Source organism: Rhopalosiphum padi, chromosome 4 (genome assembly GCF_020882245.1).
Source record: "Rhopalosiphum padi isolate XX-2018 chromosome 4, ASM2088224v1, whole genome shotgun sequence".
NCBI classification, from domain to species: domain Eukaryota; kingdom Metazoa; phylum Arthropoda; class Insecta; order Hemiptera; family Aphididae; genus Rhopalosiphum; species Rhopalosiphum padi.
In genome coordinates, this window is record NC_083600.1 from 54,545,599 (window position 1) to 54,808,522 (window position 262,924).

The window sequence follows — 262,924 nt, forward strand, 5'->3', positions numbered from 1 at the left end:
GGGCTTATTATTTCGCAGTTCTGAATATCATGAGAGATCTTGTTAACTCGATAAATAATAAAGCCATTTAAGAAGTTTACTGTACTAAACAGAAAATGTGTATTAAAAAGAAAAATTAAAATTATACCTAACCGTGGATATGGGGGTGTGGGGCTTAGCCCCTGTGGGTCTGTGTTGTCTTGGTACTTTTAACCCCTCACCCCAATATAAGCCTTAGTTGCACCCCTGTCTTGGACTATAATATTATAAAGTTAAATATTAAATTAAATTTATAAGTTTAAATATTTATATTTTAATGTGAACAAATTGTGCCTTTAATAAAAGTGATACCAATTTAACAATTAATAATTTGAGTTATAAAATGCAATTTAACCTTTCAATCAATTATTTTAATTATAGGACTTTTATGATTTAAAAGATTAATAAGTATCAACTTAATAAGCTAACAATGTTTCTTAGTAAGCCAAAAAAATATAAAAAGATATAACTACTAAGATTTTATGATAGTTAGTAATTATCACATATTTTGTTTTTTCAATGAACTATTTTGGATGAATTGAGTTACAATAAGTTCAGTTATTATTGAAAACACTAAATTTTTCTTAAACCGTTGATAACAAAAAATCTTTCAATTCTGAAATGTTTATATCTTAATTAAAATAAATACAGCAAAAAAAAAAAATACAAATATTTTCTATAAAAGTTTTACCAACATTTTATTTTTAAACTCATTATCACTCAAAAAAAAATCAAACACTTACATAACTAAGTAACTAATTTAAAAACTATCTGCTTAGAATAATTAGGAAATACAAAGATTGTTAAATAACTTATTTTTATTTTTAATATTTTGGTATCTATAGAATATAATTAATGGAGTTTGCAATTTGTTTAAAAAATATTAATTTAATTTAAAAAATTAAAATACAATAATTTTAGTAAACTATTATTAAATAATTACTAGGCAAAAACATAAATTAAATGACATATAAATGCATTTATAATCATGTATGTGGGTTTATTTTTAAAATAAATATAATATTGTATTGATATATTATAAATATATTTATATAATTAGTAATAAATTAAATTATAGGGACCATTAATTAATGTTGACAATTGTCAATATAGGACTTTAATAACAACACACTTCTACACAATTGTAAAATAACCAATTATACAATATTTAATTTGTATTTAGTTTTTCCATTACTCCTGTTTTCAATGAACATATAAAAAAATAAAACAAATATTAATATTGTGAAATTTTTAATTTCATAATCATGCAAAATACGAACTACAAAATTACACACAGTTATACTAATATAGGCAATGTTAATCAGTTGTCTGGAATAACCTACCATTGCCTGTAGCATATCGTATCTCATTTATAGTAATTCTTCGTGTTTCATTCCAAAGCCAAAGTGCAATAAATATTGACCATGTTTTTAATGGGCCAAATATAGTAGCTATCCAACCATATGCTCCAAAAAACCATAGACAACACACAACTTGCCAACTTATAAGAAAGAAAAAAATCATATCCACATAAATATATGGTGAAGTAATAAACGTGTATTGGGTATTTGGCAATGATTGCATTCTATAATAATAATTTAATTATATTTATTAATTTGTCAGTAAACAATTTTACAACTTATAGGTACCTTTTATCAAGTCGGTGACTAAGTATAAAATTAAGAGGCAATTGAAAAGTTAAAATCTAAAATAATAATAATTAATAAATAAATTATATATTTAAACAATAGATTGATACACTGATATAGTTTTAATTAACTTACGTGTCTAAAACCATATGCATATATAAAAGAATCCTTTATAAGTTTTCCCTTGATATAAATTCCCCAAGGAAAAACCCAACCTATTAAGTCAGTTACAAGTTCTCCAACAGCCCAAGGACCTAATCCAAAAACAAAATAGTTTAGTAAAGATTTACAAAATTTATAAGTTTATTATTTTAAGTAATTACCTATACACAAATAAATGTAAAATAAAAGCAACGTGTAAAATATACGATTCACGCTTGACAATAAAATCATTTTTCTTGAGTATCTCTTGATCGGCGATAATTTTACATTATAATTGATTCTATCTATTAAAAAATATATTTTTTAACACATATTTTATTATTTAAAATTTGCATTATAGATTTGAATTCAATTTAAATGTAAATATTATACTTAATATAACACTGATTCTGAACTCAGTTGTAAAATAACGCTTCAATAAATAACTAAAAAATTAAAATATTTAAAAGAAATATCAGCAAGTGGGTATAATCATTAAAGTCTGTGCAGAATTATTATTTTAAGGCTATTTTATTACTTTCTGAAATTTAAGTTATAACACGCTAGTTAACACTATAACACATTATAACACTAGTTATAATACTGAAATGAAAAAAATACCCAGTATTTGATATCTGAATCTTCAGTTTTGCTTTTTTCTCTGATTTAATGAATCAGTGTGACTATAAAATATGATGCTAGTACTCAACAGTACTTGCAATAGGTTACAAGAAATTGGCAATACCTACCATATTAATCCTACACTTGACATTACTGAATTGTACTCACTTTTTTATTTCCTAGAAGTATCTTTCTAATTTGACTTTTCTTTATTGTAGTGATACTTGCTTATTATACCAGATACTTTGTATGAATTGAGAATAAATTTTTTTTTATTAAAATAAAAATAAAAATTGATTGTAATCAAAATTTCTTATTGCCAAAATTATAGAAGACAATATTTTGAAGATCAACAGTTGTGTTAAATAGTACCTTGAAAAAATAAAGCTCAATATACTTTATAAAGGTTAATTATTTTAATAAAAATGTTTAAGTTATGTAAACTGTATAAAATTCATATAAATGTAAAATAAAAATTTTTTTCTTTCATTTTCATAGTAAATATTTTTATCTAAAAATAAATTGAAAGAATATTTATTGTCAATACAAAAATTTGTAAATTGTAAGTAAATGAGAGTAAATATATGTACATAGAATGGTATATTCTGGTATTAATCAGTATGAGTTGAGTTACTTATATTAAATTAAAAATATTAAAGATGCTTAGCTAGGCATTAGTTAGAGACAAAAACCACTTACATTTTGTGCATTTGCTAACAAATCGATAAACTATAAGCGGCAACAGATTAGCCAAAGATGCAATCACAAACATCATAAGTAACTGCAAAAATACCTTATATTTAATAATAATAAAACTATCAACAATTATATTTTGGTCATATTAGAATTTATCTAATTAACATTTAAATTATTAACAAAAATAAATTTAGAACAATTTGCATACAAAGCTGAAAGAAAGTTGTCCTATTATATGGTTATCTTAATCAAAAATATTATGTGTATTTTTAATAAAACCATTCAGATGTATCAGATAAACGTTGTTAAATGATTGTAATACATATTATGGCCTTAAAATTAAATTTTATAATCATAACATATCATATGCATCCCAATGCCATACTTATTATTAAATATTGATTTTTACTTTACCAATGATGTCTAATTATTAAATAAACTATAAACATATATGTATGATAATGAATTAAATATTTATAAATAGCTTATTTTTAAACATTGTATAAGTAAATATTAAAAATATCTAAAGACTAATATTAGTAGATTTAGATGTTTATGAATATGGGACAAATTAATTGTTTATAAATATTGTATTTTGAGATTTGTTTGGTATAGTTTAGTTAGTTTAGTTAAATACTTTAAGATAAATGTTTTTTTTTTTTTGTTTTTAATTATTCTTGTAAAGTTTGTTTGATCAAATTTTTGTATTTTACTTAGAACAGAAAATGATTAAATTTTTTTTAATTCATGAAAAATAATATTTATAATATTCTAATATGACCAATCACAACTATTACAATACAAACAAAACATTAATACTTACCACGTCAGGAAAATAAACGTTAAGTGGCCATTGTGAAAAAATTTTTAGAGCTGGTTTAGAATTATCTAAAGAAAAAGGATGGTTAATTTCATGTTTACGCCCTTGAATATCTTCCACTCTAACCTGTATACAATTTATGGGAATTCCAAATAGTATATAATATATTTAATATTTTAACACACTATTATTTATTAAAAATATAATTTAAAACTCAAGTGCCATTATTAAAATTTTAGAGACCAATTAATTTATACTAGTTTCAAGAAATTTATTTGGTTCATAATTTAAATATTGAAGTATCTAAATATCATAAAGAAATTACTTTTTAATTATTTAAGTACTAAGTTAAATTGATTATTTCTTATTATATGGTTAACTGTAAACATGTGTAACCTACAAAAAATGTACAACAAATATATGTATTGTATGTATTGTACTATTTGTACTAAATGTAATATTTTATTTTTAAATTTAATAAAAGTTGTCATTATAATGACAACAAAACAAATTTCACTTAAAATATTCAACTTGTTTAATTTTAATTACTTACATTTAATGTATGCAATCCACTTGAATATGTATTATAATTCCATTCGATTATATAAAGAGGACTACTTTCAACATTACTACAATTTCTCCATTTATATTCCTTATCAATTCGTATTAGTACGTGTTTAATAGGATCAACCGAAAAGGCTAATATTCTAGAATAAATAAATAAAAGTTAGTTATTCAATTTAGTACAAAAAATAAGCTTTATTAAGATTTAAAATATATTCAATCAAACGTAAGAAAAGGTTAAATTGTCATTATTTATGTAATAAGATAAGGAAATAGAAAATAGCCAAGTGACATGAAGCTGGCCACCACTACACAACAAAATATATATTTGACCATTTAATGTCTAAGTTGCATGCATAGAGTACAATTTACAAATATAGTAAAAATTTCCTTCAATACAATTTTCTGTTTAATGAATTATTTTTGAGAACCATGACCTTCATTGTTAATTTATCTCTATATAAAGAATCTGATGTTTCTATATAACAAATAAACTATTTAATAACAAACTTGTTTTGTAAATAAAATTGAAACATTTTTATGAAAAAAGTACAATTTATAAAAATAATAAGCAAAAGAAACTCACTAATTATTTCTCAATAATAAATTAAATAGATAAATATGATAAATATGTAATAAGATAATAAGATTTATAATATGATATTTATTTGATGTTTATTTTTTAACAATTTAAAATTTTTTTTTAATGCAATATAGAATATGAAATACTTATGCAATTCTATTTAACAAATTCTTCTATATTACAAATTTTTTTTTGTTCCCCATGCGACTTTGTTATATGAAATTTTCACTGTATTAACATAATATTTTTTTGATGTGGATTAATGTGCTGTAACTTAAATATTGGTCATATCAGAATTTGATTACAGATATAGTTGTATTTAATATTTAAAATACTACAGAGTACCTATCATATAAATATAATATAAAACACGCACTTTATCATTATTGTTACAGAATGCTTAGAATTTAAATTACTTTCAGCATATTTAAAATATAAGAAAAAACTGCTAATATAAAATGTTACTATTTTTTTTTAACACAAGTAAGATATATAGATATATACAAGGTTAGACTAAGCCACCGGGATATTTCCTAGTAGGCCGCTGCCATGAAAATAAGACTATGGAAGATGCAGTAGGCTATTTGGGGCTCGTAATAATCAGTATAAGGGCCATATTAAAATGTAAAAGTGGGAATATTGATATTAATGAGCGAAAACTTATTCAGTTCTAACATCTTTGTAGCATAGGCTGTGAGCAGAAACCTGTTAAAAAATTATTTCCCGGAACGTTTTTATGAACTAGTCCAAACCTATATATATAAATATATTATTTTAACTTTTCTTAGTTAATAATACATAGGTCATAGATAATATAAATTTCCAATTAAGTAAAAATAGCCAATCACTAAATCTACTGCAAGATTTTTTTTCAATAAATTATCATTCAAAGAAAATAATGATTTTGTGCTCTTCTTTAAGGGAATTCCATTCCGTGATTTTCTATATTTGTCTAACACACGCGTGATATAGTATTTTTGACATATTTTTTGCCAAACATACCAATTGATCTAATGAAGTGATAAGAATTCTGAAAACAGATTTGAATTTGTCATCAAGTATATTTGGAATTGACTTTCTCACAGCTTTGATTTTCCTCCAAATTCCTAAAAAAATTATGTTAAAAAAGAGTAATTAAAAATTTCCGTGTTTCAATTTTTGGAGAAGTTAAAATCAAAAAGTCAAAAATCTGGGAAAGTCAATTTCAAGTAGACTCGACGACAAATTCAAATCTTTTTTTAGAATTCTTATCGCTTCATTTGATCAATTGGTATAATGGTATGTTTGGCAAAAAACATGTCAAAAATACTATATCACGCGTGTGTTAGACAAATATAGAAAATCACGAGATCAATTGGTATGATTAGCAAAGGATCCGTCTAAAATCCTATGCCGCGCGTGCGTTAGAAAAAAATAGAAAATCACGGTATCAAATCCCCTTAAAATAAATAATTTTAAATATCTAATAACCTTATATATTTAATATTTGCCTTTCGATCTTCTTCAGTTTCCATATTTCGTATAGTAAGCCATGGTATTTTCGGATTAGTGACTAATATAATTGGCCATTGACCATGACGTATGTCAATAAATGAAAATGAACCTTGATCAAATGCTAATAATCTAAACCTACAAATAAACATAACTGCACAATTATTAATAGACAGTTTTACGTTTAATCTAGATTCTACTAACGTTCTTCCATCTTTCCAATCACCTAATTCTAACTCTGCAAATCCTTCATTTTGCATTGTATACATTTGTGGCACTAAACCACCCAATGTATGTAAATGACCACATAAGTATACAATAGACATTGGATTTTCACCTATAATTGACCTAACCTAAAAGCAAGAAATTAGTATGAAATAACTAAATTAACAACATAATTCATTTACGAATTTTACATTTTTAATTCCTGGTGTAAATATGCACGAAGTTGGATAATGACCAAACCATACAATAGGATCTTTGGTATTATTTGCTAAAGATTGCAATTCAAGTATTTCATATTCATCCAAGTTTCCAATAAAATTAAATGGTCTCTTTGGTCCAGGATCCAAGCAAGCATCAACTGCAATCATATTAAGACTCATTCCGTCATTATTTGTAACTTTGTATTTGTATGATCGAGGATGAGACTGGCCTTGTACAGAATATTTTCGGTAAAAATTTTTTGGAGAATCTAAATTGTTTACATCAAAACTATCTAAAAATATAAATTGAATTACATATTGTATTATATTATATAATTATTAAAATAAACTTATTATTTTTGTAACTTTACCATGATTTCCACGAATGTCTAACCATTTAGTTTTTTCAGAAACTTTCCCAGATGTCAATACATTGTGATATGCTAACCATTCTCCTTCATATTGTGTTGATCCAATACCATCTTTTTTTTTTGCATCAGTTAGATCTCCTATAGTAATATTTTGTTAGGCTTTATATTTAATATTATTTAAATTAGCATATAAATAATAATATATTTATTTTTGGCAACAATATATGAAACAAAATTAGAAAAAAAGACTAATGATTTTAAATTTAGGACTTAGAGATAGTTGTAAAGTAATTAATGCAAATCCAAATATCCCATAAAATGGCTATATAAAAGTAGATATTCAGAATTTAAAAAAAGTTATAATCCATTACTTTTATAATTGTAAATCAAACCATAATCAATTGTTTAAAAAACAACTAAACTCATCTGAATTGATTAGGTTATAAATATTATTTGTTTGGTATTTTATATAATATACAAATATATTTTCAAAGTATTATAATTTTAATGACAAAGAAAATAATACTATTTACTAATTATATTTTTATTTTTACTATTAATAATATAAATATTATTTTATATTTTATATTACATAAAATATTTATTTACCTGAAAAAAAAGTATCAGTTTTTAGAATTATTAATATAAATATTATAGCTTTAACCTAATTTTAACATAGTTAATTCTACGAAATGGTGTTCTTAAAACAGTAAGTAAAAATTATAGTGTGTACTCTTGAAAAGTCCCAATGTTGGTTCATGATGATGATATACTTTAAATTAGGAATAGGTTATTAAATTCTTGAAACTTATTATAATTACCTCAACAGGCACAATTTAAACTTTTTACCTGAGTAGGGCTGGACAAATTTTTTCCAAACAGAATTATAAGGAACAAACTAAACAAATTTTTTGAAATCTTAATAGATATATTATCATATTTTATTGATACAATATGAAAATTTCTCAAGCCATTCCAGATGAAAGGTGTAATCATTGTCTCCTTCATACCAACAACAGCAAAATAAATGACATAATTAAATTAAATTTAACCTAAATTCAAATATCCATCCATACTTTTAAAAATAAAAATATATATACAATATCGATGTAGGTATTTCATTCAAATGCATAAATCAACATAATAATAATAATACTAAATTAATTAAAAATTGGTCAGTTATTACCGAGGTTGTTAGACATTCAAAATACTATCAATTTTTTTATTTGAAATATGGGTAAAAAAACTTAGAATTGTAGAGAAATTTGTTAAATAAGTAAATTTAGTTCTAATTTGGTTTTAATTCTCAAAAATATTTTGTAAGAAAAAATTGTGTTAAATGAAAGTTTTTGATATAAAAGTTTCATTGTATTATTATTAATATGATTATCAATGTTAGGTATCATATATAATATATAATATTATATATATAGTAGGTACTATTAGTTCTCAATTTTAATTTGAACCATTAATATTATTTTATTTATTAATTTTATTTGAACCATTATTTATAAATTATTAAGAAAACATACCACTCGCTAATACAGCTACAGGCTTAATGGTATCCAAAGTTAATTCACAAAATTCTTTGAGCTCGGTTACGCGTTCCCAATCGTGGAAAATACTAAGATGTAAATCTGAAATCTATAGAAATAAATGTCGAAGCATTAATATAAAAAATTAAATATTATATAAATATTACGGAGATTAATAAAAAAATCTAAAGCTTCCTGAATTTAAAAATAATTATATACAAAGAAGTTACAAAAAAAAAAAAACAATATCTAGTTAAAATAAAAATTACTTTTGTCGTTACCTGTAGGAACCAAATCAGTCTATTTGTAAGATTCATATTTGACTAGAACAGTTTTCATTCGATCGAAGTACTGAAAAACTGCAAGTTAAATAGTGTAGTAAATTGTGTTCATTGTGACAATACGGCACAGATACTTATAGCATTTTACATGATGGTTTAACTTTTAACGTTTCAAGAATTCGCTTTTCGATTACTCGATATTCATTATTTAACTATTGGAGTTTGGAGATTGGAACGATTGCCGAATGCCATTTGACTTTAATTTTTCTTTTATCACTTCAAATATTGATAGTGGATACCATGATACCATAGTTCATGGTTGATACTTGATAGCATAGTAGTTCTATTCGGTTCTATGCAAGGTGGATCAATCCATCATGCATAGAGTTGTACGGATCAACCAGTCAGTGTCCGGTTATTCTGTGATACGATTACCTACCTTATCAGAACAGAAAAATGTATGGGAACTAACTTCATATACATTAAAATTCATATTGCACACTTCACAAATTCATTCAATTAAATAGTTGTAGCACAAAATAGATTATCATTTATCACTTACACTATGGGCTATGACTGTAGTACTTCATTTATTAGAAGTAGTTGATAGTGTTAATAGTTATTGTTCAATGTTTTATATTACTTCGTTATTTGTTTTTCTAGGCTTAAGGCTATAGCCTATAATCTTTAACACTACTATTATTATAATTTATATTTTATATTTTTTATTTGAAGTTTAGTGTTTACAATCTAATATACTATATTTATTATTACATTTTTTAGATAGTAATTAGTAACAACTAATTTAATATAGTAGTATTAATCAATAATCGCTATTTGTTTCGTGTTCTCGTATCATCGCAGTACTTCTGTTATGTAAACTCATATTATCATGGTGAAACCTTACAACTCATATGTAATATTTTTTCCACAATTATTGAATTTGACGATCGGATTGGATTACCAACTTGGGTTTAAGTTCTGAACAATATAGGAATTTTATTCATTGTGGATTATCCCATTTTATTGTTTACTCAATAACAAATAACTCGATTTTACTTACCATGGACAAGGAAGAAGCAATTAGAATGTATGATATGACTGATTATTATATTGGTCTTGGACTTGCTTTGTTTTCGAGTGGTTTTATTGGTTAGTATCATATACTACTTATTATTTTATTTGATATATTTTCAAATTTAAATTTTATTTCTAAGAAAATGTATATTATCAAAATCATACATCACTAAAGTTATTAAAAAATATATACTTATTATTTGATATTGTATGTTAAATTTAACAATTAGTTTGATTATAAATTTTATTAATTATGAGTAGATCACAGATTTCTATGTAATTACATATTTTTTTCCTTTACACATTTTTGGATTTTTATCAGTGATCTGTACAAATCATACTAGTTTGAAATTATTGGCTAAATTTTTTTTGCATATTTAGTGGTCATTGCATATTTTTGCATATTTTTAAGACATTAGAAATGTATTGCACATTATAGCAAAATTTAAAAAAAAGATAAAATAATATTTTGTCGAGTAAAAAAATCAAAAATACATTTTGTAGGCACTAAATAGTAATTGAAATAAATATGAGATTAATTTAAGATCAACTTGATGATATTTATCAAGACCTATCAATACTCAGTTGCTTTAAATATGGCTCAACCACTTCGGTCAACATCAAATGATTGTTCTAAATATCTAATAATATATAGACAGATAAACGTTACAATTTCATTAAACATAAATTAGAAAAGCATATGGTTATTCATTTTAATAATAAATAAAATATAAAAAAAATATATTAATTTACAATACTTTTTTTTAAAATATTAAAGTATACAAATTTGTGATGTAAATAATTGAAATTGTATAGTATATTATACAATTTTGAGTTTTGACTGTATATTATATGGCATATTTTTATACATTTTAGTGCATAAAAATCTGGGCTCTAATTATCTGCGTTATTTTGATTACTTTAAAAAAATGATTTGATTCTACAAATTAAAGTATTATAAACCTTAAAAGTGAAAATATACAACAATAAATATTTTACTTTATATAGTATATATATTAAAATGAATAATCTAGTCCATTTAAATTTGTTATCAGATAAGTTTCAAAGGTTAACATTGTTTCTAATTAACTCTATATCCCTATGTTTATTTATTATACATTCCATTTGTTATCATTTTTGATAACCTTTACAGATCTATACATAAATACAATTATAGTAGTAGATACCTAAAAAAAAAAAATAACTACTTATTAGTTATTAAATATTACTAATGTAGTAATGTGGTATTAAAATGTGTAACTTTTATGTGTACATACAACATTTATGTTTCAAAAAATAATGATGTGTAATACAAGTTACAATAGGAACTTAACAAAATTTAGATTAAATTATTAAAATTTAATTAAATTTAAAAAGCTTAAATCTCATTTCCTAAAGCTACCTACTGCTACAAGAAAATTAGAGAACTTTTATATTTATGATTTAAAAAAAAAATGTATACTACCTATTTAAAATATAAAGAAGATTTAAATAAATTTTACTTTTACTTTTAAAGTAAATTAATTACTACTGATTATACTAGTGATTATTATATTTTATTAAAAGGTATCAAATTTAATATACAATTATAAAAGCAATTTAACAAATTATAATATAAGATATTATATCCAATAAAAGAACAATTTTTATATATCAACCATTATAAACTTAAATATATATTTGGAATTGCATAAATACATATAGGTATACATTTTACATTTATAGATTTATTTTGTATACAAAAAAACACTAATAATAGAGATAAGTGTGACAGAACTAGATAATAAAAAGTTATTATGTATTATTGAAGTAAAACTTCTTTACAGAAGGTACAAAAAAAAAACGTCGGTTGGGCACGGTCGGGTCGTCATGGACCGCCGTATTTATTTATTTATTTTCCCATTGTATCATTAGTTACAAATAAATAATAAAAAATTACTTATTATAATAAATTATAAAATTAAAAAAAATACAGTTTTATTAAAAATAAAATTGTAATGTGTGTTATTTTTATTTTATTCCAATACACACTTAAAATCAGTTGCATGGCTGAAAGAAGTTCACTTCATGCGCGCATACTTGTTACATGCACAGTTTTATTATTTTTATCTAAAATTTATTTAATATTTTAGAATCATATTATACTATAATATTATTATGTATTATAAATTATAAAATTTTATTAATTGTTTTAATTGTCTAGGAGCGAGTTTTATTATAAAGAAAAAAGCCCTTGTTCAAATATCATTAGGAAGTGGACGCAGAGCAGCTAATGGTGGCTATGGATACTTAAGTAATTGGTTATGGTGGTTTGGATTATCAATGAGTAAGACATTTTTTTTCATAAAATCAACATTTTATATTATTAATTTAATGTTTTATTTATTAGTGGCATTTGGAGAAGTATTTAACTTTGCTGCTTATGCTTTTGCCCCAGCTTCAGTGGTTACACCACTAGGTGCACTTAGTGTCATTGTTGCAGCAATATTATCTTCAAAGTATTTAAATGAACAGCTGAATTTATTGGCAAAGGTGAATATAAACATAGTCAAATACGTTTTAAATCAAATAAGAGTGTACATTTTTGTGGAACGATGTTTGTATTTTTTTAAAACTAACTTTTTTTAGACCAATTTATACAATTATTTTAAATATTTATATCAGAAATAATTATATAATTTTTTTTCTCCTAAAATTAAATAAGGTGGAGTTAATAACAAAAATAAATAGTAAATAAATGTAGTTTCTTTTTACCCCATTCAAAAAAAAACTTCATTATTTTTTATTTGAAATTATTATAAATATTTTTAGTTTTCAATTATATGTTTACAAACTTAGAAGGCAAGACTTACTCCTATATTTGAATTTTTTTAAATTATGTTTTATACTATTGTAAATTATGTATATTAATAGGCTGTGATAATAAATGTAGTGCTTATTACTTAAAATTAATGACTAGAGATAACTAAATAACTTATGTCATAAAAAAAAAATGAGATCCAACCATAAACGAACACACCCATGTATACACTATACATAGTATTCATTCATATAATTTATCAGTGGTAAATAAAAATATTTATTGTATAATAAATTTCTATAAAATATTGTTCACTAATAAGCAAGGAAGTTTTTTTTAACAAATAAACATAATTAAATTATTTGGGAGTTTACGAATTGTCAATAATGTAGTTTATTAGTAGATACTTAATTGTTTAATATATTTATTGTCAATTTAAATTGATATTGCATCTATATAATTAGATAATAATATAAATTGTTTTTTTTTCTAAAATTATTTTTTATTATTAAGCACATGTTCAATAAATGCTAAGTTGATTCTGAGTGGAATGATGAATTTATTGATTTTATAATGATGTATGTTATTTTATAGTATTTGTCATCACTTTTAGGAATAAAAATGCTTTGATTTTTAATTTTGGAACTGATTTCTGGTAGCAAATTGGATGCAATTGATACTTTGATGGGTTAAAAATATATCTATACTTTTTAAAATAATTAAAATGAAAAAAAATTTGATGGAAACTGGAAGTTTTTAATTTTTATGTAAAAACTAGTTTTTGATAAAATTGATTTATTTATAATTCAAAAACAAATAACTGTAGTTACTTGAATTTATATATATATATTATGAATGTGCACTCAATAACGTTTAAAAAATATATAAATTATTTTTGAGATATTATCTATTTATACTAGGAACATTTTAACACTAATTTATGGTTATATGGTATTAACTTGAAAGTTAATAACAATAATTTAATATTGTACAAATATAAATTATTTTATTAATTAAATACTAATAATAATAAATCCATTATTCTTTGCAAAAATTAAATCAACCTATAATATTAATATTATATTATATTATTTATATTACCTTTATAATATAAATATTAAAATAAAAATTTTAATAGCGATATCAAAAAAAAAAATGTTATGTTATATACTAACAGACTGTCTCCGCTTAAAATTGTTTTTTTTGTACAATAATAGATATTGAACTCAAATTTAATACATATATTATAGTAACTCGCTACACATATTATATTGTACAGCAGAGCTGTAACCACTTGCCTGTACACATTTTTCTTATTATGCATTAAATTATATATAGTATATTATAATTTATTAATTTTTAAACCTTACTGAGATAAGTGAAATAATTTAAAAATAAATTATTAATTAAATGGCTAATATATTATCTATTTTGTAGGTGATAAGCTGATAAATGTTAAGTTTTGTTATTAAACAACGTTTTATGCGAAGAAATGTAATCTCCTAACTCATATATTTCAGTATAAAACTTATAATTTTATAAATTTATTTTTAAATAAAGATAGAAGTTGAATTGTTCATGTAAACATTTTATGATTGATTTATTTTTAGGTATTGATTTATTGTTATTTTCTGATATTATACGGAATAATTAGAATATTATTATAATTTTAGATCGGTTGCTTTATGTGTATTATTGGTTCTACAGTGATGGTAATTCATTCTCCAAAAGAAGAAGAAGTTGACACCCTTGAAGATTTATTACAGAAACTTACAGAACCTGGTAGGTTTTCTTATATTTATTGCATTGCAATTTTTATAACTAACTTATTATGTCTTCTTTGCCTTTTAGGTTTCATCATATATACAAGCATAATGTTGATTATAATTTCCTCAATATTCTTCTATTTTGGTCCACGCTATGGTTCATCAAATGTTGTAGTTTATGTTATAATGTGTTCAACTAGTGGTTCATTAACTGTTATGTGGTGTAAAGGACTTGGACTTGCTATAAGAGAAACAATATCAGGTATATATTAATTGTTTGGTTTAAATAAAATATTTTGTTCTTTGTAGTTAAATATTTATATTTTATTGAACAATATTTGTAATTATAGGTCAAAGTGAATTCACAAATTGGTTAACTTATATGTTTATTGTCTTGCTGATTACATTTGTATGTATACAAATGAACTATTTGAACAAAGCCTTAGACACTTTCAACACAAGTGTTGTTACACCAGTTTATTATGTCATGTTCACAACTCTAGTAATAACAGCCTCTGCTATACTATTCAAGGAATGGGAACATCTACAGTTAAATGTACTTGGTTTTGTTAATATAAACAGCAAATTACATTTTAAGTGTTTTATTCATTTTTATTTTTTTTATGATTTTAAGGACATTATTGGAATTATTTGTGGATTCCTTATAACTGTGACTGCAATATTTATGTTGAATACATTCCGTGATTTGGATATGTCACGTAGTCATTTTGCATGGCGAACTCGTCAACCAGTTACAAGGAAATCTACAATTGAAGAAAGTGCTCAAACTTCTGCCCTTATTAAAAATAATACACAATATGGTACAAGAAATGTTTGACATTCAGATAACAACACAATAAAATTTAAGATCAAAAGAAAAATAATTTGGATATTAAAATCCTTTGAACCTGGATAAAATAAATTATATATTATTTTTATAGTTGATACAGACATTTAGTCTTTTTTTGTTTGTTTTAGTTTAATTTTTCCAAATTAAATAGCATGTAATATATTTATGTAAGAAGTTGTTTTTGTATAATTTGGAGGAAAAGCTTGGGAACGATTGTACCCCTAGTTTTGAAATTAACTTCCTCATAATTTAAGCCATTTGTGGACTAACTGAAAAATAAGGGATTTCAACATTTCCAGTTTTTTTATTGAAATTATATCACTGAATTATACATTATTTTGTTAAAGTTGTTTTTAATTATATTGTGTATAACTAACAAATTAGTATAATATTAATTTGATCAGTTATTTTCTTCCAATTGTTTTTTTTATTTTTTTTTATTTAGACTTAAAGAAATGCATTTATGCATTTACTTAATTAATAATTGTATTTTTATTTATAAGCTTATACAATAACTATTTTTTTTTTAAGTATTTAGTGAAAACAAAAATACCATCAGCCATCATACTATTAAATATTTTTAAATCAATATTATTATTTATCATGATAATGATATATATATATATATTTATATATAACTATCAAGGTATATACATTTATTTCTTATATATGCACCTCATATAAAATTAACTTATTTGTATGTGTATTAGCGATTGCATATAAATGTAATAAATATAAGACTGCTTAAATATTAAAAAAAAAGTATATTTAATGTTTATATAACAATATTTCTTAATACATACATTTTACCAATCCGTTATAATGTTAAAATATAAAAATAAATATTTAATTTTGTAATTTAACAGTTTATTTTTAATTTGTATTTTAATATATCTTTTTACATATTTTGTTTGGCTTTTTCAATAATTTCTCTTGAAATAATCAACCGTTGGATTTGTGCAGTACCTTCATAAATTTGATAGATTTTAGCATCTCTCATTAACTTTTCTACAGGGTATTCTGTGTTGAAACCATTTCCACCAAATATCTAAGAGCATTGATTAATATTACAATAATTAATTAATATAATATTACATTAACTATTGTACAATACACACCTGTACGGCATCAGTTGCACATTTATTTGCTACATCTGCAGCATAAGCTTTAGAAATTGATGCATAATAAGAATTGCGTCGTCCTTGATCAACTTCAAATGCAGCTTTCATATATGTAAGTCGAGCAGCTTCAATACCAATGGCCATATCAGCTAACATAAAAGCAACAGCCTAAACAATAAAAAAAAATGAATTAAATTTTTATCATTGATACATGTATATATTTTTTTTACATACTATAGTCAAAAAACAATAATTTTATTATGTTAATGAATTTTGAAACATTTTGTTAAATAGAAAATATAGTTAGTTATTTACTTGATGTTTAGCAATGGGTACTCCAAATGCTTTTCTTTCAAGCGAATACTTGGCAGCTTCATCCAATGCCCTTTGAGCTAAGCCAACGGCTCCAGCAGCTACAGGTGGTCTAGTTTTATCAAATGTTGACATAGCAATCTTAAAGCCTTGGCCTTCACCAGTTAATACATTTTCTTTGGGTACTCGAACATCTTCAAAAGTAATTCCTCTAGTATCTGAAGCTTTTTGTCCCATATTTAATTCCTTAAATACATTAATGAATATAATAAATTGTATCTAAGTAAAATAACTTTTTCTATACTTTTCGCCCAGGTGTAAGCCCAGGTGTATCAGCATCAACAATAAAACCAGTGAATGCTTTACTAGCTGGTGCTTTAGGGTCCATATCAGTGCGAGCTAATACAAAATACCAGTTGGCTACACCACCATTAGTTATCCACATTTTTTGTCCATTAATGATATATTCGTCACCCTTTTTCACAGCTTTTGTTTTTAAAGCATTGACATCTGAACCAGCACCAGGTTCTGTTACACCATAAGCCTATATATAATAAAAATTAATAATATATATTTATATATATTTATAAATTAACATTAATAACAGTAAGAAATAAACATACAGCTACTAAAGGCTCTTCAATTAACCTTCCAAGGTATTTTTTTTGTTGTTCTTTATTTCCACCAATGATAACTGGCATTTGCTAAAAAACATAGGATGTTAATAATAAATACAAAAGAAAATATATTTTTTGTTTATACAAATAATCTTTTTTTCTTACACCCAAACCACTCGCTTCTAGAGCAGTTTTAATTCCAGTACATCCATAACCCAGTTCTTCAGCAACCAAACACCCATCCATTACAGACATGTTCATACCACCTTAAATCAAACATGGTTCATGCATAATAATAATTAATAAATATCAATCAAAAGCTAAATTTTGGTTATTCAATAACAGTTAATTGAAATTTTTAATTGAAAATTGATACAATTTGCTACCAGAAACAACCCATAAAGTAGTCGATAAAATAGACTCCAAATAAAAAATCACTTGGAAAATTGAATTTTTTAAATTTTAAACGTAAATAGATCAAAACATAAAATATTTATATTTTATGTTCCGAACGGAGTGATGAATGTATTTATTTGACAACGTGTTTTTTTTTTGTGTCTGTCAACACGATTTGAAGTAGCAAAATTGCTTTGATTTTTGACTTCAGCCCCTCTTTGAAAAGGAAATTGAATCTAGTTGGTACTTTGGGGGGGAGGGGGAGGGGTCAAATGCAAAATTTCCATAGTCAAAAGCGTCAGGAAAAACTAAGAAAAAATAACGGAAAAACTGGAATTTTTACGCATAACCACTTTTTGACAAAATCGATTTTTTGATTTTGCTGTAACTCAAAAACGAATCATTGTAAATACTTGAAATTTTCACAAAATGTTTATATTAGCGTTATCTATTTACGATTAAATTTTCAAAATATTTAGAATTTTTTTAAACTATTTATAGACCATTGAAATTTTCGATTTTTCTAAATTTTTTTCTTGAAATGCCGATGAAAAAAAAAATTGGCTTTTAAATCTTTAAAATTTAATATAAGCTTTATTATAAGTTGCTCTTATTGTAGTAAAAAAAAAAAAAAATCAAAAATCGTTATTCGCCATTTTTGTTTATAAGCATTAAAAGTTCAAATGTTTACAAAATATGTCAAAATCGCGAAAATTTGCAAGGAATGTTGAAATTGAAAATTCATAAAATTTTTGTAATTTATATCTAAGGTTAAAAAAACCAACACAAGGTTCTCCATAATTTTTTCTTCAAATAACTATAAAAAAAACTCCAGCGTCAATAAAGAAAAAATTTATGAGCGTATGAAATTTATTTTTTTACGAACTCTAGTAAAATAACGATATAATACAATTTAAATATAGGTAATAATATAATATATCCTACTAATTATCCTCGACTGACAAATCATATCCGTTAAGAATCGTTTTTCGTTTACAAATACAATGATACCTGTCAATTGTCATTGCATTAAAATTTAACACGTCCATTATAGTGATCTACTCTCCATCTCTATTATACAGCAGAGCAATATCCACTCACTTACCCACTTTTTTTTTTTAATTTGTTCAGTAGGTATTAAGGTATCAATAATTTTAAATTTGGTATAACATGTTACATATATAATACTATGTTTATTTTGAATCGCGGACGTTTCGTCCCCATCAATTATTAAAATAGAACATTTGGCCCCCATGAGTTATTAATAACGTTTGGTTACTCGGTATTAATCACTAAATTTCAATGATTTTTTTATTATAATACGTACGGTTACAGACAGATTGAAAATAATAATAGGATATAAATAATATCAATAATAATAATAATTTAAAAAAATATATAAAATATCATTATCATTATCATTTTTAACATTATTATTTATTACATTTAAATTTATTACAATGTTATTTTATTTTATCCTCATTATTTAGTCAGGGGAGGGGGCTCAATATAATTAACTTCCTATTTAATTAGAAATAATCTTGTATATACCATATAAGCTATAAAACTTAAAATATATCTTTATCAATGGTTAATATTTATCATAATCAAAGGTCTTCTTATCGATAGATGATATTTCTAAGCCTTACCTGCCACCTGGATAATAAAAACTATACGCAGTAATACTGTATAGTTTATCTGTGTAATTGAGCGTTCGTCAGTGAACTATGGTGTTTATATGGAGAGTATAACCACGAGAAGAAACGGAAATAAATTAGTGTACAACGATTATTTATACTATAAACAAAAAAATTTGAAAATTGGTATTCGGTGGATGTGTATTCACAAAGGGTTCAGGGTTGTGTAATATATCACTTACTACTGACGATGGAATTATTTTAGCTTTAAAATTTGGAGATCACAATTATAAAGGTAATACTGACCTAATAAATGCAGAAAAAACTAAATGTGTTATGAAAAACACAGCAAAATCAAAAGAGGATTCAATTAAAAGGACTACGGCGTGTCCGTAACAATATTTATCCTAAAATTGTAAAAATAGATGATATTATTATTGGAAGGACCGAAAGAACTCAACTAATTTTTGACGGTGGCGAAACGTGCTTTTGCCTTTATTTTTAACGTATAAATTATATTACTACTATACAATAAATGCTAAAATGCATTAGTAATAGTAATTCTTTCAATCGACTTTACCGGGTGTCTTCTTTATCAGTAGTCCAGGACTTAATAAAAATTTGTTTTCAGCATTCATTACCTATAGAATAGGTACCTACGTATTAGATTTTAAATACTATAGAATGGAAATTAAAATAATCTATAGCGGAAGAACAAAAATAAACGTACAGTAATGACTTATGACTCATTAGCTCATTGTTATTGGCCACAGTCCACATAGGCACGGACCAAGATAGATAATATAAATCGGCAATCGCCCATGGTCTTATAATTTATTTATTAAAATTGTAGAAATAAAATAATTAAGATGATTTAAAATGTAATATAAATATGGATAAACGATAAACACATACTACATTACTAATTAGACATAGTATAATATTATAAATAATACAGAATAAGAATAATATTTATATAAATCTTTGACAATAGCGTATATTACCTGCAATGTTCTGTGAAAATAATAGTATAAAACTTAAAATTAGGATTTTACTTTATATATTATTGAGAGTTATAGATGTATAGGTATAGTTATTATATAGTTACTGCTTATTATGGACATTTGAGAATAGTTTATTCGGCGAATAAATTACAAAAATACTATGTCAATTTGGAAAGGTGTCACATTACGAACTTCAAAGGTTTTAAATATCATGTAAACAGTTGTAAATGAAAAATATCAATTTTAAAAATGACCCTTTAAAAAAAATTATTAATAAGAAATATATCAGAAGTTACTGTTTTAATTATTTTTTATTAGACATCTTTACAAAGAAATTTTAATACAAAATGTTCGCAAAAAAATTGTTTATTTTATTTCTCTTACATAATAATGTATTATTATATTCGTGCATATTTAGCACAGTATAATATGCTACATATTGTAATAAATACTTAAGTTTGGTACTTGATACATACTTATAGTAGGTATTACCTATGTACCAAAGAAAAAGTTTCAGTTTTAGATATTATAGTAATATTTTTAATAAGTAATAATAATAAAATTTTTAAAAAATTGAAGAGAACATAGATAAAAAAAACATTTTGTACATTATAATAATATTAGGAGGTCATCAGAATAGAAAAAAATCGACTAAAAACATACTTTTCTTAATAATTTTACTATTAGTGGGTTCAGTGACTTGCTCACGGGGGTGGGGGAATCAGGGTGTTATATCACCTCTTTTGGATTTTTTGTAATAATATATTATCTACAATCTACATGAAAAAAAATGTAGGGTCTGTGACAAGTCAAAAACTCAAAAATGAATATCCTTTCCTTTCAAAAAAGCCGAGCACACCACTGTGTGGGTTATTATGATCTTAGGTAGCGCTAAAAAAGTTTTTGTTTTTTCATAATACAAATTAAATGTTTTATACTATTTTTTTTTAATGTTTTACACAATTTATAAATTGTATTTAAATTAATAACTGCTATAGTTACATCCAGCACTAACGTGTAATTTATAAGTACATTTTAATGTAACATCATTCTTTTTTTACATACACAATGGTTGTATACATAGAGATCTACGAACAAAATATATACTTGATAGAAAAAATTATGGTACAATTTTATGTTTTTTTTATTAAAATATTTATGTACTTGTATAAAATGTTTTAAAACCAAAAGTTTAACACACATTCCAACCCTAACCGTGGACCTATATGTATACATATATTATTATTATCTTTATAGATTGTAATATACTATGATTAAAAGAATAAAAGATAAACCACAAACATATTATGTATGTTAACAAAAATATATAAAAAAAATGTGTAGGTACTTTAATTACTGTACGTTGAATTTTATTATTATTATTGTATTAAACGTTTAAGAAAAATTTAAATTAAAATAAGTAGAAATAAGAAATTTCAGTATTTAAAAACTAGGTTAATAAAACAATTGTGTAACAATATAATAGCTAGTATAATTTTATGCATAGTCAATAAGATAACTAAGCTAAACATAAATTAAACAATATAATATAATTAATATATAAGGATAATGAGATGACCAAACGGGAGGTTAGTGATGGTGATTGTGTGACTCGGTCACCGCTAGACACCGTGTGTTAAATAAAGTATTTTACAATATTTTGGTTATTCATTTATAGTATACGTTTGAATGATCGGCAAATACGACAAAGTGGCACCCAACCCATGACCCCAAGATAAATTAATTGTTTTAGTATAAAACTGTAAATTTTATTACTAGTAAAATATTTACATAAATATCAAAAAATGTTAGTGAAATAGGGCTCTGGGAGGATCTATCCCCCTTACCCACTTCTTCTAAGTGATAAACCAATTGAAATGGTAAACAATTTTTATAGCAAAAAAATGAACCGGGATTTATTTGCCTGGTAAAAATACATTCTTTAACACAAAGTATTTGAGATTAATAATTAATATACCTTAATTTTTTTATGTTTTAATTTCTTAAGTTTAGATAATAAATTAATTAATGGTACTAATTTGAATATAAATCAGATTGGTACTAACTAGTATTTTTAACTTGGTTTATTTAATAGTGATGTATTAGTGTAATAAACAATAGTATAAGGAAAAATTGCATCTAGATAATTATTTGAATACATGTGAAATTGAATAAGAAATTATTCAAATAAAAATGTATTCTAATAAAAAAAAATTATTCCATTAGTTTTCAAACATAATTCTAATACTAATATATTATAGTATAATTAATATTAATTACAATTTATTAAATTCTTTGTTATGTAGTAAGCCTACCATGATACTATGATGTATATATCTCATTATGTATGCATATTGAATAAGTTATTATTGTATTAAATAGTCAATAGTCCATTATCGCTATTCTCAGTACTACCACAGAATAATTACAGTCCCATCTACAATAACTTAGTTATTCTATATTCAAGTTTATATTAAATATTATTCTATTAAATGTTAAATCTAATTTTTAATTTTTAATAATTAAATAAAACATTTTTTTAGATATCATTAAAACTTTAAGAACATATTGTTTTCAACTATGGTTGAAGATATTATATAATAAATAGGTTCATTAATCTTAAAATATTTTTTATATACTGGGTCAGGTTTGCAATAGTGTTTTATAGCATTTTAAAGATAATGGCAAAATGTAGTAGCATTTTTAATTTATTGAAGTATCACTAAAATCATATAATTGTAACTCTTTAAACATGTACCAATTTTCATAAACTATTTAAACCTGAACTTAATTTGTAAACCTGTGGTTAGGTTAGGTTAACAAGTGTCTATCTACATGACAGATTATTTAAAAAAAAACAATCAAAAACAAAAGTATTAAATATTTTGTGCAATATTGAAAGGAAATAATAAAGTCCTAAATCATTACAATATTTTGATATTATTTTAAAGTTGTCCTATACACAATTTATACTTTATATGAAATCATTGTATTACATCATTATAAAAATGTTGATTACATAAACATCACACTATAGCTATCCTATTTATAATATTATCAATGCTATTGTATTTGTTATAATATAGCATTATACTGTGATTACATTATAATATGTATCATGTATCAACTATTTGATAAGATGCTGACTATTATCTGTCTTTACTTTTAACAGTAAATACTAAGTAATAAGAAAGTTGCTTTAAGAATATTTAATTTTAATAATTACCACAATGTTCAGGAATATGGCCATTGAGAAGTCCAATTGAGTGTGCTTTTTTTATTATATCCCAAGGGTACTGACCAGTCCTATCATATTCAGCAGCAACAGGTATAATTTCTTCTCGAGCAAATTTTCTTGCCAAGTCACGAAATTCCTTTTGTGTATCAGATAATTCTAAAAAAAGCATTAATACAGTTAATTGAAACATTGATATTTTAAAACATTAAAACTAACCTAAACTGAAAGGTGTCTCTTGAGATTGTTCACTATACTTCCTACTTCCAATAACACATCTAGAGTTACGGCATACATTACGAAATACCTAAAATAATTTTTAAAATAATTATGTATTTATAAATCATTGATTATTCAATTTTCTAAAGTAATGAATATATTTACTTGGTTAACTGTAATCATTTTTATGGAGTTGCTAGAGAAAACAAAAATATGAATACACTGAAATGTAGTCTACTGACCTACAAAAACAATACTAATTGACTTTAAGAGATGACTTGTGCCAGATTACCTTGAAGTTTAATTCTGTGACTGTACTACTGTAGCCTTGTAGGATGATATGGAAATACAACATAAAATATTTATAAACAAATGGTTATCTGTTGTAAGACCTAATCAGTTATCACACTAACAGCCATCACGAAAAATAAATGCCAATTAATTTTGTTTTATAATTTATTCGATAGATTAAAATATTAAATTAAGTTATATTTAAATGCCTGTATAGACTATGATGGATAATAATAATTAAAAATAGGTATTATCATTGATTATATAATATAGTATACTGTATAGACGTATAGTGTATTGTGTATACAATAATATAAACAATGTAGGTACCTATTTTACACAGAGGTAATAAAACAAAACTTAACTATCGATTAATTATTCATCTGAAGAATGATTACATACATTCTGTTTACAGTAAATCATTATTTGTATTATAATTTATAATACAAATAATTTTATTTGCTTTTATAATTTATTTTAAATTGATTTCTACTTGTCAATAGTCAATACGTCTACGTCATGTCATTAAATAGATATATTCTTTTTAATTACTGTATTACGATTATTACGTAACATGTATTTATAATTAATGAGTAATGAAATTCTTGTTTATTGTATATTCAATCTAAGATATTTACATACAATTTACTTTAATTTTTTTTCTGATTGATTACGAATGTTACGATCTTTCAACATTAAATAGTACCTAGTCCATAGATAATAATATACAACTAGATAGTAGATAAATTCTTACCATTACAAACAAGCATCAAGATTGCCCTTTGATCCATAGACGTAGTATATAATATATTATGTCTATGCTTTGATCATAGACCTTAATTACCTTATACTCATTTTCAGTAGCGGTTTGAGTCTTCAAAACTCAAGAAGCAAGTTTCAAAACAACTAGCCCACCCACCAACTAAATTTACTAGGATCAATGTAATATTTTTTGGTTCTTCCTAAGTGACATTTTTCATTAACTTTTACAATTTATGATATAAATACACTTATTTTTTACTTGAGTGATCAGTCTTCTATTATGAAACCTGTTCAACTTAAAATATTTTTTTCCCCATTTTCGGGGCAGAAGCAGTCACTCCTAGTATTCTTATAACAAGCCGCTATAATAATTTTTTTTCTTACGCAATGATTTTGAACCAATAGACTCAATAAAGAAATGGATTAAAAACTAAATTAAATTAAAATTATTTAACATTTATTCTTGTAGGTAAAATTTCACAATTTATTAAAACACAGTGAACATTATATGATAGTACAATACAAGATGTATATAAATAATTACTTATAAAATACATATAGTATTTTTAAAATAAAATATATATGTTATAGCTTATACTATCTGTGCACTCTTGAAAGAGTGGTGCGCCTGCACTGATGAGAGGAGATGATGTGGTCAAGCCTGCCAGTGTCGCAGGTGGCTCGATCAAAGGCCTCAGCGTCCTTAGAGAAATTGGCTTTCTCCCCAACAACAGAGACCTTTATTGGGCCATCCCTTGTCTCTAGCGGCACACGAAATAGATCACACGTTTTGCGCTACATTGTCACAACTACGTGTGAGTTCCTATGTGACCAAACAATGAAACAATGTAAATCGTTTCCTTCATCAGTGATTAATGGTGATTATTGGATTTTATTAGCAGTTATCTGCGTGCAACAACTTAACTGTAATTTATTTTATAGAATAATTATGATATATGAGCATATCATTACAGCTTGCTGTATAGTGAAGTCACGCATCACGCCCTTGTGCACAAGTTAGTCGCCAAGGTCTCATATCATTCCAAAAAGAGTATAAAAATATATAAGAGATCTACAATTTACCTGCAAGTGAACAGATGCACTGTCAGTTAAAAATTATTTTTGGTGTAATGTTTGAAAAAAATCATCACTGAGTTTTTCTTTCAGCCTTTTTATTTGTTTTTCAGATTTTCATTTTGTATTTACTTTTCTCTATATCTGTTCTTCACCATGTCCAAATGTCTCTTTGCCTTTTTCAGAGTTCTAAAATGACTTGGTGATAAAAACTCCAATTGAGTTGGCATTAAACACCTTAAGTTTCATTGGACTTTGACAAGGACTAGACATATCATGATTGTCTAAAGGTTCAATATCTAAAATTAAATAATTTAATTTATAAATTTATAAAAAACTGAGATGTTATGTATGTTGTTAGTATGCAAATAACGTTTTATAATGAATATATTGATACATACCTGTATTTGTAGATGCTAGGAATAGCATTATTTTAGAGATATTCACTTGGTAGGTAATGTTCCGGCAAAAATTGATCATCGCATATCTTGTAAGATGGCAAGTACAATTTCATATTACACACTTTTAACCACAATTTTTTATGATCTTCATTTTTAGGAAAACTAAAATATTATAACAACAAACATTTAATGACAATTGAATATTATACTTAAAATAATGTACGTTCGTACTTACGAATGAAATGATTTCTCTGATCCCTTAGTATATAATTTTTTACAAACAACACATATTCTTGTCATTGTTACAATAAGGAAACCACAATTAAAAGTTATAACAGTACAGTAGACAATTTAACCGACAAGTATTTAAAGTTTAATCACAGAAAAAAATTATAGTAGCCTCGTAAACGTATGTAAATATTTATGTTGATATTTTTTGACTGTGCGATGTTCTTATCAAAAACCTCTAGACTGCTAGCGCTTTCAGTAGAACTAGTCAACTGTGTACGTCACTCGCCACCACGGCTATAGATACTAAAGCTAAACTCACATATTACATACCTACTACATATCTACACAGTACATAATATGAGTAATTGTAATATACTAATATGACTTATAGTAGGACACTAACATTATACAAAGTTATTGATTTTGTGATAAGTAATAATAGTTAATAGGTGGGTAATTATTAATATTTTGTATTTGATAAATCAACTATTATTATTATACACCTATCACTCAGAGAAAAATTTCATTTAATTAATGAAAAACGAATGTTAAATCAATGAAAAACGGGTATGATTTTGATCCAATGAAGTCAACTCATTATATTCAGGTTATTGATTTCATTAAATTAATGAAACTGATAATTCTTGAAAAATAATAAATTTTCCATTAAATTAATTATGACTATAAACAATTTAAAGAAATTATTTCTTTCATAGTAAGAAATCATATAATAGAAACAAATATTAATTGTAATAAGATTAATACTTCTACCTTTAAATTATAACCTTAATATCTTTAAACTAAAGATTTAATGTACTAGATAAAAGTACATTTTCCTTCAATATAATGATTTTAAAAAAAAAAATGCAAAAAATTCGAGCACCATGTTAATCAAGGCGTCGCCCAAATCCGCCAGAAGGATTCGTTCTTATTATTATTGTACCTGCCTATGCTTGGGAACCTAACGCTAACACCTATCGACTTCAGTTTGAATTGATAACTGATGCCAAATCTTGAGCATTTAAGCCGTTATTTCTGAGCTGCTTTTTTTATTTTACGTTAAACATTGTTTAGCTATGCGATTCGTATAATTCATGTGTAATTAAACTCGGATATTCTTATTAATTGTCTTTTTAATTTATTTACTATTTATCAACAACATCTATTTATATTTTCATGTTTTTTATGTATTATATATTACCCTTAGTATAGAAAAATACAGAATATACAATATACAATATTTTAATATACCAAATTTATTTAAATAATTAAATATTAATGTTTATACCTGTTCTATATCTATATAAGAGTCTACGTAAGTACTATTTTTAAAAATAGAACATAAGATTTAAATGACTGCTTTCCATTTGTTTCAGTCCTAAAAGAATATAGAATAAATAAATTTACTAAACAGATTTAATATCAAATGTTTTAATTTTAGACACGTCCTATACAAATAAAAGCTATAATAGTTTACACAGTAGTAATGTACGCGTTTGCTGCAATCTTACACATATGTCATAAAGCGACACCAAAATTTTTCTATTAATTCAACTAATTAGCTGATATTTTTTTATCTTATAAACTATCAAAATATATTTTCGTCAATATAACGGAAAATACTATTAATTTAAAACCATTTTACAGTTGTTAAATTAAGAAAAAATGAAATATTGATAATATTCCATTAACATTAAGATGTTTTCCTTAAAACTAATACTATTTTAGAAAACTTGAATTATGATATCCGATAACATTGATTATAGGAAAAGTAACATTGATGTAAAGATTGATTGGAATGTATTTAATGTAATAAGTTATTGATTTTAAACCATTTTGTTAACAAATAAGGTACTATTTTTCATTAATTTAACATCATAATTATTAATTACCTATGCGTAAAAATGAAGATATCTTTCATTGATTCTAAGTCAGTTGAACATAAAATAAAATATTTTTTTTCTTTATTTTAAAGAAAACTGAATAATATAATCAATGGATTTGCTAAAATTTAATTGTATATTTTTATTCTTAAATTAAAGAAGATATCTTTGAATTGATTATGTTATCTTTGAAATGATGAAATTTGTCATACATTTTAAGAAAACAATAAAATAGTAAGCAATGGAATAAAATCATAGAAATTAAAACTATATTTTCTCTGAGTTATTTTCTCTTATATATATATAAAATGTAATAATAATATAATATATATATTAATATTTACACAAAATAGTTTCAATGTATTCAAATAAAAGTATATTAAAATAAATTCATAGGCGGAAATTTATTGAAAAAGTTGAGGAATGGGGAGGCTATGATTTTTTTCATAAACCAAAGCCGTTAAAAAGGTAAATTAAAAGGGTAAATTTATTAATTGTATGCAATATGTATGTATAATAGATTTTATTTTCATTTTCAATTAGTGAGATAGACCTCTGAAACCGGACACCAGGTTTTGTTGTCTGTGGTCATATTGTTAGATTCACATTAGCCAGGAGAAGTGCAGTTAAGATTTTCAGAACTTTATATTTTATAATTAATTCACTACAGAGCTTCAAAAAAAATTAAAACACATTTTATTGTGAGTTTTTTTTTTATGTTTTTCATCTTTATAGCTTTGTAGTGAGTTAACGATTGAAGGATAAAGTTCTGAAAATCTTCATAGCACTTCTCCTAGAATATGTGAATCTAACAAGACCCTAAATAACAAAATCCGTTCTCCAGTTTCGGTAATCTACTACTCTAAATGAAAATTTAGCAAAAAATAATTATTTTTTTAACTATGAAAAATTATTATATATTGTATTTCCAATTATATTTATAATTATAATTATATAAGAAGAAAATGTCAAATCTATGAGTGTTTTTTTAAACAATTTTACAATTCATTTTTGTAACAGCGATTGGCCACGTTTCAGTTAATTGCTCAGCCTTTATAGGATATCTAAAAAAAAAAAAAAAAAAAATGTGTATAATGGATAATTACTAAAAGTTAAAATTTTGCAAACACTAAAAGAAAAATTAACGTTTTCGTAATGTGTACAACGTTTCGAACAGATTCGTATGTCATTCAACGGCATCGCAGCCACCGAATAATCGGATCAGAATCGAATCGCACGCATTGTCAGATCATTACTGTGGCACACGAGACGGGCAGCTCAAACGAGAGCGATACACCCGTAACGTGGAACTCTGACGAGTCACTGGAACTGTGCCATCTGCTCACTAGATCCGACGTACGCGCGAATCGTCATTTCTGCGGAACGTAACCTGCCGTAACTCTGCGCGTGTTGACAATGTCGATAACGCACAGGGAAACGGGGTTTTTACGAATATACGTTCTGATTGGGAAACTTACTCGAACACTCACGAATAATGTATTCCTACAGATGACTGTTTATCGCGTAAAAAGGGAATATATAAAAAAATAAAATACACAAATATTTAATACAGACGTGATGATCAGTGTTCCCGCAACCGCAACTCTGGCAGTCTTGCGCCTGAACTGTGCCAGACTTATATAAGCCACGGAACAAAGCCAGCGTCAAATTTTGTTTGTGCATACCAGAGCTTGAGCCAAGGAAATGTTAAGAGCTGCTAATAGGTATGAATAAAATCACTATTTAATAATTTGAGTAAAAGCGATATAATGTGCAGGCAACATAAAATATGCTTAAAATCAAAAAATCTCTGACAAAAAATATAGACATCATATGCCTTCCTTAATCGCGCAAGTCTGCCCGGGTGGGTCTTGCTACGACGGAGGACATACAGTGAATGTGAATGCTGGTCGTTTCACAGGGCCTTTTATACCTGGTTCATTAGCGATAACACAGGACCGGTCCGGTGTTATGTGGCAGATAACAAGAAACCATCGAAACCCTAATAGTGCAATCGCTGCACAATTTAAATAAAAGTTATTATAAGAATAAGATAATTATAATAATAATAAAAATAATAATAATAACAATGATATTAAAAAAAGGAAAAGAAGAATCTAGAACCTTCCTCGTGCATCCCGCCACACCGAAAGGAAAAATCCCCCGCTCGGATAAAAAATAAAATGTTTAACTATTGAACAATTATTTATTATATACATTACAAATTAATAAAAAATCGATATTGTTGAAAACTGATTATGTGTAAAAATTTAGTTGGTTAGGTTTTTTGACGGTTTTGAGAACTACTGGGAATTTTTACTTTTGATCCCTCAAAGTATCAACTAGATTTATTTTCCTTTTCAAAGAGGGTTAGGTTAGGTTAGAGGTCAAAGAGGGACTGAAGTAAAAAATCAAAACATAATTTCTACTCCAAAATGCGATGACAGGTACAATTTTAAAAAACAATAAAAATAACATACATCATTGTAAAATCAATACATTATTTGCTCCGTTCGGAATCTAATATAAAAATATAATTGAAATTTCGTCATATACTATTGCCAATACAAATTCCACTGCTATAAACATTGAAAATGTTAAACAATATACAAATTACTATTGCAAATAAATACACTATTGATATTAAAATACAAAATAAATAATACAAATCAAAAAAACTTAACTAATATTTTTATTCTAGTAAGATAGTTCACGGAAATTAAAAAATGTAATATATCATTATTAGAAAAACTTTCACGTAACTATTTTAATCTGTAATCATTACGAATACCTTCTGCTCTATAATTTAAAATTGTTATTAATGTACTTTTGTTTTATAATAATGCCCTTATTTGTTGTCTATTTTACATAAACATTTTTAATTGCTACATTAAATACTAACTTATTTTATCATTAAATTACTGTCGCGGCTATTTGTGTATTTGACTATAAAATTATGCTTATAAACTATTTTAATTAATTATTTAGTGTTACATTATTATGAATATAAATGTTGAAATTATTGATAGGTCCTGGTTTTGTAATAGAAATTAGTTTTCTTTAGAGATTTTGCTCGGTTTGAAGTAATATTTTTAGTTCGACAAATAGTAAACGTTCGTTGTTAATCTTTCTGGCCAAGCTGTAGCATACTACCATATTTATTATTTGATTGTGGTTATTTATTCTTTCTTCTTCATCATTTTTCTTAAGGTAATTATAGGTGCACGATTTTAGTTTTCTTGAATTTGATTTGTGTTTTTGTTTCTTATATAGTTATTTCTGTATGTAATCTTTTCAAATTGATAGTCGGTGTTTTATTTGTTTCTTCATATAAATGCTGTTGTTTTTGTTTATAGACTATAGTGATTGGTTGAATTCTTGTGGTCTACTATAAAAATGCTAAATTCGAATCTTGACACGGTACGCAATGGTCGCCGGTACAAAGTACAGGTACCGCAGCAACCGGTACCGCTCTGCGCCTTACCAACTACCATCACAGGCAACGACGACGCGACACGGTCGAATCTCCCCACCACACCATTGAGTTACAGGGTGGAATGGGATGCGTATTTCCAGACCATAGTACAGTTCACCGTAGTAGGTGGGTCTAAACCGAAATTACAAATCCTACGCCAGTTGAGTGCTCCGCGCTAAATCGTAGTGGGGTTTGTAATGGATATAATTTGTAAATTTGTAATACAATAATTAAAGTATCCATCAAATAAATTAAATGTTAATAATAACATGTACCATTTTATATAAAATATTAAATGTATTAATATAGGTATAAGTATTATAAGTATAAAATATAAGTATTTAATATATTATTTTAAAATATAAATAATAATTATCTAATTATAAATTATTTTAATTATAAATTATAATTATAATAACATATTAAAATACTAAGGTAAAAATATATAAATAAAATAATTAATTAATTAATCAAAACCGAAAATAATAGTTATAAAATGTAGTTTATAACATATAAATGTATATATTATTATAATTAATATATCTTAAGAGTTAAGGTTTACTTAGTTTATTTAAAAAAATAATTTACAATTCTTTTATATTATTAAACGTATTTTTATATAATCACATTGTATCTAACTTTGTATAACTATTATTTTTGGTTATAACTATTAATTTATTGATTATTTTATTAAATCGGTGTAATAATTGTTGTAATAAATTGTGGGTTTTTAAATATATAGTAGTGATTCTTAGGTAAATTATTTTAATAGATAGTACGTTTAGTTCTTTTTATAGATTTGCTATAAAGTACATTCGATATTAATTGAGGAGTATTCTAATTATTTTATTTTGGTATAATTCTTATTGAATATATAGTATATTATCGAATGCACTACCCCCGTCTATTATACCATATGAGATTATTGATTCTACCAATATTAAGTAAACCTGGCGCAATTTAGGTAGTTCTAGAATTTTGTTTAGTTTTCTTCTTCTTTATAGGTCCTATAATAGTTAATACATAAAAGTTTATTAGTACTTACAAAATAGTTGACTATGGTCGTTTTGGAGTTCGGGTTAGGTTATAGCCATACAATAAATGTGGGACAAAGCTGGAGAGGACTTAATATCTAGTATTCTAGTCAGAATATATAATATATGGTGTATAATATGTTTCTATAATATGTACCTATATTGTACATATTATGTATAAATAATAATGTAATGATCGTTACAGTAACATGTGATCTACTAAAGAATAAGGAACAGCGTATGCGTTTTCTAAATTTAGGAATAGATTATTTTTAGTTAACCGTTTTTTTTTATTAATTTTATATCGGATTGTATGATATTGAGGATCTCATTCCACGAGTCACCCGAACGTAGCATAAAAGTAGGTATCAACTGCGTAGCAAATACGTTTGAATTTTGAAGGAAAAAATTGAAAATTGTTTAATTGTATATGGAGCAGTATTTAAGATATAACCGTTCCTTGTGTACACTGTATTTCACTAAGCACTGTGAACTAATAAACTCATTTATTTTAACACATCGTTTTCTATTATTTAAGTATGATAAAAATCTCTGTATAGCTGAATTACGTAATCCTAATTAATTAAATTTTTGTAATAGTATATTATGATCAATAGTGTCAAATGCTTTTGCTAGGTCTAAATAGATTGTACCGCATTTTTTATTATTATCTAGAGATTTATAAATAAATTGTGTTACCGTGTCAACGCGTAGATTATGGCTTGGTCTATACCTTTACCTTTTTGGAAGCCGTATTGGGATTGATGTATAATATTGTTATCTTCAAGAAATTTTAGAAGTCTGTCCTTGGTAATTTTTTCAAGTAGTTTTGCGATGTTTGAAATAATTGAAATTGGTCGATAATTACTAATTATATTTGTTTTTGAAGTTGGTATAGTATTTTATTAGTTTGTCATAAACTCATAAGTGTTATTTTTTTTACTTTTAGGTAGAGAATATCTTTATACCTTATTGTTTTTATTAGTTCTGTAGGAGCCCATGCTTTTTGCAATTTTATGCAATTTTCTTTAATTTCTAGGAAAGTTTTTATACTAGAAGATGACGATTTTATTAAGTTTTTAATGTATCAATAAAACATTGTGTAGCTTTATTGATATCTGTGTGTTCTAATGTCATAAAGATAAAGGCATCTGCGATCTGCTTCCTAAATTTAAAGTAATACTAGTTTTTCATACTTTTTTTGTTGAGTTTGTTCTCTATTGAGTTAGCATCACAGAACCAGTTTAATGTTGACAAATACTATAGATTATAATTTATAGTAACTATTTGATGTCAATTAACTTTAACAATTTAACCGAAAATTCTCGTTTATAAGGTTTATCTTTAAACATAATGAGTGATAAGACCGAATACCAAGAATCGGTAAACAGTGCTACATTATGTTACCATGACGGTAAAATGTTATTATTTGTATATTTTATAGCTGATACAGCTCCAGGGTTGACGTTCACTCGACAGTCTGAACATAGAATAGAAATTACTAATTACTAATTAGACTCAGTGTTGGGTCCTAACCTGACAACCTAACCTAGGGTACTGATATGGTGGGAGTTTGTAATTTGCACCAAATTAAAGATATGTAATTTTCACCACCCTCAGGTAGTCAAAAATAGAATTTGTAATTTGCACCAAAATGATTATTTATTTGTTCGATTATAGAATATTCAATTTTGAAATATTCGATTATTAATCGATATCCTTGTTGACGTCAAGATTAGATGGACACGAATGATTTTTTTTATATTCATAATTATTATACGATTTTGTATAAACTTACAACATTCCGTGTATAAGCTCAGCTATTTTATAAATAAAAACTAAGCTAAAGTTATATATATATATATATATTAAGATTATAGACATCTTTATCGAAATCTATATTGTATACTTACGTTTGTTTTTTTTAATTTTACGTATAATATTTTTAATTAGCTAACTTTTTTTATATTCATAATTATATGATTTATATAAACTTACAACAATATGTGTATAAGCTATAATTTTTTTCACGAAGGTTGCCTAAAGTTGCAAATTAGTTGCTAAATTGTGAAAAAGGTTCGAGGTCGATACGACGATGTGGTGGGGCCAAATTCACGTGGCCCCACCAACTTAGGAATTAGTTTCCGGCGTAATCACGAGGTTGCAATTTTTTTCACGAAGGTTGCCTAAAGTTACAAATTAGTTGCAAAATGTTGGTAAAATGTTGGTGTATTTATCATAACATGGTGGGGCCAAATTCACAAAAGTGAAGTATTCAATATATTTACACGATTGAAATGACTTTTATATTTTACAATTTTCATCTTCTATATTTTTTCCCACTTTTTTCTTTCTCGTCTATTTTTTTCAGAATTCCTTATATTTCTATATATTTTTTAATGATAATTACCATATATTGGTAATTTAGAAATATTAAACAGATACGTCAATAGTATAAACATTTCATTTACTAAATATACATAAATTTAAAATAAGGTTATCGGTCTGAAATATATATTACTCAATATCTTATGTATATCATTCCACAATAAATTGTATCATCGTAGAGCAATCGTATATGTGCTATGATTATAAAATAGTCTATAACATTACAATTAATTTATATGAATGACAATTTTGTGCAGGGAAAGATATGTACGATTTTGTTCCAAGAAGTTTACAGTTCATGATTTAGGAGGAGATATTCATCTCAGCAATGTCAGAGTTCAATCAATGAATAGAAAATGTAGAATAGCCGGTGTACTGGAGGAATGTATGTGGGACTTTAAGCAATTTAAAGAATATCTGAAATCAATTAAGAACGGCGACAAGTGGGATACATTAATATATCCTACAATGTGTGAAACATTATCGGATGTCGTCATAGAGTCTTTTAATCCGGAAAGCAGGAGAGCGTTTGTTTATCAATTGTTTGGTGCAGATTTCAGTTTAATAGAACATTTTGAACCATGGTTAGTAGAAATTAATAATGCTCCTGGCTTGAATCCAACTACGAGTATCATTGCAAGAATTGCAACAATGTTATTAACAGATATTATCAAAGGTTTGTTAATTATTAAAAATTATATTATATTTTAGTAACCGAATTATTTTGGTTTAAGTATAGTACATATCATACACAACATTAGAATTCGTGGTATACATGTTTTATAAATTTATAATTACTATTAATATACAATACATATCACGTATAATATATATCATATCAATTTGTACAATTTATTTACATACTATACGTTTTTACTCGGCCAATATGAATGTGTAAATTTTAAATAATATAGTTCAAAAGCTAAATGTTCATTAAAAAAAATAAAACACTTGTTTATTTAACTCTTTTATAATGCTCATTTTAAGATTTCTGTTTTAATTGTATTTTTAGTTACGGTGGATTTCCCACTTAATTCAAATGCAGATACTGGACTTTTCGAGAACATTTACACTGACAAACTTGTGAAACATTGTAACACGGAGAAAAACATTACAAAAGAATACTATTACTACCAGTCGCCCAAAAAAACAAAATAATTAAACAAACAAAGCCACAAAGACACTGAACAGAATAAAAAGAAAATTGCGAGATAAATACTATAATATGTAGGTAAGAGATAATCGATTTATTTAAATTTTAGAATGTTTTAAAAGGTCATTTTCGGAATATAGAATTTTGTAAATACTCAAAAAAATTTCTCCTGTGAAGCGGTCAATTATGGTCATGTATTTTAACTCATCACGGTAAGTTAATATTTTAAAACCCCAGTGAAATAATAAAAAGTAATTGAATAAACGTTCTTAAAGTCTTACCTTAGACGTATAGCACTATGTATATATATTTAACATAATATATTTCATTTTTCTAACTCATAAGCTACTTGTCCCAAATTCGATGTTTATGTATTAAAATACTCAAAACATTATTCTGCTTTGGAAAATATGAAATTAAAACTACGAAGTCATTCAAAAAAGTATGAAAATTTAAAAAATACAAGGATAAAAAAATATTTAAAAATATAATTTTTTTTAATAAAACGTTGATTTTTTTTAACAACTTGAAACAATGTAAAAAAATATTTTCAAAAACATGAGTACTTTTGAAATAATGAGGGGTTCATGATAAAAAAATCGCCCTGTATATGCTTATAGTTTTTCTTTTTGGTTTTACAAAATCAAATGCATAAAACTAGGATAGTAAATAAAATTCAACACAATAACCTTATATTTATGTACCTCACGGCTTGCTAGTCGCTTTATGTATTAATATATTATATTATATATATATGCATAGTGCTATACGTCTAGGTGAGACTTTAAGAACGTTTATTCAATTACTTTTTATTATTTCGCTGGGGTTTTAAAATATTTACTTACCGTGATGAGTTAAAATACATGACCATAATTGACCGCTTTACAGGAGAAATGTTTTTGAGTATTTACGAAATTCTATATTTCAAAAATCACCTTTGAATAACATTCTAAATTTGAATAAATCGATAATCTCTTACACAAAATAATACTACACATATGTATATAATATATATAGTATAATATAATTACTAGGACTAAGATTAAAATATAATGAAAAATTGTAAGACATTAATTATATTCATCAAAATATACAAAACAAATATTTTTTAATTACAAAATATTTTTATTTTACTTATACATAACAATAACTAATTTTTACACAAAAATCATAAATTAATTATCAATTTATTATTATTTGTTATAATCATTATTTATTATTATATTGAATAATACATACTGTAATGTCGTAATGATATGTTCTTTCAAATTTTAAAATACGAACTGGTGATTGAAACGCAGAATGGATTTATATTGACTAAAATTCTGTGTTTGAAACCGAATAAAGTATTAAATATAAATGTAAGTACGTACCTTCACAGCAGCTTATATCGTACTAGTGAAAAAAAAATGTTTAAGTAATCTTATTATCTTACCGATAAGAATCGGTCGTCCAACCAAGATAAGATTAGATAATATATTTACGAAAATTCGATAAAGAACCCAATAATTATAGACATTCAAAATTAATACCATTTAAAATTCATGAGATTTAAAAAAATTTAAATATGCAATTATGTGCAAAAAAATAATTATTCTATTTAAACGAGAATAAGCCAAATCTTGGACACGTCGTCTGACAGTATTTATCAATTTTGACTTAAGAAAAAAGAATATAAATGCATATAAATCCTATCTCTAATGATTACTATACATTATTTGTTTGACGTTATCCATAAAAATAACTTTTAAAATAATAAAATTGTAATAAAAGTTATTTAACTACTTATTTAAATGGCACATTTTCATAAAATTGTATTAAAATGTTTAAACACTCTAATACTAAAACACTGAGTTATTAATAAAATATACATATTCAAGTTTCACGAGCTTTATAATTTAAATAACTTTTTATTTTATGTATTTTAAGTATTTATTTTATAACAATTTAAATGGGTACAATTTATTTTTATTTTAGTACAACAATGATACACACAATTTTAAATTAATTAATAGTAATAAAAGAATTAGAACAATATAATATTATATAATAATAGTAGAAACAGTTTATGATGAAGATTTAATGTGTTTATAGTTAAAGATTTTGCATTTGCCTAAAAGTGTATTTAGAACTGCTAATAGAGGAGGTACCTTATCGGGCTAATAATAGAATTCAAGTATGAAACGAATCGGTATAAAATAATGGAAATAGATGGAAACAAATTCTTAGTGTTGACTTTGGTTGTTTACATTTTTTCTCGGATTGTTTGAAACGGATGTTTCAGAGTATACACTATACAATATACATCCACTATTTAAGGAGTTTAATAGTGAAAATGTAAATTACATTTTCTAGGAAAATTAAAATATTTAATCTTAAATATGTTTAAATACTAATTCAAAGTATTATACAAGTAATCTCATGTCAGTACCAACAATGGTTGTTGCATAATAATGTGATTATATAGAAAAATGGTTTTGCTCGGGGTAAATTCACGAGTACATTATATTTTACAATAGATTTACCAAATGTTCACACTACATAGATAATAATTTGAACTGTGTCGTAACGTTTTTATTTTTCTATATAAATACCCAACCATTTTTAATAATGCAAAACATGAAAAGCAAAAAAAAAAATGACTAATCTGCACGAATGAATAATTTAGATTTACTTTGTTATCGAAAAAATTTAAAAAAAATCTGTGGCATTTATAAATTTCTTCTATACATGTATGGCAGATGTAAATGCATTGACTACTATAACAAATATACCGACTCCGAAAATTTGTCCAGCGGAAAACCATTTTCATGGATAAGTTATACGGGCGATGCGTGTGGTGGCGTGTTTTTAACTATGAAATCAACTGTGCTTTCGAGTTACGACTTTATTAGGATATGGAAATTTGTAAGTTGGTACTATCGACTATCAAGATACTATCGAAAAAATAATCGATTTTAATTTTGGTGCAAATTACAATTCCTATTTCTTACTACCTGAGAATGGTACAAATTACAAACGTATTTTTAAAAAAAATGGTTTAACACATGTTGTACATATTTTGGGTCAATTTTGGTGCAAATTGACTACAGCCGATATGATAGGAAGGTCCAATTATTGATTAGTATGTCCATTATGCTTATTAGTTATTTTCGATTATAGTCGTTATGGGTATCGTTAAATCGAGATAAATTTTTTTTTTGACTACTGGTTTTTTCTTTTTGCAGTAAATTGAGCAAATATTTAAAAATTCACAAGCCGCAAACTTATTAGTTAAATTAAGTACAGCAAACGTTTAAATTATTTTTTCAATATCTTTATAGAATTTCGTTATCGAAAATAGGTATTGTCATTTGAAAAACAAAAGTTGATAGTGTTTTATCTAATAAGGGGATAGTTAAAATTATCAAAATTAAAACACAGTGTAAAAAATTAAAATCTACAAAGTGATATGCTCACATATCATAATTGTATATTATTTAATTATTCTATTAAATAAATAACGGTAAAGTTGTCGCACGCAGATAACCGTTAATAAAATCCAATAATCGCCATTAATCACTGATGAAGGAAACGATTTACATTGTTTGGTCACGCAGGAACTTACACGTAGTTCAGTAGTTGTGACAATGTAGCGCAAAACGTGTGATCTATTTCGTTTGCCGCCAGAGACAAGGGATGGCCCAATGAGCTTCTCCGTCGTCGGGGAGAAAGCAAATTTCTCTAAGGACGCGGTGGCCTTTGATGGAGCCGCCTGCCACACTGGCAGGCTTGACCACGCACTCTCCTCTCATCAGTACAGGCGTACCACTCTTTTTGGTAACATCTCTCTCAAGAGTGCATGAGCACCATATATACCCACCACACCTGAAACTGCGAGCGACCACTGGACCATTTTCATTTCAACGAAAGACATCAGTGTTGTTTTTATTTGGATCCGTGTGTTTAACACCTTCTAATTTTCCTACAACAACTAAAGCTTAACGAATACAACTGCGAATAAGGTAAGGTCAAAGGTGCATGAGCATCATTTTATTTGCGTTAATTTGTATAATCTGCTTATCTACGTTTTATTACTACGGTGTGTTTGATCACATTCTCGAATCACGATCTCGAGAGCCCTCCGACGATCAGGAGGAAAGGTAATAGCGTAAATTTAAATAATTTTAATATTTATATCTGGTAGGTAACTATATTCTCCAGCACTTGCGAGAGTAGGAAAAGGGTTCCATAGATGCGGCATTTATTTAAGGCTTGTGTCTCTTGTACTTGTCACTTTAGATTAATTATATGCACACGTTAGGTTTCACATAACTACCATTTTTACAATATCTATTTATAATTTTATTTTTTATTTCTTTTATTTTTGCGTTATTTCAATAGGTATTGCCATTTGAAAAACGAATGTTGATAGTGTTTTATCTAATAAGGGGACAGTTAAAATTATCAAAATTAAAACACAATGTTAAAAATTAAAATTTATAAAGTTTAAAAAAAATTATTTGAAAATTCCTAATACCGATATATTGACTGGTCCATGATAAAAAAAATACTCTGTATATATCTATGTGGAATTTGCGGAGTCGTGTATATTTATCAATGGGCAATGACTATTAAAATCAATACAATTCCGCAAATTTGTGGAATCATTCTCCACCGATTTTTATAGTCAAATTTTTCAAAAATAATTAGTGATGCACAACGATATCCAATATTTATATGGAACCAATGTTACTGATATCTTTATGAATAAACTATAAAATATTTTATCGATATTGATATCGAAAATCGTTGAAATTTCTATTTTATATTTTTATAAGTTTTGATAGTCAATGAATGTCAAAGAATCATTAAACACTAACGATAAGTAATACGATGAGGCCCCTACAATCAGCGTACAACTACATAGCTGTAGCAGTTGAATTTTTACAATTAGTCTCGTTTTTTCCATCGTCGTTCTCTGATATACTCTGTATACTGCTCTTTCTTTTGTTATGCTACAAATGGCATGTGTGGTCGTTGTAATCAGAAAATATAAAATATAATAAAATTATGAACAGCACGTGTGTCGTAAATCTCAGTCGGGTCCCTCGAACCGAACGACCTTGCCTTCGTTTTAGCTATTATATAATATTATACAAATAAACGAACAAACACCAAAAACCGGTTTCGATCTTTCCATCCCTCGACTGGCCTCGAGTTATATTGTATTATACGCGGCCATGAAATATGTTTACGGATCGACCCGATGTTTATCGGTATGTGCTTTGTAAATGTATACGTAGTACATATTGTATATAAACGTATAATTTATTACATTCTTAAAAACGAAAAATACTTAAAACGTGACAGGAGGGTCTGAGAATCCGGCAATTGTTTTCATGCGCTCAATAGGGGTTGTTTCTGTATTATATGTAGTATTTATTGTATGCATTCAAAACGTTTAAATTATATGAAAAACCTTAAAAATATAAAAATAATGAAAAATGCTAAATAGAAGTTTCACCTTTTAAGTATTTGTTACCTACATGAAACGAAGAACCTTTTGTAAGTACTAGAAATACATTGTCCTAGCTAGAGCACTAAAAAAATTCACTTTGTATTAAAATCGGAGTCCTATTTATGTGAGTTCTTGCTAAGGAAAAATAATCGTGGTACCGCTCCTTCCACAACCACTCAGCCACCCACAATATAATATATAGTAAAGACCTCACGTTTAGTCACTTGCTCACTTTAAACCTGGGTAAATTGAATTGATAAAATTGGAGTGTAAAGTATAGAATAGATATATTATCTGATAAAGAATATCCTAATCTGTGTATAATATGTATATTATGTGTTCTTTAAATTAATATTTCATATTTTAACTAATATGTGAATATTTTTAAAATATGAGGCTGTTCATCATATTGAATACAAATATAAATTTATTTTTTGAATCTCATGCGCACTGCTCTGAATCATTACATATACAATTTTCAAGTAGGGCCATGGCCCTATCTTGTCCATCCCTGGCGCCGCCATTGGTTTATGAACTTTTTATCCCCGGACTTTCCGTCCGAGATCCATTAAAATCAGTTAATTATACTTACACATACGCTCAGTATATAATTATATTCATTTCTATATAGGCGGGAACCAAAAAGATATTTAAACAAATAAAATAAGTATATAAGGCTATAGAAGTCACCCCAAATGAAACGGGATGGTGATATTGCAGGTGAATTGTAGATAGCGTTCCATAGAAACATTAGAAACTGGTTAAACGATAAATGACGACCTCATACCTGTTACACCGTGCAGGTGCAATATTGAAAATGAAGGGTAAAGATGTATTCACAGACTCCTATATTATGTGTACGCATTGTGTACATGTGAGTGGTTGCAACTGGATGGTTTTTACATTGACATCGATCTGATAAAAATATCGTTTTAATACTTTTGTTTTCCTTTTTTTAAACTACTAATTTTGATTGTTTATTATGATAATAATGAAGAGTTATATTATTATGTTAAATATTTATTAATTTGTCTAATATCATGACAAAAATCTCTTTCGGAAGAACTCACAAACGTAATTGTGAGATTTGAAGGAGAACACTTATACCTTTTTTAACCATAACACATAGGTACAGTATTAAAATAAGTTATTTTAATTTAACAACTAGGGTTCGTGGAATCAAGAAGTTAATTTAAATTTAATTATAATCAATTATTTTATTATTTAATTATTTGTAAATAAATTTATAACTTAATTTGGATTTTATTGAACGTAACTAGTTATTTATTAAGCTAATATTCATAAATATCAATTAATTATAATCTAGAATAAACATTAAGAAACACATTATAAAATATAGTATATATAGGTAATAGATATATTTAATATGATAAATACGAAGATATGCTTCCAAGTAAACAATTAAGAAGCCTAACGTGGGTACAATATTTTTTAAAAAAAATGTGTTTATTAGATAATAATAAAATAAAATAAGGGTAAACATAATGAAACAAAAATTGTTTCCGGACTGCCCTATCCGCCTCTATTAGAGTCTCATCAATCACTGAACCAACTAAATCGCCCCCAGCGCCACCACACTTGTTTACTACTATATATATATAACTCAATTTACTGGAACTTACAATAGCTCCTATATGGCAAAATATTCGTTTTAATCAATCGAGGCACTGTTGTCTATGCAGTTCTCGGAACGCGCTCAACAACACTTCCGCTTTCTCCGCTACACCAGCGTAACCATTGCGAATACCACCCCAAATTATGTACACTTACTTATCGTATAAATACGGTGGCCGTCAAACGTGCGTCGACCCTTTTAATACATTATTTCGTATTTAAATTTATCGTGTAACGTTTGCACATAATAAAGTTAGGTAAACTAATGGTAGGATTATTTGATTCGAAATTAGGTATAAGATGTAAGTACAAAATACGTGAAACAACGCTAGAATTGGTTTATTCAAATTGAAATAAAAAATTAAAGATCCTTTATTATTAATTAATGAATCTGATCGAGGTACAACAATACAATTTTCCCCGTAATCATAAAAAAAAAATTAAGGTTAAATATTTAAAATAACAGTAGATTATAAAATTGTTAAATGTTGTTATGTTGGGTTGAAAATTAACTTACTCAAAATTAAACACAACAAAAAATATTGATTTTGTATTGCTTTTAATTACCTAGTTGTTACAATTAAATGGGGGTTTGAATACTTCGAATAGAGTTTTGACTAGCGTGTAACACTGTAACGAAATATGGAAAACGTGGATTTACAGAAGGTACGAGCAATTGACTGAATAATAATTTCCCGTTTATCTGCTAAGCCCTGATACATCAAGTTACCTGGCATAGCGAGTGACATACCATGGTATACTTTTTTTAGACCGTATCTATTGTTGTTGCAGGACAAAAACTATAACAATGAGCGATCGAATTTATACTTTTAACTAATACAAAATATATCATATTGTTGGGATCAAATCAACAAGTTACCGCAGCGACCATGCGCCAACCGTAACTGCTCATATACTCGACCGGTAGCAGTCACTCCACCATTGTGGTCCATGGGCCACGGTCTCAGATGTTTATGAAAGACAATAGTCCGAACACGACCCGATTTTACTTATGCGTGTACCTATTAGAAGAGGGTTGGTGGGACTGCGGTCGGCGATAATTTGGGGAATTTAGATCTCTTGTTAGCAAAAACACCAGTCTAACCTCGTAGATATTTACTTGTTGACAGTTTTAAAGTGCGTTATTAGAGAAACTCCTGTATTCCGTGCGTGTTGTACCTTCAATTACAATTTATATAATAATATACATTTACCAAAAAATATATCTATTTTTATTTTTCTGCAATAATTATAGTACAATATACCTTATTCATAGACGTTTCATACGATATTTGTATAATTCTTCGGCACTCAACTAGAAAAGTAATTGTTTTTACGCATATATTTAATTAATAAACTGCTCGAATACCTTTCTTGTGAACCGTTGGCTACAATAGGTTGCTGCTGCATCATCTGCCACACCAGGTAATTCGTTCCGTCGACTACATACAGCACAGATTTCACGATTTATTAGCTTACTTTATAAGATCTTGCGTATGTCGGCTGCACCTGTACATTAACCAACATTTTTTTACCAATGTGTAAATATTTATCAACAACGATATTCCTATAATTCTATGACACGTTTAAACATTTTGAACAATACGCTTGGGCGTGTATATCTCCGAACCCTAGTGGAGCTATCTCCTTTTCCAGAAAGAATTTGGAGCATTGGCGCAACTAGGTCTAAACTATCAGGGGGGCATGTCCACAAATAAATACCTAATTCAATTTACTTACTTTCATGCTTCCTAAAAAACTAGGAAGATAATCTGGATTATTTTCATATCAATAGTAACAACTGTAGTAACTGCACAAATACGGATAATTTTTTTGGTATATTAAAAATACTAAATAAGTTTTTTTGTCTATTTTTAATCACCAAAATAATATTTATTAAATAAAAATATTTTTATTAATAATTATAATATGTATATTGCAAAATAAACTTTAATATTTTATATTTATACAATTTACTTTTTAATAATTCTGTTATTAATTCTCTACGTCATATTGCATAGAATGTATCTGAGTACCTCACATTCTCACTATTTTATGCTTAAATTATAATTTAATCTTAAATAATAAAAAAAATTGGGGATGGGGATAAAATATATTTTGAGGGACCAAGCCCCCAAGTCCCCCCTAGTTGTGCTAATGATTTGAAGTTGATAGATTCAGTTCCAATACATCAAACCATATGCGGTTATAATTGATCTAGGTAACTTATCCACTATAAAACTATACGCATTATATTATGAGATTGACGTTACATATGGGTGAAAGTCGTATATCCCTAAAACGAATGACTTGGTAAGGGACATCATAGCCTAATATGTTGTTTTCGTCTTACTTAGGTATATTGTTACTTTGTCTTAAGTGAAATTCATTTTGTGTAGTTAACTTTAAAAGAAAAGTGATAAAGTGACCAGCTATTATTAAACTATTATAGGGAGTAATAATCTATTTGTCTTTTGTCAATATTTTTCGGTTATTTAAATAAATAACTAATAAGTTATGAGTAGGTAAGTGAAGTATTGTCATTTAAAAATGCTCATAAATTATTTAAAATTTAAAATATACCTAACGTAATTAAAAGAACAAACAACAATTATTACTTATATATTTGCTAATAAATCAATACCTACTTGTTTTACCTATTATTAGAGTTAATAACACAAAATTGGTTACCGAATTATGTTAGTACGCCGGATAGATACATAAATATTTAAAGTAGGTTATAAAATCCAAGTATAATTAATTTTATTAAACGGGTCTATTTTTTCGAAATCCGTCATCGGATGACATTGCCAATATTATGTAAAATCACTAAAATCTAAGTAACCATGCATCATGTTGAGCCATATAATTATATAAAGGATAATACATTATTATAAACCATATAAAAATTAAATTAAAATTTGAATGTTTTCATCCTTTCAAACGTATTTCACAAAAAAAAAAAAAAATAGAAGTTTGCGTCTTTAAAATAAACTATTATTTATACCTATTGTAAATTTGTAAAGTATATAGGTACACTCGATAGTGATTAGTGGTGCAGATAAAAATTAAAACAATAACAATAACACCAAAAACCTTTATTATTGTTTTTATAAATATTATACTTGTATAGTCTAGGTCAGTAAAAAAATACTCATGACTTACTTATGTCGTTTATTAAACAACTTTACTATCTATAGACATTAATTATATAGGTACATATATATACCTAATAAATCTGTAAGTATGAACTTGTCATGTAAATAATTTGTATTTTAATTTTACAGGAGACGAAAAAAGCACCATTTCGCTCGTAAGTACTCATAGTTAATAGTATAATTTATGTATATGTATAATAAATTACGAAATTGAAATGTAAGGCAACATTAAATAATTCTGCCAGATAATGAGATAACTATTAATTTAACCCAGATATTTTTAACATATAAAGCACTTAATATTAGGTAAACTTATTTAAAAAAATTTGACTTGCATTTTTTTTTATGGAATAAATATACGGTATATACATAGTTTATATAATACTATGAATAGCTTAAAAAAATTCAAAATATTTAGAAAATTAAACTGTGTAGAAAAATGTGTAGACAATTTTTATATGAACTTTTGGTGAAAATGTAGAGTAACTGCGGTTATTTGTTTTTTAACGATCTAAAAAGTACCAAGTAGTTCAATTTGTTACCAGAAACTATCCTCAAAATTTACAATTAAATTAATTAATTTTTACTGCTCCAATAGGGTATAACTCCAATAGGGCTGTGAATTTTTAGGAAAGTTTTTTTTTTTTATTAATGTGAAACTTTTATTTTGCATTTTTTGACTTTTTAATTTTTAGTTCATTTTTTTTGCCTTATTTAGTTCATTTTTCGATATTTTTAATTAAATTCCGTCAATTAACATCCTTTTTTAATAAATAAATAAATTTTTATGCATTTAATATACTAGTATTAATATAAACATAAAAATTAAATTAAAAAACATTTTAAGTGCATATTTTTGACATTTTAAATGCATTTTTAAAGGTGTTTTAGTGCATTCAATTTACAATCCTATAGTGATGGCAGACAAAGATAATAATAATAATAAAAAAAACCTACATTATTGTGAAATAATTTCACAGTTCATTACTCCACTTATAATTTAAAAATGTACTTATAAGTAATCTTGGATTCCTTTTTCAACCTTAAGTATTAAAATTAAATAATAATTTATTTATTTTATCGATTTGACGCATTTCGTAAATGCTTAAACGAAATCGTAACTAGTATATTATCGATATTATTTAATCAGGGTATAGGCAACTTACCAGGAACTCTATGAACAATTTTCAAACTTTTTTATTCAGAAACAAAAATTTTAACGTACACGAATCGAAAAAAAAATAAAAAAAACTCAAATGCCTATTACAAATAGCCCAAATAAAGTAAAAATAAAATGTTGAAAATTATATCAAGTCTAGTAGATGCATGCTTATAATATTTAGCATAGATTTTAAGTACCTATAGTTCTTCATTTTTGAATTACAACAAAGAATGTTTTCCCAATAATTTTATAAAGTACTTAAACTATCCCAAAGATTCAGCTATACCCCGACCACTGAGAGATGCTTCCTTTGCGCATCCAAATGATTTAGTTCCACGGTTTCGTACCCAAATATCTTCTACGACTCTACTACGTAATCGCGTGTAACTGCGCTTGAACGGACGAATTTTGGTCTCCACCCAGAAGCGCCTCTCGCTAGCCGGAGTTTAAAAATCGCCCTTCACACTTCTCCAAGCGGGTATGATAGAACAAAAAATTTAAAAAAATAACCAAAAATAAATGATTTACCCAGAGGCGTTTTCGGGATTTTTTATTGGGACGGGAGATATGAAAATGTATAAAATGGCGAGCAGTGGGGGGCCAAGCCCCCACACCCCTTTTCTTTTTATAAAAACAACATGGATATATTAAATTAAAATAAATAAATATTAAATTTACAAAATAATATCGAGTCTTCTTGATTTTTGAGCGATCATATCAAAAAAGTAGTTTACTTGAATTGCTTCGTTTCATTTTGATGAAAAATAGAAGTACAAGTCAGTCGTCACTCGTCAATACACTATTCAAATCGCTAAAAATAATTAATAAACACAAATATGTTATCACTGTGTTATCGATGGTGTCGTGAGTCTTATTTATTGTTATTAAAATATTAAATATCACTTATCAGTTAATCATGAAAATCCCTCTTACTTAAAAAAAAGGCCATGGGGGATCCATTACCAATATCACCCCGGCTCCCACACGCCCCGAGAACGTCCATGGAGATGGAATTACCTACTGCAGATTTTTTAGATTCGTAGTGGAACGATAAATATTAAGTGTATTGGTCTTAGGTACAATGATGTACCTATATTTTTTTCTGCCATCATCTTTTGGAGTAGTAAAAATATATCAATCTTATATTTCGTGTGTATTATTTTTGAGTAGAATTATATTTAGTTTGTACATCGAGGGGTAAAAGTATCAATCTTGTACCAATCGTAATAATCGTATTAATTAACTTTTTTTATCCGATTACATTTCTGAAAACATATTTATTTTAATTTTTAATTCGTCATGAAATTTACCTAAAAACTATGTTTTTTTTTCATTTTCATAAATTATTTGTTTACTTTAATATTATATTCATATTTAAAATAAAAAAAAATCTAATTTTATCAGATCAATTAAAAAACGTAATTTTTATCATGACGAATTCAAATTTCAAATATATTTTCAGAAGTTATAATATCTTATAATTTATAAGGTTACAAATTAAGATAGTTAGTACAATTGGCATACGATAGGTCTAGTTCGATAAAAACACAAAAGGGATTGAATCCCCTTAAAATGTAATATAATGTATCAGTTATTTTCATTCGTCATTATATGTAATTCAGGCGTTACCAAATTGTACACAATAGATATCGTCTTTCGTCAATTAACGGGAACAATGAAACATGTTCGGGGCTTTCCATTGGAAAAGCTTACGATTTTCATGCAGTACATTATGTTAATGTACATCACGGTTTCAATGCACTTCATGATGTTGTACATCGTCGAACAACCGCGATTTAGGAACATGCGGTACATCGGGCAACTGATGATTTCAGTAGGATTTTTCATGTTACTGTTGGCATGGTCAATTCTGCACTTGATAATCCTATTAATGTGATGCAAATACGAATCCAAGTGACCACGGTTTGATCAGGGTCATCAGCACAGACAGTTGGTCGTTTTACAAAACCATTATAAGGTGAGAAGCATAGATCATATATTTCTATACCATCGAATCAAGTATACAAGTATGACATAATATCAAATAATATGTATGTATCGCTGTAAATTGTATTCCATTTTTAATTTTCTTTATAAATTGCGACTCGGTGTATTTTATTCTTACTTAAATTTCGTTTGAAAAATTAATATTTTCCTTTCATTTTTCCGACTAGGATTGGAAACATACTCGTATTAATATTGATATGGTTAAAAATATTGCGTTTCCTGTTTATGATTAAAAAATGTATTATTAAAATATAGTTATTAAGTAAGTACCTTCTATGTATGTATGATAATATTGAGTATTTCACGTTTTGTATATTATTATATTTTTTATATGCATTAACGCAATTATTTTGGTTGTTTTAACCAAATATAAAAACAGCTACAAAATTATAGACTATAGTATTTATACTCAATCATAATAACTATTTTATTTTTTATAAACCAATGGCAACCTTATATAAGCAAAACAATATTTATTTTCGTTCAAAATTTAAAAAATAATCGAAATAATTTCGAGGTTCAACTGCACATCCTTGGGTATACCTTTACCAATTATTTAGAACTATGCGATTATGAAAAACTTGGCGCTGTTGATCGCTTACACATATACATTACATATACACATAAATATTGCCTTTTATTAAAGATAATTGTATATCGTATATGATAATATCCAGTGACGTATACCGAAGTGGAAGGGTGGGAGTTATAACCCCCCCGAAATTTAAAAAAAAATACTAAGTTTAAAAAAAAAAATTAATCCCTCATGAAAAACTATTTGAATATATCACTGACAATACTTACCTAATACTCACTTATAATATATACAATGTGTACAATAGAAAACTACTTACTTTTCTCAACGACAACAAGGCTTGAACAAAGCATAAACAAAGTTTATTATGACCTTCTCACGTAAAAGTTGTGCTTTAAATACTTAATAATATTGTTTATCAAATACGAATATGATGATCTTATATTTGTACATTATATTATTGGGAGGTCGGTAGGTGGCAGGTCCATTTTAATCAGTGCTCGAATTTGAAAAAATTAAGTAGAGCTCAACCCAACAATTTAAAAACTGCGTTCCAAATGCACAATTACTTAACACAGACCTGTGGGGGGGGCTTTGTTCCCCACACCTCCCTTGACAACCTTTCTTATATTTTGAATACCACTTTTCAGCTACACAGATATTCTAATTTTACCTTCATACTAGTCCACAGAACAGATGTGTATAATAAATTATAGGCAAAGAACAGTGTGATATTATAATTTATAATTAATTAATAAGCAAACTAAAAAAGTATGTAGGGCCATAGAAGTGATAATAATAATAATAAATTAAAAATTTGTTATATTATAAATTTAAATCCACATTTTAATAAAAATTATTTTGGACATAAGTTCGTGCCGTCCCTTCGTTCCTGTGAAAAAATTAAGTTGGGGTATGCAAAAAAAAATAAATAGTAGGGGAGCTTCGTCCCTTTGTGCACCCTCCCCTCCAATTCGGGCACTGATTTTAATATGATACACTGTGTCTTGCAATCAAACAGTAAACACACATAATATTATAGTTCCAAACACAAAATGTTTTAACAAAGTTCTAAGTTATAATCAATGCAAAATGAATTTGAAAAAATATTGATTTATAAAAATCTTGTAAGTAATTAAAAGTAAAATACCTAATTTCATTACAGAGTATGAGTTTTATTTAAATTACATAGGGCACTTAAATATATTTTATTCTGAAACTTTTTTTTTTTTAGAATTTAATGTTGAGAATAAGAATTTTAAGAAAATATTTATATAGGTACATGTTTTTTTCTTTTAAGAGACTTCCGTAAATGTTTTTAAATTTAATTTGTCCATTGTTTAATGTATAAATTATTATTATAATTCACAAATGTACATGTAATACAATATTGTGAAAAAAAATACAAAATTAAAATCATTATAATACCCATTATAAAATATTCAATATAATAAGTACCTATTGAAAACCAATGACTTGGTTATAAATAAAATAAAAATAAAAAAATTTTCCATGCCTTATATTATACTGTTTTACTTTTTTAGTGTAAGTGTAGGTACTACAATAAAAATAATAAGTACCTACCTGTCCTACCTATTAGATTTCAATTTGATTTTCCACGTAAAATATTTTGAATTTATTTTATATTTTTGTATACATATATTACTATAAACCTAGTACTTTACCAAAAATAAATTGTTTTCAAACAAAGTATTATTATTTAAAACTAATTAATTATACATCTTTAAATATTTTTATGTACACTTGTTTTTATTTTTATTTTTATTAATTTTTGTTTTAGATTCTGATCGGAGTTTTCTCGCCATCAGCACAAAATGTAGAAAGTATATATTTGCTTCAGAATAATTATATTAATTAGTTTTTATTTTAAACATATTAATAATAAGTACAGTGAAACTTCCATGTAATAATTTTAATTACATTTTCTGTTTAACAACAAAAAAAAAAAAACTAAATTAATGTAATGAATTTCTTTAAATACAAATTTATTTAGTATCTAAGGCATCCTTATATGGAAGTTTCATTGTAACTATGAATCATTATAGATTTACTTTTTAAGGATACAATACATATTATACATATTATAAAACATCTCATTGAATATTAGAATGTTATGCTCAAGCAAGATAGAAAATGTTTATATCAGTAGTAATGTAGTATATTATTTTATAATTTATTTTATTGTACTTATATGTTTCAACCTAAAAATATTTAATTTACTTTTTAATTTTTATGGAACACTGGTTCAAACTAGTATAGTAGTATTTAGAAGTTTAGTAAAATGTAGTAACTGCTTACATGCATAAAAATAATAAAGTATGTTCATTCATTTTTTTTAACATAAGTATAACTGGAAGGTTGCTCAACCAAAATGTAAAATGTATAAATCAGTAAGTAATATAGTATCATATTATTCTTATAAATTTCATCTTGAAAAATATTTAATTTGTAGCGGACACTGGTCCAAACTAGTATAATAGCATTTAGAAGTGTAGTAATATATAGTAAATACCTACTTTAAAAATAATAAAATATGTTAATTTATTTTTTTTAACAAAAAAATAAAATTTAATGGTAGGTTAATTTTACAAACATAAAGTTTGATTTATTTGAAACTAAATTATGTAACATGTATAAGTAAGAAGTATAATTTTAACATTTTTTTATTATTTGTTTCTTTTACACAGTGAATAATATAATATAATATGATGTAAATATAATATAATATATATGGTAATTGGTAGATAATACAAGAAAATATATATATATTAAAGGTATAACCTTATAACATATAGTTTGTAAGATTTATATTACAATAACTAATCTATGCTATGCTTATGTATACAACCAGGATGTCTAGAAAGTTAAGAGACGTTTTATTCTGTATTTCTGTTCATAGAATTTTTCAAACTTCCTACAATATATGGTATTTGTCCAAATTTATATGTGTAATTTGAAAAAGTGATGCACAATTTTTGGCAAGAAAGCCTTTACATGTACTTGGAAGAGTAGGAGGTATAAAGAGGACATTTTGACACATAAATGACACTTGAGCAAATATGTAAAATTTTTATGTTTGACATAATATTATATTAGGTGAAAAGACGTATATGTACATATTATGTCAGATGATTCTCTGTATTTTTTTTGTTAAACTTATTTTATTTATGGAGGCAGAAAATATTTTTTTGGTATACATATTTAAATATAAAGATATTCATGCAAATTTAATACATTATTCGATACAAAATTATACAGTTGAACAAAATTGTAACAAATATAAGCTACCATATTAAGATTAGTATATAATATGTATAAATAGACCAAAACCATAAGCCAGTATTTTAGAAAAAATATACAAAATATATTTAAATTAGGTAATTATTAATTTAAATCATACTAATATACGTATGTGTCTGGTTGTGTTTTAGAATCAATAAAATAATGAAAGGGTTTTTAAGTGTTACGTATAGGTTTACTATTTAACATGAATAGCACCGAGGATGTGGAAATAGATTTGAGCACGTATATATACAACGGCACATTACTAAGAGTCGGTTAAAAGCCAAGTTAAAAAAATATACTTTTGAAACGAATAACAACTCAAACAATAACACAATCCTCTTACTGGGGGGTTTTTTTTTTACAATATTACAAGTTAAACTATTAAATCTTAAATAACAATAAGTTAATATATTATATTTTATTTTTAGTGAAAAAAAATTTGGCAAACCTTTAAGAAAAAGGTAATTTTTTTTTTATTAAATAGGTTATAGGCAATTCATCAGTATTTACTATGATAATATTAAAACAGTAAACAAAGACTAGATATAGGAACCCTACAAAAATGTTTGTTGGTTTTATGAATTTTGTTATTTTTTGGAATAGATAACAATAATTATACATTATTAAATCAAAATACCACCGTGGTCGCAAAGTGATGGTTGTAAATGAATAAATAAAGAGATGTGCGACTTTATATTTTTGTATATTATTTTTTCTATATATAATAATATGAGACATAGTTAAATAATTTGATAAATAAAAATAAAAATTTTTAAGAATATAAATGTAAGCTTCTATATAGCTTTATAGATTAAATGTAAATTTTGGGGTTTAGTTTTAAAATTATCACACATCTCTAGATTTAAATGATACAAGCACAAATTACAATTAAATATTATTAATATTATGAAAACAAAAAATTTTAATAGGATAATAAAATATTCTTGCCCAACGAATATAATAATAATAATACATTGTATTGATAAGGAAGATCAAAATTGAAAATTTTTTAAGAATATATCACAGTAAAAACAATAAATTTGTTTTATCATAAATCATCAACACGTGTTTCATAATGCCACATGTATCTGTGATGTTTAATAATTTATTATTGATTGAAATAGTATGCAATATGCCAATACGCAGATTTTAAAAATTAATAAGTCAGGGAAAAAAATGTGTATTATACTTTGTCAAACGTTATAAGCATTAAAAATTAGAGCACACGTATTGATGTTTGATTGAAGCTTTTTGGTAGATAAAATCCATTTGGGATTTAAAATTAACGAAAGTTAAAGACAAAAAAAAAGAGAAGTCTAAACATTATGTGACTTTAGTTAAAAGGCAGGCAAATTCAGTGTAATGCTTATTGTAAAGCCCTACTGGACGGCATGATTACACTGCAATAGTCGAACGATAGATGGATCACTTTTGGCACCTTCAATAAACTCCTCCAATGATAAACGGCCATCATTGTTCTTGTCCATCTGCCTAAATATTTTATCTGTCCTCTTCTCTGGCGTCGATTCATCTTCAGGCATTTTCATTACAGTGCCTACCATCTTATAAATGGCCTGTACATATTATAATATACAATATAATAAATAAACATAATTCATATATTATAATAATTATTATTTATATTAACTATTTGAAATTTCAAAAATTTACCGTAACAATTTCCAACATCTCTTGTCGTGAAATGAACCCATTTCCATCTAGGTCGTACATGCTGAAGGCCCACTTAAGTTTCTGTTCCAACTTTCCACGCGACGTGACTGACAGAGCACAAAGGAATTCCCTGAAATCTATTGTTCCATCACTGTTGGCATCAAATGTTCGAAATACATGTTCTGCAAACTATTTTAAGCAATTAAATGAGTTTCCTTTTTTTTTCTTATATTTAATTTACTTTAGATGCGTCACCATAGGGAAAAAAATTTCCATAAATTTTCTTAAATTCTTCAACACTCAAATGACCACCTGGGCAATCCTTTAAAAAACCTTTATACCATTCTTGAATCTCGGCATCTACAAATGATTAAATTCAGTGGCCACTATGATAAGCATTTATAAAAAAAAATAAATTTTTACCAGAAAATTCAGTATTTTGTCTTAGGTCTTCCAAGACCTCAGGCTTTAACTTGCTGTTTTGTTTTCCCATTTTTTTATCTTATTAAAAGATGTATAGTCGAGTATCATTAAGCTTTCATTCTCATAATCTGTTAAGTTACAATTCAGTTTATTACACAAATAGCCAATAACTTATAAAAAAGTTCAGATTTGTTGACAATGTTGTCGACATCGTAAAGATTAGGTATATGTTTATTATGTTGGATGGTTTTCTCAAAGGTAAATAAAGAAAAACACATTGTTTTGAGACATCAGAATGAAATAAATTTTAGTTTTTGATTCATCTGTTAACCATACACAGCGCTCAGAGCAGAAAAGAAACGTAACATTTCCTAACCTTAAGAACTAATTGTCTAAGCTATTTAAATTTAAACTTAGCCTATGTATAACAAATAAAAATAAAAATTGTTGCCACATTGAATATTTTTTACAATATGTGCAAGCAAATGTACGTATTGTATAAAATAAAATAAGATAATTAAAATAAGTTGGTCTGTTTGATGTAATAGCTAGACATTATTGTTACCTATTATAAATGTATAACTATGACTTTAAATTCTTTATGTATGTACGTACATAAATATGAATATATGTATTATGTTATATTATAATATACATTCATATACTCATATACATTACACTTATACACATACATAAGTAAAGAAAATATAGTTCATTGGATTTTAAAATTACTATTAAGGACAACACTTGACACAGATTTTTTACACTATATGTATATTATAACATCTATAATTAGAATAATAATAATAATATTAATAATAATAGATTATACAAATTGGTGTATAGAAAAATTCTCGATTAATAATTAACCCTAAGTTTTTTAAAATTTGTATAAACTTTTCTAGATTATTAATAATGTACGCTCGTACACAGTGAACAAGAATAAAATACATTGTTGTGACATATATGTATAGAATAAAATATAAGAAATGGCTACAAAAATATTACATGTACTCAAATTGTCTAAATAATTTTTTCGTTGAATATGTTTCGTTGACTGAAGAGTAATAATATTTATAAGATATGTTGAGATGGAAAAAATAAAAATAGTAATGCTTGAATTACTCAGGTTTTGTACACACAAAAAGTTTAACCAAGTCAAGCGTTAACATAAATATTAAGTGAGTATCCTTTTTCGTGAAAAAAAAAGCGTTTCACACTTACAATCGCGTATTTTAAAAGTAATTAAATTGAATATAACATGAAAATGTATGGTTTAATATTTGGCCGTACACTATAATAACATACACATCACATATTACAAATGCATGATTTAAATGAAGTAACAGGTATAGAAATGATAACAATAATAATAATAATATGTTTAATTAAATAATAATTATAAATATAAAAAGTAAACGTACATCATAATTTGGTAACAGACACTTTGGTTGCGATTTATTGCTAATGGAATCCAACAATATATGTGCACCATCGACGAAAAAATAGATAAGAAATTAAGTTATAAATTAATGTGATTAGATAATATAAATATATTGGTCCAAGAGAATGTATCTTAAAATTACAAGCGGCTTAATGAACTAGCCAAAGGTAATCAATAATAATAAAATACGATTTCGTCGCATGATTATTATATTTGTGCAGGATTTTTGATTTTTGAACATAAAGTTCCCGACAGTTTTAATACACGAATGGTCCACTCGATGACACGATTTTTGAACCCAACATTATTTGGAAACCCCATTATAAGCCAAGTTTTTTCCTTTTTGTTATATATATTTTTTTATGTGTGTTTTCTTACAGTCAATTACCTTAATAGTATTATTATTGAAGTAAAACTATAAAAATGACCCCGAAAATGGTTTTGTTTATTTTTTACGGAGTTTTCATATCCGGTGAACGTAATCGAGTTTTGTAATATTTTTTTTTTTCATTTTTGAGCTTAACTTTGCACTGATTGAAACCCGTTTAAAATAAAAATGCAGGTTAACAGAGTTTAATTGAGTCTCCGTCGTCATTATAGTAATCATAAAAAAGAAACAAACAATTATAAATGGGAATGTGCAGAAAATTATTTACACAAATAAGTCACCAGGTGAAGTGGAAGCTAACTTGAGTTTCGGGAAATCATTAATCGGAAAAAGGCCTTGGAGGTTTGCCGATGTGTTTATACTACCATGCAATGCAAATCGACCCAAGAAGAAAGAAGGCGGACACCCCACAAGATTTAAGACGTGTACCACCTGGCAACCTGCGCATTAACATCATATGTATCGTAGATAAATTACCCTATTAGAGAAAATATAACCATAAGAAAACAATTCGTTTTTTTTTAATTTTTTGTTTTTTTTTTATTCAATTTTTTTTTTTAGAAAAAACGGGTTGACTTGTTTTGTTTTTTTTTTTGGCACCAACAAAGGCGTACCCTACGGGGCAAGAGAAAAAGATATACAAAAAAAATGCGGCGAAATATATTATATTGGGCTTTCACGCCAGCCGAGGCAGTGGTTATGGTGCAAGCATTTTAGATAGTTCTTCGTCCTGTAGACAGCCTTTAAGGAATTCATCCTGGGTCAGCTGTCCGTCGTTATTCTCATCCATTTTGGCGAATATATTTTTAGCACGATCTTCTGCTGAGTCAGCCGGACGATTAGATGAGCATGCACCTAACATATCGTAGATGGCCTACAAATATACAAATTAAAAATTAGTCTCAATAATAACTATTTACTTTCAGGTTTAATCGCCGTAAACAGGAATAATATTTTATATTTAATTTTTTGGGCTGAATGATTTGTTATAACTAATTTTTATAAATAGTTATTTTAGTAAATTTTAACCAAAATATTTTTAAAAAGTCAGTATGTCCGTATAGTGTTTTAAAGTATAAGTTATGTATATAAATATTTTAGCGATTAAGTAAATATTAAGTAGACTGATGCATTTGTTTTGTAACGTATTGATAGACGTTTGTACCTGGACGATTTTTGTCATCTCTTGAATATCGATGACTCCGTTGCCGTCAACGTCATACATTCTGAAAGCCCATTTTAGTTTTTCCTCCGGTGTACCGGACGATGTGACATCTATGGCTAATAGAAACTCCTGTAACCGATAAATAAATGCAGGATTTTTAATGGTGACTTTTTGGTGTGTGAGTGGCGAGGGTTAGGTGGGTTTGTGGGTGCGAGCGACTTCATGAATAATAAAAAGTTTATATTTCATTGAACGATTGGAAGGGGCCCGGGTTAAGTTCATTTGATGACCTTTAACGGGCAGGCGACACACATAGGAAAATTCAATAAAATTATTCAGGAAATTGTGCTTTTTTCAAATGCATTCTGATGTATAATGAATATAGAATAATATCAAATATTATATAATTTATATAATTTTATTGAGTAACTTACTTTGAAGTCTATGTAACCATTTTTATCCATATCAAATGTTCGAAATACGTGATCGCAGAATTCTTCTGCATTACCGCTTGGAAAGAACATTTTGTACATGTCCACAAATTTGGCTGGTGTTAAACGGCCGTTTGGACAATCTTGCTGAAAATTTAATTATAAAATATGAAAATAATTTCACATAATAGTTTATACTTATTTCGAATAATATTTGGGATACAATCATTATTATAATACCATATAAACAGCGTAATTTTAGAATGTTATACTATATTTACGTAATATTCGAATATTTACATAAACCAATTTGATTTACTTGTAAAATTCAATCAGATAAATACAGTAATATTAAATTATAATCACTCTTTTGGGGCTTATCTTAACCTAACCTAACACATTATACACGTCGAAAAGGTCAATGTTACATTTTGCTTGATTCGAAAAGGGTTGAATATTATGTGAAGTGTTGTGGAACCACAGTCCATATTTCATAAAATATTGTCAACAACTAATGGTTCATAACATGGATGTGTCTTGATTACAATAAAATACAATTATTTCAAAACAATTTAAATGATTTTTGAAACGCATGAAAGTTGTATTATAATTTCATAATTATGCAATCTTATTAAGTATTCGAATATTTGTGTTTAAATATTTTTTTTTTGTATTTCAAATATTTTGAAAATACTTTATTATTCGTTTACTATTGTTTTCTAATAATCAATATTTTTATATTCAAATTTTTTTTTAAAAATAATATTTTAAAATGTTTCTAATAATATATACAATTAGCAGGTAACAAAAAGTCTAACCACGGTTAAAATCTGAAATTCTTGAATCTATGAATAAGTATATGTATAATAAGTACTAACTACTCGTATTTAACATAAATATCAAATGTATTGAACTAAACAAATTCGTTAGGTATTTTGAATACTTTTGAAAAGCATTCTTAATAATGTTTATATCACAGATATTCTTATTTCCAGGAAAGCGTTATTAATTATCTTAATAGGATGGTTATTTAAGTCAACAGTAATTTTTTTAAAGTATTAACACAATTAACTTTATTCAAAAATATCTTTTGTTGTGGAATTTTTAAGATAAATCCAATTCTAACATTTTATATTGACCGTGCTTCAATCATATATTTAATGACGAAACTATTAATAACTTTTAATTTAATAAATAAATATATACATAATATATACATATATACTAAAAGATACTAGAAGATGGACAAGTGTTAAACGAAACTACCACAAAATATATAACAGTACAGTATACACACATACTTTCAACTTTGAATCAAATACTGAACGAGTAATAAGAGGTGATAAAAACCTGAAAACTATTTTGTTTCACGACGAAAATTCAATTTGTATAGTATTGAACGTTTTTTGGATACATATGGACTATAAAATAATATAATGTGTACATTACATTATTAGGTATACATATATGATAGAAATGGCCGAAATGTGCATGGAGAGCAGTTAAGGTAAATAAATTGAAGTGTGTCGGATCCTGTGGGACTAGACTGACTACGTAATCTGATGAATTTGCCAAAACCATAACGGCGGCAATATTGTCTTTAGAACTGCGGAGAAAGAGAATAAAAAAAGAGAGCGAAAGGAGAGAGCGAGAGACAGAGAAAGAGATACACGGGTATAAAGTGCAGACTTCTTACCCCACAGGGAGTACTCAATTAATCATCCTCCGGGTTAATGCCATTAATCTTACAAAACAAAATCCAGAAAAGGTTAATACCTCCACCCGCTTCGCAACTCTTCCCGACAGACCAAACTCCATCGTCGTGTGTTTTTGGCGGTGACGTTGCAACCAACGACACGGTAAATTATTCGCATGATAAGTTTTCTCACATACACATTGTAATATAACGGTAACGCATAACATGTCTTGTTTTATATACATATCATTCATCGTTCGCTATATAGACGAGAATAGAACACGCATAAAATAAGAGTAAAAATAATTATCAGCGCATTAATATATCACATCTGTTATAATTCAATATCACTAATAAAATTATTTTACAATTTGGTGGTAATTAAGCGCATGAACCACATTTTTTTAAAAATTGTATACGTTATAAAAAACGATTTAATGTTTTTACATTAGTAGGTATTTTAAAACCTAACCTAACGTTAGTTACGATAATTAATAAATTCTATAAAATGGAAAATGCATATTTTGAAAATTATGTTTAAGTTAATATTATTATTTTTGTTTTTGAACAGATTACTTTTAAATTTTTTTATATAATACAATAGAAACACAATTAAACAATTATATGAGGTAATAGGTATACCACTATAACTATTTCATATCGTTTTCCTTTGAACAATTTCAATTCGTTTATAATTATATAACATTGAATAAGTGAAAATAAACTGTTCTTAAGAAACTTAAGATTAAAAACTTAAGAGGTAATAAATAATTTGTTCGAAGTTTTTAATTTATTGGATGAAAATGCTTATGAATATTATGATACTTATTTGATAAAAACAATTCATTGGTTTTCGCACAAGGGTTTACTTTTTCAAGGTTTATTCATTATGTAGAAGTTTTTATTTTAATCATTTATTAAAGTACATACCTTAACGCTTAAAGGGGCACGTAAATACAATAACAGTTTTTTAAAAAGTAAATTTTAATTCCTAAGTATAAAAATTTATTTGATTTGTGAATTTTTAAGAATTATTTTAACGTTTTTTTTTGCTTGTCAATTATGAAAGACTTTAATACCACGGTGACTTATTATGGGTTTGGTTGTTGGATCATTTGTAGAGCAGATTAAAGGTTATTTCACATGGAGCGTAAACAATTTGTCAGATATAAAAATGACGGTTCTTTTGAGATTAAAATGACATCTGGTGTTTGTCCCCCGAGGATAGTTTTTAAAACCTTTATATTTTTTACTCGGAGTCGTTAATAACATAAGTCAGGATTTTTCAAGCATTTCATTTTTTACTGAAGAATATCTAACGTTTTTTCCTAAAAAAATGTGCATTTTTTTCATTTTAAGAGATATTGTGTACCTATTTACAGTATATTGAATAAACAATTTTATAAAATTATATTATATACTACGATAAATTAAAAAATATATTTCAATAAATTTAAACACATTTAAATAGAACATAGAATATTAGTTTAACTTTACATAAATATTATGTATACGCTATACAAAATATTTTTAAGAAATTAGAAAAATATATTGGTGTATTTTCCTATTAATATTATAAATTTTTCAAAAATTATTAGTTAAAAAGAATTTCCATTCTTAAATTTCAATTAATTATATACAATCAAAAGCAATGCCCGTACCAACCATACATTTCGGGGGGGGGGGGGGGGGTGAAAGCCCCCCTAAATACGCCACTGGTCGGGAGACAATTCGTATGAAAATTATTGACCTTTTTGATTTCAGAGGCAATTAATGTGCGTCTAGTTAAAGCACGACAAGATAACATAGGTACATTTTTTTTACCCAATTTCAGTATACCCTACTAAATTTTTTGATTTGACCGTAAAAAAAAATATTAAATAAAATAAGAATTTAGTTTTGAGAAAACATTTTAAATGCACTAAAAATATCGTTATATTTTTAGGTTGATTGTTATTTTAGAATAATATATATTAGGTATACAAAGTTTATTATAATATATTTTTTTTTTTAAAGATACGATAATTATTTAAAAATATTAATAGTTACTGAATTCATAATCATAAAGATCATATAGATATATCTGTAATGTATTATTATTAAATTACCACACTTCAAAGCATATTTAATTAATTTAAAATATTATATTAATATAATTTTATTAGTCTGTATAAGAATATGTAAATAGATAAAGATAGAACTAACTGCTTACTTACACGTAAATAATAATTACGAAAATTATTTTTTTTCTTACTCGATACATTATCTTAGTATTGATGAATTTCATAAATAATTAGGTTTGTATAAATTAAAATACATAAATTATATTAAATTAGAATAGTTTTAGTAAAATGTATAGGTAATCAACAGAAATTGAATAAGTATTTAATTACGCAATTGTAATTACCACGAATTGTAAACTGAGGACAATTTATTGTAATATGTTGTTCACGTTTTAAGCCGCTTAGACCAGCGATATATTTCGGAATGGTTTATATACAAGGTTTATAATGCATGGCGTATGTTTAAATCCGATTTATTGGTCCTCTAAGTCGGTCGTTTGCATGAAAGCGACCACTGACCAGTGGTTGTTGAAGTTTTAAAGTTAAATGAGTTGGAAGGGTAGTATAATCATTATAATAATCCAAAAGCATAAATGTTCTATGGACATTACCCATACTAAAGAAATGTGTATAATATTTCATGCATATATAAATATTTTATACATGGTTAATGTTTATTGCAAAAATATGTAACTCTATAGTCAGATATCTACTAAATAAACAGTGTCGTACGTTGAATATATTAAATATATTAATATTCAACTTATTTGTAACATGTTACTAATACTTTGTAACCAATACAATATTCATATAAAATATATGAAAAATGACTCTACTCGGTGTAGTGAAAATCATCAGGCTTAAAGATAATTTATTTGTTGAATATTATTTGAATGTGTGTTCTTCAAACTAAATTAGTACTATTATTATCATTTATTACTATACATCAATGCTTTAAATAAAAATTAATGAATGTAATTTTTTTTTATACTTAAAACTTTATAAAACTATGTGTGTATGTAAGCAAATTATTTATATGTAAATTAATATAAATACATTATTACATTTCTATAAAAATAAACAATTATTAAAATAACATTATTTATTCGATTTTAATGTACCTAACCCTACCTAAACCTACATATACAGTTATTATAGAAAAAATATATTGACTTTTCGTTGATTTCGAATTTAAAATAAAATACAACATAATAAAAAAGGTAACAAATTTTTTCTTTAATATACATATTTTAAAATGTAAACCATAAAAAAACATGCCTGATGGATATACAATATCAAAGTTCAAACTTATATTCTAAACAAATATAAATTTTATGTATGGTATAAGTTTTAAGTTGTTTTGAAGTTTGAAATTATAAAATTTCTTAATAAAAACCAAAATTTCAAATAAAATACAATATTAAATTTATGGGTAAGTTGATTTTTTAATGAAGATGAAAAAATCTTCAGATGCAGTAAGTAACTTATAAAACTTTATCTCATTAAAATGAATTCTTGATAACATTTTAATTCGAATTTCAACTACTTCTTATAATAGAACAAATAAAATATTGAAGTAATTTATTATTTGCGAGTAGAAAATTAACTATGTAATATTTTAAATTAAAAATATAATTTATATCATACTTTTAAGATAAATCATTTATAAAATAAGTAAATAATTAATTATATTATTAATACTAACATGTACATATGTAATATAATATATTAGTATTTGTTTGAAATAAGAATAAGTATATTTTAATATTTATGATAAAATTGTAGACGTTATTCATTTAAGTTTTCGAGTTTACCTTTTAAAAATTGAGATTACAGTTTTTGTAAGTGGGTATGATAAAATTAAACAAAAATGAGAGTTAAACTGATAAACATTTAATTACGGATAAGCTATTACAGTTTTATAATCCAGGATTAAAGTTAATAGGATTATAGAAACACGATGAAAACTAACACTTTAACCCTATTTAGTCAACATTTTATCAACTTCAAACTTTGTTATACTATTATTGTTACATTACTTTACATACTAATATACTATTGTATTATACGTATTGTATGATATCTTGTATTTATTCATTTATAACTCATCTTTTAAGCAATTGTCGGTCCTAAAACCGTTTTCTTTCATTAAATTTAATAAGTACATCTCTAACTATTTTGGATTAGGGTTTTTATTTGTCTTTTAGAAATTCTATATATCTATTAAATACGAAATATTTAAAAATGTTTAGTATAAGGTCTAAAAAAAAAAAAAGTTATTGACAGGAGTAAATCCGGCAAAACCATGATATTTAATAAAGTGAATGAGTTAATAACACATTTCGAATTTTAAAATTTATAAATTAAATTTAACATTCAACAAATATAATTAAAATTTATAGTAATTTAAAAATACAACATTCAATTTAATCAATTTATTTATTTTGTAACGTTTTAAATTTGCATGAAATTGTAAACAAGAACAACAATAGAAAAAATAAGTTCTTGAGGGATTTGTTGAGTCCTTTGTGGAAAAGGGGTTTTCCCTTTTTCACAAAGGACTCAACAACGGTTTACGTGAAATTACTATTATCGATCAGAAAGTCTCCGGAATAACAGAGTTGAACGAATAGTTTAGAGTACTGAATGAAATATCGTTGTATTGATTTTTGAAAAATAAATACAAAATTATGAATAAATTTGTATTGTTCAGATTTTATCTAGTCAATATAAATTATTATCAGATGCTAAATAGCCCAAACCTCGAGGGCCATAAGAGATAGTGATCAGTGGATAATTAAAAAAAATCAATAAAGAATAACACGTACTAGAATGGTTCATCTAAAAACTTCACATAATATTAAAGGTAACAAAAATTATTATTTGTATTTGTGTATTCACTTCTGATAGGTAACTATAAATTTCCATATAAACTGTACATTACAGGTATTGAATATGTGCTTAGCATAATACACGATGGTATTCGATAGTATTTATAATTCAGCAGTATATAACGATAATAATATATAATGAAATGAAAGGTGCGTTTAGAAATTATGTAACTGTGTATATAATAATAACGTTGATGATATTATCAACCTACCAATACTTACTTTGAAACCTTTATACCATTCTTTAATGGTCGCTTCGTCGTATCTCGTGTGTGATTTTAAGAAATCCATGTCTTCTTTAGACAACTTGTCTTTGCTACCGAAACAGCCCATGTCTACAAAAAAATACGATAACAGTTAAACATTTATCGGTAGTACAACAAGTAGTATTTTACATGATCCTACATGATGTTTCCGGTAAAAATTAATTGGGGTAAAATATATTTCTTTCAACACTGTTATTGTGTTTCTATCAAATGAGCTTCACGTATACCATTTGCCCACTGTACCCCTTAATTGAAAGCTTCCTGCTCTATGTACATGGCAATAAAACCACTTGACTAACCTAACTTAACCTCAATAATTTCAGCGATGGATGTGAATTTACTTTCAAGCAAGTTTGGAAAAATGTTTTCTAATTATAGAGTGTTATTCAATATTCATAATTAAGCCAAACAATACTACACGTCGATACGTCGTACCTATAACCATAAGTTTTGAATACGTACAATTTATACATATATAATATTTATACATAAGTATACGTATACGCTATGTCGGTATATGTACATATTAAATATATATTAATTAACATGCTGTAATAGTTTTTGAGGATTTAGAGGGAAAGAGGAAATACTATGGTTTAATATAATATAATATATTATTTTTATACACATCACTCATTGTGTCTATCGCGTACACATAAGCTCACGCCCATGCAGATTTACAGGTCGTGCCTTGTATAAATCTGCTGTTGTTATCTTATGATTAAATGTTCTTATTGGATGTTCACGAATTTTAAAAATAAATTTGATAAGATGCGGGACTTAAATCAGTAACTATTGCTCAAAAGTGAATTACACGTTTCTATTGATATTAGGAATGTTGTTCTAAAAGTCTGTTTTGATAATAATTATTTGTAGAATATAAATATATATTATAATGCATTGATGTTTAATATTTTTATACCATATTTATGTGAAAATTCAAAGTTAATTTATATACTCTACCGTATTATTAGTCACTACTTGATATTATTGGTAATTATGTTAATAGTTTAAATACAATAATTATCAGCAATTATCAATGGCAATGTTAGTATTTATTTTATTTTTACTAACAAATTTTGATTCATCAAAATCATTTTTATTTCTATATTAATCTACATAATATATGCATATAAGTTAAAATAATATTATACGATTTATTTTTAAATTATTTTATTATATCATACCTAATTATTTACCAGGACGATGCCGTAAATAAAAATTGTATTTTATTTTATATAAAAGATAATTAAAAATAAAAATGAGATAAAAAATAATTTCACTTGAAAAAATATATGTATACCAATTCAAATGAATGACATTAAGTTTTTTGGTCATTAACTAAAGTGAATATTTGTGTAACCTTAAATAGGGAATGATAAATATTTTAATTTATAATATACCATCACATGAATATCTCTATAGTATTGTATAATATAAAAATGTACATTTCGTTAGTTGGTGAAAAATTTACATATTCATATTTTTACGCAATCAAGTAAAGATCTAAATTAAGTTTTTAATACACTTTGATATTCATTTGATTACTTAAGTTATGTATTTTTTAAAACTTGTAGTTATTTTTATGACAATAAAACCTTTTTAAGTTGATAAGAAACACAGTCCATTAAAATAATTAAAGGCCTTAATATAACATTAATCAATTACATTATCATTATTTTAAATTACTTATTTATTTTGACGTTACTTTTCTAAAATAGAAATAGTTTTTAATGCTCAAAATATCGCTGAAAAAGTGTAAAATATATTCGTTGGAACTTGTTCAAAAGTTAAATGAACATCATATAATAAGTATGAGTATAAAATGCAATGTCAGGAGTAAAAAAAAAATCCCACAACTTAGCTTTAAATTAAACTGTGCACAACAATAAATATGTATAACGTACATACGATTTTTGATACATATTATGAATAATATTTTGCCTATATATTATGCAGTAGTGATCAATTACTTCTCTTGTTTTTCCAAAAATACTAGAAAACTGCAATGATTTTCCATAAAACTGAAGAATAAATAAATAATATATTATATACACTTCACAAGAATGTTAATCTCGTACACAGTATACGTACATCGAACAAAAAGTATTTCCTGAATACAAATATTAATAGGAAAACGGACGAAAATTTGGTTGGGGAAAGAAGCAGAAATAGATAGGTAAGAATTTTTCTCGAATAAATATACATATTCTTCGTGGCCGGGGCTACACACAAAAGCAAAAGAACGTTCCTAATAATGTGAAAACGTAAGATTGTACTTTGAGGTGTCAGTGGATAGGTGGGTGGGAGAAGAGGAGAAGTTGAAGTCGAGGAGATGATATCGTATCTTTATATATATTATGTATATCATATACTATATACGATATAGTATGTACACAATACAAATATACACGCCTTAGATCTTATAGCGTATAAATTATATAGAAATGGAAGGTAGAATTCGACGTGTGTTAAAATAATGAGGCCTGCAGCAAATGGAACATATATTACCATCCACTACACCCCCTGCCATTAGAAATAACCTCTTCAACCATTTCACATACTGATTGTTTTGGTTGTTGGAGGTGAACCCTTATAATGTGTAGGAGTATGATATGGTAGTTGAAGAGACGACCGGAGCACTACTCTGACCGGCATTGATGAACAGTACACACATAAAAACGTCGAACGTTCAAACTACAAAGGATTGTTTTGGACGTATAAAATTGGAGGTTTTTATAGTCTAAATTATTTATACGAGTATACAGACGTACTCGAAAAAGTCCACTCACTATCATGGAATCATACTTTATTCGGAAAAACCACGAACAAATATGTTATTATACCTATACGAGTAAAAAAACTTCAAAATGTAAACATACGCAGGCCGGAAATGTTATAAATAAATATCGCGAGTGGGTGTATTATAATTTATATATATTGTTATGTATGAGTGCTGTATGACATCCCTGCGCGAATGAATAAATGATAAAATCATCAAACCGATCGTTAAATTAAGTGAATGTGCATCGACTAGAGTATTTATCGTTTCAACTCCGACCCACCGTCTTTGCTTCATACCTGCAACCCCAACGGCGCCACTAAGCATACCGATAAGATAAAAAATATTTGACGAAATAATAGTTACACACGTTTGACCTAGAAGGCACATTTTATTATTTACCTTCAAAATCTCCTACAATGAGGATCGTGATCACTGTCGAAACCAATAAAAACGTTATTATTTATAATACGCTCATACTAATAAACATACATTCTGGACAACTATATGTCTTACACTAGACTCTAGTATTAGAGGATAACATAATAGAAAAACGGACAAATTTGTCAACCTATCCAGGGGCGTGGCTAGAATTTTTATTCGCTATAAGCTCGTGCAAACAAAGATACATATATCAGAAATATCATAAATGTTACTAATGTATTTTCTCGTTGGTATACAAAACGTATTGACGTTTTATTTTATTTTTTTGTTAAATTAATTTCGGTGACCCGAAGGTGGGATTTTGATATAGCCACCGAGTGACCGAGTTATCCCATATGTACATACATGAATAATTGAGGGACATGGATCTCAACAATTTGGGAATACTGGAGTATATAATGAAAAACCAAAAGTGGTCGACCGGACGATGACGGTATTCGTAAGCTAGAGTAAACGGTATAAAACCGCGCCACCCCTTCTCATAATATTGACCGACACCCCCTAACAACTACCTCATGGTTCGGGAGTGGATGGAGGCGCAGAAAACACGTATTCTATCGTCATTTTCAGCGCGACAATCGCTACAACAAAACAGTACCTATACTAAAGTATACATAGGGTGATTCACTATGCAAGCTCACCTTTTTTTTATTTAACCTGAAATATTTAAAATTTGATTTTTAGAATACTGAAATATATTTAAAGACCATATTTTAAAATTCTCAAGACTTTATTTACTACTTAAGGAGTGCCTATTTTTAATGAGAACCACTTTTTTTTTGTAAATTATTTAGTGGATAACTTTTCTGAAAATGTTGACGATCTAAATCAAAATTTAAATCATATAGTAGTTGCTTAGTTATTTAACTTTACGTGAGTTCTAAGGATAAAAAGTCCATGGTAATATGCTTGGAAGATATAGCGGTTATGGTGATCTGAAAATATTAGTGATTAATATTAATATATCAACATTAATAATTTGGAAAAATTAATCAACTATAACAAATACTAGACGATTCAATATTACATCTATTTTATATATTCATAAAATCATTTTTAAGGACTATTATCTTTAGTATAAACATTTTAATAATTGAGAAATTATTCGTTCAAATTTTTAACTAGATAAACTAGTATTAAAAAAAAAAATATATTTACTAAATTATTTACAGAAGTTATCATTTGAAAAATAGAAGTTAGTATATTTATGGAACATTCCTAAAGTAGAACAAAAAAAAATAACCTTAAGAATTTGAATAACTAATATTGAAGAAAAAAAGGATGAGCTTGTTCGGTAAATCATCACCCTGTATATATAATATATGCCACGTCTATACAAATGGGAGGCGGCGGGAAGGTTGTAGAATATATATATATATATATATATATATATATATATATATATATATATATATATATATATATATACACACACACACACTTATAATATATGACGGACAACTGAAAAAGAAAACTCACGATCGAAAGAGCACCACCCCGAGCACGCACTATATATATATTATAATACCTACAGCGTACGAGCGTTCGATTTATTATATATTATATTTTATCGGCGCGCGCAGCTAATATAGTATGCCGATGTGCCCACTCACCGGCCCCGCCACTACCACCCCGGCCATCACGCGATAGTTTAACGCACACTGCACGCCCGACGATGTATTATATACATATATATTTATAATATACAAATAACAATGACAGTTTCCGATTCGTGTCGTATAATATGTGATCGGCAGGGGCGGCATGGCTCCCGTATGTCGTTTCACGATAATAATATAACATTCACCAAACCTGTATCAGCGCACGCGACCCGAAATAATAATAATAATATATAATTTTAGTAAAATATATTAAATATGTATATGATAAGTGTGCACGAGATAATGACTTATTGTTCTATGTATCAATATAATACATTATGTATGTATGGTATGGTATGTAATGGTATGTACGAAGGTAGTTAATATAGGAGAGAAGACAACAATATATATTCAAGACACCAGGCATCTACATATGGTGTAGATCAATACGAAAAGAAAAAGTACCACAATTCGAGTATCTGAGTACAATGGTCGGTACACAAATGAAATAACATTCGATTCGAAATTCGAGAGAGAATACGAATGGGATACGAAGCTCTACGTCCTAGTCAAACTATTAAATTCAAGAACACTCTCAACATAAGCACAAGTATAATATATATATAATAAATACAGCAATCATATATGACTATTTATAAAAACCACGATGTTACCCACGAAGGAAAACTGAAAAATGTAGATAAATAATTTTAAAATACTGGAGTTCTTTAATGATCATTAGTTTATTGAAATAGGTATTAACATAAAATACTTAAAAACTGAAAAATACAAATATGTAATCATTTATTGGTTAATATATATTTAAAGATGTTTTTTATTTTGATTAGTTAGAATGCGAAGATCAAGTTAACTTCAAAAACAAAACTACACTATAAATAGAATTAAAAAAAGTTAATTAATTAAAACATCAAAGAATAAGTAAAGAAATATAAACATACATATTATACAAATGTTATGTAATAGATAAAGTCTTATTTATAATTAAATTGAAAAACTTGTTTTCCACTAAATATTTTTAATCTTGATGCTGCGAGATAAAGAAAATATTAAAAAATGAATAAAATGTAATCAGTTGAAAATATTTTTCCAGACTAAATTGTTCCTACGCTACTTATGTATATACTATGTGTCTATATATAATAGTGTACATACTACATATTATTAATTTATAAATTGTATGAACACTCTGAAACATATTATATATGTCAGCACTCTTCAACGAATATTTACACACCGTGTGTCGATATTTTATCAACTGACTACCTATAAGGACTATAAGTACAATACAAACATTTATTATTTTCATTTTTATGGTTTATATACAGTATACCTACATACCATTTAAATAGATAATAATTTAGGAATAAGTTCAAGATACATTTTATGTATTAAAAAATGTAATATATTTTTAGCTTTTTAATGATAAATATTACCACACATACGTTTTAACGATAAATTTTTACCTATATATGTTTTATATTAGCTAACTAACCGTCACGCATAGTGTCGTTAAGACTATTATATATATAAGCAATAATAATAATCAAATTACCTTTAAAGACTAAATAAAATATATTAATTAGAAATAACTTTGACAGTTTGATGTCCTTTAAAAGATTTACGCATATAATAAATACTGGAAATCATTCATAAACAGAGTTTTAAAATTATAAATATTATTAATTTGAACAACATCTTACTGATCGCGCACTACTATATATATACATTACTCGTGTACTATAAAGTGATTCTTATTTCACAAATCATTCATTATTTTAAAAAAAATTTCATTTTTATCGTTATACATAATTTTTAAGTTTTTATTTTTTTAAATTATAACATATTTTTTATTAATTTTATATTCTGAAGTAGAATATTTTTCGGAGTATTTTGATTGATAAAAATCTAAATTTAGACGATTGATTTAATTATAACTATTTAAAATCTAGCGGAGTAGAAGATCATCATTTTGCGGGATAACCCTATTCCACGTTACACCGCTAACATAACTTTAAATAGTTATAATAACTCATAAACTACACATTCTAATTAAGATTTTTATGTATTAAAATACTCTAAAAAATACCTGTATTCTGCTCTAGAATATGAATTTAAAAATAAATGTTGCCATTAAAAAAAGTAAGAAACTTAAAAAATTATAACGATAAAAATGTTGTTTTTTATTTCAACCAGAAATAATGTAATGAGTGTTGTTTTATAAAAGAATTACTCAGTATAAATAATATATGTATATTAGAATATTATGACGTAAACTTGCCATTAGTGATCTATATTGAATACATGAATATAATTAGAAAATTATTCATGAACATATAGAAATGTATATACTGTGTACCTACGCGTGTTGCTCTAAGGCAATTAGCATACGATTAGCATTTGGTACAAATTTACAATGTCGTCCAAAATACGATATTAAACTGAATAAATACTAAACATTGAAAATATTTGTTACGTTTTAATTACTCAATTATGAATTAATATAATTATCTGTTTGATTATAAGCGGTAAATACTTAATGTATGAGAGAAGAATATTATAATAATACGATTTGAGAAACAAAAGTGCCAAATAATATATTATAAAATAATCAAAATCAATAAAATAATACACATATACAAAACGTTACACACACCAAATGCATATATACAATACAAGTATAACCATATTCAGTTTTTAATAAAACTGACCCGTATTAATATCAATATTTGTTTAAAATTATTAAATATAATTTTATAATAGTTGTATGCATATAATATGTAAATTAATATTTTATCCATACAAAAGAATTTTATGAAAATCTATTAAAAACCTAATTTCAAAAATCAAACATATTATAACATAATTCATAATTTAATATTTTCAAATATATAAATAGTAAACATAAATTAATAAATGTATATATTTTATACAAGTTTAAAAATTTGTAAATTACATTAAATTTAAAACTTAATCGTGTACATTGATAATTTTGTATCAAATTTTAGACGATCGGGCAATTTAATTTCAACACAATCAAAATATGAATAATTAATAATTATAATCTACTCGTGTATATAATAAAAACTTACAACACAATATTAAATATTAATATAAACATTTTTTAATCTTGAATTAAAGAATTCAGGGATGCACTTCTGATATTTAAAGGTTATATAGGTTATGTTTGCAAAATAAAAGTATAACGATGATTTGAATTATTAATTGAATGGCGCCCAACGAAAGTATTAACGTATTATTACTACCTATATATATATGACAAGAACCGATAAGGTATGTGTTGTCATTGAAATCCATTTGAATTACATATTGATATTTTTCTAATGCAAACGGATGACGTTTTTAGAATATGATATTCATTGTGTAGTGCGCATGAGAAGAAAAATTAATTTAAAAAAAATAACATGTGCGGTTTACACATCGTATTATTAAACTGAACCACGACACCAAAAAAACGTAAGCACCAGCATATAAATATATAGTATACGTAATATCATTTCGTAATGCAATATAGTTAAACAATAAAAAAAAAGAATATATTTATATACAGTATATTTGTTTACTATGTATAGTGTATACAGTATGTCAGTATATATAAATATACAAATAATATTATGTCGAATACCTACAAACACATGACAACATCACCGGTACAATGCTAAATTTGTCAAAATTCGATAAAACAATAATTCGATTACACACCACATACTATTAACGAATGCATGCATATACGATAAATATATATGTAAATAGGGTAATACCATACTTTTTATGTGCTTAAAATATTTTCAAATTCTTGAGATCTTTTTTTACCGTTTTAAGAATATCCTGTGATACAAATTTCTATTTTTCAATAAGAATCCTCTTTTTCTACTGTTAAGTATTAAGCGGATTATTTTTCTAAAAATATTTATGTAAGTACTTAATAACAATTTGAACGAGTAGTTACTCAGTTATTAAAATAATAAAATTTATAGAATAAACAATGGTCCTTAAAAATGGCTTTACAAAAATAAAAATTAGATGTATAGGTAATATTAAATTTTGTATTTAATATGTTTGGACCATTTTTAAAAATTATAAATGTTGAGTGATTAATAGTAATTATTTAAATTTTTGAATCACCTTAACCCCATTAATATAGACCTATTATTCTTATTAGTAAATAAAATAAAATTTTCTCAAAAACTACACGAAGTTTGAATTTCGATTAGATATTTCGAGATTTTTAGAAATATTATCCGCTAAATATATTACAATAGAAAAGGGAAGTAGTTCTCTTTAAAAAAAAAAAAAAAAACAGAACATCTCTACAAGACACTTTTTAAGAAGTAAATAAAGTCTCAAGAATTTTAAAATGTGGTCATTTCAGAATTCAATTCAACACAATCAGACTTTGTATAACTGTACAATTGAAGAAAAACGATGGTAAGTATGTTTGGTGAATCACCCTGTACAAATACATATATGTATACATATATATTATTACCAGAAAACACTTTCACCCATATGTATATAATATACGACGCACTAGATACGTAGTATACGTCACGTGTTGTCGTTTACATTAAGAATGCGTACCTACGTTAAGAATAGAAAAAAGTCAAGTCAGTTTTGACAATTCACGGCTTCTTGAACCTGTCACACAAGTCATGCGGTTTTTATTTTAATATTTATTTATCGTTTAGGTACTTGCACATTACGTTCAAGATATCGATCGGTATCTTATGTTTTTGATTCTAAAGCCCACAAAAACACTATTAGTTTCCTATTGAAATGACCTAAAGATTTTATTAATGGTTAAGATGTCTGAATTCGTTACTAGTTGGTCATATGTTGGATGGAGTTTTGATATTTTTATATTGAGAATTGTGATTCGCAATCATTAAATAATAAAGTTTAATTATACTCATCAAATATATTATTCTTGTAAACAATTTACTAAAATCGTATAAATTATCCTACTGATGGAAATGTTACGTTAAACATTATTATTAAATAAGCTTTCTTAGCCCCTGTACTACGTCCTAACCTATGTAGATACACACACACACTAATATTATAATTGACTAATTATACAAAAATACTATAATATAGATATTAGATACAAAGTGTCTGTATATAACCCCTTAAACAATAAATCATTAAAACGACGAACACTATTATATTATAGAATACTACGATATTGTATTATAGATGTCAAGGGTGTGTACTGTGTATGCATCAATAACGTGTTTCGACGATATATTTATCTCTTCTACACTTAGCTCATCCATCCTCGGAAAGCCTTAATCGTCGAAAACGGTTACGTCTACCGTAAAATCATCATCAGTTTTATTTATAACGTTTTCTCTATTGTTAGCAACTATAATATACAATATAAACACCATAGAAGCCACCCCCACACACACACATTGCAATAAAATCACATCAGCTGAGTACGTCACTGGCGGAGGCTCCATTAGTTACTATGCACATTGCATACACACACACACACACAAACTAAGTGACTCTGAACGGAGCAACACGCGATTGTAATTATTATTTTACCATCGACGGCGACGAGGAGTTTCGTGCGCCCGATCGAACTTGACACATTTAATCATAATTCGATAATACAAGACCGACGACAAGTTCACCACCACCGACTAGTGTGTGCCCGTTAGTATAAAATTATGTACTTGCCGTTGTAAATTTTAACGTGCCTGCAATATAACTATACTATTCCATCTCAATTATATATCGTTCTCTATCATAAATTGTCGATCTGTTTACAACAAATTTTTTAGAGATAATTTCAAAACGTTACCCAAACAGTGGAAAAATATTGAAGACTTTTGTGAATTATATTATTTTGATGAATTCTGATAGAACAAAATCATTATTTTTACTATATATACATATAGCCTGAGATTTAAATATTGAAGACCAGACAATATATATTGCAATAATAATCACGCGCTGTTGTATAGTTATATAGATCTATAAAATCAACATTATTTTTTTTTTTTTTTTTTTTATTTTAATATAAGTATATTTACAATCTGTAATAAAATTAAAAGAATAAGTAAATTTGATATTTTTTTTTTTTTTTTTTTTAAATTTTATAAATTTATAAGCAAGCAGTAATTTCGCGCGCTCGGAGGGGGTCTTAGATATACGCGACGCGATATCAAATACGATTGTGACATTGCGTGATGCATATAATATATAATATTATAATGGATCTTTACGTTGAGGTAGATTGTGTTTTAATCGATAATATTTTATACACACGCTATAACGAATCGCTTTGATTAAAAAATAATAACTGTTATAATCATAATGAACGCAGTGGAGTATCTCCCGTAAGAGAAATGACAGGAACAAAAAAAAAATAAAAATAATAAAACGGTCGACGGCTGCACGGTGAGCGCTTTAATTAAAATAAAACAATCTCCGGGTAACGTGTCCCATACAAATATCCATTATTATTACCGAATGCCACCGCTGATATATACCGTTTTAATTTTCATCTCTGATTGGTATTTATAATAAAAGCCATTTCATTTTCAGAATATATATTAAACAGTAAAAGGGTCAAATGCGATTAATTATGTAGTTTTTATCGTGTTTTTGCTGAATTTTCGACAATTTGGGGATTTGTATTAAAATAAATCCACTACTCTTTTTGAATTTCCGAATGTATAATACCGGTAGGTACTTTACTTTCTTGAAAAATATATGTAATTTACGCTATGTATACCCCCCCCCCCCGTTATTATGTTCGCAATTATAAAAAATAACATTTAGAAATAAAAAGGCGGGCTCTCGCTTCTTAATTTCCTCCGACACGCACAGTAGTTATAACTTGTAAGTATGAGTAGTTACATCGACAATTCCAATTTCTTAAAATATCATTGTTATATTTGACATCAGGCATATAGGGATCCGACCATCTAAGTATAAACGTTAAACAGACGTAGATGCGAAGGGAAACAAATATAATAATTTAATCTTTTATTCGTGTGATCCTGTAAACAGAATATAATATATTATTGTAATAAACTATTTTTGACATAACGACCACTCATATCATGTTTATATATTGTTTTAAATTTCGTTAAAATATCATGGAGCGGTTATATTTCTCTGGAGTATTGTTTTTTATGTAAATTTAAATATTTATGTTGTTGTACACAATGAAATAAAACTATAATGGTTAAAAAGCGATGGTATTATTCGCATTTAAGGGAAATAGCTAAACGTTATATGTACTTACCTATATGACGTATAATATATAATTTATTATATATTACAATATAAAACAAAATTAGAAATGCTATTAAATGGGTGGTTACTTCTATCATGTTTTAATATACGACGCATTATTTTTATTTTATGCAAATACGAGATATTATGTATGAGTACTTTATTATTACAACAAATTTAAAGAAAAATATATAGATTTTAATTTAAAAATTATATTAAATATGAAAAATTATTTTTCATTCTAAGCAATATCGTTTATTATATTTTTATGTGGTATAAAAAAAATATGCTGCTATATGAATAGTGTGTTCAATCAATCTCAATTGTAATTTTTTTTGTATTATTTCAAAATATACCTTCTATCATGGGTTTTGTTTTCAGAAAATGTTTAATCAGCAGTAGTAATACGCGATTTCTCTGAAAAGTAATGCATCTTGTATATAAGATGTATTTGTTTTCTTTTGGGTTCCTTTTTCAATGTAATTGAAAAAAAATAATTCTTCAAATCAATCTTCCGGAGACAACTCAAATGTGATGCTGTCAGAATGACTTATTATTTTTAATACGACCCAGCGTTGTTTCTTTTATTTATTTATTATTTATTTGAACTTTGATCTTCTTGACGCCAGGCCGTAGTGTAGGTTATAAAACAGTAGGTAGTATAACGTCGGAATGGAAAATGTGACGGTTTGGGTTTGATTAAAAAACTTTATGTGCGCAGTGAATTTCAAAACTTTTGACATGCAAGCCACGGTAAATACAAGGTAAGAGATGGCGAAGAAGAAGTAAAAGGAGAAGAGGCGTTGTTCAAGTAGTAGTAATGTCTTTCAATTCTAAGTGTGTGGCGAGAGACACTGCAGCAGTATATCACAGTGAAAAGGAGACCTAACCAGATACTGGGAAAACATAAATGCCAAGGCGAAATAGGTGAAATTGACAAGAGAGTTTGTTTTTGTAAAGCTTTAAAGAGGAATACCGTTTGATTGTGTTTGCGTTTAAAATCTCTCAACAAACACCAAGATGTATATATTATATACATATAAATACTAACTATAGAGGTAAACTATCCAGGATTTCGAATAATTTAACTTCATAATCACAACTATCTATTCGAATATAAGTAAACATAATTATTATTAGAAAATTGTTAACATAATATAAGAAGTAATTTATTTTTTTATTTTATAAAACAACTTTAAAAATATTTATTAATATTTAATCGCGTACAAACGCGGAATAGATGTTTCAAGATGATTTCAATCGTCAAATATTGCAATACAACATAATATTTAATTTAAACAATTCGAGAGAATCTTAAGTAATATATTATACTAATAAAAGTAAATGGTAAAATTTTTAATATTTACAAGGATAGCGTTGTAGTTAGAAATGTTATAACTTAAAATAGGTAAAAATATATACGAAAAACAACTTTACATCAATACCAGTCCTGCAGTATATACAATATTTTCAATGGTTATAATAACTCGTAAGTTTCATTTTTACGAAGTATTTATGTTTTTCATTGTAAGCTATTATACATAGAATTAACTATTGTAACTAAGTATAGGTACTTACATAAATATTAACTGTGAAGATTGAATTAACGATGTCCTATATATACTGTGTGAATAGAAAGTTTAGACACTTGCGCATTTCAATGTATGTTATTGTTCTGTTTAATCGGTGAATGTCATTTCATATGTGATCTATATACATTATTTGCTATACTAATAGGCTTTTTAAATTTCTACGCACACTTTATAAATTTGTATACCATATAGATGATATGCATGTTTATGTAAGCACGAGTCTTATACAATTACGGTTTCGTCATCCAAATAGCAATTTGACCGTCAGCGTATTATATACATTTCCAAAACGTGAAGCTTACAGTGTCGCTTGTTTAAATATCCTTTATCGAACAACTCAGTCACGTCGGCATCTCGGTCGGTTAAGTGTATAATATACTAATATATTAATATATATTTGCGTGACAACCGCTTTTAGGTCTGACGTTTACGATTGAAATGACCAATTCGTATAATTATATCTAATCGAATATAGACAAAATTATAAGTACATTATATACGCGATACGAGTTTATATATACCTCAAGTATATCTTAAGTACCTACCTTGTATTTATTCGATTTACTCGGTAACAAAATGTATGTTATATCTTTTGAGTGAGAGAGACATTAGAATATACATACGAAACATACGAACATTTAGTATCTATCTGGAAATCTGCTTTTGTCTGTATACTAAAAAGATCACGTTACACAAGTAAATACTGACAAATATGCAAAGCGTGCGAACATTATTAATAACTCTCTAGATTTAATACCTATGTAATAGATACTCAACAGTAAACATACTGTAACGATTGCCGTCTATCGACATCGTACATTACTCCTTAAGTAGGGCACGCGCTACTAATATGCTGAGTGTGAGGAATGGCGAGCGGGGCTAACTGCTGACCAAAGGTTTTAGGGCACATGTCGGTGTATACTCGTATAATTATGACCAATGCGTGTTTGACGGGAGTGTGTGACACGGAGAGAAACCTGACAGTGGAGAAGACTTCGCGACGATCCGTACGGCCCACCATCGAATATCCGCACTCACGGCACGTCAACACCTACCCGGATCGGTAACCATATTCATATATATATATATATTATATAATATCGAATATTTATCTTACAATTATCTGTCATATCAATAATATACGTTATTTTTATACTTACAGCGAATTCCGCCTAATATGGGTACCGATTAATATGGGCATCCACTTAATATGGGCACTTGATTCGGTTTATGTGGGTAATTTTTATTTTATCATAGCGTTAGAATATATACACATATTATATATTTAAAAACTACTAATTTAATTGGGTTTCGTCGTATCTATGAGATCGTGTTTATCGAAAGTAATAAAAAGCATTACCATCCCTTTTTGCATACTGTACCAAAAATGGCACAAATTAGTTTTTCGTAGTTTCTATTACATGTTGAAAATAAAGTTACAACAATACTGCATAAACGGCCAGATTCGGCACAAAAAGGCGAACAATTTTGATGTAACTTACATCACGTATGGTACATCTACCTAGTTGTAAAATTGTGAACTTCAGATGAAAAATAAACGATTGAAAATATTATTGTTGTGCAAAGTGAAAAACTACCCACTTTATGTTATTACAACAATAACAATTTGATACTATAATGATACTACCGTTCTTAGGTAAAAATAATACTACCTTGTTTGGAATATTTTAAAAATAAGTATACATTTTTAAGTATAATAATTATTGAAATATATCATAAACTAATTTTGTGCCCAAACTAATCCTTAATCAACTTTTAAGGCTAGTTTCATTTGAATACTTTTTAAATATTTTTCCCATTATCCTGGTGTTTTCTTACAATAAGTATATTTTTTTAGGAAAAAAAAATAAAAATTCATACAGAAAGGGATTTTGTTGACTTTTTTTGATATTATAATTTTTTTATTTTAACTAACCTCGATTTTTATTAACCACTTAATGTGGGCAAACAGGGTTTGTCCCAACGCGCCCACATTAAGCAGAATCCACTGTATATGCTTTACTTAAATAAGGTAACCCTGATCTCTAATATTAATATTACATACCGAGATCGAGTCCCCGAGACCTCGTTAATATAAACATAACTTTACCACAGAAACGAGCGTACACGTTACGAGTCAGTGAAGGTGGGACGATATAATACTAGCTATATACGTATTTACGGACGTTGCGTAAGAACGGTTCGATGGAAAATTGTCGCATAAATATTATAGTTTGGCGGTTATACGGTTGCGGAGTAAATGGATAACGATTAACCAATGACGGATACGACCAGACTATAAAATCATTAACATATTGATCATCACTAGGCCGACGACATGTTTCATTAGTTTTTCGAGGATTATATCTACGAGATGAGTGCTTAAGAAAATATGTAGGATGCATAAAGTAATTTGGTATCTATAATATTCACAAATTCCTATAAGTGTAGACAGATCCATATTATATTTCTATAACTGGTGATATATAAACGCATTTTGATATAATTTTAGATTGTAATAAGTATATCGAGACTTCTGACATTTAACTGCAGTAATGCGAAAGTGTGTCCGGTGAAACTACACTATTTATTTATACGTTTGGGTTGTGGCGCAGCCAATTTTACCATTGTCGGTATTCTGACAAGCATCAAAGGATGTTTAAGTATGAATGTGTATATTTGTATATTTAATGTATCTGTCATACAGACATAAAATACGCCCCTCCCTCCTCAATAACCTCACAATGTAATGTTTACTGCTTACAAGTACATATTATACGAACATACTTATCAAGACCTAATCAGCTATATTAGTTAATTTTGTATATAATATATATACAAATAATGTAATATAATAATTAATTACATATCATTGAGAAGCATAACTCAAGGAGTAATTAAAATTTTCCAGAATACGAGTGGTATAGGTAGTAATTACTAATTAGGTACGCAAGCAATAATATGTTATTCATTGATTTTTGATGGTTTGAAAATCGAACAAATTATTGTACTTAGGAGATCGATTAAAGTAAGAGAAAGGTAATGCTATATTATTCAGCCTAAACACGTTACCAAAATTGATTAAATAAAATGCAATTTTTTTTAATGTCTAAACTAGTTTCTGACCGAAATAATGATCGTGGGTGGAATATCGTATCATATATTATAGTACGTACATAACTTCCCCCATTAAAAAAAATCATAGTTATAGGCTATAGCACTCTTGTAGACAGTGTACAGCGGTGTGACAGAAGCTAAACAGATGTATTCATTCATTTTTCCGTTAATTAAAAACACGAAGGATTTATATTATTGTTTAATTTTAAAGGCTTTTGTCATTGTTTACACACGCGAGCGTGTATATAATAACATTATGACGAAAGGCTGACGCGCCTTAGCTATTATAATAATATATTACATCACGCCTGACAAATAAAAATAATAGTAATAGTTACTGTTCCCTATACACTGCAAATATATTACATTGTGACCGTCAAATAAAAGGATTATGCTTTATGGGAAACAATAGTTTGATCCATGCGTTTATTCAAGTGATAATGATATGTGATCTTGTTTGTTGTCAAAAAGTGTATACAAGGATTTACTAATTAATAATTACAGAATACAATGTATATAATAATGTATAATATAATTTTATTGTAATAGATCGGCTTAGGTTTAGTCAGTCGGCTGCAAATATAGATCATAATAAATTATTACGAAGTAGTCGGATAGAATACTTAATGCAACAATGATATCGTAGCAATTATTTTGGTCACGAATATCTGTCCCAGTTATCATATACGTATTATATTTATATAATATTATATGTAGAGGGAGTGACTGATAGAGTGAAAACGAGAGAGGAGTGCGATGATGATTATGCTTAAGAGTACATATTATACGTACTTAGATTGATAAGAATGTACGTGGGTAGACATGGATTTAGAAAAAATACGTTTATAATTTTAATATATAATAGATTATTGATAAGATTTAAGAACAATATTAATAATTTTGTTTGTATTTTAAATTTATAAATACCGCCAGGAACCACACTTGCGCGCAAAATTAAGTATAATATGTGGTCATATGCGGTATGGTTACAGCTGCAGCGGCTATATATTTTATGAAATGACGCGTAACGGGGAGATCACTACAACGAGTGAAACGTGGCGGAATAAAATCTTGCCCGTAATATTTATAGGCACTGTGCCTACCAACTACCTACTATCGTGACATACTATATAATACGTTTTGCGTGCGATGATTTATTATAATATATATTATTATAGTAATATGTTATGAATTATTACGGTTTTTGATTCCGTCTCACAATGAACGTTACCGAAATTCGACGTGGCTCACTTGTCCACCGATCGATCGATAAAAAAATACACGCACACACACTTATGTCAAATCCAATCGCTCACCATTTATATGCAATAAGTGTATATAAACATATATATATATATACTATATGCCAATGGGGATATAATAATAACGTATGATCGTGTGTGTACACATCAGCTTTATTACATTATACTCTCGCGTGTTGACTTACGGCAAAATACATAACGTATAAAGCACGAGTATAATACATATGATGTATGTGTGTATACTGTATAAGCACATTATACTTATAGTAGCAACCAACTGTGGGCTTAAATATTTTTTTTAATTACATGTCGGTCTTTATTGGCACTTAGCTCGGGAAATCAATCGGGTTTCGTTTCTCACTTTGAGTGTGTGTGTGTACGCACACGTATGTGTGGGAGGAGGAGAAGAAATTTAATTGACATCTCTTTGAGTCCAGCCGATAATTGCCGCAGCAGCAATAACTTTCCTCGTATTTTCTCGACTTCTACGACTATGAAATTATAACTGATAATATAAAATAATATTATACTTTTCAACGATGGCCCGTAAAAAAAATTAAACGATCGCGCCAGATGACATTTAGGTACGCGCACGCAATCAGTGTAACATATATATCATTGTATTCATTTTGTGAACATATTTATTCAAAAGGAGGTCAAAAATATCAAACAGCCAATGCAGAAAAAAATACACATAAAATCGTAAATAATCATGCCGTGGTAAGCACGACGATATTTTCGCGATAAAAAGATGCGAGCTACACTCTTAGTATTTACAAGATCGTAAACAATTCATTGCCACACACATCTATCATACAAATCTACATGATTATTATACATAAAAAGTACGCCATACCCGCATGTGCTGTTTCCGTCTTGCAAATGTACAATATGGCAATAATTTGTTTAAAATTAAAATATCGTAAAAAAAAACCCGAGTGAAAATAGAGATAATATTTTTATCTTTAAGTGTGATAATAGATCACTTCAATCTCTTATTAAAAGTTACTATACAAATTTTGAACTGCTGAATACAAATTTGATAATGATATGTCGTCTTGAAGGATTTCGTTTTATACCCGTGGTTAGACGATAACTGGGTTATTTAACGATCGAACAGGATCTAACCAACCATTATACAACAATCTGTGAGTGGAAAATTTTTTAAAAATACAAAATAATTATTACAGTGGATGAAATTGTAGTGATGCTGATGCTCGCGATTTGTGACGCCTCTCGCGCGTCAACGTGTTGCTCTATTTAAAAAAAAAAAATTAAAAATACGCTGTCATTGCTGCAGTACGTGTATATAATACTATACACCTGCGAGCGGCTGTTGACAACATGAAATTAAAATGTTTCGTGGCAAATGTACATAGGCGCACACACTACCACTAAATATGTATAGCGAGATGGCAGTCGATCATGCGATGTTTAAAAATATAACCAGCGAAAGTGATTTTCCTATATACACGACCCGACCCGACGCCTTTGCATCATGGCGGGCAGTAAACAAAACCAGCCAAACAAAATAAAATATATATTTATTTTTCTTTCGTTGATATGAATCCTTGTAACATAAATATTAAATATGCATACTAAGCAAAATGATATCAAAGCGCGATCGTCTAGAAAAATATTATAACGCATCGTAAAATATGATAAATAATCGGCGACAGCGTAGAGAAAAAAATGATACGTCTTTTAGTTTTTTATAAATCTACACAGATATTTAATCGGTTACAATAATAACACCCACGCAAAATTAAAAAAAAAACCCACAATCAAACTTGCTAAAAATGCTACACTATATATACGAGTATATAAGTTAAAATCCAAGGAATAGATTTTATCGCATTTTTTTTTACCCTTGCAATCACGTTTAAAAACCGTTAACACAGAATATTTTTCATTATAATATTATTATATTATAGTATGATTTCGAAGAACAATGCCCGGATCATTCGGTTTACGCATATCAACGAGATGTGTAATTATTTAAATTTGAAATAATTTTACATAAACAACGACCGGAAAAAAAGACGTATATTATTATAAATTATAATAATATTATTAATCGAGTCACATTATTGTATATACGAATAATTATTATTGTCAAATGGAATGAGACATTTTATACAATAAATATGTATGGCTGTATGAAGCCTATGAAGATTTTATTAATCCATAAATAAACTAGAGGTGCTATTATTTTTAATACACCTACACGGGGATACATCATTTAGTGTTTATTACTAAGTACTCTATCAAGATATACATATCTTATAGATCTTATATATATATTATATATATAGTCTATAATAGTTCGCAGTCCCTTATACTTTATAGAATATTAAATATTAATGACAAAAGTACACAAGAATGTGAAAACCAAATCAATTTATTAAATTACATAAATACTTTAAATTGTTTAAGGTAAAACGTTTATTATTCGAAATTTGGATATTTTTTACCATAACAATTTAATTTAAAATATTGTAAAATTATATAAAAAAAAATGTTTAGATTCCAATGTTTTTTTTTTTTTTTGTGACAACTTAACTTTCTTTTGTGATTGACAATCTATAATTTTAATTTTATTATCGCATCATGCGAAATTCTAAATCATTAAGATTGTTTTTTTTCGAAAATGTAATGTTAAAATAGGTACAATTCATAATTGTAAAAATACAAAAAAAATTGAAAAAGTCATTGAATGAAATATAGTTTTGATTAGGAGTAAAAAAATGTTGGTGATACGCCTTAGAACTCAAAAATAAATTAATATTATCTCATCATATAACGGATCACGTCAGCACCAGTGGTGTCAATGTTTATATACTTCATATCGTGGGTATAATATATACCATATAGGTATATTAATAACACGGGGGGGATTTATTATATCGGTATCCGGCATAATATGTCGTTGTGAAGTTCAAATATTTGTTTTTCAGTCGGTTTTTATTAATTTTGTAATCTTTGTTATTAACTAAACAAGAATATATTAATTATTCAGAAAAATATAATATATAATATTATATATACGATATAATCCGTCATCGTGTTCTATTATTTCCTATATAGGAATCGATTCACACGAATACCTATACAATATAGGTATGTTTAATGGCGTTCAATTAAAATATAAGAGAGCAAGTTGATTTTACTACTGCATTTTGCAGCAAAAACCAAATTGAATTTCACAAGCACTTTTTTTTACGACGAACGTATATTACTCAGTTTTTTCACTACCTTTAACTTTTTATTCGATCAATATTTAAGAGCTATTAAAGCCACTTTATACGTTACTATAATATATTGTTTGTAAGCAAATATAATATAAATATTATTATATGTATCTACTTTAAATATTATCAAGTCACTCGTTGTTTCGTCAATGCAACAGATTCAAACTATTATTGACGAGTTTATATATTTTATTTTTTATCAGTAATTTTAATCCGCCTTAATAAATTTTCGCAAACTTTTTCAAATATATACACAATGTAATTGTTGCACATATTTTATTCTACTTTATAACATTTTAGAACTTTTTACAATTATTTTCGTGAGACAAAATTCTGATCACTATATGTTGGTTATATATTATATTATTATTTATTATGATAATAGAATAACGGTCGATTTTCTATGCATTATTTATTTAATATCTTAGTAACTAATTTATGGAAATGATTGTAATAATTTTAAACAATAAAATATCGTGAGACGTCAATAATAATAAATAGAAAGAACAATCAAAATTCAGTTTAAAAGAACTTGGAATAGGGTTTATTAGCGTAAATTTAATAATATATATGAGTTATAAAATATTTTGTAAGATGTAAACGAATTTTACTTTATACTCACTATAGTCAGCGAAACTATAACTTAAAGCCAATAATTAATTTAATGGATTTTTTTCTATTTATTTTTTTTTGTAGGTATAAGTAATATTTAATAGTACACATAGATTTAGTTATAAGAAGCATAGGTTGAGTATTACATTTTGTGGTTAAATATAATTTAACACATCAAATATTAAAAACGGTTATCGTTTTAATCAAAATACTAAGTTTATATAGTTTTGCTTTATTATATGACCATAACTAGCTATACATAAAATAAATAATGAAGAAAAATAAATTAAAATTTAAAAGTTCTACGACATCATCGAGTTTTTTTAAATTAAAAATAAGCATGAATATGAATAATAAACTCGAGAAATAATTTGTTTGAAAAATAATTAAGCATAATAATATTGGAGTCATAATGGTCTAAATTATAACATACCTAATATACGTTAAGTTTAATTAAACGATAAATAATTACTAACAAATTGTTTTCTGAAAGTAACAACATCGTAAAGTCTTTGTGCTAAGGTTGCTAATATTGTAAGCTTTTACACTACCTATTATTAGAATTTGAAAATATAGTAATTTAACGCACTCGCAAATCTAATTATAACAGAATCTCTATTTAAAAAATGATCAATATGTCTGTATAATTTCATTACAAATATTATTTTTTTAATCTAGTTTAATAGAAGAAAAGTTAAAAAAGAAATTAAAGTTCTACAACAAAATGATTTAGAGTTAAGACTACCTAGTGAAGTCTTAGTTGTTTATCAAAGTAAACACGTAATCCAACAGTTGATACCAATAAAATCCAATAATAATAATCCTAAAAAAAATACAAGGATAAAATGTAACAACTATCAGATGTATAAACAAAATTAATTAAAAAACACAATTCGATATTTTATTGAGACTATTTTTATATTTTTATGACTAGTTAATTGGAAGTAAATCAAATTTTTTACTGTTCTGAAAAAATTTATCCATGTATACCTATAATTCTAAATATTAAGCTAATAAAATAATAAAAATAAAACGATTTAAATACTATTTTAAACGTTATAAGAAAATGTATACGCGTGCTCTGTATAAGCACAACATGATCCATATCAATTATAAAAAATATTAAATAGATACACATTTAATTTTTAACAAAATCAGATAACAAACATTGGCATACATACCGAGACAATATAAAAAATAAAATGAAAAACATTAAAATCATTTGAACAGAACTTTCATACATTGATTATCGCGATTAATAAGACACAGGTTTGTAAAAAAGAAAATTCCCAGAGTTTAAAAATTAGTGCATTTATTTATTTGGTAATTAGAATTTTCTCTGATTAAGCATAGTGTAATGCAACTATTATACACATTACACATAAAGACATAAAGTTATAATTATAAAAATGATTGTAAAGTTGTCTTGCCTAAACAATTTTAATTCAAATACCTTTGTATGATATGTGTTACAGCAGTAGTAATGAAAGGAAACATATAAACTAGTTTTCTACAACAAATAGGGTTTTTAATTAACGTTAAAACACGGGGGTATAATTAGGTTTTAGAGTGAAATTTTCGTTTAGTGGTTAATTTGAGTGAAAAAAAACTATATTGCGAATTTATATGAAAATACTACACGGACACACGGACACACGATTGGTACGTGACGTATCAATTATATGTTTATATAACTTTATGGGGGCTCTAATAATAATAGGAATACAAATACCGCGAGGGTAAGAGGTATAAAGTATAAACAGAAGTGTAAAATCATAATGAGAAATTCAGTTCGGTGGACGTGGTTAGGAGTAGTAAAAGAGTAAAGCACATATACACTCATACCCAAATACATATATCGTACAGTACATTATTATGTGTGTGTGCGAATCAATCCGGCGTTGCCCCTAGACACGAACATTTATACACGCTCATAACGTCGGCCGCGGTCCGAAACGCCATACATATAGAAGTAAATACAGGGTTATTCAAAATAAATCATCTGATGCTTGTCATCTAGCTTCCTAGGCTACACAATCTAACACCATGTGACTATTTATCTTGGTAATATGCTATTTTATTAGTGCATATTGTATACTACCATCATATTCATCAATCACAGAACAGCAAAAACAATAAGCGGAATACAATATGCGTGGATTTAATTTAAGTTGCGATTTTCCGATTACAAATTGCTTGTGTTACCAAGGGAAGCCATATAGAATATTTATTGGTAACATGGAAAATAATATTCTTTTATTTAATGCATCATAGATATATACCATATATTAATCCAAGCCTAAAAGCTAATAATAACATATGCATTTGAAATCGGATGGATCATTTTGAATAACACTGTATTATAAGTATGCTTATGATAACGAGTTCGCCGCCCGCCGCCGCAGACTCCGAGGACCCAGATCGTGGCGGCGGTTTGCGGGTGGCGGGGGCGGGGGCGGGTTTTTCTCCGGAAATCGGAGCGGCAATCGATAATCGCGCGCGCGGAGCGAACGTCACCATTTACGTGTACACGTACAATTTATATATACGCGTGTATATTATACGACGCACCGCGGGTTTTCGCCGCCCACGCCACCTCCGTCGCGCCGATTATTCGCGCGCGCCCGCGTCACTCGCGCTCTCACCTGCGACGGTCGGTCTGTACGACGGTGACAACGGTTCAGCGTCTGCTTTCGCTTACTATCTGCTATTATCTAGACGACGGGCCTGCAGTCTTCCTGTCCGGCTGCTGTCCGTCCCCGTTTACACCTGTAGGGGTACCGCAGCTGTGTATAATGATGACGCGACGTTTGTGTAATAATATGATCTTATAATAGTTGCGCTGTAATTATTGCGTGGACAGCGGTCGTTGCCGTTGTCGTGGTCGGGAACTGAACGAGTGGCGGCGACAGCGACGACGGTAACGACAACGTGCACATCACCGCAGCCGGTCGATATTACCGCGTGCGGGTGGCACGCGAAAAATACGACAAAAACGCGCTCGGCGGAGTCACGTCTTACGCGTAATAAATTTGCAGGATTTCTTCCTTAATTAAGTCCGACTGAATTATGTACTTTCCCCAGAAAAAAAATAATAATAACAACAACACGTATAAAACCGTAAAAGTTTGTAATAACGTCGCTTTTGATATGACCGCAATAAAACTAATCAAAAACAATTTGATGTACTGAATAATATACTATTATATCGTGCCGTGGAGGTGACACTCGTCGGTGGAACGGTGGCAAACGTGAAAACACAGCGTCAAACGACACACTACGGTACGCGCACCGACTACTATAAGCACAACATTGGGTGAACGAGCGGCGACGGTGGTGGCGGTAGTCGTGCCCCAGCGCCGCGCCGCGGGTGTTGCTGGCGTTCCGCGCGGCGGCGGCAACTCACCCGGGCCCCCTTCAGCCAGCCGCCGCCGATCTACGGTTGGCAGCATCGCTGAGGTACGTGTATGCCACCGCCATCGTAGCTGCTTTAATATATATCGGCGGCGGCGGCGGCACAGCTAATTCGATTATGTTCTGGTGGAGAGACGAACTCACACTCACACACACACACACACACACACACACACACACACACACACACACACAAGCACGCGCAGGCGCAATGGATCTATGCGTACTCTTGTATATACAATCTCTCTCTCACACACATACACTATGTAAAGGTTCAACGAGGGTGTGATCGTTTTACATCCCCTTCCGCACGCCGAAAAAATTTCCCATACACACACACACACGATTATAGGTATACATTTATAGTTATATGTGGTATACGTGTATACTGTATAAACCAGACAATATGCTATACCACCTCGCACACCAATATAATACCATCGCGGGCAATACACACACCACTGCAACTTGAGCTAGAGTAAAATATTCTCTCGGTGTTCGTTATAGCCTCTAAAAGGGTTAAGTTTAATTCGATAAGCTCCCTACACACACAAACATATATATATTATATATATATATATATACGGTTGAGCGAGCGGAAAACGGTGTTTGGAGATGTGTGTGACATGTTGTTGCATTAACACTACCACCGCAGCTACCGCTACCGCCGCCGCCAGGCTTGTCACGCCGCTATCGTCGTGTGAAAAGCATATACGATATATAATAAATAGATCGTTTTTCGAACGCTTGAAGTATTAAATGTCAACAACAAAAAAATAGTAACGATATTTATATATTATATAACGTCCCGTATTTTCCATCGAAAGAGTATGATATGAAATTTTAATAGTTTCCGTATAAACGCGGTAATGTTGCAACAGGCCGTCGTTGGGTTTTGAAAAACGCGCACAGGACACGACAGCGGCGCGACGGGACGACGGAAAAGCAACGGAATTGTGTAACGACCCAGAGAAACTTTAAAACTAAACACGAACCGGAGGTCGTCGTCGTCCGAGAAGGATGATTTCCGTTGAATCTCGGTCTAAAGTGTTCAAACCTTATTTTATCATACGGTTTATTTGCCTACTATTAACAACGATTGCATGTTTGTATTATATCGGTTAGAGTTTCCGGCAGCGTTTCCACACATATATACATTGGTATCAATACAAGACTAGAGGCGTTGCGATAATACGGAGTGATATGTAAATCCCTTTAACAGAGTATTTCAATTCTAACAGCCAAATTGCGTTGAATCAGGATAAGCATTGTTTCTATATAATATATAGGTACATTTCCCTACATATATCTACAGTACACACTCATTGTATCATTAAAAAACTGTATTTGCTTAAAGTTGTTTTAAATTATAACCATGTTTATATATTATATATATATCGTTACAGTATAATTTCCGTTATTAGATTCTATAAATTTATTTATGAAATTCTTATAAGTACTAAATCGTGAACCTAATTATTTACAAAGAATACAAGTTTAATAACGAAATCTCATGTATCTACGTAAAAACTAATTATATTTTTATTCAAAATAATTGATTTTATTTCACAAAAATTGTATCAATGGTTTAAAATAAATAGAGGGCCATGGTTATTATTAACGGTTTAAATAGCCAATTAAAATTTAGATAAACGTATTACCGAAAAAACACAGTTGAATCTATATTATACATTGTAAATTATAATACTTAATAGTAAATTGTTCTTTACTAAAAAATTAAAATTGGTGTCTGAATGAAGACCTAATAACTTGTCATTAATTTTGAATTATGTATAAACATATGTACTGCATTATAAATTCCAGAGTTTAAAAATCAAAATAATGACTTGTGCAGTTTCACATGTACTTATACGCATGCAATTTGTATGCAATAATCTTTTATATAAAACAATACTTTGATTAGGATGTTCAAAGACAAACAATTAATATATTACTAGTACTTATTTTTACAATATATTTTGAATCCTTCAATTTTATTCTGATATGCAGCCAAACTGCAAGAGCAAGATTAATAATTAGATACTCGAGAAGCAGCGCCAATGAAAATTTACCTATATTATCGTAAAACTTACGCGCGATTACCTATATGTACTATAATTGTTAAGAACTATATCCACATTTAAACAAAGTAAGCTTTATTCGCATCATAGATATTCAAATATTGAGTATTAATCTTATATATTCTACATTTCAGTATTAAAATGTCTTGACAATTTGGGATCTTAAGTATCTAAGTGCGCTTAGGGCCTAAGAATAGTTTGATCTTGCCTTGAATGTATATTGTTATCTATATATTTATCAAATACGATGAAATCCTATTTTAAAGATTAAATGATAGCCACAAGGGACTGTATTGGGAACCAAAAAGAAAACGAGTAGAAAATCCTAATTGCCAGATCAGTCTTAACTGCACGGTAAGCCCTATTTCCAACCATAAATACACACATTTTCACAAAGACACACATACACACACATATATATTTAATACATCTAACATGCAGTATATTAATAAAATGTCAGCAATTTATTTAATTGTATGATTATATGTTTTTCTTTTGAATCCTATTGCTCCCTTTTTCTATATATTAATACATATAATAACAATTGATAAGATTCTTAAAAAAATATATTTTATACACTATAAAACTAAAAATCAAAAGTTTATATTTAATACGAAGGGTTCAAAGGATAAACAAATTAAATAACCTTTGTTATTCTGATATTCATAACTTTATTAATGATGTATTGATATATAGCCAATCAACATTTTTGAATAATTATAAATATAAGTACTGATTTAATTATTAATAATATATTTAAAGTATTTTGGAGCAAAAAAAGTTTTGAAAATTGATAAGTAAATTTAAAACAATTATAATATCGTTTTTAAAATAAAAAAAATGACAGAAACATTCATAACTGCGAATAAAAATGTCATCACAATTATTAAGGTCATTTTGTTTCTAATATGTACCTAATGCGTATTAAAAAATATAAGTAAAAGTAACAAATAAAAAAAAAACTACTAAATAATAAAGTATGAATCTTTGAAAATCTTAAAAGTATAACTTATGATTTCGTTTTATTTAGGTCGTTGTAAATTTCGAAATAGCTTTGTTATGTGGTTGAGAATAAGAGTTTTGAAATTATTATTATTAGTATAAATAATAAACACATCGTGGTCAATCATTAAAATTAAAAGTATAGATATTAGAAAACACACCCAGATCCAAAAATTTGATTGTGGTCCTCTAAATTAAGTGTATTCAGTATGATACACCCCCATTATTCCTTTTATAATAAATTTATTCAAATTATGATTTTGTAATTTTTAAGAATACTAAAGATACTTAATTATTTAAATTTTTTGTACTGCAGATAAGGAATTTATTCCTGCCGTGGCGATATAAACTTATTTTTATAAATGAGGAATAACCTTTTTTACTGTAAATATTTGGGTAGATTTTGATGCATATGTATAATTACAATTGAACAAGTAGTTTCCCATTTATTATTCAATATATTTACTAAAGATAATTATGGTTACTATACATGGTTTCACAAAAATATAAAATTGATGCTTTATTAAATGTAGTATTTTATAAAAATTTCTGAACAATACTTAGAAATCCAAATCCAATAATAATACAAGAATATAACACAATATTTTTTATTTAAAATTATCATAGCCCTAAATCTTTCAAATTTAGTAAGATGGACCTTCCTTAATAAACACAAATTTAAATATCTCAAAAAACTACTAGTTAAAGCTTCAATATAGAAACCAATATAAACATTTTCAAAAAAAATCAACCATCAATTTACTGTAAAAAGAGTTGGTTCGCTTTAAAAATAATAAGTGATCCTTAAGTAACATCAAAATTTAAAAAATCAGAATTAGTTTTAATTCTTTATTTAAGCGAAAAATGATGGTAAGCATGATTGGTTCATCATCCAGTATAAGTTATAAAATTATAATTAAGAATAAATGTTTGCTAACATTTCTTTAAAGAAGTTTTGATTTTAGTACACCACGGAATGAGGATAATATACAATATACATAATGTATAATATGTATATATATAATTTATAATTTAATCAAAATTATAATTAAAATAGTTTTTTCCTATATATTGATTGTATTCAGTGTCTAATAAAATATACAAGTTTCGAGATTGTGACTTTTTTTAATAATATACTTGTATACATATATACAGTCGGCTTTTAATAATTTTAAACAGAGACATAAAAAAAATATTCACTTATCACTTTATCAGAAATTTAAGTTATCGAATTTTCTTAAAATAATTTATATTTTGCGTGTAATGGAAGTTTGAAAACAAAGATAAATATTTATTTGAACATTAAGGTATGTCATATATACATATTTATTTACTTATAATATTATAATAAAATGAAAATGTTTATTTTATTACGTTTGAAAAATACATTAAATATTAAGTTTCTTATTAGTAAATGCACCCAAATAAGTCCTCTATTAAAAAAAAATGTGAAATATTGGTTATGTTCTTTACTGAACTTAAAATAATAAAACTATATAATAGGTATTTTTTAACTTTTGCCTATTGTTAACTATAATAATTATTATTATTATTCATTATTATATTAAATTAATTAAATAATTTACTTTTTTATATCTACTTTCGTTATTATTATTATTATTAGGACAAAGTAAAATACTTAACAACCAGAAGGATATATAGTATATCAATGAGCAATGATTTTTCTCTAAAGTGCATAACATATTACTGCTTATACAAAGATTTTGTGTGTAGTTTGAAACGCAGCCGACCGCCAAAAAGTCACCAGTTTTAAGTGCACATAAGGGTTGGTAAATTAAAAAATAAACGATACAATATATAAATACATTAGGCTGTATTCGCATAATAATGTTGAGCTGGGGCGGCGAAAATTTATGTTGTGTAAACTACCGCTGGCAATCCGCGGTTGAAGGCTATTTTAACTTTGACCGAAAAAACAGCCCGGGTTATGAGCTTTCAGCTATATGTACAATTGTTGGACTGAAGCCATGTATCACCCGGGCCAGAACAATACGCACGTCAGTAAAGTAGTGTGTGTATATACAAACTAGCTGTATATATACGACACGTGGTATATGATGTACGTATATACGCACTTAGTGTCTGAAATGTCCATTACAACGTGGTCATTGATGTACACGAGCACCCTTGAGACCAGATATCCGCCCCTCTAAAAAAAAAATCCATTCGATTTTGGCAATACGCTCAAGAAGTTTCTAAACATCCACTACTTTCATTTGCATTATTTTACAATAAATAATAACAAAACAATTTATGAAAATAAATTTTGTCTCAATAAAAATTATTTATAAAATATCGAGATAAATTATACACGCAGCAATAAAACGTATATTGTTTGCGTTCTTATGTTTATTTTTTTAATAACAAATTTAATAAGCGAAACAAAATAAGTAAAATTGTAAAGAATAAATAGAACGAACTTATCCCATTTGTATCGATAAGAGTAAAATAACTACATAAAGACTATATTAATATGTAAATTAAAATAAAAAGCTGTATGGAAAGTATGGAAAATATGTAACTACATAATAACTTAAATAATAACTTACCTATCTGTGAACTTTCGACAAATAGCATCGTGATATTAAAATTGACTTCGGATAGCAACTGCAGCTGTGCTCACTACGTCATGCTGATGGAATCCAATTTTTGCTATGAAAAAAATTAATATTTTGATAAAATTCAAATATGCATATTTATTAAGTACCTACAAGTTTCGGGATGAATATAAATTAACCAAATTTTAGAAATTTTATTTAATGTTATATTTATATGTTTTAATGCATTAAAAAAGCTCAAATTTTTCTTTATAGAACTCTCACTTTTTTGAATTTTTAAAAAACTCACTTTCTACGACGAAAAATAATTAAAATATAAACAAGCCCATAATTAATACTACTAATTTTTTTTTTTAAATGAGCCAATCCCGTCCCTCAGAATCTTCTGTAAAATGAAATTAAAGGGTTCGTTTAAATTTTAAAAAATCTATATAATTAATTTCTAGAAATTAATTAAATAGGTACTAATAATAATATTGTGCAGTCAATTTTTAAATTTTTTTTATTAATATATTAGATATTAGATATATTTATATGTCGAGTTAACAAGCTATATTTCTATTTCTTAAAAAGTATTAATTCATGATCACAAAATTATATTGTCACATTGTTAGCAAATATAATTACAAGGTATTTCTAAATTATTTATCTCAGTGAAATTTAAAAATATAATTTACCTAGATGTCATAGAATTTGGTGACATAATATCTAATTCCAAATAATATGTTGAAATTGTATAATGCATGTATCTTAAATCTTAACTGTGATGAACCAAGAATATGTCGGTTATTTGATAAAATGAAAATATTATTTAAAAATAAATATAATGTACTGTTTATGATGTTTTAATAATGTTCAATGTTTCCATACGTTAAAATGTAAATTAATTAATTCCATATTTGCGTGAATATAATATATACATATTATAAACTATTATTCTATAAAATAAATATAGAAATAATTAAACAGTGTAATCATTTAAAATTTAGAAACATAATTTTTTTAATTTATCTGAAACATAAAATGTTTAGCTAATCTTAATTCATTTGAAAATATAAAATAATTTATTCAATACCTAAAAATAAAACTTATCATATTATACTTAATATATGTAATAATATTACTTAATAACATAGATAGGCAATGTACATTTATGTTTTTCGATTTACATATCAAATTTTAATTACATTTTATAACACTTGTTACAACAAACAACATTCAGATAAAAATTAATTCAACCTATTGTATTATGTAATAATAGTAAAAAAATTACATTACCTAATAGCAATATCAAAAAACATTAAATATCCTTTAGTAATATAGAGTGATAGACCATTTCCGCTCAGAATCGTTTTTTGTGTACAATGATATATTATTGAACTCAAATTTAACATATCTATCAAATTTATCAACTTGACATCTACCATACAGCAGTACGCATAAACATACCCACTTGCCCACTTTTTTATAGTTATATTTATTTAAATGTCGATAAAAAATTTTCAATAAGTCGAAAAGTTTGAAAACTAAATATAAGATCTCACATAAGTTTTTCTTATAGATATATAAATATATTTAATATACATAGATCAATTAATTTTATAAACATTTTAAATTATAAATAACGATTTTAATTACTTTCTTATAATTCAAAAATATTATTCATAGACTTGAACCTTTCCACATATTATGAATTTTACTATACGCAATGACATTTTCAAAACATGTAAATTAAATTTAAGATAATATCTATAATATATAGTATGTACTATGAATTTATTCACATGGTTTTATAGTAAGGTAGTAATGGTAGTATTGATTCAAAAGTTAATAAAAATAGTATAATATAATATAAATATATTATATTGTTATAATAATTAAATATTAATATTATTTATAGATGTAATGTTTTTGTCAAAAACAAAATTAACCTATATTCCGCAATATTAATAGTAAAATATGCTACTTGTTTTTTGTATAATATAATATATTATTTGATTCAAATTTAACACACCCATTCCAGTGACTCACTGGAAACTTATCTAGAGCAGAGCAATAATCATTTGCCCACCATTCTTTTTTTTTTAATTCACTTTAATTACAATTCTTTAAGGTAATAGTTAACCTTATAATCCTGGATGATTCACACTAATAATTTAAACTTTGTTAAAAAAAAATAATACTGTAAAGCAATAATACAATTTATCTTAATCTAATCTTTAACATTACTATACAATATTACAATATTTTAAAATCGTATACAGTATTTTATAAGTATCACGTATTTTTAAATGTAAATTTATTGAATTAATAATATTATCCTTTTATTAAGATTTCCTTTACTTGGGTTTTTGTATTCGTTGAAAATTAATCAAAATAATTTAAGTATACATTTTGTGAAAAGACCATCAGAATATTTACATTTATAATGAAATTACAAAAAAAATGAAATTCAGGACTAACCATAATTGGGCCATTGATAATAGTTTTGGTCAGCAAATGCATTCTATTCAAGGACTTAATGGCTAGCGCTTATAAATCGTGCATATTCAAGTCACATTAATACGATATTATACGTTGTTTGCAATTCTTAAATTAATAATGATAATTATGTCTATGTTAATAAATATATTAATCAAATATTATAATACCTATAAGGTAAACTTTACAATATCACTTTTAATATTTGACTATTATTTTAATGAATACAAAATGTATACAAAGTATATGCGTGCAATGGCCATAAACTCATAATCGAAATATCTAATATTAATATTTTTAAAAAAATATCCTAATACTTAGGAACTCAGAAAGCTTTGTTTTTATTAATATCTTAGTAATGATCGAGATTTTTTTCATTTGCAAATTAAATTTTTCATTTGTGAGAATATTTTCGATTTTTGTGACCATACTTTACTCGTATGTATTTTTGCTTACCCTAAGTAAAAAAAAAAAAAAAATATCAGAGGAACTAATCGCCAACGTATCATAGCCGATTGTTATTTATACATTCTAATTTTGTCTAAACAAACAATTGCAATTACTTCGGTTAAACATTTGTATAAACTTGAACTAATAATTCATGTAATATTTCATTAATAATTTGGAAGCCGTCAATATGTTATGAAGAGACAATATAAATTAATTATATAATTCCTTAAAATACATAATATAGACTATAGTTTGCAATAATTATATTATTGACTGTTAGTTGTAATTCCATGCGATGGGCCAGTGGCAATGCCTGTAAGCAGCTTTATGACGAGTGAAGACTATAGATTCTAAGTGATATTTTATAGGTAATAACTTCATATTACGTATTTTTAGCTGTAAACCATGTCATTGTGCAAATCGCAAATTATTATCAGTGTGAGATATGAGTATACAATTATAACAAACTTTCAGAAGACTATCATCGTATGCACATTACATTAATCTATTCTGTAGACCATGATCACCAAAAAGTGTACGCTAATAGACAATTCTATATTTCTAAAATTACGTTACAACAATCCATTCCTATTTTCATTATAAAAAACTGTTCAAATTTCCAATAAATAATATTTATCACGGAATATTATTATTACTTAATTTTAGTTCGATATTATTTGAATTTTTAAATCATATCACAATTCAAAGGTCCGAAATAAAAGATGTGCTGATATAATATTATAATTTTAAGGAAAATTTGAATATATTTTTTCAGAACGAAAATTGAGATAAGCGTTACGACGTATATACTTACTATTGAAAATAAAATGAGTATATTTTGACAAAATATGTTCGTCACCAGTAGCGTAATTAGGAATTTTCCATAGTGGAGAGGGGAGATTACAATTTTTGTAGTAGAAAACTGTAAGTTTTATATCAATTCCAAAAAAAAAAATACCTCAAGTCATTAAGAACACAATTATTTATTATATTATAGTTAGATTACTACGAAATTATAAATATTGAAAAATATTAGTAAAATAAGGCTCTGGAGAGAATCTATCCTCCTCATCCATCCTTTAATTACGCTCTTGGTCTTGACTTGCGAAGCCCTTTAACTGCAGTCTGCAGCACGGCATTGTATAAGAATAAGAGTGAAGAGCAAAATACTTGTGGAACGCACCACAGCGCGGGTTTTGTTTTTGACTAACTTAATATAAAACCATAATATACTATGCATATATATTATAATACTGTAATATTCGGACTCCGTAGCCGTAGCCAGTATAATATGGTGTGGGTCAAATATAAATTTGCATTAATTTATAATTACGCATACGCACGCATCAAACAGCGGGCCGAATGTACAACGTTTATATATATATATAACGTTGGGTAAAATAAACATAATATACTTTCAGTGTCGCTTTAGCTATATACACGACGATTTTACATTTATACGATACATAACCCTTGTCGCCGTAATTCGTTGTTGCGTGTTATAATATACAATATGTGTGTTAAATAATAAGTCTAGCGCGCAACGGCACAAAATATAATTAATATGTAGGACTGTATAAGCATTATGTACAATGTACATGGTAGGCGATTGTTGCATCTAAGAACTGATTTTTTTTGTTTTTTGTGTTTGACTAAAAATATAATTGGTTTTATAATAAATTTAAAAATATTAATGTAAGTACCAATATAATTTTTGTATTTGAATAAAAAGTATCCTATATATACAACATAATACCCTAGCATGATGAAGTGAACGAAATAAAATATGAGATATCCACACCACAAAGTGAGGTCGTTATATACCTACGTGTTATATTTATAGATTATAAAAAAATCATGAAACTCAATTTCGAGATGAAAATTAAAGGAATTTATGAGAAATAAAGGCCTAAAAAACAATAACCCAGAATTATTGAAAAGTAGGTTTATAAATAAAATCAGTGAAGTGTGAATAAAATATACGTGGGAAAATGTATGACACAAAGGTATCATTTACTGGTATACTTAACTATAACAGTTTTAACACATCATAAAGCAACAAAAAAAGCATAATTAAAAAGGTTTATTAAATTTGTATACACAAATATTGTTTTTAAACAGTTTTTAAAATCAATTTTGTTTGTATTATATCAGGATAGATTTAGAGGAAAACCTGAGAACTCACTATTGCCATTGCCATTCTTATATTATAAGAATAATATTATTATACATTTTGATAAACTTTATAATCTTATATATTATAAACCTGCATAGTTTATATCTTCTCATCTGTTACGCGTTACGGCTATAAAACTTTAAATTCGAACCTGTAAAGACTTTTTATTTACCTCCTAATCGAGCGTCTCATTAATTTACTAGATAGTACGGTTTGAGCCACCGGAGTTAAGGTTAATTTATTACAGTGGTCATAATTTATAATTATTTTATACTAATTAATAAATATGAATACATATTTTTAATTGTCTGATTACAAGTATCTATATTTGGTTATTTTAAAATTGATTTTAGATCAAAGGGAAACAACAATATTCCAAGAAAGGCACTGCAAAATCAATACATTTCCAATCAGATCATCATTCCTCCTCTTCCATCACCGCCACTGACACCATTTAATTTAACTCTTGAAAATGGTCCAGGGGTAAGGTCATCATAACCTAACCTAACCCCTACCCTAGGTCGAATATGAAAACGTCTAGTTTCACTCATATGTCAACTATAATGCACCACATAAATATAGGAAAACATTGCAATTTTATAAAAACTATAACACAGGTGTCATCTAATTCGTAAACCACGATGTACTTTAAAAATAGAACAATCGTTGTCTTGTCATCGTCACCTGCTTTCGCAAAATACTAAAATAAAATATAATTTGTGAAAAGCGCGGAATATCACGCGGCATGGTCAGTAAATACTAAATACCTATTACATATAACTTCTATATATAATAATATTATACGAGTACTATCGCAGCCAGCGCGATGGTTAGATGGTGGCATCGTCGCTTAAGTTACAATAATGATATTTCACGTCTCATCCGTAAAATGTGGCAATAAACACAAGCAATCGGTACACGTAATTTATTACGTTACTTGCATGTGCTGTTAAATAACGCAAAGGTCGTACGTGTATAACATTACGTAATCAATTACAATTAATTTAAGGGGTCACAACTTGGTAAAATTTACAGAAAATTTTGCCTTGTAAATTTACTTTACTCGCATATTTAGACTAAAAATGTAAAAAAATTAATAATATTAATAGTCAATACTTACAACCGTATAGTGTAATACGCGTATGCGTATGGTGTATATTATATCTTATCGTCGTAAAATATTAATAATTAATAAAAATGGAAATTACAAAAAAATAACAAGAAGAATGGCTAATATCGGGAAAGTTGCCAATTTCTGATAATATACTAAACCTCCTCCGCGTGCTTATCATATGATTATAACTGCACGCAAGTGGTACGACACGCGTTATTGTAGGTGTGACGGTAATACCGGTATATCGATTTAAGGTCGATATACCGATATATTGCCTTTTTTTTAAAAACGGTATACCGAAAATATCGAATTTACCGATAATACCGAAACTATACCGAAATATAAAAATTATATATAGAGTTCCTAGCGAACGTGTGTTCAGTTGTGCGGGCAATATAATTACTGATCATAGATCATCTCTATCAACAGAACATGATGAAGAACTCATATTTTTATCTATGAATTCTAAATTTGTTTCAAAATAATTAAATAAAATATTTATTACTTTTTTTTTTTAATTTAATAATAAGTAAATTAAATCATAATATCATAATGTTGTAATATATAATATTCTGTTTAATAATAAATTAAATAATAACTATAATTTATTTTATTAATATTATTAATAAAGGTACAGTACATAACCAGTATAACAAAAAAAAAAACTGAAAATACTGGAATATTGAAATTATCGAAATTACCAAAATATCGAAAATACCGAAAATATCGAATATACCGAAATTACCGTACCAAAATACAGGTTTAACGATATTTTCGGTACATCGATTCATACCGGTATAAAATATCATACCGAAATATCAATGTAAAAAAAAATACCGTCACCCCTACGTTATTGTATTGACATTTGTACGATATGTAATCGCGTCACGTGCGCGTAAAAATGAAACGTTCCGCGAATTTTGGAGGCGGCTCGTTACGAATCGTTACCCAACGCCGCATGTGTATATAGGTAGGTATAGGTATTTCGCAGCCGTATATCGTAACAGCACGTGGCAATGGATGGGGATGGGCTGGGGGCTAAGAGGCGTTGTACACGGGTCGTAGTAGAAGTAAAACAAACAAGCTGCTGGGTTTTCATTCCGTGGAAATTCACCAGAATACAATGTTCGTATATATAAGAACAACAGTTGAAAGCCTGAGGGCAGACGTGCAGCCACGTATTGTAAATAATATGTAACATGTATATAAAATACCAACAGCAGAGTATATTTACTAAATATGCGTATACACTACAAGTGCGACAATGTTGTACGATACTTAACTTCACGCCATGTGTTGGAGTTAAGTTGTACGTAAAGCAAAATATTCAATGTATATTATATTTTTAATAGTATTAGATATGATATAATAGTTTTTTAGTATATTAATATATTAACTATTAACTTGCAATTATAATATTTCTCATATATATCTAATGTTTATGTCAAAAACAATTACAATTATAAATAAGAAATTTTATTTGCAACTTGAATTCGGCTGTATATATATATTATATATTATTAATTTTCAGGGCTGGATGTAGACTTAATAAGCGCAGATATTATATGCATAGACGGAAATAGGAGATATTTGGGGGGGGGGGCTCCCTCTCAACTAAAAAATCATTCAGAGCATTAGGGGGGCTAAATTAAACAAATAAATATTTTAAGCCCCCTCCCTCCCCCCAAAAAATGTATTTTAACTCCGCCTATGATTATATGCCAGTACCAAAAGCCAAATATTATTTTCGGAGATAATATAGAGGGATTAACTGAAATAAAGTTAAGAAGTATATAGGTAATTGAAATAATAAATCTTTAACTTAATATTATTTTTATTTATAACAAACTTAAAAATAGTTACTACCTCATAATAATATTCAATACACGAAATATTTCTCCGTGTTGATTTATTATTTTGTGTGAATAAAATTGTTTTTTTTTTGGTATTGGCTGGAGGCTCCATATAATATATATAACGATTATTATACATGGAATATAGAATATGACAAATGCTCACTTGAACAATTTTCTAGGGGTGCCCTAAGCTAAAGCTTACCTAACCTAACTTAACCTAAGTCATTTTATATTTTCTTATAACCAAATTCAATTATATATTATATTTGAATATTTCAAGTGCATAATAAACAAAAAAATAACAATTAATGTTATCTTTAATACCATACGTTATAAAAATATATTATCTCTGTATTAAATGCACCTATTTAATATAATATAATATATAAAGGTACATTATGTTTTTATCTATGTGTCGTGAAAGTTAGCCACTAGAAAAATTAATATTATGTATACCTATAAGAGTTGTAACATAAGTTAAACATTGTTGTTCCTGACATAAAATGGTTATGTAGGTATACTATCTATCAATAATAATAATATTATATTCTATATTATATTATAATATTTAAGAAATAGGACGTTAATTATTCACAAGAGATTAGTTACCAGACTAAAAAATTAAAATAAATATAATTAGTTTTCCATGTATTTGGAAAAACTAGTAGAAAATAATAAATTAAATAGATAATGAATCGAACGGGTTAAGAGTATAGTAGTAATTACGAAAAATAATTTCTGGAATTCGGTCTAGACCTGTTTAAGTTTTAAGTGATGAATTATTTAGGGGTCGAACATTTTCGAAACGGGAAATGATCAGGATGAGAAATCTATAATATTCTTGTTAAGAGGAGAGTTATGCGAATTGTATGGAACAAAGTTTTTGCTAAGAATATAGACTGAGCCGAAGTACCTCATAAAAGTATCTGCAATGGTAAAGAGCTATTGGTGGTATTTTTATGAAGATATATAATACTAGGGAGATCATTACTTTGTTTCTTATAATTAATAAACTTCCAAAAATATTTAGGATTATTAATTAATAAGGCTTGAATATGATTTAGATTTTAGATACTGAGAGTAACATATTTTATATCACCTCTTACAGCGACTTCTTAATAATGAAAATTCGACATACAACTTGTTGTCGCTATTAATCTTAAATGCTTTATGTAATTTTTTTCCTCAATAATTAACAAATATCAATAAATTAATAAAATAAAAATTATTTATTGATATAGCAAGAGAACATAGATTAGCAAGCCTTAATTAATATATAAAATTCAATATTTAGATTACTCCAATCAAACTTCTACATAAATAGTAAACTAAGTTAAAATTACAATATTTAAGTAACTATATATTACGTCAGAAGAATTACTAAATATTTTTCAAAGTGTCATTATAATAGTTCATTTCGAGTATAAAATACGAATACGAGATATTTTCGGTCTAGTTGATTTAAAAATAATTTGCCATCAAACAAATTTGTTTTTGGGAACGTATACACTCATTGAAATAATGAATTAAATTACTCAAATTTGTTGATAAATTAATAAATAATAAGATATAAACACGAAATCAAATGTTATAAAATGAATTAATATAGATTTAATCTTATACTTATTAAAATCTTGTGTAAGTATCTAATTGTAACCAAAAACAGAACGGCATAAACCGTAAAATAAAAAAAAATCACGTTGGAATTAATGCAGTGTGTGAAGAAGCGTTATAGTAAATTAAACAGAAGTCATATTAAATTTTACATATTATTGGATTTTTGATTATTTAGTCTAAATGCAAATATATTCGTTTTGTTTCCATGCCATTAAAAGAGGCTGTTATTTTTAAATTATTACCATTAACTAGTGCCAAAAAGATATACTAGACAATTTATATTCTTAAAAAAAATATATATATATATATATATACTATAATACATATAATTGTAAATCATAACACTATATTTCTAATTTCATAACAGATTTCATATTTAATTTAGGAAATACACATTTTTCAAATTTATATAGCAGTTATAATTAAAATATCGGCAGCTTGCACGATAATTTAGAAAGTAAATTATTATTATTGATAATAAAATTTAAAATAAAGTATGTTTTTCATTAATCTTACATAATGAAATATTTCCATGCCGACATGGTACTGTAACATGAACACGTTTCTTATAACGATTTAAAAAAATATCCATACTACATGGGATAAATTATACACAGAAAATGTATTGGTACACAAAATTGTTTTCAGTACAGTATTATAAAGTACATCAAAATGTTATATTTATGAAATAGGGAGATAATAATATACATAAATAATTTAAACGTACAATTTATCGATTGATTTAGATGTTTGATTAAATACTTTATAAAAAATTAATTTAACTACTATATAATATATAGATATGTGTGTACGTATATATTATAAACATTAGAATGTATATTACAGTATTTGTTTTGTTTTATTTTTATTTTTTTATTAATAAAGATTTATCAACGTCTGGAACATTTTATGAAACACATAAATCGTAAGACAAAAAACAACAAAAATAAGATGAAGCCTAATACACGGTGACAGAATTTGTGAGCTATAAATTGTACTTAAAGTAAAGAGGAAACCGTCCGATGAGAGTGATGAATATTAGTGTATTTGCATTCTAAGAAAAAAAAAGGTGTAAATATTTCTAAACCACCATTAATCCGGAAAAGGATCATTTATTATTGCAAATAAACGTGAATGATGCTAACTCCCCGTTACTAAATAGTACAAAAAAATTCTTGTTGAGAATCCAAAGGTGTAATATCAAGACAATAATATAATATACCGTTTAAAATTTGAACATATAAAAATGCAACTTAATACATAAAAAAAATCTATAAGCAAGTTGTGTTATATACGCCCGGACAATACATTTATTCGCCACGGCACAATAATAAAGAAATATATGGCCCGAGGGAACAATTTTAAATCTACCAAATTATGAAAACATCATCATAGTGGTATTATGGAAAAAAAAATGATAAACTAGTGTACGTTTATATACTTTTAGGTTATATACCGACGGCTATTATCGTTTAAGGTTTGGTTCTGTAATACATAATACGCATGTATACACAAATATATATAGGTATCTATATATTTTATATTTAAGCGGAAATACAAGCGTACTGCACTGTATAATAAAAGGGGTAGTTTAAAAATGTTTTACCCTCACTTTAATAGTTTAATCTATAATTCAAAAAGTCATACGAGAACATCACACGGCAATGATGATGATATTTTGAGAACTATCAATGCCTATATACTTTATAAGTACAAAATAAAAACTAAAAACGAGTATACCATATAATATTATATTGATGTTTCAGATGTTAGCAATTTGCACCTTGGACATAGTGATAAAATATAAACATATATATTTTATAATTTTTCTTCAAGCAGTTCACCCCTCTCCTATTTTATTTAATAATTTATTTATTTAGTTTCTGATTTTTGGAATTTTTAAATATATACAAAGACTACATTTTAAAATTCTTCAGATTTTCTATACTATTTAGAATTTTAGATAGTAAATACGACTTACATGCTTCTGTTTTTCAAACGAGTATCCCACTTTTCAGTAAACAATTTAGAGTAATATATTAGGTACTTTTTTTTTTAATATCAATATGATACCTTATTTCAAATTCGAACGAGTAGTTCCTCAATTATTAAAATATTTATAATAAGGAATAAGAATAGTAGTGCAATAAATTATAATTTTTAAAAAATATAAATATTGATAGATTAATATAAATTACTAAAATTTTCCAATTACTATAGCTATTAATATATTATATCTAACAAATCCATTATCCTAATTCCTTAGTACATAAAGTTAAATCACTCAAAAACTACTTTGAATATTTATTTTGGTACGTCGCCGTTTTCAGAAAAATGATCTACTAAATAATTCATGGTTGAAAAAAAAATGGCTTTCATGGTCACAAGAGCGTTCTTAAGTAGTAAAACAAATTTCAAGAATTTGAAAATAATTCATTAAAGTATATTTAAAAATCCCAAAATCAGATTTTGAATAACAACATTATTGAAGAAACACTACAGTAAATTGACCGCGATGAGACGAACCCGATTTTGACTTAATACGTATATTTAGATATGAAATTAAATAATATACTAAAATAGATATAAAAGCATCAAATATATTTGTAAACGAAATAAATGTTGAGGACGGTTGTAAAAAGTAATACCTGGGGGAAATCATTTTTGGTAAAGCGAAATCGAAAAAGAAGAGAGTTAAAATAAATCGACGACTAAACCGCATTACTAAAACATATAATATTATTAATAATTTCGTTGTTTCGTTAATCTTATGATTACTTACTCAAGATATTGTTTACTCACACTGTTCCCATTTTAATCATGCTGTGCTTTAAGCTAAACACAATCGTACGTATATATGTAAAGGTGTGGATACACTTCATACTTCGTATATTACTGAAATCTATCAAAGCGTAATTGTTAAAGTAACTACACTCGTAAACGATCCGAAAAAACCACAACCGAAAACGTCAATAAGTAAATATTTGCACATTTACTTGACTAAGACTATGAATACCCAACAAACTTCAACCAAAATAAATATAAATTTAATACAATAATGTCCTATTATATATATACATGCCCCGATGCCCCTGCATCTTGATAAAATACTATATAATCAATGCAAAACAAAAATCTATTTCACATTAACCATGAAACAAGTTATAGATAACGACGTGATTTATAAAAACGATCATCCATTAACTATTATCATACCTGCCACTTGTGTATTTAGAACACGATTTTCTAGTTAACTTATTTAAATAATTTGTTAAATTAATATATAATTACATTAGGTATATATTATACATGAGAAAACCACTCAAGTTATAATTTTAACTACTTTATTTTAACAAGAATTATGCTAGGTACGATAAATCAAATGTTAGAAAGAATACCTATACAATACACTATATTTTTATTTTTTATCGATTTGCAAAATGAATACTATGTCGTCATTACGGGTTGCCCATATAGACACATCTAGTAAAATACGTATAAACACTTTGTTGGTATACCTATATAATAATAAGTATATAAGTATATTACATTTTTATCATTTCTATATGATATTTCTTAATGTATTAATTACGGATAGATTATACAAAAAAAAACCGCATCTAGATAGTAAAACCTACGCGGACCGCGGACGGATATAATGAACTCATGAAGTTTGTAAATCGATAATATATTATTGTATACTGCAGTCTCCAATACACCGAACAAGAATGTAGTTATCGCTAATAATCCATTGATTCCTTCGAACGTCGACGCGTGGTCTTCTTTCTAACCCCCACCACGCTCAAGAATATACAGCTCAATGCTTTCGAGGATCTGAATCGTATAAATCACCTCAGTCGTAACATAATAAGCGTATTTTCCGTTCAACGATTCCGGTATAAATATTATACATTACGATTTTTGTCAAAGATCCTGGGCGATAACTAACAAATAAATTATTTGCCACTCTCCGCTGATGGTGACGACTCCTCGTGGTCCATACCATTTGTTTGTTTCCCAACGGACAGCGAAATTAAGACTCCGTGTGCATATATATATACGCATATACACGGAGTCCTTTTACGATCCAAAACTGCACGTACAACAAATATCAACTCGCCAGTTTCCTACTTGGCGACGCATATATACTATTATCATGCCAGGTGGGTTGCAGCAGATAGTGTTGTATACATAAAGTCATTTCTTTTGCGACAGTGACAAACATTAGTGAGAGAAAGGGGTGTAAAGGCGGTTTTTTCTCCCTATCAACATTCTATACAAAAACGTTATTGCTACTGGTAATATAATTTATTTTGACGTACAATGATTCGGTACAATATAATAGTAGTCAAGTTCAGTGTCCTATCCAGCTGAATATATTCTAATATAGTATGTAAAAACTTTGTGCAATATTTAATAACTATTAAATAATAATGTTCCGTGTCGAAAAAGAGGAACAAAGCAATGCTTCAAAACCAACTTTCAACCAACTAAGTCCTATATAAAAATATCTGCGATCGACTAACCTAGTATTTCCTAACCTTTTTACCTTTACGGACCACTTCGATAATGTTACAGGTCGCGAACCACCTCAATTTTAAGAAAATGTTGCTCATTAACAAGAAAATACAAAACCAATTGAAAAAAATGTGTATTTTTATTACTTTACGTTATATTTTATTATTATTATTATATATTATACATATCTTTCAATAAGTCGTAATTATATCACTAACTTTTTTAAAAAATAAACACACAAAAAAAAATTCTCTCATATTATTATAATATAATAACACACATTTTCGCTAAACTACTTATCTATTTTATATTTATTATTATTATTATTATTATTATTATAAACACGAAATAGCACGAGTTTCTATTATATAATAACACTTAAGTGTATAATCGTTGTTTCTATTGGTGTGTAGTTAATCATATAATCGCTATATGTATATAGTTGTGACTTTATTTTATACATAGTGATTATTATTATTTAAGGAATAACGAAGAATAAAGTAAACGTATAACTAAACAATTTTACCATGTTAATAAACAAGTTTAATATTTATTGATATTCAGTCTTTGAGTAAAACTTAAATCGTTGTGCATGTTTATACGTAGAAATACAAAATGCAGTTTAATTACATTTACCAGATCAGGCACGAGTAGCTCGCCCATAAAATAACTTCGCTCCATGACACCAACACAGGGTTATAATCTTTAAGTAACTATATTTACGTTAACTAAAATACATATCTACTTAGTAAAAACCTCAAGGACCGCGCAGGGCCTTAAAAAAATAAAAAGGGTTAGATCAGGCTTTTTTGGTAAAACTTTTCGGGCCTGGCCGGACTTAAACGAAGGTTGGATCGGGATTTTTAAGGATTTAAGGATTTTTATATATATAGCCTGGGCGTTTTTGATTGTTTTTTTTTTGTATGACAAATAATCATTATTTAAAATAAAAATGATTATTTTACAGTTTGAAGTTGGAATAATCACGAATAACGAATATTATGTAATTCATGGGACGCGGATACTGAGTAATAAGCATAATAAAGTTATTTATAAATAAATAATAAATATGTCAATAACAAATCAAAACAACACTACCTACCAAAATATACATATAGCTTAATAGCTAATAACTAGGGTTAGGATATATACACTTATACACTAAAAACACAGCTAAATATGCATTAAAAATAAAGAAATGTGGACAAAACAAATGCAATAAATACATAGAGACAAATCTAATACTTCATAGAATATAAAAAAACTGAGTCGGTACTATTTTTATGCGCTCGTTATATTATTAACTATTAACTATTGTCTATTATATTTTGAATTTTCTTATTTTACTATACCTATATAAATTAAATTAAATATAAAAAAAGTGGGCAAGTGGGTATCGCTCTGCTGTAGGTATAGTAGAGATGGAGAGTAGGTCAGTGGTCACTATAATGGATATGTTAAATTTGAATGCAATGACGGGTATCATTGTATACGAAAAACGATTCTGAACGGAGATGATTTGTCAGTCAATGATAATTAGTTGGATATATTATATTATTACCTATATTTAAATTGTAATATATCGTTATTTTACGCGATTTCGTAAAAAATTAAATTTCATACGCTCATAAAATGTTTTCTATATTGACAATGGAATTTTTTTTTTACAGTTACTTGAAGGAAAACTTATGGATAACCTAGTATTGAATTTTTAAACCTTAAGTAAAAATCACAAAAATTTTAAGAATTTTCAACTTCAAAATTCTTTGCAAATTTTCGTGATTTTGATATATTTTGTAAACATTTGAACTTTAAATGCTTATAAACAAAAATTGTGAGCAACAATTTTTGATTTTTTTTACTACGATAATTACAACTTATAATAAACCTTGTATTAAATTTTAAAGATTTTTTGGATAGCCAAATTTTTTTTATCGGCATTTTAAGAAAAAAAACTTAGAAAAGTCGAAAATTTCAATTGTCTATAAGTAGCTTAAAAAAGGTCAAAATATTTTGAAAATTCAATCGCAAATAGATAACCATAATATAAACATTTGGTGAAAATTTCAAGTATTTACAGTGATTCGTTTTTGAGTTACAGCAAAATAAAAAAATCGATTTTGTCAAAAAGTGGTTATGCATAAAAATTCCCGTTTTTCCGTAATTTTTTCAGGGTTTTTCCCGACGCTTTTGAAAACGATTGGAAATTTTTTACTTTTGACCCCTCAAAGTACAAACTAGATGAATTTTTCTTTTCAAAGAAGGGCTGAAGTCAAAAATCGAAGCATTATTACTACTCCAAAAAGTGATGACAGACACAAAAATAAAAAAAAATAAAACACACACATCATTGTAAAATCAATACATTCATCATTCCGTTCAGAATCTAAAAAATATATTTTAAAAAGAGTTGCATTGAGTAATTATTGTTTGTTTTTAATGATCTGTTGTAAATCTTCATCTATTTAATGCTAATGCGTATATATTTAAGTAGGTACCTTTACTCCGTTAAACCATATTAAATTCTCAATAATAAATAAGTAATAATATATAAAATAAAGATAATCAAACTTATTTTAGATTCGGTTAATAAAATATAAAACACATTATCTATCAGCGGAATTATTATTTCATATCACACTCACAAACACTCATAAACATTTTATATATAGTAAATATGATGTTCTAGGGCTAAAAATAAATCTCACAGCAAACCGAATTTTTTAAGAGCTTAGAATTATTTCCTGGCCGGGCCTGGGCTTTCCCTCCCAAAATATTTTAGGCTGGACCGGACTTTTTTTATCAAAAAATATTTTTAGACTAAAACGGGCTTTTTAAGAGCTTAGGGTGATTTTTGGACCGGGCTGGACCATGAATTTATGGCCCTTGCAGGTCTATACTACTTAACTGGTTCTTATAAGTTTAACGCACAACCCAGAAAATTAAGTCCACACAGAAACAAATATAAATACACATATGCCACCAATATCGTATCTAAATACATATGTTTGTGCTAAATAGCTAGACAAACAGACATCACACATTCATACATTTCGGTATAGTTCAAAAACGTACATCATTCGGCGCTGCTGTATGAGATGTAATGATGTATGAATATAATAATGTATGAATATAATATGATCAATTTGTCGAATTTTAAATGAGGCCGCCACCTTTATCGTATACAGTACTTTTGTATTTATACATCATAATGTCAAATAATATTATTTCTGGCAGAGGAGTACTCGATAATTGCCTTTCTCTAACTCCTTTTTTGTTGTTATTGTTTTGGGTAAAATTATAATTTAATGTAGTTATAAGAATATTGTTAAGTATTATGAGTGGATACATTTTATCACCCAACATGTATAGAACAAGATATAATTCAAAATGAACCTAATCAAAGCCAAATAGCTATAATTTATTACAAATAGTAGCACACTCATATACGTACTATCGAGACCTTCATCTGCCGAACAACGACGGGACTCAAATGTCCCTGAGCGTGCAGTTGTCTTAAATGGTAAATATGTTGCCATCTCAGCACATCTTGGTACATCAGTTCGACCAACTTTAATTACTTACTAATCTAAAATATATTTCTATATACGTTTAATAAAATAATATTAATAACGGTCTACATATACAATGTTAAAAGATTTCAGATTTGGTTTCGCCCACTGCCATAAAACAACCAAAATCGGATAATACGTATTATACTACACCGCGGATACATAATATGTATTATATAGTTGTACCGTATTAACATTATTATATTATATACACAGCGAACATCGAGCACACAATTGTATGAGTGCTGCATGTGTCAAATGGAAAAACCTTTGGGAACCATAAATGTTGACGATCGATAAAAGTGACAAAAAACTGGCACACACGAGTCTGGGGCTTTTATTGTAAGACCTTTTCTAGTGCACGCAAAAGATTCCCAGGATCGTTTTCCCCGATCTCTGCAGTATAAATATAAGTCTATAGCGTTATATGCATATGGTGCACATCATACTCGCAAGCAAACGTATGTATTATATGTTTCCCGTATTATTACGCTTATTAATATTTTCATTTTATCACTCCGCTCGATTGTTGCGATCGACGTCCGTTTCCATTTTCATCGTCGCTCCACATACGCAATGCGTATTACGCATACAAATATATAATATATTAAGGGGTACCTATAATTATTATATATATTATATATCATATATATATAGTATATAGTATATACGACTATATGAGTATTAAAATATTTTTATGTATTTATACCGACCACCAGTATTGCAATCACGGGGAAAGTTTGATTTCGATTTTGTAACATTTTTTATAACATATAATAAAAAAAAATACAACGTGTAGGTAATCGTGAGTTTTGGACCAAGAGAAATCATATTACACCGATAGGTGTACATATTTTATACTCAAAAGCAAACTTTTTTCTTATTTTTATCTTATTCTTTTTTTCTAATATATATATATATATATATATGAATATCAAAAGAGGTCAAGTCATCTAAAATTCAAAAACTGTTTAAACTTTTAACAGCAAAAAGAAATTTATAAGAGCAATTATGAAAAGAAAAATGGAAAAGCTAAGTGTATTATACTAAAAAAATTAAATATGAACCAAATAAATCGTCATTAAAACAAATAGGCAGTCGATTTAAAAGTTTTTCGGTTGTATGGGTATGTACAAGATGTGCGGTACGGTGGGAGAGAGGATTTAAAAAGAAACTTAAGGCGAATTTCAAATAAAATGTATAATTTTTTTAACTCCATACATTACTTGCTCATGCCATATGTCAGTATATAATGTGAATATAGTGGCTAGTAGAGCTATTTGTTTCGTGATTATTTTATAGACTATTTAATCAAATTATTTTTCGACAGCTGTACAACGCGATAAAATTAAAACACAAATAACAACATCGTAACAATAATAATATAATAAAATAAAAAATAAATAACAATGACTACAGTTTATACAATATACATTATACGTGTATATACATATACAGACAGTTGGTTGAAAGGTCATGGCACTTCGATCATGTCACTTAATTGCTTTTATTTTTATTTTTTGTAGCGGTAACGCGACATAAATACACTGCAAACACACGTCAGTATATCTAGTATTATTATGTGATAGACAAACGCCGTTTGCGTTTTTGAATCTAAAACCAAATCGTCAATGTAATATTAATAATATTCACGATAAATAATACCGATTTGGATTTCGTAGTTAGGTATATTTAATATTATTTATGACGATAGCATAATACGCGTGTATAATATAGTGAATATTTTCTATAATATAATATATAAATATGTATTGCAGCATATTACACGCATCTTGATACGCTGTTAAAAATCGATATAGTGCGTTAGTATATAAGGCAATAAAAGTGGAAAAAATATTGCCACTTAAACGAGACTATAACCGCGTCGGTTTGGGAATGAAAAATAGTTGAACTTTCCCATTGGTTCAACTTCGTGAGGGGATTAGAGAGCGCAGTCTCCCTAACACATATACAACTACACAATGTATAATATATACTGTATAATACAGCACACTAGTTGTACTAATATGTAGCCTGTTAGAACGTTTATATGTGAACGCGATACAAACGCCATAAGTTGTTAATATCATCTTTTCGTCTGTACGCCGAATGGAAACTGACAAAAATTATCGAATTTTCTAAAACAAAATCAGACAGCTTGAAGGTTTTTCGAGTGAGATTTCACTTTTGGTCTTTAATTCTAACGAAATTTTGTTGAAAATTCGTAAAATTTTTGTGATTTATACCTAAGATTAAAAAACCCAATACAAGGTTATCCATAAGTTTTCATTCAAGTAACTATAAAAAAAAATTCCAACGTCAATATAGAAAAAATTGTATGAGTGTATGAAATTTAATTTTTTACGAAATCGCGTAAAATAACGACAAATTACAATTTAAATATAGGTAATAATATAATATATCCTACTAATATTTTAGACTGACAAATCAACTTCGTTCAGAATCGTTTTCGTTTACAATGATACCTGTCATTGCATTCAAATTTAACATATCCATTATAGTGACCTACTCTCCATTTCTGCTATACAGCAGAGCGATACCCACTTGCCTACCTTTTTGTTTATTTTTACTGATACTTTATTATACCTACAATAACTTATATTAACACGAAATAATTTTGTTCATTTGAAGAATAAAAAAATTAAGCTTCACAATAATATAAATATGAAAAGAATATCATTATAACCATAACATTACGATCTAATGCAACCTACATTATTATTGATTTTATCTTCTATAATATAGGGTTTTATTTTTATTTATAACCAGTACAGCAATTACATGTTTAGGGGCCCGTGTGCAAAATTTAACACACTACCACCAAGTCATTATAATTTATAAATAATTTTCTTAACTATACATATATCATATACTGATACTGATTATTTTTTATTAAAAAGAGTGACCAAAATATTTTAGTGATTTTTTTTTTTTTTTTTTGGGGGGGGGGGGGAATAGTCACACATTCTTTTAATAATTATCATAAACTTTAGGAATCAATTCACTTAGTGAAACTTTTAACTAAAAATATTCACGAGATTCTACGCATGTGGTTTTTTTGATCATATATTGAAATATATCAATTAAAACTCGATAAATTATAATAATTATTATTATTTTATTGATCTTAAATAAATAAAAATTGTCAAATGCTTTTATTGATACTTAATATAAACAAATTAAACTTTCATATAAATGTTATTACATGTAAGGTTATATCACAGTATACCACGCACACAGTCTTTTAGACAGTTTTTTAATATATAATGAACTTTCAAACTTTAAACCCTTATATAGTACAGACATCAAATTGTATACAATTGGGAGTTGTATCTAATTTAGTTTATCACCTAATTAAAAGGTTCCTAGGTTGGGTTAGATTAATATTTCGTATTTTCAAATCAATGAACAAAATTCTAAAAGCCCGGTCTTTTTGACCGTGAAGCGTGTACTCTAGGGTCAAAATAAAAATGCGAAGGTAAAAAGATGCAGTAATTGGGCGAAATCCCCGTGAACAATTTAAAAAAATATATATCGATATATTTATAAAATAAGTTTCTATTTTATTTGAAAAAATTGTTCATGATAAATAGTGATTTTCTTATACGATTAAGTATCTATACGTCATCTATAATTTAATATAAATATAAATGGAAATGAGTCATTTTATATATCATAATACAGATAAGAGTATAATATATTGGTGAAAAACAGCACCCGTAAAAAATCATCTCTTTGTTTAGGATAAATACGTTAATTTTTTTTTATATTTGACAATAATAAATTGCAAAATCAAAAGCACGCGTGTCATTTAGATCCCTAAAATTTCAATATAGCAGGCGACAAACAATATATTATTTAATCTAATAAACTTTCGATGGATATAACACCAGAGGTCTGAGGTGTATAACGTACGTTATCTGAATTTGTGCGGCAGTGATTATCGATTTATATATACAAAGGTTATTTATTTGATACGATAAATGGTTTTTTTTTTTAAATAAGTACTTTTTTTTTTTTTGGCTGCAATACCAACAAGAGGTTTCGAAGGGATCGTTACTCGCATAGGTCATTTCCCGAGGGAATGTAACCCAAGTTGTGTTTTTATATATACATATATATGGGTATGTGTATGTGTGTGTAATAGGTACACAAATGCTGTACTTAATTAAGGCTAAATGTCGGGTAGACTAGGAACCCAAGAGCCAAGATTGAAGTTTGTTTTATCTATTTAGGAGCAACGACATTGCTCACCTCCTTATATTTCCTCTCCGGGGAAATGCCAAACGCCATGGCTCGAAGAACAGCTGAAGATTTAAGAAGCCTTTTTATTTTTACTATTCTAATCTCTTCTTACCGCATATAAACACAAACATACAAAAACATACATCAAGTATATAATATGAAAACTGTATACCTAGGTAAAGAACCTGAACATTAATTATTATTGCGTTCAATTTTTGTTATAGAATTTAAATTAAAAAGCATTTTTATATCGCTGTATGTTTATCGACAATCCTAACTTGAGAAATTAAAAGTTTCAACGAAGGAAAAACTTGTCATATATTTAGCTTAACATTCTTGTAAATAAAAAAAACTATTAATTTAATATATACGAATTATTTTTACTCTCCCGACTAGGAAATTATTTGCAAAGCTTGTCAATATAAATAGTGAACAATTTATTTTTATTGTAAAAATATTATAATCTTAAAAAACAAAAATTACTAAAATAATTTAGTTTTAAGAATGTCTCTGTTTATAAATATCATTTATACGCACATACATATTATACAATACCTACAATAAAACCTCTTAATACCAGACACCCAGACACTCTGTCACTAAAATTGTGCACACTATTCAGATGGTTCAATTTGTAAAATATTTGTAGTTTGTTCAAAAAAAAATAACGTTCACTATTTGGAAGTGTCTGGGGTGTTTTACTGTGAAATATTAAAATTAACCCACGGAATAATGACATAACTTGAAGGATGATACAACTATTATATTATGTTATTATTTGCAGTCGACTTTTCCTCTCGTTTTGTTCGTGAAAACGTAGATATACATTATATTTATACATAATAAATATAAATTTAGTTGTAACCTTAACGAAACACTCGTGTTAACGAGACAAAAGTAGTGCTCGAAGACAGTTGACACCCGCTAATAATGAAAATTCAAACGTACCTATGACACACCCATACGGCTATACATACACGCATACAAAGATACTTACACGTGCCTACATAAGACTAAACCAGGGCCACGCATAATATATAATGATGATGCTAGTATTTCTTGTTTGTCTCGTTGCGATACTATTGCAAAGACACCATTATTATAATAATACACAAACATATGAGTACCGTGTATCTTTGTAATGCTGCACACGTCAATCTAGGAATGAACAACATTATTTAAATTGGGTAAAATAGTTAATAGTAGATAGGAGGTTTATGTAACCTCTAAATTTTTTTGAAAATATTTAGGTTTTATTGATGTTTATTGTTTAGACAGTGAGTAAATTAATTATAATTATTTACAGTGTGCTTGTGAGAATTGTCGAAATAATTTAAAGCTGTCTCAAATAACGATGTTAATAATTTGGTATAATTCAAAAATATTATGTACTATAGGTTAGACCCATGTGAACTTAAAACTTATATGTATACATATTATATTATAAATTTTACTATACGCGATACAATTTTCAAAATGCCAATGTAGATTTATATATTATCTATTAATAGTATAAATATGAACTTATTCACGTTTTTATATAGTATTTACAGAAGGTATATCAATAACTCAAAAGTTAACAATATTATTCAGAATAAATAGTAAAAGTACTAATAATATAATAAATAATGCAATGTTTTCGGAAAGAATGAATAAAAATAATTTACTTACTATACGTAATACTAAAAGTAAAATAAAAATGACTATAATAGCTACTATATCAAAAAACATATTATGAAATATACTTAGTGGCTAGTGCGATATAGGTTTTTAGATCGTATCAGTTTAGAATTGTTTTTCGTATTCAATAATATATTATTGAATTCAAATTTAACACACCCATTACAAAAACTAACTCGACCCCTAAGTAGAGCAATACCCACATGTCTACCTTCTTTTTTTATTTTAAAATATAGAAATCATAGCCTTGTATTGTAAGGTTTAGTAGACCTACTCAGGACCATATTTACCATTAGGTAGGAATGTAGGATAGGCAACTGCCTATGGTCTCCGTTATTAGGAGACCTTGAATTTTTATGAACCTTATTTTTATTTTTTAATATACAATTTTCATTGTATAATATATAATATTTTTAAAAAAATATTAAAAATGTATAACATTGTAATTTTGTTTGTGAAAATTTATAAGTAAATTGTAATTATTAATTTGTTTTATACAACTTATGCGTGGAGAGGGCTATATACGCTACTGTTAAAAAACGGCCATGTTTTTTATTTTTCCTAAGGATTCAAAATGCCTTAATCAGACCCTGGATCCACTACTTCTGTAAACTAAAGATAGTAAATTAATCTTAACTCCAAATTTATATACATTTTATAAAATAATTGTTATGGCATTTAAATAGATGTATTTTGTAATTATTATTACTTAAAAATGGAGTCAATACTTTTTGAAATAATGAGTGTTGTTTGATAAAAGAATCACTCTGTATATTTAAAAAAAAACCACTTCAATCACATTTAATAGTGGCCATTTAAATCCAATATTAGACTATGAATGTAAGTTACAAGACATTTAACCTACAATTCAAAAAATAGATTTATAATTACACGTCCATAAAATCAAAAATTTGGGTAAGTTTTATAACATTGGGTGATAGCCAAAAAAGGTTTGATCATCAACAAGTAGGATAGTTTTGTTTTTAAACCCGACTTAGATATAATTATTCCTATATTCATAAAGTATAGTCATTGGTAATATATGTTAATTTTTTTTTTTAATAATCATAATTCTACGTCACAGGGTTTGAAATTAAATACAAATTTAAGTTATTCATTAACATAATTAAATGCAATGATATTTAAAACACGACTCTCAGTAAATTACTAAATGTGTGTCTGTGTGTATAAAAAGATCGAAACATAAAACATAACATTTTAATCTAAATAAATTATTAAACCAGGAATATATGTTTAAATGATGTTAATTTACCAACTTTTTTTTAATTAATTCATTAAATTTCAGCAATAATGTATATACTTTGGATATCAAATGCATATTTTATAACATAATTTAATTAAGTAATAAACGAAAGAATGTTAATTACAAGAATACATTTTATTATTAATTAATCATTTTATTATTAATGATGCAGAATTTATGTTTTTAAGCTTTAAAAATTGATAACTTATTTCAAATTTGATGGCGTATAAAGGATTTCTTTAACAACACCATACATATCATATATGTTTACCTAAACTAATTATCATTTTTTTAATCTCTTGAGTCTTGACCCAAATAATGTTATGTTAGTATTCGTAACCTATAATATGGTTTTAAATGGTTTAATTCTTATTATACAAAGTATATTTTAAAAATACATGCTTTATGTATATTTGAAATTATATTTAAACAACGTTTAATTTTAATATCTTCTTTTATATATGATCATATATTTGTAGATACAATCACCCAAATCACTCCATCCATTTGGAGATGACAGTATTTATAAAGCTGTAGTGTATCGACATCTCGTATACTATATATTATAATAGTTTTATTATATCAATCAAAATTAGTAGGTATCGTTTGGTTCACGCGAGGTTAAAAGCGTTTTCCATTTCGAGAGGTTTTCGGTTAAAAGCTTCTCTATTGTTGCTCGGAATGTGGGAAAGAATCATTTTATTGTGTACTGCAGACTGAAAAATACGACGCATGTACGGCAGCAGTAGTAGCAGCTACAGCACGAAGATAAAATACTTTATACACTACATACAATTTACACACGTATATACATTTATGTATACACACACGCGCACGGTTGTACTTCTTTTATTACATACATCCAACAAATACTAGTTTTTCTTCCGTCGTTCTTGACTACTACAGTTTATAATCCTCTTTCGACGGTCAATAAATCCTTTACGCTTCAAACCGACGACCCCATCACCCCATGCACATAAACATACACACAATGCATATTATATCTATAGTTACATCCAATGTGCTCTTTTTTATCTTTCCTTCGTTTCATAAAATACACTGCAAGATTCCAAACAAAAATAATAAAATAGAAATCTATTTAAGTGTAATATATATATATATATTGTAAATATATAATAACAATGCGCGTGTAATGTGTATGCTTTAGCGTTATTATATGGATGGATGAAAATATAAAATTAATGCAAATCGATTAATTAATATGCACCATTAATATCTAAAACTTAAAATAATGATAGAATAGCTGGGTGAGTCATGATGCAGTAGTTTGAACAGTAATGGTCACATGGTCAGGATTGCTGGGAAAATACTGTCGAATTACGTAATGCGTGTTGTACATAATGTGTATTTGTGTGTAAGTGTGTATATTTTATGTGTGCGCTTAATAATATAAAAATAGTAACGAGATTTTTTGCTAATAAATATAATTGTAATGATTGTATAATAATTAAATGTTTAATAGATTATTGTGAATAAAAATAATTTACTAATAAAAACGATATGACCTAATTCTGGTCAAACATATGATAAATTAATTGCTATTTAGAAACAATCCTTATAATTAAACCAATAAATATTATTCGACAAATTCATAGTATAATAAATAACATAGTTAATAAAACTGATAAAAATACAATCTATCGCTCATCTCGCCCAACATGGTAAAAAATTCAATAATTATTAAAGAGTAAAAATAAAAAAATATCTTACAATTTTTGAAGAACAGGCTGGCTGTTGCTAGCGTAAATAATAATATAAAAAACACGTTAAGGGTAAAACAAATAAGTCCTTATAACTGACTCACAAGTCACGAAAGTATATAAAATACAAATATAGAAAATTTCAGCTATACATACACGCAAATAATTCAAACTTTCAACGATTAGCACGTAATACCTAAATTAAATTAATACTAAAAATATAGAATTCGCTTTCACATGTTATAACATAAAAATAAAAATATTTAAGAAGGATTGACAATAATTAATTAATATTAAAGACAATCGTTGCGATTTGCACACAGGTAAGCGCTATGTATGTATAAATAATAATTTGGCGATTGGCACACAATACAGTTTAATTAAAATGTGAGCTTATAATAATAACGAGACTATTTAATCTTAGTTTCTATAGCAGTAAAAAAAAAAAACAAGCAAACACTTTTTACTGTTTGAGCAATAAAAAGAATATTTTTTACACATCGAACTCACGACGACGTACAAAAGAACTCATCGCACAAGTGTGACACATTTGTTTTCCCATATTATAATCATATTATAAGCAATATTAAATTCTCATTGATTATAAATATAATTATACAAAATTATAATGAGCACGGGTATGTATGTGTGTGACCAGCTATTCTTATCGTGAGCGAGAAAGATATTACTTATTTATTGTTATCTTATTTAGTTGCGGTAAAAGCAAATATCAAAAATATAATCAAAAAAAAACATTGACGAGAGTGCAGAAGATCATCCACGGAAATATTACAACGAAAAATAAAAATTATATTTCATATAATAATATATATTCTAATGTACCATATTGTATTATATTAAAATGACTTTTAAATTATTGTGTGTATTACGCAGTAGAATAAGTTAATTGGTAATATTCTTATGTATATATGCGCGTTTAAGCCAATTTCGAGTTCTACGACTTGTTTTTGCCTACCTAACATTATATTTATAATAAGATAATATAGGTATCTAACTATATTTGTTACTATGGCGCTTAAATAATTAATTATTTCAAAAACAGAAATATACATTGCGATTTAAATAAAACTGAAAGGTAATCACTCATTCAAAATCTACGCTTAAAACTGTTCAACACAAGTATTATTTTTAAGGTCCAACACTCGAACGTTGGTGAAAAAATACAACAAAAAATGCAGTTAACTAAAAAAAAGTAAAAATAATCAATACAAAAATTTTAATTCCTCTTTATTTTTTTTATTTTTTATAATATATAATACCAACCAGTATTAAAAACCTTTCCTCTTATCTATCACTTTAATCTATAAAAAGGCAAAATGTATATATAAGTACGTAGGCATATTATATAAGGAGTGATTTAGTTACTACGAGCCCAACGATATTGTAGAGGAGAGGCAAAAGAGTTCTATCACATGACCATTAACAACTAAACACAATCGCGACAATAGCTCATAATTGTAGAAGCTAATATATCATTAACTTAATATTTATCAAACACAAGGTGCAGAAATTCACAACAGTTTATTGACGTGTGGGGGCTACCACTACCTCAACAATTACTTTGTTAATCATTCTACATTTTCTAATTACTTGTCTTAATAGCAACTAAATATCTGATTAAGCGTAAATATATTATAAACTCCAAATTAATAATTCAAAACAAAATAATAATTATAATAATAAAAATTCAAGATTTTTTTGTTCTTTTCTTCACACATAAACTAATGCAAAACACTTCCACGATATTTTATTGATACGTGGATCTTATTTAATATTATACAACAATAAACGACAACAAAATGTAATAAAAAGTATCACAAACAATAATATTTATTGATAGCTAAGGTAATATTATAATATAGATACTACCATCATAGTAAATAGATTTGATGGATTATACCACACTATTATTCGAACGTTTGAATGTTTTAAAAATACGAACGTAAATTTAAAAAAAAACTGGCATCAATAAAATAAAATTTCTCAGTAATATAAGTTACACTCATAACAAAGCAATGACAATAATCCCAATAATATTAGGCGCCAGTCATTTTCTGTGTATATTTTTATAATTGACTGATAAGTTTAGTTAACGTCGTTTATTGGTATTTTCTAAGCCGAGTATCAATAAATCACTCATTAAACTTTATATTACTTTTTGGTTAAGTAACTTTTTTAGAATGATAACACTAATAGCAGGGTGGCTTAGGACATGTGTGAATTAAAATAATAACTTTCTATAATTAACGGACAAGGATATTTGGAATCGCTCGTATAAATAACAGTTATTTACATGTTGAATATTAGCATACGTTCCTAACTATATAATATATAACAATTTTAAAATGCTCAATGCTCATAAATAATAACTCGCTCGTATAACAATAAATATCAAAAACAAGATATATTATACAGATTAAAAATACTAAAGCAGAACTCTCCGACCAATAAACCGCTATATTCACTTTGAATTCGACAATAAAAAATAAAATTTCTTTGAGTATTTATGAATATCTTATCTGATAAGATAATCGTTTTAAACTATAAATACATATAGATTTTAAAACTAATTCTGTCAAGTTATTTTCGACTTACTGAAGAATTTAGAAATATAACTAAATATGTAGTAAGTATAACATTATGTTATAAACCTAGTTGATATCACACGTGTATATTTATATGAATCATATTGTGCGTGTACATACAATTAATAACATATATCAAAGTAGAAATAGAAAAATTACATGACACAAATTAAATTGATACTTGGCTGCGACTGCAACGATTGATTAATTATTCGTTAAATGAATTTATCCATTAGCGTTTAAATTTTAAAATATTCACATAAGTATTTAAATACCTTAAAAATATTTAAATCCTGAAATCATTGTTCATTCGTTACGACGGCATAACTATATTAAAAGTCGAATCAGGTCTTTAAAAACATTAAATATGTAAGTAATAGGTATTAGTAATAGGTATAAGTAATAGGTATGTATATAAGGTAAGTGTGACGGAGAAAAGCGAGCACGGTGTTCGCAATACGTTTAAAAATAAAAATAAATTTCCTATGTAATCGAAACTAAAACTGGCGTACAAGTTAAAAACACACACACGTATTATACATATATATATAGTATATATCCATGGAAACATGAGTTTGAATATTTAATTAGAACACCGATTTAAAACCATTTCCATATTATTAAAGGAACGGCGATAAAAGTATTCTCGTAAAAAAGAATTTGCGCGTTTATATGTAAAGATAAAAATAATAAAAAAATTACTTGACAACATCCATTATTGGAGTAAAAATACAACTCTTCAAAAATACCACGTACAATGTATAGATACATACAAAAAGTATAGTCTATATGATAATGTATACGATAATTAATTAGAGCGAGCACGTTTTATCATAAAAATCAGCCAATATTTAAAATAATAATTTCTTACACTTTTCATTGATGCCTTACAAAATATCACCAAATTTAGATAATTGAATTCGAAACAGGTGTACTGTATACCCATAATGCAAACCTAGAAACAATACGAATTTATAGATTATATTTAGAGAACATTGACTACAGTATACACTAAAAATACGTGCGTAATAACGATAAATTAACTCCAGAGCTATATGTATAATCTTTTTTCTCACTTTCTCTAACAAAATATATTACAATCGTGTAAAAATTAAAATAGAATCATATAATAACAAAAATTTAAATATTTATTAAATTCAATTATGTATCTTAACTATCAATCTTCAACATAAGCATTCTTAATGAAGATAAATAAATCTTTGAAATATTAATAATTTATAATTATGTAAAATTAATAAATATAACAAAGGATAAATGGAGACCTAAAAAATTGTTTACTGAACCTCTGAACCTAATATATTAAGTGTTCTAAAAAGCCAAAGATTTAGAGTTTAGACAAGCAGAACATGTGTGGTGACCGAAGTATAGAATAGTACCTAAACAAAGTCACAATGTGGAAACCAGATCGAACAAACTCAAGAGTATGGACAAAACCGCGGGGTGCAACTGAATCAGAGAAGATAGTTGAAAGTAACTAGAAACAATGATAGAGAAAGGGTAGCGATAGATAAAGAGGTATAGGAGAAACGCTATAGGTCTGAAACAGCCTCAAGCCTCGATTAAGCAAAATAAAAATGTGAGAAACTTGTTTTTGATTTTAAATTTAATATACATAATATATAATATGTATATAAGAATATTAATATTATTTTTTTAATTTAACATTCTAATTTTTTTTATTTTAATCTTATCACAGCTGATTTTGAAACCAAAAATTAAACTAGCTTACTAAAATTCATTATTTTTATGTATAATAAAAATTATAATATAATAATAATAATATTATTTATAATTTTAAATAATTGTATTAGCTTATTTAAAAAGCAAATTTATAAAAAACAATAATTTTGAAAATAGTTATTTAATGGTGAAGCTAGTTTTGAAGTCGATGGATTCGTACACCGTTTGTATATTGTTATTACTTATTATAATTTATTGATAAAATTAACATAAACAAGTACATACACATAAACTGAACTATCTCCAAAAACATAATAATAATACGAAAGCTCGACTGAATATTATAGAGTCACCAATACCATCATTTTCCCAAATGATATATTACACGTATTCACAGGGTGTGCCACAGCATTTTCTACTTGTTCAACACGGGAAAACGCTTCGAATTATATACTGTGTATATACATTTATATATAAGTATACAATTCAAATTCGGACCAAAACCCTCCCGGCTAAAGTTTTCAAACGTTCCAATTGGTAGCCAAGCACGTATAATAATAATAATAATAATAATAATAATTCTTTAACACGAAACAAGAACGCCGGACCGGAAGTTATTTATATATTATATATAATACACACAACTACACTGAATTCAATACGGTCGCCGTCGACGGAATAATGCTCTAGAACATATGTATATATATTACACTTGTGGTTTAACTCAAATAGCCGTTCGGATTTGACCTCGTTTTTTTAAATGTTTTTAAGAACGCAGCTTTGCGCAGTTATATTTTTCAACGTTTTCGAGAATAATAACGATTCAAATTCAAAAAACGTCAGTACATACTAGCTATACATAGTTATATATATGTTATCTATTATAGATAATGATGTTTTTAAAATTTTTAAATATTATTTTTGTTTACAGATAAATATTAAAAAATTAAATGGAGTATTAAATTCCAAAGTTAAGTCTACACCAAAGGGCAAAGAAGAAGAATGATATTGTTTTTCAAGTTATTTTTTCTTATCAATAAACCGTCTGCATAAAAATTTTGTGATATTCATTATCATTATACACAACGATTCATACAAACACTATGTTTTATGTAACGAAAAAGTTATATTTTTCAATTGAGTCATTTATATAACAATATAATATAATGCTGTGCGATAGTTTCGCGTATTTGTAAATTAAATAAAAATTATACCCTGAACAAAAAAAAACATAGCATTGTTGCTATTGTGCGTGATACAATAATATATATATATATATATCTTATATAACTAACAAAGTTAAAAAAACAACAACAATTAACGTCCCTTGTAAGTTTTAATAATAAAAAAAAGCTAAATTTAGACATATACCTATTCAATGTTATTGTGTTATTATCATTCATAACAGTTAAATATATAGGTATACAGGGTGTAACAGATAGACTTGACCAGAAAAAAAAATTATGCTACTTAAACGATGAGACAAATTGTTAATATTATATGTTGAGTAAATAATTTAAGAAATATATTCATGTCAGCAAATTCTCAAAAATCATATTTTTAAAAAAGTTGTTACGTTCCAAATTAATTTGATCAAAAAATATTGATATTTTAAAAAAATTCTAAAAAATAAACTACTTGACTTGGATAAATATTTTACCATCAAAATTGTTCTTATAATCAGATTCACAAATTGAGTATTTTAAATTTATCCAAAAAAATTTAAATCTAATTTTTATTTTTTTATTTTCAGTACTAAAAAATAAACATAAAAAAATTGAATTATACTTGTAATGCTAGGGTCTCTTAATTATTAAATAAAAAAAAATTGAAAATATTAATTAGAATAAAAGTTATTCCAAAAGTCAGTTCTAATCTGTTATACCCTGTATATACAACGCCTTATAATAATAATTAATATTGGGAAGCCTACCTAGAATAGATGCATTAATGACAGTATACTCGTATATACTCGTATATTTACGTATACACCGTCGTAACATCTTACGCGATTTTCTACTAAGCGGAAATAAAATTCGGATTTAAAAAACGGTCTGAGGGCTGCATCGCCTAACGAGAACTCAACGCTATAGTTTTTCTTCAATACTAGAGCCGTGCACTGTATACTTATACATATTATATATATAGAATATTTCCAGTTATACAGAACACATATACTGCACGTATTTACATCTGTAGAGGGAAAGTATAAAAGTTTTTCTTTCATTCCATTCTTGTGCGGCATATATATCATATTATATAGATATATATACCTACTACAGCAGCTCTTTTTTTTTCTCACCGAGTTGTATATGCACTCACCAAACCGTCATACACCCCACGCTATAGTTATGCGACACACACTCACAAATACAATCACACGGTTGCTGATAAGTTTTGGACCAGGAAAAAAAACTCGTATATACACACACACATAAGCGTCGTCGACTACAGTAAGTAAAGTCAGCAGCCGCCGACAAGTGAGTACATATAAATATGTATAATAGTTAGAGACTACCCTCACACTGTAAAAAGGGTTAGGAGATACGAGCGTGAACAGTAAGAGACAAAATGAGTTTTAAAAAATTCAAATCCTACTCGGCCGCCACGTCAGTGGTGGTAAGTCGAATGACCGGCAGTGGAGGTGGGTCGAGGGTTGAAAAGCGACGGATCGAATTCCCGCTCAACGACGGTATACACGCGGAAACGGTAGGTCTCTCTCACTAGTCTCACTGTGTGTGTGTCTCTCTCTCTCTCTCTCTCTCTCTCCAACCGCGCATACAAAAGGTGTGTCCGAAAAGACCGGTAGCGGCGTCGGCGGCGTCACGTTCACCCGCCATCACTATCGCCACCACCTCCACCACTACCACAGTTACGGCTGCCTAGGTAGTCTTTATATTATTATGATGATTTTTTTTTTTCTTTTTACTCTCTGGGTTCTCTCTTTCCGTCTGCGCGCCACAAACGATACCCGGCGGTGCAGTCGCCCTAGATCTGCTGCTAACGACGAGGCACTGCAAACACAGCCCGGCAACGCCACCGAACGGCAGCCCGACCCAGCTACACGGTACACGGTGTTGAGCGGCGGGCGTGTCCGCGGTGGTGGACCCTAGACCCGGCGCGTACAGAAGCGTAGCGCCGGCGCATAAAGACCACGGCGGCGTTAGCGATCGATACGTTCAAGCTATACACGCCTCCGTGACCCCACTGCCGCTGTCTCGCGCCAAAACCCGACTGTAATGTTTTTTTTTGCCTTTTCAACCACCCCCGGCACACTCGCAAGCCGTGCTTTGTCATTTCGTGTATAAGAACGCATATGCCACAAAACGATATCCTCTATGTGCGATCGGCAGTGAACGTTACATATACTATGATTATGTCCCGGGTTATACGTGGGGCATTATTGCACGCGGTTTAACAGGTGTGTCGTGACATCAGCTAGGATAATATTATCCAGTGCGGTATACCGCAAAAGGGCGTCACAACGTGAACGAGATTAATTCAATGTTACAGACATTGTATATTATAATATTATAATCAAATAATATTTTATAGTCAATACTTTCCGCCTGTTAGTTTTCCGTACTGAGAACAACAGATGTACAGGCGTGATAGTAAGTTGCACGATTAAAATCATGACTTCCTAACGATGAACAAGTGTTTGAATAGCCATTTTAAAGACAAAATAATATATTATTACATTATTATAATACAAGTATTCGCCTTGTTCTGAAACCGTATATCTCAATAATAATATTATTATTGTATAACGACCGCATTTTCACGTCTACAAAACATAATTATTTACGATAACAAAAACGGTGGAACTTGTCAAACCGTTTTGCGTTGTGTCGAAAATTGCCCAATCCCACCCCAGTTTACTACCATCTCGATTCCTAAAACGTTTCTCTGCTGACGATATTACATTCCAAATGTTTCGATCAATGTGGCACTTTCCAGCATTCAAAAGCATTTGTAACCCAACCGAGCGCTAGTCCTCGAAGCATAACATTTGTATCAAAGTATTGACTATTTATTTATTTATTTATAAATATCAGGGGTGGGCAACTGGCGGCCCGCGAACCTTTTTTATCTGGGCCGCGTTACATTTACAAATTACATCATAAAATTTCAAAGTCAATCGTCTATACTCTATAGTCTATACTACGTCTATGCTAAATTAAAATGCATATTTTGAATGACCTTTTATTTTGCTCTCTATACTCTGGCCCGCTAAATTTTAATTTTCTAAAAATTGGCCCTCTAATAACTTTCAGTTGCCCATCCCTGATATATATATAATACTGAGTGATTCTTTTATCAAACAATAGTCATTAATTCAAAATAGTTTTTGAAAATATTTTTTTTTATCTAATTTCCAGTTAAAGTAAAAAACATTTTTTTTAAATATATAAATATTTTTTGACGATATACCTAATTTTTAATTTTTTTTAATTTTTTGAATAACAATACATTTTTAATTTCATATTCAGAATATTTTTCGGAGTATTTCATTAAATAAAAATTTAAATTCGGATGAGTATAGTTTATAAGTTATAGTATTTAAAAATTAGATAAGCGGAGTGAAATGCTATAGGCCCTATACTATAAATATATCTCGCAAAATGTTGGTCTACTTCTACGCTCATATTAGTTTTATCGGGCATTTAATCATAATTATATTTTAAATAGGATATTTGTTTAAAAATATTTAAAATTATGACATAACAAAAATCACAGTGTATAAAGAAATAATATATTTTACTAAATTTACTATTATACTATATTTTATTAAATATTTGTTTTATAATACTATATTAATAAATTGAAAGTTAAAAATATGTATCCAGTTAAACTATACCTACGTATTAGTTGATATTACATATTATATTTTAATTTGCTTTTGAAACTATACTTAAAATTTTGTTCTTAACGCATAAACCTAATAGCATATATATACTCAAATAAATAAATTAATATTATATTAAAATATATGTATTAATAAAAAACTTTAATAATTTATGATATAATTTCATTTACATCTTCACATTGAGAATATAAATTAAAACTATATTTTATTTTTAATAACAGAACCAGTCCAGATTTTGTGATATTGAATGCTGCAATGATATTAAATTGCCTATACAAAGTGCCGTTTTGAAATAATATTAATATAGAATTGTTACAATAATAAATTATAGTTTGACGAGCAATATACATAAGAATTAATTTACTTATAAAATTCCAAAACCTTTACAAAACCTTTGAACTACCTTTGAATTAATATTACATATTAGAATAAACTTATATAATCGGACAAATCAATTTTTAATATACTTAGGGAAAAATGTATTAACTCCATGAAAAACAAGCTTAGAAATATTTAACAAAACACGTATGATTTATCAAGTATTTACTTGTACCTAAACTTGTCATACATAAAACAGCATATTAATAAATATTCAATCAATAATAATAAATAAGACCAACTTAAATAAATTATAATGAAAACATGATAGGTATAATATGAATGAAATAAATATAATAATATCGATCATATATTTTTATACATATCACTAGGGTAGAAGACGTGTAGCATTTGCATAATTGTTTTGCACAGTCACAAAAATAGCAGAGTATGAAATAAATACGTAACATGCTTTTACAAAGTTAGTTTTGAAATTTTATTTTGAGTTTTTTTGTTTTTAGAGCATATTTCATTAATTTTATACTTTTGGAGAGTTATTTTAGCTTAATTAATAATTTTATCAATTTCTTCTCTACTGACATTTTTATTTTAATTTATTTTTAATTTTTGTCGTATAACATGGTTTTTAACTGTCCGTGGGCACATGTTTTTCCTAAAAGTACTTGAAGATCGCCGAGGAGACAATATAATTAATTTGTATTTATTTTATTAATAAATTGTCTAGTTTACGATGTAATTTCGTATTGCCGTTAATTTGATACTTATTTATAAATTTTTAATTCGCAAAACAAATAAAACTAATTCAAAATAATAAATTATGTTAAATTAAATACAAAAAATAAATAAAAATATTCTTGTTTTTATTTTTATTTTTAAAATGCACGTTTTGATTATATTTTTTATTTCGCGTATAAATGCACATGGGTATTCAAATACATATTTTGTGATTAATGGCTACAAGTCCTCTGCCCTTCATATCACTATATCAGTATTGACTATACACTTTTTGTAATATTAGACGCGGTCAACAATTTTTCATGCGTAGATAAGTACACATAATATTTTACACTAGATTTGATATTCATTTACCATCATTGTCGGCTATCATATAATACGTATATTGTCTTTATTATAATACATATGTTGTATCATTATATATCCTTTGATAGTGCACTTGGTATTTCGTTATTAATAGGGCTGCATCCGAGTTTCGTCCCGAGAACCTTTTTTTATACTAATTCCGTCCCGGTTAAAAAAAGGTACATACCAATTCCGTCCCGGTTAAAAAAAAGTAGAATTAAAATGATAATAAATAATATTATGTATAGTATTGTTGTTATAAAATGTATACAAAAATATAGGTATTCATAATATTAGTACATCTTCATAATTTAATTATAATTAATTAATATAAATAATACAATTCAATTAAAAATTCAATAAAATATATTAAATAGTTAAAGTTAAAGTCAAACAGGCATAATGTAATATAAAAATAAATATACTATTTATAAATAATCAAAAATAAAAATACAATAAATTTTTAAAAATTTGAAATTGGATTGAATTTAAAGGATATTTCTTTTACAAATTCCAATCGTGATATTTGACCTGAACTATATGTATACACTTTTTGTTTAATAAAATCTTCTTTAGCTAATATAGGGTTCCTTCGTTTTATAGTGCTTCTTAATTTGATGTAGAAATCTTGTTGAATATATTTTAAAGCTTCTATAAATTGATAAATATTTGGGTGGGCATGATAAAACATTCCATGGAATTTAGAATGAAATGATTCATAGTTATTTGTGGTACGGAAAGTACTATGTGAAAATTCAGCCCATATACGAGGTGGAAAAGTAGATTCAGGGGAAATATAATTAGTATGTTCATTAAAAAAACCTGGGACGGAACTAGTATACCTTTAAATTCAATTTTTATATATGGGACGAAACTCGGATGCAGCCATTAATAGTTCATTGATATAATACACTGTTTGATAAAAACTATTTCGTTTAATACTAGAAATTAATTCAAATCAGTATATTATTAAAAGGTCTCATAACATTTAGTTATTAGTTCTCTAAAATATTTAAATTTTAAATCACTTTTTTAAAGGAGTATTGCGGAACTTATAGAATGTATTCGGCTATAATTTAAAGATACGAATTTTGATAATCATTATTATTAATAATATTTTGATAGAATAAAAAAAATATTTTTCAAAATATCGTTAAATATTTAACTGATAAATACGAGTAGATATATATTAGATTTATATTAGGTAAGATGTATGATTATTAGAAAGATTAATCCAATTTTACCAAAACTATTCATAGGTACAAAGTACATATATTATTCAGTAATTGAAACTAATTGTTATAATATTATAGTTCATACAATATTACTAGCTGTTATTAATTTATAATTTAATACCGAAGTACCGTATAAAGGTGTGAATAAGTTAATGATATAAAATATAAATAACTTTAAATATAAATATTTTAAAAATGTCATTCTGTATAATAATACCCAATACCAGACAAGTTCTATTATTTCTGTTAGAGCTAAATTACTATGACATTTCCCATTGAGATCTGTGTAAATAAAAAATGGATTTCCTATAGTTACAAAAAAAAAAGAAAAAAATTCACCAACAAACGAAATGACACGAAAGAACGCTAAATAGTAACTGAATGTTTAAATGATGTATTTTAAAAATACAATACAGTCGTAAAATCCATATCACATCGATAATTATATAGGTTTAGCACTATAGTGTAAAATATAGATTATAGGTATTTTATCAGTAGATCACACGTTCTACCTACAACGCTTTATCGTAGATAGCCGTTTATCGGTAGATCACACATTGGACCGGTTCCAAAATTTATGCCATGTAGATAAAATTCTAATACTTTAAATTGGGAATATTTGCGATACTGCGGGAAATTCTTGTTTAAATTTGGGAACAAACCAATAGTAAATTGATTTAGTGATCAAAATGAACATGTTTTAGAAGCTTGTATGTTCAAATATTATTATGCGTGAAAAACACTTAACAATTAAAAAATTGACGTTTTGTGATCGACAATTTTTAGAACTGTTTAGATTTGCAGAACAAAAAATTTTATAAATGAATCATGCAATGTTTGGAAAGATTACGTTTGAGTGTTTAGCTGTAGATTTACTGCTATATTTTGTATTAAGAACCTGAATAGCGAGCTAAGGGAATGGGACATTACAGTGCGGCCGTTACAGCGCGAATAATATCGGCTCAAAGTTTTTTTGGCGCAGTTTTATATTTTAAAATTTGCCACCTTTCTATGACAGGATTGCGAATATCTTTATTACACCTCCGAAAACATTTCTTACGATTAAAATTAAATTTATCAAATATGTACATAAAACCATCTTGTACAAACATTTTATAACCACGATTTGTTTGTAGGTAAATTGAACATTTTCTTCGGACGAACACAACACTTCAAATACCAGTTACAAAATAACAACTATTGTGTTTCGTGACAATCTTTCAGATTACACATCGACCAAATGTTTTATCCCTTATTGATTTATATTAATTACTTTACCTAGAGCAGCGTTTCCCAACCTTTTTGCAATGGCGACCCATAAATTTAATCTTTATTAGGTACGCGACCCCCCCCCCTAAAAAAAAAGTATGCCGTAAATAAATATATCCCGCGAGTCGCGACCCATGGTTTGGGAAACGCTGACCTAGAGCATAGGTTCTTGGCTATATGTAAGGGCGATTGTAATTCCGCGCGAAATAAACAAGTAGAAATAAAGTCTATGATAAATTCCACCCAGGAAAATATACAGGTAGAAAAATGTAGGTACATGTAAATTCGGACATAGCCCATTTGGCTCCCATTTTACAATAAGGTAAATTCCCAAAAGGTTCGCATCGAAAAAGGTTTTACGACTAGGTAAATTCCCAAACGGCTCCAGTTTTTTACAACACAAATTCTTTCCTACTTCACACAGACTTAGGAATGTCTCAAAAGAGGTTTGGATAAAAATGTGTACGTGTACACTAAATAAATGGGAGTTACCCATTTGCGCCAAAAAAAATTAATTCATTTTGGGTATAGCCCATTTACGCCAAAATAAAAAAGGTATGTTTTTTTCGACCGCCCATTTGCGCCAAATTTACTTGTTTAAACATTTTACATTAAATAATTGGTTAATTCGTATATTTAAAAGACGTCGTTTCTGTAACGTATAATAAAAGTTATTTTTATAAGTCTGTCAATAGTAGTATTAAAAATATACCTAACCCCCAAAAAAATTCACAAGTTAAAAAAAGATTAAAAACTACTTTAAAAGCAATAGAAAATTGTAAAATATTATTGATTATTATTTTAAAATTGACTATGATTTAAATAAAATTCTAACAGTTGTTTATTATTTGAGAAAAAAATATATTATTTTATTATAATTATACCAGGTGAATTTGGCGCAAATGGGCGGTCGAAAAAAACATACCTTTTTTATTTTGGCGCAAATGGGCTATACCCAAAACGAATTAATTTTTTTTTGCGCAAATAGGCGATGCCCAAATAAATTATTATTGAATATAAAAAATCATTTATTACTATAAATTAATTTTTCTTTAATTTTAGCGTAAAAACGCTAGAAAAATGTAAAAAAATGTATGAATTATATGTACATAAAATTATAAAAAAACAGACATTGGGTAAATGTTATTCGCACAATTTTTTATATAATCCATACGTGTTATTTTATTAGATGAAAACTCGTCAATGATGTTTCTAATGAGCTCCTGTTTATTTTTTTTTTAGTATAAGTACGTATAATATATAATTAATTTCGGTATAGAAATTATGTTCAATGTTTCAGTGTTTTTGGTATAATCAATATTTTCGATATTTTGTATTCCGTTTAATAAATTTAAAATTTAAAAATACGGTACACCGATATATCGACCTCAAATTTATATACTGGTATTACCGTCAGCAGTATAGGAGTTCACCTGATTGTAAAACTTTTTTTTGATGGGAGCCGTTTGAGAATTTACTTGATCGTGAATGGATTTGTAAATTCCGCCCGAAAAAATTGATATTTTTAAACCCAATTTTACTAATTATATATGGTAACTATTGAATTAATATATGAAATATATATTTATTTAAATACTTATAATGATTATACCATGTTATATGATTCATATTAGTATTAAAAAAAAAAATATAACACAAACACAAATTTGTATATTAACAGTAAATAATAAATATATTCTTTTAAAACCTATTGTATTTAATTTGTTACATTATGTTACATATTATGACTGCGCCTCCTGCTAACAAGATCTACGCCTATGTGTAAGCTTGCTTATATCTATATAATATAAATAAATAATATTTAAAATTACTTTGTAGAAAATACACGGTTTTGGTTGAAAAATACAAAAAAATAACTAAACTTTTAAACTTCATTAAGTAATAATTCTTATTACTTATTTCTTATTTCTTTTTTACTTATGGGTAGGATGTGTTTGTTAATTATACATTTTTTCGGGCGGAATTTAAGTGCGCCCGTACGTAAACTGCGGCAAAATTACATCTTTTCTAAAAGTCAATGTATAAACTACGGCAAAAAAAATTAACATTATACAATCTGTAACTAAACTAATAAGATACTTATATAAACTGCGGTAATTTATTTTAAACAAATAATATATAATAAATAGGTACCTAATCTAACCCAATATGAAAATACATATTAGGTATACATACATACATCATAATATATAATTTATGTAAGTATCTATATTATGTTAATTTATCGTTTTATTAATAATGTTATGTTGAATAGAAATTGATAAGGAAAATCCAAATTAATTTTAAGTTTTAAGCAATATACTAAATATCGGTTCTTTTACAATAATAAAGGATTGTTACAAGTGATAATATTACTTAGTACGTATTTACTAGTGTTAGACGTCAGTAGAAGAAATAATTTAAGAAATGCTGTATCATTTAATATTTAATTTAATATGAAACTTACAGCTATGTTTAGTCAAAATGTCAAATAATAGTATTAAGCAATTTTAAATTTAAATTTAAATATGAATCAAAAATAAGTGATTATAAGACATGGGAATACTCAAATAAAACATGCACTATATAATACATACAAGTAGGTAGGTATATAAAATCAATTGCTGCATTTTGTTTAATGTATCTTATCCGTTTTGTCGTATATAATGTTAATATTTTTTTTTGCCGCAGTTTGCCATCTCCTAGGTTCTTAACCTTTTCTGGATCATGGACCCCTTTGAAGTATACAATTGTAGAAAATTAAAAAAATTATTTTTGGATTATTTTAAAAAATATTACCTACAGTAATCGATATTTTTTTATAGTAGTATTGGATAAGAAAATAGAATAACTGATAACTAAATACAATATCTATTTAAGGATATCTAAGCTCTAATAAATATCAAGCAGTTTGACGATCCACTCAATGCGCTGCCGTGTGGACCTGTCATAAAAAGCCGGCAAGATTGAACATTTAAAATTCCGCACCAAAATAACCTCGTAGTGAAGTATGATCACGTAAATAGCCACGCCGATTTGTCCTAGACCCGTGAACTAACCAATCGCATGCATGAACAAAGTAATTAAAGAATATTAGAACAAAATCATACAGGCAAGTGACGGTGAATAATTACAGATATAGTTAGCAATAATGAAAAAGTTCACTGTACAACTTTTAATAAGAATTTTTGTAAAATAATGATATAAACCACAGTTTCTATTTCTTTATTTAAATTATTAATTTATCTTTACAAATACATAAATGTTTTATAATTTATTTTAAATTATTTATAAAAAAAAATTAAGGATTCCATAATTAATAACGAATATTATACTGTAATTCTTCTAACGTCCAGCGTATCATTTAACTTTACTAATTAATTAATAAAAAATATTATTTATTTTTAACAATTAGAATAGTATAATAAACATATATTATAACTAATTAATTATAGCAGGGGTGGGCAACTGGCGGTCAACAACCTTTTTTATCTGGCCCGCACTACATTTTCAAATTACGTCATACAATTTTAAAGTCAATCGTCTATACTCTATAATCTATATTTATAGTCTTATACTCTATCTTATCGATATAATAATCGTTATCTGATATTGACCATCATTAAATGTCTAAATATCATATATACTATATATTATATAGTTTATACATACATATGTTTACACATAACTTTTAACCGTAGCTGTTTGTACTGACCTATTCAATTTATACAGTTTCTTCGTAACATTCGTGTCGTTTCGTTGTTGAATTTATTATTTTCGTGTTGTTTTTTGTAGTGCTTATAATGTTCGCAAAAAAGCGTAAAATTGATGACGAAAACAGAACTTTTATCACCTCGTGGGAGAATGATTATTTATTTATTTATAACAAACAAAAAACCTCAATGTATAGTTTGTTTAAGTGTTATTGCGGTTTTAAAATAATACAATTAAAAAAGACATTATATGACAAATCATTTATCAAAATATGAAAAATATATTGGTAATGCAAGAAAGTGTTGTAATTGATCTCAAAAGAAAACTTCAATCACAACAAAATGTGATTACAAAAGCAATAACTTTACAACAATCAAGTTTATTGGCTTCATATGTTATTTCTAACGAAATAGCAAAGTCTAAAAAGTCTTTGAGTGATGGCGAATTTGTTAAAAACTGTGCAATAAAAATGGCTAAAACAATAAATGAACACAAGTCAGTGAATTTGAAAAAATATTACTTTCAATACGCACAGTGAGACGTTGTATAGCTGACACTGATAAGTGATAGTGAAATTCGTAAACATTTCAAACTATAATGGTGAAGTGTGCGTATTTTTTGATTGCACTGAACGAAAACACAGATGTTTCAGATGTAAATCAACTTTTGATATTTGTTAGTTATATCTCCACAATTTGAAGTGTATGAAGAGCTATTAGAATTATGTTCCTTGCATGGAACCACCAAGGCACCAAAGGAAGTGATATATTTAATGCAGTGAAAAACGCAATTGAACTATTAGGTGGATTTAAAAAAATGTCATCGGTTGTGACAATGTGACCGATGGTGCCAAAGCCATGATTGGTAAAATTATGCTAATATAAATATATAATAACTTCAATTAGATCTATGCGATTTGCAAACAGATTCATTATTATTATCTACAAAAGAGATTGACGTAAGCTTTTGGGAAAAATTACTTGTTGTAAAATATCCACTTTTAAGAGAGTTCGCTTTAAAAATGTTATCCATGTTTGGAACTACTTAGATTTGTGAATGCACATTTTCAAATATGAAGCAAATTAAATCAAAACAAAAAAATCGTCTTACAGATGAAACATCTACTTTGAGTTCAACATCTACTAAAAGTCATCTACTTGGTGTTTCCTCTTCCGAAATAGAAGTTAATTTTGCCGCGTTATCATTAGCAACCATATGTTTTCAAAACTCACATTAAACAATTAGTATAATAGTATTATTTATATTTAATTTAATTAATTTTAATAAAATTTTTTGTATTTAGTAATAGTATTATTTATATATATTTAACTATTTTCAATAACCTTTTCGCTGTTAATATTCACATTATAAACAAAATAAATGCTAAATTAAAATGCATATTTTGAATGACCTTTTTTTTTTTGCTCTATATACTCTGGCCTCCTAATTTTTAATTTTCTAAAAATTGGACTCTAATAACTTTCAGTTACCCATCCCTGAATTATAGTATAAATTAATATTTAAAAAAAATAAAATATTAAAATTAAACAAATTTTTGTAAACCATAAAATATAATTGTTACCGACTTAGTAGTATAATAGTAAAATGTTCCTATAAGTCCCTATATAAATAGTACGCGCATGACAAAAATATTTAATTTATTCAGCATCATTTTGACAAGATAAATGTAATTTATTAGTACGTTAAGAGATACATTAAAATATATACAAAAAAATTATTTTTAATTATATTAGGTATGATCAATTTGCACATGAATAAAAACCAAAAAAAAAAAAACAGATTTTAAACTATGAACAGTGAGAGAGCTTTTTTAGTTTAATAACAAAGATCGATTTTATTTCAAGAAAATACCTCTTTAGTAACTAAAAACTAAATTTTAAAACTTGAAACTACATACGGATATGAGCAACTTTTATGACTTAACATAATAACTAGTTACTGTATACGTAGTGTTAAAAAATTCGGTACCACCCGATCACCAGAAATAATAACCCAAGCTATAAATTGAAATCAATTGTTTATTAAATTGGGGAATTAAGCATGGTCGAAAATTTTTTCACTTAAATCCTCAGTAGGTACACATAAAAAAAAAATTTTGCATAATATTTAAAGATTTAAACATATAAATACAAATTACTTTCAATATGGCATATTGTTATTAGTGAGGGGTGTGGAGGCAAAGCTTCCACGGCTTATTTTGCATAGAAAGATTTAAGCCCCCCTCCTAAAATTCAATCAAATCTCCTATATAGGTTTCAAGATATTCAATATCTATATAGTGTATATAATACACTTCCCATTGATTACATGTACAATGACTTATAATAAAAATATAATTACCAAATCTTGTTGGTACATATTTACAGGTTCCCGACGTTTTATCCTACGTGAAATTTCGATTCATGATAGATGATAATGCAAAGTTATAAACTATTTTCACGTGACTTTCACGAATTTTCGACTTGGTTGGCAAAATATAAATTTTCAAAGTTGAAGATTAATACGTCACATGACTAGGTTAGTATATCTTAGGCCATACTACCAAATTGTGTAAATAACGTAACCATTAAACTACCTACAACCCTCCTTTCATCAACTATATTTCAACAAGGCATAAGATTTCGCATTTATGTTTGATTATAATTGACGTTATTAGAAGTTAAAAATCTAGTTAAGTTTTTATGACAAACTTGAATCAAGATATTTTTGATTATTATAATAACTAGGGCTCGGAAGTTGATGCATTTTGCATTTTTTGGTGTATTTTACTTTTTAAGTCATTTTCCCACATTTTTAGTCATTTTCTCTGATTTCACATTAGTTTACTTCTTATTGTTTCTTGACGACCATTCTTGCCGATAACTTACTTAAAACTTTGAAATTAGTTATTTGAGATTAGTAACTATCCGAGTTTATCTCACCGATTACAGTCGTCGTTGTCGTGTTGTAATGAATATTATGGTACCTAAATTGTATTATTTTTTCGTAATAATTTCTAAATGCCGAAAATTAAAACGTCGGTAAATGATCGTCTACGTCTACTATATTTGTAATTTTTTTATTTTATTTTTACTTTTTAAGGACATTTTTTGTCATTTTTATGTTATATTTGCATTTTTTTTTTAGGTTATTTTTTAATGTTTTTAAGGTCATAAACTTCCGAGCCTTAATTATAACGTAGGTGATCTTTAGCTGCAGTGACGTAGCCAGAGTAATGTTTTGGATATTGAAACATCCTCACCCCCCCCCCCATCGGTATTTACGCAAGAAATATATGTATTTACTATATGATTTAAATTTCTACAAATGTTTTCATATGGTTCTAATAATTAATCGAAATTAATTTGATATTATTAATATGATGAAATTAGTGGAATATACAATTAAAACCCCCTAAAAAAGTCCTAGCTAGACGCCCTATTTTTTTAGTTTCGCAATCAATAAAAATTAAATACAATAGTGAAAATGCAAAATATTAGTTACTTGTTTAGGTTATTATTACATGTAAACTATTACGCTATCTGGCGATCAACTGTGCGAAAAAGCTTACTTTTTTACTTTATTTAACGGAGATAAAGCATTATATAATATACATATATAACTTAATAGTGCCAATAGAACCATTTAAAAGAATTATACTCGTTTTATCTTATCTAGAAAAAAATAAAAACACTTACCAATTTTATCTTTTTTCTCATCGTCGGGCTAATGACGCACGTCTGAGAGGTCTCTCTATAAAATATATATATATGGATATGTTTATTAATGTTGATAATTAAATATAAATATTAATTAAGAATATTATTGTTAACATATAAGACAATATTAATATATTAAATCAAATATAATAGCATTAAGCGCATTATTTATTGTAATAAGGTGCATTGAAAAGTTTAACAGTGGCACAACTAATATTTTTCTCAGATGTATCCAAAAACAATATACATAAATAATAAATAAATGTTATATTATAAATATATAACTTGTTTTAAGAACTAATTCCAATGGAGGTAGTATTCACAAATTACTCTCTTCGTTGATAAAATATTATTTTATCTAAATTTTACAAAAAATGATAAAAATTGAAATTTTAAAAAAATCTCATCATTTAAATTACATATATTTTTCCTTAGCAAAAAAACTATAATTTGCAAGTTTAATATTCATATAATTAATATTTTTATGTAATTATTTTTTTAAAAAATACCAATGAATTGTAAAATATAATGAGAATATATTTTTTTTCATTTTTTCCAATTTAAAGTACTTATACTAGGTGTCTAGGTATTTAATATGCATGGGTAATTTGTATATTAGCATATAATGAATTTGCTATTAAAAAAAAACCACTAGTGGGTACATAGCACCTGTCCTGTAGATATGTAAACCGAGCTAGTCACGCTGTAACACCAACTGTATCAACAAACAATTTGTGGGTACTCAGTATTTACACTGCACATTTCTCGAGACTTTACGACTATAGCAAAATATTTAAGTATTCAAAGAAGAAATATTGAAATGTTATTGAAAATGTATAAGATTGTGCACATTATTATTATTATTTTTTTTTTTAAGTAAACTGGTATTCTGCCATACACATTCAAATATTGGAATTGCATATATTATCATGAAAACATGCTGTTGATAGGTGATGCTTAAAATAAAATTATTGTCTTTATGTGCTGTTGGCAAGAACATTACAGTATACCTTTTAGAATATCAAGAGTATAATTAGCAATATATATAGTATATCGATTGGTGCCAATATTAAACATCACTGAAGACAACTACTTTTCAAACTGTTAAAGACCAATAATGAGGCAAACATAAATAAAAAATTATTAAATTGACTGTTTTATTACATCAATAGAAACAAATAATATGTATATGTCCCTTTAAAATAAGCACAAAATAACATTAATAAATTAATGTTATCAAAACATGTATACTTACATTTTGTTTATGTTTGTTGATAGCCATTAGTTTAGATGGAAATGGTAGAGAAATCATAGAAACATCTATTGTGATATCACACATTATTTACAAATAGGTACATAACAATAAAAGTTCTACATCTAATTAGTTTACATAATTAACTTAATATTTAAGCAACATAATTAAGGTAAAAACACATAAAATGCTTAGAAATAAATTATAGAATGGAATACAATAAATAACTAATTATACTACATACTTAAACAAGATAATTAATTTAATACTAATTAATTGTAAGTGTTTAAAACAAATGCTATGAGAAAATAAGGTGTTAAATAACGTCTCAACTGCTCTGATGTTTTTTAAAGTAAACTGGAAAGGAAACCAATCCAAACAGATTATTTCATAAACAAATACCTATTCTTAGTACTAAACTTGATTTTCTTTATCAGACTTCATAATATCCATTAACTGGAAAGACGGTGAAAATATAGAAATGGATTAAGTACCGATAAAGAAAACCTTGATCAGTCTGTGGGTTAACCAACAGAGGTCCACCGCACACCACAAGCACAGCCTCCTGGTGACAATTACCAGAGTACAGCAACTTGGACGGGGAAAACTGTCAGCCTAACGGATGCCAGGGGAATTACCATGGAATAACTCGGCACTTAGTAGACTTGAGAGACAAACTGGACGGTAATGCGACGATCAGGAAAAAACCAATAGACCGACAATAGGCGGAAATGGATATCAATCGAAACTGGACAGCAACCAACGACGACAACGACAACGATGAAAACCGACAAATACGCAAGTACCTGCACTTCTCGGTTTTCAATTTCGATTCCTACTAGGTAACTACTATAACTACTACGGCGCGTTGGAGAAACAACTCTCGTCGCAAATATCGCGTACCGTTATCACAATACGCGCACTGATCGGGCGGCGGCGGCTGATTAAAAACGATGAACCAAAACAAATGCGTACAGTGTCGTCCCCTCCAGTCAACATTTGCGGCGGCGGTGACGGAGGTGACTGCGGTATCAGCCGTGCAAAAGACCACGGTAGTGGAGGAGTGGGACGGCCCATAGTGACGAACGACGTATCGCGTTTGAACGCTGGGTGAGGTGCGCGAGGCGGCAGCGACAGTTGCGGTATTCACTAGGTTTAAAAATAAATCGGCTGTAGCTAACGATATTTTCGTCGTTTACAGAACTCTAGAACACATATCTCACTCACAGACTCGCAGTTGGGGACGAAACGATTTCGGTTAATTTTATCGCTAGTTTTCCCTTATGGTTTCCGACGGCTGCTGCCGTTTTTCTCAAAAGAATTTCATAGTATTTTTGAACAACCAACAAACGACGACGACAACAACAAACAGCAGCAGCTGACTGGCGGCGGCGCCCGCGACCCGCACTTACGTTCCTGAATATTATGTGTTCGCGTGACGTGTTTTTTACGTCTGGCCATCCACGATTATAGACGTTTATCTCTACGACGCATACGATTATTATTGTTATATATAAACACGTCGTGTGTCGTGTGACGTATTACAGTTGATTATATAAATACATATAGACATATAGTAATAATAGTTTATAAATATATATATACACACAGTTGAGTACGCTAGGATTGAGATTATACATAGAATTATAATAACATTGGCACGCGGATAGACAGCTGCTATCGAAGAGTTTTGTGATAACAGTCAATACCACCGCCGGTTTGTGTACGTTTAGTCATAGGATTTTTTACGTTTCCCTTCCGAGTGGAAAATCTCTCCCCAGACTTTTTCCACCCTTTCACGCGTGGCAACTTTCAGTTGTGCGATCTGCGTGCGCCATTTGTAACTCACGATTGTGTGTGATGTCCGACAACAGTGACGGTAACAGATTGTCTGGACGCGGCGACGTCTATCGTTCCAGCGAAACAAGTGCGGTGGTCGATACGCCGTCGGGACAACAACAAACGACAGCAAGTAAGTGCAACCACCGTTATAAATTCCTATGCTGATGTGGGTGCGTTTCTACAAAACAGAAAGTGCAATAAAAAAAAATTGTTCCACTCAATAAATGTTGGTTTGTTCTATTGGTGTTGCTGCAATTTTTAAACATGTTAGAGTATGCTAAACTTTTTATGGGTTCCATTACTAAAATTTGCTTGGAAATATGTTTAACATGGCTCACGTACTACATTTGTACTCTGAGTAATCATGTTAGTTGTAGTTATATTATTATCTTATTTGCAGTGCTACTACATTATTCTACAGTTAAAGAGAGACCCTCTCCATGATCTCATAGTTAATGCACCATATAGAATTAAGGTTGTCCACATTATAACTAAAGCTGTACTCGATAATAAATTAAAATACTTTAATAAAACTATTAAATATTCTATTTTTATATTATAATTGTAGTTTATGATCTAGGACTGTTATCTAAACTATGCAGACAGATAATATTTTTTTTTGTCAACTATACTATACTTAAAATACTTTTACATTAAATATATTATATATCTTCAATTTAATTATCCAAATTCAATTCAACTTGAATTATTATTTACTTATACATAGATATTTGTTTTAAATAACTTTTAGTTACTATTATACCTTAGAAATGTGAGTAATTTTGTTCAATTGGAAGGTACATTACATTGCTACTATCAATTAACTCAAAAAATATGATCATTTACTAATTATATATTTTGAAAAATTAATTATTTTTATTAAATGTAAATACAGAGTAAATGCTTGTTTAGTGCATTGTTCTCTCTTTTAATCTTTAGTTCGTTTAGCAAAGTTTCTATTTTGTTTTGTTATTAGTTTGAATTAATTGCAAGTTTTTATTATTATTTACTCATTTTAAATGAAACAGCGACAGAACAAAATCATCAAATTAAAAATATAGTTATAGAAACCATAAGCAGTGCCAATGGCAATAAATCATTTTAGTTATTAGGACTTCATTAATGAAGACATTTAATTTAATAAATATTATCTTTACTACTTTTATTTTTGTTTTTTATACCTTTCTAAATATTTTTGTTAGGTTTCATTTATAAAATATCTAATAATATGTTTTATAGTTAAACATAAAATTTTTAAAATAAATAACAAATTAAAAAAAATGTATTTCTAGTGTATTTATTTACTAAATGTTTTATTATTATAAAATCAATCACAATCTAACATTATCTATATTTTTACAGATTACAAAACATTAACTGACAAAAGTTCTAATGACATCTTATCTGAATACTTATTGTTGGAGTTGGGGCAGAGTAAAAAGGAAATATTCAACTATGTGCATTTAAGCCAATCAATGAGAATAACTAACATCAATAGTAAGTTATTGATTTAAACGTTTATCAATTATTACCTTAAAATGGATTCAGTTATTGGTTGTGAACATTTAGTCCAAAGAAAGAATGAGGAGTTATTGAATAATTATCGTATTGTTCATTTAAATTTTATATCTTGTCAGTCTGATGATTCAATACGAGCTAAAAAAAAACTGGCCTCATGTCATGAGTGTAAATTTGAAGGTGCGCGATTATTGTCATGTTTATATTGTGTGTGTTTTGCATGTCCCACACACTTTCTTGAACATTTCAAGAATACTCAGCATAGTTTTGGTATAAACTTAACCTTTAGTCATATTTTCTGTGCTCACTGTGATGACTATACCTATGATGGTGAAATTATGACTTTAGCTGACACGTTGAATAAGGAATTGTATTGTTATAAAAATAAATCCTTACAGACAAAAGACATTGTCTTGCTGAGAAAAAGTAAAGAAATTGAATATATTGATAGTGCTACTCCGGTTCCAGGATTCATCAACTTGGGTAATACATGTTTTTTGAACAGTGTACTGCAAGTACTAATGCATACACCAATGTTACGAAATTATGTTCTTTCTGACCAGCACATATGTCCATTTCTAAAGGAGCCCAGTCGATGTATAACATGTGAAATTGGCAGAATATACCAGCAATCTTACATGCTGCAAGTCAATGTAATTAGCTTGCAAAAGTTGTTGAAAATCTTTTGGGATAACACTTGGTACATGGCATCAGCTTTACAACATGATGCACATGAATGTTTCATAGCCATATTGGATATCATACACAAACAGGCAATAATACAAAATGAAAATGACAAAGATATAAAACATCTGGAAAACTGCCAGTGTATCATCCATAAAATTTTTAAAGGAGTTTTACAAAGTGACATTGTTTGCCAGAGCTGTAACAATGTGTCATCTAAAATTGACATAATCAATGATATTCCTATTTACTTTTCAATGGATGAAAAAGGAAAATATCCAACAAACATAACATTAACTGCATGCTTAGAACAATTTGGCCAGATAGAATTGTTAAACGATTTGGATTGCACAAATTGCCAAACAAAAAAGTTATCGACCAAACAGCTTATTTTAAAACATTTACCAGTGGTTTTATGTTTTATTTTAAAAAGATTTGGACAGCCGTCAGACAATGTTTCAAATAAAATTACTACATTTGTTGAATTTCCAGAAACATTAGACATGAACAAATTTATCAAGAAAAAAACTGTGACGGGTAGTGCCTTCATTGATGAGTGTTTTGCTTCACGTGAATCCATCTATAAACTATATGCTGTGATTTGTCATGAAGGTCTACTAAATGGAGGACATTATTTGTCTTACATACAACATATGGGCCATTGGTATCAATGTAATGATAATGTTGTTAGATTAGTACAATTTGAAGACATATTGAGAAGTCCAGCATACCTATTATTCTACCATAAAGAGTTTATGAATTTCTATTAATATTAATGTTATGTGAATATTGCTAAATAAATAAAAATGTAAATAATTTATATTTAAGTATAATTCTTACTCAATGATATAATATATAGATTTATAATAGCTTATACTAGCATACGTATTTTTTAAATTTTAAATTGTATAGTTTTTTTGTTTTAAATTTAATTGACAATATTTTTTTCTATTCCTAGCAAATTAAAACTGAAAATTTGGTCTCACTTTTTTGTGTACTTTTAATTATAATATTATTGTTTTCTTTCAAAACATACCATGTGATATTTTTTTTATTTTGTGATATTTATAATTTATATTTTACTTTTTTTTACTTTTGCCATTTATGTATACTATACTGTAAAGAACAAACTTAATAGAATTAAACTTTAAGGGTGAACGTCTAGGTAATAATTTTTTTTTTCGCCTGTATAATCTTAAGTTTCCCTTTTAGATAAACAGTATACCTACCAATTTAAAATGTGGTATTAGAATTACCTTACTATTTAAAATCATAAACCTCGTATTACCCTCATATAGTATTAATTGTATTTAATTTTTTTCTTTTTTATATAATATTTGTCAATTGAGTTCAATGTAATTTCAAATTACAAACAAAGTATAAATATCTAATATTATTTATTTTTATTTGTATATATTAAGATAAATCTTAACCTACATATAGATAAGTTGAACTTCCAATTCCTAATTATTTCAGCTATGTAAACATTACAAACTGTACTAAGCACAGCAAGTTGTCTGAATAAAATGTATATTATGTCTTTGAATAAGATATATCCCAAAACACAACAGTGTTTAATTGATTTAATACATCTTATTATTTTAATAACATTTTTTGGTTATAGTTGTAAGTCTTATTCTTTTTATCTTCCCCTTTGCTCCCAACTATATAGGGTTGGCCATCCTTATAGTAAATACCACGTTTCTTCAGAAGTTAACAAATATTCTAAAATTATAAATATAAATACAGTATCTAGATACAAAAACAATTAATAAACACATTTAATTTATTTTTTTAAATATTTAACTGTTTTATATTGAATAAAATATTAATATCTAATATGATATCTCAGAGTAACTAACCACTAAAATTTATCGGATAATACCTATGTATACAGTTCTAAAAGAAGCATATTATTGATTAGAATAATATTTTAATAATCAGTAGTTAACATTCAAAAATTAATAATACAAAGTAAAATTCAAAAGAATAATATTTTAAGGTATTATATATGAGTACTTGGAGTTATACATATTTTCAAACATGTCGCTTTAATAACATGCTTAATAACAACTTCCTATTGAAATGTATAGTGTTTATTTTTCACATTATAATGTATAAATGATTAACTTTATAGATTACCAGTGGTTTTTTAGTGTTTATTAATTGACTAAGAACATTATACTTTATAATGAAATAAATTATTCTGATGATAAAACGATACCCAAATTATTCATTTTTTTTTTTTGTGCATAGATAAAAAAAAATATATAAATAAAGCAATGCAAATTTGTTTCCTAATTTATGCCATTAACTACATGATTCATTTGGTATTTCGTGGTTGTCAGCTTACTATGTATTACAAACATCATTACCAGCAGACATCACAAAAATCAATCTAGGTACTAAATTAATCACCTTGTAATATCTACATTTTATATCTTTAATCATTTTTATTGGCTACACCATGTGCAAATATCATAAATCTTAACTTACAACTTGATATTTATGTTTCTAGATAATAAAAAATTGCTCAACACGATTTTGCACTCCAAGGTAATAAACACACAGTTGGAAGTAGAAGTTGTATTATCGTGTTTGGGAGTCAATAGTTGTCAAACTCCGTCCAAGCCTCTGCAAGCTATTAATACAAAAGACCACAAGAACAGGAATGATCACAAAGATAGAGATGACCACAAGAACGCAAATGACCTAAAGCACGAGGATGACTACAAAGACAGAGTTGACCCCAAGGACAAAGAAATGATGTCATCATCTATTGGTCCATTGATTTTACAATTTACACAATTAGAAGAATCAAATTTCAAAAATCAGTTTTTTGTCACCAGAAGTTCATTTCAAGTAATTTATCAATTTCATATCAAATAAAACACATCTCTTTTCATTATGTCAAAATCATACAAAGTATGTTGTACCTATATATTTCACAGATAGTTTGCCGTCATTTAATGCAAGAATACGGAAGTATGGCATACAAGAGGACTGAAATAGATGTTGAAAAACAATTGCTGGTTACTCTAACTTATTTGGGAACTGTTCTGAGTTACAAGTATAATTGCTTTAATACAATTTCTTGCATTTGGCACGTTGGACATTCTGTAGATATATAAGTAAATTTATTTTATTTAGGGAAATTGGATCAAAATTTAACATTGCTATTAGCACAGCTCATAAATGTGTTAATGACGTTACAAATACATTGTTTAAACGTATGGGTGAACTTATCTATTGGCCGATTAATCAACAAGCTGATTCAGAAATAAAAGCATTCAACGAAATGCCTGGAAATCATTTTCCTGATATACTTGGTGTCATTGGAATGGTTGACTTGAAAAAAACTTGCACAGCTAATCCATCCAAACACACCAAAGATGGATCTTCAATCGCAATTCAGGTTAGACAACAAAATTTTACCATTATTTATTTATGTATTAATAAAAAAAAAAGGCAGATGGCGCAATAGTATAAAATTATGATCCTATAATTAATAATATGTAACTCATTTATATTGAATGCTATCTATTTTCAGTGCGTTTGCAACAACAGATATCAGTTTTATAATGTTTTCACCAGTTATTTGCTCAAATCATCTGTTACCACATCAACATTCCTAGAGAGTCCATTAGCTGAAATGATTCTTAATGATCCAGACACACTGTTTCCAAACAGCTGGAGTCATATTGTCGGACAATGCTGTTTTCCCCTTCTACCCAATTTAATGACTCCATTTTCTGGTGATACTTGTAATACAATATCACAAAATACCTACAATAATGCTATTGAGGTACCATTAAACATTATAAAGTTGGCGTTTGGAAAACTCTTGGGGCGTTTCACAAGACTGTTGTACGTACAAAATCAAATACCAGCACTAACCTGACATAAATTAACTTTTTTTTTTTAATAGGTGCTTAGATTTATGGGGACAAGACAAATTTGCCATACTAATATTTGCAGCCTGTTGCTTGCACAACCTATGTTTAGGTAACAATGATGACATACACTGTCCGCCTTACGAGTGCTGTACTTTTAAATGTGATTATTATGATGAGTATAGTGTTCAAAAACGGCGAGAAATATGCTCCAAAATTAAATCTTAAGTTCTATAAACCACAGGTTAATTGTTTAATACAATATTGTACAAATGTATATAATTTAAGTAAATAAAATTAACAACAAAGTAAGCATTGAATTATGATAGAATTGTAATTACTAATTAAAGATTAATATTTATACACAGAAAAAATATTATGATAATATTCTTGATTTATATGTACATTTATGAACTAAGAGTCGCGGGGTGGTAATCTTGAAACTAATTGTTCCAACAGTTTTAACTTGTGTGTTTCTAATTCATTTGACTTTTTAAGAGCTTCTAACATCTGCAATTGAAGTCCTTCAAATACTTTTTCTCTGCTGTTAAGATTATCCTCCATTTCCTTCAACCTTTAAAGATAAAAACAGATATTCATGAATAAATTAAACTAGTAATACACTTGCATTTATTACCTTTGGTCAAATTCCTTATTTCTCAACCTAAACATTGTCTGTAGTTCAGAGATGGAATTTGTTTTATTGGAACAACTTGGTTTGGATGTTCTGATGTAATTATGTTCATCTAATTCATTAACTTCATTTGTTTGATTATTTTCGTCACCATTATCAAATTCATCTTTCAAACCTTTTTTATTAATTTCTAAAAGTTTGATTATTTATTTCTGATTCAAGAATTTTCATAAACAATAATAATAAAAATTAATAATTTACCTCTAAGTACAGAATCAATTTTATTGTAGTACACCCAAATTACTTTCTTATTCCTGTTTGTTCGCATTCTATTTTTGTTATAACGATTTTTCAGTGTACGCCATTTGTTGTCACAAGCTCTGGGAGTATAATTGAAACCATTTTGAGACATTTCTTCTGATATTTGTTTCCATATCAAGAGCTTTTCTCCAGTTGCTGCATTCATAAACTTTTCTTTGTGGTTATCAAAGCAATCTATCAAACACATAGTCGAGTCCATACTCCAGGAAACTATAAACATAAAGTTGGAATAAAAATGCACCAAACTAGTAATTGGAAATTACAATATCTTACTACTTTCAGCAGGCACTCCAAGTAACCTGTCTAAATCATGGTAGTATTGCCATTTTACACTGTTCACTCCCAGTTTTTTATATTTTTCTCTTCTTTTTACATAATTTGCTTTTAAGAGACGCCATTTACGATCACATACTAGACCAGAATAGTTGTGGCCATTTTGGCGTAACTGATTACTAATTTCATTCCAAAGTAAACGTTTTTTGCCTTGTGCAGCCAACAAGAATCGTGGACGGTAAAGACCCCATAACTCAATCAAACATTTAGTTGCTTGTTCAGTCCATATATCTGATGTGCTAGCTATTACATTTATTTAGTATTAAATGACATAAAAAAAGAAAAATATTGAATAATTGTTTTGATGAATTACCATTAAGGGATTCATTAGGTTCCTCCTCGTTAATTTCATTAGTTTCAACAACATTTAAGTTTTCATAATCTTCATTTTCTTTTTTAATATCAACGAGTTCATCATCGATTAAAGATACTGTAATCATATCATTAAGTTCGGAAGCTATAAAAGAATAATGTAAATAATTTTAATAGGTATTATTTAGATATTATAGGTTTTCTTACATTCTTCTGGAGTGTTTTTAAATATATTGTCCATATCTTTAAAATAACACCATTTAACATATTCTATTCCATATTTAATAGCCCTTTGCTTATTCTTTTTATAGGTCATCTTTAAATTACGCCATTTGTCGTTACAATTATTAGCTGAATATTGATATCCTAACTGTGAAAACTGATGTGCAATATCTTCCCACAACATATGTTTTCCTCCTTGATTGACAGCTGAAAATTTCTTCCTGTCTTTACCATACAATCGAATCAATTCCCTAGTTGAATCAACTGTCCATTGACATTTATCAACATAACTTCCTATCAATATAGTTAAGTATAATAAAACCACTCAAAGTAATTAAATGTATTTTGTTTACTAGTTGAATCAGCATTTTCATATTCCCCAATGTTATCTACATTTTCTCTTGTTGAGTCGTCATCATCTTCATTTTCACCATTGTTATCAACATCGTCATCATCATTTTCGATATCTATAAAAACATTTAGTATAAAATTTAAAAACTAACAACTCATATATCATTTTACCTGAAATATCATAAGGAATTCCTTTAATAGCCTTATCCATTTCAGAATAATGGTTCCAAGTAACTTGGTGTTTATTTCCATCTTTTTTACAATTACGGGTTTTATTGTACATGTAAACTTTTTTAAGACTGCGCCATTTAATGTCACACGCCTGTGCATCAAAATAAAAACCATGATCTACCAAACGCTCTGATACATGTTGCCATAGTGTTTCCTTCTTTTTATCTGGACAATTTGCAAACTGATCTCTCAATTTACTCCAACAGTAAATTAAGTAACGGATTGAATTATCGTCCCAAATGTCTATAACACAACATAACATAACATTTATATAAATTAAAATTGTTATTTTCTTTTATGTATAATCAAAAATTATAAAGTTACATAACTTACTGTTAGGTTGCTCAATATTAATATCACTTTCATAAATTTCTTGCACTTCTTCATTGTTTTCGTAGTTATCAAAATTATTTCCTTCTTGTTCATTTACCAAAACTGAAATAAATATTTATAAATATTTTTTTTTTTTTCTTAATTATATTTTTTTCTTACCATTGCTGTTGGTGTATATAAAATTTAAAAATAAATTACCAGGTTCGTAATCATTGTCTAACATTGTATCTGCGTTGATATTTAATTGTTGATAATCTGTATCATTGACCATAATATCACAAGAATTCTGAATTAAACATAATTTATTTGGCATGGGAAATAACCATTATCTATAAACAAAAAAGTCATTGATTTAATTTAATTTAAAAAAAAACAACAGGAATTATCACTTTTGGATGACTTCTTTTAGTAAATAAGACAAATTATATCTCAAAGTACATATTGTAAATTTCTTTTAAAAATGAATAAATAAATAAATAAATTAAGTTATACAGTAAAAATTCTATTTTTAGAATCTCTCTAAATAGTAAAACTTCCATGTTATGGTCACCGAAGGGACTGGAAATAATGACCGCTATTTATAGGTGGCGATCCTACAGAGGTGACTGTTAGTAGAAGTTCAATACTTCCAGATAACCGCTACATAATGTGTAAAAAAAACCAAATACATACACAATAATAGGCACATATTAAAATTAAAAATATTGACAGTTTTTTAAAGTTCGATAAGATATAGTTATCTAAACTGCCATAAATAATTTGAACAAAAACCACGCACTTATTATTTTCTTATAATTTGACTGTTATTTAGAGTGCTCTCTATAAAGAGGTATTAATATATTTGTCCCATAACACTTGACAGGACCAAAAAATAAAATAACCATTAACTAAAGTTTTACTGTATTAAATATTTTTTTTTTTTGACCATGAGACTAAGTTTTGTTGAATTAACATATTAAATTACTAACATAATGTCTATGCCTCTATAGCAGGGGTGGCCAACTTTAATAGATTTGCGATCGACATCCGAGATTTTCTAGGTTGTCGCCATCGACCAAAAAAAAAAAAAAGTTGTCAATAAAAAAAAAATATGTATATTATATATTATGTACATGCGTGTTACACTTTTTTTATTCGATATCTGTGTATAATCTCATTTTTCATAGTTATTTATTGCATTTTCTAAGTATAATTTTTATATTCGTTGATATAAAGATATGCAAATTTACAGAAAAATTAAAAAATTCAAGAAAATACGAAAGGGTCGCAATTGACCACCCCTGCTCTATAGCACCAAATACATACTTTTATAGGGTCCCATGTATTTAATTATGGTGGTAAGTGCCGGATGGTTGGGTGGGAGAATTGACATTCTACTTTATAAATCTTAGAAATATACTAACTGTTGACTTTGTAGTGGTTGAATTCACAATATAACCATGGGGCTTAGTCATTAATTAGCATCGCCTTCATTAAAAAAAAAAAATTTTAATGTGATGGCACTAGTTCTAACTTCGAAAGTGGTAGTGGTAAGTGGTAACTAATTTCTATACTTTACGCCATTAAATTAAATAGATATTGACGCTCCTAAGAACAATGGTATAACAAAATAAAACCATTTCCCATTACTAATTACTATACAGAATTCCATAAATAAACATATGGTTTGTAATAAGATTTATGTGTTTGACATGATAATAGTTCATATTACCCTTAATAATATAATATATTAAAACTTAAATGTTATTATTATAGCTTTAAAAATAGGTTAAGCATACAATTTTTTTCAAGTATAAAATATTTAAGTTTGAGATTGATTTTAATAAGGATGTAATTAAAAAGGAACAGCAAAATAATACAAAATGTATTCATGATTAAAATATATAAAACTATTATGATAAACCAATGAAAAGAAATTGAATTCTCTTAAGAGTTAAAAGGATGTCATACCCGCATGAGCTGTCTCTTTCTTACAAACGTAAGACATAGCAAATTTATGTTCAGCAGATTCAATTTTATGCTGTTAGCTTTAATATTAGAGTCAATTTACCTATTATCAAACTTAAAGGTAATATTATCTAGGGCATCGCATAGGCTTTTATTGATATCTTTATTTTTAAACGAGTTACGAGCATTTTGAAATTTTAATATTTTACATAACTATAACTCACTTAAAAATTAAGATATCAATAAATGCCTTAGATAATATTATTACCTTTAAGTTTTATGATAGGTAAATTGAGTCTAATATTAAAGCTAACGCATAAAATTGAATCTGCTGAACGTAAAATTGCTATGTCTTATGTTCGTAAGACAAAGACAATACATGCTGGTATGACGTCCTCTTAATAGTTAATTTCATAATTTTTTTTATGGGTATTTGATGTAGTAACTTGCAAGATGTAATATTTTGTTAAATTATAATTTACAAAGTAATACCATACTAATTAAAATCTATTAATATAATATAGGTACTACTGGTATTATATAGTATTAATTATTGTTAAAAGTAATTACTAATTAACTATAATCAATAATATTATAAAAAAAATAATGTCTATGTCTTGGTGTATGTTTAGACACCTAGTTAGTGCAATAATTATTTAAGAAAACATATACCTAGCAATTTTAATAACTATTTTTTATTACAATATTTAATAAAGATAATAAACGGGAAAAAAAATTATACAACCGAGGTCTTAAGAAAAGAGTAATAAAGCAATTATAACACTCATATTTTCTTAAACTGAGAAATCGCACACAGCAACCACAATTGAAAATGTTCGGGGTACTGAATCCTGCGTGGGAGCATAGAATATAAAAAATAGATAGTCGATAGTATAAGCTATGATTAGCCGAAAGCAGAACATAAAAAAAATCGTTATTATTGCTATTATTAGGATGGCGGACTGTCACGAGACGATGCGATACTCACGGGACCGTGCTGTTTACCTCAGGTCGAATATGTCAGCGGACATCGGGACGTTTTCGACGTAGACCAGGCTGGCCGTTTAATAAAACGAGCGGTGTCCAGCGTAGCGTCAATCACCTTCAGAGTTCAAACCAGCTAGAATCGAATAATTATATTGGAACTGTGATGATACGGCGATACGCGTCGTTTTCTGTTTTCTCGAACGGTTTATCATTTACCTATGCTATGTTATAATGTTATAAACTTAACACAGCAATACAAGTACCGTCGTCAACAGTGCGAACTGCAAACAGTGCAAACATAACGTACCGTTGGGGCGTGACGGATGCGTCCGGTACACTCGGTAAAGCTCGCGCTTTTTCCATGGAATATTCCGTTTCTTCAGTCTGATAGGAGGAAATAGGAATCATATGAGAATAATATGTATGTATGCATATTAAGTCAAATGATGAGTAAAGTATACATATATATATTATATATATTTAATCAATGGTAAAGTTGTAGAATATAATCTTCAGAATATTATTCTATCATTCTATGATACACTGTATCAGATACAGTGACGGTAGTACAAGATCTCCCGCCAAACATTCATGCGATTCTGAATTTGTTGACTAATCACTAATTAGATTAATGACGATCATGTTTCCTGTAAAATTCTGTGATATTTTTGTATTGATAAATGATAAGTAGTATCAAGTTATAAAATCCAAAAAAACAGTTAATGTATAATTATTGTAATTTAAAATAAAAATAGTTTAATACCATTAATCCTCTTTTATCTAAAAATTTAAAGTTTAAACTATTAAAATATATTAATTACCATTTGAAATAACAATCGATTATTGCAACATGGACCATGAGAGTACTGAACTATTCATGATGTTGGATTCTTTGGGGAAATCATTGAACAATGAATTAAAAATAAATATCGTACTTGTAATATAAACATTTGTACTAACATTAACTTTTAAAACAATATATTGTATTATTTAATAGTTTACTACACGATTTGTGAAGAGACAGACTATTTTAAATACTAATCAGTAATCAATATTAAATTATAACAACTAAGTTTTATTTTCTAATGTGAGTTTATTTATTTAAGGTTTTTTTTAATTGATAATAAACTAATTTAAATATAACCCAATTTTAATATAATATACATTATATTATGTCAATTCTTTTCAAAATTAAAAAAAAAGTCTGTCACTTCAGATTGTTATTGATAATCTGAGTACTACCATTGATTATAAATACTATAATCAATGGTACTACCTATTTTATTTATAAATAAAATCAAATTATTAAGAATAATTTAAATATAAATATTTTATATTTTATTAATAACCTGTTTATTGTTTAATTGCTATCAGAGTAATTTATTTTATTAGACATTAGTAATGCAGTAGGTTAAATTAATTTTTGACAAAAAAAATGCATATTAAAATGAAAATATAAACTGTAATAATATTAAACAAATTATGAACTCATGAGCCCCACTCAAAAGCATATTTAGCACTTTAAATTCAGGTCAAAGACCAATTTTAATAGCTATAAAGACTTAATTTAATAATTTATAATGTAATCATTTTAAATTTAATATTTTATGTTGATGTCCAAATCGACGAACAAAATAGGCAAAATGGCAAATCCCGAATTTTATTACAAAAAAACGACAACGTTATACAACGACCGTGACTTAATTTATTTTGTCATGACAACGACATAGATACGTATTAACATAAGCGCAACTAGACCTCTAAAACGTGGTGCTAAAACTGTTGATAATTTACCAATTGATGGCATTTCACTAAAATAATAATCGTCAGGTATAAAAAAACAAGGGGTGCTAAATTTGAACTTGGGAGTGCTAAATACCTTTTGCACCCCCCTAGTTGCGCCACTGTTTATTAAGTACATTAATTAATTTTGAATACTATAATCGATTACAAAATATATTTTAGATTCTGAACGAAGTGAGGAATGTATTGATTTTACAATGATGTATGTTTTTTTATTTTTGTGTCTGCCATCACGATTTGGAATAGAATGCTTTGAATTTTACGCATGAGTTTTCGACAAAACCGATTTATTTATATTGCTGTAACTCAAAAACGAATCATTATAAATACTTGAAATTTTCATCAAATGTTTATATTAGCGTTATCTATTTACGATTAAATTTTCCAAATATTTTGACATTTTTAAGCACTTGTAGACAATTGAAATTTTCAATTTTTTTGAAATGCCTATAAAAAAAATTTGGCACATCAAAAAATTTTTAAAATTAATACAAGGTTTATTATAAGTTATACTTATCGTAGTAAAAAAAATTTAAAAATCGTTAGTCACTATTTTTGTTGATAAGCATTTAAAGTTCAAATGTTTACAAAATATGTCAAAATCGCGAAAATTTGCAAGGAATTTTTAAGTTGAAAATTCATAACATTTTTGTGATTACTATCTTGTATCCCAATACAAGGTTCTTCATAAGTTTTCCTTTAATATAGTAACTGTAAAAAAAATTTCTAGCGTCAATATAGAAATAATTTTATGACCGTATGAAATTAAATTTTTTATGAAATCGAGTAAAATAACAATATATTACAATTTAAATATAGGTAATAATATAATATATTTTATTAATTATCCTAAACTGACAAATCATCTCTGTTCAGTATTGTTTTTCCGGTTTTTCGTGTACAATGATACCTGTCATTACATTCAAATTTAACACATCCATTATAGTAACCTACTTTTTAACGCCCAGGGAAAATAATAAATACTCTCCATCACTACTATACAGTAGAGCGATATCCACTTGCCCACCTTATTTTTTATACGTGTATAAATATGTATCACAGATTAAATAAAAATTAAGTAGTGATTGTAACATAATATACATTATTAGATGTATAATATTAAAACTATTTATGAATTTTTTTCAACACATTATGACTAAATACATACATATTCAACAAATTATTTAGTAATAAGAACTTTTTAAATGATTTATATTATATTATTAATTAACAAAACAATGGAATTAAATAAAAAATATCTTTGGTACTATGTGCCTATGTATGTATTGGTATATATGATATAAATTATGATAAAACATTAAAACATTAATTCATATTAAACTATTATTCATGATAATATTTGACAGATGCAAATTGAGTTTTTAATCATGTTCTGGATAATATTGTTGGAATTTTGAATATACTTCTTCAGCAATTTCTGTTGATGATGTAGCTAATATTCTTCGATTCATCAATTTAAAATCATTACCTGTGTATTATATAATATAATCAAATGTATAGGTATAAATTACTTAATTTGATTAATAAATTAGATAATTATAATATTAATTACCAGCTGGATCAATCACAGTACCCCCAGCTTCTTTTACAATAATGTATCCAGCAGCCATGTCCCAAGCATGGATACCCATTTCCATGTACAGATCAATAGCGCCTCTAGCTACTTGAGCTAAATTCCAAGCGGCTGAACCACCAGAACGAACACTAAACAATTTGGAATTTTAATATTTATTCAAGTATTGAAATAATTATAATTCAGTGGGAAAATATTAAAAATCTACCCGTGAGCATTTGTTGCTAAATAATTGATGTTATGGTTAACAATATTCCTGAATTCTTCAGTTCTTACAGAACCAAATTCTACAGCGACTAAAGCATCAGTAAGTTCTAAAAAAAAAAAAACAATAAGTTAGTATTTAGTTTTCAAAATAAGCTTAAGTGCTTATCAAAATACTAACGTTTTACGCCACTGACTTTAATTGGTTCATCATTTAAAAATGAACCTTCGTCTTTGATTGCTCTAAAAAACATATCCAATATGGGATTGAAGATAACTCCTAACTTAACATCACAGCCAACAACCAAACCAATAGATATGCAAACGTTTGGATAACTATGCACAAAATTGGTGGTGCCATCCACAGGATCAATGACCCAAGTTGGAGCACATGTCAGTTTTTCTTTAATACCAGCAGCAAAAGATTCCTCTCCAATAAATCTTAAATTATATGATATTGTTATTTATCACTAAGTGACAAGCGATTCACAGTAAAATAATGATTATAAATTTATATACTTGTGATGTGGATATTTTTGTTTGATTCCCTCAATAAGTAATTTTTCGACTTCTTGATCTGTTTCAGTAACAAAGTCAATAGAACTGGCTTTAGTCTCTATTGTTTTTTTCTCATTGATTCGAGATTTTATAATCTATAAATAAATGTGCAATATAATAATATGTAATAGTCAAATATATTTAAACAAGTATATGGTAAGTATGTACCAAATATACTTAGGTACAAAGGAGTAGGAAAAATATACATATTATTAATATTATATAATAGGAAGTTTAATAATATAAACTATAAATTTATAGTATTAGATAAAATAATTTAATGAATCATTTAGCAGAAGTTTGAAATCTGTAATATAAATAAGTTATTTTAGGATTGGATATATATTATTTTATCTACATTTTTGTAAGAATAAAAATATATTATTCATAGATAAAAGTAGGAAAAATATAAATTAAATAATATTTTAAATGAGTAAACATAGATTTAACATACAAGTTACCAAAGCATAATAATTAAGTACCATTGGTACTTATGTATATATATATATAAGTACCTATGCAATAATAAATATGTTAAATTTTTTTTAGAACTAAATTTTTGATTTGAACAAGATTTTTCTCCTAAACTGACCTATTTTTTATTATTTTTTTTCATCTAAAAAGGCCACAAGAGATTAGATTCCCACCACCAAGATCATCTTTTATACTGTGTTCCCACAACCTACTTTGTTTATAGGCAAAAGTGGAAAAATCAAAATAATAGTCTGGAGAATAATAAACTAACATCACATCATTCAATTAGAGAGTAATTATTGTTGAAATTCACTTAAAAGGCAGGTAAGAAAGTTTTTTATCAGGACATGTAATTTGTTATAAAGTTAGTTACATTTATGATCTACGTGATGATTTTTGTAATTATTTAATTGGTAAAAAAGAATTAGTAGTGCTTACTACTATTGTAATACTATCATTAGGATTGCAAATATCACAACGATGCCTGTCAGTTTAGAGTAAAATGTTAGTAAGAAATTAGACTGTTAAATGGCATAATATGTATTCAATTAATACGAAATAATTAAAAAATTTTCAATCACCTTGCCGGCGTGTCGCGCGAGTCTCGTTATCAGTTCTAAACATTCATGCAGATTGACTTCGTTAGAATCAGACATGGTAGTTAATTACTTTATTATAAAGTTAGACGGTCTGAGGTTGTTAACAATATTGAAATTCAATAGTGGTCGTTTTAACAGCAACTTCCAAGTAGCTCGGTGGAAAACGGTCGTCTCTTGTCTGATGACGTCAAAATCTAACAGCTATAATAGACAAGCATAGACCTTATAGTATAAGGTCTATGTAGACAAGGCAAAATCGCAAAGCTCTAATGATGAATAATGATGAAAAATTAAAATACAGTGCCATAGGGCATAGATAACAAATTAAAAATCGTTCATCCTTATCAATTGTTTCAACCACGGTCGTTAAAGCGGTAAAGGTTGCAAACTTTTGATAACGGAGAATGTAAACAAACACAGCTAGGTATATATATTTAAAACGTGCATGATTTTCGAAGTTTTGGAATTATAAAGTAACTTAGGAACAAGTTCTGACTGACCATTTAAATTTTTTTTGTATTTTTTATCACCCCAAGCGTTTCTTACGAGCTTAATCATATGAGCCGCATCTAAAAAGATATATATTGGCTCTTTTCTATGTGGGTTTATAATATACGGTCTAGTATTTAAATCTGCACCTAGAGATTTAACCATTGTTGTATTTACGAAGGTGTCATCAAAAGTAATTGAATTAATTTTAACACCAGTATCAGACAATAGTTCAATTGCTTTTTGTAAAAGATTCGCTCTTTTTTTACCGTTCAACCCATCTATTAAAAAATACCCAATAGGAAGTTTCCAATAACCATTTATACCCACAGCTAAAAATACCAAAGCATTTTTTGCCTCTTGTATTTCATCACCTTCTATATCATTTGCCACCCCTGAATTTACAAATCTATATACATTGCGTTGATTGTCCATTTCGATATGTTTACGAATACTCATTTAATCTATGACAAGATTGTAGTAAACTGGCTGTTTTTTAACAATATTTGTAATAGAATCTATAATGATTCTTTGGTGAAACCTGGTTGCCCATTTATAATTGTATACCATCGTTTTAAAGTACGTGGATGTGGTAAAGATTTTTTAATTTTTCTCGAACATAATTATAGGCTTTAGGGGAATAATATTGAAATGTCACTGAAAATTGTCTTAACTCTTCACTATATGATTGCTTTTCATTTTCAGATAAATTTTTTTAAAGTAAATGTTCAAGGACATCAGACCCTAATGCCTGTAAAGTTTAAAATAAATTATTATATCTATGATGATTGACTAATCATTAAACGTAAATAAAACACTCAATAAATCAATAGAAAATCACAAATAATAACATATTTACATATACCATAAAAAATGGGGGAGGGGTATACATAATTCGCCTCACTAAAAAAATACAACCAAAGCCGCCACTAAAATAAAAAAAATATATAAAAATAACTAAAAGTATCGTTTTAATTTTAATGACATTTTACTCTGATTTGATGTATTTATAATCTATAAAAAATAGGTAGGTATATACCTACATATAAATATCACCGAGATTTAAAATAATTATATAAAATCACATTATTGAATAGCTATTTACCGGATTATTGATTATTTTTTGAAACGTTATCCCTGTCATTGTCGAGTTCTTGACTTTCATTCTTTTTTTTAACTTAAATTTGCCAAATTGTGCTTCAATTTTTTTCGATGAATAAATAATTTAGAGCGTTTTTTATTACCAAAACGCCAATCACTCATTTTTACCACAAAAAAAAATAACAATCGGTATAGTATAGTGTATTAATTTGGAAATTAAAATATAAACGTGCACGGACTGGATCACGATGGCATACTAAATAATATTTTATTAGCAATTGTGTATTATAATAATGTTCAACATTTAATGACATTATGACAAATGATATTTCCCGTCTTTTTTGAATGAATTATGTAAGTATATTATAATATTATTATATAATTGTAAATAATATAATATTATTTTATCGATCTGAGTTCCAATTGATTTCTTATCGCCCGTATAATAGTCAACGGCTTATGTCTAAGATTTTTCAGCCGAGTCCACACTAGGACGAACATTGTTGTCGAACATGTTTGTTCAAAATGTTTCCTAACTCGACGAACTAGTGCTATCGTGCAGGGCCTAAAATTAGGGTATTTTACTACTGCACACCTTATTCCACACATCAAAATATTTCAAAATAATAAACATAGATCTAGTGCTCAATGTATATGCCACATATAACTTCGTTGCATAATTATTTTTGATATTTATTAATAATTAGTTATAATAAATACAATCTAAGACAATTTTCTATAAAAGTCCTTGATACCTATACGAATATATGACTAAACATTTTAAAATTAAAAACAAAATAGCTGAAGTTGATATACTTATTACTTATTAGTCTTATTACGTACCACCTAGATCCCGTGACATGTAGATCTATACGTAGTACGTCAACTTAGATCCCTTTGGACATTTAGAACCTCAGACATTTAATACATTTTAATATTTTATTAGATTTATAAACAAAATCTAACATTTTGAAAGCTTTATTTATGAATGAATTTATGCGTCAGTGGCGTATAAAAGTGGACGACGGGGTGGATGGGGGGTCAGATCCTCCCATTGGCTTATTATTATTTTTTGTTTTTGCTTACATTATGCCTATAATGTAATATTTTGTGATATTATAATCTATCGAGCTATTGAATTTTGACAATTTTTTCAATACTAAATACCATTTTTATTTTATTTGTAGCAAACCAAGCAAAGTAATATTTATTTAATCGAAATGGTCAATGACTAGTGACGACTATGATTATACTTTATTAATTATTATAGATTTTCTTATTATTTATAGAGACAATACTAATTGACTAAAAGGGCTATGCTTCCACTGTGAGTCTGTGTTTGAAATGTTATCAGATAATATCGTTGTTATTAAGTTATAACTTTATGAGAAATGACTAATGAGATCATTATCGCTACGAGTTTAGTTCACCGCGTATACATAGTACATGGTACGTCGTACATACCTATACCATTTATTTATCTGAAATCTAAAAAAAGACACTCACGGGATTGTTGAAAATGTATTTGTTACATGCAGGAACGGCTAAATGGCCCAACACTTATATGAACGTTTATAGAAATATTTAATTACAGCAGAAGTTTTAGAATAACTGGCAAAAAAAAAAAAGAGAAAACTAGATTTGTTAATTAAATTATTATTTATTTTATTTATACATTTAATGATGTAGCATTTTACAATACAGAAGTTTTGACTTTATGTAGTATAAATTGTAGTGGATAATCTTCCATATTGTGTTTAATGTGAATTTTGAATCATTACAAATTATATTCATTGTTCCTCATTTGTTTCTATATTATACTACCAAAGTAAAAAGTTTTGGGAGGATTTTTCCTCACAGGTACTGTGATTGATCCAGTTGGTAATTAATAAAAATAAAAATTATTAAAATTAAATAAATTAAATTAAGCGTCTGGGGTGGGATATATCTCTACATTCCGCCCCATAATTACACCACTGTATAATACTCGGGTAATGATTTTAAATTGATGAATCGAAGAATATCAGCTACATACCTACATCATCAACAGAAATCGCTGAAGAAGTATATTTAAAATGCTAACAATATTATCCAGAATATGGTTAAAAACTCAATTTGCATCTGTCAAATATTATCATTTATCATGAATAATGGTTTAATATGAATTAATGTTTTAATGTTTTATCATAATTTATATTATATATACCAATACATACATAGCACCAAAGATATTTTTTATTTAATTCCACTGTTTTGTTAATCAATAATATAATATAAATCGATTAAAAACTTCTTATTACTAAATCAATTGTTGAATATATGTGTTGAAAATAATACATAAATATTTTTAATATTATACAACTAATAATGTATATGATACAATCACTACTTAATTTTTATTTAATCTGTGATACATTATTGAATGTATTTTTTATAAATAACATAAAAAATATTATCAAAAGTAGTAATTATTACCAAAAAATTAGTGTATTTATAGATTGTTTTTGTAAATTGAGGCCTATAACACCTCTCTGTGGATCCCTAATAGAAATGTTGACTGGTTTGTTCCTCCTGAAAACATAAACATTGCTTTTAAAAATTTGAATCAATAACTAATAAATATTTTGATTTTTGATGTGTATGTGCGTTGAACTTTAATGTTAAAAAACATCAAGTATTATACAAGATTGTTTTGACAAAAATTAAAATACAGTAAAAATTCCATACATAACACATCCTGTATAATTCATTAGTATATTCTAATTTCTAATAAATTCAAGATTTCTTTAAAATTAAATGAATGAAAAATTATATTTTATGTTACCTACTTACATTTAATTAACTATTCAATTATTTATCAATTTAAAAAAAAAATGTTTTTTAAGATTTTTATGATAATTTATCATTTTAATATTTTATAACATAATATGTTCAATAATTATTAATGGTTAAAATAATTAAAAATACCAACTGTTGAAACCCAAAAAAAGCATAATTTTACAGGAGACATGATCGTTATTAATCTAATTAGTAAGTATATTTTATACATTTTTTTACACTGGTACAAGTAATTAATAAATAAATAATCTTAAGAATTGAGTCTGAAATGAATATAATAAACATCACATTTTTTTTATTTACGACCTTATAGTTAGTCACAGAGACACATAGTTGCACAATTTGATCACCTTATTGTATTAATGAAACCAAATAAATTATGGTACCTATTAAAAATGATAATAAATTTAGTGATTTCCATTATATAATTTTATTTATAGGATTCTGGAATTCTATTTGATGAAGAATAATGAACAAATTCAAATCGCATATATGTTTTCTATAGGAGACCTCATACTACCGTCACTGTATAGTTGTTATTCATAACTATATAGTACCTATCAGATTAGTTCAAACTTGAGATTAGATTAATAAGTAAAATATTTAATAGTAGAAAGCTAGTTTTGGTTATTCAATACTCATATAATCATTTATTTACTACCTTAGAATTAAGGGTTATAAACTTATAAATATTGGAGTAAAAGTCTATATATATTAGCATTCTGTAATTTTTATTTAGAAGTATTACACCCTGTAAACAATTATTCATCGAGTAATGAAAAGTCATGTACTCGGGTACTCCTATACTCGTAATATATGTAGGTACAGGTATAGCACATTAGCTATTAGCATAATATGTATTAACTAATAATATAATGAATATAGGTAAGTGTACTAATAATTTATAAATTTATCATAGAATATAAGATAGTTACCTGTTGTATAAAACAATAACCACGGCTCCATCAGGCCTTTTAAATCCGACTGACTTCACAACCGATGTCTGTGTCAACTTTATACGAGTAGAACCTCTGGAAATAAATTTTGAAAAATGTCCAATCGCGTAGAACATTGGCTGCTTGTAGAATTCATCTTTATCCTTATCAACAATAATGGGCGAGTCGATAAAGTTAGAGACCCAGGTCGGACCTCCCTTCATGTCTAAAGCTAAATTCCACTCCACCCATCCTTGCACCCAATGATTTAAATCCTGAAATGAATTTTTTTTTCAATACCTCATTGATTTATTTAAAAGTTAATAGTTAGTACCCCGGCCATATCGCATAATAAATATACAAATAAATGTACGAAACTTCATAAAAACTTTCATATTATAACATGTTATTAAATATAATTATTATAAATTAAAAGATTAATAATAATAAATTTACTAAACTTTTAAGTACCAACGTACCGTATGAATAAATTAATGAACCAAAATTAACAATTTGACTAGACATTTTCATTTTTTCAGAATAAAAGCTCTACCAGAATCCATTAAAAATAAAGTTGTTACCATTTAAAAAATTATATTAATTACGCTGTTGGTATAAGTTCGAATTTAAAAATATTGAAACTGCGATAAAAAAAATATTAATAATAAAGAAACAATTTTTTATTCATTTTTTTTTCGCAATCCATATTATTGTTCCATAATATTAAAAAAAAAACCACGTAAATAACGACATGAAATACAGTGTAAACTATATAGATAGACATCTGGTATTATATTACTATAAAAATTAATTTAAGTATAATATACTTAATTACTACTACTAGTTACTACCTATATAAATATTAATACAAAATATATTTACGTCAATGATGTTGTTCGCGTAATTTTCAGCTCTAGCCCAACTTCCTAATTGTACTTTGACGAAATCCCACGGCTTGTCACCTGCAGGATATTGGAAATTGATGTAATAAAATTACCAAAACTGTTTTCATTAGGTGCTGATAACAAATAGAATCTACTATCTAATTTGAACTTTAGATAAATTATAATTCCCAATGTTATTTCAAATAATCGGGAAAAACAAATATATTTTTTTAGTTTTATAAATGTCAATAAAAACTGTAATAGACTAATGTTAATAGTTTGTTTTATACATAAAAAGAGTGATAGTCAAATCTATTATAATTACCTAAGAATTACTCCACTCAACGTTACCTATACAAAATACTATGTAACTGCAGTGTATCAGAAAGAGTCAGACCTTGAGCAAAGTTGAAATGACTCACTAGGGGATTATCAGGCAGGCTTTAGAAAAAATAGATCAACGATCAGATATTTATATTACAGCAGATTCTTCAAAATATGTGTGATGTGGTAATATGACAAAGTAGTGTTGCACATAGGTACTGTTCATCGTCGATTGTAAAAAGGCTTATAACTGTATACATAGAAAGTCCCCTCTAAATATAGTTAAAAAATTGGGTATGCCACAAAATTTGGTCAATATAATAAAAACAAGTATTTTCAAGAAATTAAAATTAAAGTAAGTAACTCTTTGTCCAATGACGCACAATAAGTAGCAACTGATTTAAGGCTGGGGACGCCGAACGCGCTATATCTCCTAGCTGTCCTGTTTAATCTAGCTTTGAAAAAAGTAGTGCTTCTAGTGGAAAGTGAAGAGGATTTCATCGACCAAACTAGAAAATTATTAAGGACAGTGAAGTGTATATGACTAGGAGTAAACGAGAAAAAATAGAATATATTGTATACTTAACCCAAAGAAAAGGACAAGCAGATATTGCTCACACCCATAGGCGCAATTTGAGTTTTAAATTTGGGGGGGGCTATTATAATTTTCATGCATGTACTGTGTGTATGCTCTCAGAGATATATAAAGGTGGAAGGGGATATAGCAAATCATTTTGGGGGCCTATGATTGATCTTGAGGCGGCTTAGCCCCCCAGCCCCCCTCAAATTGCCCTTATGCTCACATCTATCTAGAAGTGAACAAATATAAATTCAAAATAATACAGGAATTCATTTACTTGGGGTTGCACGCATTAGGTACATAGAAGACCAAGATTCAAGCTGAAATAAGAAAATACAAGCAGTAAACATATGATTTTATGGTCTAAACAAGGTAATTAATAAGTCAACAACGCTATCCAAAGGTTTGAAAATATAACTTTACCAACAGGATCTACAATAATGTATAAAAACGAAACGTAGACTATGTACAAAATATAGATAAATTACTTCCTAGTTTTCGAAAGAAAGATCTTCAATAAAATATTAGGTCTTTGTTTGAACATTAAAACCAGAGAGTGGAAAATTCGAAAAAACGAAGAAATATAGGAACTCTATCGGTACACTAGTATAGTGGGCAAAATAAAAAAAAGATTAGGTTGGGCCGGGGGCCGGCCATACTTGATGTAAAGAAGAATCTTATACATTTGGTACTACGTAATGGTAAGACTCAATAAGAAAAATACCGTTAGGTCGTTCTAGACTGAGATGAGAAAATCAAGTGAGGCTAGACGTGACGCTTATGAAACCAGACACAAATTGGTAAGCTTTGGAAGAGGATAGGGACTCGCGGGACTGGCGGGAATTGTGTTTTTCAATTTGGCCTTAAAGGCACACAACTAAAAAAAAAAACTTATAATATTACCTTGCGACGCTTCAGTGTTCATTATTATTTTATCACCAAAGTTTTTGTGTACTTCATTCAAAACTTTAACAGGAACGATAAAATCTAAGTACCAGTGCACGGCTATTCCGTCGATGTAGTTTGCGCACTGTTCGTCGCTCATAAGCTGTAATAGAAAAAAAAAACATTTTACTTTATTTTATTTAAACTTAGTGGCATATTTAAAAAGGGTATTGGGGGTTTTCAACCCCCCCCCCCCAAATAAATAAATAAAAAATATTTGAAGACATCAAATTTTAAACATGTATACAATATTCAATAATATAATACACTTCATAAAATATTAAAGTATGTAACTATATAATATCTTCCCATATTTTATTTGTTAATTCTGAATCTGCTATAAAAATTGGGGAATTTATTATTGATTCCGCCGAAACTACCTGTTTAGGAAAATGGTTTTTACTGATTCTGTCATCGGCTACTGTTTATCTCCCCCCTTATATATATATATATATATATATATATATATATATATATATATATATATATATTAAAATATATAGTCCTACATGGCTACATAATAATATAATATACTATATACGGGGTGATTCTTTTATCATGAACCACTCGGCACTCATTATTTCAAAAAGTATTCATGTTTTTGAAAACATTTTTTTACATAGTTTCAAGTTGTTAAAAAATTAACGTTTTTATTAAAAAACTATATTTTTTAAGTTTTTTACTTTTTTGAATGACAACATAGAATTTTAATTTCATTTTCCAAAGCAGAATAATTTTTTGAGTATTTTGATACATAAAAATCGAATTTAGGGCGAGTAGTTTATGAGTTATACGTATTTAAAGTTTAGACAAGCGAAGTAGTGGACAAACATTTTGCGGGGTAACTCCGTACCACTCCATTCCGCACATCAAAACTTTAAATACTTATAACATAAACTACTCGCCCTAAATTCAATTTTTATTTATTAAAAAAACTCAGAAAAATATTCTGCTTTGGAATTAAAACTCTATGTTGTCATTCAAAAAAGTAAAAAAAATTAAAAAAAATTAAGGATAAAAAATATTTAAAAATGTTTCTATTTAACACAAATTCTTGAAGTTTTAAAAATTCAGACTTTTTTCATTTCAATTACCATACTTAATTAAAAATCAAGAAAGTAAAAATAAAAAATATTATCATCTATAAATAATATAGTTTTAAAAAGTTAATAATTAACATCTTTAATTATATATCGTATATTATCGATTGGTTCCTTGGATAGATCAAAATCAAATAATACATTAATATAATGTTAATATTAGATTACACATTTAGCTGTAGATTCTAGCCTACACAGTACACCATAATATTATTGTTGTTAATAAATAATCAATATAGTATGTATACGATAAAAATCTACATATTATAAAGAATAAAGATATATTGTTAGGTTAAAATAATTGCTATGTACATACTACATATTATTATTGTTATAGTACTATAATAGTATAATATACAGTACCATTTTCATCCACCAAGGCAATACGATCCGTTGATCGTCGATGGCGAACAATAGCGTGCTGTTGTGTTCGGAACTCCTTAACCGGGGCCCCATGTGACGCCCGATCCATTCGCGATGCGACATCGGAGTCCAGCCCAGAGAATTAAATCGGTTCACGGGTACGATGCCGTTGAGAGGTTCGTTACCCGTGGTTAGTGCCCAGAAAGTCAAGTTTTGTTTGCGGTACTCGTCTAAAAATCTTTAACATATACCGACATACGAAATAATAGATGGGTGAAATTTTAGTTGTGTTTGATTGAAACTTATAATTTATATAGGATACAAATTATTTATGTATTATGTATATGTGGATAATGTGAAGGCTACGAACCTAAATACGTTTTTCAAAAATCCCTTTTATTTTTACATAAAAAAAAAATTAGGCGTCAAAAGGTTGAGGGTATTTGCAATGCCAACTATGTCATTCTGCAAAGTATGGGTAACCTTATACCTTGTCACTACGGCACTAACATACATATATTATGCAGTTAATCATATAATAGCCTTGATTAGTTGATTATAAGAATATAGCATATTCGTATACCGTATATAGTGGTATACCTATAATAACCTAATGTCTAATTTTTTTATAAATAATATAAGTAGTTTGAATCTGCTCTAAAAACCAAAGATAACTTTCCTAAATCCACTTCTAATTCCATTTTTGATAAACTATCTTATGCTTATTTCCATTTGCCTCTAACCAAAACCTTCCCGTTTTTCTTTATAGACATCAAAACATTATTTACTTTTTTTATTCTCGAATTCACAGTTATCATTAAGGCCATCTCTTCTAACTATCAGGTCTCTTCTAACTACTTTATTAAGTAAAAATCAATATTATAATTATCTATACCGATGAATTAACTATATTAGAATTACGATGATAATATGATAATATTTATTTGTTCGTTCACTTTAGATGGTATTCCGCCCACGCTTCCATGAATGTTGGTTTGAGGAAACCTATGCCGGAATAGTCGTTGTTCGTTTTCATCCATGGTGGGGCAGTCCACGCAGACCCAATTAACTTGATTTCGTCCGACGCCATACCCATTGCAATCTTCATCAGAGGTATCTGTATTCATAAGTATATTATAAAACATCATCATACATTCATACAACACTATTGTCGAAGTCGAAAGAATGTAAGTCTACAAGTCCGGAGCCTATAAAATACTGTCTCCCCTCAAAATCAAAGTTGTGTCCCCTGAATGACATATGTGGGTCCCAAATTTTATAACATATTTTAAGTTTTGATTGCAGAAATAAGTAATAACAAACATTTAGGAATTTTAACACAATTTAAAATATTTTGAACTTATACTTGTGTATTTATTTTATGTATTTTTAGTACCAGTATCATACAAATAATATTAATGTGTGAGGTAAGTGGTACATAAAAGAAGGGGCTGGATTTTGGGAGATATGACCTCCAAAGATTTTTTTTTGCTATAGAAATCTGTCAAAGCCCAAAGGCAACAGTTAAATTAAGTAAGTATGTCTACTAAAATCAGATGTATTTTAGGCCCTGGTAACACTGCATCGCCAATGACGTAATTGAATCTCGAACACTAGAGGGGATTTAAAGTTTTTTAACACAACTCTTTATATTGCTAGAGGCTTCCCCATGCCACAACCATTCAATTCAATTTAAATATAAATTATAAATGAATATTTTTTAACATTTCAACATTTTATATAAACATTAGGATTATTTTATTTTTAAAACCGTGCTTAGTACACTAGCTATTATTTATAAAATGTACTTCATTAAATCTGGAATGGTATAATTAAAGCGTTTAAATTGTTTAAATTGATGAACTTAAACTTTTTGAATATACATAGTTATATTTGATAATGTTATTCTTTATTTTATTGTGTTTTATAGTTAATAAGCTGTATTTCTGCACATTTGTAGGTAATATTTATTTTGTACTTTGGTTGATACATATAAACAATCTGATATATTTTTAATATTATAAAAACAATAAAATACTGAAATCAGTGTAAGACTAACTGGTGCAGCTTCTAAAAAATTAGCTATACAAAATTTCATAAAAATGCGCTTATTATTTTAAGTTTATTTTTATAGTTATTTTATGATGAAAAAACCGAAATATTTGGAATGTATGTACAAAATATTCAGTGATGGTAATTAATTGTAGATTTTTTTTATCCAAATAATTACCGATTCATTTGTTTAAGTCGAAAGTAATAGGGCGGCGTCAAAGCTTTACCTATAGTGGCTCAAAACTTAAAATACGTCACTGTCCACATTAATCGATTTTTTTTCTGTATTATATAATAGGTACCTATAAATTATTATAATTTGACAACTTAGCTAGTATTGGTATTATTGGTGTTAAAAACAGACGCATTAGGTATTGTAATATTATTTATACATCAAATATATAATATAAGTACCGATTATTATAATAATATATACCTTGTATTCTACGTCTTCGGGGGCCAAATCGAAATTGTTCAAATCTGGGATGCCTTTGCTATCGGCATACGTATACTTGCGCGTCGAGAAATCGGTGCCGCCAATCGGCACTCGCCCAATATTGTACTTGATACCGTCATCAGCAAAATAAGACCTGTAGCAGGGCAAAATGGATTGCAAACAATTAAATTTAAAAACTGTATCTAGTATCTTCCTATTAGTAATAAAATTACTATGACTTGGTGTATTTTAGGACAAATTTTGTTTATTATTTTTCAACAATAATATTGTAAGAATGTGTTATTACTGTTATAGGTACGTCGATACTACTATATACAATTCTTCAATGTATTTATTGAATTTATAATAAAAAATAAAAAGAGGTAGACAAGTGAGAACCGCTCTGTTGTACACATTAGGTTTCGAGTGTATTACAGCAGTTATGGGTGTGAATAATATCTGTAAAATAATCTTTCATTGTATACGAAAAACGATTTTGAATGGATACCGTCTAACAGCCAACATATTATTGTATACTTCATGTTATTATAATGTTTGATATTTGTAAGTTATAAAATAAATTTATTTTACATTTAGTATTACTGTAGGGTGATTTAATTTTCTAGAAAACATTGCTTTTTGTTATTTATATTATTAGTATTAAATTATTATAATATTAGGGATGTGCCGGTTCCGGTTCCATCGGTTCTTTAGGAACCAAAGGAACCGATAGTTATTGGTTCTTGTACACATTTTTTTCGATACCGGTTCTTTTTTCATGGTTCACACTTTTTGATGATACTGTTATAAGTTGATAACTGATAATCCAACTGATAACCAATTACTAAAGTGACAATACGAACTATGTTTTGTTTGTTAATGACTATTGAACTTATGTATTATGATTTATGAATTTAATATTTCTGAAATTGTGCTTGTGCATTCGTAATTCGTAATTTCATTTTTCCATTTTTATCGTGTGCACGAGTGTGTTTGCCCGTGTCTCGTGAGCGTGGTAATTATAGTATTATACAGTATACTTACTGATTAATTACTATTCTTAATTTTAATTTTTTTTTTTTAAAGAAGAATCGGTATCGGAATCAGTATCGAGAACCTAAGGGTAATATTTTGAAACCGGACAAGAACCGGCCCATCCCTAATTATAATATAATAATATATAATATAATATGTATTAATTATACCATAGTACCATATTATATTAAAGTTATTAATTTTTGAGTTAATAACATCTTTAAATATAATAAAACAATGAAAATTAGTCCGTATAGTATAAATATAGATAATATCTTAAAATAAATCAACATATTTTATAAAAGTTATTGCATGTAGTAAAATTCATAATATACATTATACATAAAAGTTTTAAGTAGGTATATCCACAACCCACAAATAATGTTTATAAATTAAAACAAAATAATTGTTAAATACGTTATTTTGTCCAAATTTGAATTACAAATATATATAAAAAATAATTTTAGTTAGTATATTTAATAGATGTTTTATTTTCTATATGAACTATTTATGAGGAACATCGTAGTTTTCATACCTCAACTACAAAAATTAAAGATTTATAAATTGTTTAGAACAAAATATTTGAAATTTGTAAATTTTGTTAAAATGTATAACTTCACATGTATACTTCACATGTATATAAAAAAAATTGTAGCTACATATTTTTAATATTTTTATACAAATTCAAGAACGACGACCCTTACATTAAATATTCAAAAACGTTGACACAGCAAAAAAAGTTATATCAATATTTATAAAAAACTTACAAATTTACAAAAAAAAACTAAACTCAACAATTTCTTATGCCTATAAATATAGCTCAAAAAAAGTCAAAATGTTTTGAAATTTATACAATGTATAAAAAAATATATTATAAATACTAAGTGAAAATTCTAGTCTCTATACGATTATTCGATTTTGAATGGTACAACAGAAACTTGTATTAAATATTCAAACTTTTGGTATAAATATTAAAAATGTTACATTCAAAATGTTAGTGGTAATATTATCTTTATATGACGCGCAGTACATTAATGCATTAAACGAATAGAAAACTTATTGAAAATATATTACACTATATAGGTTTAGATACACACATCGAGATTCAAAATAATAATAATCAAAATATTATAATTAATCGAATCGCCTCTACGTGTTTATCGATTCTATTTCAAATGCATGCATGTAATATTGGTCAAGAATAATATTGGAGAGAAATTGTTCGCAAACAGTTTAAATTGTGTTCTAAATTTCTTTATTAATTGTATTCTTAATCCTTATTATCTTTCCAGACACCGCATTGAATGTTAATCGTCTTTCAGGCTGATTCTTGATATTGTATGTAAAGAAAATTGGTACCCATGACTCTTGACCAATAGTTAATGTTTCCGCAATCCATAATACAATATAGTTTTATATTGTGTAATTATTAGTTACCTATTTGCAACTATTACACTATAAAAGTGGATAAGCAACGCCACATACTAAATTTACAGGAAACATTGTATCTTTTTAAAGTTCACTACTTTTACATAGCCATTAAATTTTGAGGAAATTCATCTCTTGTTTAAATGTTGTTAAATATAATTACATTGTAATGTCTTTTCGTCTGATAGAATAAATAGTCAGTGACTTGATAGTATTTTAAAGAATTGTTCAAAAATACTTAGTTAAGTATATGAAATTTTCTATTTATGATGCTTATACATACATACTCGTAAAATATATTTTATCATATATACTACTAGCTGAATAACCCGGCTTCGCCCGTGTACAGTTTTTTGTGTAACCTACTATAACTTTTATTTTATCAATAATTATCATAATGTTAATCAATAACATTTATATTTTTATGAAGTGCAACTTTCTGGATATGTGGCCACAAATACGAAGCTTTTAGACATGACTTTACTTCATCAGCCTTTGTACCCCTAGATATAACGGGTAATGTTTGCCAAAAATCTCCTGCTAGTAGCACAGTGACTCCACCCATCAAACTATTATATCCTCTTATATATTTTAATGTTCTATTGAGAGCTTCAAAGCCACCCTTGTGGGCCATTGTGCATTCATCCCAAACTATTAACTTACAGTCTTTTAGAACTTGTGCTATATTACTCTGTTTGGAAATATTTCACATAGGTGTCTCTACTCTCGTTAGGTTTAATGGTAATTTAAATACAGAATGAGCTGTTTTACCACATTTTAGCAATGTAGCAGCAATGCATGAAGAAGCTACAGCCAAAGCTATTCCATGATCTTTTCGTACTCTGGCCAATAAAATATTTATGACAAATGTTTTACCAGGGCCTTCAGGTGCGTCTAAGAAAAATGTTTGGCCAGTGTTCTTTTCAATGCCCTTTAATATTTTGTCATATACATAGGACTGTTCATTATTTAGTAAATGTTCATTAAAATTTATATACTGTGCCAAAATATTTGAATTATAATTGATCTCTCGAAGGTAATCTTTATTTTGTAAGACTGCTTCACATCTTGATGGCTGAGGTAAACCATAATGTTGCAAAAATTTACCTCCCAGAGATAGAACTGTATCTTCAAGAATAACTATGCATTTATTGTATACTTCATTAATAATTGAATTCACATTCTCGTGTTGTATATCCAACTCCACTCGATGTCGTTTATCTTCTGAAAGATTGTCCTTGTATTTTTCCCAAAGAGTTAAAGCATCTGACAATTGACAAAATATCAACATAATTGCAAAAAGTTCCCGTAATTTAAATGGAGAACCACAAAGCACAGCTTCTTCCATAGTTGTATCCCAGTGCCTTTCGTCTTCCAGTAAGCCTAGAGCCTTACACTCTGCCTGATAAGTAGGTTGAATTGTGCCGTTAACAGTTTTCAATTTCAAAAAAGATGTAGGACCTCGGATTTCATGAAGTAAAAGGCGAAGATAGTAAAACTCGGTATTATTAGGGTGAATGGTATATACTCTACCCAGAGCTTAATCTCTTTTTATTCCCGGCCAACCATTTACGTTAATTCCACGTTTTCTTCTCTCAAATCTACTATTTTTCCATACATAGTAAGAGGAAACATCAACATAAAGAAGTGTTTTTGCAAAATCATCTGTTTTACATAAGTCGAAAAATGCTAAAAGAGTAGTTTTTGGTGGATTGTTAATCATGTCTGTTAAACAACTGGAGTCATTAGGGTTGAAATAAACATGCTGGCCATTTTCTAAATGCACAGAAAGATGGAAGACTGTTGGAAATCTCTCGTGGATAGAAAAAGCCAGAATTCTCCATACTATATATCGACCACTTTCATAAAGCTTGACTTCATCATTATCATTTTCAAAACCAAATGTTGCTTTATCACTTCCTTTTGTAATATATTTACAAATGTATTTTATAGATTTTACAGAGTTACAGTACTCTACATTAATATGAGCACCAAATTTACGTGAAAGCACTGGAGTATACGGTACTACCCAACGATTATCAAGTGTCTTACCATTTATTTCAACAGTAAAACCGCCATTTTGTGGAGCTCTTCGCCTATACTTTGGATACCCGTCGTCTCCTGTCTGTGTTTCTTGAATGAAAGGTCTAGGATACTTCTTGCTACAGCTACTTGACTCCATACAAGATGATCTATTGTTTGAATTACCGCAAGGCCCATGGATCATATTGGCTTTGATAATACCGTAAAGGAGAGAATCTTTTTCAGGATCATGTATTTTCGCACTAATGATACAATCTAATTTATCTGGAGAAATTCGCTGTTTTAGCCATAACAAAATATGTATGTGTGGTAAACCACGTTTTTGCCATTCGACCGAATACATAAAACATTGCGCTTCCCCAAACAAATTCCCTTTTGTTAACAATTTCATTAACGTCTTAACTTTTAAATGAAATATCCTAGCTATAATATCATGACGACCGTAGGACTTTTGTTCAGATAGTAATGCATTTGAAATTTCTTTCCATCGAGGATTACATGTAAAAGTTATGAATAAATCAGGACGACCGTATGTTATGGCGTCCTGAATTTTTTCATACATATACCGTGGTGAGCCAGTAAAAGATGACGGAAGCACTACCATCTGACCAAGATGGGTAAGATCGGTATCTTGTCTCCCAATAGCATCTCTGAGATGTATGTAATTATCAGCTCTGAGTTGCATTTGATTGTTTTTAATAAAATTTAAGCGCTCTGTTTCAATTTTAGCGTACATATCAACTAAATATTGATTAAAAAGTGATCTAAAGTACGATGTACTAAGAATAAAATTACAATGCAGAAACTGTTTTCTGAAGTGGTAATTTAGTTTTTAGATCAATCTGAGAGATATTAATGGAATAACCATCCTTCCCATGACAGAAAAGTAACGGGTACTGGAGTGTATCCGTTCATACGATACACTGTATCGTATGAACGGTGCAATTCACTAATCTGTTGCATGACTTTGTAACACAATATTTCGTTTTTGGAACTGGTGTCCAACTATGACCAATGATACTTCACTTGTTGTTGGTGCATTATAACGTCCTCTGTGAGCGTTATCAGGTTTTCTATCAGCGTGTACTATAATTTCAAAGTTTTTACTATTTTGAGGTACTCTTTCGAGTGTGGTTTTCAAGTCCTTTATGTATGGGTTATTATGGTGCAACATCGCTTGTAATTGTTTTACCAGGCTTTGCTTTACATCAGCGAAGTGGCTACATCTTAAGCGTGTTTCTCTTTCATCATCTCCAACGAAATAAATCTGTAGAAATTGAGGGCTTTGTTGAGGTAAAGCTTGCAAACTACCAATTAAATGATACACCTAACCTTTCACTTTGAATGTGGGCATAAACCCATCTTCGATAATTTTTTTCGCTCCAAAAGATGTCATTTGGAAGCAGTTGTTGTATTTTCTAATACGGTCCATGAAATTTTTGTGATCAGGATGGAACCCCATAATCAAACTGTAAAAAGGTTCAAGAAGAGGTAAAAAAGACGGAAGTTGTACTTTACCGGCACTACAACACATTCCAGGCGCCTCTTCTTTGAATTTAAGAGTATCGCAGTATACGCATTTATGACTCATAGTACCCAAAGATACTCGTACAGTTATCCGTCTCATAAGCTATTTCCGATTCATATTTCATGCCGGAAAAAGCTTTTATTTTCCATGGAAGGATTCGCCTTTCTGATCGTCCTCCTGGATTATTTTGTTCATATCTATGAACTTGTACTCTATTTACTTCTGGATTTTTTTTTTATACTTGGCTGCTGCTACTTCATGAACTTCTTTATTTTTGAGCTGATATTTAGTAGCAGATTGTATAAGCTGTTTTTTTCTGATATTTTTTGTAAATCTCTTCCGTCGTTTTTTAGTATGCTTCTGAGAGCTGAGTATGTTATCAAACTCGTCAGATACAGATATAGTCAATTCATCTTCATATGATAAATAAAGATAAACATCAAAATGCCCATTAGATAGGTTTTGCATAGAACTAAAACGAAATCTCTTTACGGGGTTCCTTTCTGAACCAAATTTTTCATACAGTTCACCATTGAGGTACACTTCAATAAATACCAAAAATAATTGTCCGGCTGCCACCAGCTCACATAAACCTCCATAAGTATTAAATTTTAACATATCAATAAAGTAGTCAGCAGAACTACGATAATTATTTCCATCACTATCCTGTGACATTATTGAATAATCTTCCCAATGATTTATCACATAGGTTACTATCTTTTTACGTACTTCTTGGGCCTTATCTTGAGTGTCATATAACACAAAAGATATTGCCCTAAACAGGCAAGCTCCGTCACCAATAATTGGAATGATAGTGTGGGGCATCATTGTGTCATTTATGTTCAATAATTCGACAACCATATTAATTAATTTGTAAGAATGTAAACATTTTTATTTTAATACACTTCGATACTTATAAAAAACCGTACATAAATTTTATATGTGTACGTATACGAAGACACTTATTATTCAAAAATAATAAGTAAAACACCTTATAGGATACATACACGACTTTACAGCGTGTGCCGATTACGATAATATGATATCAAAAATAATTTACAACAGAAATGTTATATGTAAAAGATACGTACGACAGCATGCCTACCCCCCACTACTACTCCTGTTGGAAAAGCCTGTGTGCGTCGTCGATTATGGAAAGCGTTATAATAATAGAATCATAAATGACACATGCCACCGTGTTATTTTAAAATCGAAATTAAAAATATAACGTGTTATCGATAAAGTGTTGAGTATCCGAGATATCTGTATATATCTGCTCGGTTCGGTATTAAGCTGGTCGGCGGCGTAGCGGTGCGCGGTGTCAGTGGCGGTGACACGGAAGGAGAAATTTGGGCGGCCACGTCTAGCCACCACGCGTCGACGGCTGCCATACCGCGAACCTCACCCACCGTTAATTAAAAATTAACTATTTTATGCTCTTTTTACCCTTTAAAATGCGAATTTCGAAAAATCTTTTCTTATTGCGCCTATACATAGTAATAAGTACATTTACTGAAAAATTCATATCCATAGCTTCAGCAGTTCCGGCTAGGCGATGATGAATCACCCAGGACAAGTCTTTTTATATAAATAGATTTTAATACATTTCACTTATAAGTCATAATAATCATAAATTATGATTATTGTGATTCATAATATACAGGCATATAGCTTACTTTAAAAGATTGAGTCGGGAGTTCGGGCTCAACGCCATAACGTTGATACCCGCAGAGTCTGTGAAAGCACCGCCAAAACCATGTATGGTTTGGTACGTGGTTGACGCATCCACATCTATCTCGTCGCCGGTCCATTGCGAGTCGAGCGATGGCACAAAAGACCCATCGCTTCTACGCATTCGGATTCCAGTGTTTGAAGACGTGTACAACGCGTACTTGCCGACAGATAATATTTCCGGTTCCGGTATCCGGTCGCAGTATGTGGAGTTACACACGCACACCGTGCCGTAAGCAAATTTTCTGGGCCAGCAGTCATCCGTGGCTATAACTGCATATTAATTATTATTTATTAATAAATAATAAGTTCAAATAAAGATTATACATAAGCCATAAAGATTTAAGGTAAATAATAATTAGACTAAAAAAGGATTAAATAGCACTTGCCACTTGTGAGTTAAAAATCAAAACTACCATCTCCCTCCTCCCAAAAAACCAAGTCTTGAATAGATTTTTAAAAATTATACTACTTTAATAAAATGTTATGTTTATTTTTTCCTCTCCAATACTACTGGTGTTCTAAAAAAAAGTTTGTGTAGCTATTCAATTAGTATTCAAATTTCAAATACAATTAAAAAATATAAATGAGACATACATTTTACCATTGATTATAAATACTAAAATACTAGTATTTATAATCAATGATTTTACTAAACTATTTATTTTGTTGATTAATGAATTAATTTAAATATGATTTTTTTTTCATACATTTCATACATAATTATTCGAAGGAAAATATTCAATACAGTAAAATAGTATACTATTATACAGAGTATACTCATATAAATACTTTTCAGTGTTGATACAATATTTAAAATATGTATTTATAATACTTTTAAATTTTTTTGAATATCAATACTTAAATCCTTTACAACGTTAAATACTGCTCTACTATAGATATCATAATATCATATAATAATATATGAAGAGTTACAGAGAAAAACGATAATAGTCAATATTCATAAAATGTTCAGTGTTGCAATTTTAAAATTTCAGATCTCAAAACAACCAACAGATCAAGTAGGAAATAATTTAAAAAATGTATTGTAGTTATACAATTTATTTTGGATACAATGAACAACAAAAAATATTAAACTTACATTTTAGATTTTATGAGAGAAAAAAAATTCTTTTGATTATCGTTTTTTCCCGTAGCCCTTCATATGCTTTGAGTGGCTTTGAAATTTTTATTTGAAAAGTTATTTGTTAGTAATTTTATTGGAGAATCTAAGTATTTAACACTCGCCCTTTTTTTAAAATCTTATTTTAATAATATACAATGAAAATATTAACAAATAATAAAATTTAAGTTATTATTATATTTATACTATATTTTACCATTTGATCCAGTCATCATCATTATGGCCATGATCGACAATAGCCATTTCAGTAGAGTAGCCTGTAACATAGTAATGTTTGGTAGTTATATTTTATTAGTACTTAGTAGCAAACTAAAAAACCAACAAATTACAAACGTAAAACAATCTTTAAAAACGATTGTCTTTATGAGTTATAATATTTTATTTTTACAAGTATTGAGTTGTCTAATAGTAAGTAGGTACTAATAAAGTAATAAACTTAAGTAGTAACTCACAAAAAGATAGGTATAAATAATTCGTTGCAAAGTAGGATGTACCTAGTAAGAATGTATAGACGTGGTGGATTAATTGTATTAATTAAATTAACACTGACCGACTTTCAACGGTATGAAATCAAAACGGGAACATTGAATGGGTATCGTTTTAATAGCTGCATATAAAATACAATTTATTATTATGATAATATATTGTAGTCTCATTGACCATTGTCCGATCGTTAATCCCTGAAGGTAACAATAGCTATATAGGTTCAGTATGATTGTACTCTAAAGTCTCTAATTACTGCATAACTGTGAGAATAGAGGATAATCATTAGTATAGATACGTTTGATTCATTTGAATATATTATGTCATCAAATTTTGAACTTAATAGCTTATCAAATATTTTTGGGTGATTTTACGATTTTTATTTTTAATTACAGTAAAAAAATCTTTTTATTACATTTTCAAGCCTTAAGATTTAGATGTTTAACTTAAACATTTCATAAATTATAAATTAATTAAAGTTAAACTTATTTTGGTAATCTTGATGAACTTTGTAAAAATTTGAATTTTTCAATTGTTGATAAATGACAAAAAATAGTCATAATTAAGAAACATAATATCCAACATTGAAAACAAGCTGTAATAAATTAATTATTTATGTATTTGTTCTCCGTTTATATTTTAATTTGTTTTCTTATTTATGACATCGTTAATATAGGTAGGTACATAATTTTGCCATTAAGTACTATTTAGTCTAATTACCGTTTCAAAACTTATTTAACACTATATTTAAACAATAATTGTAGCCTTTGCCCTTTATAGGTACTTATTACCATTGATTAAATATGCATTGTATGTATTGCTACTAGAGTACTATACTACTATGTACTACCACTTACTACCTATAATAGACTACCACCAGTACTACCAGAATCGCCCGCAGAAACGTAGCTCACAAGTATAGGTGCAAAATACTTACCGTGTCAATATAGGCCGTGATAGCCCGTATACTCCTGTCGAAGTATTTAAATTTTTGGCCGAGTTTAAATCACAGTAAAAAAGTATATTATAATAAATTTTCATATTTTTTTTTTATTTTATGTGATTAAAATTAATTAAAATATAAAATATATAAACTAAAATAAAAAGAATTTGAAAATTAAAATTTTATTTTAAAAATACATACTTGAGTACCTAAAAATTATTTTAATATTCTTACAGTTAAAAATACTTTATAAGATTGCATGGGCCCATGGAACACAAAACAGTTTCAGATAATACATAAGAATTTAAGTTGATTAGGTTATGTCTAATGTATCTCATACTAAAAAATGTGAGTTTTTGATGAGACAATTGGAAAAAAATTGTATAACAAAATACAATATGTAGTAAAAAAAGGTATTTATTTCACTTGTGGGAGGGACCTTAAGTAACATTACGCCAGCTCTCTCGTGGTTTTTTTTATAAATTATTCGTAAATATAATTTTTGTTTATTCCAAAAATCAGCGTCAGTCGTGCAAGTATGCTAATGGCATATTAATGTTTGACAAAAAAAAACGCCAGCCCCTTTATGATTTTTTCGTAAAAAAGTGTCATATATATAAAATCCAAAATTAATCGTGCAAATCCATGCTAAAATGACCTAGTTTTTTTTTTAATAAGTTCATTGAGATTTGAGGGGGGCAGTATAATGCACGTTCCTACATTTATATAAAATCCTTACACATTAATGATCAGTATGATAACATATTATATTTAAAACATAACTAATTTTATCTATTAATTCTAAGAAATATTATTTTCATTTTTACATTATGCATAGTATCAATCATTGAATAGCAATACCCACCACTCAAGAACTCAATCCAAATTTGTCAATAATTTCCATTATTTGCCATTCAAAAATTTCTTTATTTTCCTACCTTTGTCATTTGTCAATCAATATTAATAAACACTAAATATTATACTATTATAATGTTTTATTTATATATTAAAACGAATTGATCGAACATATTATACTCAAAACTCATAAATTCATAACAATTTACCACAGGCCATCAATTTAATACACAAATAACGAAATAAATAATAATAATATCATTAGTGACCAAAATAAATTTGTTAATAGACACACGGTATTAGAACAGAATAGATAAAATTTCATCTTTCTAATTTTTATTCCACAATTTCATCTATTCTGTGATTGTGATATTAAATCTTTCATGACTGTACTTACGTCAGTACTATAAAGTTCGACAGTTTCTTATAATATAGGTATTTAGAGTATTAACCACGTTGGCTATAATCATGGACATAAATTATAAATTTATAAACAAGACATTTTTATATTTTATTATTTATTTGAAAATTTCATATTATTAACAATTTAAAATTTAAAATTTTCTTAGGTGGTATTTACACCAAAAAAACCTTAAGTTGTTCGTATATAAGTATGATGACAATGATTTAAGTTATAATTTTTTTTCTAGACGGAAAGTTGGGAAATGAAGAACCAAGTGGCAGATTATAACCACTAAAAAGCTCGTAAAGCTCGAGCCTAGAGCGGCAAATTTGTTATGTTATTTTATTTTTCGAAAAGGTTAATCCGTTACTGGAAGAACCTCTTCTATTATATACCTTTGTGTGCGGTAAAAACTTTCGAATGCTTCAATGGTCCCTAGCTATAGTAAATTATATCCAAACATGTTAAAAAAAAAGATCAAAATTGTTTTAAACTACCGATCAATATACAATCAAAACAAATAAAATATTTTGAAAAAAATTACAGTATCTGAAAAATCACAGATAGCTTTGTATGATGAATTAATTGCTTAAAAAAACAAAACCATACTCAATAGTTAAATCATTAATTTTATCTTCATGTAGAAAAATTGTTATTAGTAGGTGTGAACTCTGAGCACATAATATTTAATATGTAAATAGGTACCTACACTAAATAATAATTCTAAAACATTCTAGACGCATCTTCTTCAGCTCGTATTTTATTTTTATAATCCTAAGAAAACCACTAACCAGCGTCCAGCCACGCATTCCGTCAACCAGAAATGATTAGGCTTGCAAATCCGGTTAGGACTTCTTCCGTTGAAGTTTAATATCGCACTTCACTGATGTGTACATTAATACGTAATCGTGAACAATTATGCGAAAACAGTTTTATCAAACATTCAAACATAAACATGAAAAAATTTAAAAAGACTAGTGACTAGGCATTTTCCCAAAACTGGCTATAACATGGATCGTGGACCATGGTTGTATACTTTATACCACAGTCGAGATCGGGGACATTATATAATATATACGCAGTTAACACGTTCGCGGTCAGTTAGGTACTGCTAGAGCAGTAATTTCAATTTTTTTCAATTCTGATGTAATGGGTTACATCAGGTAAAAATTCGTAGAAATAAAAATAATAAAAAATATAAAACCATAAGTCATAAGTCATAACACTCATAGCCAAAATAAATTTCCTAATGGTATTTACACTATTTAAAAATGTACCTATTCGTTAAAATATTTATACATTAACATCAATAGCTACATAAATACATAATATACCAGTCTGCTATCAAAACGCGTAAATACATTTGTATAACCTTTGATGATTAGTGATTTATTTATTTTAATTTTAATAGGTTAGGTTAATTTTAACACGTTCAGCTCCGATGACGACGCGTAGTCATCCATTCGATGTCGGGCGCTACAAGCCAATGACGACCCGTAGTCGTCATAGGACAATTACTTTTATTCGTTATTTAAAATATTTTGCTGGTTGTGATCGATTATTTTACTTAGTATAGCCATTCAGTATTATAATTTATAACTATTAGAGCATATTTTAGAACAACAACAAACAGTTGGTTTCAATTTCCCGGCATTTTTATGTTTATAATTTGCTTTGTCTTCGAGTGTAATATTATCAATATTTACGTGGCTGGTAGCGCTCGACTTCTGAAATGTATGTGGACTTGAACGTGTTATAACTTCACCAAGTTAAGTGTCACTATTGGGTGGCTTCTTATGTAAGTAATTCATGTTATGTAAATATGTATAGCCTCTTATCTCGTATGCTTATTGACTATTGTGCACTGATTTGTATATTCTATTGTAAAATAGAAAAAATAATTACATAATAATAATTTGTATATTTGTTTATCTAACAAACTATAGGCAATTCATATTATTGATATTTTTATTTTTAATTAAAGTAATACACATAACCCGCGAGCGGTAACAGATCTAATCAGTCTGTCCAAAGGTCATAATATGTTCGAATGTAAACTAACCGAATGGTCATAATATGTTAGAAATGTTCTGTGATCAAGTATTCGAACATTGTATTTGTAAATAATATATTTTAAGATTGTATAGTATAATTACAATAATGATAATTTTAACGGATATTTCCTATTCTCCTATAATAAACCTAATAATCGCTGATTAACATCAAATTTCCTAAATCAAAGCAGCGTTGTTTATTGAATAGACATTTTAGTTTATTCAGCATGTTCTAAATGTGTTGTTAATTCGTTTTATTTACCTACATAATGTATTGTATCAAATTAATTTAATCTAATTTAATATGAGTGGTGAAAATATTAAAATTATACTTAGTATTTATGCCTTATGGAGGTATAATTTTAAGTTTAAATAATTTCATATATAAAAAATAAAAATGTATTTAGAAAAACTGATTGGTAAAATATGTTTTATTGGACGTGTAAGCTTAAGTATTTATATATGTAGCTATTAATATTATTAATATTTAAAAAAATATATATTTTAATAAAATATGAATTTCTTTCTTTTAACTTTTACCTTTGGTACAATAATTACATTTTACTTTATATATTTAAATAGTTATGTATTTTAAACGTAACATAAATGGACGTTGCGAAATACATTCGAGGATGCGTGTCTTCGGGTCAAGGTCGTATATATATTACATTATTTAAAAAAAAAATTGAATAACACAACATCAACATTCAACAACAACAACAATAATATAGACATAGATATAATTTATAAAAAAAACAGTTTCAAATACACCGCAAGTATAGTATCTGTGATAATATAATATATGATACCTATATTATTATATTAACAAAATCCATTAACCAAATACTCGCATTTCGAGCCTCTTAGTTTTTTTAAATTTACATAATAACACTTTATATAATTTTTAATTTACTATTTTTTTCTATTTATTTACTACTACTAATTTTCACTAACTAGCTACCTATAATATGATATAGTACCTAATATTATATGCAGATTTCACTTAATTCAACTGTATTCTCCCAGTCGCCTATAATAACGTTTTAATACCTAACGTGTATGCTTTAATTACCTACAAACGATTTAGAGATACACTCAAGAATATTTAACCCGTTCAGTTACTTACCATTTCAGCTGTCTTGTTGTGTATAGTAAATTATCGTGAGTGATCGCAGAACGCGTTGTGGACAATCCACGCGTGCTCGATGACGTCGTGTCACACACTCATGCTGCAGTCCACTCGCCAAACAAGAAACGCGTTATATATGTATGCGTATTACAGTATAATATAGTGTGTATTAGTTTTTTTTTTTTGTTTAAATGTTGTATGAATTAACGTCTTGTTGTTTTCTTTCAACCCTTGGATTTCCGCCATACAGTATAAATGTTTGACCGATCCTGCTATACTACAGTCTTCAGCATATTATGGAAATATATTTAATGGTGCACCATAAAGTAATATATTATAAATAGACAGCGATTGATTTAATTATACACAGTCCGACGATGTAAACAGTACGTACCACTCATCCGTATCGGGCGAAACTGAAACAACTGTCCAATACGCATACGTATATACTCGTAATATAATATTATAATAATATTATATATTAATTTATAGAGTTTGGGTCCAATGTAAACTTATAAGAAACAAGCACGCAATCTACAATGTAATCATAATAACGTACGTCGGATGTCCTCAGCATGAATACATATTGTGAATTTGTGCCTCCGTTTTAATCTTGGCGATGTGCAATGTATAGTACTATATTATATTTTCAGTCACCTTTGCACCGACATCCTCACTCCCTCTCAAACACTCTCACACACTATCTCTCATTCACTCGTCAAACGAGATAAACCGGCCGGATCATTGTAATACTATACCTATCCCATTATAGTCATTATACAGAATGTTCCATAATAATTTTAGAAATCAATTCGAATTTTAAAAAATCATAACCTCTGAGTATGACCTATCAGTCGTCCAATGAACTAGGTGAAATTATAGTTATTCCTTATTCCACCTTTTCCATAAACTCTTGATATTAGACTAACTGATAAAAGGAATCTAAAAAGCCATCTGTTTTATTACACCTACAGAAATGGTAGACAGGGCCAGGGGTTTGGAAAGAGGTTGATTTAATAACAGTAGTTAACTCATTAAGTCATAACCGTCGACGTATAACCAATTCTTATATTTGTGAATAAGAATGTAAAATACTTGACATCCTAAAGTTTTGATTAGTCCTTTCTTCAATTTCGCAAGTATAATAATACTTAAATAAATATGTCGTTTTGCAACTAAGACATTCTTTATGGAACACTCTGTATATATTATACCGTGAGTATTCTCTGCAGTTACTCGGCAATATATGTATAACATTTACGGAGTATATGTCTATGTATAAATAAATATGAACTATGTAACCATATAGGCCAGAGGTTCCCAACCTTTTTTGATTCACAGCACCCTTAGTCATTTTCTAAAAATCCGGAGGCACCCTTACCCTATGGCCTATAGACTAAAAATATATTTCAAATAATTTCGCGGCAACCTGGTTGGGAATCTCTCATATAGGCGTATCTAGACTCTAGACAGAATATAATATGTAGATATTGTACCAATTTTCAATATACACTTCTAAATACCGATATTTACTGGAACCTGAGTTCCGTAGTTTTGAAAACAAGTATAGATACCTATCTATTTTTTTTTTTTAAAGAACCTAATTAGAAATTGGAACGGAAACCGAGTAAATTATAAAAATTGTTTGTAACTTTCCAATCCCTGATTATATTAGTGATTATATTCTTATTAATTTTGTAATACATTTATTTAACCCCATAAAATATATAAGTACTGTAAATATTTACTATAATGTATACTTTTATGAATTTTTTCAATCCATTATACTCATAATCATAAATAATCGGAAATCGGATTCAATATTATCAGATTGTCTCACTTTAACATAATTATATATAGTAGCCAATCTGAGACTAATGAGTAATGGGTCGCTTTCACTTTCAAACGTTAATTCTATTAGTTGACCATAAAATAACTAAAATTAGCACTTACCTAAAATTGCGTTCTGCCGTTATTCGTGTTGTTTACTTATTTCCCCAATCGTATGCTTATTATTTATATCGTTGTTTGATATAATCATTGATTGATATATTATAAAATTAATAATATAAACTAAGTTATAACCAAATAACTAAATTACTAACTTAGAAAATACTGTAAAAAACCCACAATAGTACTGTATCTAAATAGCATATCTAAAACGCCGTGTAACTATACTTTTTATTATTCAAATAAATACTTAATAAAAATCATGCATTTCTTATCTAGATAAGAACTATATTATAACCATTATAACCAATAGCAATGTATTGTTTCACTATTTTAAAGTAGAAAATATTATTACATTTTTTCTTGAAAAACTACAAGTATTACGTGTAATAATATGCAAAAAAAATTTCTGAAAATTAAAAATGTAAATTTTTTTCTACAAAACCAACGAAATTGTATGTAAAAATATACATCATATAATAACATTATTATGCTTGTCATTATATTAAATAAATTGATTACAGTATACTATTTATGATTGAAATTTAAAACCTTTGAAATAAACTTATACTATAGAGTCTAAAAATCCATGACTTAATTACATATTATACATATATACCAATATATTATAAATGTAATGAGTCATTACTAATGACTAATGACATTACACAATGTAATAAACTAGCAGTGGTGGATTTAACAGTCGTTTAGTCGGCAAATGCCGACAGGGCCCTCTCCTAAATTGTGTCCTGAGGCCCACCTAAATTGAAGACTTGAGGTAATAATCAGACATGTCTTTTTTTATAATTGTTCAATAAACAAAAAAAAATTTAGAATTTTTTAAAATATGGTAGATTTTAATTTTAGGGTACATACAACATATGCACTTACAGAGTTATAGATATAATGCTTAACTTTTAATAATAATTTAAGGAAGCAATAAACATTTGTTTAGACATATCGTGTTGTTGTTGCACCATAATGAATTAGTGTTTGGATATAAGTATCTTGTTGATTCGCCGTAATATTAAACATGGTAACTAGACTTGTCCGATTGTTGCACTAAACAATAGAAATTTTTTTTTCTATTGAATGATTTTGTCCAAAAAATGGAGATGTCTCGTTGTTGCCCCTAAGTCTTCAATTAAAAAGTTGATTTTAAATTTTGACTAAAAAAATAAAATGTATATTGCAAACTGGAATATAATTTACCATTTTTTAATAATAAAATAATTTTAAAAGATTTATTGTCTAATGTATTTCCCCAAATAGAAACGCTTTAAAAATATTTTTAACATTACTCATTAGAAGTGTAATTACTGAAAGAGCTATGAGTGAACTAAGAAGATAAAAAAATATCTTCGTTCAACTATAGTTCAAAATCGAACAACTCATTTAGCCTTACTTTCAATGGAGTATGAAGCAGCATAACACATTGATATTATGAATGATTTTATCAACAAGTTTTCCAAGGCTAAAGTTCGTGGAAGTTCTCAACTATAATATTTTTATTTAATTGTATGTACCTGTTGTACCTACTTATTATTAATTTTGTTTTTGTTTTAATTTAAAAATGTGTTACTATAAATTATAAAATAAATATTTGCTGTTTTTTATTTCTCACGAGTGAAACGAGCGGTTTTGTAAAATGGAGAAAAGTTTTTTACTGATAATTGTGTACGAAGCTCACTTTATGGATTTACTAACTTTATTTGAACCCTTAAATCATCCACTATAAACTAGTATATAAATTTGCAACAAGAGGAGAATAATTCAATAATTGTATTAATAGATATAGATGTACAAAGCTTGACTATAATACGTATTACAGAAGTATTATATAAACCATATGGCCATCATCCTTGAAATGCTATGTTTCATTTTCATTTTGTTGGTCTTTTGCATTTGGTTTTCAGGCGTCACTACATTTATTTAATTATACATATTACCAATTATTTTAGATTTATGACGTCCAATGGTATAAACTCACAATACGTATGTGATATACGCTTATATATTTTTTCTGGATAAAATGAATGTTTCTAATACAATATTATTCTTCTCTTTAAAGTAATAAATTAGATTTTTTTCTAATAATTAATGAATAATGATTTAAACAAAATTAAAGTGTATTTAAATTATACATTTCAGCATACACAGAAAATTCTAACGCTGTACGCCTGCATTATAACGTTCATGCATACTATGCTCTAGATAACCCCTTCCATTTGTGATGGCTAATATGCTCTATACACTGATAACTGTACGTCTGTAAACATATAATATTCTTGTTATTTTTATTTATTATACAACGTTTTTCATTCCCTCTTTTTCTTGTAATACCTTGTCATATCCTCTAGTCATTGACGAAACATATTGCCTACTCCCACCAATGTATATATGTATATAATAATAATAATATAACCGTGACACAGTCGCTTTGCAATTGATTCGTAACAATGTCGGAAGCAGTGAATCCTGTATTACTACGTTGATAAATGTGTGTCATAATACAGTTGATCGTTTAACTTAGCAGTCGACTGTACTGGAGGGCAAACAATACGCTGCTATATTAGTCGTCGTTTTGCTATTGGATTATTGCCTATGGGCTACCAGCTTTATATTATTATAAATGTGAGTACCTATATGTATATATTATACAGTACATTTTTATAGATGTAAGTTAAACTAGTTAAAGACTTATCGTTACATAATGTAGGATATAATAAACATTAACTTAGGTACCTATTTATACTATGAATATAGAAATATATATAGAAATATCATTCGTTTATTTATTTAGCCTATTTTATAAACTCGAATGTAAGTATATATATAGTATGTATTTTAGCTCGTACCCATATGGTACCAGGTACCAAAATATTTGATCAAATTAAAGTCAAACCCTTAAAACGACCCTTTTTAACAAAAATATTATAGTATCGATGATATAATGCTCATTTTCATATTGTTCATTTCAATATAATTTGTACTTAAAAATAAATAAAATGATTTTTAATTTAAGCTTTAACATTCATATGCCTCACTTAGAAAGGTTAGTTTCATAAATAATTGTATTGTAAAAAAATCATAGAAATAAAATCAGTTATATAATCGATAGCATTTTAAACAAAATCCATCATTATAATGATAAAAAAAAATGTTTAAATTTATTCATACTTACTAAAATACCAAAATAACTTTTTACTACATATTTTGGTAAACACGTGATTCATAAATTAGTCTAATGTACATTTAAAACTTTTTTTTCAGAAGTGACATCAGTTTTAAATATATATTAAGCATAATGACTAATCAAGGTAAGTACTTTCCATTATTGTAATAATATAAAATTATTACTCAATATAGTTGTGCATATTACAGTTTTAATGTATTATATACCTATACCTATTTAAAAAGAGGACAATTATTTTGAATTAAACATTAACATATTTAATTGTACATTTATAAGTACTTAAACTCTAAAAGTCTAAAACAATCAATATTTTTAACTTTCTTAATTTATTTTGCATAGTTAAAAAGTATGTATCTACTACCAATAACAAAATCATATTTTTAATAGAATTTCAATCATTTAGGCAGTTTTAAAATTCCATTTCTTATCATTAATATTATGCATTATGTACAATGTACATATATATCAACTTAAAACTACTTTTAAATTTTTTCTATCTATGTTTCTATTATATCATTTAATTTGAAAATAATTGTTAATATTTGAACTATTAACATAATAATTTCAACAACTTAATAATATTCTGAATAAGAACGCACTAACGCAGCAGCTAATAAAAGATTAGGAAATGCATTTTAAAATCTAAATTAATAAATTACTATGTTCTCTACGCTTAATTTCCATTGGAAAAAGTTTTTTAATTGTTTATTCGACACATTTGTGCATATATAATATGCATTTTAAGAAAATTACTTTACTAATTGTATAACAATTTGGAATTGACTTTTATTATTTCACTATTAAAATGTACAGAAAAATTCAATTTCATTATGAATTTATCTTTTGTATCTAATGATAATTATTAAATACATATACACAATATACATACACATGTCAATGTCATACATAAATATAAATACTGATTGAATTTTTTTTAATATAAATACTGATTAAATTGTTTTTTAATATAAATTTTTGATAGTCACATTCCTACGGTGACAAGATAATAGATACCTATACGGCTATAATACCATGTTAAGTGAGAGAACGATCCTACGTATCCTCACGTGACATTTCGTCATAATCGAACCGGTCTCGTTGACAGGGTTTCGAGTGGGGATACGCAAGAACACTGATTTTCGTCGGGCAGCCGTATGTTCTCTCCCTGAACATCATAGTATAATGAACTGACTTTTGAATTTGAATGAAAGAATTAAAAAATCATTTAAAATATTTTTAAATTTAAAAATATATTGTATACAATCTATATATATAATATAATATACTGAGTGTTTTTTTTCAGTATACATTCATTATTTCTTCAAGTATTGACTTTTTTTCAAAATATTTTGTATCATGCTTTTCTCAAACATTTCAAATTTTTTTATTTTTTTCGCCCTTTTATTTAATTGTGAAACCACTATCAACTTTTGATTTTCAAATGGTAACCTACAGTATTTAAAATTATAAAATGACATAAAATAATAGTGCTATTTTTTTTTTTATAAATTTTAACGTTAGTGAGTTGCTCGAAGTTGCTCAAAGTTGGGTGGTTTGAGGTTTTTAGGTGCTCATCCTATAACGGTTACTACGGCTGTGAGGCGTTGTTATAACTACAAGTACAAAGTTCATCACTGCGTCGATAGTCGATAACGAGTTTATTACATATGAAAATGTATACCTTTTATTATCTATTATCGACGTATTATAAAAATCGAAAACCGCCAAACTTTGAAAAAAGCTATACCTTGCTAAAAAATTAACGAAAAATAATAATTTGAAAAGCATGATACAAAATATTTTGAAAAAAATTCAATAATTCACGAAATAATGAATGTATAAAAGAATCACCCTCTATATAATAAGCAGGAATGTGTCACTGTGAATTGAATGTACTAAAAACGATCAAAATATGCACCTTAAAAATTCCAAAAAATATCTTTACTAAAAAAAATATTGAAATTAATAATTAAAAATGACTATAGAAAATTAATCAATATAAAATTCTTTATTTGTATACTTTCTTCTGGTTACGTTCTTATTCAAAAATATAATATTATATGATTATTATCTATATATATTATTTAAAATGAAATTGTTCGGGCTATTATTTAATATTTTTATTATTATTAAAAATTACATAATAAATCCAATACGATTTAACCCATTTAAACAACTGTTCTTTAAATTATCCTGATATGAAAAAAATGGCTTTTTAAATTATTTACTATATCAAAACCGTTTAGAAATAGTGAGTACTGAGTGTCTGAGTAGTATAACACGTAAACGACTCAAAACATTATATATACTCATAGTCACAGCTATAAAATAAATAATTATATATTACATAATATCATATTGTTATGTTAAAAATGAAATAAATACATATATTTTTTTATATCAGATAGAGTGGTTTTAATAACAAAGTCTAAAACGCTCACATCAACAGTACTCGTAGTCGAACGCCAAGCAGATAACAACAATGAGCACAATGAAAAGAATGAATATTTAGCTGGCGGAGAACACAGCGGCATCGTGATCAGCAAAATTAGAAAATACGGTAAATGTGTATATATATATATATATTTAGAGAGAGATAGAATTAAAATATATATAATATAATATATATAACTATAGTGCGTCACAATAGATATTCTAGACGAAACACCCGCAGATACATCGGTTCAGTTCTGCGTGTTTCTAGTAAATGGTCAAACGGGTTTACACACCAAAGAAAGACGTACCATAAGATTTTGGTGTAATGGAGATAAAACGGTGGACGCATTAGCAGTGGCATCTCAATTCTTTCAAGACTTAATATTACCAGATCAATTTCCTCTTGGTATTTTATTTTTATGATTATTACTATTAATAATCCTCAAGTAAAAATTTATTTCATATAGCCACATATTATATTTTTATATTTATAGATTATGTAGGTTTTGTAAAAAGATTATTAACTTTAATGCACAAAGGCTACAAATGTATCTCAAAACTTGAAATTGAATTAAAGCAGTTAGAAAGAACATCAATAAGACCTGTAGATCAAGGTACAATTTTCAACAATAATAATTCATCAATTTATATTAATAAGTCAATCTATAAATGTTTTTATAGTTTCTGTTGAAAGCTCGACATTAAATTTGGATATATCACCAACTAAATTACGTGAATTGATCGAATCTTCATATCCTAACCCACTAACTATTGACGATATTAACAAGTAAAACTTATTTTTTATTTATTAGATTGTTATCGTTTAACTATAGATTCTGTAATTCTTATTTTTATCAAGAAAACACGGATGGAAGAACTCAGACATAAAGGAAAATTTAGAAAAACTACAACAGTCTGGAATTGTTAAGCCTGTCGATGGCGGTTACACAAGAGTCGTCCTTCATGACAAAGTACGATACCTATCGTATATATAATAAAATATAATAAATTAATTTTTTTCTAATTTTTAATATTATTTTGGAATACTTTATAAAATGGTCACTTATTTATTTAAGATTGTAGAACAAATTCCTATTATTCAATATAATCGGCAACCAACTGTGGCCATTATAACAGCAGAGTATTGCGAAAAAGTAGCTGTTGATATTTTGATCGAAAACAAAGAAACATTTGTACGATACACCACTGTTGGTAAGAACACATAACATTAAATTTTATATTTTAAATGTATCTTTTGCCAAGTCTATACAAATTATATGACCGCGACTAATGAAAGTTTAGGTAAGTACTACTGACTACTAAGTACCTATGCACTGAACACTGAAGGTAATATCAAGGTTTAACAATAAATTATCGTTATGAATGTGTGTTAATTTTCAGTGTTTTATAAATACAAGGTTAAACTGTTTACAAATTAGTATTCTCGTATTGAATACCTAAATATTCCAAGCCTCGCCCATAAGTTTTCAGAAAAATGAAAATAAAAGCATATCTAGCTATATATAAATATATATTTTAAAAAAACTGATATAATAATTAATATGTATTGTAATGTAAACTAAAATTGTACTGTACTTCTAAAAAGTTTTTTTTATTAATATTTTAAGTATTAAACAGTATTATCCTCTCTATAAGGCTAGCTATTTTAAATATTATTAGCATTTACTGTACCTACGGGTTATGATTAGTAGCGTAGCCATGGAGTTATTAGGGAGTCAGAAACGACAGAAATTGAGAACCCTACCCCCGAGTTACGATATATATTATGTTATGTTGAAACAATAAAAATAATATCTAATGTATGAAGTAAAGATTCACTATTAAATAAGTTTAAATTTTCTTGTTTTTTAGGAGAATCAAATGTTTATACGATAGGAAAAATGGGAAACCACAGTGTAGTTTGTACCAAACTTCCTGCATTGGGATCAAGCAGAGAAGCTACAATAGCAGCCGGAAATGCAATAACTCGCTTATTAGGTTATTATTTTAATTTCCATCTTAACACTTTAATGTCATTAAACAAAAATATTTTATAGGGACATTTCAAAAAGTTGAACATGTTTTTGTTTGTGGTGCTGGTGGTGGTGTACCACATTATACAAGTTATGACAAACATGTAAAACTAGGAGACGTAGTTGTTTCTCATTGTGGAAACAACCAAAAGTAACAAAACAATATTACACTGTGACCGCACATAAAAATCAACCTAATAATTTTATTATTTATTAGAGCTGTTTATACATACTGCAAAAATGTCTCAAATGAAAATGGAAACATGAAATTCCATTGTCATCAATATAATCCAAAAATATTTGATATACAAATAGCTGCAATGAAATTACAAACAGAAGTAAGAAAGATTTAATTATTTAAATTGAGTATAATTTCACACGTACAAAAGTTTATTCAACAGGTAAAATCAATTGACAAAAAGCCTTTATGGGATATATATTTAAGCGAAGCTTTGAATAAGATAGAAAAACAAAAAACTGATAATGAATCTGATTTTAAACGACCACCGGCTGATTCTGACAAACTTCAAATGTATATTGGTGGAACAGAATTAATTGAAATTACTCATCCCATTTGTAATGATAAGGACAATGATTTGTATGTTCGATAATAATTATTATTTAAGTTATTTTTTAACTGTTATCTGATGTTTATAATTTTAGAGGTACAAGAATACATGTAGGTCCTATTGGCGGTGGTCAAAGTGTTATATCAAATGCGTTTACAAGACAAAAATTTACTACCGAGTACAAATTGCTGGCTATGGATTCAGAATTTGACTCTGTAATGGGATCCTTAATGGGAAACTATTGTCATTCTTATGCTATTGTTAGAGGCATTTCAGACTATAAAGATGGATCGGTAAAAAACGAATGGCAACCTTATGCCTCCTTAGCTGCAGCATCTGTCATTAAAGCAATATTATCGATAATCAATGTATAAACTAATTACAATTATTTATATTCCAAAATAATCATGTATAATAAGCTTGTTTTTGAAACCTTTCAGTTTTAAAAAGTTTTATTGTATGGGTTTGTTGTTCCAAGTAAGATATAATAGAGATTTAGATAATTATTACTATTTTAGTATTTTACTAATCTAAATATTTTAAGAAAGTCAGTTATTCATACTTTAAAGTATTGTTTACTATTATTTTATATAGTTAAAATTGTATAGTTACAATAGCTTTATAACTTATTATTCACATAACCGTGCATCATGATTTTGAAATATTTATTATAAATTTTAATTTTAGTATTTAACACTTTGTTCCTATAAATATATTAAAAAGTATTTAACTATTTATAACACTGTAATATTAAATTTAACTTTCTATTTTTCATACTTCATTTAAATACAAATATATACATGATACATATATATTATACATTATAAAACAACAATAAAATTGTATGGTTTAAATTTTAAATTAAGCACATAGATTTTATGAATGCATTTTTATTTATTTAAATAAAATAAATAATGACCAAATATTTAAACAATGAATTACTTTGACCTTTTTTTAAAAAATTAATTGCATATTTCAGAATTTATTTGTAATATTTGTTGTGATAAAATGTTGATCATAAATATTTTTATATTATGAGTACATTTTAATAATAAAAACAAATTACATGATAAACAAGACCAAGTTGGGATTAATAAATTATGACAGTGAAATGATCCAAATTTTTCAAAATTCATGAATATATCTCAATTATTATAGAATCTAATCCTTTATTTAGGTACTCAAATCTTTCATGCATAGTTTTAAATTTAAATTACATTGTTTTAGTCCCATTTTTTTGAAATATCAATATATTCTCCATCAGGACTTTGGTAGTTTTCAATTGGAGGAGTTTCTACTGGTCCAGTTAGTTCATATGTCAATAAGGATTCATCAATATCAACAGCTGCAAGATACAAATCTTCAGAAACTTCACGTAACTCATTCAATGCACGTTGCTGTGAATACTCTAGGTCATTGATAACTTGAAGATTAAAAAAGTGTTCATCGTGTTTATACATTGACCAGGCCTTTGCTGCATCTATTTGTTTCTCAAGCTTATCATTACTATGCACTATAGTTGGTCTCTGACGACTGTCAAGTTCATTGGATAATGAAGCCATTAATTGTACCTCATCAATAGGTTTTAACGTTTTGGATACCTTAAATTATACAGAATTCAAATGTTAATATTCATAGAAACAACATGTACAATTATTTTTATAAGTCTTAGTGCCAATCAATAAACTTGTATATTTATTATTTATACATATTACATATATTATTTTTTTTTCGTATAATGATGTATAATTAAAGAACACAAACCAGTAGCGTACTATTGTGTTTTGTTTTATGCTTAACTAATCAAGTTCATATAGTAGTTATTATAATTATGTAAAAAATAAGATAAAGTATGTCGTTAAAATAAATTGCATATCTATAGAACAAACCAATAATAATTAAAATAAATTTTTCTATAAAAAGTATGTACTTACAGTAAATATTTTTTACAAAGGGATAGTGGGAAATCTAATATATACATGGTGTCCCACAGAGATCTGTCAAATTAAATAATGGAATCACTTTTGTTTTAATCAATATTTTTACAAAATTTCTTTTAAATATAATTCACAGGCACTTGCATTACATTTTTAGTATACATTTTTTTATTTTTTAATACCAAAAATAAAAAACTTAAAAATTGATTAAAAAAATTTCCAAAATATTCAAAATAGCCAATTTGTAAATCTAATTTAAAAAACAATTTAAATGGTAAAAAAATGTATTTAAGTCAAGTGGCTGATTTTTTATAATTTTTTAAAATATCAATATTCTCGTTAGGTAAATTATGATCTAGTTTATGTTAAAAACATTATAATTTCAAAAAATATATATGCACATTTTCAAATACGAGTAGGTGCGTGTTAAAATCTAACTATTTTTTTATTGTTTTACATAAACTAGATTGTAACTTACTTAATGAGAATATTGATATTTAAAAAAATTATAAAAAATCAGCCACTCGACTTAAATAAACGTTTTTATCATCTAAATTTTTTTTAATCAATTTTTAAGTTTTTTATTTTCAGTATTAAAAAATAAAAAAATGTAATGCAACTGCCTATAAATTATATTTATTAGAAATTTTATAAAAACTACATTGATTAGAACAAAAGTTATTTCATTTGTCAGATCTTCGTGGGACAACCCGTATATGTATATGTATATATATATATAATATATATATAAGATTTTTGACTGAAATATTCTTTAATGTAGTACCCATTATTAAAGCATAAACACAGGGGAGGGGGCAAAGGTGAAATGAAAGCCAAATGAAATAAAAAATAAGATATTATATCAAAAATACAAATTAATAAAAATCATTAATCGCCAATAGGATCTAGGTACATTACTTTGTATTATATGCACCCTCCCTCTTGGAAAATTTTTAAATCATCTATATATATAGTGCAATTTTAAAAACTCAATTTACACAGAGTTGTAAATTGTATATAAAAGTTAACACTACTTTTTTTTTACTACTGTTGTTATCTAACATTAAAATGCATAATTGGTTTAAAAAAAGGTGTAAGTACTTATTCATTTAAATTTAAATTATACTTTAAAAGTTTAGAATGCTGTAGCATATTTTATAGATAAGTTAATGTCTCAACATTAAATTTACTTCACCTTTTCCAATTTTCTAATTGATTTTTCTATTTTTTTACGTTTTCTATCCTCTCTAGCTTTTAATATTTGTGGATCCAAACGTTTCTTTTTTTTCAATGGCTCAGCAAACATCGGTACAGATGAACGGAAAAGTAATGGTCCTCCAGATGTCGATAAACTTCTTATTCCGACCAATACTCTCGATTGCATGGTAGTAACTGATGAAAATAATTTGAACATCACAGTGGCAATTAACACGTTCGATGTGAAACGCAAACGTAAGGCCAATTTAAGAAAAGTATACTAAATATCACTATATATATAATTACTTTATTTTAAATAAAATAAAATACTTTATACAGTATATTATACTTAACGACACTACGACATTGCGGATATTGTAATAGAGCAGTGATAACCATGAAGACATGAGATAAGGAGATGAAATTGTTATCTAGCGATAGATATATCTATATCCGTGCCCGCGGATCACCGGCAAAATTGAAAAACCACAGAACAGTCGAAAAATGCGACTGCCACTAACTAAATAATGAAGTAAACAATAAACTATACAGGTTCAGCAGCGCTAGATTACCCTACAGGCAAAGTATACTGGTGATTGGAGCAGCAAATATGCCGCACTTGAAAATAATATATTTATAATATTATATTATAATTTGAGACAGCGGCAAATGTCCAGCTTGTAGGCGACAAATTTCTTAATGTAACAGTGGTCTAGTTACAATAGTCATTAGTCACATAAAATTATTTGATAATGACTTTTTACATTAATTTTAACTGTTAAGCATAGGCAATATGTGTATCACATAACATTATTACATTAATATCATGTTAATTATTGGGGTTTTACATTATGTTAAGCCATCATTTGTGTTTATTGCTATAAATCTTTTTATAAAATACACATAATACTATTACTTTTTGATAAAAGTGGTAAATTAGATAATTATATACATTATTATTAAATATCTGTTGTTAACTTTAATATTTTTCATTATAATATTGTTGATAAACCAGATCATTTCTCATTTAGCAAGTGACAATGTCCTTTTCTATCATGTAAGCAGTCTTGTAAAGTATTTGGATACTAGTATTTAAATATATTTATGGTATTCCAAATACAATTTTTTAAGTATTATGAATACATTTTAGAAGTATTTTTAACAAAATTTAAATACTTACTTAAATATTATAAATAAATCAGTTTTATCAATTTCTTTTAAAAATAGGTAAATAGTAAAATTTTAAATATTAAAAAAAATATTAGATAAAAATTTCAAAAAAAATTGACTCAAGAACATATTTTAACTGTTTTGGGTCAACATGTTATTATCTCTAAATATCTTCAGAGAATTGATTGTAAAATTTTTAAAATGTACAGTATTAAGTACAGTTTGGGTATGTAAATTTGTAAAAATTAAAAATAATACTTGTATTTATATAGTTTGTGAGTATTCGTAAAATACATTATTTTACAAGTATTTTTAATACTTTTTCATGGGAATACTAGTATTAGTATTTGAATACTTTTTACAAGACTGCATGTAAGTATAAGAGTATAACTAGTTTGATGCTGGTAGCCAGTTAAGGTAGTTAGTCTACACTCTAGAGCAAAGGTGGCCAACTCAAATGATCTTGGGAGCCACTTTGGAAATACATTACAATCCTGCAGGCCACATATAAAATTAATTTAGTATTATGCCCCAATACAAAAAAAATTTTGAGTAAAAATTAAACAGAATTAATTATTATTATAAAATAACTTAGGTTACGTTGTTAATAATACGGATACTGAGTTGTGCGGGCATTCCAGAATATTCTATTGGAACAAAAATAATTTTTTTTGTAATGTTTGATAAATCTCGCGGGCCGAGGGTTAGCCATCCCTGGTCCAGAGGAGTTAAGTTGTTCTAAAAGCTGTACCAATATGTACATTGTGTAGCATTAAGTATTAATACATGTAATAAATTCAAAGTTAAAAGTAATAAATTATAATAAATAGCCATGTAGGTGTTGTTAGTATTCAATGAGTTATCTTTATTAAGTGTACCAAATGAAAACATGGTTAACATTTTCTTTACTACTTTACTATATTTCTAATAACCTAATCCTTACAAACCATGTCGGATGTCTATTAACAGATATATTATATCCATGTTGTAGATACTAATCAATGAATATCTAACTGTTTTAAAGTATAAGTTTTATGTAGTACTAGTATAAATGTAAAATTATATGTTATTATACCAAAATTAATAGTATCTAATTATGAGTAAATTTAAATTCTTAAAATAGCTTTACCACACAAATTAATATTGGTATAGTTGACATCACACAGGTTTAGTTGGTGTTCATTGCTTACATCTCTCATATTTTTGATGTTCCAATCATTTATTACAAGATAAAAGAGGTACAAAAATTACATACGTAATGTATTCTAGTAAAAATCACTTATTGGATATTTTAAAAATGTTTGGTAAAATACACACTAAAATTAATCTTATAAGAACAGTGGGTACCGAATTTAATATAATGGACTACCTATTTCAGTTATTCAGTCAATGGTATCACTGAAATATATAATATATAATATACTGAAAATACGAAAAATGTAAGTGGCCAGGGAATACTTTCTTGACGGGTGTTAACTAGATCAGTACCCATCAGTTCTTTGATAAGTAAAATAATATCAAAATATTGTAAAGATACTAGACATAAGTTCAGGATTGTTTTTTCCTGTTATTAAAGTCTATAATATTAAATTTAAATGAAATACATTTTTCTGTAAAAAATATGTTGTTTTTTATTTTAAACAAGTTTATTGTAACCAATACCAACTCCAGTTACTAAAATTTTTGAATCACAGCCTTGGCTTAAGTCATCATTTTGAGAATCAATATATGGTTCTAATTTAAATGATATCCCAAAAAATTCTTTCAAATGCCTTAAAAATTGAATCCTAAAATTGTTTATAAAAGTAATCAATTTTTTTGGTTAATATTATTAGTTTTAATAATTTAACTAATTGAACTTACGTGTAAGGTGATAACGGTCCTAATACAACATGAGATACATCTTTTTGTCTAAGAGCCATGTAAAGGAGTACAATGGATTGGAATGAAGAGTCTATGCAACCTCCACGCCAAATCTCTTCAAGCATAGCTGATGCTACATTTTCGGCTACTTCTTCTGCAGTGGTTCTTTGGCCAGTAAATGGAAGTGACACGCTATCAGCAGTTAATATTATTCCATTAGTTGTTGATGCGACAATATTTGCACCAAAACCGGGAGATTTTCCACAGAGCTTTCCTTTAGGATGATCTACCGTAAAATATACATCAGGAATAAATTTAAGCATGACAGATTTAGCCTTTTCTACCATCCGATTGGAAATTGATGGTGATACTCTTAATGAGAAAAATGTTCCTCTTATTTTTTTTATTTTTCCAAAATCTGTTAACTATACATAAACAATAAATCTTTTATACATACATAAAATAAATAATAGCCTTACTTGTAATGCTTTAGTATATTTAACGGGTTCACAAGAAAAATATATTTCACCTCCGCCATCTGGTTCCATGCCACGTTTTTTAATTTCCATACTGGCATCAGTAGCTAGTAACAATATTCTTTGTAAAATTGTTAATGCTCCAGCCTTGAAAGCATCAACTGATGGATCTTTCTTTAAAAATATGTAAATATTTGTACTTTTAATTGAATATATAAACAGATTTTATAATTTACTTGATTATTAGTGACTCCTTTAAGTGTGGCTTGTATTCCTTTTTTACAATAAGGTGCAATCATAATAATTAATTCCAAGTAATATCCTATGCCTCGTAATTTACAACATTCATGATCTATTACACCACCAACAAGTAAACCAGGTTGAAAATACAAGTCAGTACCAGTCTCATTGACATCCAAATTAGTACCATTAGTTAATTTGTCGACCAAACGTAAAAAATTTACTTCAAACACTAAAATTGTTAAGGCAGTTATTAATTTAAGAAATGTCATGTTTCAAAAATGTATTTTTACCTTTTAGTCCAGGTTCATTTTCTTGCGATCGAATATTTCGTATTTTAACTGGTTTACCACTTAAAAGTGATAAAATTATTCTAGTACGAAAATTACTACAGCCTTCAAAAATCATAATGTCGATTTAATTGTATTGTAAATTTGTAAATGTAAACCCTATATAATCACGGTTCATGTGACATGTGCATTACTGTATTTGCTATTCAGTATTTTAACGATGGACAGTCAGACATAAATACAGTTAAAACTTAAAACCACGGGGACGACCGGACGACTAAAGCTATTGCCTATTACTTATTAGCCAAGATAATAACTCACGTGTCTCAATATGCTTTTTGATAAAAATCAGGTTAGCCAGTATAAAGTATTAATAATAACATACATATTTATTTTAACTTCAACAAACTTGTAACCATATATAAATCACAGAATCATTTATTTATATATATTTTTATTAAATATTAATGTCTTCTCTAAATCAAGCATGAATAATTGAACTTTTATTTTTTTTTAAATACGAATCATACGATAGCCGATTGGTTGAAATTTGAAAAAAAAAAAATCTATCAGGTATCTAGAAAGTTAGAATATAATAATAAACCAATAAAGTATCAATTTCTAATTTACTTCTCTTTTAAAATTATAACCGTAAGATTAAGAAACGGAATACAATTAATACAAACAATGATACATAAAAAGTTAGAACATATTATTCTGCATAATATTTTACTTAATTTAACCATGGACTATATGAAAATTATTAACAATAACCAAATAACACCTAAAAAACTTACTGTGACACAAAATTTAAATAAAAAGTTTGAAGAATATCTACGTATGATATATATTTTGTAGTTTGTATGTAACTTCACTTCAAATCATAGAATAAAATAAAATTACTGAACTGTTTTTGTTTTTCCTAACCTACCTCAATAGTAAAATAGTAAATACAAACAACTTATCTACTTTACTTAACTTTGTATATAAATATATAATTTATGATTAAAATTGTATAACTGCCCATTGCTGTCCCAACACTTCGACAGTGTGTTTAATGGCGTATCGCATACACACATTTTAAGTAAGGATTTGTACACGAGACTTTTAAAAGCATTATTCGATTTCTTAGATCAGGGTCAATTGCGAAATGACTCGAATGGAGAATAAAAAATAGGTACCTAATTCATAAAACAAAAATTCAAAAACATTTAAAATATTAGAAACTCATCAAAAATGTGTAATAGTCGAATTTTAGTATTATACTCAACATTTACCAATTTGGTTGGAGAGTATCACAATAAACTGGTAAATATCAAAAATCTCCATTTTTTGTATATGTTTACGACAATTACAGGTTAATTATGTCATTTACCGTAGTCCGTAACATATATTATAATAATGACATTTTTGATTACAAAATTAATTCAACTTACCATTGATAGTCAAATAAATTACTTTAATATCAATATAAACATTAAAATATATCACAAAATGAACCTTGTAATAAGATTTACAAAACTTTTTAACTCATAGTAAATTTTTTTTTTGTATGCAATGATTTGTCATTTTATTTAAATTTAACAAATACATTACAGTGACTTCCTCTTCAATGACAAAGTATAATTAACATCAATTGTAAGTAATCATGTACAATGCACAACTAAGCTGTTAACTACTTTTCTTTTATAAATTAATTTTGTTAAAATAAAGTTGATCTAAAATTAGGTTAGATGCTTTGTAGTATTGACAATACAGTTTTATTACGGTAAACTCATCTATATATTATGATCAATATAAATATCAGACTTATAGGAAACCCACTATTTAAAATTGATACAAATATTAAATATGATATAATACAGTAATATCTATGTAAATAATAACCTACTAATATGGTAATAGTGTAATACCTAAGTAATACGTAACTACTATAATACCTATTACTTATTAGTATTAGTATAACTTATTCTGCATACACACTCATCCACCTAAAACTTTAAATGATTTAAATGCATCATCTTCAGAGAGTACTTGACTCCGCTTTAAAAAGGAACATTACTAATTTACATGCAACATATGCCAGTCGTGTATTTTAAAAGGAAGTTAATAGTTTCTTAAAATAAGGATATTCTAGAATACTGAAAATGTATGTATTCTTTAAATTATTTTTGGAATCTATGAAGCAGGAAAAGTACTTCACAGTTCACACTTAGTTAATTTATTTTATTTGGAAAATCTAAAGTTGAATTACATAATAATGTAGTACACTAATAATATATGAGTACTACCTATACTCAAATGATCTTAAATTTAAAAAAAAAAATATGATATAATATGTTATTTATATAATATTAACACATTATGAGGAATTTAATTTTAAAATACAATAGAAAAAAAAATTTTAAAACCATTTTGAGTACAAATAATCATTGAAGATCATTGATACATAGCAATGAAGAAGATTGTGCTTCCAAATATTTTTAAGAAGAGTCACTGTCCTGAAATATATTTATCAAATATTATTTTATTATATATATATATATATATAAAAAATTATTAAGCAAATTATTTATGGCTAAACATATATTCTAATTCCTATTGCTTATGTTAACCAGGTAAACAGTACAATATTATTATTAAATCAAAGATTGATAAGGTAAAAAAAAAATTATGATTTAATTTTAAAATTTGGAATTTTTAGTATTTAAACCCATTTTTATTAAAAATTGATTTTACCATATAAAAATAAAATAAATAATAATTATTTTTTTTCTATAATTACTGTAGTAACAAAAAACAATAGAAAAACGTAATATTTATGCTTAAATATAGTATAATAGTTAATATGTATACTTCCATTACAAGTGGCATATTTTCAAATTTTTTCTGGGGGGGGAGGGGTTTAAAAAATACTTAATACAATAATTGTTAATTTAAAAAATAGTCATGTAAGACTTTAGAACTCAATTTTTAATATATTTTGTACTAATCTGAAATTTAGTAAATGTTATTATTATATTATTATATAATACATTATAATTCGGCCATGAATTATATTTATTTTTTTTTGATTATAGAGTACGGGGAAACGAAAATATGCCACAGCCCACCACTACATACATAATAATTACTAACAAATAAATTATGAGTGCTTTATTGATAATAAATATTTAACTGAACTAGAGACTTAGAAACTGTATTCTTATTCTTTTTAAGTAATTAAATCAGTGGTGGTTCGTGTCTATGGACAATAGTGTGGTTGCTTTTATTCCATTAATATCAACAATAATAAATTTGTAAAATTAAATACTAATAAAAATGTTTGTCATATAATTATAACAATGCTTATAATAATATTTAGGAGAGCATATTCTCTGAGGAAACATGCATTGCTTTTAGAACTTGGAAATTTGGAAAAACATCTATGACAGCCGGATTGTGTCACAATTTATGTAACACGCTCCATGTGTTTAGGCAACCAACAACGCATTAGCTGTAATCTAATACTACTAAAAACTAAATTATTTAATAAATAACATAAATAGTAAATAAACAAAAAATTATTCTTTTTGTGCGACCATGGAGCAATATACTTAAATTTTATTACTCTACCATTTTAAACAATTACATGCCACCACTGAATTAAATAGATGAACTATACAACTTATTTAAATTTATAAATTTCAAGGAATCAAACCAAAAACTATATTTAAACAATAACCAATTAGATAACCATTTACTACTAATTCAGGGCTCAGAACATTAAGTGACGTGTATAAAAAATATCAAATATGTGGTAAAAAACTATGCAATTAATTTTTGTTTTATATAAAAATACTCATATATAAAACTTCAAAAAGAGAATAACTGTTAAAGCATTTTAATAATATGCAAATAAATTCATTTTTTTTATTATTAAAAATGTATTTTATTTAACTATACTATTTTTAATTTAAGTTAAAAAAATTAATAAAAATTAATTATTAAATCTGTAGTATAGTTTAAAATTGATAAGGATGCTCAAAGGCTCTTTATTTTTAAATTTTATTTATTTAATAAGTAAAATTTTTATTTTGTTAATTTCAAACAAAATTATTATGCATACAATTTTAAATAGACAAAATCACTTAAATTTGGTAAAATATGCAGTATAAATAAATAATGAATACTAATTTTTTTATTTACTATAAAATAAGTAAGTGTCAAATTTAATTTTGAATAATATCCTTAGAAATATGCAAAAGAGGTTCCAAGCCCTGGACTTATTATACTTGTTTTAAATAAGAATAAACCATTTCACGTATCAGAAATAGAGAAAGGACATCAGATCTCCTTAGTTTTACATGCTTTAGAGCAATAGATGATCATAATTAGTGACTGTCGGCTGCAGCTTCTTCAGTCATATACAGTTTTTACAGACATTTATTTAGGAGAAATCAAAACTAAGACTATTTTTATACACTAGCTGGTTTATTCTTATTTAAAATAGAGTATACACTTAATAGCAGACAAACATAACTTAATTTTTATTCTTTTTATCAAATAGAATTTTTATATAATGACTAATGGTAGACTTAAAGAAATTATTGATGTACCGTTGGATCACATTCAGCACAGTGCCACGAGTATCCTCGTACTTTTGGTGATTTTTTCACTGGGGGATCAAGACAACAAAAATGAAAATTTTTACTGCATTCATCACACCTGTAGAAATAAATAAGTAAAGGTATTTAAAAGTTGATTAATTATAATTATAATTTCTTTTGGATTCTGAACAAAGTAAAGAATGTATTGATTCTACATGACGCATGTCTGTCATCACCTATTGATAGAATAAGTTTTTTTAATAAAAATGATTTGATTTTCAACATTGAGTGGTTTAGTAGACAATTAGATATAGTTGATACTTTGGAGAATTAATAATAAAAAATGTCTAGCAATTTTCTTGATAATCAAGAAAAACAATTTGAGGACATTTTTACATTAAACCAATATTCGACAAAATGAATAACCATAGCAACTTGAAATTTTCACCAATAATTTATATAATAATTTTCTAAATTTTTTTTACTGTTTTAGAGGTTTTTATGGGCAATTAAAATTGTTATTTAAATTTTCAATAAGAACATTTTTATTTGATCAAAAAATTTGATAATATAAAACTAAGATTTTATGAATTGTTATAATTAAAAATTTACAATATAAAAATAAATTTTTAAAATAAAAATTAAGATTAATAGATGAAATGAATGAAAATACAGTTTATATAATTCATGTTCTATAATATAAGGATATTAAATCACAGTGTAAGTTAGTACTACTACAAAGCATTAATCAATTTTAACTTTTTTTGTTTTTCTACAAAGCATATGTAGGTCGGAAAAATGTAAGTATAAAATAGTGGGTCACGGGTCCAAAAAGGTTGAAGACCACTGCTATAAATTGTATGTCTTGCAATCAATATTAAAACTAAATTGAAAATTATAAAATAAAATAATTATTCTTTTACATATTTAATCTATAAATTAATCACTAAAATATTTCTGCCCTTTTAATACTTACTGAACCATTGTAATGCTTGTTCCAGTTGTTTGACAAGTATTACATTTAGGAGTCAATTTAATATCTGTCAATGTTGTTGTTATTCTGAGTGGTGCAACACTCTTTTCTGGTTTGGTTTTTGTAGAAGTTTGAGGTGTTTCATCTACTGGTGATGCAATAAGTAACTGTGAAGATGTTGTTTTAACTCCACTAGCACTTGGTACAGATTTTATCTAAATAGTAAATATAACATTTGAAAATGATTCTGAGATAAATTATCAAAACTTACAAATAGCTTAATTCCTTGTCGTGGTGGTTCATTAACTAAATAATCATTAGTTGGTTCTAATTCTGAAGTATTATTATCCCTATGGTGCTTATGTTTGCGTTTGCGAGACTTCACTCGTTTTGTTATTATTTCTGGAGAATACCTCTCCCTGTGCCGTTCATGTTTTTTTTTCTCTAAAAATGTTAAAATACAAGTAATAACATTAATATAAGACAAATTTATTATTTAAAAAATTACTAAAACAGTGAAATTAGGTAATATTAAATTATATTTTAAAATTTATACATATTTGATTGAATTATGATAATTAAATTTTAACTTTAACCCTTAACTACACGCGCTGGTGTACTTTGTACACCAATATTTTTGTTTATCTTGTTCTATTTTAGTTTTTAATTGTTTTCAGTTATTCTCCTAATCTAACCTTTTCTTATCTAATATGTAATAGTTATTAATCCATTTCAGTCGTCATTTGATGTTTGTAGCCGCACAAACAAGCTCCGTATAAAATATTTTTGTATCGGTGAACGAAATACACCGCGCGAGTAAGATATTTTTGCTTTTATCAATTATAATATAGTAATAACAAAAATTTTTTTTATTAATTTTTTTTTTATAATTAAATGTTAAACAATATTAAGTAGTATTTTGTTCTTTTATTAGTAAATAAAGTCAATAAAAATGCATATATATGCAATACGACATTGATTTCTGCGTAAAACAAATTGGTGTATAAAATGCACCGCGCGTGCAATTATTGAAAAAAAAATGGCGCGTGTAGCTAAGGGTTAAAATATTTTTAACACTTACTTGATACACCAGGCATTTTACTCTGTTCTGTAAGACTATTGAAATCCTGTAACTAATATATAAATAGTTAATTTTTAATTGAATTATACTTACATTTGAATCTTTTAAAAAACTTTATATTTACATCATTAACAATGGATGAAGACCTATGACTGTCTGACATAGATCGCTCTCTACCACCATATCTTAATTTTCTAGGAGCATTTGGATCAACTGTTTCTGGTTCAGAGTTAGAATTACTATTGTCACATTCACTGCATTGCCTAATTATAACATATTTTTTAATGTAACTTTTCTAAAATATTCAATATTTGTATTTACCATCCAAATAATTTGGTTTTCTTAGGCATTCTAGTCAGTGGTGGATTTAAACAACCCAAATGGTAGTATAAATAACATGTATCACATTTTGCCAACAAGTGTTGATCATTTGTACGACTACAAATACCACATTTATTGTACAAACCTAGTGGTGCCACATTATCTGAAAAACAAAATATTAGAGTTTAATTACACATGATAAATTCACACATATGACATAACGGACTTTAAAAAAATCATACAAATTTTACCTGTAATTTCTAAATTATCATTATTTCTGATTGATATTCCAAGACCTGCTTTTAAGACAGCAGGAGTAGGAGTTGAACTGTTTATTACTAAATACAAATTATAAAATGTATTAATTTTTTTAAATAGAATATAATTTGAAATCTAGAACTTGTTTATGAATTATTGGTTAGTAAGTTTTAAAATAAAATAAATTAAGCTCACTAAAAGAATTATGATCATTTTGAACTTCTCTAGTAAGTATATCTACATCTAAAATATTAGCATTAGGATTGCACATATTAATGACAGTATGGTATGCCGTAATAATATTTTTAAGTTCTAAATGTTTTTGTTTTTGAATCTCATTGTTTTTGGACTCCTACAAAAATTAATTAAAATATATTATACATATCATGTACTTAGTGTATATAATATAATGTATATTATTAAATAATTGTATTACTTGATCATATTTTTTTTGTACAATTATTTGTTCATCATGAAGTTTGATATTTTGGTCAGTAAAATGTTTAAGCTGATTTTTCAAATCTGTCAATCTTAAATTTCTATCCATGAAGTAACTTACAAATTCCAAACTTAAAAAAATAAACAAAAATATTTATAAGAACGAAGAAGAGAATGCATGAATAATTTTATCTAACCTAAATGTAGTAGGTACATTCCATTTTTTTGGTACATCGCGCAATGCTTTTATTTGTCCTTCAATAGCCTCACAGGAAGCCATATTTACACCCATTAAGCCAGCTTTTAACCAAAGGGCTCGACATGCTGAAGCTGAGGTTGTAATGGGACGAGGAACTTTGGACTTAAATGCTATAAAAAAATAAACCATGTATTTAACTTGAATACAAATAAATAAATTTATGTAGCTTACTTGACTCAGTTATACTGATTTTTTTCGTTTCATAATACTTAGATCGTAATTTTTCAAGCCTTCGTTGATTACGTTGCCATGTAGCTGATTTTTCAGAAGACTGTTGTTCACGCAATAATTTCATTTGCTTTGTTCTTAATTGAAGTATTTCCCAATTTCTTTTTCTTTTCCTTAAAAACATGAATATATTATATACTATAATTTTTTTTTTTTTTTTAAACATAAATAATAATAATACATCTAGTTTTAAGAATAATATTGGGCGATAATTGCAAATTATTATTAATTTATTTTACGATGTAATAATTAACATACTTAAAAAAAATAAAATACTGATTTATTTAAAAAATTAATATACTAACTTTGCTACTAGTTTGTCTACATGCAACTTGCAATGAGCATAAAATGGATCTGTTTGATCAGTTTCTGGACTTGTTGCTTCTGATAAACTACCTTCTTGTTGAGCACTATTAATATTAATAAATATTTAATACTTATAAAAATAATTTCATTTCTGTAAATTATTTGTTAAAAATACATAATACAATAAACATAGGGCATAATTATTCTATTTTAGAATTGAGTTATAAATTATGACTGTATAACGCATTCTAACAATTTGTTTTGCCTTATAGAGGGGGTGTGTGCGTGTATGTGTTTAATAGGTATGGTGACATTGATAAATTATGATGTAAGAATTTAGTAAATAGTTTTAATGATAGCTAGGGGGAACTAGTTTGAATCAGTTAAAGAAGACTGACAATGTAATTATTAATTAGTATTAAACTAAGTTAGAAATAAATAATAAATACAGCTTAATAGGTGTAATTTAATTATTATACTAGATTCTTTTATAATGAACCCACTCATTATTTTTAAATATATTTTTTTACATAATTGTAGTAATAAAAGTTTTATTTTTTATAATCATAAATCATTTATTATCACACATTTTTTTAATATGGTAAAATACATTGTTAATTTCATATTTTAAAACAGAAGCTTAGAGTATTTATATATGTATACATCACATTTTAGAGTAATTTATGAGGATTTAAAGTTGAAATGAGCAAAGTAGTAGATCAACATTTTGAGAATTACGCCTCTTATACTCCACTCTGCTATCTATATTCTATACCAGTGGTTTTCAACCAGTGGGTCGCTCAAACTATAAAATTGGGTCGCAATAAGTCTTCTTTTTAAAATTAAAATAAAATTTATAAAATTATAGAAGGTAAAAAAATAAATTTTTAATTATTAAACTTAAAAATTAATAAATGAAAAAATAAAGTTTGAAGACATTTATGAAATAGTAAACGAACATTTGACTAACTTAGAAAAATTTTTTAACCAATATTTTCTTGAGGATATTTGAGTAAATTATGAGTGGATTGAATAACCATTAGCAGTAGATATAATGATAGTAAATATGTCTGCTGACATTGAAAATCAATTAAATAACCTATCGTGTGATAAGTAATAACAAACTAAAACAAATATTTTGTGAAACTTCATTAGAAATATTTTGGGCACACTTATGCACGGGAAATTACGCAGAATTAGCAACTAAAGCTATTTCAATTTTATTAATATTTCCAACGACTTATTAATGAGAAAAGGTGTTTTCTACTATGGCAAATTTGAAAACGTCAAAAAGAAATAGATTTGAAACTGAAGATGATTTACGGATTGTGCTGAGTCAAATTGAGCCAAGATGGAATTTATTATGTGAAAACACTCAAGGACAAAGTTTGCATAAAAGTTTTTTTATCAATTTTTATTTTTTTTTTATATTTTCATACAAATTTGATACATTTTCAATTAATAAAATTTAATTTTTATTTATTCAGTTTTAATAGTACTACTACAAAGTATTTAGCAATTTTAGCTTTTTTACAAAGTTTACGTGGGTTGCGAGTCCAAAAAGGTTGAAGACTACTGTACTATACTATAAATACTTATAACTCATAGTTAAAAATGTTAATAGTTTTTTAAATAATGAATGGTTTGTGGTAAAAAAAATAACCAGTATTTTCATATCTAAAGACTGAGCTACTGAACCACAATGAGGCTCATATCCTCAGCTATATTTCATTAAATTAAATTAAACTTTGTATTAGTCAAGAAAGAAGATGTTACAACATGATGAAACAAAAATAAAAGATTTTTTTCCTATTAAAGAATAATATGTGTTTATCGTACCAAGTAACATGGAAATTAGATCTGCACATCCCAGCATCACATCCAATAGTCACACCAGTACAACTAAATCTCATATCTTTACACAAACTGCATCGTTTATTACCCCACCGAGGTGTAGTATTTGCGAATAACATAACTCTACTGAGACTTGTGACTTCACCAAAAGTTATACCAGGTACATATAGAGCACATACTAAATGTACCCATTTTCCACAATCTGTCTCTTTAAATATTCCACCTAAAACAAAATGTATTAATTCAAGTTGTAAAAAAATATAGTTAATAGAATATCTATAATAATATACAAACCAAAATTAGGACATAATTCACAAGTAGGATTTTCTATGCCTGCTTTACAAGCTTCACAAAACCATGGTTCCATGGAACATGATGAAACAGATGAACTAACACTTCCGGAATCATGAACACCATAACAACCTAAAAATAAATAATAATTATTTACTATTACTTTATTATTATTAAATAAGTATTTACCTTCATGAACTGATATACCACATTCATCACAATCTATTAATTCGTTGACATCATCACTAGCATCGCCTAAGCAAATACTACAAATATGAATATTATCTACTATTTCTTTTAAATTTACCTGAAAAATAGATAATATACTTTTAAATTCAGTTACATAAAAATCGGTCAAAAAGTTACTTTTATAGAATTATCTTGATTGTGTGTAACGATACTTGTGACATCAGTGGTCATATTACTATCACTACATCTAATATCATCTTCATCATCTTTTTCAACTTCTTCTTGATTATCATCATCTTTTGAAATATGTATATAAATATAAATAAATATAAAATGTTACATTAAAAAACCAATTAACTTCTTTTTTAAAACATACCATCAGTAAATGTCAAATATGAAGCTCTATCAGAATCTGATTCACTATTAACACAGTGATCTTCAATACGGAAATCACTATCAGAAGAACTTTCACCATCTATATCATCTAAATGTACCAATTCCGGGTTAGCAGGAGGTTTGACTTTTCTTTTATTGGGATCACGTTCCACTAAAAACATAATAAATTAACTTAAAATTTTTTATCAAATGTGTTGCTTTGGCTTACAGTTTTTAGCATTTAAGTCTTAATTTTGTACTAAATTATAAAAAGCATTTAAAAAATAAGACTGTATAATGTTAGGAAGTTATATCCATATGTATTTACTTATTTTCACATCTTATTAGTCTGAATATAGATTAAAAAATTCTTATATTATCATTGCTGATTGTGGGTGTCATTCATTTAGGTGACTAACCCAAAATTTACCTGAATAGAGCATATATTATTTGGAGAAATTAACTGATTGTTTAGGCAAATTTATAAATTATCGAACATAACTACACAACAATTTTTATGATATTTTCTACTGCTACATATTATTATGTGTTTTTTTTATATTCTGACTATATCTAATATAATCACATATTTAATTAAAATAATTATTTTAATGATAAACAAATTACGGGTAAAGAGTACAGTGGAATACAATTTTATAAGAATATAAAATAGTTATAATATTTGTTATTTAATCTTAATGTCATACTTGTAGGGACAATATCTATAAAATTGAACAAAAAATTTTTAATAGTTGTAAATTTCTAAAAAAAATGGATAAGAAAGTTAATGCAAAATTTTATAAGAAATAATGAATGTATAGCAATTAATTTACAAATAACAGAATTATTACTATATTATTATAGCAGTGTTCAGTAGTCAGTGGACAGTAAACAGTTTGCTGTCATACTACAAATTATATTATTCTTTTTTTGTATTGAAGAGAGTAAAAAATTATTTAAGATCATTATTAGCAAATGAAATATTGTCAACACTATCCATTTTATGAACTAAAAATAATATTTTGGAAGAAATGGATTGGGAAAACATCACTTCTAAATTCGCTACAAAAAAGGTTATGAATCATAACCTATGACTATCCTATACCTATCATAATGTATGATAAAAAACAAAGTGATTTTAAAAAAACAGTTAAAATTCTTGAAAGGTTTAAAAATATAAATTCATAATTTATGTTTTTATGTTAAATTTTATTAATTTATCATAGTGTTTTAAATTTAAAATATTAGACATTTTTTGAAATGATCAATTGTTTTCTACAGTCTACACATAAAATAAATTTACATGTTAAATTTGTCAGCATTATAGTATTATAACCTAAGTTGTTTTTATTAGTTTCCATAATGACTAAAAAAAATATAAATTATATTTTATATTATTGATTTAATTATATTGTAAGTAATTGATTATATAGGTATATAAATTATAAATATTTCCACCCAATATCTATATTTTGTCCAAGAAGTGATGCAACCAAGTATCTTTGTTATATTCATTTAATCAGTATATTATACCAGATTTTTTCTAATGATTGGTATTATGGTGGGAGGGGGGTATAAGGTGGCAAAATATGTGTGCCCCTGGTGGCAATAAACCTTAACATGGCACTGCATGGGAGGAATATCAAATCGAAAAATTAACAATAATCGATTATACTAAACAAATGGGTATGAAATACCATACCAATATAAAATATAGTTAAGATAATAAATATAATATAATAAATTATACGACAATTTTTAACCATACTAGTTAGAGTTAATTGAGAGTCCTAAGTCTCTAAAAATGGAACAAAAACATATTAGTCTATATAAATTTGATAAATATATATTTATATATAAGCTCACCTAAATGAAAGCCGCCACCTGATTTCACCACCACCCTAATTAAAACTTAAATTTAACAGTGAGGTCATTTGAGGGGAGGGGCAGAGTTAAGTTTAAGGAAAACAACATTTTCCCATAATATACAGGAAAATCTCCGAAAATGGGACTTAATACTATAAAGTTATGTAATCGTGAATTATTTCTTAAACTGCATACTTAATTACAAATACTTTGTACACTTCTGGTATCAATGACAACACTAGAATATTTTCATGCCTAAAACCTAAATATTTGAGAAATAGTATGGTAATTGGGAGAGGTCAATATGTTGTATGTATTATACATGCTTTAGGCTGAAAGAAAATACTTGCATAATTTATTAGAATAAATATTAAATTAACAGTTCAAACATATGACACTATATTTGAAACTAACTTTTAAGTTTTGTACATTCTTTTAACTAAATTATAAATATGTTTGAAATTTAAATTTAGTGCTTATAAATTATATATTATTATTTACTATGTAAATTGTATAATTGTATTATTCTAGAGTTGTCTCAATGGTAAAAAAAAATATAGATTTAATAATATAATAAAAATATCGTTAATATTATATTATATTAAATACAGTTTGTTATGATTAAACAGTGTTTGTTAAAAAATCAGCCATATCCCCCCAAGAGAAAATCAATTAACTGCCACTAATTAGAAGTGTAACGTAATATGCAGTTATTTTCAAATTTGTTATAAAATTGATGGATGATATAGTACCTATAGTTTTAGACGTTTTAGTATATTAGAATACATATCTTTTAATGGATTGTTTGTGCCTTTAAAAATGATTATCTGTTAATTTAAACCTAAGCAATAGACCTAAGACTATCCACAATGTTAAGAGGACGCAATACCTGCATATTATGTTGTTTACATCTTACAAATTTAAAACTTAGCAAAAACTGTTTCACGCTGGAAAGAACCAAGAAGGTTACAGTAATAACTAAGAAAGAAAATTTTCAACATATAAAAAGAAAAACTTTGGCTGTGAATAGTTTCTATTGTTTAGATATCGTAAATAAAAAAAAAAAAGTTATTCAAGTTCAAAAATAATGAATTTGGAAACAATAAGCAATTTTTTTATATAAGTGATATTAAAAAAATAAAAACAATATTTCACTGATAATTTTCTTAATTCAATTATATATTAATTTGAAGTCTTAATTATCACTACAGCCTAAGTGGTTCTATCCTGCGCAAAACAGATTTGCTGTGTTTTACATGTGTAAGACGTAAACAATACAACACATGCGGCCGTAGAGCTGTACATTTTCAATAATACTGAACATTTTTTTTCATATAGATTTTGTAATTATTTTCTTTTAAATTACAGACAATAGACCATTTGTTAATTAAACATTTATACACTAAAAACTTACCAACTTACTTAAAAAAATAAAAATACCATCTGTTTAATATATTTTAATTATTTATAAAATATAAATTTTATAAATTTCTATTATTATTTATTACTAAAACCATAAATTTCAGCCGTTGAAAATTTTCAATGTTGCTGAAAATTTCAATAAAAAAAAAAAATGTCAAGCTTACAGTTCAACATGCGGGTGTAGTGTCCTCTTAATATGAAAATTTGGGATATATTAAACAAATATTAGATTGTATAATAAGACTTGTACTCTTTTAACATTTATAAATATATATATTAATATGATTGATTGAAAATGGTTAATAAATAAGTGTGTTGACTATAAGCAAAATTTACTATTATAGGAAGAATTAATATGTGACTATTGACTGTTGTTGTTAGGCATGATTATCAATAAATGCCATCACAAGCTTTGCTTAAAGGGATGGGTAATTTTGTTATATATATAAATATTAGAACGTTGAATTGTATTAAAATATTTAATAAAATAAATAATCAGTGGCGGCTATCCTTAAAAATATAGGTGTAGTGAAACATAAGAAGTAATCACCCATCCTCAATAATATTCATTTATATAACACCCCATCTACTGAATAGTTTATTCAACATGTTTAAAAAAAAATATTTACTATTATACTATTAAAATATTCCAAAGTATTATTGTATTATTCGCTCACGAAAAATTACATAGACAACCCACCCCATCCACCTCTAATATAGGATAGCCGCCACTGTAAATAATCAAATAAATATATTATTATTCTTACACATTTTTATATATAATTGAATTAAATGTGTCAGATACATCAATGCTTATTTCACTTATTAACAATGTATTTAATATTCTGTCCTTAATTAATTTATGTATTTGTTTAATATTTTGTATATTAAACTTAAAAAAATAATAATAATAATGGTATAAAAACCAAAATTAACTTAAATATTCTATATAATAAACCTAACAAAACCATGACAGAAGTTGATGATAATTTTTAATAGATACAATCATGTTATGATTAACATTAAATTATCAATTTAATTTAATTTAAATAATAGATATAATTTGTAATACAAATTAGTTAACTTACTTTTAATTGTCCGGTCTTATTCTCCAAATTAATACAATATTCAATTTGTATTTTGTTATATATTTAATATGTAGAAACACATGTATAGACAATGGTGTATGGAGTCATCTTGTAAATGTAAACCATAGTTATTAGAATTATAAAGATCTTAATACGACTAAATTGTAAACAATAAATGTCCTATAATACCCACCTTGCCAGTATTAACAATGTAACTTTAACTTTTGAAGCACAATTAGCACAATGAAATACAAATACACATATTTTTATAAGCGACGGACATTTGGATGAGACGCGCTATCTACGCATGTGCGAGTATAATCGTCGCGTATTTACACTTGAAATTGGATAAATATGCGACGGTTGAGATTGCGGCGATTGCGCGTGTGTACAGTTTAAGTCATTTTGGCTTGTCGTTAATAAGTCAATAGTTTATGCTTCAAATTATCGGGACTGTGGCCCATACTCCATTCGTAGTTTATAATCTATAGATTACGCGATACCCGATACACAATTATAAAATTGAATAATATAATATTTAACATGTATATTAATTCAACATTTCGGATTTGTTCGGCACATTATATTATAGACTATAATATTACAGTTAGGTAAATAAGTATTAGTTATTAATTTAAAATGCAGTTACTATCATGACAAAATACAATACATGTATTTTGTCATAGTTACTATTGAACAATTTGAACACGGCTGTCGAAGTACTCAAAGTGTCAAGTATAGCCTACATATAGCGGCTATAGTCAAATGTGTCAAAGATAATATCTTTAATTTTTGTAAAAAGTATAAACCACTACACAGTGTAGCCAGTAGTTGATCATGCGATTTGTAAACAAATAAAATGTTAACATAATATTAATAAAGAAAACGATCATGTTCTATGGTATTACTGGTATTATGTTTGGTTTACTTACAATATTTTATGTATAGTTCTTGGTTAAACGATAACAACAATCAGGATCCATTGATAATAATAAATCCTTAGAATTTAAATCATAATATGATCATAAGAATTAAGAATTTAAGAATACATCTTGAGAAGTAAGCACTAAATACTTATCCTGTCATTGATATCATAAAATATATTAAAAATCCAATATTGTGTTTAGTACTACAAATACATTGATACATACAGTCAAGTTACCTTTAATTTAATTTAATACCGTAATATAGTTTGTATATTATAAAGTATTCGGGTTTACCATATAGTTGCATTTTGTGGAGTAAATTAATTATAATTTTTAAATTTTCAGATTACATATATACATTTAAATTATTAATTAGCAGAATGGGTGAAATTGAAGTAAACTATGGCTCTATTTTACCGACCGAATCATTAAAGGTAATTGCGGAAAGTGTGGGTATTGGTAATTTATCTGACGATGCAGCTAAAGAAATATCAGATTCCGCCACTTATCGTCTTAAATTAGTGTTACAAGTAAGTTTATTTAATTTTTAATGTTTCATTTTTAATTGCTATTCAAGAGGCAAAGATATTTTTAGAATCAAAAATCAATAAATCTCTAAATATGCTGAAGTATAAAGTAATATAAAGCTATATCCATACTCTATATATTTTCTTAAATCATCAAAATATATTTATTAAATTAATAGCATTGAATTATATATTTATTTTTTTTTAACAAATCCGTCCATCTTTCAAACTAAACAACAAATGTAACATTTAACTTTTATTTATGTAGGTAGTTAGTATATCAATCATAATCTGATAATAAAACTGAATCAACCATTATATTCTCATGCTATGTAGTTCATTGGAGTTGCAGAATAAAATTTCCCAAGAAAAATAATCCCAGGTTATAACATTAATCTTACACACAGCCATATAAAAATGATAAATAAATATAATTTAAATGTTTACAATGCTTTATATTGTTAATATTTAATTAGAAATATATAGGTGTAGATAGCAGTTTAGTTATTTTTTATTTACTGTTAAAAAGATAATTAAGTATTATTATTAAGAGACATTTTTAAATGTTTTACTTTATACCTACAATATATTATAAAAGATTAAAAAATAAAATAAAATTATTGCCTACTTTAATATAGTATATATAAAATATTTCAATTAGTCAACGAATATACAAATTGTATTTGTGAGCCCATTACAGATAATATGTGTGTATAAATTATATTATCAAAGGTATACACTACACTGTAAATGCCATTAACATTTAAAGTTTTAAATTAACGTCAAAATATTAGAAAACATAATATTTTATTTTGAAGACTTTTTACAGGGTTCACCATTGAGAATTTTTTTTTCATTGAAGTTTTTATTCCATTTACTATTTTATTGTTAGCAGTAAATTGTATTGTCTCATTTATACTTTACTACATGTACTGCTCATTTTGTATACAGTCTATACATTAATATGTAATTGTTCTTAGGAAAGCAAAAAGTTTATGATGCATTCTAATAGATGCAAATTACTACCTTCAGACATTGATAGCGCTTTAAAAGTTTTCGGTATTGAAGTAAGTTATACAAATTATATTGGTTTATTAATTTTTATGATTTGAATAAATATTTAAATAATTATTTTACTATGAATTTGATAATTTATTAAAATGCTATTAATCCAGAAATCTATCATTGATAAAATAATGATCCAAATATTTGTATCATTATTTTATTTTATTTTTTTAAGTTTATCTAGCTAGATATAGTGCATAGATTTAGGTAGGGATGAAAGATGTACATTTTTTACAAGAATGTCGTGTTTTTAAACTAAATGTTCCATTGTTCCAAAAACTTTTATCAGAGACTAAAATGTCCTATTTATTACCCATTTTCATTTTGAGATAATAATACAATATTACTTAATATTATTATTACTGGTTACCATCTAAAGTTCATCGATAATACACACTGTAACTTTTGATAGTCAAAAAGAACATTAATGTAGTTGTTATTAAGTATAAAAATATAATATGTAATTAACTTTATATTTTACAAAACTTTTAATTATTAGTTATTATATTTTAAGAAATTAATGTTAAAAATAAAGATTTCCTATACTTATAGTCGTATTACTCAAAGTTTCACAAACATTTTTAAAGGTTTGAATTAGTTTCAACTATAGATATGGTACTTATATATAAATATGATTTTTTAAATTTTTAATTCTGGTAACCTTTTGTTTAGGAAACTAAGATTTACTATTTTCTTGTGTTTGCTTTTTTGAAAAATATGATGACCCTACTCACTCTATGTACTGTCAAAATAATATAAAAATCAAAGTAGGCCTATTAATTATTTTATTATTTTTATAAACCTTAATAATTGCATAGATGAATATTTGATTAAAAATTCTATAGTAAAAAACTGTGTATTTAATATTCAAAACTAAAGATGTATAATGACAATTTATAAGTAAAATTAGAATGATAATGATTTCTTTGACTTATTCAGTTTTTGTTAAATACTATTGTTATATTTTTAGCCTATTTATGGATTTCATGCTAAAGAACATGTACCATTTAGATATGCATCGGGTGGTGGACGAGAATTGCATTTCATTGATGATAAAGACATCGATCTTATTGAATTTGTTAATGCTCCTTTGGCTAAGCTACCTTTAGAAATCAGCATTCGATGTTAGTATCATTATATAGGATTAAAAATTTACTACTTAATTTTTATTAAATTTTTAGGCCACTGGCTTGCCATTGATGGAGTTCAACCAACTGTACCAGAAAATCCTCCTTCTGTATCCAAAGATGTTCAAAAACTTGAATGTGTAGATCCTTTAAACAAATTAAAAAAACCCATTGATAAGGAAGTTTCTGGACGACCATCTACTGGGTAAAATAATATAGTCAGTATAAAAAAAAAAAATTTTAAATCTGTTGCTTTTGTTTAGAAAAGCTCAAAAATTACGTAATGTTGAAACTGTTCATGTGAAACAATTGGCAACTCATGAGTTATCAGTCGAACAACAACTTTATTATAAGGAAATCACAGAAGCTTGTGTTGGATCGGATGAATCTCGAAGAGCTGTATGTATTTTAATAAAAATTTGTTTTACAATATGGTCCATATAACAGTACTTTTTTTTCGCAATCAAAAACAACTTATTAAGTAATAAATTACAGTATCCCAATGTGAAGCTTTTTACAATTTCCCAATGATTTGTGATTTTTATTTGTAAATAACTCCTTCCAGAAAATATATGGCTTTAATAATTTTTTGGAAAATTAACAAAAATGCATTTCTGTAACAAATGTAAGTTGTTGACAGCTAATTACAGAAGCTACTTGACCGATTCCAATGAAAGTTATATCAACAGATTTCTTGAGATATAGGGATAGGGGCGTGTTTAAGCTTCTTTTTTCAAAGCTACAAGATAATACATACATTTAGTTTTGACTCTAGAACATCAAATATGTTTTTAATTATTTAAATGGTTGCCATAAATTAGATTATATTAATATTAAAATTATTAAAGTATGGCATATCTTTCAATTTTTGTATAAATTATTATATCACGTAAAAAGTGTTTAGATAATTAGACAAAAAAAATTTACTTCGAGTAACTATTGACTGGCTCACATTTATTTCTCTTTCTTTCTATTAATCTAAAATAGTTTTATTATTAATTTATAATAGACTTTAAAACAATTGGAATAATTAATTTTTTCAGGAAGCTCTTCAAAGTTTGGCATCTGACCCTGGCCTTCACGAAATGTTACCTCGTATGTGTACATTTATTGCAGAAGGAGTGAAAGTAAATGTTGTTCAAAATAATTTAGCATTACTTATTTATTTAATGAGAATGGTCAAAGCATTATTGGATAACCCAGCTCTTTATTTAGAAAAATATGTAAGTTTAATGACATATTACTGTATGATTTCTTATAATTGAATTATAACATTATGGTTTAGCTACATGAAATTATCCCTTCTGTTGTTACTTGTGTTGTAAGTAAACAATTGTGCATGAGACCAGAAATCGATAATCATTGGGCTTTGAGAGATTTTGCCTCGCGCTTAATGGCACAAATTTGTAAAATGTTTAATACACCAACAAACAATGTACAAACTCGTATAACTAGAGTATTTACAAATGCTACTAATTCAGACAAAACCGCTCTTCCATCAGTGTATGGGGCACTTGAAGGTATATAAAAATAGTCATATGTTTATAACTTATAAATTGTATTAAATCAAATTAAATATTTTAGGTTTAGCAGAGTTAGGAACAGAAACAATTAAAGTCTTTGTCATTCCCAGAGTACATATGATATCTGATAGACTAGACTCACCCGAAGTTACACAGAATAATGTGGATAGAATATCTGGAAACCAAATTAAACACTTACTTTGTGTAATATTTTATCTTAAATTTAATCACATTTACTTATAAATATTTATTAAATTTGCTTATATCACTTCAGAAAATATTGACTCCTGTGTTAAAAATAACACATTCGCCACCAGATAATTTAGACGAATACAAAAAAGAATTTGGTTCAGTTGGTGTACAGTTGCATGCTGCTGTATGCAAAGCCCGTATAACAACTACTACTCAAAGTACAAGCAACCAAACTGTAACACAAACAAGTAAATAAATAGGCTTTAATAAAATATAAATATTTGTTTTATAATTATTAATATTAAATTAAATTTATATAGATACACCGTCTAGAACAGTTGTTGGTCGACCTGTTGTGGCAACCACAAGTAACACAGGAAATCCTCAAAAATATGTTCTCATGTCCCAACGACCTGTTGTTGCACAAGTAAAATTATTTGATTACTTTATTATAAATTACCAAGTTATTATTATATTTTTGATATTTTTAAATTATTTTTGTTTTCAGACTCCACCAAATAAAACTGTTTATATATCTCAGCAAAATATAAAATCAGAATTTCAAGATCCTAGTAATTGAATGTTGAGTTAAGCAAACTAGTTATATTTTTAAATAAGGTTATTTATTTAATGAACTTAATTATAATTAATTATTCTTGTAAATCTTAAAAACGATATAAAATAAAAATAAATTAGAAGTAAAAGACAAATTATTGATGTACATTTGTAAATAATTTATCAAAGCTTTAAACTGGTTAAAACCAGTTTTGTTATTAACTGGTTTTATTGGAAAATGTATATGAATGTAAATAATAACCACAATTATGTAGTTATTTTATAGAATGAAAACAAAATATTTAACCATTATTAGTTTGATTTCTCAAATAAAAATTTTAATTACGAATTAATTATGATAAATTGTTATACATTTTTATGTATTAGTATTTTCAGGACTTGAGAATAATCCACCTTTTTGCTTAAATTGTATTATTAGTAGTAATTTAGTACGTTGTTAACTTAAATTAATATAAAATCATACACTAATAAATAATATTTATAGCAAACAGTTTTGAAAACAATAATAAAAAAATTTACGGCCATGCCCCCATTATCCTGTTTAAGAAACTACATTATGTACTGATATCAAAAATTATGCTCAATGCCAGGCGAGTTCTTTTATTTCTGTAATTACTATGACATTTCCTATTGATGTCTGTGTAAGTAAAAAATAAATTTTCCATGTAAATTGACTTATTGATCTTTGTTATACGTGATAATTGTCCATCATTCATTGCCATCAATATTCTTTTTCAAACAAACCATATTAACATTGTCCATCATTAATTTTTTTACATTTTTAAGTATTGAACATATTGAACTGTACCCGAGATTACTTTTTTGTATAGAATATAGATCTCATTTTTGTTGTAGATTTCTTTTATATAATTATCAAAAAATCAACTCGTTTAAAAAGAAAAAACATAAGAAATGTCAAGAGTAAACACTATACTTAATATATATAGTAAAATCTCATTAATCCGGACTAATTGGGGCTTTAGGTTTTCCGAATTAAACAAAATAACCAAAAATTGGAAATTATAAATTTAAGAAAATGTTATTGAATATAATATTTTACAATTATTAATCTCATATTAATACATATATTTAACAATATTAAACCTAAAAAATAGTACATAATTTTAAGAGTATACAGCGTATATGTAGTATGTATACCCTATGAGAATGGTAATCGGTCAAAAAGTCCGTTTTAAAAAAAGTTGGACTAAAAGTCCTGATTTAGGTTTTATAGTCAGACAAAAAGACCGTGTACATTTTTAGTGTCGAACAAAAAGTCTGAAAATATAAAATATTTTATATATTTAATATTTATTTTAAAAATTTAAAAATGTTTATATTAAAATTGTCAGTTAAACAATTACCTATTATACTTTCACTAAATTATCATATAACTGTTTTTCGGTAGATGGTAGATCATATTGTAATATGTACTAGTTCCTAAAATAGTAGTAAGTATAAACTATATAATTGGTTATAAAAAAAAATGTTATTTTAAAAAAAATAAAATTAACCAGTATTTTAAATACACAAGTATTTCAGTGAAAATAATAGAAAAATTAGATGGTAGTAGTAGTGAAAAAAACAATTGACTACAAAAATCACTTTGGTTTAAGCACTACAGTTTATACATAAAGTAACCATACATTTTGTTGTTTTAAATATTTAAAATAAATTCTACACATTTTTATAATTTGTGATTAAAAATAATGTTTATACACGATAACTTGTTAATATCAGCCTTTTTAATAATTAACTAATTGTCACTGAACATGTTGAAGCATAAAAATATTAATTCAATTAATAGAGTACATCATACCTACATAGAAAATATTAGACAGCACATATAAATTATCAGATAATCTTTGACCTTTGTATCCAATATGTTATGCTCAACAATATTTTGTAAGAAACCGTAAAATATTAGATAGAATATGTTAAATACAGAGGAATGTTATTGTTTTACATTATGTTTCAATAACATTTATCATATTAAATATTAAAGAATTATAATATCTTAACATGGCAATAATTTATGCGTATGCAAGATAATATATAATTTTTTATACCATTAAACTATAAAATTAAATACTTATTTAAGAAACCCGTGCACTTATTCTTCATTCAACTATATTATTATGGTAATTAGTACAAAATAGATCAGTATTAAAAAATAAGTTAGCATTGATCATTAATAAATATGTTTATCACTTACTAGTTACTACTTGAGTATTGTAATACGTAATAACTAATAGGTACAACTTTAAAGTGCCCAAGCTAATAAATGATCAAGCTGTGTATTAAAATAAAAAAGGAAAGACGGAATGTACATTTGTATCAGACATGAGCACTTATATCTGTAAATGTATGAGTTATTACAATAATAGAAATTAACATAAAATCACAAATGTAGAAACACTAAAAACTAAATTTAAATTTTAAGTATAATAAACTATAAATAAAAACATATAAATATAATAACTTTTGATTACAATTCTACTTTATTATCTTTTTTTGGACACAGTTGCATAACATTAGTACAAATTGAATGAACAATGTGATCATCATCTCCAGACTTCATTATATTTATGAGATCTTCTTCAATATCATTAACAATATCTTCGCAATAATATTGTAAACTTTTGTTCAGATCAGAATCTTGAACCACATCTACCTCACTCATCAACGGATTCATTTGGCCATCAAGTAATAATGGCATAACTATCAACGTGCCATTCTTCTTAAACGTAGCACGTACATAATCATTCATCTTTTCACACACAGAATCCATCACTTCTGTTAAATATAATTGCGACCGAGCTAACGGAATAGTATTTTTTAGTTGATTACCATTACCATCCAATCGAAAATTAGAAACTTGCACAATATTTGATGGATCCACAGAACTAACGTTACGTTGAATTTCCTCAACAAGACGACAACACACTTCACATTTTAAATTTGAAGTTTCAATGGCTATACATGACACTATTAATGCAAAAAGTATGTATAAATATTTTAGTAAAGCCATTATTATAGCAAAAAAAATTTTCTAAACTCGAACTAACAATAATCTATGTCAATCAATAATAATTTATCTGTATTTTGTGGCTCTAGGTAACTAATTTAAAAACAAAAAAATAACAGAAGAAACTATAGCCAAATATAAGGCAATGTAAATTATAAATAGTAAATTACTCAAAAAATTATAATAGTTACAATTGGAAATCTTGTGGAAACATACAGGTTTCAGACTGACGTCACATCAAAACATTCAAAACCACAATAAATTTGCAGATGCCAGATAACATTTCTTTTATCTTACTTCAAAGTTCGAACCGGTTTGAGTGGTTAATGGTAAAATAAAATATAGGAGGGGGCAAGGTTAATATCAATAAATTTTAATGACTGTATAACGGTACTCACGGTCTTCGAATAGGTATTCAAAATATTTTCTAAGACCGTGGGCCGTGGCTTGTAAATAAAAATAAAAAAACATAATTTATATGGTGGGAGCACTATACCACAATATGTTTGGCATTGGAAAAAATATTCAAATTTTAAATGAAATATAAATTTAGAAAATAAATAAATAAACGGTTTTGTAAAAATCATGAGATAATAAATTAGGAAAAATTAAATAAAATTGACATTTAAATTACATAAAATGAAATTGAAAATTTGAAAAGCATATTATTTTAAAATAAAAGCTAATACATGTAGAGCAGGGGTCTTCAACCCGCAGCCCGAGGTCCGCGTGCGGCCCATCTTGTCATTATTTGCGGCCCGCGATCACATTTTTAAGTATAAATAAATTTAAGCATAAATGTTATAATAGTAAAAACTAAATTTTTGTATAAAACACAATGTTTTTAATATGGAGCGGCCCGCGAAACTTTTAGAAAACATTATGTGTCCGGCAGCATAAAAAGGTTGAAAATATCCCTGATGTAGAGTATAACGTGGTATAACCATGCATATTGCATTATAAATCTAATTATGAAAATAGGATTAGGTATTAAGACTAAATATACATTATAACACTTAAAATACTGTTTATAATTTATACTGCTGGTTAATAGTACCACTAGTACCAGTTGCATAGTTCTGATTTTGTTCTGGGAGGGTGATAAAATGGATAAATACATTTTTGAGTAAAACGTAGTTGGGGATTTTTGTCCCACACATCCACTGTTTAATTTTTTAATATAATACTGTACACGGTACCATGGGTAAATATATTATTATATTAAGCCATGGACGGTACCTAGTATCTAATAATTTTTTTAATATAATAAGCACTGAACATTTGAAACAAATTAATTACTTCGACAACTCATTAATTTTATAATCTATATACATTTAGGAGACCGCCCCTATTCACTCATCAACGCCCAGACCGAACCGCTGGATCTAGAGACTTGACATTTTGTACAGAGGTTCCTTAAGCAATTTAGGGGCGCATTAAGAAAGGATTTTTCAAAATTCGACCTCTAAGGGGGTAAAAGGGTATTTTTATTAGCTATAGATATATGTATTTTTTAATTGTTTAATAATTGTTTGTTATTTCTTCTAAGCGGTTGCTAGAATACTAAAAATATCAGAAAAAAAAACATAGTAAGTAATTAGACATATTTTAGTATCCTAGCAACCGCTTAGAAGAAATAACAAACAATTATTAAACTATTAAAAAATACATATATCTATAGCTATATAATTATGTACTAATGTTGAATTTGGTGGAACTTTTAAGTCATTATTATGGAGTGTTAACCCAAGTGTAATAACACCCCCCCCCCCAGCCATGGTATACTTAATATTTTTTTATCAAGATAAAGATGCATCATGTTATCAATTTTGTGTGTGTAATTTTTTCAATTAATTTTGAATAACACCCCCCCCCCCCCCTTAGAAATTTCTAGCTACGCGCCTGGTACTAAGTCTCGTTCGAGATAGGTATACTTTTGTTTTTAAATTTAATAATTTGGCAATTACCGGGGCGAAGTGCTCTTAGTGGTTCTTCATTAAAATTTCATTTTTATGTTCACTAGAAGGAAATATCAATAATCCGGCGTGGCGGCGTGATTATCCAGAACATCGTCAAAAGTGTCTATCATACTTACTTCACCAATATAATGAGAGACAATTGATGGAACAGCACCTCGCTCTAACTGACGTATAGCAGTGCGTTTCATTTCTCTGTCCAGCTGTAGTTACTACCTAATTAATGTTATTTGTAATTTAATTATTTATTAATGAAAATAAATCTTACATTATTTTGATGATTAGCATATTCATATACAATATTACAATGTCTTAATTTCTAAAATGTTTTTTGAAAACAAATATAGCAAGCCGCAAGGCAATTTCGACCATTGGCATTTGAAATTGACTCATTTCAAGCAGTTGAACAAGCCATACATCTTTTGGACTTTTAAATACAGCGTTTTTCTTTTCCTCTGAAGATCTCGTACAATAGGATATTTTCTCTGCATTTTAGCGAAAAATAAATAAATATAGTTCATAAAATGTAGGTAGTACATTACATACTAATACGCAGTGCCGGCGCTAGGAGAGGACAAATGGGACAAATGTCCAGGCCCCCGCTCTTGTTAAAGGGCCCCACGATTTTTAATTGTCATCTTAATACCGTGAGACACATTGACATTTTACATAATTACAATTTAAATTAACAAAATATAAGTCTATAAATTTATTATTCTATACTAAACATCACACATGTATAATATTAGAATGGGGTACTCTGGAGTAGGTACCTAATGCTAATACCTTGTCCAGGGCCCCGCAATACCTAGCCCTGGCACTGCAGTAATACGAGTAATACCTAAGAGCTAATAGGTGCTATAATTACGGCTTAAACGTGGTATAAATGTAATGAACCTATAAATAGTAATTTGCAAATAAAATATGCATGTGTAACAAGTGCCAAATATTATCAATAGATAGAGCCACATTTGTTCATGTACTACAAACGTTACTCTATGTTGGGTTCCGGCCATTCGCACTCCTCGCGTCTATCGTTTCCACTGTTTCCAGTATATCTTGTTCCACGCGGACATTCTATGCCCGTAACCTGCTGATAATAATGAAAAACGTGGTTAACCTTGGTGTGACTCATATATTGTACCGTGGTGTGATTAATCCGTGACGTTGACAAAACATGCGGTGTCGGCTGATAGGAGGCTGATAACATATAACATTTCCGTGTCCACCGTCCGGACTCCACCACTCCGGCGATAATGGCACAACCCAATTCGAAAAATATTGTTTGCGCAATTTTTCCACTGAAACTATCAATTCGAAGTTTGAACGGTTTACCAATTACCGCCTCTATCTCCTCACTCAGACCCGGTAGTTTATTTTATTTAGTAATCGGTTTATTGCCGTCCATATAACGATCTAGTTAAATTCAATTGTTACAATTCCCAAATTATAAAGTGTACGATGTCAATTTACTATTGACTTGAACCATACATACCTATTATAATATTAAATTATTTTATGCGCAGTATTCTATTTGTTCCGTAAGTATAAAATATTGTATGATTTTTAGTACCTATTTGATGGCAACGCAACTAATTCACCATATTTTATTATTTATGTACCTATACATTCAATTATTTTAACAAATGTTTTATTTATGTAATTAATGCCATATTTTCTGTAGGTATATATTATATAAATAAAAATAATATACTGTAAAATCTATTTTTTTTTCAAGTTCAAACTTAAATTTGTGTTTGATATTTAAAGATATATTGATATAATGATTGTAAATTATTTTTAATTCACTGATTTTAAGGTGATTTTACAATATTTTTTAAAAACACTGATTTAAATTCTTAGAAAACTTATGTCTAGCTTATTTAGACGATCTATCTCAAATTTAAAATTTTTTATTCCCATTAATTATTTTAAAATGTTCTATACTATATTAAAGCAATATTATTTTTGATTAATTTAAGCTTTTTATAAATTATTAATTTATATTTTATGAACTACATTTTATTGTTTATAATTTAATTTATTAAATTTTGAAATGATTTGAATATAATGAAATAAATGTGACGGATATTATTATTAAATAATTTCTTAACACTTTATTGAAATAGCAAGAAATAAGAACAATTTAAAATAACAAAGAAATTATTTTAGTTTTAATTTAACTCTATGTTGTCTATCAAGTTATATGTACCTATTTTTTGATATTTTTATGAACATATTATAGTTGAAACACAAACATGTCTAAGAAAAGAACACGAGATGTGGCTAATAATACAACAGAAGTAGAGATGCATGTCAGTAATAAAAATGTATTACAAAAATGTGAACAAGCTAAGTTACAAAATATTCCCCCGGTATGTATCTTATTTAAATATGTTTTACCAAACATTACTGTGTTGGTTGCTAATATAGAGTTACTTAAGCTTATATATTATACATAGATAAATACAGGAACTAAATATTTGCCTTAAATATACAAAAGTATGCGACTTATATTCTAATATATGACTAGACAATTTTAAAATGTGTTATTGTATATTCATGGTTGTAAACTTTTTTAATTAAATTCTGCATTTCCTTAAGTTTCTACTAAATGTCTAGATATGTTTTGATGTTCAATTTTTAAAGTTTGTTATTTATTAAATAATATGTAACCATAAAATGAATAGGTATAATGTGTTTGAAATACTATGCTTTTTTAACAAAATTGTATGTGGACTTGTTCTAGCAGCTAATTATGATGAAAAATTAATGGAAACTTTACTGTTAAGTTATTTAACTAGCATGCCTACTATAATTTGTCACGTTTATGAGAATTATGTATAGTAGACACTACTACTTTACATTATCTTTGTGTGATGGGATTGAAATATTAAATGTAGTAACAATTACTGAACTTACTATAAACAAGAAGTTTTTTGAAATTATTATTTTGGTGTTCTTATGTTATTGAATTATTATAGCTATAATGTATACAATTTAATATTAAAAATATATTTATGATTTGATAAACCTTAAATCAGTTCTATAATTATGATTTTTTAAATGACAGAAGCAATATAATGTCTAGAATTATTATTGAAGCTACCTATTTATTATTTACCTTGACATGATTAAATTAAAAACCTTCATAATTTATATACAGAATAATATTTTTAAATTAAATAGTTTTGTAAAATCAGTGGTTTAAAGAAACTATTTTTACTTATTTATATTTTTAAATATGGATATAATTAATAAAGGATGTGAAGTATATGAAATATGTAATTATATAGAATTAAAGAACAATATCGTTCTAACTTAAAAATGATTTGATTAAGCTTTATTTTAATTTAAAAAAAATGTATTATTCATATTATAATATCTACATGATTATTAATTATTATAATCTGTTTTTAAAATATCCCAACTAGAGAACTAGCCTATTTTATAATTTTGAATGTTTTCAGTGAATCACTCTATATAAACATACCATTTTTATCTGAATGACCTTTAATCAAATTTGGTGAATCATAATGATACTAATATTGGTACTACTAACATTGCAGTTAGAAATTGTAAAATATGTTTTATGTGTTAATTTAATATATTTTATATGATTGTTTGGATTAAGTATACATTTAAGCATTTTATAAATTTATTTTCAACTATAATAGTAAACATCACTATTAAGCTGTCCTTGAGATATAATAAATGATGGATATAGTTAATTAATTTAGTATAACATATATATATATATATATATATATATATATATAGGTGTATATATGTAATTTTCTTTTTTTACTTCAAAATCTTACAATGATTTATGTTTTCCAATAATCTTGGGAAAAATACGTGAGGAAAATTATGTGTTTAATAAAGCTATTACACATAGTGTTCACTGATAAAAATTCTTGTGTAGTATTATTTTGTAGGAGAGAATTGTAACTGTAATTATTAGTTATTGCAACAGTAATTGTTTTTATTGTATTATTTCACAGTTTTTATGATTACATTTTATTTTGCCATACACAAAATGAGCTGTGCCTGGGAACAATAGGTATATTAAATAGTATTCATAAAAAAAAAGAAAAGAATTTAAAGAAAATTGTTATAAATTATAACCATATGCAGTGCTCGAATTGGTGGGAGAAGTTGCCCCTGAAGCAAAGCTCCTCAACTATTTTTTTTTTTTTTTTTGAATGCCCAAACTACTTTTTTTTAATGGAGCGAGAAAACGGTAAATACTACATCCAAAATATTTTTTCCTTAAAATGACCTTGATTATTTAGATATGTAAAATTGACCAGATTATTGTAATGTTTTGTATGGTGATGAAAATATAAGAAGATAAGCAAAACAATTTTAAGTAGATGACATTTTGTCTATAGAAGGACTTCATATGTTCATTGGTACTAAAAATAATTATAAAATATTTTATTTAAAATCTTTACTAGATGTAATAAATAATTTGTTAATCATTATTATTTTTAATTTAGAAGTGACCACATAGTTTGATAAGTATGTTTTCATCATTTACTAATTTACTAATTACTTTTCAATAGTGATGACATATTTGTAGACAATGAATTTTTATTTTGGTCTAACAATGTCATTCATACAACTGAATATAAACTTACATTCTGATGATGGTATAGCTACTTTATCTGTTATTTATTAATAATATCTTCATGTCTTCAAAATATTGATAATTATTATTCCTACTGCAACATATTACCTACTGACTTAGGTATTTTGCTATAAAATGGGATTTTAATTATTTAAAAAAAATTGTCATTTTAAATGACTGAGTAAATGAAATGATGAAATGTATTTTCATTTAAGAAAATTGAGTTTACATCAATTCACATTCTAAGTGAATGGATTATATTTGGAAGTTATATAGATGATGCAACTAAAATATAGATTTCTAAAAAAAAATAGTCTAGCACCCCACAGGTTTGTGTTAATTAATTTTGCGCTTGAAACGCAGTTTTTAAATCATTGGGTTGAACTCCTCTAATTATTTTTTTCCAATTCGAGCACTAATCATAATATGACATATATAAAATAGATGCTAAAAATTTAATGAATACATTGAATCAAAAAAAAGTAATAATAATAAAGTAAATACTTGGGTATCGAATTAAAATATCCCTAAAAGTTTGAATAAACATAATGCATTTTAATTTTTTTGTAAAATTGTATTACCTAACTATGATTTAATTTGTATAGGTATATTGCATAATATTAGTAAATAATTTATAAATATTATTTATAACCATTTTGTTAAGGTTAGATTAATTTAAATTGTCAAAGCTACCAAAAAATTAAATAAAAAAAAACATATTTTTAAGAGTTATTATGACATATTTCCCCAACTATGCAACTGAATATAGTAAGCTATATAATTATGACCTAACCTACCCTAACTAGACAGTAAATACTAAAATATCACTTTCAGAAATAAATTAAATATTAACAGCTTTCTACAATATTTTGATTTTAGTCAATTTTCAAACCTGCACCTTTTAGTACAGAAAAAGATGCAGTTGAAGAACGGAATGCTTGTGATTATAGTACAAAAATCACTATGGATATGGCTAATTCTGGTTTAGGTATGAACTATATTATATTAATATGTATATATTTTATGTCATTACGTTAGTTCTATTTGATGTCAAATGGTTAAATATTTATCATCGCTTTTCAATAATAAAAATTGGAAGTCTCTAATCTTTGGATAAAAAAAACTTTCTGAAAATTGTTTAATGCCCCTCATTAACGTATATTAGAATCAGGAATGAAATGATAAAGACCTTTATTTAACCTATGACTTATTTTTTTTCTACCTCTGTTTATAGTATTATATATTTGTATACATATTCTATCTATTCTTATAATAGGTGCTGATTGTTAAAACTTAAAATAAAACAAATAAATTAATAAAAACCTTTAAATAGTATTATGAAATTAATATTTAGATTTTCTGAAAATTTTTAATATTTAAAAACACCATATAAATGTACAGTTGCTATAATGTCATTACTATCTTTGATACAAACCATCTCATATTAGTGTTTTAAGAATTATGGGTAATTTGTATGTGATTGTACAGTTATATAATATGAATGTTGTGTATTGTCTTGGTTTATTAAACTGTATACGTTTATTGAATTATCTTTTATTTAAATTAGCATAGTAAACTGATTAATTTATGGAGAAATCAAAGTTTAAAAATATGTTTAATCATTGATTACTTTGGTACTTTTATTCACTTAAAATGAGTGTCTGTGTCCATAAAGATATAACCAAATTTTATAAAGTATTATAAAACATTAATCATTGGCTATTTAATATTACTAGGTAAGGCTAACTAGAACATTAATATTTCATATTCATAAATAAAAATATAAACCAAATTGACACTTAATTATATACACTGATACTACCAAAAAAAAAAGAAAAAAAGAGTAGAATTATGTTCATCTATGGTTATTAAATTATCTCCAGCTGAAATTAAATTTTCATTTTAGATAATGCTTCTTATTTACAGCTCCTCGAAGAATCAGGGTATATGCAGATGGAGTTTATGATATGTTCCATCAAGGGCATGCTAGACAGTTAATGCAAGCAAAAACTGTATTCCAAAATGTTTACTTGATTGTTGGAGGTTAGTTGATATTGTATTGTAAAAATAACTGTGTTGTAGATAAATTTAAAATAATTTATATTCATAAATATGTATATATATTTTTTTTTTGTATGGCTTAGTATGCAGTGACAGTATCACACATACTTTTAAAGGAAAAACTGTAATGACCGATGAAGAAAGGTATGAAGCTGTTAGACATTGTCGTTATATAGATGAAGTTCTTAAAGATGCACCTTGGGAAATTGATGATCAATTTTTAATAGATAACAAAGTAATTAAAATTGTTATTGCCTTATTTTGAATTGGAAATGTGAGTTTAAAATTTTGTGTAGATTGATTTTGTTGCTCACGATGATATACCTTACATTAATGAGGATGGTGAAGATGTTTATAGAGGACTTAAAGAAAAAGGTATGTTTGTAGGCACCCAAAGGACTGAGGGTGTATCAACGTCAGATGTTATTTCTCGAATAGTACGGGATTATGATATGTATGTTAGACGTAATCTTCAACGTGGGTACAGTGCCAAAGATTTGAATGTATCTTATTTAAAGGTTAGATTTTTACATAAATTATCTTAAAAATATAAACTATTGTAAAAGATAAATTATAATTGGTTTTAGGAAAAAAAATTAAAACTTCAAAACAAAATGGAAGAACTTAAAGACCGCAGTAAGCGGGTAATGGGAACAATTGGTGAAAAAAGAGTAGATATGTTGCAACGATGGGAAGAAAAATCAAGAGATTTTATTGTTTCATTCTTGTTGTTGTTTGGCCGAGACGGACCAATTGTAAGTTTAAAGTTAATTGTCAAATTGTCTAAATATAATCAAGAGTTTTCTTCTAGTCACATTTTTGGAAAGACAGTAAAGGTAAATTGTTACAAGCATTTTCTCCACCTGGAAGTCCAACTCCAAGTGGACGTAACACTCCCGAATCATCTAGTTCGTCTGAAGAAAACTTAAGGTAATTTTAAAATTAAAATCAAATGAAATTAATAATTAATAAAATATAATAAAAATTGATTTAGGTCTCCACCTAGAAAATCTAGTAGAACTAAACGTTATTTGGATGTTGATGATGATGATGATGATGACGACGACGACGACGACGAAGATGAAGATGACTTGTTAAATAGATACAACTACTTAAATGGGGAAAAAAGTTCCAACTCCTAGTAGTAAAGAATGTTAATAATCACTAAAAAAAACCTATTAGTTTAATGCATTAAGTTATTATTATGCACAAATGAAAAATGATTATTGTTAGAATAAAATTAACAGTAATAAAAGTAAAAAAAAAATGGTAATAAACATTCTTACATGATTGTTTTATAAAACAATGTAAACATTTTATGCATATTTAGACTTCTGTGTAAGAATAAAAATTATATAAAATTTTTTTTTAAGTTAAAAATAATAGGCATTATACCTATAAAAATGTTATATTATTAAAAACAAATGAAAATACTCGATTTAACAGTATATTTTTTTTATGGGTTTTATGTTTTATACGACTTCAATATTATAGTCATTGAGTTATGTATTGTTTATTTATTATGTTCATTTTGATCTGAAATTTGTATAGTTATTAGTTCATAAGTTGAATTTAACAAATATAATGTTTGTTTTATTTTCAATGAAGAATATAAATTATTGAATTTTCTGTATTTTTGACTATTACCATTAGGAAGTTTTATTTAAAAAAAAATACATATATATAAGTAATTTACAAAAGTTACAAGTTCTAGAAAAAAGACATATTTATTTTTATATACAGGAGTGTATTACAATAATCCAACACATTCAAGTATAATAATTTGAATGCAAAATTCTAATATTTCCATGTATATGCCTTGGTTAGTTCTTAAAAAAATTATAAATGCTGATTAACTGATTTTTAGGACATTAACAGACCTCATAAAAAGTTTGAGTCTGTTATGTATAATATATTTTCTAAATAAAATTTAAATTATAAAATTAAGTCATCAGGTGTGAATTCTGTAAAGGGTATTTAATATAGATAATAGTAAGTGACAAAATATATAAAAGGTATAACATATTAATAATATAAAATATTTTAATAAATAAAAGAACATTACTTGGATATATATTTGACATTTGAATTCATAATCGTGTTCATTAACCAGCTGTTAAGTACAAAAGAATGGACTAGTAACTCAAAAGAAAAACAAACAAAATCACTTAGGGTGACATGCTCATCTTGAACTGATTTATTATGTTGTGTGGCAATTGTTATAAAATATCTATTGATTTTTACTATTATAAACATAAACTCAATATCAGACACTGAGCCCCGTATAAACATTGACTTATATAAATCTAGAAAATAGAATGTTGACATGCTAATAAGACACAAAATCTATTATTGTATAATATATGGATCACGCATAATCACAAAACAGTGAGAAATGATAACAAATGTATATATATGTTCATAAATATTCTAGAAATATTAAATACTAGTTACTATTAATACATTCATTTTATCTATTTATGTAATAGTAAGTGCATTTCATTATTTACTACCCTACTGGTCTACTAAATTTATACAACCATTGCAGTGGTTCATAATTGAAAATTTTCTGATATAATCGAAACGACACTAGTATAGCACATTCCTTAATAGTCACATGAAACTATACATTATTTGCACTGTACCATGAATAAATTTGGCAAAACTATGTGTGACAAGATAAATTGCATAACCACTGAGCCACTCCAGCATTATATTTATATTACCCTAGTAAGTAAACCTTTGAACATTTTTTTTATTTCAAATATTTAATTAAATTTGGTATTTGGTTAAAAAAAACAACTAGTTAGTAACACTAACATCATTAATGTTTGTTATGAACTTTTAATATACAATTTAATGTTTAATACAATAATATGTATACAATAGTTACAATAATTTTACTTTTATAAAATATTTGAGTATTTTACAAGATTAATAAATATATTTTGATGTAACAATAATTTATTCATTTAAAATAGGTATGCAATTTCTGAAAGCAATTAAATAAATATCTTAACTAAATATTCTTGATCTTTTTAAAGTAAGAACCAATAAACTAAACTAAACATTATTTTATGTGTAGGCCCAAGGTAGAGAATCGCTGATCTAAACTGTAATTTTAATTAAAATCCTAGCTAAAAAAAAATATATGTTTATTTTGATTCGATATGAATTATTATAATTTAAATGTATAAAAATATAAGAAATATATTTTTGTAAGAAATAATTTAAAATACGTATTACAACTTGGATTTTGTAGATGTGAGTCCAACAGGTATAAATGGGCTTGGCAATGGAAACAGTCTATGTTTCTTCTTAAATTCTGTTATATCCTTTACCAAAGAGATCTGTAAGATGAAAAATAATAGCTTGACAATATTATTATGTTGGGCAATAAAAATTAAATCATAAAAATAAAACATACATTGTTGTTTGGTATCAAACTATTATCCTCTTCCATGCTTGTATTCTTTAATGTAGATTTGACATGTACTGCTAACTTATGTCGTTTTGATCCAGATTGACTGATTTGATCCTATACATATTGTCAATTAATTACCCAACTAAAATAATTGAAAAATTACTTACATTATAAAATTTAACAATATCATTTTTGACGATTGATTTTAATGCTTCAACTTCGATTTGTGCTCGGTTAAAATTGTAGTCTTGTGTGTCAATTTCTATCTGGTAGACAGCTGCTTGTTTCATCAAGCCCTTAGGCTTCTCTAACAATTTAACAGCTAAAGCATCTTTGTACTTGCTAAATTCTTCTTCGGACATATTCATTAATAATTGCTAGAATAAAAAAAAAAAATGAATTAGTTAATTCACTAAAATGTAGCCACTCAAATCCAACCACTAACCTCAATAGTGTTTATATAGTTTTCTATTCTTGTATCAACATACATTGGAGTACGATCAGATTGTACAATAATACGCAAATTTAGTACTCCATGACTTCTGCTTGATGAACTGAACACTATGTACCCAAGTTGTTCCTATTACAAAAAGTTAATTTAAATAGTTTCATTCTATTTAAATATAAACAGTTTAGTTTTAGTTTTCGTACCTGTGTACGTAGCGTGTTGAAACAAGACTCTTTGATAATTTCGTTAAATAGGCCAACTATCATATTATTTAATATAGACTGAACTCCACATTGTAAATGTATATAAACACATGAGCTGCTGTGATGATCACTTGTTGTTTCGAATAATGCGCTTTCACCTTAAATATAATGCATAAATTAAATGTCTTTAAGTCTAACTTAATGGAGTATGAATTAGAGTATTAAAGCATATTGTTTAGTATAATACCTACATATATATATTTAAAAGTAAGGTGATTGAACTCTTTGGTGTTTTATCTATTTATATTGATTAAAAAATTCTATAGAAATTTAATTGATCCCAATTTAATAATTAATTAATAAGGTACTATTTACAGTAGGACCCTTTTAATCTGTCTCCCTTGAGATGAGATTATGGTCGGAATGTAAAAATGGTCTAATAATCAGAAAAAATAGACAAATACAGATTTACAGTATGTAAAATATTAAATTGTATAATTTACTGTACATCATTAGGACAAACAAATTGAATGTAAGTCTGTATATAATAAAACAAATACTTAAAAAAAAAGTCAATCATATAATTGTATTTTATAATTTTATATAATATTATAAATTGGTAAATCCAAATGGAATATACGAAATATCTATAATATCACATCAACCAGTTACGGACCAGCAGGATTCTTTTGTAAATATAAACTCCTAATATTTTTAATATTTAATTTAAAAAAACAAACAAAAAAGAAGAATGTAACTATGTATTAATAATAAAAAAAAACAAATAAATAATAATAATATTACAAGTGTTGATTTTCATTAATAGAAATAGAACTAAAAATAATTATATTTTCACTTTGTTTAGACTCAAATAAAATCAAAATATTTAACTTACTATCTTCAAGTTGTACTTCCCTTGACCTAACCATTTGACGTGGTAATAATTTACGGAATCCATTTCGACCCAAAAATGGTGTTTCTAGTATTTGTATAAGTTCTAATGCTTTCTAAAATAAATCCACATAATTTAATAGGTAATATATCTAATTTATAATTATAATTATAAAATACTTACAGGTTTATCTATATTACCATAAACTAATGATTCCATGAACATATGGGAAAGGAACTTTTCAATAAATTCCTCAATGTTTTTAATATTAACATCTAAAAATATATAAAAAATTATATCAAATAATTCATATTAATCATAATATAATGACTCACCATCAATGGCAGCCAGTAATTCATTAGGATCCCATGCATCTTCAGATAAAATTACAGAATTATACCTCATTGCACTATGATAAGGTTGTTCCATGTTAATATTCTTCAAATCTCTAATTTTCTTTAAACAAATTTTAAATATTTTAAATTTCAATGAAATTATTTTAAAGTTTACCATGTCTTTTGACTTACTTCTTCTTTAAGAATTTCAAAACGTAGAGGATCTATCTTGAATGTTAAAAGCTTATCAATAGTTTTCTTTAGCAAAATGTGCAACTTATGATTAAATCCACTCAATTGCATCTAAAAAATAATGATTTTAAATGCTTAACATCAATTTTGTAATTGAAGTTTTTGAATGAATTTTACCTTGAAACCATAACTACTTGGTTGTATGATTAAATTTAGACTAGCTCTGGTTGCATCCCATGTGTATTCTGAAAAATCTTCATTGAATAATCTCACAAAAAGACTCATAATATTGCAATGGAATGGATCAGTCATTACAATATGGCTATAGATAAAAAAAAAATTTTAAATAAGTCACATATTACATATTAATAAAATAAGAAACAATATAACATTTAAACTAGTGTTAATAAACTAATAAAAGATTTTTTTTTATGTTTGAAATTAAAAAAACATTATAAAAGATAAAATAATGATTTTAATATAAATTAAAAATTAATATAAGTTATTTTCGTGATTATATTTAATATTTTAAAAGTTTAAATACCTAGTAACTATTTATTAAAAAATATTAAGTAGATTAATATTAATCTTTAAATAAAAATAAGATCAGAGGATTTGCCTGTTGCAAAATAGGTTCTAAGTATACATTTTGTATTTAGTGTAAGTAATATTGCAATAAAAATGTTTCGTTTGAATTCAACGATAAATAAATTTAAAATAAAAAGAGATACTGATTTAAAGAAAAAGACAGAAAAATTATTGTTCAAAAGCTAGTAGAAAAAAAACTGTAAAAGTATTTGAGGAACCTAACTTTGTATTTAATTATTTATGCTCCTTTTACAGAAAAAAATACAACATACTAAAACCATTAATATATTTCATGTTCCGATTAAAATTTTTAAAATTTTTGTAAAATATTATGATTTTAAAAACCAATTCTTTTTTTTATATTATAAAATATAAGCTGTTTTTGATGACTATGCCATAAAAATTGTCTAAGAAAATATACAAAAAAATCATCTATATTTTTTTATATTTAAAAACATTGAATTTCATGCCTGTAAAATAGTTATACGTATGAACATAAATTTTAATTAAGTAAACAAAACAGTATTTGAAAAGTCAATGCCATTTAAATTATTAAAATGTTAGTCATTATTATTTGAATAATATTTATGTAGTAGGAAAAAAAATGTTTTAGTGCAATGTATAAATAATTAAGTATTAGAAAATATATAGTTATATTTGATGAATTACCTGAAAAAATCAATTGAAACAAATGCTTTAGGAAATCTGAATTCTGTATCAGTTTTAAACCAACATCTCAAAAGATGTGATTCATGAATAATATGTGGATGACCTGGTTCCTATAAAAGAAAATGTATTAAACATTTATAACAATGTGTGAAAACTATATGATAATTTAATTACATTTTTGTCAATTGGCACTAAATTAAAATCTGTAGCAACAAATTCGTTCTTTAGTGGCATTTTTAAATCTTCGCATAAATCATCTTTTCTCCACTCCTAAACATTCAAAAAATTAAAATAATTTTTAATTAATTATAATTAATAATTTCTATATTTCTATTTATTACATTTAAAGTCTCTGTTGGTATTGGCATTATTGAGTATGGTGTTCCGTAATATTTGTCTACAGTATCTGTTTTGTTTTCAAATACTTTGGAAACTACTGTTGCTCTGGAAAATTAATAAATTTACATTTTTATAATACATTAATTGTTTAAGTCTGAGTATAACTATAGAAGCACTTCTATCTATTCTATCTAAATCAATTCAAATATCAGTAAAAAAAAATAATAAATAATTATTTTTTTTTAAATTCTGTTCATTGATACCTCATGTTATCTGGTCTAAAGTAAGATAAAAGTTCTATTATTAAATCAGGTCTCCACTCTCGTATTAAATATTCAGCTGTTAAAACATCTTCTAATTTGAAATTCTAAACAAATACAAAAAGATTAAATAACAGACAGTAGTAATATAAATAATAAAAAATATAACTTACTATCATATGAGAAGATAATCGATAAACATAATCTAAAGGAGAACCTTTATCTTTAAATTGAAATTGCATTGAACTAATGTTACTATTTTCATCATGGAACCATTCTTGGGGTCCTTCACGTCTTAGCATATTCACATACTAAGCCATATAAAATATACATTTATAAATATTAATATACTAAATATTATTAATTAAATAAATAATATTTTACTTGAAAAATTAATTTAATAATGTCATCAACATGATCAACTCCTTTTTCTGTTAAATCTACATCAATATCAAAAAGCTCAATTCCCCTAGCTTCAAATTTATTACCAGCTGACAATTTACTAGACCATCCTCTTTTTTTTAAAACTGTTAGAATACTTGTAGGACCTTCATGGCCAAATAAAGCACTCAAATATCTGCTAGGCTAATTAATAAAATTAATTATAAAAATAATGTTTAAATTGTGTACATAATCAACAAATATTTTTACCATGCTTCTATAGTATTTGCTTTGATCAGGAATAAGAAAATTGACAGATAGCACTCTAATATCTTTTACTGGAACTACAACAGTCTTAGTTGCTAATTGTTCTTCTTTATAAATTGGATCTTTCCAATATGGCTTATCTACATTTTTTTTTTCAATGTCTCCAAACAAAGATACAGCCAATTCTTCCAAAGTATTTAAATCCTCTGAGAATTTAATACAAGAATTAATTTTAAGCATTTAACAAAAAAAACCTTTCAGTTAATACCTTTTCCGAGTATAGTTAAGTACATTAAATGAGAAGAGTACCATTTAGAATGGAACTCCAATAGTTGATCACGAACACTAATGTTTTTTGAATTAGGAAGATTCCATAATGTTTCTTTTGTACCTAAACAGCAAATATAAAAAATATATAAATAATAGACAGTCATTTTTTTTTTTTTAAAGATTTTAACTAAAATTTACCTCTACGTTTAAAGTAACACTAGAAATTTATTTAGTTTACCTGTTCCAAATTGGTTATAAGCATGATTTGGATCAGCTGCATTTTTTTCTAACTGTGCTAGACGCCAAAAATCATCAGCAACATTTTTTTCATGTTCAGAATTAACAGCACCAATTTCTCTCTCAGTTGCACTTGTTGTAAACAAAGGTTCAAGGAAAAATTGAGCAAATCTATAATAAAATATTTATTATATAAATATATATTGAAAAAAAAAATGTTATTCTTAACCTGTCCAACGATGGTTTTAATGACTCTGTTTTAGTAGAAAAATAATAATTTGTATGATCATTTGCAGTATATGCATTGTAAGATCCGCCATTTTGTGTTAAAAACTGTGTAAATTCATTTTCTACTGGATATTTTTTTGTACCCAAAAACAGCATGTGCTCACAAAAATGAGCTAAACCTGGCAAATCTTTAGGTTCACTCAAACTACCTAATGTAGGAATAAAAATAATTAAAATGAGTAATAAAAATTAAATTTAAGCTACTGCTTGTATAAAATATAAGATTTTTTTATACTGTATTAAAATACTCAGTACCTATTTCAAAATATATATTTGTACAAATATTTAGTTAAAAAATTGAAGTGAAATCACTTAACTAATGATTAAGAAATACTATTAATAATTAATATTATAAATTATTTTAAAACTTACCAACTGCAACTGATAGAGACGCGGCAGACTTGTCAGTATCGGGATCACTTATTAATAGAGCGGTAAGACCATTTTTCATCACCAATCCCCGATAGATCCGAGAGTCTCCAATGGACTTTTCAATATCATCAATACGTTTCTCAACTTTTTCAGACATGGCTAATGGTTTTAATGAACTGAAAAAACGAGAATATTTGTACACCATGCCATGGCGTTGGATATGTGGAGGTATATTGGTGCTGTGTACATTAAAAACAGCCAACAGTAGCACAAACAGCAATGAAAACACAATCGACCTCAGACAGTGCATGGTTAGCAATGTAAATAACCAGCATTGCTGGCTGAGTAGTAACGCGGAGAGAGGCACATTGTGCTGCTTATAATGACTGACGAAATATTATTAAGATGTATTGATAGATAATAAGATAAATCATAATCGATTTCTTTGTGTGGGTAACCAAGGAGTATTTTAATCATTATAAACCGTTCGTAATGACTGTGGTGCATAAATACGGGTTAGTTCTGACACAAAAACTGCAACACATTCCAAAACAGGATACACTTACCTTAAATTTTGACTTTTGAGTACAAGACTTACATTTACAAAAGTAACCAGTAGGTAGGTACTATAACAGCTTGATGTACAGGTGTACTATTGTACAACAAAGTACATATACTACAGTCTACAAAACGCTATTATCAAATCGGATGACGTTTTTCGTCTTCAATATTTCAGTGTTTTAACGAAATTTAATCAATAAATTATATTATTGTTATCACTGATTTTCTAAATCCATTGACGCGGGAAAAATTGTTTAAACCTTAAAAAAAACTTAAGCAATATCTTAATTAGGTATATATTGCCGATTTATACATGTCAACAAGATATTTTAATTAAATGCAGAGATCCAAAAGAAAATCGTAAAACCAATTTTAAACACGTTTTGGTAAGTCAATTATATTACAAGTACATTTATACACTGTTGTCGTATACATACCTTTTTATTAGAATAGCTTTATACTAATTTTAAATTTTAAAGTAGTGCCAGACGTAAAAAATAGAATTAGCATTTAGAACCAAAATATGTACAAAATATTATATTGTATATACTATATAGTCATGTTATAGTAGTATATTGTATAACTAAATTTGAGATTTTTATTTCAAATACATAAAGCAAAGATAGAAAACCTAGAATAATAGTGTATAATTATAGAGATTAAGAGTAATAAGTGTGCAACGGAACATGATTGAAGCTAAAATTCTTTCCAGCTCATCCCAAGGTGATTTTGTTTTTATCCCTAGAATACCAATGATAACAAATAACCCATTCGAATTCAAACGCGTCCAATTTCCATTAAAGCTTTGCTTCACTATGACGATAAATAAGGCTAAGGCACAAGGGCAAATACTGAAAGTCACAGGTCTCGATTTGACAACTTCCTGTTTTACCCATAGACAATTTTATGATGCTTGCTCTCGCGTCAGCTCAGAAAAAAATTTATATGTTTATTGTTTATGCACCTCAAAATAAAACACAAAATATTGTTTATCGAGAAATATTATAAGTAAAACTTTGTTCACATATTGTCATAAATTTTTTTCAATGTAGCTTCTTTTGATTTAATTTTGTTTTTAAAAAGATTTTAACCATGCCAGCGAGTGAAACTTGCAGCCAGTCCTAAGCTTGGGTTAAAATGGGAAGGTTAAATAACGCTCATACTGAAGGCTAGGACCCAACTCTTTACTGCATCAAGAAGATTATATCATTAATGTAGCCATGTAGGGAATAAACTCCGAGTTAGTGAGTCTATGTGGAAAACGATGAATGATAGGTACACTAGGTAAAAAGTTACCCATCGGTACTGTCGATACCAAATATAACGATTAACGAACGTTATAACTGAAGCCCTGAATATTCAAAATTTTATTTTGTACCTATCTATAAAAAGAAATTGAACAATTTTTGTATCAATAAATAATTTCTTCTGTTTACAATGTACATTTTTTATTTTACTGATACCATAACAAGTTGTTTTAAAAACAATATATAATATATATAAATAATGTACGTGAATATTAACTATTACAGTTTTTGAGAATAAAAAACAAATAATTTCAACCGTGAAATGTTACTACAAAGATGGATTAATAATGTATACAATTAACAATTAACGATTACCAATAATAGGTAACTATAATATATAGTTATTCCTTTTCGGTACGACGATATACCTATGAAACAAGTTACCTACCTACATGGCTACATATAATGATTATAATTTATAAGTAATGACAGTTAAAAACTTATTGTTATATTAATAGGTTTACATTAAATAGCCATTGACTATTGTCTATTTAGCAATTAATAAATATCTATAATTAAAAAAATCATTAGTAATTATATTAAGAAAATAAGATACATCTTCTCTATACTTAGGTATTTATAATAATTATATAATATATGTATGTCTATTTTCCATTGTTTTGGGATTTAAGAAAATTATTAGCTTAAATTATTTTATTTAAGTTATAAAATGTAAGTAGGTAGTATAATAATTAAGAACATTTAAATATTTTTGGCGGCTCATGTATATGTGCGATGGTGCGATCGCACTCCCTACAGAAATAAACAATTTATAGTACAAATATATTTAAAAAATAAATAGGTACATATTTTAGTACATAATATATTATACAATAACAAATTAACAATTAAATATATTTTTAATTATTATTAAAAGTATTTTTATAGTTTATTATAATATCGTTACGAATTCGCGGTGTTATTATAGTGATCGCACATAAAAATACCGGTTTTCCGTATAAACTGTAGGTTTAATAATATTAATATACGAGAAAAAATATCATCACGACAGCGCGGCGGCTATTAGAAGCTTATGATGTGCGATGAATTTTGTCGCTCAAAACGGACGGCAACGACGTGTTTAATTTTGTATTATTATTTTATCATTTTAATTTTTTGTATGATGTATTATAGTTCTTTAATTTGTTCATCGCACTCCTTCGCTAAACTACTACTAATTTACACCTTTCATAAGTTTTAACTTGCCTACCTAACGAAATAATTTATCAATCACTGCGTAGATACTCTGTAGAAGTGTAGATTCTAGTACTCTACCTATAGTACATAATATTATGCCTTTGATAATGAGTTTTGAATATTAGTTTAATGTTACGTAGACATTGTAATGGATAATTTGTAGAATAAATTGTATAGTTTTATTAAACGTAAGTTATTAAAAACAATTTGATATTTTAATTCAAAAATAGGTACACATGTTAGGTACAATGTACAAAACAATGGATATTACTCTAGACAGATGGAAAACGAGTTATTGTGGGTCGTACAATAATAATTTATTATAATTTATAAACTATACATAGTTAGTAGTTGAAATTAAATATATTTATTTGATTTGAATTTTAAAAGTCTGATGCATAGGTGTATAGCTTCCCAAAATACATAGGTAATAATTGAACGTAGATACTATAAAGGTAATTAATACGCATGACATGGCGTAGGAGAATGACCGTCTGATAATTTATTATTTAAACAAACACATCACGTCCGTTGCATGTCCTATACATTATAAATGTATATTGTATATAATATATACCTACTGAATTTTCAGAATAATTTTTAAGATTTAAATATTTTAACAAAGTAAAATATTATTATTTATTAAAGTATACTATATGTATAATATGATATCGTATTATTAATCAGTATAATAGGTATACCATCACTCATTAGGTAATAAGTATTTTATTGATGTTTTTTTTATGAAAATGCTTGGACAGTACAAAAATTGATTGATCTACTTATAGGCAAAATATAGGAGAGGAGCGGAACTGAGTTGATTATATAACCAAAAACCATAATGTATAAAATAATATTCAAGTATTTAATATTATAAGGTATTATATAAAAAAAAATATTTTGATTTGTTTAAAAAAAAAAAACTGATTTTGGTAATTATATAGATACAACAATATGGCAATTATTATTGGGAAATGGGAGGGGCAGCGAGCATAAAAATGTTTGCCTGGGACCTGGGTAATATATTACGTTTTAATCCGTTAAACGAATAATGGGTAGGTATTATATTTATATCAATATTAAATAAGAACTTGATTCATAATTAAAACGAAAAACAAAACAATAGTAAGTACCTATACTTATAAGTTATTATACTTTTAAATTATGAATTAATGATTAGCGAAAAAAATTGTGTTCACAATTTGTGTAGGTGCGTATTTTATTATTATACTGCATACTACTATTTGATAATTTTGCAACACTTGATTATACGTTTGTATTTAATATTTCGTTCTGCATTGTTATTTTTCTGCAATTATATCGTTCCCATCGAGTAGTCATAAAGTATGTACGTGTTTTTGCTGATAAATATTATTCTAAAAATACAGTTACCTATCCAAATTATGATTTTTGAGCAATTATTTTACAAATAATACATTCAAGGCTAAATAGTAAATATATGCTCTTAAAATAAATTTGTTCCAACGATATTTCTCAACATATATTTCCCTAAAAACAGCGTAATCAGTAAATACTTTTGCACACATAATACATAAATCTATATGCAATTACTACACATTTTCAGAAAATACACTTCGTTGGAAACTATTAATTTATCTTATTTTACGTTTTTATGAAGGTTTAAGTATAAGTACTAAACAGTAAACGTACTACGTGATTTTGACTTCTAAACGAACAAAGGAAAGCAGTCTACTAGTAGATTTATACTATTCTCTATCCTTTATTGTTTGGCTTTTTTAATTTCTCAATTTGAGGTATTAAGCACTCTAAGATTTTTTTTTGAAATCGCCTATGCATAATATGTAAATAACATACATTACACATTTATTTTTATTCCGTTTAGTCTTATTAATATTTAATTTTTTAAATATTGTAAATATATATATGTGTTGCTATATTGGCTTATGAAGCTTTGAACTTTGAAGTAAAGAAAATATTTTTAATGGAAACAAATTAGAATCACTTTAATATTGATAAATATTTTTACCATTCCTGCGTATAATTTATATAACTTTTAATTTCAAGTAAAGTAAACATATACGTATAGCTGCTGTTTTACCAAAATATTTTAAGATATGGGTACTTAGTATTTTATAATCCAAGATAAATATTGTAATTACTTTTATATTATTTATTTTATTTTATTTATTATTTTGTTCTTTGATTTTTAGTAAGAGTATGATTTTATGTATTAACCTTTAACCATATTAATAGCCTTTAATTAATTTCTTAACAAACTTCATTATTATAAACAAAAATTACTTTTTACAAATGATTGAAAAAAATAAAAAAAACTATATACAAATATATACATTTAAAAGACACTTAATGGTTATATAATTCAAAAATACAAAAACAGTCTTTGTCTTCTTTAAATTAATATTCTCAAGTGAATCTTGATATTATAATCACCGACCACCAAATAAAATACCAAGTACCTCCTAGTTCCTACATTTGACACGCCCCATATGCCATTACTATAATTTTTACATATATTATAAAATATTTGACAGCTATAATTGAAGCAATACAAAAATTATTGTTATTATAATTTTTAAGTTTAAAAAAAATGTTAGAACAGGTATGTATATACTGTAGTAGTATAGTTACATAATTTTGTTAGTGAATAACTTTAGAATGATTCACTATAGCATGTTCACCTTTAAACGCTTATTAACCTCCGGTTCATTATATCCTTTAAGAATGTATCGATTTATTCAAATTCAGATTTTTGGAATTTAATGAGTAATTAATGACTGTATATTAACATTTAGATTTTCTATTTCCGTTAACTGTTAAGAAGTATTTTGTGGTAAAACTATTCTCAATGCGGCGCCAAAATATATATTTACCTATACATGACAATTGTCATAGATAAATTCAATAGGTAGAGGATCACCTTTGTGTAAATTTACATTAACCTCACTTAGGTAGGTATCAACATTGTATGTAGAACTGTAGAACTGTAGAAGTGTATAATGTCATAAGTAAAATTGTTAACTTTGTCGCCACTGACTATTCTTTATATGAGAACCCCTCGGTTAGGTTATGTTATTTGTAAAATGTTTAGCAGATAATTTTTGTTGATGTAAATAAAGATTTTTATTATTTAATTTTAATTATTTACTATTATTATGAAAAATAATAGGCGCCTAGGTTTCGTTTCTAGTTATTATTGGTATACTTACCCAACGGTAAACATAGCCAATTTATTGCAAACATTTTTAAAAACAATAAAAACGTCAACGAAATTAAACTCACCGTTGTTTCATTACTATACTATATATTGTATATAATTAAATTATTTTAATATTTTTTAAATAAACTGAACTATGTTTTTGATTGATTTTCATTATTTTAAAATGTTGATGCATCTAGCCAGTAGCCACCTGACATAACACCCAAGGTCCATCTTCTATAGGGATAAATCGGTGTTTACTAGTTGCGATCAATCAACTAAAAGGTTTACCTACTAATTGCAATCACTGTTTGCGCTTATATAACTCAAATACTCAATATAGTGGGATAAAATCACAAATATAAATAAATATTTCTTAAATATATAGTATTTTTATATTTCAAAAACAACAGTGATCGACTTCAGTTGAAGTTTAGTATTATAATAAATTATCACATCGTCTTTTATCGTAACAAACTACGGTGACGGTTGATAATCATTTAAGATTAAGTACTATACAGTATATTATATAGTATTAACTTACATAGTTACATCAAATTATATTTAATAACTCTAAAGTCAACTCCAATATAAAAGCATGGAACTTGTAAATACCAAAACAATTTCCAGATTGAACTACTTAAGAACCGTCAGCTTCAAATTTAAAATTACATTTTTTAGGTACTCATTATACTATCATACTAATTACTCCTAATATATGATTTCAATTCTAAATTTTTTAATTAATTTTATTATTACTGTAAAAGCTCAGTCTTTGCTGTGACTATAACTTAGATATTACCTACAATTGCAGTAACCGCAACTGTTATATGTGCGCATCTCAAAAATCATCCATGACTGCAGCCGGATACATTTCATACTTAGTACATAGCATACCTACATACAAATATTATGTTAGATATTAATATTTTATGTAATGAATTGTTTTAATAAAGAAATAACCTTTATTTAATACTTATTCCTTCTATACTTTTATATTAATTAATTTATGGATTATACATATATAATAATTAATAAACTATCTTAAAGTTTCAAGTATTTACTTTAAACTTACATATTTAAACTTTTTTGATTTGGTTAAAGTAATATTGTTGATATCGCTAAAACTAAATATTGAACTCGCTTACTACGTGAACATAGGTAATATATTAACATTATATGGAAAACGGTACCTCCATAACAGGTTTGGTTGTGTTTTATAGTTCATTGTGCTCATTAAAAGTATTTCTTTACCTATGTAACTATGTAAGTAACCAGCAATAATTATTCAACAAATAAATATTTCTTATTGTTGCTATACTGCAGTATATTATAATATCTAGTTAGTAGTTAATCACGTTTTGGTTTATGTTGTCGATTTATCTTTAAAAAAAAAATTGTTTATATCGAGATATCCATTGGGCCATATTTATTACATACACCTAGATAGTAAAATAAAATAAATAAATAAAAAATTTTTTCCACTGCAAAATATTATCCATTAAAATTAATTTAAATTTTTTATTTTATAGGTACTTCCATCGAAAATTGAAATCACATTTTATATTTTCATGGCTAAAAGTTTTTACTTTGAATTTTTATTATAAGCCATATCTACTTATTTGAATACGAGTAGAATATACCTATATAATACGTCAAATTTACATTTTAAAAGTTTGCTGTTATAGATTAAGTTCAAAGTATAGTTTTATACAAAATTTGAAATAAGTATGCAAAAATCGACAGAAATTTACTTTTGAACTTTTGAAACATGTGCATCACGACCATTTTATACAAAATGGTAGTTTTATAATTTGATTACTTTAATCATTCAAGTATAAGGGTCCACAGGTATACTTGGTAAATCACCCTTTATAGATCCACTACTGATATGAGTAATATACTAATATGTATAAGTATAATACCTATTACTGTTTGTGTAATCTGAAAGAGAAACCAACAATTCTAAAATAACCAGGGTTTCAATACCTGTTATATAATATATAATATAACATAATATAATAATATAATTATATAAAAGAAAAATAGCATATGTTATAATACAATTTGATTAAATTAAAAAGTACTAATATAATCGTCAAGTAATTCCTAGTTAATTTTCGATAACAATGTTAGTAGAACAAGACGAAACTATTATCATTGCAATAATTGGTAACTCCTTAAACTCATTAAATAAATTTGTATGAATAATTTATTGCCAATGTGGCAATGTCATTGATATATTAACTGTATTGTTAAGTTGTAGTTTATTTTACTGTTATTAAAATATATATAAATATCAAAAGACAAACTGAATTTATAAAGAAAAAAGTTATTAGCCAATGGTCAGGTTTCGATGCTTTTGTATATTATAGGTAATTATAATAATAATCAAAAAATTATTTCTCTAAGAATTATTTATAATAATTTTATAGGCATTCTAACAACGGCCAACTCGTTTTAGTAGTTTTAGGCTCATGGGAATTGTATTTAAATAGGTCATTTGGACAAATAACGGAATCTGTATGCGGTGATTTACAATATTGCTGTACTGTACTGCTGTATGGGTACCTACATCAAGTGTTTTATCTTATATGTACATAGTTTATTGTTAGAGTATTGTACTAAAGTAAGGTTACCAATAGTCTTTAACCTATACAAATTATAGAACGCATTTGGATAAATTGAACCTATTGCATATAAAAGATGTTTCACTGTGTTCATTCTTCGATATCATAACTCTTTTTTATTATTATTTTTAAATATGATGTATTTATTGTATTCAAATTTAATTATCTAGCCATAATTTATTATTACCTATTTTATCTTTACCCTTCGAGTGCGCCACTAATCTAATACCTTTACTATAGTACTTATTATACAAAACATTCTTTAGGTTTTTAACACTTCTATAGACTTTAATCTAAGAATTTACTCAGAAGTGAATTGGGTATGGAAGATGAAACCCAGTTCATTGTTCCCGATATGATATAACGGCATCATTTTTGGTTTATGCCCCGATCTACCTATCCATAATATTGAACAACTATTTACACTTATACAATTTTCTATAATTGTTTAAAAGATAAATTTCAGTTAATTACATAAATATATACAAATGCAATGGTGTAGCCATGTGGTGGGGGGGGGGCAATGGGCCATGTCGATGGGGGATCGGCTGTATCAACTTAGTGTAAAAATGAACCGTTTTTATTAATTGTTGATTATGTTTTTTAGCATTTTGGGTTAAATTAAAAATTTTACTAAAATACTTATGTAGTTATTAAATTATCATAATTTTAAAAAATTTGTTAAAAATTGAACTTTAAATACATATCATAGTAAAAAGATAGGCAAGTAAATACCACTCTGCTGTACATTAGGCATCGAGTGGGTCACTATTATGAATGCATTTAATTTGAATCCAATTATACATAATTTATATCACTGTGTACCAAAAACGATTCTGAGCGAAAACCTCCACTAGCCTAGTCACCAAAAATATACATATTTTATGATACGTTTTTTTTATTTACCTAGCTATTTAAGTGATGTATTTTACTTTTAGCGTTATAGTAAGTTGATATAATTTTTTCTGAAAGTATGACATTTATAAATCTATCTAAAATTAAAAACCAAAGATATTGTTATATTAACATATATGTAAAATGCATTCAAATAAATAAATGTTCTATAGTCGTTTCTCCAGTTACTCGTTACAGTGTATTATAATATTATATTCACGATCGTAACACATATAATTATTAATTGTGAATTATATTATATGTTATTATATTTATCAGTTCCGCGAAAATGGTATAATCAGTCATATTATTGGTTACTTAATTATAGCAGCATGTTATTCAAATATTCTGTATCTATAATAATTATTAATGCTATAATTAAATCAATGGTCAATATCAATGTAGGTAGGTACTACATTTTTTTTTTATCACAGCAAAATAACTAAAATCTTTATTTTTTTGTTACATATTAATTTTGTCAAAATTTGAATTTCAAACTCATATTTTAAATTTTAAACATACAAGAAAAAAAATTGTGTATATCCATTTTTAAATTTTATTTTATTAGAACAGTATTTTCATTTTTCTAAGAATACATTTTTGAAAAGCCTTGTATTAATTTTTTAAGCTTTTTAAACATTTCTAAATATTAGGTAGGTACCATTAATAAAAATTGCTAACTCTTTGCCATAGATATTAAATTATACTCTAAATATTTCTATAAGCGTTTTCACAATCGTCAATATAGCTCACACAAATCCATTAATCTACGATTTATCATCCAACGTAATTCCTGATAATCCCTCATGACACTTAAAAAGGAAATGGTACAGAGACCTCTTAAACAATTGAATAATAACTAGTTTAATTAAATATTAATCAAAAAAAAAATTTCAACAGGAAGTGTCATTACTAGGTGGCTTTTTCTAACAAGTATTTCAATGTCACTGTAAAATAGAACATATTCTTATTTTACATCATGATCCAAGATACAGATTGCATATCTCTTTCAAAAATATAAAAAAAGTTTTTTGAACAAAAAACAATTATTATGAACATAAAAAAAACATTTGAAATGTCTATAAATAACTTAAAAAAGCCAAAATATTTGATGGAAATGTCAAGTCTCATCCATACAATAATTCCTTTTTGAGTAACTAAAAACGAAATCAATTTATAGTCAAAAACTGCATGACGATGACGCCATGATTAATCGTGTTGCACAAATATTTCTTGTTACCTAGTTCTTCGATTTTTTTTCCAAATTCCCAATACTTCAGGAAAGTACTATTATTGATCACTACAAAAGTACAAACTATAAAAAAGAAGAATCAAGTCTTTATAGTCTATAATATTGATCAAAAAATCTTTTATCGAGTCACCACTTTTAAAGTTGAAGATTGAAGCAAATTCCTGTTCCAAAACGTGATGACACACAAAAAATAAAAAAAAAATAAATAAAAAACAAACATTGTAAAATCAGTTCATTTTACTCTCCGCTCAGAATATTAATTGAAAACGATCAATGTCAATTAAGTAAAATATTCAAGTATGAAGTTTTTAATATTATGCTCTGTTATTTCAATGCCG

At 26.8% G+C, this 262,924-nt stretch overlaps 18 protein-coding genes, 2 long non-coding RNA genes and 1 pseudogene across 35 annotated transcripts; 7 read left to right on the forward strand and 14 right to left on the reverse strand.

Moving 5' to 3' along the window:
- Positions 1–997: 997 nt before the first annotated feature.
- LOC132931056 (transmembrane protein 62-like) lies at positions 998–9,520 on the reverse strand. Its single transcript, XM_060997252.1, has 14 exons — positions 9,196–9,520; positions 8,912–9,023; positions 7,380–7,517; positions 7,000–7,301; positions 6,788–6,936; positions 6,563–6,721; positions 4,499–4,652; positions 3,949–4,071; positions 3,129–3,210; positions 1,991–2,113; positions 1,803–1,921; positions 1,668–1,723; positions 1,362–1,603; positions 998–1,215 (listed from the first exon to the last, which is right to left on the reverse strand). Exons 1-14 carry the CDS (start codon positions 9,229–9,231, stop codon positions 1,187–1,189), a joined length of 1,824 nt encoding a protein of 607 aa, XP_060853235.1. The 5' UTR covers positions 9,232–9,520; the 3' UTR covers positions 998–1,186.
- Positions 9,521–9,759: 239 nt separating this feature from the next.
- On the forward strand, positions 9,760–16,106 carry LOC132931059 (magnesium transporter NIPA2). The gene is made up of 7 exons (XM_060997254.1): positions 9,760–10,347; positions 12,476–12,598; positions 12,662–12,804; positions 14,746–14,854; positions 14,924–15,100; positions 15,189–15,394; positions 15,473–16,106. The coding sequence occupies exons 1-7, from the start codon at positions 10,260–10,262 to the stop codon at positions 15,674–15,676; spliced, it is 1,050 nt and encodes a 349-aa protein (XP_060853237.1). The 5' UTR covers positions 9,760–10,259; the 3' UTR covers positions 15,677–16,106.
- A 326-nt stretch (positions 16,107–16,432) lies between these two features.
- LOC132931058 (medium-chain specific acyl-CoA dehydrogenase, mitochondrial) lies at positions 16,433–24,603 on the reverse strand. The gene is made up of 9 exons (XM_060997253.1): positions 24,395–24,603; positions 24,230–24,317; positions 24,002–24,169; positions 17,904–18,004; positions 17,745–17,825; positions 17,426–17,665; positions 17,125–17,367; positions 16,807–16,977; positions 16,433–16,736 (listed from the first exon to the last, which is right to left on the reverse strand). The coding sequence occupies exons 1-9, from the start codon at positions 24,410–24,412 to the stop codon at positions 16,587–16,589; spliced, it is 1,260 nt and encodes a 419-aa protein (XP_060853236.1). The 5' UTR covers positions 24,413–24,603; the 3' UTR covers positions 16,433–16,586.
- Positions 24,604–24,765: 162 nt separating this feature from the next.
- LOC132931060 (uncharacterized) lies at positions 24,766–26,059 on the forward strand. Of its 2 annotated transcripts, none has more exons than XR_009662324.1 (2): positions 24,766–24,865; positions 25,874–26,059. It is a non-coding gene; the product is annotated as an uncharacterized LOC132931060 (long non-coding RNA). The 2 variants fall into 2 exon arrangements; XR_009662323.1 differs by lacking the exon at positions 24,766–24,865 and adding an exon at positions 24,929–25,462.
- Positions 26,060–26,454: 395 nt separating this feature from the next.
- On the reverse strand, positions 26,455–27,469 carry LOC132930049 (uncharacterized; annotated as a pseudogene).
- A 1,871-nt stretch (positions 27,470–29,340) lies between these two features.
- Positions 29,341–30,790, reverse strand: LOC132929906 (uncharacterized). Its single transcript, XR_009662173.1, has 2 exons — positions 30,447–30,790; positions 29,341–29,935 (listed from the first exon to the last, which is right to left on the reverse strand). It is a non-coding gene; the product is annotated as an uncharacterized LOC132929906 (long non-coding RNA).
- Positions 30,791–53,584: 22,794 nt separating this feature from the next.
- LOC132928468 (neurocalcin homolog) lies at positions 53,585–147,124 on the reverse strand. Of its 3 annotated transcripts, none has more exons than XM_060993158.1 (5): positions 146,769–147,124; positions 56,319–56,446; positions 56,137–56,255; positions 55,896–56,084; positions 53,585–55,798 (listed from the first exon to the last, which is right to left on the reverse strand). In XM_060993158.1, the coding sequence occupies exons 2-5, from the start codon at positions 56,386–56,388 to the stop codon at positions 55,604–55,606; spliced, it is 573 nt and encodes a 190-aa protein (XP_060849141.1). In that variant the 5' UTR covers positions 56,389–56,446; positions 146,769–147,124; the 3' UTR covers positions 53,585–55,603. The 3 variants fall into 3 exon arrangements, with proteins under 3 accessions (XP_060849141.1, XP_060849140.1, XP_060849139.1); XM_060993157.1 differs by having other exon boundaries at positions 146,684–147,124; XM_060993156.1 differs by having other exon boundaries at positions 146,828–147,123.
- On the reverse strand, positions 56,596–146,263 carry LOC132928466 (neuronal calcium sensor 2). Of its 2 annotated transcripts, XM_060993153.1 has the most exons (7): positions 146,193–146,263; positions 144,917–144,971; positions 97,681–97,783; positions 66,619–66,731; positions 59,750–59,893; positions 59,316–59,444; positions 56,596–59,024 (listed from the first exon to the last, which is right to left on the reverse strand). In XM_060993153.1, exons 3-7 carry the CDS (start codon positions 97,706–97,708, stop codon positions 58,848–58,850), a joined length of 591 nt encoding a protein of 196 aa, XP_060849136.1. In that variant the 5' UTR covers positions 97,709–97,783; positions 144,917–144,971; positions 146,193–146,263; the 3' UTR covers positions 56,596–58,847. The 2 variants fall into 2 exon arrangements, with proteins under 2 accessions (XP_060849136.1, XP_060849137.1); XM_060993154.1 differs by lacking the exons at positions 97,681–97,783; positions 144,917–144,971; positions 146,193–146,263 and adding an exon at positions 91,259–91,925.
- Positions 147,125–147,225: 101 nt separating the features above from the next.
- On the forward strand, positions 147,226–154,446 carry LOC132928463 (uncharacterized). Of its 2 annotated transcripts, XM_060993149.1 has the most exons (8): positions 147,226–147,331; positions 147,391–148,161; positions 149,394–149,528; positions 152,752–153,095; positions 153,185–153,303; positions 153,384–153,648; positions 153,784–154,100; positions 154,162–154,446. In XM_060993149.1, the coding sequence occupies exons 2-8, from the start codon at positions 148,050–148,052 to the stop codon at positions 154,352–154,354; spliced, it is 1,485 nt and encodes a 494-aa protein (XP_060849132.1). In that variant the 5' UTR covers positions 147,226–147,331; positions 147,391–148,049; the 3' UTR covers positions 154,355–154,446. The 2 variants fall into 2 exon arrangements, with proteins under 2 accessions (XP_060849132.1, XP_060849131.1); XM_060993148.1 differs by having other exon boundaries at positions 147,327–148,161.
- LOC132928464 (ubiquitin carboxyl-terminal hydrolase 22-like) lies at positions 149,528–151,843 on the forward strand. Its single transcript, XM_060993151.1, has one exon. It carries the CDS (start codon positions 149,570–149,572, stop codon positions 151,001–151,003), a length of 1,434 nt encoding a protein of 477 aa, XP_060849134.1. The 5' UTR covers positions 149,528–149,569; the 3' UTR covers positions 151,004–151,843.
- On the reverse strand, positions 154,436–160,098 carry LOC132928462 (uncharacterized). Of its 5 annotated transcripts, none has more exons than XM_060993147.1 (11): positions 159,816–160,098; positions 157,062–157,192; positions 156,864–156,965; positions 156,471–156,773; positions 156,302–156,415; positions 155,934–156,242; positions 155,728–155,871; positions 155,355–155,657; positions 155,022–155,291; positions 154,764–154,950; positions 154,436–154,700 (listed from the first exon to the last, which is right to left on the reverse strand). In XM_060993147.1, exons 2-11 carry the CDS (start codon positions 157,174–157,176, stop codon positions 154,541–154,543), a joined length of 2,007 nt encoding a protein of 668 aa, XP_060849130.1. In that variant the 5' UTR covers positions 157,177–157,192; positions 159,816–160,098; the 3' UTR covers positions 154,436–154,540. The 5 variants fall into 5 exon arrangements, with proteins under 5 accessions (XP_060849130.1, XP_060849129.1, XP_060849128.1 ...); XM_060993146.1 differs by having other exon boundaries at positions 155,728–155,844; positions 157,023–157,192; XM_060993145.1 differs by having other exon boundaries at positions 154,764–154,935; positions 157,023–157,192.
- Positions 160,099–162,382: 2,284 nt separating this feature from the next.
- Positions 162,383–165,347, reverse strand: LOC132928465 (inositol monophosphatase 1-like). Its single transcript, XM_060993152.1, has 6 exons — positions 165,012–165,347; positions 163,918–164,051; positions 163,580–163,839; positions 163,403–163,508; positions 163,174–163,325; positions 162,383–163,089 (listed from the first exon to the last, which is right to left on the reverse strand). Exons 1-6 carry the CDS (start codon positions 165,084–165,086, stop codon positions 162,983–162,985), a joined length of 834 nt encoding a protein of 277 aa, XP_060849135.1. The 5' UTR covers positions 165,087–165,347; the 3' UTR covers positions 162,383–162,982.
- A 3,485-nt stretch (positions 165,348–168,832) lies between these two features.
- Positions 168,833–192,447, reverse strand: LOC132928234 (lysosomal acid glucosylceramidase-like). 2 transcript variants are annotated; one of them, XM_060992767.1, is made up of 10 exons: positions 191,850–192,447; positions 186,182–186,242; positions 184,787–185,114; positions 177,077–177,230; positions 175,545–175,705; positions 174,589–174,826; positions 173,084–173,228; positions 171,275–171,354; positions 170,393–170,667; positions 168,833–169,190 (listed from the first exon to the last, which is right to left on the reverse strand). In XM_060992767.1, the coding sequence occupies exons 1-10, from the start codon at positions 191,850–191,852 to the stop codon at positions 169,091–169,093; spliced, it is 1,545 nt and encodes a 514-aa protein (XP_060848750.1). In that variant the 5' UTR covers positions 191,853–192,447; the 3' UTR covers positions 168,833–169,090. The 2 variants fall into 2 exon arrangements, with proteins under 2 accessions (XP_060848750.1, XP_060848749.1); XM_060992766.1 differs by lacking the exon at positions 191,850–192,447 and adding an exon at positions 189,461–189,493.
- Positions 192,448–195,911: 3,464 nt separating this feature from the next.
- On the forward strand, positions 195,912–202,441 carry LOC132928233 (uncharacterized). 2 transcript variants are annotated; one of them, XM_060992764.1, is made up of 13 exons: positions 195,912–196,436; positions 197,076–197,122; positions 199,403–199,558; positions 199,649–199,840; positions 199,929–200,048; positions 200,116–200,221; positions 200,294–200,405; positions 200,511–200,646; positions 201,307–201,432; positions 201,492–201,618; positions 201,685–201,805; positions 201,857–202,065; positions 202,131–202,441. In XM_060992764.1, the coding sequence occupies exons 2-13, from the start codon at positions 197,110–197,112 to the stop codon at positions 202,408–202,410; spliced, it is 1,698 nt and encodes a 565-aa protein (XP_060848747.1). In that variant the 5' UTR covers positions 195,912–196,436; positions 197,076–197,109; the 3' UTR covers positions 202,411–202,441. The 2 variants fall into 2 exon arrangements, with proteins under 2 accessions (XP_060848747.1, XP_060848748.1); XM_060992765.1 differs by having other exon boundaries at positions 195,922–196,436; positions 201,869–202,065.
- Positions 202,442–203,185: 744 nt separating this feature from the next.
- On the reverse strand, positions 203,186–205,558 carry LOC132928235 (large ribosomal subunit protein mL40). Its single transcript, XM_060992768.1, has 2 exons — positions 205,169–205,558; positions 203,186–203,637 (listed from the first exon to the last, which is right to left on the reverse strand). Exons 1-2 carry the CDS (start codon positions 205,385–205,387, stop codon positions 203,260–203,262), a joined length of 597 nt encoding a protein of 198 aa, XP_060848751.1. The 5' UTR covers positions 205,388–205,558; the 3' UTR covers positions 203,186–203,259.
- A 2,325-nt stretch (positions 205,559–207,883) lies between these two features.
- Positions 207,884–209,516, reverse strand: LOC132930406 (RNA 3'-terminal phosphate cyclase-like protein). The gene is made up of 5 exons (XM_060996267.1): positions 209,213–209,516; positions 208,916–209,151; positions 208,683–208,853; positions 208,204–208,628; positions 207,884–208,127 (listed from the first exon to the last, which is right to left on the reverse strand). The coding sequence occupies exons 1-5, from the start codon at positions 209,325–209,327 to the stop codon at positions 207,977–207,979; spliced, it is 1,098 nt and encodes a 365-aa protein (XP_060852250.1). The 5' UTR covers positions 209,328–209,516; the 3' UTR covers positions 207,884–207,976.
- Positions 209,517–211,414: 1,898 nt separating this feature from the next.
- Positions 211,415–225,495, reverse strand: LOC132929332 (PHD finger protein 14-like). Its single transcript, XM_060994618.1, has 20 exons — positions 224,941–225,495; positions 224,748–224,855; positions 220,373–220,543; positions 220,174–220,292; positions 219,997–220,114; positions 219,811–219,939; positions 219,502–219,739; positions 217,662–217,766; positions 217,300–217,469; positions 217,067–217,238; positions 216,868–217,000; positions 216,627–216,783; positions 216,425–216,511; positions 216,174–216,336; positions 215,977–216,115; positions 215,853–215,904; positions 215,043–215,215; positions 214,775–214,986; positions 213,808–213,916; positions 211,415–211,710 (listed from the first exon to the last, which is right to left on the reverse strand). Coding segments are annotated over exons 2-20 (2,466 nt in total). The 5' UTR covers positions 224,749–224,855; positions 224,941–225,495; the 3' UTR covers positions 211,415–211,692.
- A 167-nt stretch (positions 225,496–225,662) lies between these two features.
- LOC132929333 (transcription initiation factor TFIID subunit 6) lies at positions 225,663–230,817 on the forward strand. Of its 3 annotated transcripts, none has more exons than XM_060994619.1 (12): positions 225,663–225,806; positions 226,019–226,203; positions 227,181–227,267; positions 228,236–228,389; positions 228,447–228,597; positions 228,656–228,791; positions 229,436–229,615; positions 229,678–229,912; positions 229,977–230,119; positions 230,190–230,355; positions 230,428–230,534; positions 230,616–230,817. In XM_060994619.1, the coding sequence occupies exons 2-12, from the start codon at positions 226,054–226,056 to the stop codon at positions 230,685–230,687; spliced, it is 1,581 nt and encodes a 526-aa protein (XP_060850602.1). In that variant the 5' UTR covers positions 225,663–225,806; positions 226,019–226,053; the 3' UTR covers positions 230,688–230,817. The 3 variants fall into 3 exon arrangements, with proteins under 3 accessions (XP_060850602.1, XP_060850603.1, XP_060850605.1); XM_060994620.1 differs by having other exon boundaries at positions 225,799–225,929; XM_060994622.1 differs by lacking the exon at positions 225,663–225,806 and adding an exon at positions 225,807–225,937.
- Positions 230,818–233,109: 2,292 nt separating this feature from the next.
- On the reverse strand, positions 233,110–233,979 carry LOC132929335 (protein seele). Its single transcript, XM_060994624.1, has one exon. The coding sequence runs from the start codon at positions 233,712–233,714 to the stop codon at positions 233,172–233,174; it is 543 nt and encodes a 180-aa protein (XP_060850607.1). The 5' UTR covers positions 233,715–233,979; the 3' UTR covers positions 233,110–233,171.
- Positions 233,980–236,796: 2,817 nt separating this feature from the next.
- Positions 236,797–244,014, forward strand: LOC132929334 (choline-phosphate cytidylyltransferase A-like). Its single transcript, XM_060994623.1, has 9 exons — positions 236,797–237,228; positions 237,933–238,062; positions 241,200–241,308; positions 242,247–242,363; positions 242,465–242,616; positions 242,678–242,899; positions 242,969–243,136; positions 243,193–243,311; positions 243,376–244,014. Exons 2-9 carry the CDS (start codon positions 237,946–237,948, stop codon positions 243,521–243,523), a joined length of 1,152 nt encoding a protein of 383 aa, XP_060850606.1. The 5' UTR covers positions 236,797–237,228; positions 237,933–237,945; the 3' UTR covers positions 243,524–244,014.
- Positions 244,015–245,205: 1,191 nt separating this feature from the next.
- LOC132929330 (insulin-degrading enzyme) lies at positions 245,206–252,262 on the reverse strand. 3 transcript variants are annotated; one of them, XM_060994616.1, is made up of 22 exons: positions 252,113–252,262; positions 251,547–251,722; positions 251,116–251,323; positions 250,888–251,057; positions 250,648–250,770; positions 250,383–250,585; positions 250,116–250,316; positions 249,905–250,042; positions 249,735–249,838; positions 249,474–249,576; positions 249,307–249,402; positions 249,133–249,242; positions 248,053–248,197; positions 247,876–247,986; positions 247,684–247,804; positions 247,532–247,623; positions 247,352–247,463; positions 246,457–246,614; positions 246,251–246,385; positions 245,973–246,182; positions 245,809–245,919; positions 245,206–245,731 (listed from the first exon to the last, which is right to left on the reverse strand). In XM_060994616.1, exons 2-22 carry the CDS (start codon positions 251,701–251,703, stop codon positions 245,624–245,626), a joined length of 2,916 nt encoding a protein of 971 aa, XP_060850599.1. In that variant the 5' UTR covers positions 251,704–251,722; positions 252,113–252,262; the 3' UTR covers positions 245,206–245,623. The 3 variants fall into 3 exon arrangements, with proteins under 3 accessions (XP_060850599.1, XP_060850600.1, XP_060850598.1); XM_060994617.1 differs by having other exon boundaries at positions 252,145–252,246; XM_060994615.1 differs by lacking the exon at positions 252,113–252,262 and having other exon boundaries at positions 251,547–252,009.
- Between the last annotated feature and the right edge of the window lie 10,662 nt (positions 252,263–262,924).

Excerpts from the sequence above, each read along its gene's own strand:
- LOC132928462 (XM_060993143.1), bottom strand. The coding sequence starts at position 157,176 with ATGCCAAATAAATTATGTTTAATTCAGAATTCTTGTGATATTATGGTC. Across the intron at positions 156,966-157,022 it reads TATATACACCAACAGCAATG|TTTTGGTAAATGAACAAGAA; the intron begins GTAAGAAAAAAA and ends TATTTATTTCAG. Across the intron at positions 156,243-156,301 it reads TGAAAATGCTGATTCAACTA|GAAGTTATGTTGATAAATGT; the intron begins GTAAACAAAATA and ends CTATATTGATAG.
- LOC132929333 (XM_060994619.1), top strand. The coding sequence starts at position 226,054 with ATGGGTGAAATTGAAGTAAACTATGGCTCTATTTTACCGACCGAATCA. Across the intron at positions 227,268-228,235 it reads TAAAAGTTTTCGGTATTGAA|CCTATTTATGGATTTCATGC; the intron begins GTAAGTTATACA and ends TTATATTTTTAG. Across the intron at positions 228,598-228,655 it reads TCTGGACGACCATCTACTGG|AAAAGCTCAAAAATTACGTA; the intron begins GTAAAATAATAT and ends GCTTTTGTTTAG.
- LOC132928463 (XM_060993149.1), top strand. The coding sequence starts at position 148,050 with ATGTCCGACAACAGTGACGGTAACAGATTGTCTGGACGCGGCGACGTC. Across the intron at positions 153,304-153,383 it reads GGAACTGTTCTGAGTTACAA|GGAAATTGGATCAAAATTTA; the intron begins GTATAATTGCTT and ends TATTTTATTTAG. Across the intron at positions 154,101-154,161 it reads GGGCGTTTCACAAGACTGTT|GTGCTTAGATTTATGGGGAC; the intron begins GTACGTACAAAA and ends TTTTTTTAATAG.
- LOC132930406 (XM_060996267.1), bottom strand. The coding sequence starts at position 209,327 with ATGATTTTTGAAGGCTGTAGTAATTTTCGTACTAGAATAATTTTATCA. Across the intron at positions 208,629-208,682 it reads AATATACTAAAGCATTACAA|TTAACAGATTTTGGAAAAAT; the intron begins GTAAGGCTATTA and ends GTTTATGTATAG. Across the intron at positions 208,128-208,203 it reads GGACCGTTATCACCTTACAC|GATTCAATTTTTAAGGCATT; the intron begins GTAAGTTCAATT and ends AAACAATTTTAG.
- LOC132929332 (XM_060994618.1), bottom strand. Across the intron at positions 219,940-219,996 it reads TGGTATATCAGTTCATGAAG|GTTGTTATGGTGTTCATGAT; the intron begins GTAAATACTTAT and ends ATTTATTTTTAG. Across the intron at positions 216,116-216,173 it reads AAAACCAAATTATTTGGATG|GCAATGCAGTGAATGTGACA; the intron begins GTAAATACAAAT and ends TGTTATAATTAG.
- LOC132931058 (XM_060997253.1), bottom strand. Across the intron at positions 17,826-17,903 it reads TAGAAGCGAGTGGTTTGGGT|CAAATGCCAGTTATCATTGG; the intron begins GTAAGAAAAAAA and ends TATGTTTTTTAG. Across the intron at positions 17,368-17,425 it reads GGCTTACACCTGGGCGAAAA|GAATTAAATATGGGACAAAA; the intron begins GTATAGAAAAAG and ends AATGTATTTAAG.
- LOC132928235 (XM_060992768.1), bottom strand. The coding sequence starts at position 205,387 with ATGTTCAAATTATTTTCATCAGTTACTACCATGCAATCGAGAGTATTG. Across the intron at positions 203,638-205,168 it reads CAATTAGAAAATTGGAAAAG|GTATCCAAAACGTTAAAACC; the intron begins GTGAAGTAAATT and ends GTATAATTTAAG.
- LOC132928466 (XM_060993153.1), bottom strand. The coding sequence starts at position 97,708 with ATGCTATTTGTCGAAAGTTCACAGATAG. Across the intron at positions 66,732-97,680 it reads TGTCGAAAGTTCACAGATAG|ACATGGGCTGTTTCGGTAGC; the intron begins GTAAGTTATTAT and ends ATTTTTTTGTAG. Across the intron at positions 59,025-59,315 it reads AGATGACAAAAATCGTCCAG|GCCATCTACGATATGTTAGG; the intron begins GTACAAACGTCT and ends GTATATTTGTAG.
- LOC132929335 (XM_060994624.1), bottom strand. The coding sequence starts at position 233,714 with ATGGCTTTACTAAAATATTTATACATACTTTTTGCATTAATAGTGTCA.
- LOC132928468 (XM_060993158.1), bottom strand. The coding sequence starts at position 56,388 with ATGGGAAAACAAAACAGCAAGTTAAAGCCTGAGGTCTTGGAAGACCTA. Across the intron at positions 56,256-56,318 it reads ACAAAATACTGAATTTTCTG|ATGCCGAGATTCAAGAATGG; the intron begins GTAAAAATTTAT and ends AATCATTTGTAG. Across the intron at positions 55,799-55,895 it reads AGATGTTGGAAATTGTTACG|GCCATTTATAAGATGGTAGG; the intron begins GTAAATTTTTGA and ends TAATATGTACAG.
- LOC132928465 (XM_060993152.1), bottom strand. The coding sequence starts at position 165,086 with ATGTCTGATTCTAACGAAGTCAATCTGCATGAATGTTTAGAACTGATA. Across the intron at positions 163,840-163,917 it reads CAAAAATATCCACATCACAA|ATTTATTGGAGAGGAATCTT; the intron begins GTATATAAATTT and ends ATATAATTTAAG. Across the intron at positions 163,326-163,402 it reads TTAGCAACAAATGCTCACGG|TGTTCGTTCTGGTGGTTCAG; the intron begins GTAGATTTTTAA and ends CAAATTGTTTAG.
- LOC132928464 (XM_060993151.1), top strand. The coding sequence starts at position 149,570 with ATGGATTCAGTTATTGGTTGTGAACATTTAGTCCAAAGAAAGAATGAG.
- LOC132928233 (XM_060992764.1), top strand. Across the intron at positions 200,406-200,510 it reads GAGTCGTCCTTCATGACAAA|ATTGTAGAACAAATTCCTAT; the intron begins GTACGATACCTA and ends TATTTATTTAAG. Across the intron at positions 201,619-201,684 it reads CATTGTGGAAACAACCAAAA|AGCTGTTTATACATACTGCA; the intron begins GTAACAAAACAA and ends ATTATTTATTAG.
- LOC132931059 (XM_060997254.1), top strand. The coding sequence starts at position 10,260 with ATGGACAAGGAAGAAGCAATTAGAATGTATGATATGACTGATTATTAT. Across the intron at positions 10,348-12,475 it reads GTTTTCGAGTGGTTTTATTG|GAGCGAGTTTTATTATAAAG; the intron begins GTTAGTATCATA and ends TTAATTGTCTAG. Across the intron at positions 12,599-12,661 it reads GTGGTTTGGATTATCAATGA|TGGCATTTGGAGAAGTATTT; the intron begins GTAAGACATTTT and ends TTTATTTATTAG.
- LOC132929330 (XM_060994615.1), bottom strand. The coding sequence starts at position 251,856 with ATGCACTGTCTGAGGTCGATTGTGTTTTCATTGCTGTTTGTGCTACTG. Across the intron at positions 250,043-250,115 it reads TTATTAAATTAATTTTTCAA|TATGTGAATATGCTAAGACG; the intron begins GTAAAATATTAT and ends TATATGGCTTAG. Across the intron at positions 247,987-248,052 it reads CAAGTAGTTATGGTTTCAAG|ATGCAATTGAGTGGATTTAA; the intron begins GTAAAATTCATT and ends ATTATTTTTTAG.
- LOC132931056 (XM_060997252.1), bottom strand. The coding sequence starts at position 9,231 with ATGAATCTTACAAATAGACTGATTTGGTTCCTACAG. Across the intron at positions 4,653-6,562 it reads GCAAATATTAAATATATAAG|AATATTAGCCTTTTCGGTTG; the intron begins GTTATTAGATAT and ends TATTTATTCTAG. Across the intron at positions 1,922-1,990 it reads TTACATTTATTTGTGTATAG|GTCCTTGGGCTGTTGGAGAA; the intron begins GTAATTACTTAA and ends TTTTTGGATTAG.
- LOC132929334 (XM_060994623.1), top strand. The coding sequence starts at position 237,946 with ATGTCTAAGAAAAGAACACGAGATGTGGCTAATAATACAACAGAAGTA. Across the intron at positions 241,309-242,246 it reads TATGGCTAATTCTGGTTTAG|CTCCTCGAAGAATCAGGGTA; the intron begins GTATGAACTATA and ends TCTTATTTACAG. Across the intron at positions 243,312-243,375 it reads TCGTCTGAAGAAAACTTAAG|GTCTCCACCTAGAAAATCTA; the intron begins GTAATTTTAAAA and ends AAATTGATTTAG.
- LOC132928234 (XM_060992766.1), bottom strand. Across the intron at positions 185,115-186,181 it reads GATGATGACTGGATCAAATG|TTATAGCCACGGATGACTGC; the intron begins GTAAAATATAGT and ends ATTAATATGCAG. Across the intron at positions 173,229-174,588 it reads TGCCTTGGTGGATGAAAATG|CTTATGAGCGACGAACAGTG; the intron begins GTACTGTATATT and ends TTTCTATTACAG.